At 44.9% G+C, this 239882-nt stretch overlaps 6 protein-coding genes, 2 long non-coding RNA genes and 1 pseudogene across 16 annotated transcripts; 4 read left to right on the top strand and 5 right to left on the bottom strand.

Annotated features, from left to right (window-relative positions):
* Positions 1 to 8305: 8305 nt before the first annotated feature.
* Positions 8306 to 8870, top strand: LOC123596955 (annotated as a pseudogene).
* Positions 8871 to 13627: 4757 nt separating this feature from the next.
* Positions 13628 to 109134, bottom strand: PSMD1 (proteasome 26S subunit, non-ATPase 1). Its single transcript, XM_045481686.1, has 25 exons — positions 108705 to 109134; positions 104077 to 104120; positions 103375 to 103448; positions 103027 to 103196; positions 100841 to 101046; positions 98413 to 98556; positions 95215 to 95441; positions 90461 to 90521; positions 89422 to 89550; positions 87829 to 87917; positions 87315 to 87393; positions 86643 to 86816; positions 84920 to 85031; positions 83781 to 83977; positions 82727 to 82822; positions 81616 to 81680; positions 45207 to 45321; positions 40530 to 40646; positions 33020 to 33122; positions 27651 to 27820; positions 25342 to 25434; positions 23696 to 23782; positions 22778 to 22924; positions 15970 to 16126; positions 13628 to 13848 (listed from the first exon to the last, which is right to left on the bottom strand). Exons 1-24 carry the CDS (start codon positions 108718 to 108720, stop codon positions 15980 to 15982), a joined length of 2862 nt encoding a protein of 953 aa, XP_045337642.1. The 5' UTR covers positions 108721 to 109134; the 3' UTR covers positions 13628 to 13848; positions 15970 to 15979.
* Positions 59753 to 75559, top strand: HTR2B (5-hydroxytryptamine receptor 2B). Of its 2 annotated transcripts, XM_045481700.1 has the most exons (4): positions 59754 to 60007; positions 60979 to 61590; positions 70125 to 70325; positions 74383 to 75559. In XM_045481700.1, the coding sequence occupies exons 2-4, from the start codon at positions 61173 to 61175 to the stop codon at positions 75273 to 75275; spliced, it is 1512 nt and encodes a 503-aa protein (XP_045337656.1). In that variant the 5' UTR covers positions 59754 to 60007; positions 60979 to 61172; the 3' UTR covers positions 75276 to 75559. The 2 variants fall into 2 exon arrangements, with proteins under 2 accessions (XP_045337657.1, XP_045337656.1); XM_045481701.1 differs by lacking the exon at positions 70125 to 70325 and having other exon boundaries at positions 59753 to 60007.
* Positions 109135 to 116405: 7271 nt separating the features above from the next.
* On the bottom strand, positions 116406 to 126547 carry CC1H2orf72 (chromosome C1 C2orf72 homolog). Of its 3 annotated transcripts, XM_045481685.1 has the most exons (4): positions 125841 to 126546; positions 122885 to 122998; positions 119182 to 119217; positions 118918 to 119033 (listed from the first exon to the last, which is right to left on the bottom strand). In XM_045481685.1, exons 1-3 carry the CDS (start codon positions 126445 to 126447, stop codon positions 119213 to 119215), a joined length of 726 nt encoding a protein of 241 aa, XP_045337641.1. In that variant the 5' UTR covers positions 126448 to 126546; the 3' UTR covers positions 118918 to 119033; positions 119182 to 119212. The 3 variants fall into 3 exon arrangements, with proteins under 3 accessions (XP_045337639.1, XP_045337640.1, XP_045337641.1); XM_045481683.1 differs by lacking the exon at positions 119182 to 119217 and having other exon boundaries at positions 116406 to 119033; positions 125841 to 126543; XM_045481684.1 differs by lacking the exons at positions 119182 to 119217; positions 122885 to 122998 and having other exon boundaries at positions 116406 to 119033; positions 125841 to 126547.
* Positions 126548 to 129151: 2604 nt separating this feature from the next.
* On the bottom strand, positions 129152 to 129941 carry LOC123596966. The gene is made up of 2 exons (XR_006711897.1): positions 129748 to 129941; positions 129152 to 129372 (listed from the first exon to the last, which is right to left on the bottom strand). It is a non-coding gene; the product is annotated as an uncharacterized LOC123596966 (long non-coding RNA).
* Positions 129942 to 152578: 22637 nt separating this feature from the next.
* On the bottom strand, positions 152579 to 164088 carry SPATA3 (spermatogenesis associated 3). 2 transcript variants are annotated; one of them, XM_045481681.1, is made up of 4 exons: positions 163610 to 164087; positions 160094 to 160268; positions 157820 to 157962; positions 152579 to 152682 (listed from the first exon to the last, which is right to left on the bottom strand). In XM_045481681.1, the coding sequence occupies exons 1-3, from the start codon at positions 163944 to 163946 to the stop codon at positions 157857 to 157859; spliced, it is 618 nt and encodes a 205-aa protein (XP_045337637.1). In that variant the 5' UTR covers positions 163947 to 164087; the 3' UTR covers positions 152579 to 152682; positions 157820 to 157856. The 2 variants fall into 2 exon arrangements, with proteins under 2 accessions (XP_045337637.1, XP_045337638.1); XM_045481682.1 differs by lacking the exon at positions 152579 to 152682 and having other exon boundaries at positions 157851 to 157962; positions 160009 to 160268; positions 163610 to 164088.
* Positions 164089 to 164751: 663 nt separating this feature from the next.
* On the top strand, positions 164752 to 167367 carry LOC123599609. The gene is made up of 2 exons (XR_006713226.1): positions 164752 to 164862; positions 166228 to 167367. It is a non-coding gene; the product is annotated as an uncharacterized LOC123599609 (long non-coding RNA).
* A 25809-nt stretch (positions 167368 to 193176) lies between these two features.
* Positions 193177 to 237353, top strand: GPR55 (G protein-coupled receptor 55). Of its 4 annotated transcripts, none has more exons than XR_006713224.1 (4): positions 205251 to 206111; positions 206746 to 206868; positions 210929 to 211177; positions 214454 to 215099. XR_006713224.1 is itself a non-coding variant. In XM_045481677.1 (4 exons), the coding sequence occupies exon 4, from the start codon at positions 233729 to 233731 to the stop codon at positions 234689 to 234691; it is 963 nt and encodes a 320-aa protein (XP_045337633.1). In that variant the 5' UTR covers positions 205251 to 206111; positions 206746 to 206868; positions 210929 to 211177; positions 233721 to 233728; the 3' UTR covers positions 234692 to 237353. The 4 variants fall into 4 exon arrangements, 3 of the variants coding, with proteins under 3 accessions (XP_045337634.1, XP_045337633.1, XP_045337635.1); XM_045481677.1 differs by lacking the exon at positions 214454 to 215099 and adding an exon at positions 233721 to 237353; XM_045481678.1 differs by lacking the exons at positions 205251 to 206111; positions 206746 to 206868; positions 214454 to 215099 and adding exons at positions 193177 to 193313; positions 233721 to 237353.
* On the bottom strand, positions 212865 to 214405 carry LOC123599607 (leucine-rich repeat extensin-like protein 3). 2 transcript variants are annotated; one of them, XR_006713225.1, is made up of 2 exons: positions 213707 to 214405; positions 212865 to 212977 (listed from the first exon to the last, which is right to left on the bottom strand). XR_006713225.1 is itself a non-coding variant. In XM_045481680.1 (2 exons), exons 1-2 carry the CDS (start codon positions 214377 to 214379, stop codon positions 212974 to 212976), a joined length of 636 nt encoding a protein of 211 aa, XP_045337636.1. In that variant the 5' UTR covers positions 214380 to 214405; the 3' UTR covers positions 212865 to 212973. The 2 variants fall into 2 exon arrangements, 1 of the variants encoding a protein (XP_045337636.1); XM_045481680.1 differs by having other exon boundaries at positions 213748 to 214405.
* Positions 237354 to 239882: the final 2529 nt, after the last annotated feature.

Below are 239882 nucleotides of genomic sequence, written 5' to 3'. Positions count from 1 at the left end.
GGTGAGGAGCAGACGGGAGTCCGGGGTCTTCGTGTTCCGCCTTCCCAGGAGTGCTGGCCCCAGGGCCTTTGCCTCTGAGCGCTGAGGTGGCTGTGGGCTGTGCCAGACGAGGGGGAGCTGGCACTGACCTGAAGTGCCCTGACAAAGAAGGGGATTGGAGCTGGGGGGGGGGATGGGGGGGGTAGAGCCCGTGGGGAGCCACTCTGGGAAACCACGGTGGGGCTAGATCCGTCAGCAGGGGGTTTGGGGGCCAGAAACATCTAATGGAGGGAATAGCATGAGCAATATTGGGCCCAATTACCCTTCTCCCCTTTCTCCACAGTAATAAGAGCAACCGTTTTTAACCGGCCACATGCTGCTAGGTGATTCAACTGTGGCCAAGGGGATGAAAGCAGAGACTGCATCCAACATCCGGGATGCGTCCGTCAGGGGAAAGTTGTGTCTTCTTTGTTTTCTTCCTCCTTTCTCCTTCCTGAGGCTGGAAACGCAGATGGGTTGTTTCAAGTGCAGGTACCACGTGGGACCTCAAGGTGACCTTGGGGAAGGAGTCCATACATGGTAGCCCTATTGGTTTGGTGGGGCCACCAGAACAAATGATCGCAAACTGGGCGGCTTAAAGTGACGGAAGCATATTCTTCCTCTCGGAAGCGTGTTCTCTCACAGTTCCGGAAGCCAGAAGTCTGAAATCAAGGTGCGGGCGGGGTCGGTTCCTTCTGGAAACTTTCTCCTAGCCTTTGGTGGTTGTGGGCCATCCTCCACTTGTAGATGCTTCCCTGGCTGCGTCTCATCACGTGGCCTTCCCTCTGCGTCTGTGTCTCTGTGTGTCCTCCTCTCTTCCCATAAGGACGCCGCTGGGTTGAAGGCCTCCCCCTATTCCTGTCTGACTTCCTCCTGGTTACCTACAAGGATCGTATCTGCAAATAAGGTTACATTCTGAGGTTCTGGGTGGACGTGAACCCTGTGGGGACTCTATTCTGCCCAGTACACAGCACCACAAGGTGGAGGGAGCTTGGGTCCCTGACACTGAGGCACACCAGGCCAGGCTGCTCTAAATGCCTACAGACGTGATGAACAGAGGGAAGCAAACCTCTACCTTATTTAAGCTACTATCACTTTGATTGTCCAGGGAGATCTGTGGTCACTTCTAACTCATGCGAATATAGCCCCTCAGAACCCCTCATGCCACCTACACATTTCTCTTGGGGGCATTCATGAGTGGGGCGCTTGAAAGGAAGCTGAGTTCTCTTTATAATTGGGCACAGGGTGAAAACCCGAGACAGCCTGAGGAGGAGAGGCAGCTGACATCCGCCCGGATGATGTGTCTACCAAGAAGCACTTCCTGCGCTGAGCACTCTGATTTGGGAGCACTGAGGAGGGAGACAAGCATCCAGGGGGTAGGTCCAGCGGGTGGCATCTGGGGAGGGGTTGTCTTGGGAGCTGGGAGCATCAGGAGGCTGTCACTGCCCAAGGACCCAGCTCTGTCTCTGCTGCCCACCCCAGTCCACACGGCCCCATGATGTTCCTTGACCTTCTCCATACGTGACCCTGGGAGAGACATAGATTCAAGGCCCTGTCCTGAGAGCCAGTGGGCAGCTGGTGCTGCCCTGCCTGTCTGGTCGCACAGACCAGCTTGCCTGGACGTGAGCGGGCCCACGCAGCCCATCCACTGCACTCTACCTCGAGCAGGTGCCAGAGCATTGTCCTGGGCCAGCTCTGTACCTGAGCTGGAAGGATGGAACTCTGGCCCTGTCTGTCTTGTCTGTCTTGACCCAAGGTCAAGGCATACCTAGAGGTGGTCCAGCAAAGACCCACAGATCCCTATATCTCTGGTGGCCACAGGACTAGGCTTAGGGCAGCATCTTTGGGGGAGCTTAGCAGGAGGTGGAGGGAAGGGTGGCCCGGCTGACTGCTGGAACGGAGACTCACTTTGACATGATCTGGACTTGGGCTTCCACACACAGTAGGACTGGGCAGGGAGGCACAGAATGAGCTGCGATGAATCATCACCCTGTCCTGTGCCTCTGTCTCCCCCTTGAGCCTTCCCACGAGATCCCTTCCCGGAGGAACCTACCAAAAGGCTGGTAAATAAACATTTTTGTTCCAGGAACAGCTGGGGAGGGAGGTGCAAGGGTAGCTCCTTCTCAGCCTTCTCCCTGGAGCGAGCCTGGAAGTGCCGAGGGGGGGGCTGGGGTCTGGGGGGGTGGCCCTCCCTCTGGGAAGGCGGGGGTGCTGGCTGACCCACCACTGAATCCAGGGGTACTCCGGAATGGCGGTGTAGTATGGTGGCACTGCCCTGCAGTGTCTAGGCCTTGGTCTGGACCCCAAAGCCCCTCGAGTCTATGCTGTCCAGGCCTTTGGGAGGCCAGGTCTCAGGCCAGGCCAGCTGCGACCACACAACTTCCTGAGCAGGCCTTTTGCCATGTCCACTCATGGCACCAAACCCAGAACACAGGTCTGGGGAAGGAGCCAAGATGGGGATAGATTTCCTTCCCCCCAACCCCCCCCCCCCCCCCACCATCTTGGCCCCAAGAGCCCTCAGGATTCTGGTCTGTCCTGACTCACATTTTCTAGAACCATCTGTGTCATAGAAATGTGTGTGCGCCTCTGGCAATGTTCTTTACTTGCACTTGGAGGTCTGCCTTGCTCTGGATTCTCTAATCGGGGGCTCCTGGGGCCGGAACCACAGTGGAGCCCAAGCTCCGGGTGAGGCCCTGTCCTGGGAGGCTGCCTGGCCCCCGGCCCTCCATAGCCTTCACTCCCTCCCTCCGGGAAGCTGTGAGAGCTGCAGGCGCCAGCCAGAAGAGCCCATTCATTTTCTCTGCCTGCTCAGCCTTCACATGTCCTTTTAGGGTAGAGCCTGCCGACGACGCAGCCAGCGGAGGCCAGGCTGCTGGGAGGAACGGACAGGAAGGCCTCAGAGGGGCTCCCCACTGAGGATGCCTAGCTGCCCTGGGTGGTGAGTCTCCAACTTCCCAGACGTCCTTGTTAGCCTCAAGTTTTGTAACGTCCTCCTTCCTATCCTAAAATGAAATTCCCAGGTAATTTAACCTGTTTGGCCACATGACTTGAAAATAATCATTATAATGCCCTAACTGTAACAAAAAGAAGAAATCAAAGGAAAGCGATTTGTAAAAACCAAACCTACTTCCGCATGTAAGCACTTGGGCCGGTTACACCAGTCTGATGCGTGTGGCCTTCAGGCAGCCAGCGCCCTGCGGCTGGCGCACGTGTGCCGTGGTAGCAACTTGGGTCCCCCGGTGCTGTGGCCATTTTCGACGCGAGTTTTCAACATGATGAGCGGCTCTCGGTAAAGGTCTGAAGCGAACCAAGACCAGTGTCACCGCAGCCACGCTCTTCAATAGTCCGGTGTGGCAGGCTCCCCCCAGGCGTGCCGCTTGGGTTCCCCAAACATCGTGGAAATGCCCCCAGTCACCCCAAAATGCCCCCACCAATGTGTGAAATGCCTCCCTCCTCGGGGCAGCTGCACCCCTTGTCTGAAAACCACTGCTTCGGGCCCTGGGAGTGGTGGGCATAGGAACGTGAATTGACCAAGTCCAGCTAAAGACATGGCCGTGGCAAGAGCAAGTCGCCCCTGGAAGTACTCCTTTGGTATCAGATGCCCCAATTCAACTCCAGGCGGCTTGCGTTTTGCTTAAGCGCAGCATTTTGCTGCTCACGGCGTTTCAAAGTCTGGAAGTCGAGGCACAGAGCTGCCTCTTGGCTCGGCGTCCTCTGGGTTGGCATCACATCCAGGCCACATCGGAAACGGAAGAGAGAGTGGTTCCCAGTAGCCAGAACAGGTGTCCCGGGGTGGGGGCTTATCGGCCGGGGTCGGCCTGACGAGAGTCGTTGGTTCCTCGCTGACGCAATACCCATGGCCTGTGGCTGGAGGGTGCCAACCGGTGCCTGAGCGGAGCCGGCAAGTGGCCCGTTCCTCGGGCAGAAATGAAGATACAGATGCCAGTTAGCAGAGGGAACGGAAGTGGTGGCTGGACTGCAAAGATTATAGAAGTTCTCTGGAGAAAGGGCGATACGAGAGTGAATGAGCTTCCTGGGTCCTCTCTAAAGTGGTACAGAAGTGGGGGCTGAACCCAGTCGTTTATGGATCTGACCTCCGCAGTTTGGTTTGTTCCCGCTGGCTTCCGCTCAGACGCAGTGCTCTTCCATATTCCTTGTTTGTGGCGGCTCCACCACCACAGCCTGGCTGCGTTGAAGCAGAGGCTTGGGAATACGAAGGGACCCAGCACGGATTACCTGTCCCCATTCGGGCCTAGATCAGGGCCCTTGAAGGCTCCAGGCACTAAAAAGATTATGGTGCTTCCACTTAACGCCCTTCCTTGCTCCCATTAAAAATAAACACATTTCGGGGCGCCTGGGTGGCGCAGTCGGTTAAGCGTCCGACTTCAGCCAGGTCACGATCTCGCGGTCCGTGAGTTCGAGCCCCGCGTCGGGCTCTGGGCTGATGGCTCAGAGCCTGGAGCCTGTTTCCGATTCTGTGTCTCCCTCTCTCTCTCTGCCCCTCCCCCGTTCATGCTCTGTCTCTCTCTGTCCCAAAAATAAATAAACGTTGAAAAAAAAAATTAAAAAAAAAAAATAAACACATTTCTTTTCTTAAATTTTTTAATGTTTATTTATTATTGAGAGACAGAGCGAGACAGAGCACGAGCAGGGGAGGGGCAGACAGAGGAGGAGACACAGAATCCGAAGCAGGCTCCGGGCTCCGAGCTCCGAGCTGTCGGCACAGGGTCCGACGCGGGGCTCGAACCCACCAACTGCGAGATTGTGACCTGAGCCGGAGTCGGACGCCCAACCGACTGAGCCACCCAGGCGCCCCAAAATAAAACATTTCTAAGGCACAAGATAAATGTAAGGAAGTCTAGCAACTTGTTAGTTTTTTCCCATCAAGACCGTTTCGACTACAAATATATGTTGATCAAATTATTTTCAGAAGAATGGAATTATTTCGTCCTGGGCCCTGCGACGCCGGCTCCAGCATGCGTGTGGCCTGCTGATGGCAGATGTGGTGCTGCCGTCCTCCCCCGCCCCTGAGCGTGACCCTCTTGCCTTCCCCTGGCTGCTGGCGGAGGTGTGACCGCCCTGACTGCTCACGGTTCCCCTTAGAGCACTCGAGAGAGGGGAGGCTGTGTTCAGGCCACTGTGGGGCCGGCCCGAGGACTGGGGAATCCGGGGCCAGGACCCCCCGGAAGGCGTCTACTCCCGGGCGCCGTCGGGTAATGCCGCGTCACGACAAGCCGCAGTCTCAGGCTGGGGCCACAGCGGGGCACCTCCCAGGGAAAGTGGGCATCGTGGCCTCTGGGCTCCTCAGTATGCCCATCACAGGGCGCTAGGAAAGACGGCAAAGAGGCATCTCGTAAAGTGGGGTGCTGCCAGAGTTAGACAAATCCCAAGTCCTTTTTGATGGCGAGTCGCAGTCGCAGGGGCGTGTCTAGGAGAGCCTGGAGACGGAGGCCAGTGGGCCTGGGCCGCGTATCGCTCGTACCACAAAGACAGACTCCTCCAAGGGACCGCTGCAGGGCGGCACTCCCACTCCTGCCTCTTGGCCGTCAGTTTGGTTTCTGAGGACCTTTCCTTTGGGGCGCTCAAACTGTCTCAGTCGTGAGGTCCTGCATTACCCCCGGAGACACCCCTCTCCCCGGGTGGGCCTTTGCTGAAGGCCACGCTGTTGGAGGGCTCCCCGCTCTCCCCAGATCCACACCCCATTGAGGTGGCAAGGGGACACTGGTCTTGTGGAGGCGGTTTTGTATAGGACGGTGTTTCTCGGCATGGCCTCGGGTCCATCTGCGTCACGATCATCTGAGCAGGAGCTAAACTTGCTGGACTTCCGAGTTGGACTCCAGATATGCTAGGTCACTGCCATAGTGACGAAAATATACGCAAAAGCAAAAGCAATAAAAAAAGATTTTGTAGTCACACAGATCTGGCTCTGAGCTCCCGTCTCACAACTTACGACGCGCCCTTACCCTCTCTGAGCCCCATTTCCTGGGGCAGGACTATTTACTTCACGATAGAATTGGGAGGATTAAAAATGTCAATGCGAGGGGCACCTGGGTGGCTCAGTGTCTGACTCCTGATGTTCAGGTCATGATCTCATGGTTTGTGAGATCAAGCCCCAAGTCGGGGTCTGCACCGACAGCACAGAGCTCGCTTGGGATTCTCTCTCCTTCTCTCTCTGCTCCTTTCTCAGTCCTGCATGCTCTCTCTCAAAATAAATAAACAAGCACACACGGGAGCAAAATACAGGCTTGTCGCTATCTGTCCCTCCATCCGTCTGTCCATCCGCTCCTCTGTGTAATACTTACTGAGTGTCTGCAGTGAACCAGGAACCGCTCTAGGCGCCAAGAATACGGCAAAACCATCCCAAACAAGCTCCTTGTCCTCATGAAGTTTATATGCTAATCATGTGTAAGTCAGAATCACCAGACTCCCCAAGCTAACGCAATTATTTAATCTGAAACCAATAGGCTTTATTTATCAAACATTGTGACAGGGACTTTGGGGGATACTTTGATGCTTGCCCTTCAGGAGCTTATTTATGGACTGGCTTGTTAACAGACATCCTACACAGGAAACCATGGAAGAACAATGAATCGCCTTGCTAACCGTGTGTCGTGCATGCCCGAGAGGGGCTTGGAGGAGAGACTGATTCCTGGGGCTGGCAGTGAGGTAAGTGAATAGCCCTTCCTCTCACCCTGAAGGCTTCTAATCTAAGAACAAAGAAAGGAATTTGCTTAGGGACCCGTCACCCCCCCCCCCGCCCCCCTTATTTTGGACAGGCTAGTTTCTACCCCTCATAAGCGAAAGCCTTTGATGCTTGTGAACCTCTTAATCTTTAGAACATGAATCAGGGCTTCTGAGAGATCATGGCACAGGAGTCAGAGGCTGCTCATACCAGGTCCTGGGAATATGACTTCATGGGAAACTCTTTCTGTCTCTCCAACTCTTCGCCAAGTCCCAGCTGTATGTAATGCCTGAGATCTTGGAAAGTAATTATCTCCCGGATGCAAATAAATAACCCACTGATTTGGAAAACACTGAGTGCATGCACCAAAGGAGCTGCCCAGACCCCAGCAAACAGATGGGAAACGCCCATCAATAGTGGGCTGTGTTGTAGAGGCTCCGGGGATTAGAAAAATACTACTTTTGGAAGACCCACAGATGGCCAACAGACACACGAAAAGATGCTCAACATCACTGATCACCGAGGAAATACAAATCAAAACTACAGTGAGCTATCACCTCCCACATGTCAGAATGGCTAAAATCAACGCAAGAAACAACAGGTGTTGGCAAGGATGTGAAAGGGGAACCCTCGTGCACTGGTGGGAGTGCGAACTGTTGCAGCCACTCCAGAGAAATAGTACGGAGTTTCCTCAAAAAGTTAAAAATAGAACTATCCTACAATCCAGCAAATGCACTACTATTTAACCAAAGGATACAGAAATACTGATTCAAAGGGATATATGGACGCTGATGTTTAGGGCAGCATTATCTATCTACCATAGCCAAATTATGGAAACAGCCCAAGTGTTCACTGACTGATGAACGATGTAAGATAGACACACACACACACACACACACACACACACACATTATATATATGTATATATATAATGGAATATCACAGCCATTAAAAAGAATGAAATCTTGCCATTTGCGACGATGTAGATGGGGCTAGAGAGTATTATGCTAAGCGAAATAAGTCCGTCAGAGAAAGATACCATCAAATACCATGATTTCACTCATATGTAGAATTTCAGAAACAAAACAAACAAGCAAAGGGAGAAAAGAGAGGGGCAGACCAAGAAACAGACTCTTAACTATAGAAAACAAACTGATGGTTACCAGAGGGGAGGTGGGTGGGGGAATGGGGATTAGGAGGGCACTTGTGATCATCACCGGATGTTGTAGGGAAGTGTTGAATCACTATATTGTACACCTGAAACTAATATTACACTGTATGTTAACTGGAATTTAAATAAAAACTTAAAAAAAAAGAGAGAACAATGAAATAAAATACTGCTTTTGTTGACAACCCCTTTCTAGAAAGGTGTCCTGGCTTAGGAGTGTGGCGGACACAAACTAGGAGCAGAGTCTGGACATAGGATAAGCAAAGAAGCAGCTATTTGCCATTTGTCTGTTGCCCCTTTGGATCAAACAAGGCCAGAAAATTAACAGGCCAGAGACCGACCAGCTTAATGGAAAGATGAACTGGAGACACAACTGTACAAATGGCTCTTGATGTTGAACAGGTCTCGTCACTGTTATGAGTGTCCTCATGTGTAAAATGAAGGGTGAGACCATACCGTTATTCAGCTAAAATTTAGTTAAGGCCTACTTAAGTACTAGGCTCTTTAATAAAGAAGATCTTGCTCTTTGAGGAAAACGCGCTCGCAGCCACAGCGAAGCTTTGGAGGCCCGGCTCCTGCTCCTGTCTCACCGCTGTTCGCTGTCGCCGAGGAACAAGTCGGTCAGGAAGCCGCGCGGCAGCCGTGGCTTTTAAAGCCACCGGGAAGACACCTGTGGAACCGGAGGTGGCGATTCAGCAAATTAGAATTACTCTAACCAGCCGCAACGTACAATCTTTGGAGAAGGTATGTGCTGACCTGATCAGAGGCGCCAAGGAAAAGAATCTCAAAGTGAAAGGACCAGTTCGGATGCCTACCAAGACTCTGAGAATCACTACAAGAAAAACTCCTTGCGGTGAAGGTTCTAAGACTTGGGATCGTTTTCAGATGAGGATCCATTAGCGAGTCATTGATTTGCACCGTCCTTCTGAGATTGTTAAACAGATTACTTGCATCACTATTGAGCCAGGAGTTGAGGTTGAGGTTACTACTGCAGATGCTTAAGTCAGCCTTTTTAATAAATTGATTATCAGTTTAAAAAAAAAAAGATCTCAAGGTAAATGCGTCTATATCCTAGGGGGTTGTGAGGAATGAGTATATGAACACATGTGATTCCCAGTAGTGTCGGGCACATACTAAGGATGTAATAATTAGCCATTATCATTTAATCCCTGTAACAACCTTGAGGTGAACATTATTTCTTTTGTACAAATGAGAAAACCACCAAGGGACAAGATCAGGATATGAACCAGTCTGAGGCCAGAGTCCACGATTTTCCCATTACGTAGTTTGGCTTGGAAGGGCCCCTGTGGCTTTTAATCGTAAAAAAGGAAAGGGTAGAAAAGGAATTTGAACTTTAGAAACAATCAAGCTAACCACCTTCTAAGGAATTTTTCATGGAAAGTGGAAGTGTTGTCTCATTAATAATGAAGATAAGGAGGTTGGGGAGGGGTATGGGACAAAGCCACAAAAGCTTCTTTGCCCAAGCTCATTTCTTCTCATCTCATGCCAATTATAGATTTCAGAGACATGATCTTCCCTACACACACAAAGAAAAGCCTGGGTTCTCCAAGAACAAAACTGAAAAACAGTCCTTAGCAGGAACGTTTAATCACGACAGGAATGAGAAAAGACTTTTATAGATCCCTGGAGAAGGCAGCTCCAAGACAGATGAATTAATCACCTCTTACGTGCTCATGGACTCCGTCCCAATCCTTCTGTTAGTGCTCAGCTGTGGCTCTCAGTTCTCGATACAGGTAGTCAATGACTAGGTGATCATGCTCTATGTGCTAAGGTTATAAATGTAAGCAAGACAAATGAGGGGGAGGGGTGCCTGGTGGGTCACTCAGTCTGCTGAATGTCTGACTTCAGCTTGGGTGATGATCTCATGGTTTGTGAGTTCACGCCCCGCATCGGGCTCCACTGCTGTCAGTGCAGAGCCCGCTTCAGATCCTCTGTCCCCCTCTCTCTCAAAAATTAATAAACATTAAAAAAAAAAAAACAAAAACAAAGACAAATGAGGGGGAAAATAGGTAACTTAGGCAATGAATGACGGTAGTAAGGACAATAGGGGGTGATACTGGGTGCTGGGGAAGCAGAAGGACCTAGTCCAGCTCTGGGGGTGGGGGAGGGGAGGTGGAATTGGTGTGGGTTTCTTGAAGTAAGTCTCTATAAATTGAAACCTAAAGAACTAACTAGTAGATTCACCAGACCTAGAGGGACAGGGTGGGAGTGAAGAAGAGAAGGGTATTTCAGGAACAGGGAATGGTATGTGCAAAGGCCAGGAGGTGACACAAAGCTTGGATCTTTGGAGGAAGTGTAAGTGGTTCTGGGCGTGAGGTGGGAGAAGTCAAGAGAGAAGCTGGAGAGCTGAGCAGCAGCTAAAGTCTTGTGTAGCTTTGAACACTTACTAAAGAATTTGGGCATTATTCAACAAAGAACCACTGAGAAACTTGAAGCAGATTACTATGATTTGCATTGTAGAAAGCTCAGTTTGGAGAATGGATTAGAGTGGGCTAAGTCTAGAGGCTGATAGACAGTTAAGTGCTTGAACCAGGGGTAGTGACCAGTGGCGGAAGGAGGGTGGATGAACTGAAGAGATAATTGAGGCTAAACATTGAGTCAAGGGGGAAGCGTGGGTTTCTGGTGCGAGCTGCCAGATGGAGGGGTTGTCATTAGCTCCAAAAAGTTAGAGGAGACTGGAAGTGTCTTGGATACACTGTATTAAGTGCCCGAGAGGCAGCCCGAATGGGGATCCAGTGAGTGGCTGGATGTGTGTGCCAAGAGCTCAGATGAAGAGGGTGGGAGAGATGTGGACTGGAGAATCATCTGCACAAAGACGGTGGATGAAGGTGTGGGATGGATGGGCTCGCTTGGAGAGTGGACCAAGAAGGCCAAAGACCCAATTCTGAGGAAGGCTAGAGCTCAAAAGCAGTCAGAGGGAGTGGGACCTGCCAAGGTGCCCAAGAATCCTTGCACAAAGAAATGCTCAAATTAAGTATTTTTTGAATTTGTTAAACGAACAGGTTGGTCAGAGGAGGAAAAGACTTGCTATTGATGCCATGGAGAGTACTTTTATTAATTTTTTAAAAGATAAGGTATCTTTAAGGATTTATTAGTTTGTTATACCTTTACATTGGAGGGCGAAGAGGAAAATATCAAAGCTCTTTGTCTAACAAAATGGCTCTTGGAGATTAATTTACATATCATTACCCATGATAACCAACTAGCATAAAAGGCAGTTAAAAATGGTTATATTCCACTAGAGACATTTACTGAAGTCATGTTTTTTGCCTTAAAGTCTAAGGAGAGTGCTTTTATTTTTTTTTCAACGTTTATTTATTTTTGGGACAGAGAGAGACAAAGCATGAACGGGGGAGGGGCAGAGAGAGAGGGAGACACAGAATGGGAAACAGGCTCCAGGCTCTGAGCCATCAGCCCATAGCCTGACGCGGGGCTCGAACTCACGGACCGCGAGATTGTGACCTGGCTGAAGTCGGACGCTTAACCGACTGCGCCACCCAGGCGCCCCGAGAGTGCTTTTATTTTTAAAAAATTTTTTAATGTTTATTTTTTGAGAGACAGAGCCTAAGTGGGGGAGGGGCAGAGAGAGATGGAGACACAGGTTCTGAAGCAGGATCTGAGCTCCCAGCTGTCAGCACAGAGCCTGACACAGGGCTTGAACCCACAAGCTGTGAGATCATGACCTGAGCTGAAGTCAGATGCTCAACCCACTGAACCACCCAGGCGCTCCATAAGGAGAATACTTTTAAAAGCCAGACTCAGCAGTCATTTAACTGCAGATGGGTTTGAGAAAGACAGGATTCTAGTATTCACCCCAGTCCAAGAAATCAATTTCCTTCCATTTGGTTTCCTTGCTGTGCATCTCACTTGCTTTCAAGTCGGCAAGTTCGCCACAATGACATCATCTGGGAGTTAACTGCCGCCACTTTCCCGTTTCTTCTGGTGAATGTGCCAATTCTTAGCTCCTATCCTGTCTTCACACATGACTTTATTTCACCCTGTTCTATTTCACCTTAAATTCCTTTGCTCCTTGGTTAGCTCTCAGTGCTATGCACATGCTAGGAAGTCTTCTAGGAGAACAAAAGTCATCATGAAAATAGACAATCTCATCATAATCTGATCCAAGTGGCCATTTTACTTTACAGCTTACATTTTTTTTAGAGCTACACAATCTCAAGATTTAAGACCAAGTTACAAATCCTAAATTGCACTGCTTACAAGGAACTAAAGCTTGACCGCTCCCTGAAGTTCAATCTATAAGTATGGAATAACTTTGGCCAGAGGCCAGTGAATGTACCACCTCTCCCAGACTACTCAATTTTGGACAGTGACATCATTGAGAGACTTCTGTTTTATAAACATTTCATATATTAAGGGAAATGTTAGAGATAACTGTCTGAAATGCAAGCAATGTTAAGAGCTTGAACAGGAAGGACATAGCTAATGAGAGGCTAGGAAATGAGATAATCTCTTTTATAGAATCATCTGATATTGAGGAAACAGGAATTTACAAAGGAGGGGATACAATGAAATTAACCAATGAGTGGAGCCATCCTTTGGGATCAGTAACCTTTAGACCTGGGTCTAACAACAAAGCTGTGGTGGAGTGGAACAGGGCTGATCCGTCTGAGTGTTTGTTTCCTCTAATGATAGCACCCCCCGCAGAAGCCCTTAGAAGGCTGTATCCTAAATTAAAAAGTGTAAGAATCAAGGTTGGAGCAAAGAACTATTCTTGTATAAATGCTGGAAGTCACCTTTTATTTTACGTGATTGAAGGCCAAAACACAAAGAACCCCACCCAATCCCCCCCCAAACTAGCTCTTATTGCTGTGTCCCAGTACATCAAAGACCCGCTTCATATGGCAAGAAGACGAGAAGGGGAGGTTGTCAGAATAATGACCTTATCTGCTTATTTCAAAAGCCCAACATCTAAGTAAGATCTGATAATACAGAAATCAAAATAGGACTTGCCAAAACATACCAAATTGTATATACTTCAAATTTCTGCATCATTATTATATTACAGTTATATTTCAAATTAAAAGGCACATGGGAAAAAAGGGTAGAAAAAAATGGGAAAAAAGGGTACATTATCAAATCCCGTGGCTAAATGAATTGTATCTATTGTCCTCAACAGGGTCAAAAGCAGGTAACAATAAGCAAAGCTTATTTAAAAATTATTTTTTAATGTTTATTTATTTTTGAGAGAGAGAGCGAGAGAGCGAGTGCGTGCGGGGGAGGGGCAGAGAGAAAGGGAGACACAGAATCTGAAGCAGGCTCCAGGCTCTGATTTGTCAGCACAGAGCCCGACACAGGGCTTGAACTCACAGACCATGAAATCATGACCTGAGCTGAAGTCAGAAGCTTAACCGACTGAGCCACCCAGGCACTCCAGCAAAGCTTATTTAAAAACAAATGTTTCTGAGCTGCCTAAATATTTCCCTTCGACCACTACAAGGACTTCTTCAGTAAATGATGGCACCCATACCCTCAATCCAATTTTAAAAACTGCAGAGAATTCTTGGAGTCATGAACAAAGGTTGATTTTTTTTTTTTTTTTGGCATAATTTTTCAAATAACCTATAAACTAGTTTAACTTCATCAACATGAAAGTCATGCGTACTCATCCTGACAATCGAGGATTTAGCTCTTTGGGTTTAGGCATTTCATGGTGCGGGGGAGGATACTAGGTCCATTCATTTAAAATCGAGGCTGAAAAACAAATTAAAAAGCTCTTGTCCATTTTGAGATTTTAATATATTTATTTGAAAACCAAGTTCTGTAAAGAGCACACTAAATAGTCCTATATCTTCTCTTCACCAAAGACTTGGAGACAAGGTTCTTCAGGTCAACGCAGAGGCAATGATACATGCAGTGAATAGCGGGTCTCGGCATGAACGTCCTCACAGGCATTTCCCATACGAGCCTGGACAGTCTTCTTCAGAAGAGCAATGAGATCCTAGGGAAGGGGTGAGGGGGAAAGCTAGGGTCATTCTTTTTTTTTTTTTTTTTTAATTGTATTTGAGAGAGAGAGAGAGAGAGAGAGAAAGAGAGTGCATATGTGAGCAGGGGAGAAGATCAGAGGGAGGGAGAATCGTGAGCAGGGTCCACACTAGGCATGGAGCCCAACAAGCGGCTCAATATCACAACCGTGAGATCATGACCTGAGCCAAAATCAAGAGTCAGATGCTCAACGAGCAGAGCCACCCAGGAGCCCCTAGGGTCATTCTTTAAACATTTTTTTATTTTTTATTTTTATTACTAGCTGTTGAAGTCTAAAACTAGCCCCTAACCCTGCCTGTGTCGTCCTAAAAGCTACTTTTTGCTAAGACAGACTACAGTTTTTACACTCCTACTAGACTATTTTATCCTTTTGAAAAGAATAAGAATCCAATTTCTGTGGTGCCTGGCCTGGCTCAGTTGGTGGAGCGTACGACATTCGAACTCGGGGCTGTGAGTGGGCGCAGAGTTCACTTAAAAAAAAAAAAAAAAAAAGGAAGAAAGAAAAAAAGTCCAATTTCTAACTAAAACTTTTATAAGCCATCTTGTAATTAATTGCCTTGAAAGATTTAATCAGGGGGTTTTCAGTAAGGTGTGAGGGTGTTATAAAGGCTTAATTAAGGGGGCTAATGTGAGTCCGTTCATTTCCACATAGACACCGAGTGCTCATTGTATCAACAGTGCCTTGTGCTGCTTGGGTAAAGCTTAGGAAACCAAAGGCTGAAAAATAATTTTCAAAAGTAAGTTTACATAACCAGGAAGTTAGTGTAAATCTCCCTCTCTCAAAGGTCCAAACACTCTCAGAGGCTTGAATATAGTTTCCTACTAATGGCAGGGTTTCTGACTTAATATTTATCTGAGACTTCTGTAAAAAGCTTTCATTAAATGCTGGTCAGTGGGTAACACTCATGGTGCTAGACTTACCACCTGACGTTTAAATGTATTTTTCTTTTGTCATAATGTAATAAATGATACTGTTTTTATTATTTTTATTTCCATTTTAAGTGTATTTATTTATTTGAGAGAGACAGAGACAGTGTGAGTGGGGGAAGGGCACAGAGAGAATCCCAAGCAGGTTCCACACTGTCAGCACAGAGCCTGACACGGGGCTCGAACTCAAGAAACCGTGAGATCATGACCTGAGCTGAAAGCAAGTTGGACACTTAACTGACTTGAGCCACCCAGGTGCCCCTGTTCTTCTTATCTTCGAAGAGTAGAAGAGTAAATTCTTATTTGTCTGACAATGTACATGCACTAGGGTGGACTTAGTAAACCTTGATTATATAGTTCATAGGTTATCTTCAAGTATGTGATGACTACTAACACGATGGGGGAAAAAAGGACAATTTCATGACTTTAGATAGATTATTCCAATCTTCTGCACCTAAAGACCTACTCCAACACTGTTAGAATACTGGAATAATAATCTTTTTCAACTGGACAAAGCTTTGTGTTATAGTCTAATGGACTCCAAAGTACCTTTAAGCACCGTGTCTTATCACATTAGATGTTCAACAGCTTCAGTGAATAAATAAATTATTAAGGCTTTCAGTGCCAAAAGAACTGCCAAAGGAAAGGGAGAGAGAGATCAATCAGTGAGAAGCCTAGACCTGTGTGATCCATGAACCAGGCCGGCCCATGAACTGTAACTGATCTGTAATAAGGGGCTTACATCAAAATGTAAATCAACTCTACTGTGAGCAACTTGTTAGTTCAGCAGACTTTTTTCTAGGGGGAGCAGGTAAGTAAGCAAGGTTTTTTTGATGAAAGAAGCATTGAGTAGATTTACATTCTGGAGCAAGCTCCTTACCTCCTCATGGACCTATGAAAACAGTTTGTAGCCACTTTAGTAGCATTGGTCAAACACTACAGGGCAGAGAGAGTGGAGGGAAAAAGAAAAAGGAACGGGTGGTTATGTGCACAGGAAGAAATCAAAAAGAGGGGAAATTTTAATACCATTTAAGTAAATAGGGATTAAGCATAAAAGGAATGGAAGAAGTGAGACAATGTCTCTGCCTAAAACATTTATGACGTACTGACAACAGATTTCCCTTGATACACAATTTTATTCCACACATACCTCTGGGTCCTTAATCATCGATATACTCAAATGGCTCTGGGGGTTCTGGCTCTTGTTCTTCTTCCTCAATTTTTGGGCCATGGGCTGCCACAGGTTCTACCAGCTCTTCAGTGTCTTCACTGGTGTCCTTCAGGATTATGATGCCTCCAATGGAGAGCTGGAAACACAGAGCAAGGAATGAAGAAGCACAAATTCCACTCATATTTTCAGACTGCTTCCGAGTCTAGGGCGCATATTTGCGAAATGGTACCTTTAAGACTACTCGAATGATTTGGAAGTAAAGGACTGGAATAGAACTACACTTATACTAGACAAAAGTCAGGAAACCTGGGCATCTGTGCCTGTGTGATGCTACAGTGGTGACAGACTGTTCAACAGGGAGAAGGGGCTAATAAGATCTTCCACATCTATTCCTTCAGGAATAGTCTGAAGACTAAACGAGGAAAGCAACGTCAGTGTACATTACAAAGGATAAAGAAAATTGTAATCCATAAGGAATATTTACAAACTTAGCCCAGTGGCTCTGGATGGTAGGAGGTTTAGATGATGCATCCCAAGCGAAGAACAGTAAGCACTTCCAGTATTGCCTCAGTCTGAATGTAGGGAGAACGTCTACTGTCTAAGTATAGATATGAATTCTAATGCCCTGCTACTCAACACATGGTCCTGGACCAGCAGCATCATTACTACCTAGGGCTTCGTTAGAAATGCAGAAAACATAGCCCTACCTAGATCTACAGAACCTGCATTTTAACGAGATCCATAGGTGATATGTGTGCATATTCAAGTTTAAGAAGCACGCTAGTGTACTAGATACTTTATTATTTGTGAGAAAACTATCATTTTGGACACAAAAGACAATCTACGGATGAAAAGCCAATTTTTCTCCGGCAATTTCAGAATGACAGAGAGAACGACATAAATATCACAGATTTACCGATTGTTTTTCACTTTAATTTATAAATCCTTGTGATACAAGACAACAAAGTAGTAGATAGGCAACAAAGAAGAACTATAGTGTAAAAGCAATTGCATTAGCCCTCTCCCAAACATATTACAAGTAAATTCAAATACCAAACTCTTCACCCATCTCTGGTGTGCTAATCTTATCTTATTTTCTTGCCTGTGTCAAAGGAAATGGAAAGCTGCTCTCTGTAATTAAATCAGTCGACAGTGGCAGGGCACATCTGGAAAAACATTATTTCTACCAAAGCACATTAATGGGAAGGAAAAGAAGCACAAGCACATTAGTCAAATGATTCATGTATGTACAAGTATCTCTGCAGTTCAACCTAATCTGATTTTTACTCGTCGGAACTCTGCCCTGCCATGCTATAAAACTGGTGTGCCTTCATGAATTTCTATCTCTATTCTGTTTCTCTTCTCTCAACACCCACATATCCATACACATTAATTTCTGACTCTTTCCCTTAAAAAGTATGCTTTCCTTGCAGAGGAGCCATTTTATGAATGGACCCTGCCTGTGCTATCCATATTCACCCAAGAACAATCACAGTACAAGGCCACTAATCCTCCATGGCCTGCAAGTTTACCTGAACCATTTAAAGGACCAAATGGAGATGAACTGTCTACCAAACGGAAGAAAATATCTACGTTCAACAAATAGGACTTCCAATATTTTGGAAACAGATGGCTCCAGGTTATAACTGTACTATTTTACGCTTAATTGGAATGAAATAATCCAACTCAAATCCTGCAATTATAAACAACATAAGGAAAGAGCCTTTTATAGCTATGTGGTTTAGGTTTATTTTATTCTTTTTTAAGTAATCTTCTATATCCAACATGGTGCTCGAACTTACAACCCTGAGATCAAGAGTCACATACTCTGGGGCGCCTGACTGGCTCAGTCGGAAGAGCACGTGACTCTTGATCTTGGGATCATGAGTTCGAGCCCGTCAGGTGCAGAGATTACTTTAAAAAAAAAAAAAAAAAAGAGTTGCATGCTCTATTGACTGAGCCAGTCAGTCCCTGACCTTTTTATAAAATTTTATAAAATGTTCTTTGTCTCTAGTAACAATTTTTGTCTTAAAATATATTTTTTTCTGATTTAGTACAGCTGCTTCAGCTCTTTTTTTAGTTACTTGTTTGCATGGGATATCTTTCCCCATCCTTTTGCTTTTAATTTTTGAATCTCTGAATCTAAAGTGTGTGTGTGTGTTTAAGATTTTATTTTTTTTTTGTTTTATTATCATTTTTAAATTTTAATAGTTCATTGTCAAGTTAGCTAACATATAGTGAGTATATATAGTGTAGTCTTAGCTTCGGGAGGAGATTCCTATGATTCATCCCTTACATACAACATCCAGTGCTTATCCCAACAAGTGCCCTCCTCAATGCCCAGCTCCCATTTTCCCCACCCATCTCCCCATCAACCCTCAGTTTGTTCTCTGTATTTAAGAGTCTCTTATGGTTTACCTCCCTCTGTTTTATTTTTTAAGTAATCTCTACACCAGACATGGGGCTTGCACTCTGAGATCAAGAGTTGCATGCTCTACTGACTGAGGCAGCCAGGCACCTCATAAAGTGTGTCTCTTAATAAGAGAGCATGTAGTTGGATCCTCTTCTTTTTTATCCATTTGGCTGATCTTTGCCTTTTAACTGGAGTGGTTAGTCCATTTACATCTCATGAGGGTGCCTGGTTGGCTCAGCTGGTAGAGCATAAGACTCTATGTTAGAGCTGTGAGTTCTAGGCCTATGATGGGCCTAGAACTTACTTTAAAAAAAAAAAAAAGATATTTCATCTGATTACTAAGGTAAGACTTACTCATACCATTTTTGCAATTTGTTTTTTGTATGTCTTCTATATTTTTGTTTCTCAATTCTTCCACTACTGGCTTCCTTTGGCATTATGTAGGTACTTTCTAGTGTACTAGTTTATTTTTTTTTTAATTTTTTTTTTTTCAACGTTTATTTATTTTTGGGACAGAGAGAGACAGAGCATGAACGGGGGAGGGTCAGAGAGAGAGGGAGACACAGAATCGGAAACAGGCTCCAGGCTCCGAGCCATCAGCCCAGAGCCCGACGCGGGGCTCGAACTCACGGACCGCGAGATCGTGACCTGGCCGAAGTCGGACGCTTAACCGACTGCGCCACCCAGGCGCCCCTCTAGTGTACTAGTTTAATTTCCTTGTTTCTTTCAGTCTACTTTTGAGTTGTTTTGTCTGGTGGTTGTCTTTGGGGTTACAATTAACATATTAATCTCACTGAAAAATAGCAACTTAACTTCAAAGTATACAAAAACTACACTTCAATATAGCTGTTTCCCCACTCCTTTGTTGTTACTGTGTTATGAACTGAATGTCTGTGTCTTCTCATCCTGCCAATCACATGTTGAAATTCTATCCCCCAAAGGGATAGTATTAGCAGGTGGGCCATTAGCAAGCAATTAGCCCTCATTAATAATGGAATCGGTGCCCTTATAAGGAGAGCCATGAAGAGAGCTTCTTTCCTCTCTGCTCTCTGCCTTGTGAAGACACAATGAGAAGAAGGCCATGTGTAAAGTAAGATGAGGGCCTTTACTAAGATCCCAATCATGCTGGCGTCCTAATCTTGGACTTTTAGCCTCCATAACTGTGAGAAATGTTTGTGGTTTAAGCCATTTAAACGATAGGTGGCAATCTGCTTTAGCAGCCAGAACTATGACATAGTTTAATGCAAATTATGCTTTTGTGCATACATCAATACCAATTTATGACTGCTTAATACAGTTGTCTTTTAAACCAGATAGGAGAAGAGTTACAAAAATACATTTATACTATCATTCGGATTTACCTATGTAGTTACATTTACCAGTGCTCTTTATTTTTTCGTGTGGATTCAAATTACTGTCTAGTGTCCTTTCATTTCAGCCTGAAGCATTCACTTTAGTATTTCCTGTATGGCAAGTTGGCTAGCAACAGAGTCTCTTCATTTTTATCTGGAAATGTCTTAATTTCACCTTCATTTTTGAAGGACCGTTTTGATGGATACAGAATTTTTGGTTGAGAGTCTTTTCTTTCAGCACTATGAATATATCATCCTACTGCCTCCTGGCCTCCATGGTTTCTGGTGGCAAATCAGCTGTTAATCTTATTTAGGGTTCCAGTATATGATGAGTTGCTTCTCTCAAGATTTTTCAACAATTTTATCACGATGGGGCTGGGTGTGGATCTCTTTGGGTTTATCACTCTTGGATTTACTGAACATCTGGGATATGTAGATGAGTAACATTTATAAAATCTGCCAAATTTTCATCCATTATTTCTTTAAATATTCTATGCTTTTCTTTTTTGGGACTCCCATTATCCCATTTTATGTAGCCTGGTATGCCTGGTAGTGTTCCACAGATCTCTGAGGTTCATTTTTCTTCACCCTTTTTTGGAGAGTTGTTCTTCAACTGACCTATCTTCAAGTTTGCCCAAGCCTGCTTGAATCAGCTGTTGAGCTCCTTTAATAGTTTTCATTTCAGTTACTGTATTTTTTAATTCCATAATCTCTTATTTTTTATGATTTCTATCACTTTACTGATACTACTTGTTAAGACATTCTCATACTTTCCTTTAGTTCTTTAAACCTAGTTCCTTTAGGTTTTCAGAAATATTTTAAGTAGTTGATTTAGTCTGCCTAAGGCATCTAGGTTTTTATTTCTTTGTCTTGTAATTTTTTGTTGAAACTGGACATTAAAATAATATCATGCAGGCACTCTGGAAATCAGATTCTCTCCCTTCCCCAGGGTCTGCTGTTGTCTGTTTTGTGACTTTTCTGAACTTCTTCCATAAAGTATTTTTTGCTGTACGTGACCATGTAGTCTCTACTCAACTAAGTGGTCAGCTACGATTGGGCAGGGCTTTCCTTAAACACCTGGAACCAGTAAGTCTCCAGTCTTTGCTGAGGGGCTGTGTGTGCATTAGGGAAGCACACCACCAACAGTCAGCCAGGCAGCTGGCAACTCTTCCTTAGCCTTCACTGCTGGCTTGCTCTGACAAAGCCAGTCTTTTGACTCCTAGATGGACAACGGTTGCAGCTTCCTCTCATTCTGAGCAAATGCTAATAAACATTTAATTTCCAACAGAAACATATCAGTCTTCTCATATGGCCTCATGATATGGAGCGTATACTTTGCTGTCTTCGGTTCTTCGTAATTGTCAAGAACACTGGGTGTCTTGTGTGCTTTCTGTATTCACTAGTTATGTGCTAATAGATCTATTCTTGATATACCCCACTTAAACTGGCAACAGCAGTTTCTAGACACTGTTAGAATACACTCTCTGTAAACATGCCACTTAGATGAACTGGGTAGTCGAGTAGACAGTGACTGCATTTAAGGTGTGTATTGGTGGTTCTATGAATTCATTCATTGTACACTACAGACCAAGTAGTATTAGGTTCTAGTCATAATGAAGGACTAATAGGAAGTAGGAAAAGATCTTCAAACTGTTCCTGCCTTCCTGGCCTGACTGCCTTGCTACCTACAGCCATCTGGTGACTTGTTACCACCATCAACCAATATTTATTAAATTTTCTTAAAAAAAATTTTTTTTTAACATTTATTCATTTTTGAGAGACTGTGAGTGGGGGAGGGGCAGAGAGAGAGAGAGAGAGAGAGAGAGAGAGAGAGAGGGAGGGAAGGAGGGAGGGAGACACAGAATCCGAAGCAGGATCCAGGTTCCAAGCTGTCAGCACAGAGCCCAACACGGGGCTTGAACTCACGGACCGCGAGATCATGACCTGAGCTGAAGTCAGGTGCTTAACCAACTGAGCCATCCAGGTGCCCCATCAATTAATATTTATTAAGAATTTCCCATGTGCCAGATATTGTTTTAGGCATTTTACATATAATGATCTATTTAATCTTTACAACATTAACAGATGAGGAAATTGAAACATGAAAAGATCAAAAGACTTGTCTCAGTTATACAGCTAAGAAATGGCAGAGCTGGAGTATAAACTCAGTTCTACCCAATTCTAGCTCTTCACCACTAAATACAGCCATCTATCCCTGTCCTTCTCTCCTCTAGCTGATAATCTAGTTAGGTAAGACCTTGGCTCACAAGTGTAGGTAAGAGATGCCTTCCACTCACAACTATCAGGGACCACTTTCAAGTTGATGAGAATGGGTTTACTTTTTTTTTATAGAAATCTCATCTATGGCACTGTAGACAGGCCCAGGATCTGGATGTATTAAATGTGTCTACTAACAGCTTTGTTTTCCAGTTATAAGAATGTGGGGGAAAAAAAGACATTTTCATGCTCAAATTATTGTTCAGTGTTTCTAACCTGAAACATTCTTCCTTAGAATAAATTAAATGGCAGAAAGATCCTTTTCAAATTGTAAAATTCAATGCTCTTAAGTGCTTGTGTATTAACTGTTATCACCTTATTCACTCTTTCATTCCTGAGTTAGGTATAATTCTTATTTTACAGGAGAGGAAACTGAGGTAGAGAGAGGTTTAGTATTAGACTTAAGGTTACACAGGCTGTAAATGGTACAGTCAGGATTCAAACTCAGGATGTCTGGTCCTGGAGTCTATGCTGACCTCATAGCTATCACCATGCTGTATTAGGAACTTCTATTATGTAAGCCTCTGGTAGATGAAGGATGCTTGTAGGGTTACCCAAAGGAAAAAAAAGATCTCTCCCAAATCTATATGAAATGGAAGGGAATGTCCTCTCTTTTGCTAAGAGACTGATTTGTTCTAGAGAGCTTTCTCCAATGCTTTGGAGATTTATCCTCCTCTATCAATATGTCATTGTTCTACGAATTAATATCCCACTGGCATATAGCTAAGGGCCATAGATAACTTACTGGTTTGAAAGGCTGGTATCTACAGGTCTCTGGCATGGTCAGGACCTTAAGCTGGGCAGGCATAACTCGGGCTGGGTTATCCAATAACTGGAAGTTTGGCTCAGGTTCTTTTTTCTTCTCTTTTTCTTCCTTTTTTTCTGCTTCGTCCTGGAAAATATGAGAAAATAACCCAACAAAGGTTTACTTCTCTTCCACATCACTGAATAACGTTTGATAAGTTTACTGAGCAACTCCTTTTTAAAATTTTTTTTTAAGTTTATTTATAGTGAGAGGGACAGAGACAGTGTGAGCAGGGGAGGGGCAGAGAGAGACGGAGAGAGAGAGAATCCCAAGCAGGCTCTGCACTGTTAGCACAGAGCCCGATGTGGGGCTCGAGCTCACAAAATTGTGAGATCATGACCTGAGCTGAAACTGAGAGTTGGATGCTTAACCAACTAGGCCACTCAGACATTCCTTTTACTGAGCAACTCTTAGGTACAAAAGGTAGCTAGGATTAGATGTAATGAAAATACAACTAAAGTCATACCAGACTCAGGATGGACAGGACAACTGTGCTTAGGGGTGAGAATGCTATGTAACTTGGTTTTAAAGGATAAGGAAGTTTTTCTACCAGGAGAGACCATAAAAAGAGGGTCTATTTAAACAAATGATATTCTCTTTGCTTGAAAGGGCCTTTTTTTCTCCCAACATCATCTCATTGTCTGAAAATTCTACTCTGCCCTTCAAAACCCACTTTAGTTGTCATTTCCTCCAAGAACTCAACTCTCTTCCAATTAAAACTTTAGGAGTCTCTATGCTTGGAACGGGATACTTACTTAAGGAAGCCAAGAGCAAGGTATGGAAATGTTCACTTACGAAGAACCTGGACCATGATAAAGATAGATATATCAACCCACATGATCACCAAATTATACTTACCACTTCCATTTTCTCCTCCTCTTTTTTTTCTTTTTCTTTTTCCTTTTTTTTAGCCTTGGCAGTAATAGATAAGACAGCAGTGGAAACCTAGAGGAAGTGAACATGGTAAATCGTAGTCTCTTACCTACAAGCTACAAGCCCACAGAGAAATCAGTTCTATAATACTTTGTTTCCTGGAAGTAAGTATCATAAATAACAAAATAACCAGGGAATAAATGCGAAAAATAAGCAGGACATTTATTCATATAATTTTCTACTATAGTCCTCAGGTGATTCTTTAGTTCCTAGAGGCCTGCATCCAATATAACTCTTATTATTACTACTTTTTTAATCTGTAGTCTACCTTGGATGTGGATTTGCTATCATGAGATTCTGAGATATTTGGGTGCTGCATACATTTTTACTTTATAGGGAAAGCACTAGAAAACATAAAAATTTCCTCCAAACTTGGTCATAAAGATCCTCTTACTGAATTAGATGCTCTACAATTGTAATACACAGTGGGTGAATGGTTAGCCTAGAACTACCCTTCTTGATGGGTCTTGCTAAAATCGAAGGTAAAACAGGGACTTTGAAGGCTGGCAGTATTGGTATAAGCTGATTTTGTTTCAGACCTAAAAGCCAGGGGTCTGAAACATAGCTGATGGAACAGGATGTTGTCGTCAGAGATATTCATCACCCACCACCCTCAAATTTGGTCAGTTGTATAATTATCCCCACTTACAAAGTTTACAGCAAATAATCAACTGGCTAATACAGAGCACTGTTGAGAGGAAGACAAGTATTTTCCTTAGTATAAGGTATCAAAAAGGATAATTTTACTGAGAAAACTTCAGGGGCAAGTGCAGCTCTCTAACTCGCGATAGTCTGATTTAACACACATCAGTGAGTATTCTCACACATTGCTGTTAGTAGCGTAAGTTGGTTATATCCATTTTGAAAGGAAATTTAGTTAATATCTATGAAAATAAATAATGTACATTACTTCTAATCAATCACATCTAAGATCCTAACCTATAGATATACTCGTACAAGTGCACAAACACACATGTATAAAGACTCTTATTCTAGTCTCATTTGTAACAGTGACAAATTAGAAACCACCTTAAAGTGTTCATCATGCGAGGAACTGAGAAGACAGATAATGGTATTGTACATAAAGGGAATGCTCTGCAGCAATAAATGAGATCCATATACACTGAAAAACTTAGATACTTTTAAAAATTTTAAGTAGGCTCTACACCCAAAGTGGGGCTTGAGCTCATGATCCTGAGATCAATCAAGTTGCATGCTCTACCGACTGAGCCAGCCAGGCGTCCCCTAAAGATTAACTGTTAAAGTGAAAACAATAAGCTGCAGAACAGTGTGTCAACAATTATTTGTGATATAAAAAGTACTGACATGTGCAGAGAAAACATTTGCAAGGATTCACAAATTATGATTGCTGTGACGTGGGACTTGGATGACCAGGAGAGAAAAAGGGCTTTTACTTTACATTCTTGTGTAATGTTGGATTTTACCATAAGAAGTATTACTTTGAAAATATCTAATTTAAAACATTAAAATATTTAAAACAAACCCAAGTAAAACACTAAGCAGCTTCTATATAGAAGTACAAGCGCTGCTCAAGGGAACAAAGAACCTACCTTTTCCTTTTCTTTTTCTTTTGGTACTTCCAGAGGGGCAGGATATGCAAATGTGGATGGTTTACAGTTTGATTTATACTGAACTTTCGGCATCTGAAGAAATAAAAGAGTTTTCCTCCTTACATTAAAATAACCCAAATCAAGATTTAAGTATTTTATGCTCTTAACAAGCACACAATGCAAAGGAATGCCAGAAGTTTCAATCTAGGCTAAATGTTCTCTTACAAAACTCCCTTACAGGCATCTGTCTTCTTCACTGAATTTGTTTCTAGGTGCTTTACAGAACTACCTGCAGTTCCTTAGACTTTCCTGAGGCTCTGTGCCTGTTCATGGGCACCCCCTTGATCTCATCTCTACTGGCCACACACCCTGCTTCCTAAGTCTCACTCATGGTGTGAGCATCAGATCAACGGTTACCTCCTTTGTAAAGTGTTCTTTGATTAGTTAGCCTGCACACCTAACTTTCATGTACCTTCCTTATACCACTCTAACAATCTATACAAGTCTGAACACGGTTTCTATACCATGTAATCACTCCTTATAAGAGCCCAACATGAGCCTGATGAAAAAGTCAGCTTCACATTACTTAGTGATTAGGTTTTAAAGTTCTCTAGTCAAGGGGCGCCTGGGTGGCTCAGTCGGTCGAGCGTCCGACTTCGGCTCAGGTCACGATCTTGCGGTCCGTGAGTTCGAGCCCCGCGTCGGGCTCTGTGCTGACAGCTCAGAGCCTGGAGCCTGTTTCAGATTCTGTGTCTCCCTCTCTCTGACCCTCCCCCGTTCATGCTCTGTCTCTCTCTGTCTCAAAAATAAATAAACGTTAAAAAAAAAAAAAAAAAAAGTTCTCTAGTCTGAATTTTTCCCTATTTACCCAATTTACACTGACAGAGAATGGTAACTGGCATCATATTTACAGGATAAGAAATCTTGTCTTTTTTTAAGTTTATTTATTTTGAGAGAGACAGAGAGTGCGAGCAATGGAAGGGCAGAGAGAGAGAGGGAGAATCTCAAGCAGGTTCTGCACTATTAGCACAGAGTCCAACACGGAGCTCAAACTCACAAAACTCTGAGATCATGACCTGAGCCGAAATCAAGAGTCAGACGCTCAAATGACTGAGCCACCCTAGCACCCTTGGAATCTTGTCTTTTTCATTCTACTTTCCTTGTAAAGAATGGAAAACAGAGATCAGAAGATTGTGTGCTAGAGGGAAAAGTCCCTACAGATTATACAGGATGCTTCACCACAATGTTAAAGGTTAAAGGTTAGGGACTGGGGAACCTAAAGATTCTTGTTTGGAAAGAATATTTACAAATATTTGCTCAATATTTACAAATGTGAGTAGTTTTATATTGAAACACTTAAAGGATAAATGACTGTATAGCTATACCGGGGGGGGGGGGGGGGGAGTCAATTGGATGAAATACTCAATCTTCATCAGCTATTTTCTGGTCCCAAATTTTTCCACTTTGAAAATTTAATAGAACATTTTAACAGAAGTGATGACCAGATTTAAGAGTTATTTGAAGGTCAAAAGGCTCTGAGAAGATGGAAGAACAAGAAGGTGAATCATCAGGCCACAGGATTAGGAAAGACCTAAGCACAAACCCCACTAAAAAAAACATGGACGGTGTGATGACAGGGGATGTATCACTTCCAGTCCTTGACTTATGTGACTAGTTTCTCTCTGTCAGATTCCTTGGCTTCTCATTGTTGGTCTTGTTTTCTGCCACTACCAAAGAGACATCCTCCTATTTTGCTTTTCCCTTTAGAAATAATCCTTTCTTCCATCAAATACTCTAGCATCATACAACTCTGAAACATGGCCCTGCCTCAAAGCCTCACTCCTTGTTAAGATTTAGTTCAGGTCCTCTTTCTTCCTTGCCCAGATGATCGCAATAGCATTCACTGTAATGGATTTCCACGGATACCAGAATGAGGTTTCTAGAGTGCGAACCTCATCATGTCATTTATCTGCATGAAATCCTTCAATGGCTCTTACAGAACTTCAGTATTAAATAAAATTGGTAAGAGTGAGCTATAAAACCTTTTCGTATTTTTAAATTTGCCTCCTCTCTTACCATTCCCTCTCAACTGATTCATCCAAGGTTACACAGTTAGTAAGGAGACCTGATTTTCAAAACTTCCACTGACACACTCCACTCAACAAGGTGATGACTGAGTTTGAAGGGGAAACAAATATTGGCGAGATGCCAATTCATCTTTAAAATTTCATGAAAATCCTTGTGAGTGGGTGATTAGGTAGGATACAGTGAAGAAGACACACTATAAACGTGAAGTCTTACAAACATACCTTTAAGTCCTTGTTAAGGCCAATGACACAGGTAGGGGTATAAGCCAATGACAGGAAGTGTGAAAGAGGAAACCAGAACCAGAACTGGGTAAAGACAAGGACGCCAACTACAGAAGGCATATGGGTGTGCCCAGTCCTGGACTGCAAGGAGATTGTGACATTATGACCACCTGTAGAAAAAGAGAGAAACCATGAACATGAAACCAGTAGGGCCATAATAAAGATTTCTAAGCACTGCACTACGGAAGCATTTGGTGATTATTTTAAGCATACAGTTCACAAAATATTATATGGAGTAGCTGGAGTTTGTTAGCCAGTGAATTATCTAGGGTTTCCAAAACTGAAGTGCTGTATTTTACAGCACTAGACCTTCATTCTGTATAAGTAGGCATTTTCCATAAAACGAAGCCTAAAGGATATAAAAACTGAATGCTAAATTAAATATTAAAAAAATTTTAATGTTTATTTATTTTTGAGAGAGAGAGAGACAGACAGACAGAGCATTGAGTGGGGGAGGGGCAGACAGATGAAAACACAGAATCCGAAGCAGGCTCCAGGCTCTGGGCTGTCAGCACAGAGCCTGATGTGGGGCTCAACCCCACAAACCATGAGATCATGACCTGAGCTGAAGTTGGACACTTAACTGACTGAGCCACCCAGGTGTCCCACTAAATTAAATATTAATCTACATTCTACACTGGGGCTTTTAATGCTAACAAAAAGTAAAATTTCAGTACACATATTTGCAAACAATAGCAAAGAGGCAAGAGGCAGATATTGTTTGCTTAGTTTTACTCTTTCTGCTTTAGTTATGTCTGATAGTAGATTGCTCCAACATTTTAACTAGCCTTATGACCTTGGACAAATGACTTTACCTCTTAAAGTCTCTTTTCCCATTGGCAATATGAAGGTTTGAACTTGAGCACTTGAACTAGAGTACTATCACTAACAAAAGAAAAATTTTAATCTCTAATCCTTGATTCAGATGAAATTTTTTGAGGACACACAATATGTGAAACAATGAAACCAGAGCTAATTCTATGTAATCAGAAGTTTGGGCTGTTGAGAGTATTATGGCTCAGAGCCGGTCCTGTTCGCCCATTCCTTGCCACATGCCCTAGACTATCCCTTGAAGGAGTGCAGAGAAACAGTTTGAAAACTAGTGAACAAGAGTGAAGATCCAACCATCAGTTAGACAGCTGGATCATTATTGGGCCCTTGAAAGACTAAGAATCTAAGGCTAATAGGGGTTGAAAAGTTGAATGCCTTTAGGAACCAGTCAGGCAAACAAATAAGAAAACTTGGATTGGAAGCAATGGGAAATTGAGGCAAATGGAAAGTTCATGTCATATTTAGAGAGGACATGTTACCAAGGGTGTAGGTCCAGGGTCACTAGGTAATTTTGTTTTTAAAAGCAGATTAGAATCTGGATTTTGTCCAATATTTTGCACATTTTGTTAGGCACACAAAACAAAACATGTTTAAGTCCGATATGGCCCACAGGCTGCTGTGTTGAAGACTCTATATAAAGTACTAGTGCTGGACCCCAGAACTTTGAGACCCCAATCTTTTAGTTTATATAACATAGCCTATAAATGGCACTTGTCTGTGCCTAGTCACCATCCTAATTGAATTCCAATTCTGGATCCCTACTGCTCACATTTCACTTTTTTTTTTGGAGATTTTAAGTAATCTCTATACCCAACACGGGTTCAAACTTACTACCCAAGATCAAGAGTCACATGCTCCTCCAAGTGAGCCAGCCAGGCGCCCCATACATTTCACTTCTTTAAACCTCAGTCTCTCCCAGATGCCTCCATATTAGAGTCAGGAAGTACTAATTCTACTACACTAAAAAGCACTTTAATTTTTTATAAGAATCGGGGTTCAATTGTTCAACCAAATAACCTAGATTTTATCTGGAAAAAAAATCAGGTGTACTTTGTTTTTCCAACAGGAATGAGTTATACACATTTATTGTCTGCTTGTACTTTTCTCTACTCAACCTCCCCCATTCACTGAATGCTTACAATATATATTGAGAATCTTGAACAAAATGCTGAAAGCGATCCTGAGGAGTCTCTAGTCTAGTGGGGAAGACAGATAACTAGATAATTAGACCAGAGCAGGCAAGCATTAGGATAGAAACCTGTGCACTAGTGAGAACATACAGCTAAGCATGCCTTGGCACCTACCCCAACATGAGACTGGGCAGGGTAGAGCAGAGGGGAAGGCTTCCTAAAGAATGCGATCTTTGATTTAAGTTTTGAAGCTGAATTCCCTTTTATTTCAATGAAACACATTTTCTTCAGACTTAAGAAACTAAACTAGCTTTCTGTTCTAACAGTCGGGAGATTTACTACAAAATAAGAAAGAGTTTGTCCTATTGATAGTGTTTTCACAGTTTTGCAAACTTCAACCATAAACCTTAATTTTTGCCTTTTCTCCCCGAAGAGACCATATCATTGAGTGAATTCTCAAATTTCAGTCATTCCTTTGAAGTTGCCCTCCAGATTTTCTCCATTACCACTAACTTCTGAGAGCCAGAATACATGACTACACATTTTTTTCTAATGCAGTTGCAGCCTAGTTTGTAGGGGGACAGGACACTGACAAAGTAGAAAGGGGTGACAGAATAATTATGCTTGTAATAGTGAACACGACACTACAGAACCTTTATATACTAAATGACACTAAAGTAAGTAAGGCAAAAAACATAAATAAAAAGAGAAATGCAAAAAAAGCATCAAAACTTGACTGGTCCATAACAATTCAAAGAGATATTCACAAAAGGAAGTGAAGGGAGAAAGGCCTGAAAGAGTAAGGAAGAGGGGAGAGAAAGGACTTCCAGTAAAGACAGCGAAATGAAGCCGAAACAAGAGAATTATCCTCCCCCAATTTTTTGTTTTTTTTTTTTAATTTTAGAGAGAGGGCAGAGTGGGGGAAAGGGGCAGAGGGAGGGGAGGAGGAGTGGGGGAGAGAAAGAGCAAGAGAGGGAGAGACAGAGTGAGAGCAAGAGAGGTAGTGCGCGTGTGCGCATGAAATAGACAGAGAGAGAGAGAGAGAGAGAGAGAATGAGAATCTTAAGCAGGCCTGAGCTGCTTGACCTGAGCTGAAATCAAGAGTCACACACTCAACCGACTAACCAACCCAAGCACCCTTATTTTCCCCTAATTCTTAACAAACAACTCTGATATAGCAGAAACCAGCAAGAAACCGTAGTAGCTCTGAATGAACAAGGGTTGTAGTGTAAAAGTACAAACTTCAAAAACTGCAGCTAAAAAATAAATGAATACATAGAAGATTATGGAATAGTAGAATGTTACTCCTAAACCCTACTTAAAAAACCAATTATCCAAAGTAGCCAATCTCAAATGGCTACATACTGTATGATTCCAACTATACAATACTCTGGACAAGGAAAAACTAAAGCTACAGTGACAGTAAAAAGTCCAGGGGTTGCCAGGGACTGTGTGAAAGGAGGGAGAGATGAAAAGGTGGCACAGAGGATGTTTAGGACAATGAAACTATTGTGTATGATGTAATGGCGGATATATATTTATGCATTTGTCAAAACTCATAGAAAGTGAACCTGAATGTGGGATGCTTGGGTGGCTCAGTCGGTTAAGCGTCCGACTCTTGATTTCAGCTCAGGTCACGATCCCAGGGTTGTGGGATCGAGTCCCATGTCAGGCTATGTTCTGAGCATGGAGTCTGCCTGGGATTCTCTTTCTCTCTCTCTGCCCCTCTCCCCACCTTGTGCACTCTTTCTCTCTAAAAATAATAAAAAAAATGAAATTAATGAAATTAAAAGAAAAAGAAAGTGAACCTGAATGTAAACTAGGGACTGATAAAATCCAGCCAATTAAGTGTCAAGCCGTAGTACAGATACCCAGGAAAAAGCAGCAGTAATTAAAGAAATGGTGATGAGCACTGAATCCATTCAAATATGGAACTAAGACTAAACTGTAAGAATTACAATTTCACAAGAGGATGTAAACATTATAAACCATGACAATATAAAAATATTAGAAGGCGATGAAGAATAAGGAAGAAGAAATTATGACATGTCAATGTCTGTATTATTCATATATGGGAGAGAATCGATACCACTGAGAACTGAAATGTTTTACTAAAGTATCTATGGAGTATTTTCCTTATTTATACACAGCTACAAAGAACTGTCTTTAAATTAAAAAGACACAAATAAATTGTGCCTTAACCACTAAAAATTTAAGCAAAAAACTCTTTTTGGACAATGAAAACAAAACAAAAACCCCCATGTGACAATGGATTAAGAGAGAAGACTAGCGGCCTCAAACATTTAGGAGAAAAAAAAAAAAACTAACTCCTGAGAAAAGAGAGAAAAAAGAGAGAAAAAGACAAGAGAGAAAAAGCAAATAAAAGATTTCAGCAAAATGAAAAGAATTTAGGGAGGAAAAAAAGTAGCATCAGCAAAGAAACATAAAAAGAAATCTCTGGCAAATATAATCAAGAAAACACTCTCAGCAAGTGAAAACCTGGAGAGATTAAGAAAACTTTAAAGACATAAAAGGACTGCAACTTCTTTTCCTGACCTCCTACAGAAATATACATGCATTTCTAGTTGACCAAGAAAAGACTGACTATAGTAGCTATGGCTGAGAGTGTTTTCATTAGAAGATATACAGATGGCTAATCAATTTGAGAAAATATTCACTGAGTAACAGAACTGTTATGAAAACCTTGAGATACTATTCTTCACAGCTTTCAAATTAGCAAAGATCCAGGTACTAGAGCACACGCTTCTACCTTGGAAGGGTAGCCTGTCTCTGACATCAAGCATAATGTAGAGGTGAAGAGTGTGAATTCAGGAGCTAGATGGCGGTTACACTCTGTATTTATTAGGTAAATATTCCATACATCCTATTTTAAGATGATTTGGCTGCTAGAATTTGTCTAAAACCTATTTTTTTTTCTCAAAATCTTTCCAGTGTCAACTTGTTTCAAATTGATATATACTAAGAAAATTAGAGAAAAAAAATCCACTCTGAGCACTTTATTAAGTGATAGGTACTGTTTTAAAAGCTTTACATGGATTTTTAACCCTCCCAACACCACAAGGTAGACTTTACAAGACAAGAATATAAACATGGGGGAAAACTTCTCAAGGTTATACAGCTACTACCATAAAGGGCCTGGGACTCAAACCCTAACAGTCTGCACGCTTAACAACTCTACTAAAGTATTTCTATGAATTCTAGGCTCCACATTTTCTACAGGAATAATTTCCCCCAGACTCAATTTCTACTATGTCATAGAGCACATAGTTATTACTTCAATAGATTTAGTTTAAATAGATTAACACATCTGGAAGATTTAACATTTACCTGCATCCAGTATGCCCTGGGCCAAAATAGCGCCAAACTTGGCCATGACATCATCATGTTTATCATTGATAACTTTGGAATACAGCTGTCTGAACTGATTCACCTGTATGAACAAGAAAAAGAATTATAGTCAAATTCTCTACATTTGCGGTGTCATTTCAGAACAGGGAATAGATTGCTCAAATTATAATGAAACTTGAGTTCTGAATTTTACAACATTTAAAAAGAGAGAGAGATATAAACCAGACTTGAAAGCAGAAAAGTTCCATGGCTGAAATCATGGGTGTTATGACTTTTCCTGTGTGGGAGTACCAGTTCTGTTTTCAATCCTCATTCCACAGTGGATGATTCACACTCATGGGAATGCTGAATGCGATTTCATATCGCACCACGGTTAGTTAGTAGGCTTAAACAGTTCAAGCAAACACTGAGGACTTCATTGTACTGTGAATTACAGCTATTTTGCTTACCATAACCACTACTAGCAGGCATAGTCCTTCAATTCTGTCTTCAAATAAACTACCCTTTACTGAAGTTGTGTGAGGTATATTTTGGATTTAGTGTATATGCACACATATTAATTTTTGAGAACATGTCACAATAATTAGTCTCATCAAAAAAAACACCAAAATGGAACATGTGCTAACTTAGGATGGGATACCCAGTAATTTTGTTTGTTTCTTTATTCTTTTCTATATTTTCTAAAATTAATATATATTACTTTTACAATTAAAAAAAATAAAGTTTATAAAATAAATATTATCAATGTATTTGCGATTCCTTTAAATCTGTTCGGGTGACAACAAAGGAACTATTTTACGCTTCTTCCAGGTCTTACACTTCTCTGTTTTCCCACCAGTGCTTTTCAAGTGGTAGGCACCCAGGAAGTCTGCTTGTTCAAGAAGCACATAATCAGGGAGCTCCCCAAATCTGCCAAAAGCATAAAATATTGAATTTGAGTTTCCTAATATAATGACTTTATCTGCATTATATATTCTTTCAGAATCTCTTCCCTTCTTCACTTGCCTTGGTCTTAGAGGCCACACTGTGATACAGTGCAGGGTAATCTAGAATCAGACAACCCTGGCTTATAAATATCTCTGCTCCAATAAGCTGTTTAGGTAAGCTACTTAGATTTTATGAGCTTCAGTTTCGTCATCCCTACAGGGATCAGAGTGCCTACACCTTACACAGCTGCTGTTAGGACTACCTGATGTAAATATATATGTAATGTAATGTGTAAAAGGCATTTTTGACTTCAATAGCATGGCCATCCTACCATACTAGGGCAGAATCCTACCAGTCCCCCTTGACTATGATCTCGGCAACCTAATACTGCTAACAAAACAATATTCCTTAAACATGCTTCTCATTTTTTATTCACAGGCAGCAATAAAAGGTGATGGGAAAAACAATGAAGTCACTCTGCCAATACCTAGCAACTAACCATTAGTAAGCCATTACTATCGGTCTTACTTTCTCTTAACTATAAAACCCAGTATGATTAGATCATTGTAAAATTCCCTTCTAGTTTTACAAATCCTAAGGTTTGATGCTTTTACTCTGGTTCAACAGGTCAAATTCCTTTGATTCTGAACTTATTTTAGATGAACACTTACATTACCTTATATAGGATGGAAATTTTATGTGCTAAAGGTTTATGAAATATGTCATGATCTTATAAAAAGAAACACTGGACAAAGCACTGTATGTACATTATGAGGAAGAATTTAAATATAAAACTACACCCAAAACAATAGGAAAACAGTCAGTGAAACTGAAAGATTGGTAAAAAAAAAAAAAAATCAACACAAATGTATAACAGGATTATCCAATTACTATTAAGTACACTACTTAAAGAGCTACTTTTATGTTTATCATTTAAACATTTTTTCCCCCCTCACATTTTATTACTTATGCAGCAGTAACTTAATTCTCACGTTTATGATTCTTCAGAAAGCATTATTGTTTTGGGGCACTGAGGTGGCTCAGTGGCTCAGCCACTGGGGTGGCTCAGTCAGTTGAGTGTCTGATTCTTGATTTCTGCTCAGGTCATAATCTTGTGTTTCATGAGTTGATGCCCTGTGTGAGGCTCCATACTGATGGTGTGGAGCCTGATTGGGATTCTCTCCCTCCCTCTCTCTCTGCCCCTCTGCTGCTCTGTCTCTCAAAATAAACAGATAGCTTTAAAAAATCTTAAAAAAATTATTTTAGTAGGTGAGGGCAGTTATCTTAAATTTGAAAGGCAAGTTTGAGATCATGTACTCCCTCTATTTACAGATGTGAAACTGAAGTAAGATGGGTGAAATGCCTGGTTTGCTTGTAATCACAAAAAAACTAATTGCAACCATAGTTAGGATCATGATTTTCTGCTTCAATTTCACTGTTATGCATAGTTTGGCGCCCCCATATAATGTAGAATTTGTGGGAGAAAAGCATATTTATTTCCCATTTTATATTATGATAATCTCACAGAAAAGACAATTAAACTCTAGGCAATCCTGTGATCCATGCTTTCTACTGGGCATGATTATCTAAAAACCTACCTTTTCCAAATTCATGCATTTTTAACATTCATCATATTTTTAACTCTATACCTTACACGGCTGGGGGGGTGGGAAATCACTCTCAGGAAAAAAAATGGGGAGAAGGGAATAAAGTTTTTTGGGGTCATTTCTGTTGGTACTTATCACCTGGGAATGTCTCCTTTCAATTTTCTTCTATTTTGCCAAATACAGAAATAAAGCAGCACATTGGCAATCAGTTTTAAAGTTGTTTTTCTTTTCTTTTCCATGAGATTTCATCTCCTCCTATGACTTAAACTAGAGGTCTATAACTCCTTCCATGAAATCTTTGAGGCCAGGTGAATTTTGGAATTCAGAATTCAGAAAGATAGCATTATACATATACCCTACATTATGCAATACTCTCAATGGAGCATGGGGGCAATAAGTTATAATCAAACAAATTAATATTTTAAAAGCAGCTAAATGACTGAATATTAACACTAAATGGGATAAAGGCTATAGATGAGTTCATATTAGGTCAAGTTCTGCAGCCAGTGAGTCCTTAAAAATTTTTTAATTTTTATGTTTTTGATGCCGCAAAATAGTGCATGAGTGGGGAAGGGGGAGGGGCAGAGAGAGAGAGAGAGAGAGGTAAGGACAGAATCCCCAGCACTTTTTGGGGATTTTGGAACTGCAGATAATGGGCTATGACTTATATAATTTCTTTGTGGCTAGTCCCAAATCTCTTTGGTTCTGACTTTTTTCCTATGCTCTCATCTTATTTCCAGCTGACTTGCTAACATCTCAAACTCAACATGCTTAAAACAAAAAATGATCTTTATTCTTCTTTCAAGATATTGTCAATGCTACCATGATTTCCCCATTATCAATATGCCAAATGATGTTTTTAGCTCCCTTCATAATTTTATGAGTATTATTTTGCTTATGGTAGTTGCTTGCAGCCCTTTCTTTATATTATCACTGACACTATTAGAGTCCAAGTTCCTGCCTAAGGTGACAGTATGGTAATATATATTATTACTTATAGATGTGTTATGCTGTAAACTATCACCTTATAATACAAAATTTCATTCTTATAATTTCATCCTATAGAAGTTCAAACTTTCTCCATAGAAATACTTCTAGGTTACTATGATATTTCACAAAAGCCTCATCTACTTAAATAGTGATTTTAGAACTGCAAAAGCTTATCAAGCTTGGCCAAACATGATCCTACTGCCAAAAATGTACCTGTCAGTGGTGGGAGAAGCTTTCCCCCAGCAGGTAACCTCAGGCCAGGGGATATTAGGCCAGGAAGAGCACCAAATATTTTATTCCTACACTGTGATATTTTTATCTGATTCTATATATGATAATATGTATGTGTTCAAAAATGCTAAAGGTAGATTTCATTTAATAAGGAAAATAAAAGATAGATCCTTCATAAAGAGTAGAGTTGGGTTCTTCAGAGAAAATAGTTCCAAGGACCTATAAAAGTGCATTATTCTAGTTAAATGGTTCTGAGTCTGGTGTAAAGGCTTTTTAAATTGGGTTTGTAATCACCCAGGGGTATATGCATGCTCCTGGGTCTACGTTGGTGAGAGTGAGTGAGCAAAAAACCAGCAGAAGAAAAGCAAAGATGCACTGGGATTACTTAAACCAAAACCATAACGTATCAAACTAAGCATTAAGACAGCATTCTGTAAATGGATGTGATGTATATCATGATTACATAAAACATTTCCTTTGGAACGTCTCATTGTGCATTTCATAAACTGAGAAACGTCCCTTTTGGATTCCTTTGAGGGGGTGGTTATAGTTTGATGAAATTAGCACTTGATCTCCACTTTACTTCCACTTTATTTCATGCACCAGTTTGCAACCTTGTGACTAGGACTCATAATCTTGAGAACTTCTCTTCAAGCTTAACAGCTTTTTCTTTTCAGCAAAATGTCACATACCACTCCAAAAGAATCTCAAGTTGTCTTGTTAGCAATTATCAGATAAAAGAGAAATGATATAAGTGACAGTCCACAAAAGTCTTTACTGCATGCTTAATAGCAGAAAACAATGAAATAGAACTTAAATTTTAGAATTCATGAGCTGAGTAACAGTTTCCCTCTAAGGAATAGCATTTCCTGAAAACTGGAGCTTTATACTGCCATACACAGCTTTGCTTTCATAGTTGGCAGGGTATACATTTAACTTTCCCTGTGGAGTTTATATTAATGGCAATGGCTACCAGCTCTAACTGCATTTCAACATTCTTAATCAATACTCAGGATTCTGGTACAATCTGAAGATGGAAGTGTGCCCCATGTATTCACATCAGCTAAGACTTGGTTCAACAGTATTTTATGGAATGATTTTAAAAATGCGAATTAAATTCTGTATTTTTTCACTTTTTCTAAATGTGAGAAAGTTTTATTTATTAGAATAAATAGCTGAATGCTTTTTCAAACTACACAGCCTATATCCTACCCCACCCCCATTCCAAAGGACTCTGCCATTGTTGGTGCAGAGTTTATGATTGAAAAATCAACAAAATCCTACAGCAGAGGATGGAAAGATAGTAAAACATTTGTCTTGTTCACAATACAAATAACATGAAAGCAACATGCAAGGTCAAAGTGAATAAGTATCTATATATTACTATTAGGGGAGGTGCATTCCATGGCCTAAACTTCCTTCTTTAATGCCATTACTCAATTGGATAACCTCTAGCTGATAAAGCTCAGAAGATCAAAAACAGAAATAAAAGATGTGAAAACTATTCATACTATAACTGCTATATTTAAAAATAAAAACCAAAAAGAAATGCAGACTCTTTGAAAAGATGTTTATGTTTTAAAAGATATAATATATGAATATATTATTAAAACAGAATGAGAAGTTAGATTCTATTTTTGCAATAATACAATTTTTGGAAGTCTTACAAATTATTTTGACAGAAAGAGCAGCACTGGATAAATGAAATAAAAATGACAGCAAATGCTTAGAAATGGAAATCTATTAAACAAAGTTTCATAAAATGAGAATGAATAATTCAGCATCGATGAGTTCTGGCAATTCTTCTCTTCTCCACCCGCCCCATCAATCTACTTTGCTGAAAATGAGGATGTTCTACACTTGGCAGATGAGGCAGAAGACAGTATACTAATGGTTTTTCCACTTGTTAATTTTGACTGTTTCTCAAACAGAAGCAAAATTAACACAAAACTATTAAATACCCTAATTTCAAGTTAATGAAAAGATCTGAAATTAGTGCATAAACTCTACACATCTACTTAATATAGCAAACGTGGTAAGTTATAGTACACGTGAATAAGATCTACGCATTTTCTGTTTCTGAACAAAATGAAACGTTTTGGCTGAGGTGCCAATTTACATTAGATATTATACTCTTAACATGATGTCTAGGAGATTGTCATGAGGAAATTTTAAAATAGATGTCTCTGTGAGGGGAGTCATCCACAGGGTTTATCTGAGAAAACGGGACTGCAGGATATGTGAAGGGGATTTCTGTGGGTCTTTCCCCCTCACTCCAAGCCTAAAGATGGGCTTCAGAGGGATCACTCAGAGAGCTTAATATGATCAGTGGTCACTGTGCATTGACATCTGACATGAAAAATAGGAGGCATTAGCTATCGATTGAGGTACTAGTGGAGAGGGAGTAGGACGAAGAGGCGGGAAAGGAAGACAGAGAGGAGGGAGCAGATGAAGCTTCACTAAGAGCCATACTTCCAGCTACAAGGGTAAATATGCAGGACTGCCTATGTGAACAGAAGGGGTCAAGAGGGAAAGAAGGCCGTCCTGCAGCCATGTGAAACTCTGCCCAAAAGATCACCCAGGAGGGCAGTGACACTCTAAGAGAGTCTGGATGTACTCATTTTCCTTCCTTTTTTTTTTTTTTTTTTAATTTTTTTTTTCAACGTTTATTTATTTTTGGGACAGAGAGAGACAGAGCATGAACGGGGGAGGGGCAGAGAGAGAGGGAGACACAGAATCGGAAACAGGCTCCAGGCTCTGAGCCATCAGCCCAGAGCCCGACGCGGGGCTCGAACTCCCGGACCGCGAGATTGTGACCTGGCTGAAGTCGGACGCCTAACCGACTGCGCCACCCAGGCGCCCCCTTTTTTTTTTTTTAAAGTTTATTTATTTTGGGGCACCCAGGTGGCTCAGTTGGTTGAGTGTGTGACTTCAGCTCAGGTCGTGATCTTGTGGTTTGTGAGTTTGAGCCCCGTGTCAGGCTGTGCGCTGACAGCTCAGAGCTTGGAGCCTGCTTCGAATTCTGTGTCCTTCTCTCTCTGCCCCTCCCCTGCTCATACTCTCTCAAGAATAAATAAAAATGTTAAAAATTAAAAAAAAATAAAGTTTATTTATTTTGAGAGAGACAGAGAGATAGTGAGCAGGAGAGGGAGAGACAGAATCCCAAGCAGGCTCTGTGTTGCCAGCACAGAGCCCAACACGGGGCTCGATCTCACGAACTATGAAATCATGACCTGAGCCAAAATCAAGAGTCAGGTGCTTAACCAACTAAGCCATCCAGGTGCCCCTGGATGTACTCATTTTCTAAACTGAGACTGGATATATCATATAAAGTGAATGTAAGACTTTTTATTATCTTAGAAAGATGGGATCAAAAACTCATGGACCACCTGAGTTTGCATCCTGTATCAGAGGAACAATTATCCTACTAAATACATTTTAAAAGGACAGCAGGAGGCAAAAATTAAAGTTCATTTTTATGATTTCATCAATCTGTAAGTTTTAATTTTTCAATTATGGCTATATAGCTGAATTAACAAACTGACTATAAATCTGTAAAAAATGCACTTAGGGAGTATTACTACATATTTAAAGTTTCCCCATTCTCACACCTTTTTACTTCCTGTGAGTTCAGTGTTCATCATATTTGAGTTACAAATGTCCTTAAAAGAACATAAGTTACTAAAGAAAAGCCTGCACCAGCTCTCTTCTACAGAGTTTTTTTGTTTGCTTACCTTTGGACAAGTGATTTCCGTCTGCTGGATCATGATGAGAGCTGAAGCTATAAGAGCTCCTTGCCTCACATAGTTCACAGGATCATTTGTCATCGGTTCTAGCAAATTAATTGCCTCCTGAAAGCATTAAAAAAACTTTAAATAAAGCTGGTATCGCTGGATTTTCAAATTAGTTACTGTCATTCTAAGTCAGTATTTTCATCTAACATTGTAATAAGTTCATTAAAGACTACCTGGAACTGAGTATGCTTTAAGTTTCAATACAATTGATGGTAAGTGCAAAGGAAGCTTATAGAACACAAGCGCTCCTGTGGTGAAGTAAAAGAAGTCAAAAACAAAGTAACAGAAAATGAGATTAATGTTTGATAAACACCTATTATTTTCCAAGCACAGCAATATTTTATATGTGTTATCCCATATAGTTCTATTAATCCCAAAACAAACAAACAAAAAACCCACAACATAAAACCATCTTTATAAACAAAGAAACAGAGTAAGAAAGGTTATGAAATTTGCCCGAAGTCATACAAGTAGAATGATTCCAGGCTAGTCTGACCCCAAAGCCTGGATTAAGTATCCAACTTCCTTCAAATACTAGGGTAAGGTAATGTCTTTGATGATTTTATAAGACCTAACTTAAAAAATTAAATTGACATTTAGCAGGATTTCCCTAAAATCATATTCTTCAGAATAATCAGTCCTATGAAAAAAAGGATTCCTTGGTGAAATAAGTTTGGGAGTTCCTGTGTACTATATATCACCCCCTCTTACAGATTCAAAATATACACTGCTTATCAAATACTCTACAAATGTACATATCCTAGCAAAAGCTCCAAAAAGCCTTATTAAAGAAATCACTTGATGGGGCGCCTGGGTGGCGCAGTCGGTTAAGCGTCCGACTTCAGCCAGGTCACGATCTCGCGGTCCGTGAGTTCGAGCCCCGCGTAGGGCTCTGGGCTGATGGCTCAGAGCCTGGAGCCTGTTTCCGATTCTGTGTCTCCCTCTCTCTCTGCACCTCCCCCGTTCATGCTCTGTCTCTCCTGTCCCAAAAATAAATAAACGTTGGAAAAAAAAAAAAATTAAAAAAAAAAAAAAAAAAGAAATCACTTGAACTTTGTCCACTGTATTTGACCAAGAACTCTTTTGCCCTACTAACTTCTATTAATACCCTGTGGAACCTTAGTTAAGTGCCACATTATAACATTCCTTCTAAGGTCCTTGGTAGGTATAAATCTAGAGGAACAGAGAAATGGGTTTACAAGATAACCAAACTGATTTCTTAATATAATATACCATTTCTTAAATATCCTTTGTTTCAAGGCCAAGGAAAGAAAAAGTTAAATCCTTTTTCTTGGGAAAACAATTTCAGTTTTCTTTACATGTGGATTTATTTATTTATTTTAAATCAGTGCTGTTAACAGATACTATACACACCAGGTAAGTGTATTCTTTCTCCCCATTTCACTGAAAAATGTCATGACATTGTGCAGAGGAGTAAGTTTTTCGACTATTACTCATAATGTTCGCAATACTGTTTCTAAGATAGTCATGATACAAATATAACCAAATTTCCAGCTTGTAAGTTAAAAGACACTAACTTGGTCTTTGAACTATGTGATATAACCTCAACAATAGATATTTCAGAATAAACAGGTGTTTCAGGTTTTTAAGAACCAAACATAAAGCACCAAACCTTGGTCAGATAGGTACTGATATGGAGACCACACAAACTATCTAGAAACAAAGCAGACTTGCTTAGTAGGAGTAATAAAAATTTCTCATTGAATTAACTTGTTCAGATGCTGTGTCTCAAACAACATTTGCTCCTAGATATCATATTAAGGTTAGAATAATCTGGAAAGAAAAAAAATCTAATTTAAAATATTTAACTTATGAGGCCTGCCATAAATGTCTACTGAAGACCTGAGGGAGAAAATACTTCGAAAAACATCTATCTATATTTTTCCTTTGTTTACAGATGTATCCCAGAAAAAAAAATGAAGGCCAATTTCTATAAACTGTATTTTATATACTCAATGATATTTGTATATTATTAAAAAAAATTTTTTTTTGAGAGAGAGAAAGACATCACATGTGACTGGGGGAGAGGGGCAGAGGGAGACAGAACCTTAAGCAGGTGCCATCAGGGCGGAGCCCAATGTGGGGCTTGATCCCATGACCTGGGATCCCATGATCTCATGACCTGAGATGAAATCAAGAGTCAGATGCTCAACCAACTGAGCCACCCAGGTGCCCCTACCCAATGATATTTCCAATAAAACTGCAGATATATTCTCATGTAAGAAATCTCCCCCAAAAGAAACAAAAGCATTTTAAAAACAAATCTCTGTGATGACAGACTATGTCCAACTTGTTCACTATCATATCCTTAAATGATCTCCACCCCATCATTGATTTTTTTAAATTAAAATTTTTATGTGTTTATTTATTTTTGAGAGAGAGAGCGAGCGCGCGTGCGCGCATGAGTAGGGGAGGGGCAGAGAAGAGCGAGACAAAGAATCTGAAGCAGGTTCCAGGCTCTAAGCTGTCAGCACAGAGCCTGACACAGGGCTTGAACTCATGAAAAGTGAGATCATGTCCTGAGCTGAAGTTGGACTATTAACCAACTGAGCCACCCAGGCCCCCCAGCCCCCAATCACTGGTTTGACAAATATTTACTGAAACCTACTGTGTGCCAGGTCTGACCTTAGATTCCAGCAATGAACATTGTGTTCTCAGGGACCTTACAATTCAGTGGAGAGGAGATAGACAACAAATAAATAGGTGTAAAAATATGCTGGGTGGTGGTAAATGCCATGATGAAAAATAAAGCAGGGTAAGGAGATGAATGAGAAATACTGGAAGGGAATGTTTCTCTATAAATTTTTATGTAATTCTTGTCACATGTAGTGAAAATGCCCATATTAATTCCTAGCTTCAGTAACATTTTACAGGACTAGGAAAAGTTATTAGTATCCAATACTAATACCCTTTATTTGAGAAAAAGTCAAGCAAATTAAAATTTAATTCCTGGATCAATCAATAAATACTTATGTTTTATTTTATCTAGTTTGGACAATAGAGGATAAAAAAATGATTCCTTCTGGGGCACTGGGGTGGCTCAGCTGAGTGTATGACTAGCTCAGGTCACGATCTCATGGTTTGTGAGTTTGAGCCCCACATCGGGCTTGCTGCTGTCAACACAGAGCTTGCTTTGGATCCTTTGTCTCCCTCTTTCTCTGCCCCTCTCCGCTCATGCTCTCTCTCAAAAATGAATAAACATTCAAAGTGTTCTCCTTCTCTCTGATGTAAAGACATCAGAAGCATACCCTAATTATGTTCTTGTTCTAGATGTTCTCATTCTCGTTATGTTTGTGTTCCCTCATGCACTCCATTAAAACAAAAAAGTTTGGGGCGCCTGAGTGTCTCAGTCCTTAAGCATCCGACTTCGGCTTGGGTCATGATCTCACAGTTCGTGAGTTTGAGTCCCAGGTCCAGTGAGCTCGAGCTCTGCTTCAGGGGAGCCCTGCTTCTCTCTCTCTCTGCCCCTTGCTCATTTGCACCCTCTCTCTCTCAAAAAAAAAAAGGAAAAAAAAGTGTAGCTTGGGGCAGTGGTCAAGGTGTGTCCGTCTGTGTTATGAAAGGCAAAAAATGTTATGATTAGGTCACTGCTATAAATCAAGAATACTTGTTTAAGCAATAGTGCATTTCTTTATGAATCTCATGATAAACTGTACTTTCCAATCATCTACTTATCTAACCCAACTCCTTATTTTGTCACTTTTGAGAACTTAACAAATATCAGGTTATCTGTTATGTTTGTGAGGAGAGATCAGGCAAATGGCACTTAAAGTGATTTGTTTAAAGTAAAACAAAAAAAGAAATCAAAGTGGATTGATTTTGGTGCTCTTATATGAGAATTTTGATTCTCTATCAAAATCATGAAAATTAAACATGTAAATCTACTAATCATGAAAATTAAACATGTAAATTACCATTTAAAATGATCAAATTCTTTAAAGAAAAAAGTATTTTATCTTTTTCTTTTTTGAAAGAAATCAATGCTCTCAAAGAGAAATTCAACAGCATGTCTCCATTATAGCCACCACATGGAATGTGGTTTGTTCTATTTTAATTTAAATTTTTTTTTTTTTAATTTAAATAATCTCTGGGGCACCTGGGTGGCTTAGTCAGTTAAGTGTCCAACTCTGGCTCAGGTCATGATCTCATGGTTCCTGAGTTTGAGCCCTGCGTCGGGCTCTATGCTGACAGCTCAGAGCCTGGAGCCTGCTTCAGATTCTATGCCTCCTTCTCTCTCTGCTCCTCCCCTCCTTGAGCTCTGTCTCTCTCTCAAAAAATAAACAAACAGTAAAAAAAATTTAAAAAAAAATTTAAGTACTCTCTATACCCAACACGGGGCTCAACTCATGACCCCGAGATCAAGAGTCACACACTCTTCCAACTGAGCCAGGTAGGCTCCCCTGGTTTGTTCATAACTGGCTTTGAGCAATCCAGCATAGTAAAGTGAGGAAGGAAGTTCTGGTAAGCTTTGTGAGGCAAGTTTACTCTTACAGATCACACCACACTTGTATTTTTGCAGCGGATGCATAAACTTCTCTGTGAGGGAAAACAGTCTCGTGCCAGGAAAGAACTGACCCCACCGGCTTTGGACTTTACCTTGTTTCCGGTACCAGCACAGCAGATGCCTAGGGCCATAGCAGCTCCATAACGAACGTGAGGATTGTAACTCTCTGACAACAATGAAACAACGCTGGGGCACTGTTCAGGGGTCCTGAGAAGAACAGAGAAAGTGAAGACAGTGTTACAGGTAAAATATTTTAAATCAAGATGGAAGAATTTTAACCAAATTTTTTTTAACTTATGGAAAACAATAATTATATTTCACACAGAAGTCGGAGAATTAAAAATCCACGGAATTCCAATTATTGATATTAAAAATCTATCTCCAATATTCAGAGTACACAAAGAAAGTGGAATGGATCAGTGATTCCTCAACCACAGCTCTGCCTTAGAGCATTACAGTCATTCCCTCATGCCTCCTCCATTGTGGAAACTAACCATGGGGAGCACACAATGCTCTACATCAATTCTTATATTTCCTGCTTACTGTGTTTTGTTTCAGAAGACAAAAGTTGTTACAGAGACTCCATATATTTCCAAAGTGGAACACAAGATTTGAGTCATCCAGTATTACTGATTGAATATAAAATTGGTAAATATGCCTTAATAATGAAAAAATTCTGTTTTCAATTATTTTTGTGTTGGTAAGAACAGAAACTGTTCTCTTCTCATCCTCTTCATATACTTCGGCCAAGACCAAAAAAATAGGATGACCCTGACTAATGAAGTACCTGACTCATTAAAAGACTACCCTGTTATAGTGGTTACTCTTTAGGGGGCAGCAGGATAGGGGTAGTAACTAGAAGTGACTGTAAGGGGAATGTATGGGAGGCTGATAATGATCTTGAACTGGGTGTGTGTTATACACTGTGTTTGTTCAGTTGTGAAAATTCATGAAGCTGTTGGCTGATTATGTGCATATTTTTGGATATTATATTCAATAACAACTTAAAAAAAACACTACCATATACTACACTTAATAAAAATCTTTTAAAAGACTATCTTGTTGTGAATGAAACAGTAATTACCTACAGACCAATTAAAATCTATAACTCTGTTTGAACTATCCTCTAGCCTCAAATTCTAGTAAGTGGCAAACTCAAATTTCAAATGCAATAGAGGTAAATTGATGAAAACCATCCAGAAAAGTGGAATTTTGCTACAAGAGAAAGTTGGATTATTTACTGCTTACAACAGAGTCCATCATTCTTTCTCGAAAATGTTCTCAGTTTGACTAAGTTTCCTAGTAGGAATAATCTGTAAATAATACTAATGGCAACACCATGGAGAAAAAGTTTGGGGCTGTGAAAGATTCAGTGTACTAGGAAATAGAAGATCTGGGTTCTAGTCCTAGTTTTGCTAATTTCTTAGTATGTGACATTAGGCAAGTCACTTTCTTCTTTTTGTAATTACAGATAACTTAAAAAAAAAATTTTTTTTAACGTTTATTTACTTTTGAGACAAAGAGAGACAGAGCATGAACAGGGGAGGGTCAGAGAGAGAGAGGGAGACACAGAATCTGAAACAGGCTCCAGGCTCTGAGCTGTCAGCACAGAGCCCGACGCGGGGCTCAAACTCACAAACCGTGAGATCATGACCTGAGGTGAAATCGGACGCTTAACCAACTGAGCCACCCAGGCGCCCCGATAACTTTTCTTTTTGCAGGAGTAATATAAAAAACAAAATGAGCAAATAATTAAAAATATAGTAATAACATACATACCTTCAGTTAATGCATAGTGACATAAATAACAATATGTTACATAAAAGGAAGCCATAAAGTCAGAAACCCATGTTCCAGTTCCTGTTTTGTCTCTAAATAGCTGGGATAATTTAGACAAGATTCAATGAACCAAACATTCTGGGCTTCCTTTCTATGTATGAAAAAAGAAAAATGGGACTAGAAGTTCCATAATGTCTGTCCCACTTTACAATTAGCTTTGGTTCATAGCTTTTAATGAACCAAACATCAAAGGTTTTCAACGTTCATTATTACAGGACATTTCTTCAATGAGAAATATTCCTATGAGACTTAAAGTGGTATAACACCAATACGTTGTTGGAGAGTCATTCTGCAACTTACAGTTTACTTTTATTTAACTTTTATTTTTCACTCCTATTAGGCCAAGAACTTAGAGCTCTGTCCATAACTCGATACTAAAATTCTCTGACCAACTCAAGGATTCTGTCACCAAATTAATTACAAATAAAACCAACTCAAGACTGCACATATCCCAAGGGCTAATCCTGTGTTTTCTATATATTTTATTTTCCATAAATTATTAGCAGAGTGCTTGATACTAAAGACAAAATAATTTTTATTATTTAGTAAAATGTAAAGGGAACCAAGATAAATTTATAGTTACAGACTTAAACAGTAAGTATTTTTACTAGGTTCAAAGCCTAATGGTTAATTAACCTCTGGCAGAGGGTGGGGTGGGGGTGGGGGCGGGAATCAAACCCTTCCCTGTTCCCTTGCCCTCTGAAGTTTATAATTTAGCTGCATAATCAAAAAAAGGGAAAGTTAACAAGTACCTGTGCTGCCCAATTAGGGCTAATTGAGTGTCTTAATTTTATTGTGCTTTAAAGTTCTCAGTAGGGAGACCACACAGAGGGCTAGGTAAAGCCTGCTTGAAAAAATGAAACACCAGTTGAAATAGGTACCTAATTCTTTTTTTTAAAGTATATTTATTTATTTGTGGGGAGGGGCAGAGAGAGAGAGAGAGAAAGAGAGAGAGAGAGAAAGAGAGAGTCTCAAGCAGGCTCCGCACTGTCAGTGCAGTGGCCAATGCAGGGCTCAAACTCAGGAACCATGAGATCATGACCTGAGCCAGTTGGACACTTAACCATTTGAGCCACCCAAGTGCTCCAGTACCTAATTCTAATTTGTTGTTTCAGTACAATTTCTTGGCTTATAGTCAACAGTCAACTTGTCAACTTTATTATCTATACAAACTTACCGTAGAGCAGGAACTATGCAAGGGCATATGCACAAGCCACTGCTATATCATCTGATCATACATGCATATATGAACTCCTTTCTCTCAACATACTGGCTATTAACTACTGTTTCTTTACTGAATATTTTGTGCAACCTCAACATCAAATCATATTAATAAATCAAATGTTTTCAAGAATATGGTGTCTTTTTTCTAATCCTTCACTAGAGAAGGAAAAATACAGCAATATAAGTATATAGGCAGAAACACTGTTCTATGCACATGGGGTCTATCACACTGGCAATCTGCTGAGGCCATAAACCTCAGGGTAGTCCTTCGGTATAACTGTGAATTTATAATTCTCACTAGGTTAAATGCCATAGGAATAACATAATGACAAAGGAATTAAGAATACAGGGGTGTCTGGGTGGCTCAACCTGTTCAGCGTCTGACTTTGGCTCCAGTCATGATCTCACAGTTGGTGAGTTCAAGCCCCACATGGGGCTCTCTGCTGTCAGCGTGGAGCCTGCTTCAGATCCTCTGTCCCCTTTCCCTTTTGCCCTTCCCCTGCTCTCTCTCAAAAACTAAACTTTAAAAAAGAATTAAAAAAAAAAAAAAAAAAGGATATACACTCTGTTACCCCAAATAGTCAAAGTAATGTTGAAAAGGAAAATCAAAACTGGAGGCATCACAATTCTGGACTTTACACTGCATTACAAAACTCTAATCATCAAGACAGTATGGTACTGGTACAAAAACAGACACATAGATCAATGGAATAGAATAGAGAACCCAGAAATGGACTCACATATGTATGGCCAATTAATCATCAACAAAGCAGGAAAGAATATCCAATGGAAAAAAGACAGCCTCTTCAGGAAATGGTGTTGGGAAAACTGGACACCAACATGCAGAAGAATGAACCTAAACCACTTTCTTACACCATACACAAAAATAAACTCAAAATGGATGAAAGACCTAAATATAAGACAGGAAACCATCAAAATCCTACAGAAGATGGGGCGCCTGGGTGGCACAGTCGGTTAAGCGTCCGACTTCAGCCAGGTCACGATCTCGCGGTCCGTGAGTTCGAGCCCCGCGTCGGGCTCTGGGCTGATGGCTCAGAGCCTGGAGTCTGTTTCTGATTCTGTGTCTCCCTCTCTCTCTGCCCCTCCCCGGTTCATGCTCTGTCTCTCTCTGTCCCAAAAATAAATAAACGTTGAAAAAAAAAATTAAAAAAAAAAAAATCCTACAGAAGAAAACAGGCAACAATCTCTTTGACCTCGGCCACAGCAATTTCTTACTAGACATGTTGCCTGGAGGCAAGGGAAACAAAGCAAAAATGAACTACTGGGACCTCATCAAGATAAAAAGCTTCTGCACAGCAAAGGAAACAATCAGCAAAACTAAAAGGCAGCCACAGGAATGAGAGAAGATATTTGCAAATGACATATCAGATAAAGGATTAGTATCCAAAATCTAAAAAGAAGTTATCAAACTCAACACCCAAAAAATGAGTAATCCAGTAAAGAAATGGGCAAAAGACATGAACAGACACTTCGAAAGAAGACATCCAGATGGCTAACAGATACATGAAAAGATAGTCAACATCACTCATCATCAGGGAAATACAAATCAAAACCACAATGAGATATTACCTCACACCTGTCAGAATGGCTAAAATTAACAACTCAGGCAACAATAGATGTTGGCAAGGATGCGGAGAAAGGGGAACACTTTCACACTGCTGGTGGGAATGCAAACTGGAAATACAGCCACCCTGGAAAACAGTATGGAGGTTCCTCAAAAAATTAAAAATAGAACTACCCTACGATCCAGTAATTGCACTACTAAGTATTTATCCAAAGGATAAAAAAAATGCTGATTTGAAGGGGCACATGCACACCAATGTTTATAGTAGTGCTATCAACAATAGCCGAATTATGGTAAGAGCCCAAATGTCCATCAACTTATGAATGGATAAAGAAGATGTGGTGCATATATTATATATATATATATATTATATATATAATATGTATATATATAATATGTATATATATAATATGTATATATATATATTATATATATATATAATATGTATATATATATAATATGTATATATATATATGTGTATGTGTGTGTGTATAGTATATACACAATGGAATATTACTCAGTGATCAAAAGAATGAAATCTTGCCATTTGCAACAATGTGGATGGAACTAGAGTGTATTATGCTAAGCTAAATAAGTCAGAGAAAGATAAATATCATTTGATTTCACTCATGTGGAATATAAGAAACAAAACAGATGAACATAGGGGAAGGGAAGGAAAAATAAGATAAAAACAGAGAGGGAGGCAAACAATAAGAGACTCTTAAAACAGAACAAAACTGATGGCTGCTGGAGGGGTGTTGGGTGGGGATATGGGTTAAATCAGTGATGGGCATTAAGGAGGGCCCTTGTTGAGAATAGCCCTGGATGTTATACGTAAGTGATGAATAACTAAATTCTATTCCTGAAACTATTATTACACTATGTTAACTAACTTGGATTTAAATAAAATAAATAAATAAAATGAATATACACCCTATTAAACTCCCTTGTATTCACTACCAAAAGATTAAATAAGCTAAGTAGTACCCTGAATTTCAAAGTGCCTACTGAATGTCTTCAACCAAATATACGACAAACACCTCAACCAACAGACAGAATTCCATACAGAAAGAGGAATAAGGGCCAGACCTCCCGTAAACGGCTTCCCTTCCCATGACATTTCATTTACACACCCAGGAAGCTCACATCTTTCTTTAATCATTCTATTCTCTCATTCCCCGTATCTTATCTACCACCAAGTCATGTGAAACCCTTAAATCTTGTTTCTGTTTCCACTGCCTGTTTCAGGCCTCAATAATCTCTCACTGGAAGTAACAGTGACTCCTTAAATAATCTCTCTGCCTTCTTTTCCTCTTGCCTTCATTTTGCTGTGGTAGGGAGAACAACATGGGTTTGGAATCAGAAAGACCTGAATTCCAATTCCAGCACAGCCATTTAATAACAGAGTGGCAACCACTAAATCTCTCTGAGCCTTAACTGCATTACCCATAATATGGTATCTGTTCCACCTTAGTTATGCTGGGGAGAGTTGGTGGGATGTATGACAGACAGAGTAGAATACCGTATTATAATGACTGAAATCTAAATGCATTACCAGAAATTGTCTTTGGATCAGAACCAGGAATTTGGTTACTCTAGCTGTGGTTTGGGTTCTTACTTGTAAAAAAGGGAAGGTAGTAACTCATGCCCAAATATTCATGCAAAATAATATAAAGTGAGTTGGATATTAAACCTAGAAAGCTCGTTGTATTCAGGGTCCTGACCTCCAGATATCCTCACCAAGTTTTTAAGGAGCTAATGGCACAGAACATTTACCCACTCATCCCTCGGCTGCAGCCAGGGTAAGACATTCCAGGGAAAACTGACTAACACAAAAGAGCTTATTCTAAATGTATCTTAAAACTTCATTTATTTCATGATGTTCATTTATTAAAAAAGTATTATACTTAGAATAATATATTAATAGTTTCATAAGGTTCAGAGAAAATTTTGCCAGCAAACATAAATACTGGGAGCTTAATGCAGAGCTTTATCTAGTTGATTACCATAAAGACTGAAATAGGTTGTGAGGCTATAAACTCAAAGAACATAAAAAAATTCTTGTCAAATTTCTCAGTCTATAACAGTTCCAATCCTGACACATTCTTCGGTTTAAGTGTTAAGACAAGAAATTATAAATTCTTTAATAAATTAGCTTAGACATTCAGTCCCTTCAAGAGTACAATAAAGCCAGAATATTCTATGTTTACTTTAATTTTTAGCAAGTAGCTCTAAAAGGACAAAAGATCTTTCTAAGCAATGATTGGAATGTAAATATTCGCTGAAAGCAAAATTTCTACACATTAATCTTTGTCTAAACATTATATGTAGAATGTATGTATAAATATAAAAATTTTAAAGTAACAGTTAATAAATGAATAAGTGGTAAAATAATTATCAACATCACTTTGAGGCTTGGAATGAATTAATGGACTTCAGGATAATTATCAATGACTACTGATATCATAAAAATTGAAACAAGTACACCTTATGTGTACTGCCAGCCCTGTCCCTCCAAAGGGGGGAGGGGAGGGGGAAGGGAGGGAGGGAGGGAGGGAGGGAGAGAGAGAGAGAGAGAGAGGAGAGAGAGAGGGAGGAAGGGAGAGAAACTGAGCCTCAATGTGATCAACCAAGCTCCGATATCCAATTATCAATTTACAGGAAATAGAGAAGACTAAAAACCACACTATTTTACATACAGGGATGCAGGGTGCAATTAGCAAAACCCATGCTGTGGAAACTTGACAGTAATAATGACCTTGTTTCTTCAACAAATAAACTGCAAGAAGGAAACAAAAAGAGGCGAGGAAAGGCAAGAGATGGGGAGAAATTAAATTAAAAGAAAATACACCAAATCTTTAATAGTAGCCCATAAGGCTTTCTTTCAGTTATTTTAGATAATTCTGACACTACTTAACTCTTAGCTTTTCTAAACAATTCTCTCAGATAACATCACAAAATAATTCCTGTCATTTGATATACTTTCCTCAGACTCAGATCAGCATTTATAATAAAGTATTTAAATGACTTATCCCTGATCAGCAATAAAAACTCACCTCATCTCTATGTCTCCATGAACATATTTAAAAAAATAAATGTCTAGAAGTGATCAAGTCACAGGAAAATGGTGGATTTTGTTTTATTGGAGAGGGGGAGGTAGAGAGCAAGGGATTCAACAGTTTGGAAACCACTGTATTAGCATAAAATGTATCACATATGACAGCTTTTTTTCACATATTTATGTTTTGGTATGTTAAATTTAAAAGTATATTTACTCAATTATAAATCTGTTAGCTGCATTTGTTTTTAACAATGGAGCTAAAAGTAGTGGGAATTGTAGCAACTTTTCTTGTTCTCCTTTACTTTTTGGTTTATAAAAATAAAAAAGTGAATATCATTGCGATAAAAAGCAGAGAGAGAGATTTTTTGAATTTTATTTTCATCACAATATAAAAAAGATACATCAAATATGCATTATCAGGAAAATAACCGAAAAAGAAGGAAGCAGTTCTGTTTCTCAAGCATACTTTTATCCCAGAAACTTCCATATCACAAGCTACTGCTATGTGTGGATTTCCACTTTATCAGTTTATATCTACCGACTACATGTAAAGTACCAAGAAAACAAAAACAAAATTACACAGATCCTGTCCTAAACCTTACAGATTTAGTCCTACCTTTAATATATACATATATTTTTAAATCATTTTACTAGACTTCAGATAACTAAAAATAGCTACAGTTTTAGATAAGCTTTTGCTTTATTTCCAAACAGATGGATTTCTTTCAGGTGCTACCAAAGTAGGGCAAAAATATCTCAAAAGGGAGAAGAGAGCAGCTTCATAAGATTTATAAATACAAAAGGGCATCTGGGTGGCTCAGTCAGTTAAGTGTCTGACCTCAGCTCAAGTCATGATCTCATGGTTCACGAGTTTGAGTCCCACATCAGGCTCTCTGCTGACAGTGTGGAGCCTGCTTTGGATCCTGTCCCCACCTCTCTCTGCCTCTCCTGCTCGTGTGCTCTCTCTCAAAAATAAACATTAAAAAATTTATAAATACAAAGAAATTGCTACTTCACCATAATAAGAAACATGGCTCTTAAAATATCAAATTTCAGGGGTTCCTGGTGGCTCAGTCGCTTAAGCATTTGACTGTTGGTTTCAGCTCAGGTCATGATCTCATCATATGTGAGTTCGAGCCCCTGCTTGGGATTCTCTCTCTCTCTCTCTCTCTCTCTCTCTGCCCCTCCCTCACTCGTGTTCTCACATTCTCTCAAAATAAATAAACTTTAAAAAAAGGAGGGACTTCTTTAAAAATATATCAAATTGCATCCCTGTATCTAGAGAAATCTGTAATATTAAAAAAGTTATAGTATATTATTAGTACATTCCCACCAGCCCTTAAAATGAGCAAACCAAGAAAAGTCTACAGTATGAGTGGGATGCTATTAACTTGTAGATTATTAAAGATTTCATTGGTATTTCCTTGATTTTATAAAAATGAAAATGTACCTCAATTCTCAGAAAGTTTAATTCATTTCTGATATTTAAATAAGTGTCCTGATGATAAAAGTCTGTTTCTAATAGCTGATTACAGGGATTACTGAAGACTTGCAGAGCTGAGCAACTTTACATAAAAATATTTGGATCTTTTATGATCATCAACTATAATTCCAGGTATAAGAGTTCTTTTGATTAAAAGACATTGCCACTTCATGACATCAAGTTGTATTATAGAGTTTCACTGATATTTTAAGAAATCTTATTCTTCTGTTCTTGACAAAAGTAGATACAGTCATAAGCAGCTCTGTCTGGCATTAACAATCTGGCAAAAACTGTCGGAATCAACTTTTATAGAACTCTGCAATCTAGTCAAAAACTTACAAAAACCAGGGGACAGCTTAAGGAATCACTGTTATAAGGGAGGGCTGTGACATTTTCAACTACCTGCCTACCACCCCTACTCCCGAGATTGGTGGGTTCAGTGGAGAGCGTGGCCTGTGTCCTGGTAAGGCTGCTAATGAGAGGGAGAAAGAAAGACTATTCTCACAGAACTGTGGCTATGTTTCAACCTGTCTGGTGGCTCCTTGAAGCACCAGTGCACAGTCTGCCTTTGTTTCACCAAACTTAGAGTACTCCCAGGGCTGCAGCAACTTCCCAGGTGATATTTGCTGAAAACACTTAAAGGCAAAAGTATTGGCCATAACCCTTATAAAAGGGGTTAATAGGATAGGAAATAAACAGACCAAAAAGCTTGGAAAGAAAGAGGCTGGGAAAGAAGATATGTGGAGTTAATAAGGGCTTCTAAAAGCTCCCGCGTATACTGGGGGAATTGAGAATACCACATGCATACTCAGGGCTGGATGCATACTCAGGAAAGGCCTGAGAACTGTAAACTTTCATCTCAGGCTGTGCACAAACAGGAAGCGAAGGCTAAGGCAGAGTGGTAAATGACCTGGTTAAGTGTTGAAGGAGCGCCCTAGCACACAGCCAATTTGCAAATAGTCTTTTTCCTTTTCCTTTTTCCTTTTTCTTTTCTTGGCTCCAGGCATTGAAGGAAACTCTAGCAAAAACACTAGCTCAACACTAAGCTAATGTAACACAGACTTCAGTGGCCATTCATGAGAAAGAATACAGACTTTATAAAAGTACTTTAGAAAAGTCACCAATCTATAACAAGCAGCAATAATAAACCCTTGGAAGGGGGAAGAGTCTGATTTCCTTTGTTGCCACAGTATAATATTCAAAATACCCAGTTTTCAATAAAAAATTAAGAGTCATGCAAAGAAGTAAGAAAGTACAGCCCATTCAGAGGAAGAAAAGAAATTAATAGGGGTGCCTGGGTGGCTGGCTCAGTCAGTTAAGTATCTGACTCTTTGATTTCAGCTCAGGTCATGATCTCACAGTTCCATGAGTTGGAGTGCCACTCTGTGCCGGTAATGTGGAGCCTGCCTGGGATTCTCTCTCTCCCTCTGCCCCTCCCCACTCATGCGTGCTCTCTCCCCCCACTCCCCTCTCTTTCAAAAAAAAAAAGTAAGTCATGGTAAGGGGTACTGGAAGAGCCAGTAGAGGAGCGTTTAACAGTATTAATTATGGCACTCAGAGTAGGCTTCAATGATAAAGTGATATTTAGGCAAGGACAGGAAGGCAGTGAGGAAGCAAGCCAAGTGGTTATGTGGGGGAAGAGTGTATCAGGTAGAGGAAACAGCTCATGCATATCCCTATGCTGGAACAATGCCAGGCATGTTTGCAAAGCAACAAAGGCCAATGGTTTGAGTGTCATGAAGAAGGGGAAGAATAGTTGAAACTATGGCCAAATCATAAAAGCTTTACAGGAACTTTATAGGCCAGGGGTTTATTAGAACTTTGGCTTTTACTGTGAGTGAAATTAAGGGCCAATGGAGAATTCTGAACAAAGGAATTATATGATCTGACTTGTTTTAAAAGGGTCATTTTGGCTGTTTTACTGAGAATAGAGGGCAAAGGTAGAAGAAAGAAGACTGGTTAAGAGGCTACCTGGAAATCCAGTCAAGATATGATGGTGACTTAGTAAGGTAAGATGGCAGCAGTAGATGTGGGGGGGAAATTCAGTGTATATATATATACACACACACATGTATATACGTATACATGTGTGTGTGTGTGTGTGTGTGTGTGTATACACACATACTGAAAGTAGAACCAACAAGATATTTTAAGTTTATTTTTTTATTTTGAAGTGAAAGGCGGGGGGGGGGGGGGGGGGGCGGGCAGAGGCAGAGAGAACGGCACGCAGGCTCTGTGCCACTAGCACAGAGCCATATGCGGGCTCAAACTCACACACTGGGAGATCATGACCTGAGCCGAAATGAGGAGTTGGACGCTTAAACGACCGAACCTTCCAAGTGCCCTAACAAGATTTCTTGACGGATAACATGCAGAATGTGAGAAAAAGAGAGTGGAAGGATGCAAATACCTTTGCCAGAGATAAAGAAATCAATACATAGAGCAGATTTGGAGGGAAAGAGCAGAAGTTCAGTTTTAGACAATCTGAGTCTTAGACTGCTCTTTTAAGTCAAAGATAGAATCTGTTCCATAAATTAAAAGGAGGTGCCTGGATGGCTCAGTCAGTTAAACACCTGACTCTTGATCTCGGTTCAGGTCATGATTTCAGGGTTCGTGGGATCAAGCCCCATATTGGGATCTGCACTGAAATCTTGGAGCCTGCCTGGGATTCTTTCTCTCCCTCTCTCTCTGCCCAGTCTCTCCTCGTGCACTCTCTCTTTCAAAATAAATAAATAAACTTAAAAAGTAAAAAAGTTAATTAAAAAGGCACCAGGGACAAAATTCATTATTTTAGAAAAAATGCACCAATTATTAGAGTCTGAATCTGAACTTTAAGCTACTTTATTAAGAATTTATCTGGAGTTCTTGGTAAATGAGATATTCCACACAAATGAAGTTTCCAGATATTTGAAATTTCATCCAACTAGTAAGAATCATACTTTTATATAATTGTCATTTGGGATGGCAATCTTTTAAAAAATGCATTTCACATATTCCTGCCATCTAAAACAGAGCTAAATAAAGATGACTTAACCTTTTCTTAAATATGTAGAAGTAACCACTCTGGTAGCAAGTATTATACCACATAAAATTGTGAAGGGCTGAGTTACAGGTGAGCCACAAGCCTCTATTCTGAGTAGACCTACATGCCTATACTTTGTATTTCCTGTTTCTTCAGCGGACCCCTTTTGCTATCACCAAAGTGCTTGTCCACCTTTTAATTTGTTAATCTACTTATGGAGTAGGCATCGAAATGTTTGTTAAAACGGTCTCAAGAGTGAATTTATCACTGAACTTTTTCTTGAAGTTTCTTTATTTATTTTTGAGAGAGAAAGTGAGTGCGAGCAGGGGAAAAGCAGAGAGAGAGGGAGATAGAGAATCCCAAGCAGACTCTGCACTCATGTGGAACCCCATGCAGGGCTTGATCTCACGACCGTTAGTTAGATCATGACCTGATATGAAATCAAGAGACACTTAATCAACTGAGCCACCCAGGCGCCCCTATCACTGACCATTCTTTTGTACTATTTAGATTTACCACCACGTGCAAGTGGTATTTTCATTAAAGAGGAGAGAGAGACATGTTTCTGTGAGTATATATGTAAAGGGATTTGGATTGAGGACTTATAGGCTGCTTTCCATCTAACATGCGTGAGTTTTTAGAGGGCTTATAGTTATTGCAAACTGAGGGATTTGTCTACCTTTCATCTATTTATTATTATTTTGCTTTTTTCCTGATTATCAGCTATGCTTCTAAGAACCCAAAATTGCCAAACAAGTAGTTTGAACTAGCTATGTTCCCTAGCCATTAAACTAATTTAAAAATAGAAAAAAATAATCCAACCACCAATTTTAACTATTTATACTTACGATTAAAAAAAAGGTGAGCGAATGTGGGTGAGAGAGTTAGTACTGGTAAAGTAGTATAATAGTAATAATGGTCATCATTTTAAAAATATATTCCATGAATATTTTAATAAATTTTATCTAGAGGGGCACCTGGGTGGTTCAGTAGGTTAAGCGTCTGATTTTGGCTCAGGTCATGATCTTATGGTTCATGAGTTCAAAACCCCTGTCAGGCTTTATGCTGACAGTTTGGAGCCTGAAGCCTGCTTCAGATTCTGTGTCTCCCTCTCTCTCTGCCCCTCCTTTGTTTGTGCACTCTCTCTCTCTCAAAAATAAATAAACATTGAAAGAATAATAAACAAACAAACATGGTATCTATAAACACAAATCCATGAAGGTATCTATAAACATAAACTTGTTTCAGACAAGTCTTTTCATTGAATATAATGTTCCTATTGTGTGACAGGTACTAAACTATGATTCAGAATAACGCAGTGTTTCAGAATATTTCCATATTCCTGAAGAGAATCCTGGAACATTAAAATCCACTTGAATATTATTTTATATGTTTTCATACTCAAAATTCACAGCAAATATTTTTTATAAAATACTGAATTTTGAGTTAAAAAAAATATTGAACAAAATCTCAACTGCTCAGTAGAACTGAAATGAATCAAGTATTTTCCACACAAGCTAAGGAATATAAATTTGAAACAGAAAAAGGGCACAAATGCTATGGCTGACCTGGAAGTGATTAAACACTTTAAAAATGAGGATCTATGGGGCACCTGGGTGGCTCAATTGGTAAAGTGTCCGACTTCAACTCAGGTCATTTTCTTGTGGTTCATAAGTCGAGCCCCACATTGGGCTCTGTGCTGACAACTCAGAGCCTGGAGCCTGCTTTCGATTCTATGTCTCCCTATCTCTGCCCCTCCCCCACTAGTGCTCTGTCTCTCTCTCTGTCTTCCAAAAATAAATAAATGTCAAAAAAAAATTAAAATGAGGGATCTATGATGATCTTTTAAAAGGAAATTTTGAGAATGCTAGAAGTTCTAATGCTAATAAGCTAGTCTTACAGTTTAGAAAAACTTTGCATAGCTGTTAAAATTTTTATATCAACTTTCTAAAATAAGGCAGAAATATATTTTCATTACATTCTGTATGCTTTCCCCAATATATCTGTGGAGGAAAAAAAAAACTGCCAAAGAACCGACTCCCCAATCCAGAGGACATCTGTTTAAAAAATGAGCAATGAAAGTTTCTGCTAAAACCTATGTATACAAGTAGAATGCAGACCTTTCTGCACTTTTCTATATAAGGTTGCAACCAGAGAGAATTAATTGTGTTCCACAGCAAACACATAAAAGCTGGATAAGAATCATGTTTTGAAACTAGAACTCTGGAAATTACTGCAAGGCTCACAGGGCAGAATCTTCACAGGGCAGAATGCAAGCTCCAGAATTTCTAGACTTATTTTTTCTCAAATGGGAAAAACAGCTCAGTATTAATCTGAAACAAAACTATCTTAAACTAGAATGACAGAGGCTTATTTCATTCCCCCAAATATCAAAGAAAGCTCTTACAAACACAACATGAATAGGGTCATGAACTGGTTCAACATACTTAACTGGTAGTTTTATGAATTATAATGAATGCTGCTACTCTCTAAAAATGAATGTATCAAAGAGGAAATAACCTTCTTGGCAGGCTTGCAGCTATACAACACATTTGTTTCACTGCTTTCAAGTGCCAGTGCTGGAGGCTCTGAATAAGTCCACGGGAGAACTTCAGTCACAGCAGCAAACAGGTCTACCGAGCAGATAAGATAACATGCTTGGGAGATTGACAATACGAGGTAAGTATTTAACAAATAATCTAAAAGTTTTTTTTTTTCTTTCTTCAAAAAAACTGCTATCTTTCATTTCTATTCAGTGATTTAAAAGCCTAAATGAAAATTTACTGATGTTAAAGGAGAAATATTTAATAGGGGATTTACAGATTTTATGAATAAATGGTTTAACCTTCCTCTTAGCTTACCCTCCTTTCCTAAGGAAACTGGAGAGGTTAAGGGAGAAAACGATTACTTAAAACCAAAAGAAAGAACTGTTTGAAATTTGGTGTAAAGTGATAAATTTGGAGAATATTTGTTGTTGCAGAAACAGGCTTTCTTTGAAAGATAAAGTTACTAAAAACAATTATTTGGATTCTAGTAATTATTGTTTTCCTTCTCTCAAACTAAAGGACTTATAAAATGTTTCATAAAAATGTTATTTACATCAGTATTAAGATAAACTTGATCAGATAAACCCAACTACAAATAAGGATTCCTAGCTGCTAAATAATTTATTTGGACCTTACATGGGTTTGAAGTATTTCTAGGTGAATGTGTACCAAAAAGTTCTATTCAGAACTATTTAGTGCTTTGATGTTTCTATTCTTATGTACATATTCTAGAGTAAAGGTAAAAAGACATTCAAGGATCGGAAACAGCTAGCCTTTTTTTATGACTACTGAAAAAATTAATGTATCTCCTGTTTCATAACCTGAGGCATATCAGGAATATGACTATGGAACTAAGTTGCACTGCCACAAGTGCACAAGAGACTTGTTCAGATGGGAAGGGCTACTAAGCTTAAGTGTTTAACTATTTTTTTAAAATAAAGAAATAAAATAATGCAATTCACATATTTTATACATCTAGGGAGAAACTCGGCACTCACTGGCATTCAAATTCAAACAGGAGTCTACCACTACAGCAAAAAAAAAAAAAAAAAAAAAAAAAAAAAAGAGAGCAAGAGAAACTAATCAACAGTCTTTCTTTCACAGCTATCAGTTTCTTTCACTAAGCCTTACGAAAGTGGAGCCTCTGCTGAAGACTAAACACTTGGGCCTTACCTACAGAAATGGACAGATGATGTATGCTCTCATTTTAGAGAACCTGAAAATATTTTTTAAAGGAAGGAGTCAACTTTGGCTTTTGAGTGTTTCTGTAGCCTGGGTACAATGCCTTTAAAAAGCAGATGACCAGCTTAGCTCCTGACCATGCTGACCATTGTCCGGAATTGGATCAGATCACACAAAAACAGCAAATGGCCTTCTCTTATAGAATATCAGAACAAAGCAGAATTCCTGAGCACATTTTGCGGAGCTCATTTGATCACTTAATCTTTGCTAACTGGTCTGGATTACAGACAGAATCAATACCAGAAGAAATGAAACAGATTGGTGAGCAACAGGGAAATAAACCGCGCTGGGCTGCTCTTCTGATACTCATGGTGATAATACCCACGATTGGTGGGAACATCCTGGTTATTCTGGCGGTTTCACTGGAGAAAAAGCTGCAATACGCTACCAATTATTTTCTAATGTCCTTAGCAGTGGCTGATTTGCTGGTTGGATTGTTTGTGATGCCGATTGCCCTCTTGACAATAATGTTTGGTAAGTATTTCACTTTGTTCCTGACATCAAACCACAGAACTTTGATATACTGTTAGAAAAATGGATACTCATTTAGTCTTTAAAGGTGAACTTAGACTATTTAAAGATACAGTGAGTAAACAGACTCTTATTCCCATCATTTCCTATGGCTGATAATCAATCTTAAAGAGCAAAAAATAATTTCTTAGAAATTCTACTCCTTCCTAGCCATCATTTAAAAAATCATCCAAGTTAGCAATATTCATAGATTCCGCATTCATCACCTAAAAATTATAGTGAAGAACAGACCTATACTTTAACTTCCCCATTATTAATATATTTTTCCCTTGACAAAGTAATAGCTAGGACACTTCTGTGACAGTTATGTGCTGAGTTACTTATTAATGATAAAATCTTTAGTAACTAAATTCCAATTTGAATCACCAAACCCAAATTTAAAATTGGAATTGTTTTAAAATTCTTGTTATATTTATCATTTGTGTACTTTAGACTTAAACATAATTCTTACACCAGTGTCATGTTAAGAAAATACTATGTTTAGTTGCTAAAGGAAATGGTCTGGCTCACAGTGTTCTAAAAGATGATTCATCTGTTTAATTTTTATGATTTCTGACCATCCAGGTCCTTGATACATGTAAGAAAAATCGGACTTTAAATTATTATTTAAAATAATATAAAAAATTATTAAACATAAGTTATTACAATAAGTGATCAAAACCTGAGTTATTACAATAAAATGTAGTTCAATATTAAAGTATTAGTTTGTTATAATAAAAAGATAATGATATTATAATGAACTAGTTTTGATTTATGCATATCCTCTCTAGTTAATAGAATGTGGGTAAATTCAAATAATTCTAATAAATTATGAGGGCTTCTAAGAATCAGAATTAAAAGGATATTTAACGTATTCATTGCCTGGCATAAATTGATATTCCATCCATTAACTGCATAAGAAAAATGATTATTTGCAGCAGATAGGGCTTCTTGAAATTATGTTTATATAGTGAGTATAAAAATACTTCAGGTTAGAAAAGTAAAGTTTATTTAACTAGAATACATATTAGAAGAAGAAAAACTCCAATTTAAACTATTATATTTAGGTTAAATGTTACATTTTTAAGTAATTATAGAGATATCTAAAATTAAGTGTTTGATCCCCCAAATATCAGATGGTGACAGGTTAAAACTTCTCATTCTAAATCAACATTTATCCAGGCTTGAAATTCTGTAGCAGGACACGCAGTAATAAATAAGTTTCCACTGCTTTAATTGACTCTCTAATCATTAATAATGTCTATCTTTCCCCTTCTCTTCTGTAAATCTGTAACCTTCTGAATAATTTAGTGCTACATGTAACCATGGAAAATAATTAATAAATCATACTCGAAAGGAGAACCTAAAGGATCTTAATCCTGAATAAAGTTTAAAAGAAATAAAATGAGGATTATATAGAACCATTTATGTATATTTGGTAAAGATTGTACAGAGATTTGATTCAAGCTCTTTTCTCTGCACACACAATAGTAACTTAACAGTAAAATCACTCTTTAAATAGGCATACAGCAAATGTTACAATGCTCATCTTATACTACCATAAAATTTAATTGATGTTATATTGAACAAATGAGATAGAATGAGTTACACAGAACTAAATTTTAACTTTAAAGTCCATGAGTCCAAAAATATCAAAAATCTACTACATACAAAAAAATACTGTGGTAGATATTCAAGTTATCAGCTAAATAGTTCAGGAATCTTAAAAAGCAAAGTTCCATAGTATTAAAGTGACCTGACAAAACACAAAAACAGATGAGAGATAATTCCATGTATTCCATAGGAAAATAGTAGGTATGTGCAACTGACAACTAAGTTTATATTTACATTTTTTGGGCCCCACATATTCTTGCCAATAAATGTTAGCAGAAAACCCAACATATTTTAACATAAAATATATGGAATGTCTTCCTATTTTTGTCCTAATAATATGTTTTAACTACACTTCATTCTTTCAAATGTTGTTAATTTTTAATTACAAAATAAAATCTTTCATAGTCCCAAACACTTTTACTATCAGTAATTAAGCTCTATAGGGGGATTCGATTTTTAAAAAATAAACTAACCTGGGAATTTAACTTCTGTTTAAAAAATTATTGCATTAAATTCATTATTGAAAACACTTCTTTTTTTTTTTTAACGCTGTTCTTTTTCTATGAGAAAGTATATGAGAAAATACATGCTCTGCCTTCTAAAAAGCTTCAAAAGGATACATTCACAAACTGGGAACTGCACATACTATAAATTGGGACCTGACTTCAAATACTAAGATTTTTTGATAGGCGTTCACATGTTAACAAAGACTTTCTAAATTAATGCATTTATAAGAATTTCTAATAAATCGAAAAGACAGGAACAGATTTTGTGTATTTTTCTCTCATTACAGGAATAATCTTCCAAACTTCTGAAGTCAGTACAGTGTCCCCAATTCTGTAAACATAAAAAAATTAACTACTACTGAATGGTATGAGTGATTTTAGTCATCTCAGGGAAATTTAATGAAATTATCATAAGAAACTTTACATTAACTAATGTTCTACTAAAATTAAGTTTAAAAAAAGGAGAGAAGTTAAACATTTTAAAACTGGTTCTTATGGTACAGAGTATTTTATTCAACCAATGATTTATATACTATTTGATCATAAACTGTCTGAATTTTTTTTTCAATATTGTCTGAATTTTTTTTTTATAGAATTTCTATTTTACCAAGATTATGACTGGCCCGACATGGTCTCTCAAATGAATTGTGATACCTATGTCAATGCTCTGGGAGCACTAACTTTGCTTTATAGTTCTAGTTTTTACTGTCCTGCATGTAATTCCAAAAATGCACAATCACAAGTTAGTAGCTTACGACAGAAGGCTTGGAAATGCCTACATTAGAAATACTTGAATAGGATGCAAAGGAAAACAGAACATCATGTGCTAATACCAAAAAGACAGCATGTTCACTCACAGTTTAAGAAATTCTCTGGACTTTCCCTTCTCTCCTTAAATAAATGATTAAAAATGTAAAGGAGAAAATAATAGTGTTTGGTCATTCATTGATCATTACTAGTTTATTTATAACTTAAGTTTTAACTCATGCCTCACTATTATAGCTGGAACAGTATCTGTCATACAGCTGGAAGAGGGTGTATAAAATAAAATGGCTGAAAGACAGAGGTTACAGAGGTTTAAAGCAAGACAACCCAGGCTCTGAATCCGGGTTCTCCTGTGTTGGCTTAGGAAACTCACTCACATCAGTTCAATCACCTTGTCTGGAAAACGGATATGCTAAAACTGACATTGCAGATATCTTGTTAAATGGTCAAACAGGGACACATTATAGGCACAAATAATTGGCAAGTGGAGTATGAGAAGAGTTTATATACTTAAATATGTGATTTAGTTTAGGTGTAAGTCTGACCAGAGATGAAACAGATGTACAGCAGTAAAAGAAAAAAACATCAGTTGTTCACTTACGCAGTGAAATGTTGCTCTAATTCTTAAATGAGGGAGCAAAGCAATTAAAGCACTTCTTTTTGGAAAAGTGGAAATGTAAAAACCAAGAAAAAAATTTTCCTAAGTATTAAATCACTTGAAACATTTAAAACACTATCATATTAGACATCTAATCCCAGAATATTTTATATGCTCTAATGTAATAGGAAAATGACAACAAAAACAAAACAGAAGATTCATAATAAAGACTGAAGCACTGATCTATGTCTCTCTTTTCTTGAAGATAAAGATACAAACATAAGAATTTCTGAGATTTAAAAAAATGGCTATTTTGAGAACTATGCCTTTTCGGATTATTAGGCCTTGTCCTGCTCTAACACTGTTTACCTCGGAAATCTCTATAGGCACAGCCCTCTTGGGATAGCTTTAAAAAGAGTCTTTTAGGGGCATCTGGGTGGCTCACTCAGTTAAGCGTCAGACTCTTGATTTTGGCTCAGGTCAGCATCTCATGGATTGTGAGTTCAAGCCCCATGTCTGGCTCTGTGCTGACAGTGTGGAACCTGCTTAGGATTCTCTTTCTCTTCCTCTTTGCCCCTCCCCAATTCATTCTCTCTCTCTCTCAAAATAAATAAAAAAGCATTAAACAAAAGTCTTTTAAAATACTCAAAAGGCAAATATCTTATATCCCAGACTTACATATTAATTTTAATTACTTTCTAAACTAATAATTCAGCTTTCCAAACTAAAAACTTGCCCAAAGATTAAGCAAGGTTCAGATAAAATGAGTCTATCTCATCAAGAAATGGAGTTTCTGGTTAAAAAATTTAGGTTTTTATACCAGTTAAAAAGAAAGCAAAATAAACAAACAAATAAATACACACAAATAGCCAAGCATGGCAATGAACATAAGTTATTTATGTTTGCTATTTATAGTTAGACACACACATATAGACAGAGTTAAAAAGGCATACTTTCATGACAAATTTAAACAGTTAAACATGTTCCCATACTTTTTAAAGAGTACAGATTTAAATTCAATTGGATACATGCACTCATTTTTTTCCCCCCCTTTGGAAACAAAATTTTTTTCTTTGAGAGAGAGAGCACGTGGAAACAAGGGAGAAGGGCAGAGGGAGAGTGAGAGAGAGAAAGCGAGAGACAGAGAGAGAATGAATGAATGAATCCCAAGCAGACTCCATGCTCAGCATGGAGCCCGATGCAGGGGGCTCAATCCCACAAACCTGGGATCATGACCTGAGCCAAAATCAAGAGTTTTGGCTGCTCAACCTACTGCATCACCAGGTGCCCCTGGATACATGTACTCTTGCTACAGCAGTCAGGAAGACAAACATACTGATTTTATAGCAATGATATGACTTACGTTTCTAAGTAGCAGTGTTTTAATGGCTAGGCTACTTGGCTAGTTTTTGTCAGATAATAATAGTAATAAGAACTAACATTTATTGAGTGCTTTCTCTATGCCAGACATTTTCTAAACACTTTACATGTAGTACAGCATTTAATCTTCAAAGCAAACCTATAAAATGGGCATCATCACCATATCCCTACTTTACAAGAGAGGACATAGGACTAAATAAATGGAAGAGACATAATTTGAATCTGGGAGAATGACTCCAGAATTCATACTCTTAACCTCTTCTACATTGCTTTCTCAAATGAAATGAGAAATCATACCAACCTAAACAGTCATATTTGGCAAACAGCCAACATTTATATCTTAAATAACTATCTAACAAGACAGCCATTGGGGTACCTAGGTGGCTCAGTCAGTTAAGCATCTGACTCTTGATTTCGGCTCAGGTCATGATTTTGAGGTTTGTGAGATTGAGCCCTGTGACAGGCTCTGCACTCACAGTGCACAGCCCACTTGGGATTCTCACTCTCAAAATAAATACAAATAAAAGCTTAAAAAAAAAAAGACAGCCACAGAATTTTCTCTAGGGACAGCCAAAACCCAATATTTTTTAATTTTTTTATTTATTAAAAAAAGTTTTTTAAACATTCATTCATTTTTGAGAGACACAGTGTGAGTGGGGGAGGGGGAGGGGGGGAGAGAGAGAGAGAGAGAGAGAGAGAGAGAGAGAGACAGACAGACAGACAGACAGACAGACAGACACAGAATCCAAAGCAGGCTCCAGGCTCTGAGCTGTCAGCACAGAGCCCAATGCGGGGCTCGAACTCCCGGACTGCAAGATCATGCCCTGAACTTAAGTCCGACACTTAACCGACTGAACCACCCAGGTGTCCCTAGTTACTCTAGTTAAGAAACTTTTCTGACCTTGAGCCTATCAAATTAATGCTAACTGAAAAGACAATTTGAGAATGATAACTTGAGAATGTCTATAACTGCTTTTAATTTGTATAAATTCTTGCATTACCTGAACCTACTTAAGCAATTAGACAAGCATATAAAAGATTTCTGTTAATTAAATGCAGTCATGTTACTTTTATATTCATTTCATAAAAAGTCTACTGACTAGTATTTCATGAAACTTGCAATTATAAAGGTTAATCATAGAGATCCATCTCTCTTAATCCTAAACCTATTACAGTCTCTTTTTCTATTACGCCTCAGTACTTCTACTGTTAGCAATAAGTACTGACTGAAATAATAAAATTCTAGTGATCTGCATTAATTTTAATACCCACTTTGTGTTCCAAAACTGGAGTTTATAACATAAATTCATTCTATTGGCAAGTGAGCTTAACAAGGCTTCACAGGCTTAATTAGATGAGCACTAAAGAGCTTTAGCTCACAACTAGGAATATGTAGGTCAAATAGTCTATTTTCCAAAGATCTGTCCTTTTTACATGAGAGTTCTATTGTGGCTTCCTATCACAGCTACTAGATTTATGACTAGAATTTTCCAGATCTTAATTTAAAGACAAAGAACCCATAATTAGAAAAGCTATATAGGCACATTTAAAACTATAATCAGTATCTCTTGTTGTAGCTCTAGACTTGAGTATTTTTCTACTACTCAGTGCTAAATGTAGAACTTTACTACAGAACGTAGCCTCATTTCAAGTCATTTCCACTGCAAAACTCTCTTATTATTTTCACTCACTTAGACTCTTAGTTTACTTAAGCTCAGGTCCATTGCTGTCTTTCACTGTCCAAAGTCCTTTTCTACTTAACAGAAAATCTAAATACTATAGATTCTTTAAAAATAGTATTAGATTCTTTTAAAGACAGATTTCTCTACCATACTTGATTAATTTTGAGAGGTCTTCCATAAATTTTTTCATATGAGGCATTCTGAGCACCTAACCTATATCAGCAAACAAATGTAGGTGCATCTTTTAAGACCCAAGACACAATCTTTCTCAGAGCCTTCTCAAACATTAATTCGCATACTTTTGAAAATAACATATTCAAGTCTATTTCAAAACTCTTTTCCTATACTATAGTCTTTTTTGTTGTTGTTCTGGGATACTAACCTCTCTCCACCCTCAGGATTCCTGAATTTAAACAGATCACAACTGACGAGTTTCTTCTTGGTGCTCTGAAATCCTAAAATGGTTATCTTGGTCCTCCTTCAATTATCCTAATCATTTTATACCTGTCAAAGTCAGATCATTGTGGAAAAACCAACAAAAGTAACTTATGTTGTCTGTGCGCATACAACAGTTAAACTGTAAAAAGATTTAGATATTCTCATATATATGACATTTGTTTCAAATAGAAGTAATTTGCTTTTTATAGCAAGTTCTAAAATCTGTGAGTGTGTGTTTTAGTAAAGTGGATTCTAACTGAAATATTCTAGGGCAAACCCTAAAATAAATTTAAGGTGTTTTAGAACTGTAAATATATATATACTGGGTGTGTGTAAAATATATTATGTGTCAAACCCACATATGTATGGATACTTGTCTAAGTAAATTTATTGGAAAGCTATGTAGAATATAGTTATCATATCCAAACCCTGAAAATTTTCAAAGTATTTCTTAAGTGCTCAAGACTATATGAAATACTGAGTAAATGTTTTTTTATAAGAGTTTGTTACATAAATTAAGTACTATGTCTAATACTTGAGACTTTTTAAACCATAGTCTCCAGTGCCTGGAGTGAATGAAGGAATACGGAAGGATAACAATCTACTTTTCTTCAAAATGATCTGAAGCCATTCCTTTTGCAAACTTTATTGAAGAAGTATTTCTGTCAAAAAGAAAACTCAAATCATTCCACTTAATTATTTCACCAAATGAGAGTTTGGTATAAACAAAGATCATACTGCTAGTTATTGCTAGAACTGAGCCCAAATCCCAGGTCTCACTGAGACTCCCATTCACTTAAAAAATTTTTTTTTTAATTTTTCATTACAGAGAGAGGGAGAGACAGAATTAAAAAAAATTTTTTTTTTTATGTTTATTACTTTTGAGAGAGAATGTGCATGCACACACACAAGTGGGGAGGGGTGGAGAGAGATGGAGACACAGCATCCAAAGCAGTCTCCAGGCTCTAAGTGGTCAGCACAGAGCCTGACACAGGGCTCAAATTCATGAACCATGAGATGATGACTTAAGTCGAAGTCAAACGCTTAACCAACTGAGCCACCCAGGCGCCTGAGACAGAATCTTAAGTGGTCTTCACGCTCATTTCAGAGCGCAACACGGGGCTTGATCCCACAACCCTGAGATCATGACCTAAGCTGAAATCAAAAGTGGAATGCTCAACTGAATGAGCCACCCAGGTGCCCCGACACTGGAAATTTTTAAATGATCACAAAAGGAATAGACAAAAGAGCAATGGTATGTTAAAAATATTAAACTGCAGATTTTGAAAGAGTGTTGTAATTATTATATGAAATAGAAAATGTATTTAAAAGGGGTCATTTGCAGAAATATACTTAATATTATTGACTCCATTGTCTTACACATCTTGTGGAGGATAAACCATAAAATTTCAGATGAATAACATAAAAAGTTTAAAAATCTATTATCACTTTAAAAAGAAACTACAGATTGAAGATTGCCATTTTGCAGGAGAATGTTTTTCTTTTGTTTTTCAGAGGCTGTGTGGCCCCTCCCACTTGTTCTCTGCCCTGCCTGGTTATTTCTTGATGTTCTTTTTTCTACTGCATCCATCATGCATCTCTGTGCCATTTCAGTGGATCGTTATATAGCCATCAAAAAGCCAATCCAGGCCAATCAATATAACTCACGAGCTACAGCATTCATCAAGATTACAGTGGTATGGTTAATTTCAATAGGTATGTGGGGAATGTCAGGGTGTGTGGGGTGGTGTAAATAAACAGTCTTTGGTTCCATTTGGCTAGGAAATATAGCAGACCTGGTAGGCTGTGAAACCCAACAAAAGAGGTCAAGGCAGGCTACTGATATACCAACACAAGCTCCTTATGCCATATCATCATACAGCTACTAACCCACACTATCAGCAATACGTGTGAAAACGGACAAAAGTTCATGTGCTCTGAAGGAACCATCTTCACAATGTTTACTGAGATATCTTCCTGCTTTAATTTTGACATGCAGGAAGACTAAGTCTGAAAACAGTTTTCATTTTTGTCAAACAGATCATTAAGGTCTAGGCAGCATGCAAAATCGCAAGTGACAAAAAAAAAAAAAAAAGTATCATCACATTTAAGAAGATAAACAGGAAAAGAGAAAAAAAATCCAAATGTTTTATATGTGGATATTAAAGATCATAAATTCATCTTGGAAGCCAGTATGTGTATAGACTAAAGTCAGTAAATGTCTGCGTGTTTTGGATATGTGTTTAATCAGAGATTTTAAGAGAGATGCAAGTGATATTCACAAATGATTTACAGAAGGAAATATTTCTTCTAAACTGTTTTGTGCCATTGTGCTCATCTTTAATGCTCAAAGATAGCTACTAAAATGGACTATCTTAGCATCAAGTATAGCATAAAAAACTCAAACCGTTTATAAGTTAACATCAGAAAAACAAATAGATTCACAACAGTTACTATGATCATTACATTAATAGTCCGACAAGTGGATTCATTTCTTCCTAGCAAAAAAAGAATTTAAAGAGGAATAAAATCAAGAGAGATCTGGAATTCTAAAAGGAAAACAAGAAAAAGATGGTCTCTCTCTAATCATAATAAGGACACTTGGTTAAAAAAAAAAAAAAGGCAAGAAAGCAAGACAATGAAAATGACCTTTATATTCCTGAAATGATGATACCAGGGCCAAACCTCTTCTGAATAGTTTGGAGGTAAAAGTAAGGAGTGTTACTATTCTGGCTTGGGAAGAAAGTTAGGGTCAAGGAAAAGTCTATTCAGAATGGACAGATATACAAGTGGTGAGAGGATAGTTTTAGGAACAGATGCTGATTGACAGAACAGAAGAGGCCCCCCAAAAAGAAGTTAGAGAAAGGGCATGGGAGATAATGGGTAACAGTTACCAAAATTTAAAGTGCAAAGAAGGACAACTATAGTAGCTCATGGCAAAAGACCCACATCTTTCTGGTAAGCTCACTGCAATGAGGGAGAGGAAAGGGAAGACAGTGTGACGTATGTGTGTTGGGGTAGGGTGGGGAAATGGGACAAAGGCAGGGGGAAAACAGGAGAAATGATCTTTAAGAAGAATTAAAACATTTGAAACCATGAAATATGATCAAGCCAATAAATAGCCTATTGTTAGAAGTGATACCTCAAGGCTGGATCATATGAATCCATAAACAGATCAAATCTTTGAGTACCTATGACATGCTAGGTACCAAGAATACAAAGAAAGATAAATAAAAAAGAGCCTTTATATTCAAGGAAGGTAGATAATAAATTAGACTAATACAAAGTGTTAAGTATGCAGAGGGGAAAGAATAAAAAGAAGACTCCAGATTTATAGCTTCAGAAGGGATCTTATAAGTCCACTTTTTCCTTTTACAGATGAGAAAAGAAACCTAGAAGTTTTAAATAGTTGGGTTAAAGACTGCTTTCAGCTTTTCAGCACCAAGGCCAAGATCAATGCTCTGTTCATTTCATCACACTCTGTTTTGTAGAACCAGTGACAATTAAGTAACCTTGTAAAAGAAAAAGCAGAGGATAGTAAAGGTTAGTTTAGGTTTAAATTCTGCAAAGTGCTTTGAAAAGAGTTCAGTTATCCTAGGTAAGACCTGGCATATAAGCTAAGGTATGAAAGAATAAGGGGAAAAGGGTATAAGAAGTACCAGTGAAGGGGTGTCTGGGTGGCTCAGTTGGTTGAGTGTCTGACTTCGGCTCAGGTCACAATCTCACAGTTCAGTTCGTGAGTTTGAGTCCCACACCTGATGACTCTGCTGCTGTCAGTGCAGAGTCCCCTTCTGATCCTGTCTCCCTTTCTCTCTACTCCTCCCCCACTCTCTCTCTCTCCCTCTAAAATAAATAAACATTAAAAAAAAAAAAAAAAACAAGTACCAGTGAAAATGTAACTTACTGACCACCAAGTTGGTTGAGACAGGTATTGTGAGCCTTGATAGAGGGTTAATGGAGTGTGAAAACAGAAGGAAGAATGGACTAGAGGTCAAGATAATAGGAAAGAGAAGTTCCACAGTAATGAAGAGTAGCAGGACAAGAAAGGGAAATAGCAAAGTTCATAGCTTTAGATATGGGACAGTTTTAAGAGGGCTTATGGATGGCTTCAGGAGTCCAAAATACTACTACTACTACTACTACTACTACTACTACTACTACTACTAAGAGCTGATACACCTGAAAGTAATATAACAATGTATGTTTAACTACATTGGAATTAAAATTTTAAAAATAATTTTAAGAATTAGAGTTGAGTTCAAGAGACATAAAATGATGGCGTTAGAAGGGTCATCAGGTGAATCATGGAAGGTAACGGCAACGGACCAGCAGACAGGCAATAGCAAAGCACTGAATCCATTGAGGAAGACAGACAAATGTTCTGAGGGCTGGGTAGATGACCCGGATGGGGAACAGAGTGGTGTAAGTAGATTAAATAGACTTCAAAAGGGAAGGGTTTAGGGGGGAAAGAACAGTGGAATGATTACTTAGAAATAACAGGGTACATATAGCAGGGGTTAGCCGATTTTTCCTACAAAGGGTAAGATAGTAAACATTTTGGGCTTGCAGGCTCTATATGGTTTCTGTCACTACTACTGAGCTCTGCAGTACAGTAAAAGCAGCCATAGATTTGAGGAAAATATTTACGGCAAAGGTTCTTCAGTAACGATAAAAAGGCTGTGTACACGACAAAGTACTTTCAGATTCATAAAACACAAGCGTTCTACAGGTTTCCAAAGATCAGTTAACTCAGACTTCTTTTAAGGATCTGCTGTTTCAAAGGGAAAGGATGAGGATAACACCTGTGTACTTTCTTCCTAATAAGTTACTTCACTAGGCAAGATCATATTTAATTACCTACTTCATGGCACTTACTGTATTAGAAGATTAGCATAAGATACATTTCTTTCATATCTATGAGAGGAACTCTCAACTTGAAAATAAATTTTATGATCCACATCCTCTCAAATTTTTTAAGTAGCGTTTTTTAAAAAAACAACGAAACCTTTAGTTTTCCCTAAATCAAAGGAAAAGATGAAGACATTCATGAATTTCAAAAAATGAAAATGTCTGTTCAATGAAACTGTATAGCTCAAAGATAATAGGTCTCTATCCAGAATTAAGATATTCTATGAACGTACTGTGAAGTCTCTTTAAGTCAACTACATCGAATATAAAGATAAAAGCAAATTCTCTTCTGAATTCATTTTCCTTAACCTGGGATAGATCAATAAACAGATAAAAATGGACACATTCTTTGCCATTTCGTGGACATACTGCAGATTTAGGAAGCTTTTTTTTCTTTTTAGTTTATTTATTTTGAAAGAGAGAGAGACAGTGTATGCACACATGTGAGAGTGGGGAAGGGGCAGAGAGAGGGTGAGAAAGAAAAACTCAAACAACCTCTGCATTGCCAGCACTAAGCCCAACGGAGGGCTCAATCCCACAAACTGTGAGATCATGACCTGAGCCAAAACCAAGAATCAGATGGTTAACCGATTGAGCCACCCAGGCACCCCAGGGAAGTTTTCATTATAAACTCAAAATCAGTAATCAATGTCTGTTTAAAAACAGCAGGTTTGCTTACTGAGGTTCTATTGGTTAAATCTTCCAAGGATTAAGTGCTTTGACAAATTCTGCATTGTGTGTATCAGGAATTACAATACACTAACCACTAATCACATTAAGTCACTAAGATAAAGTCTAAAAGGACATAATCTAAGAGTTGAAAGTCATAAAATTAACTAGATTTATCTCGTTTCTTCTTCCTTAGGCATTGCCATTCCAGTCCCTATTAAAGGCATAGAAACTGATGTGGATAACCCAAGCAACATCACCTGTGTGCTAACAAAGGACCGTTTTGGCAACTTCATGCTCTTTGGCTCACTGGCTTCCTTCTTTACACCACTGGCAATCATGATTGTCACCTACTTTCTCACTATCCACGCTTTACAGAAGAAAGCTTACTTGGTCAAAAACAAGCCACCTCAACGCCTAACATGGCTGACTGTGTCTACAGTTTTCCAAAGGGATGAAACACCTTGCTCATCACCTGAAAAGGTGGCAATGCTGGATGGTACTCACAAGGACAAAACTCTGCCCAACTCAAAGAATGATCTACTTATGCGAAGAATGTCGACAGTTGGAAAAAAGTCAATGCAGACCATTTCCAATGAACAGAGAGCCTCCAAGGTTCTAGGGATTGTTTTTTTTCTCTTTTTGCTTATGTGGTGTCCCTTTTTTATTACAAATATAACTTTCGTTTTATGTGATTCCTGCAACCAGACTACTCTCCAAATGCTCCTGGAGATATTTGTGTGGATAGGCTATGTTTCCTCAGGGGTGAATCCTTTGGTCTACACCCTCTTCAACAAGACATTTCGGAATGCATTTGGCCGATACATCACCTGCAATTACCAGGCCACAAAATCAGTAAAAACTGTCAGAAAATGCTCCAGCAATATCTACTTTCGAAACCCGATGGCAGAGAACTCTAAGTTTTTCATGAAATATGGAATGCGAAAAGGGATTAATCCTGCCATGTACCAAAGCCCAATGAGGCTCTGCAGTTCAACTATTCAGTCTTCATCAGTCATTCTGCTAGATACACTTCTCCTCACAGAAAATGAAGGTGACAAAACTGAAGAGCAAGTCAGTTATGTATAGAAGGAATGTCAGTTTTCATCTAATATAACGAGTATGGTGATGAAGCAGATATAAATGTGCCAAGAATTGTATAAAGAGGAACTTTATGCCATGTATCAAATCATCTCTTCATCGAGATTATGTAATTTTCTTTATTTGGACAAAACTACTCCATGAAAAAAAATCATTTTGTACAGCTGCAAACGAAAATGACCTAGCACTCTGGCTAAATGTTACGGCATTCAAATGAAATAAAATTAAATAAATAATTTTAAGCTTAAAAATAAATAATGTCACTGTAAGAATTCGTTTAGTTCCTAATTGTATGCAAAGCTGTGCTACGAGTGTCATTTTATTAAATGAGAAAACACATTAACCCCCTCAAAGCCTTAAAAATATAAGGCATAACAGAACAACAGTGATAGGAAGAGAAGACTAAAACTGAATGCATAAAATGATCACATGTGGTGGTAAGCTAAGACTGTCATTTACAGTCTGGCTTACTTAGATGTAGTCATGATTTTGCTTTGATCAGGAAACTTGTCTTGATGGAAGGGATAGGGACGATAGTGGCTGGATATCACACAAAATAACAGCATCTTAGAACTGGAGCTCTTTGTTAAATGGCTGATACCAGGAATCTACTCAGCAGTGGTGGGGCTAACTTAGAGAAGGAGGAGGAAGCAAATGAAGTCAGTCCTGGGTACCTGAAGCTCAGTTTGTTCCTTAAAGAACATGTACAAACTGGAGCTGTGGGATCTCAATCCAGGAATCTAACCTTTAATGGCCACATAAAACTGTGATCATGGTTGCCCAAGCTCACCCAAAAAGTCTGTTGAACTTCTGGCGCAACATTTTTTATTCACCCTTTCCTCATTTCATTTTGCATTGCAAGATCTGGGAATAAATCCAAACCATGTCACTTACTAGCTAACTGACTGAATTTATGAGAGGTACTTAAATTTCTCAGTTTTCTCATCTACATTTCATACGGTTCTTATGAGAATTAGTACATGTGCACAGTCTGTACATGCTAGCCAATTCTATTTACATTTGATATTTTATTGTTACACTATTCCCATAAATGGTAAAGAAATTTAGGCTGAGGGGGTCTGCAGTGAAACCAGTCCATATCTTAGCTTTTCCTTTTCGTGTTGACCCATTCTTATGTCTCAACCTATTTATTACTACTGTATCGCTGTCCCTTTCCAGGTGATTAAGTTTAAGAAAATTACTTCAAGAAATGCATTGGCTGTGGAGCTCAGCATAAGTGAACCAGATACATATTCTCCACATGGTAGGATCCTTTCCTAGAACACAGTTAGAACACAGACCTTATGGGCTCTATGTCATCTGCCAGAAAGAAAAGATTACAAATTTAATCCCTAAATCTCAAAGCTTTAGGCACTTTTCCCTACCAGTCTAAGATTCTTCAGCAGCATTAAGGGTGGCCCATTTCAGATAGGCAAAATAATCTACATTCCTAAAAAAAAAAAAAAAAAATTGTTATCTATTTTGGTTCTAGTCTCTAATATGATGGGTTTGACATACATTAAAATTTATATTCTTGCAAAGTCACATAAGATTAAGTTTTCTGGTGTCACTTTAAAAGTATCACAAACTGGGGCGCCTGGGTGGCGCAGTCGGTTAAGTGCCCGACTTCAGCCAGGTCACGATCTCGCGGTCCGTGAGTTCGAGCCCCGCGTCGGGCTCTGGGCTGATGGCTCAGAGCCTGGAGCCTGCTTCCGATTCTGTGTCTTCCTCTCTCTCTGCCCCTCCCCCGTTCATGCTCTGTCTCTCTCTGTCCCAAAAATAAATAAATGTTGAAAAAAAAATTAAAAAAAAAAATAAATAAATAAAAGTATCACAAACTGAATCTTATCTATGTATATCTATGTAAAGGCATATATAATTGTTTCAGGAAATCTAGAGATGGCACTCACACTGCCAAAGCTCTACCCCTAGACGAACTAGATTAGATGGACTACCTTCTCACATGCTCTATACTGCCTCCAAATTCATGTATGTACTTAAACAATCACACACTTACAAAATTAACTATATGACTAGTTAGCTTCAATTCCTGGGGAAAAAAATCTTTGCTTTATAGTTAGCTGAGAGATCTTTCTCTAGGTTAATCATTCTAGTACTTCCAGAAGATTGTAGAAAATGAAATACAACTCCAATATAAACTATTTCTGAAAAAGTACAACATAGCACAAACTTTTACCATTTTGATACAAAACTGACACTTCCATTTCAAAATACTTTTAAAAAATCTGTAATTTGAAAGCAAATTTCAGATGTTAACCACATTTATGGCAATAAAAAGACTATGAAAAAGAGTAGACTGTATGTCTTTAAAAATAATTTTGGAAGAAAACTTTCATTAAATTTCATATTTATTAATTACTGGAGGGGGGGAAGGCATAGAAAAGGTTTAAAAAGACAGAAATAAAATAAGGACGTTATAGCATCAAAACCTAAACACAAAGACAATGAGGCAGAAACAGAACAGAATACAGACAATATGTATCAAAGTGATAAAAAAATGTGAATGGAGATATTGTAAAGATGATTCATGCACTTGGTGGTAACTAGCTGATTGCTGGGGTTCCTTCAAATTCTAAGAATCTATAATGGTGCAACATTTTTATATTCAAGGAAACATATTTATGGTCTAAAGAAATATCTGCACCAAGACTCTCCCTCATATCTTATAAGATCCATCCGTACCTGAAAGCAAATTAATGTATACATTGGAAAATATGCAGTTATTATTATAACGTAAAGTTATAGCAAAGATGTCCAGGGGCCTCTAGGATTGTCTAATTTTAAGAAGAATCTGTATCAGATCATTATAGCAACTTAATTTTAACAAGTATATAAAGACCAATGCTTCTTTTAACTTTTCTTCACTTTGCTTTCCAATGTCAAGTTAAAATAATTCAGATTATGCTCAGTTCCAACTGAGTTTCAGTCAATGCCAAGCATTGTATCATAAAAAGAGTCGTTATAATAAAATCTGCTTACTCGATAGATAACAATGGGCCTAATAATCACCTATTTATTAAACAAAAATTTACTAGGTTCATTTCAAGTTGGCAAGAATGTTTTCAACTCAATTCTCAATATTTATATACATTATAAACAAATAACCCACAAATATCAGGAGAAAGAAACAGTGAAAATATTATAACTGTCTGGACTACTTGAGGGTAAAAGAGATAACATACATAAGAATTTTTAGTTTCCCACGAAGACAATTTCACCTTAGTGGTTGAAGTACAAATACATGTTTACCCACATATTTTCAGTATTCATGTCCAGTAAGTACATTTGAAAAGAAGATTAAAAAAGTAAGAAGAAATAAATTCTTAAAATATGGTGAAATGTCTGCAGTTATTTTAAAAGTAAATCTAAAAGGGAAGAAATGATAAAATGGAGCAATTTCTAAGAAAATAAACGATGATGCACCAGAGAACATTAACTATTCTTAAGAGAAAGGACAGACAGAAACTTTCCAAATATTAAAGGTAACGAAATTTGAGAATAAAAATGTTCCGTGAGAGTTGCTCAGGAAAATAGTACTCTGATAGAAAGGCATGATGTAGAAAGCACTGGTCTCTAACAAGACCTGTTTTGAATTTCAGTTCTACCATTTAGCTCTATGACAACGGGAAATTTTATTAACTATTTTAGAATTGAATTTTCTTCTCTTTTAAAAAAATATTTCTAAGTTTCTTTCATCTTTAAAGATTTTCCCTCCAGAGAAATGACACTAATCTAAAATTTAGAGAATTTGGTTTCAACTGCAATTTCTTAGACAAGTTGATTACATTTAATTTTCATCTATAAAGTAACTTTTAGACAAAATCATCTCTAAAGACTTTTCCAGTTTCTTCTACTTATAAAGAATCCTATCATGAAAATAAAACTCAGAATGATCCCTAAGAAATAACAAACACATAGAACCACTCATTAGCTGGATCTATCGTAAGTAACTGAGATCTTAGCAAAGCCTAAAAGCAGCTCATGGGAGACATCTGCTGCTGAAACTGGGCGTTTAGCATGAGTGTGAACTACAGGAAATGCAAAGGCAGAAATGAATTTTGTTGGAGAGCAAAGTGCTGTCAGGTTAAAAAGGGAAGAGAAACAGTTTTCATGAAGCTCAACTTCCTATGTGGCAGAATATACATACTAGACCACTAATGTAGAGAATATGAAATGGAAAATCACCAGTAAAAATTAACAGCTGACAACAAAGAAACAAAACAGAGACCATCATGAGTAGGATGGTTTACACAAACCAACAGTTATTAAAGGTACTCCTAGAAAAATATACTTTCCAAATCAAAATTACCTAGTTCTCTGATAAGAATTAGAACAAAAACAAAAACAAAACAAAAGAACCTCTCTGGATGGCAATAATTACCCATGCCCAACCCTACATTGCGTCTAAATTCTAAAGCAAAACCAGTGAAAGTTTAGGGTCATAACTTGGCCAAAGATGACAGGCAGAAAAGAGAACTTTTCAACCTCTGTTTTGCTTCCTTTTTTTTTTTTTTCCCCTCAGGATAATGAGTTTTAGACCAGCAAGATAAAAAGTAATGGAAAGAGTGATCAAAATGTAGACTGGGTGAAAAGACTAGCTGCCTTAAATGAGTTCAACTCTCTAAGCTAAATGAATCACCTCCCTGAAACAGAACTTTGTGGTTGTAATTATGGAACCACTGCTGACAAATCTGAGAAAAAAAGAAAATGGCAAAGGTACAAAAAGACTGTAAGTGGCTAAATATTCTGATGTTCAAAAAAAGATAAGAGAAATAGGAATCAAGAAATAAAGCATGTAGTCTACTGCAGATCTTTTTTAAAAATGTAGAATAGCTTAACGCACATAGGCTCTGTCATCTTAGAAAAACAATCAATGAATATCTGACACTTGTATGGATTTACTAAAAGCAGTAATAACCAACTAATCACATATTCTACTTTGGAGGTGTTAGACAGTAGATCTGTGTAAATACTATGTCTTTGGATTTCAAGAAAGCTCTCCACTGTCTTTGTGAACAAGTTGAGCAAATAAGGGTTTGAGGACAACACAATGAAGGAGGTTAGTATGAACAACCTTATTTAACAAAACTGGTGTAAGGAGAAACCTATTAGCATGTCGTATGGGTCTGTACTTTGCTGTTTTACTCAACATTTTTATCCACAATAAGAATAAAATTATTTACAGCCTTTCTGGATAACTTCCCGATAAATGGAATAAGCTCCTACCAAGATGTTATGAAGAAGATCCTGTAACCAGTTCACGGTGGACGTTCAATATTTGTAAACTTACATTATGACCTTTACAACAAAGGTTCACTCCCAGGGACTTGGGGTAGAAAATCTACCCCAGATTTAAACGGACATGAATGAGACTCATCTGACTCATCTAACATATATCCTGGGAACTTTACTGTGTAATTTCATCAAAAATAAGTTGTTATAAGCAGTGTACAAATAGAGCTAAATGAAGCTCTTTTAATTTGCCTTTGTTAGATTTTAACATAAAGTATCTTAGCTAAAAGAAACAATGGTATGAGATTGGAGATAATAAGCAGACAGGAAGAAGAACTACTGCAAGAAGTACTATTGCAACTACCACTATTACAGTTACCACCACTACCACACGCTTAAATAACACGTAGTAGTGCCAGACATTGTTCTAAGGGCTTTAGATATTAACTCAGTTATTCATCTAAAGACACATTTCTTAAATAGGCACTATTATTGTACCCGAAATCAGATTCAAAAAGGCTAAGTAACAAGCCCAAAGTCACTCAGCTTGTAAGTGGCAGAGCCAGGATTCAATCCTGGCAGACTGGTTTCAGAGTATGTCCTCTTCATCACAACTGTACTAAGCCAAGGCATCTCCAAATCTCAAGTCCAAAACAGTTTTCTTAACTCCGCAAATTTTTCAGCCTTCTTTAAACAAAGTCCATTACCTTTTATTCTCATTAAAGAGCTTCAAGAACCCTACAAATCTGTGTAAGAGACAGCATCCAATCTGAATTACCAATGTTCATGGAAAGAGGAGTACTAACTATGTTATCTGGATTTAAAAAACTAAACAAATACACTGAATGTTATGAAAAAACAAATAATAAAGTCATTTTACTATTTCTCAAATAGGTTCTTGGAATCTCAAGACACACTTGCTTCCTTTTTCAGATGAACAGTACTAATCTTATTGTTAAATGGTCTTCACTCTGAACCTAGACATATTTCTCAGACACTAGTTTCTGTTTAGTTACTATTAAAAAAAAAGAAAAAAGAAAAAAGGACTATAAAGAGAACCAGAAATTAGAATTACCTGAAAAGAATGAACCCAAGTGATTCTACTGCTGCCCTCCTGACATCATCATTAACGTCACTTACCTAGGAAAAATTTTAAAGGATTACATTATACCATGCATTCCATTACTAGAATAAACTGATATGAGGCTCACATCATTCAAATGTAAATTAGACCTCATTAATTTATTACTATTTAATTAGAATGTCCTCCTCACTTTAGAAAAACTCATCTGATATAGTTTTCATTTCAGGGCTTTTAAGCTTGGTGAAGTTTAGGATTCAGGGCTACTTCTAAAGATTATTTCAGCTGCACTATACAGCTTTTGTGGGCTACACTGAAAATCTAACCATTTCTTCAAAGTTATTTTCAAAAAAGTATGTCCTAAATTCAAGCAAAATACAAACATTTAATATTTACAACATACCACATGTTGCACTGATAAAAGATAAATTAATAATAAACACAGTGGAATGGGAGTATTTCTGGGAAGAAGATAATAATAGTTCTAAACCCTTTCTGCATGGGAACATGACCTGAGGTTTACCTTCTCCTGGCACCAAGATGGTAGAAACCTACTAAGTGAAGACATATGTACAATGTCCTCTGTGTTACCAGGCAACATTACTGTTCATAAACTCCATCTGGATTGGGAGGACTATGAGTGGGAAAAGCCTGCTGGAAAACACGGACACTGGCTTTCCTGTATAATGTATCTCTTGTAACAGACCATGTCACTTAGGGCTGCCTGGAAGCTAACTTCACAGGTTGCAAAAAAGAAGTGATTTTTACTGTTCATTAGATTTCCCTATCCTAGGGTGGCTGCACACACTCATGTGGTCTTGTTCCTTACAAATGAGGATGCCCCTTGGAGTAGGTTTTCAGAAGTTGCCCCTGAATGATTTTAAGGACTTCTATTCATATCGACTTACTGTTATCCTGTACTACATCCTTCTGAAAAGCCAAGTGAACCTGGTGCTTAGGTTACAGCTGATTGTGTCCAGCGAATGAGAATGTGTACCTGAGATCACTGGCGGTGATCATGTAGTGTGGGTGCTGCAATAACCTAGACATTTAGTGTCCATCTGCAAACTTTCCTTTCCCCCTCCAGCCAAGAAAGAGTACTTACAGCAACATGTAGCAGGCGCCGGATAGCTTTGTTGTTACCCGAGCCACAATAAGCCATGGCTACAGTGTACATTCCAGATCGTCGAAGAATTGGGTCCTAAGAAGAATAATGTACATCAATAGACAAGTTAGCATTTCAAATAGTAACTGGCATCCACCAGGAGAGTTGGTTTTAGGTAGGAAACGACGGAAACAATAAACTTGAGAACTATTTTGTGGTTGGTAATTTGCTAAAACAAATGTGGAAATAAAAGACTCTAATACAGGAGGAGTTAACTTCTAATTCCCAACATTCTGTGCAACATGCCTGTACTGCCTCACACTTACTAGGAAGTATAAACTCAAGTCCAATACCAACACTATCCTCTGACACTCAACTTCCATTATTAAATGAATAAGAAAGAAGCTCGCTTCTAATTCCACATTGTAACCTCCTTTTACCTTGTTTAATTCTTGGGCACTGATGAGCACTGAATGGAAGAGATACGGAGTCTGAGAGCTGAGCAAAATAATCAGTAGCTTTATCATTTAATACAGTAGTAGTTCTTTTTATCAAGACTATAGAGGACAGCATTATTTACCACTGAGTACCCACCATATACAATATCACTGTCAAAATAAAACAATACAAAAGGCAATGAAAAACACTTACCCAAAGAAATAAGCATGGGGATTGGCACTGGTTTTTGATGAAAAAACAATAAATTTGTATCTCATTAAATGATTATGAAATAATTCTAAAAATACTATTTCTAAAAGAAATCAACTTGTAAATTTCTAAATACCCTTTCTGGATCTGCTTATCTGAAAATTACTGGTCTGAAATCTTGGTTAAATTTAAAATCCTCAAATTAGTCCTGTTCATCCCTTCTAATCAGTGTTTTTCTTTCCTACATTCTATTAGGCTTTATATACCTTGTTTCATCAACGAGTATAGTTATGCGTTCTGTCAAGAACAGAGATAATTTCTAATGAAAAGTATTTCTGTAAATGCAGGTGGTAACTAGGGCATGAGGGAGTACAGGGGGAAAAGGATAAACAATGTATCGTCTCACCTTATCACGGCAGAGAGATTCAATGAGAGCATCAGCCTCCTCCATCCTCCCATACATCACTAATGCAATGCCAACTGCAAGACCACGCAGAATCTTCTCATGTTGAGTTTCCTGTGCATAGCCGACCATGTCCTCAATAGCCTGGGCATTTTTAGAGCCCAACATAACCAAACCTAGGGCCAGGCCAGCTGCTTCCCCTAGTGAGTAAAAAATAAAACATTAAAAAACATAGGGCGTCTGGGTGGCTCAATTGGTTGAACGTCTGACTTTGGCTCGGGTCAAGGTCTTGAGGTTTGTGGGTTCAAGACCCACATTGGGCTGTCAGCGCGGAGCTCACTTCAGATCCTCTGTCCCCTTCTCTCTCTGCCCCTCCTCGACTCATGCTCGCTCTCTCTCCCTCTCAAAAATAAATAAACATTAAAAAATAAAATTACATATGTAAACTCAATAAAACATATCCTATTGGAAGTGGCACTTATTATCATCAACTATCAAAACATCTATTAAATGAAAATGAAGGCATTTTTTCAAGCCAGCTGATAAAAAGCACATCCATATATTTATAGCTATTTTCCTTTTAAATCGTGACAGAATGTACCATCAATCCAACAGTGATTTCAAAAGAGACACAATGATGTTTTTCTGTTATCACCAAGCAGTACAGATAGCTCTGTGATACAAATAGATCACTCTAATAAATTTGTTTGCAAAAATCAATTATACACACACACAGGATGTATCATTTTTAAAAACTTATACATCACAAAATCTATTTTTATGAGTTTGACAAATGGGGCAAAATCCACTCCCTATACAAGTAATCTATTAGATTTTTAAGAGGCTACAAAACAGAAGTAGAGGGGCGCCTGAGTGGCTCAGCTGGTTAAATGTTGGGACTCTTGATTTCAGCTCAGGTCATGATCTTACAGTTCATGAGATCAAGCTCCACGTCAGATTCCATGCTGACAGCGCGGGTTCTTTCTTTCTTCTCTCTCTCTGCCTCTCCCCACCCCTGAACCCCTGCTCACACTCTCTCTCAAAATACTTAAAAAACAAGACAAAACAAAATATAAGTAGAAAACAAATTTAGTCACGTTAATTAATCCTAAAGTGAGTTGTCTTTGCAAAGAATCACTTACCTGTCACAGCATCGTCCTGATAAAGGTTCGTTTTTAGCAAGTCATACACATCCTGGCGTGCAGTCCCCATGGCAGCCAAACCCAGGCCCAGGCTGCCCCCATGTCGAACGATCTAGGGAAAAAGCGTGGGTTCCAGTGATTTGGAATACTGTACTTAAAAATCCAAGCTTTTATTCTAACTTCAAAATGTATTGTGATATTAAACATGCAGGGCAGTTGACCTAGTGAGTATGACCAAAGGATTTGACTCAGATGGCCAGTGGTAACCTCAGCAATTTCAGTTTCAAAAGAATGGTGCTTGCTGATGAAAAACAATAGTAAGTTGAGAAGTGAATGAAAGATAAAGTGGAGAGAGAGGGTATAGCTCTTTTTTAATAAGTTTACATGAGAAAGGGAGAAATATGATAACTAAGAAGGAGAAGCAAGTGTCAAGGAAAGAATTTTTTAGGATAGGTGAGACCTGAATATGCTTACTGGCTAAGGGGAAGGAGGCTGAAGAGAGGAGGAAAAGGTATCTAATGGAACACAGTCACGAAGAAGTAGGAAAAACGGGGTCAAGGGCAAAAGCTGGTCTTTATTTCAAGACGGACACATTAGTGGTCATCTGTCATTTTTGAGTGCAGTCTCCTTTTACCGGAGACAGCACCTCAACGTTGCTTGGGAAATACTCTTCTCCCACTGGTTAGTTTTGGTGGAATTGCCAACTTAATACGTGCCCACTTTCTCCTACCCAAAGTATGGGACTGTGAGACCCAAGACAGGCCAACTGAATGCTCTTTCTCTGAAATTCCAATCTTTCTTAAGTGAAATGACCCAAGGACAAAAAACATTTCAAATTCCTTCATCCTGACAGCAGGGCCCTAGAAAAATGATACAATTAGTTCCTGTTATCTAGATCTCTAGAATTGCCCTGGCTCTTAACTGTTGTGAGAATTGGTTCATCAGCTTTTCCTTTAATTATATAAACTACTTCCAATAAACATTTTGTTTAAAGTCAATCAGTGGAGGTTTATATTGCTGGTAACCAAAGAGATTTGTCTGATTAGAAAATTTTTACCTGAGAAGGAAATGAGGCAAAGCCATGAATAAATGTATATAAAATTCGTGGATGAGGGGCTTATTAGTGGAGACAGATCATCCTATTGGCCTCAATCTTTTCACTGAAATAGGAGGACAAAGTTATCTTTCTTACTTAGCTACTCTCCTAATAGCCTTCTAAAAAAGAGTCTACTCTAACATAAAAGTTAAAGTCTAAAATCCTATTTCAAAGTTCTGTAAAATAAGAACAAGCTGCTTAGTAAGTTTTTCCAAAACAATTACATGTAACAAATTATAAAACACCAAATAACTAAGAATTGATTCCTGACAGTTACTTCTTTGGGACTTAGTGTCCTATAAAATAACAAGATTAAACCAAATGATCATTAAGGTCACTTACAGTTCTAACATTCCAAAACTCTTAAGTGTGGAAATACAACATATATTTTACAAACATATGGTACTTTATTTTGCTTGTCACATACCAATTTTAAAGGACTGAGAATCACAATTTTAGTTTATAGAACAGGAAGGAAAATTCCCTTAAAAAAGAATTCTTTAAGAACAGTTCCATTTTGGGAATTTCAAAATGTATAAAATTTCTATTCACTAAAGTAATTTGGCAAATGTAATATCTTCTTGGACTCTTAAGTAACAGAAACTAGTTTTCCATTCTCGTACTTACATCATTGCTGGCATTCTTAAGCTGGTTAAGCAGATAGTCAATTATATCACCACCATGATTGGCATGAATAAGACCTAATGCATAGAGACCTCCACCTTCCTGATAGGCGGATCCTGGAGAAGTGTCCTTGGGAAGATATGTTGCCATTAACTGTAATGCCTCCTTCTCATGACCCTGTAAAATTGAGCCACAATAAAGGTGTCAGTAAGAGAAAAGTGAGAGAAAAAAGATGTAATATTTTCTAAAATTATTTTCTTTTCTCCAGAATGTTCACTTTCTAAAAGAGGAGGAAGTGGGGCTCTCTCCTATACAACTTTATAACTCAAATGAGGAGAATCTTTAAGAGATTGAATCACATCCTTGTTAGAAACAAACGCTTCAATTTTTTTCCCTTGTTTTATAACATTTCCCCAAATGCATTTCAGACTATACAAATAATTTATTTCAATTCATCCTGTGAGAAATGGCTTAGTCTTCATAAGGAAAGGATTTCCACCTTTTATTAAAATCAAACACATACATATGTATTTTCATTTCTTATTTACTTTATTCTTTCCTGTAAGAGAATCTATCTGATTTTAAAAAATTTACTTATGAAAGAAATACGATAAACTTTTACGTTTTTTAACTCCAGAAAAATTGGTTCCATTCGCACTGATCATTGTATATTACCTTATGAATTACACCCAAACTGGCTGTAGCTGTAAATTTCGCCCAGTTAGTGGCTCTGGCCAACCATTCCAAGTTATCTCTGCAAGAAAATTCAGCAATACTATTGAAATGAATGCCATAAAGTTTTTTATAATACTAAAGTCAAAGCATTAAACTTTTACCTTGAACTATTACAAATCATTTTACTTTACGGAGCTCAAATTACTGGTGATTCTATTTTATCTCCTAAGTTCTTAGTATTCTAGAGACTTTAAAAAATGCATGATATGTAATTTCACTATGAACAAAAGCAGAATTACATTAATATTATGTCATGAAAAAGCCTAGATTCAAGCCAACTAATAAAGGGAATTAATTTTACCTTAAAATAAGCAGGCATATGCATTAAAAAAATGTATAAAATAGAAAAACTGAATTTAAAATTCAGGACTGGCAGCTACATCTATGTAACAATGTCAAGTGTCTCTATTAAAGATGATTTTAAACCAAAGTGGAAACCTTCGAGTATATTTACCTAAGAAACTGGTCACTGGTAGTCCCACAGTGCATAAAAGAATTTGCTATAACGGTTGCTGTGTGACATACAGAATTCCGTACTGCATCCTATAAAAACAAATACATTTGTACCACTGGCAAAGTATTTATACATACACAAAGTCACACGTAGGTACACAATCAGAGGCCCTGTTTTGTGATGAAAATATTAACAAACTGAACTGACATTAAACTATGAATCTCGGACATTATAATTTTTAATGTTTACTTATTTTTGAGAGAGAGAGAATGAGAGAGTAGGGGAGGGGCAGAGGATCTGAAGTAGGCTCTGTGCTGACAGCAGAGAGCCCAATGCAGGGCTCAAACTCATGAATTGTGAGATCATGACCTGAGCCGAAGTCCGATGCTTAACCGAGTCACCCAGGCGCCCCCTGGATAATTCTTTATAAAGATTAAATAGGTAGTTTATAAACACAAGCAAGTCAGAGTTTTATCTGTAGTCTTGAGATCAGTAGGTTTTAGGTAGCAATTTAGGTAGTAGATTTTCTATTTATTGGTTTCTGAATAGTTTAATTTGCCATTTCTTTTCAGCATCTTGTCTAAGGTCTCCAAGGTATCAGGCTAGCCTAGAGAACAATGCTGCATCTCTTCTCACTCTGCACCTCTGGCAGTAACCAAAGGGATTTTGTTTATTTCTAATGAGACTATATTATAAAGATTAGTTTCAAAAAACTATCATAAATACAAACTGTGTAACTGTGTCCATCTGACATTTGTAATTATTAAAAATTTGAGAAGTATGATTACATATTTCAGTCAAACAACTGTGTAGCATTGAAATAGTATATAGCTGTAAAAGAGGAATAAATGACTTTATCAAAAGCTACTGGGTAGATAAGACAGGAAAGGGAAGAAAAATACGTAAGTTTTTTCGTATGAAAACATTTTCTTGAACCAGATGAATATATTATCTATTCAAAGATTAAAATTAATCCTACTGTTAGGATCAGTATCTCAAGAAACATTACACAATATCAAAAACCTGTACACTCAAGCAGTTTGCAGTTCAATGGGAAAAAAGACACATAAACAAACTGCATCAGTGCTCTGATTGGGCCATTCGTCCAAGTGCTACATGTACATATTAATAAGTTAACTAAAAAAAAATTAAAACAAGGAGCACCTGCGTGGCTCAGTCCGCTAAGTGTCTGATTCTTGATTTCGGCTCAGGCAATGATCTCACGGTTTGTGAGTTCTAACCCCAAGTCAGGCTCTGATAACCTGAAGCCTACTTGGGATTCTCTGTTGTCTCCTTCTCTCTCTGCCCCTCCCCTGCTCACACACTCTCAGAAATAAACAAATGAACGTTAAAAAACAAAACAAAACAAACCACTAAACTTCCCAATGAATGTGAAACACAAAAACAGGAACTCAATTTTAATTTCCTTTCTTCTCTCAACAAATTCAAGAATTTCTCTCTGTTATTCTTTTTAAGTTACTTTTTTGATTAGAATAAAATGCAACAAAGTATTCAATAATAAATAAGTATACATACTAATAATCAACAAAGAAATAAATACAAGAAAGCCTCCATTACAGATGAATTTCCTACCTTTGTGTTTTTTAGAATCATGAGATCTGTGTTATTATTTCGTATTAAAAACTGTAGATGTAACTCAATAGCCATTTCACCGCTTAAAATTTTAATCATTTTCAAAGTCTGGTCCTTGGGCTCTGGACTCTGCCAAAATAAACAAACAAGAAGAAAAATTCATATATTACTGATATCCACCAATTGTGCTTTAACAGCCCTAAACCAGTGAAATTCACAATCCATACACAGAGCAAAACTTGTATTTTAATAGTAGGATCTAGAAAACTCATGTATCACTTATTTGAAAGAAAGAATATTTCTTTAATAGCTACCACTGAAATATGATACCAGTTTAATGAAAGAATATAATTCACTCTGAAGAAACTTCCAATGTAAAATTATTTTAATGTTAAAAAAAAAAACCCAAACTGTAAAAGAATGACTACTGATGATATGCAAGGAAAACTATTTTATACAGAACAACTCATAGTTTAGGTGAGAAACTGCCTACTCCAAACTGGAAAAATCAAAAACACATTTAACCAACGCATATATATGATCTCATCAACTACCAAGCTATCGAGGTAAATAATAGTTGACATTTATATACCTGAGTATCAAAAATCAAAAGTCTTGGTGGAGGAAACATTTACATCCAACAGACCACTGTTCTAATACTTACCCCATTCCTCCATACACCATGAATATTAAAAATAACAAAGACAACTAAAGTACCCTGCCCCATCTACAACTAAGTTGTCATTTAGTTGTTAGAGGCCATACTTTTTTCTCATCCTGTGACAAATAATTCAGAGTTATTCTAGACAGAGGTCAATCTTTTGTAAGGATCTAAGGATTTGCTTTCTTCTAAGTTAAGCACTTTCTAGGGTCAGTCTTTAAAATTTTACTTTTTTACAGAAGATCTATTTTTATAAAATAACTTTGGTATTAAACTTAATATTAAACCACTAACAAAGACAGATATATAACACTTTAAAATAACTGACAATATAATTGTATGTTAAATGGTAACCTCAACTTCAAAAAACACACTTACCACTTCTGGTGTCTTTCCTACAAGTACACTACCTGGCTTTTCTTCTGTTTCCATTGAGTCACTAAAATGAAGAGAATCAACAGTTACTAATCTGATAAATCTTTTCTGAATAGTATGTATAGGTAACTAGTTATCAAACTAAAGAATCTGAACCATGTTCAAATAAATATTTTGCAAGGAAAAAATGTTTAATTACCTAAGTATTTCCCTTAAGAAACAGAGACAATTCTATTAAGATGGAAGCAGCCCCGTGATTTAATTTCCTCCAAATAAATTCATAAAACCACACAACTAATTAGGTTAGCACAAACAACAAATACAACAAAACCAGATGACAAAGCACCCACCAAACTCCTAAAACACAGCCAGGTGGAGATACACCATCACCAGCTACAACACCAGTTTGAAGTGAAGCAGCTGAGGACCCCAACAACTCTGAAAAACAACCAGCCAATACTCCCTTCTAGGCGAAAGCATTTTAATGGGGATAAAATGCTGGGTACAGAATCCAATTACCATGGCAGAAAGAAAGAAAAAAGAAAGACCAAATAAAAGTGAGAAAGTAAGGGGGATTGGGTGGCTCAGTTGGTTGAGCATCTGACTCTTGGTTTTGGCTCAGGTTACGACCTCACAGTTTGTGAGTTTGAGACCCGCATCAGGCTCTGCACTGGCAGGGAGGAGCCTGGTTGGGATTCCCTCCCTCCCTCCCTCTCTCTCTACTTCTCCTTCCTCATGCTGTCTCTGTCTCTCTCGAAAGAAATAAACTTAAAAAAAAAAAAAAAAAGCAAGAAAGAGAGTTAAGAGATCTCAAGTTGTAAGATACCATTTTAAAACTCAGTAACACAACAGAAGAGGAAATTCTAGAGAGCAGTAAAATTAGAAAAACTATCCTAAATAAGCCTCCTTTGCAAAAATTTAGGAAAACTAATTTCAGTAAAGACAAGCTACTGACAAGGATCAAAGTTAAAGCCCATATAATATTAAAAGAAAAAAATTATTTCAAAGGAGGTAAAAGACATTAATAAAATTATACAAGATATAAAAGAATAAAACATACCAGAATTAGATAATTCAGAAATGAAATTATAAAACTGGGGGGAAATTATAAATGAAGGAAGCAAAATAATAATTTCAGAAAATTAATTCAGAGGAAACATAAGACCAGATAAACACAAATCAAATAAAGGAGAAGGTATGAAAGAAAAAATTTAAATTAACAAGAAATAAAACAAATGCCATTCCCCTAAGATCAGGAATGAAGGATGTTCACTCTTATGTCTACCCAGTAACATTGGAAATCCTAGCCAATGCAGAAAAACAAGGGTGGAAAAGTCATGAAAATTATAAAGGAAGAAGTAAAATCGTTTCTATTAAGGTAACAGGATCCCTATGTACAAAAGTCTATAGAAGGATCTATAAAAAAAAATTACTAGACCTAATAAGTGATTTAAGCAAGGTTGTGGGATTCACATTAATATAAAAAAATCAACTGTATTTCTACATATTAGTAACAAACAAATAGAAATTGAAATTTAACATACCACTTACAATAGCATCAAAAAACATACTTAGGAATTAATTTAAGACGTACAAAATCTCTGAACTAAAATCTATAAAATGCTGCTGAGAAAATTTAAAGAAAATCTAAATAAATTAAGAACAAAACTATGCTTATGGATTGTAAGACCCAATATTGTGAGGGTCTCAATTTGTTCCAAATTGAAGAGATTCGACACAATCCCAACCAGAATCCCCTCAGGCTTACAGAAATGCAAGAGACCCAAAACAATCTTGGTGGTGAGGAGAGAAGGGAGGTCATAACTGTATGTCTTCCACTGACCTGATTTCAAGACTATAAGCTTTAGTAATAAAGACACTGTTTCCTTATACTGGTATAAGGAAAGACAAATAAATGGAAAAGAATAGAGAAATCGATCCACATATCACATGTCCAAGGTTCCAAGGCAATTCCACAGGGAAAGGACAGTCTTTCAAACAAATGCTAATGGAATTACTAGACATCCATGCTTTTAAACAAACTCTTTATTCCTGACACCGTATTACAAACCTTAAACTATACAGTTTCTAGGAGTGTGGCAGAACAGTAGAATACCTTTGTAACTGTGAGACTGACAAAGAATTGCTTAGATTGGGATCCCAAAATGGAAAACAGGATTATAAAATATAAAAACTTTTGGGGTGCTTGGCTGGCTCAGTCAGTAAAGTGTCCAGCTCTTGATTTCGGCTCAGGTCATGATCTCACGGTTCATGAGATCGAGTGCCGTCTTGATAGTATTCTTTCTCTCCCTCTCCCCACTTATTTATTTAAATAAACATTTTTTTTTTGATTAAAAAAATTTTTTAATGTTTATTTTTGAAAGAGAGAAAGAGTGCAAGCGGAGGAGGGGCAGAGAGAGAGAGGGAGATGGAGACACAGAATCCCAAGCAGGCTCCAGGCTCTGTCAGCACAGAGCCCAACACGGGGCTCAAACTCATGAACTGTGAGATCATGACCTGAGCCGAAGTAGGACACTTAACCGACTGAGCCCCAAATAAATAAACATTTCAAAAAAAATAAGTAAAAACTTGTGTTCATCAAAAAAATACCACTAATAAAATGAAAAGATAAGCCAAAGACTGAGAAAAAATGTTCAAAACAATATATCTGACAAATTACTTGTATAAAAATTAACAACAAAATATCACTTCATACCACTAAAATGAGTAATATTAAAGAGACTGATAACATCTGATGTTGGCAAACAAACAAATGGAATGCTAATACATTGCTGTTGGGAGGGTAAAATGGGCAACCATGTTGGAAAATATTTCGGCAGATTCTTACCAATTTAAACATATACCCTGTGACCCAGCTATTCTAATCCTAGGTATTTACCCAAGAGAAATGAAAATATTTGTCCACAAAAAGACTTGTATAGGAATGTTCTAGCAGCCTTGTTTTGAAACAACCCAAATGTCCATCAGTATAAGAATGAATAAACAAACTGTGGTATATTCATACAATGAAATGCTGCTCAACGATAAAAAGAAATCAGTTACTATTTCATCCAAAAAACACAGATATATACAACATGTTCAGTGAAAGAAGCAGAAACAAAAGAATACATGCTATATGAACCATTTATATGAAGTTTAAGAACTGGCAAAACTAATCTATTCTGACGGAAATCAAACCAGTGGTTGCCTCAGGGGCAGTGGGTTGACCTCGAAGGGCACAGGGCAAGTTTCTGGGATGATAATACAGATGATGGTTACATGGGTGTTTACACTGTCAGAACTCATTGAACTGGATCATTAGGATATGTGTATTTAACAGTATTTAAATTATCATTCAATTAAAAGAAAGAATTGAAGGGGTGCTTGGCTGGTTCAGTCAGTTAAGTGTCTGACTCTTGATTTTGGCTTAGGTCATGATCTCACAGTTGGTTTGTGAGATGGAGTCCCAAGCTGGGCTCTGCACTGACAGCACGGAAGCTGTTTGGAATTCTCTATCTCCCTCGCTCTGCCCCTCCCACAGTTGCACATGTGCTCTCTCTCCCCAAATAAATATTTCCTTTTAAATAAAAGAAAGAGGGGCGCCTGGGTGGCTCAGTCGGTTAAGTGGCCGACTTCAGCTCAGGTCGTGATCTCGCGGTCCGTGAGTTTGAGCCCCGCGTCGGGCTCTGTGCTGACAGCTCAGAGCCTGGAGCCTGTTTCAGATTCTGTGTCTCCCTCTCTCTGACCCTCCCCTGTTCATGCTCTGTCTCTCCCTGTCTCAAAAATAAATAAAACGTTAAAAATAAATAAATAAATAAATAAATAAATAAATAAATAAATAAATAGAAAGAAAGAAAGAAAGAAAGAAAGAAAGAAAGAAAGAAAGAAAGAAAGAAAGAATTGAAGAGCTGAAAAGGATTCAAAAGAAATGAGAAATACAGAAGATGGGCAAAGAAAATCCAACTTACATATAACGATAAGCCCCAAATAAAGAAAAATAAAGGGCAGAAAACAAATACTAAAAACTAAAATTCAAGAAAACCTTACTGAAGCAGGACTATTTCTAGTGTTTTTGAGTAATAGTAAAAAGGCCACTGAGATCGGAGGGCAGTAAGTAAGGAAGAAAGCAGCAAGAGATGAGTTGAGGGGTATGGAGAGGACGGATCATGTATAACCTTGAAGGCCATGTTCAAGACTTAGAATTTTATATGAAATGTGTTCGTCAAGTATTGGAGATTCAAAGAGTTGTGACATTTGTTTCAGAAAAATAACTCTCACTGCTGTGAACTTTAAAAGGAAAAAAGGAAGCATAAGAAAAACATTTAAACATTTTAAATAAGTGGTCTAAATGCATAAAAAAATACAGGAAAATAAAATCTAACACTGCATCAGCCTAAGATAAATGTATATTTAGTTCTAATAAAAGCACAAAAAGCTGGAAATGTTTACTTTCCAAATACTAAAATCTAGCCCACCTAACCTGAGATTTTTAATTTACTTGGTTAGATAGCACACATGCAATTAGCCTTCCCCGTCAATCACTTCCATTTCTTTCCAGAAGAGTTCCCAGTTTTGATTTTCCTTAATGTACCCAGCACAGTGCAAAACAGAGCAATAGCCTTAATAAGACTTTACAATCTATGAAAGCTAATTCTGAAAATAATTCTTAGACTACACGGTCGATGAATATTCCACCTATTCTCAAAATGAAATAAAGGTTGTCCAATTAGTTCTGATGCAGAAAAAGATTCTTATACCTGTCTTTCTCTGATCCTGGGACAGTACCCGTATTGGTGGATCCAGGCACAGAAGCAATAGGGGTGCCAACAGTTCGAAGATTCTGGATTACAGATGACAAAAACTGCTGGCTAGCACTTTCATACAAATCAAAACAAATCTGATAAGCCATCAGGAGGTTGTCTTCCTTGACCAGTTTTTCTAAGATATCACTCACGGCCTGAGGATCATCTAAGAAAATTAAGCACTGAAATGCAGATAAAAAACAATTACATAATAATCGAAAACTGTGTATACAAGATACTTAGAGACTGACGAACAGTTGATAATAATACAGGAAACCTGAAAATATAAGCACAGGCAAACTGGGGCAGATAAATTGTTCCAGCACTCCATTTCTTTTTTTCTTTTTTTAAATTAATTTTTAATTTTAATTCCAGTGTTAGCACTCTATTTCTGATCCTGGCACTAGACAAATTTTTCCTGAAAACGGCATCTGCTTTCCATAAGAAAACCCATACAGATCATACTCACAGCTCCTAATTACTGTGTCTGGCAATTAGCAGTACTTAATGACTGATAGGTAAATGAATCTTGGATTCTTCAAATCTTATCTGTATATTATTGTCAAGTGCTCCTTAATTTGAATTTTCTGCTTAACCACAAATTGTAGGAGTCATTGATTCATTTAACACATGTTGTATAGTGCTGGGCCAGAACAAGGGGCACTGAAATGACCATTTTGAAGTATTTCTCTTATCACTCTTATAATCTGTTATGTTTTAACAAAATTATCTAATAAATTTAGGATTTTTTTAAGAATTCAATTAAAATTTTCTTGTTCCCTTAAAGTAGCAAATAACTAATTTCAAAACGGACACATTAACCAAAGTTATTACAAATTAAGAATGAAAATAATGGAGGAGCACCTGGGTGGCTCAGTCAGTTAAGCATCCAACTCTAGAGCTCAGCCCAGGTCTTGATCTCAGGGTCCTGAGTTCGAGCCCCGTGTTGGGCTCAGCACTGGGCGTGGAGCCTACTTAAAAAAAGAATAGGAAATAATGGGGCTCCTGGGTGGCTCAGTCAGTTAAGCATCTGACTTTGGCTCAGGTCATGATCTCACGGTTCTTGAGTTCAGGCCCAGTGTCGGGCTCTGTGATGACAGCTGGGAGCCTGGAGCCTGGAGCCTGCTTTGGATTCTACGTCTTCCTCTCTATTTGTTCCTCCCAAGCTTGAGCTCTGTCTCTCTTCCTCTCTCTTTCAAAAATAAACATTTAAAAAAAATTTAAAAAGAATAGGAAATAATGGAAATAAGATAAATAAAATAAATAGGGAAATGGTTAAGTAAGGCAAAGTACATCCACTAAATGCCTACTGCACATTCAAGAAAGTTGGAACAAGAGTTTGTGAAGACTTAAATATGGAAAAATGTTAAAATTGAAGGATTTATATAACTGGTAACTGTTTGCCTCCCGAGAAAGGAACTTAGAAGCCAAAGGAAAGGAGTGGGAAGACTTCTCCCTGTATACCCTTTGGTTCTTTTTTTTTAATGCTTATTTATTTTTGAGCCAATGCGAGAGACAGAGTGCAAGCAGCGGAGGGGCAGACAGAGGGAGACACAGAATCTGAAGCGGGCTCCAGGCTCTGAGCTGTCAGCGCAGAGCCCGACGTGGGGCTCAAACTCACGAACCGTGAGATCATGACCTGAGCTGAAGTCGGACGTTTAACCATCTGAGCCACTCAGGCACCCCACCCTTTGGTTCTTTTTAAATTTTGAATCGCATGAATGTATTATTACCTGTTCAAAAAAAAAATGTATTTTTGAAATGTAAAATAAAGTTTTAAAAAACCCTGAAAGGACAAAAAATAAAACAACTACAAAGAAATAAAATTGCCTCTGAGGAATAAAACTGAAATACACAGGTGAGCAGAAGACTATTGTTTCTCATGTATGTTTTAAAACACAATTATTTAAAAAACAAACACAAACAAACAAAACCTATTAAAAACTACTTAGAAGCAAACAAAACTCCAATACACTTAAATGTTGCCATTGGGTGATATATATGATTTTTCTTCCAGCCTTTTCTGTGTTTCAAACTTGCTTCAAAAAGCATTTAAAAAAGGATACATTACTCTAAATTTTAAAAACATATAGATGATGAAATTATATGAGAACACATTATAGTGAGAAAGTAACAAAATCTGTGATGAAATGCTATGCTCGAAGCAGAATACAAAAATTGATACAGTATCACAATTGTTAAAAAGCAAACTCATGTGCTTCCAGTCAATAAAATACAGCCATTTAAAAGAAATGTGCTAATGAGTGAAAGAAAAACATCTATGCATTATCTTTGAGAAAAGGCCCAGGGAAAGGGAAAGATACACTTTTCATTTTCTGGGCCATCTGAATTTTTTAAAAATGTGCAAGCAAATTCATACATGAAGAGGGGAGCCTGGCTGGCTCAGTCAGGGAAGTGTGCAGTTCTTGATCTCGGGATTATGAGTTTGAGCGCACACTGGATGCAGAGATTACTTGAAAATAAAATCCTTTAAAAATTTTCAAACATAAAAAGAGATAAAATATACCCAAATGTGTTGGTTGTGTTTGGGTAATAAAACCAGAGATCATTTACCTGAAATTCTTTTTAGAATGACACAACAAAGGTACTGTTTTTATCTTTTCTTCTATCTTTTATTTTTTTTAACCTAGTTTTCAAATTTTCCATAAATGTTTGGAATACTTTCAAAATGAAAAAGAATACAGGGGTGCCTGGGTGGCTCAGTCGGTTAAACATCCAACTCGACTTCGGCTCAGGTCATGATCTCACAATTCTGCACTATCTGCACAGAGCCTGCTTGGGATTCTCTTTCCTCCTTTCTCTGTCCCTCCCCTGCCCGCGCACGCACATGCTCTGTTTCTCAAAATAAATAAATAAACATTAAAAACAAAAAAAAAAGAATACATAGGATGCGTTGTAACAAAAGTTTTTTAGTTTTTTTAACATTCAATTTCTTATCAGTAAAAAGGAATATAAGCATATACCTTATCTTCACAGAGCTGTTGTGAAAATCAACTCAGATACATGTATGAAACCATTACAGTAACATAAAGTAATGTAATGTGGTAAGGTCTAGCCCACCAATGCAGCATAAAGTAGTGTGACATAAGGTAAGGTAACATAAAGTAATACAACGTAATGTAATGTAAGTACCTGACAAACATTGATGAAATCGGGTTTCTCCAAATTCATGTAGATTTTCACTAGAACTCTTAGTACCTTATTCCGAAACTGTTTATTCTGCATTAAAGACATGCAGAGCTTGAGGCTATAGGCTAGCATTCCTGGGACATCATTCTGAAACAGATAATTTAAAGATATATCATTATCTGGCTACTGAAGTATTATGTTTATTTAGAAATCAAATTATTTTAATCTACATTCTTTAGTTATTTTAAGCAACCAAAGATTTATTTGCTACTTAAACAGCAAAACTTAAAAACAACCATTTTAAGCGGATGCCTGGATGGCTCAGTTAGAAAAGCATGCAACTCTCAGGGGCGCCTGGGTGGCTCAGTCGGTTGAGTGTCCGACTTCAGCTCAGGTCATGATCTCGCGGTCTGTGAGTTCAAGCCCCGCATCAGGCTCTGTGCTGACTGCTCAGAGCCTGGAGCCTGTTTCGGATTCTGTGTCTCCCTCTCTCTGACCCTCCCTGTTCATGTTCTGTCTCTCTCTGTCTCAAAAATAAATAAACATTTAAAAAAAAAAAAAAATTATTCAGTAAAAAAAAAAAAAAGCATGCAACTCTCGATCTCAGAGTCATGAGTTTGAGCCCCATGTTGGGTAGAGAGATTAAATAAATAAAACTAAAACAAAATAACTGTTTTTAGGGGTGCCTGGGTGTTTCAGCCAATTAAGTATCCAACTCTTAATTTCAGCTCAGGTCATGATCTCACGGTTCATGGGATCAAGCCTGCAACAGGCTCTATGCTGATAGCATGGAGCCTGCTTGGGATTCTCTCTCCCCCTGCCCCTCCCCCAAGCTCTCTCACACATGTATGCATGCACTCTCTCTCAAAATAAACTTTACAAAAGTTTAAAAAATTAAAAAGTAACCATTTTAAATAAAAATCTTTAAAAGGGGCGCTTGGGTGGCTCAGTCGGTTGAGTGTCTGACTTCAGCTCTGGTCGTGATCTCACGGATAGTCAGTTCGAGCTCCACGTCCGGCTCTCTGCTGTTGGCACAGAGCCAATTTCAGATCCTCTATCCCCTTCTCTCTCTGCCCCTCCCCGGCTCTCTCTCAAAAATAAACATTTAAAAAATAAAAAAATAAAAATATCAGAGCTATATCATAAGTAGTAAAAGCAGGTACTGTTTCATAAAACCTAAGTTATATCCATATGTATACGTGCACTGGGATGCAAAATAAGATGCATTTCTTAAGGAGCTTTGTTCTTGATTTGAACATGTCACCCCTTGACTTTAAATTTTTACTTGCTCAACTGCCTATTCCCCTAATGGTTTGTTCCATCTGGTCCGAAACTCTGTTGGTCTTATTTGCCACTGAATCTCCAAAGCCTAGAACGGTTGTCTGACATACAGTAGTCAGTCAAAAAATATTTGTTGAGTGAATGAAAACAAATTCTATTCACATGAAGACAAGGAGAGGCTACAACTGCACAAAAATGAAACAGTATAAAACAAGGTCCAATTCTATCACACAAGGTTGCTCGTTCATTTACTCGTTTAAACAAATTCTATCACACTGCTGCTAAACACTGCCTCTGGCTTTGGAGACACAGTGGTGAATAAGGCACAAAGTACCTGTCCTTATGGAAGTTATAATCTAGTGGCGAAGACAGATGTTAACTACCAAGTAACACAATGAGTTAATTACTTTAATAGTAAACCCTATGAAAAAAACCACAAGGCTCCAAGAGATTAATAAAAGAACTGGAGCTAGTCTGCAGTAGGGGTTGAGGAGGTATGGGTGCTGGGAATCGATGGATCTGTAAAATAGTGACAGTTGAGCTAAACTCTGTATCTTGTACAGGAATAAAACAGGTAAAGAAAGGAAGGAACATTTTTGGCAGAGGCAGTATTTCTGGTAAGGAGAATGGGGCAGGGTACATCTACGAACTGAAGTGAGGTTAAACTGGCTGGAGAACAGAGCCAGCTTATGGAGACAGGTGGTTAGGCAGGCAAAGTGGGCATAAAAATCAATGCCCACTTAACTCAGTCTTATACCTTCCTGACCACTTCCTTACACTAACTAACTACAAATGTTATAATTACTGCAAAACACCCTCAAACAAGAATCTAGTCTGTAGTTTTAACCATAATAAATGCATTAAAATAGCTTATCAGTACAGTCTTAACAAGGGTAGGATAATGGAAAACAACTTCCCTATGTAAGACTTCAAAGGAACGAATGTGATAGGATAAAAGCAGGGATTTGATGACCACAAAACCTAGCCAAAGTTCATATATATATACATGAAAATAAAACATTTGGTTAAAAAGCATCTTATTATTTCTAAACTAGATTTTCTTTTCACTACCTTGAGGTTTTTAGTTTTAACGACTTGCTTTGCTGATTCCCCATTAATAACAGTCTCTAAAATCACATCATCTACCTACCGACTCCAGTATAGTCTTCTCAAAGACGTCCAGTCTTCGTGTCTCCAGAGCAATGCCAATAGCTTGCTTATACTTGTGATCATCTAGACATCGCTGGAACATTTTATTTACAATTCCTTCTAATCTCTGGTCAATTGGTTTTTTTTCTCCTTCTGGCAAATCTGCATTTTCCACACATTGTTTGGTGTAGTGATCAATGCATTTTGCTATGAAGAAAATAAAATAACGAATCACCTTATAAACAGGACTGAACTATTAGAAAAGAGAAATGCCTACATTTATAATCATAAAAACTTATGGGATAACTATAGAGTAATAAGCAATTTTCAAAATTTATGGGGTAACTATAGAGTAATAAGCAAATTTCAAAAATTTTAAATTCTAGAAGTCATATATTCAAATTAATATTGTTCCCTTCAAAAGTTATACTGGAGGGCTTACACGCTAATTCCAGTAAGGTTGATGTCATTCACTATATTTCTACTTTGTTACTATATTTTAACCAAAATTATACTCTTCAACTTCACTGTGCTGCTTATTAGACAGAATTGGCTACAAGTGCTCTTTCACTTTCAAAAACAAATATTTGCTATCATTGAGGATATTAAAAAGGACCTACTGTAACAATTATCACAGAGCAATAAATTATTAGACTTCTTCATGTTAGTAAAACAGTAGAAACCATGTCTAAATCATCTCTTTAAAATAATGGTGGGGGCGCCTGGGTGGCTCAGTAGGTTAAGCGTCTGACTCTTGCTTGTGGCTCAGGTCATGATCTCACGGTTTGTGAATTGGAGCCCCATGTTGGGTTCTGCACTGGCAGGGTGAAGCCTGCTTGGGATTCTCTCTCCCTCTCTCTCTGCCCCTCCTCTACTCTCGCTTTCTCTCAAAATAAATAAAACTTAAAAACATGAATGCAGAATTCTAGTTACAACATCAGAGACATTTGAAAGTATCCCTTTGGACCACCTTGTGCAGCACTTCCCAATTTCTGAAAAAGAATACCAAATCTCTCCTTTTAAGGGTTCAGGTGAATAATGCAGATCTCTTCTAAATCAGCAATTCAAAAAAATACCTACACCGCACACTCCTGAGAAAACACATCCTTGGGCTCTCTCTAGAACTATGACTGAAAACTTGATATTCCTACACTTGCCTGGAGAGTATGCAGTCCTTTTTCCATCTATTAGATCAGTTTCCAATCGCTTTTTTAAAGTGACACATCTTTGAACAAAACCTTACATAGTTATAATTCAATTTACAAGATAGAGAGCCTAAAGCCTTGCCAGTATCCTACCCCCCACTTCAAAAATAAAGAAACAAATTAGAAAATGATGGTTTCTAGTAGAAACAGTATGGACTCTGAAGTGAGTAAGCCTCAGTTTTAAATTCTGACCCTCCTATTTAATAGCCCTGTGTCTTTATCATCTCGAAACCTGAGTTATAGCACCTTCCTCACAGGGGAGCTGTGGAATAAACCACACCATGCAGAATGAGTGGCACAGTGCCTAGCACAATGAAGGCAGTCAATAATGGTTTCTGGTATTAGAAACAACTCTATAAACTGCTGTCATTTAATTTGTCACTCATAATAATCTGACTGAACTTTTTCATGCTACAGAATGCTCACTGGAGTAGCAATAACCATAATGTAAGATAACTATCTTTGTGTTGATTAGGCAGTTTCTGAATAATTTATCAGATTAATTCTTAAAATGTTTTGTGAGGTAGGCATCTTCATTATTACTGTTACTAATGTTACTGCTCATTATGTCAAAAGATAATAAAGCACAAAACTGGAAGGCAGATCTAAAAACTCAGCTTACATAAAATTATAAGATTATAAACTTCCAATTAAAATTAAATTTGGCAGGGTGCCTAGGTGGCTCAGTCAGTTAAGCATCCAACTCCTGGTTGTGGCTCAGGTCACAATCTGACAGTCTGTAAGATCAAGCCCTGTACAGAGCCTGCTTGGGATTCTCTCTTCCCCTCTGTCTCTCTGCCACTCCCCTGCCCTTGCTCTCCTTCTCTCTCAAAAACTAAATAAATAAACTTAAAAAAAAAAAAAAGATTAAGAATTAAATTTGGCAAGAGCAAGAAGTAATTGGAAAAAAAAAAAATGTTATGTGCACTACGGCAAGAGGGAAGCCAACAAGATAAAGCCTTACCAGATGGAGAATAATTACCTATAATAGTCTCCACGTATTCAGAGTTATCATTGACATTGAAGAGGTCACCGGCTCCAAGTGCATAATTCAGAGATTCCTCAAAAGCCCCAAGGTGATAAAATACTTTAGATGCCACTAAGGCTGCAAACTGCCGACTCCGGAAACCTTCATCTTCATACAAAACTTCTCTGAAAGAAATTTGGAAGTATGGGCAATCTTAAACTGTGGTTCTTCTCAAAAATCCCAAATCTAAATATGTTTAGTAGCAGCAAATTTCTAAAGGAATCAATAAGCCATATGATCCACATCCACAGAGATTAGTTGATCTACTTGAATCCAGTTTATAGAAATAAAATAATTTCTTACATTTTATCTACAGACTCAGAAATTTCTGCCCAGAAATCATTGACAACTGCATTCAATTTGTGTAGTGCAAATTCCTGTAGAAGATAAAACCAAAATTCAATTTTGAGAGAGACTTACAATTACATTTTCTTAAAAAAAAAAAAAAAAAGTTTCCAATAAATCAGTGGCCAAATTCTCACATTTACTAAAATTTTTACTATGACAAACACAAAAATTAACTGACTTATGTTGTCTCTTAGGTCTACACATTTCCTTGGTTTTTAATCATAAAACATCAGACTAGCCACAGGTCATTCCTTACCATAAGGAACATTTTTCTTCTCTGTATATACAAAGTTGACTATAACTCTGGACATAAATGAATTCAGGTGTGTAGAGCCTCTTAACATACATTCCAAATTTCAATCAAATAAAAATAATTTAAAAATACGTGACACACGAGAATCAATTTTTTGCGCTTTCCTTTGATAAAGAAACAAGGGTGAAGGGAGTGTTCTGGTGGCATATTGAGAATTATTTACCTTAGCTTTGTTAAATGAACAACTGCTATTGCCAAAATACTGTCCTTTGGGGCTAGATTTGAATGGGTATAGACTGGGTAAGATGGCTATTTTAAATGATGGAAAATACACAAATATCACTATAGCCAAAGAGTTTCACAGCACTCCTATTAACCCCAGTTAATTTTTCTTCAACTCATACCTTAAGCTGTGGTTCTTCCTCATCCAGAAGAGAAATAATTCCAGCTATAAAACAAAAGGTTTATCGTGATAATGAAGTATATGCGAAGAAAGAAGCTACTGCTTATTCAAAAATATATCACAGTTGGAAAAAATAAGTATTTTTTGAGGAGTGACTTCACTACAATAATTATTTTTCTTTATATCTATAAATGCATATATTTTGAAGTTTAAGAATTATGTTATCAAATCCTTATGATACGATGACACCACATATATCACATTATTTGCCAAATTCAATAGTTTTCTAAGCGTAGTCCTTGCATCCACAGCATTAGCATTACCTGGGAACTTGTTAAAAATGCAATTCTTGGCCTCATTCCAGATCTACTGAATCAGAAAATGTGGGGGTGGGGTCCAGTTACAGGGCAACAAGTTTTCCTTGGGATACCGATAATACAGTTTGATAATCACTGGCCTAGTTACTGATCAAGGGGAAACCTTCCCAGACAATTTGTTTGAGAACAAATTTATTCACACAAAATAAACCAACAGTTATAAAATTATTTACCAAAAAAAAAAAAAAAAGAGAGTAATGTACTCAACAGGGTAAAATACATCAATTAGTTCAAGGCACCTCCTTTTTTTTTTAATTTTTTTTTTCAACGTTTATTTATTTTGGGGACAGAGAGAGACAGAGCTGAACGGGGGAGGGGCAGAGAGAGAGGGAGACACAGAATCTCGGAAACAGGCTCCAGGCTCTGAGCCATCAGCCCAGAGCCTGACGCGGGGCTCGAACTCACGGACCGCGAGATCGTGACCTGGCTGAAGTCGGACGCTTAACCGACTGCGCCACCCAGGCGCCCCAAGGCACCTCCTTTTTATCACAAGTAACCTAGAAGTTATGTGAAATGATGAGCAATTTGACTTGTTCTGAATTCTAAGTACCCAAGCACAGTGTTCCTCCCGTGACCCTGAAGTGTTAACACGAACACTGGAGAGTAAAGGAAACAACTAACCTCTCCAAAAGAATACACCTTGAAATACAGTCAAAGGGATTATTAGAAAAAATATATGGGAAATTACTGTCCTTAGACCACAAAGAAACTGTCTCTCAGATACAGGTTTTCCACGTAGGTCTTAAAATCATTCTGGAACACTGAGTTCAAACTGTGAGTTGATTAAAGTTGATCAAGACAACTTTACTTAGGAGATGTCGCCATTTTTAATTGGTGTCAGTCTGCCAAATAACTCCAGCAGTCTTTAGAGAGCCATACAGGAAAGGATACAAAATATAGCCAACAAAATCACACCATGGTGCTGGCTAGGTCATAATGCTATTCTAAAAGCAAAAAGCAAATAGAAAGAACTTCTTGGTACTCTAGTTTGGTAGGACAAGTCCAGAACAGAGAGGCTAAACTGACAGAGTGGAGAGAAAACAAATTAAAAAATGTAATGGGTGGGATTTTGAACTAGTGAAGTGGATAGCTGATAGACAAGAATGCTTTAAATGTGGAACAGATCACGAACAACAGAACACTTCATCAACGTACTACAAATGCTACCCATTGCCCATCATCAATGATGTGTCTGAACTGCTTTTACCAAAAGAGATAATGAATTTTTTACACTCTCCTATTTGGTTTCACTTATGACTAGCTTGTTACATGGTTATCCTGGCTTAGAAATACAGCCTCTGTTCATGGAACACAACTAAATCAGATACTCTACACTCCATACACAAATCTTTCTCATCTTAAAAACAAAATAGAACGCTCCTTTGGACAGGGGAGGGGAGATACACAAGGCATGTGAAAAGTTTAGCATGCTAGAAAAATCTCTCCTGCCCTAATAAAAAGTAAGCAGATACTATGTAACTTATCCAATCAGTTTATAGAAAACTTTGGATGTGATTTATAAATAGTGACATATGTTCCAGTGGAAACAGCTTAAAAGTTGAAAGTGGCTGTCTCCAGGGATTAAGAAGAGGAAAGAGGAGTGGGAGGCTACTGTTTTAAAGCTTTGTAGCGTAATTTCTCTTTCTGTGCCTATATTATGTTAAAAAAAAAAAAACAAACAATTTTCCATCTCTCTCCTGTAACCACCTATCTTTCTATCTCTCCACTCCCTTTCTCTGCCAAATGGTTTGAAAAATGTAACAATCCACATTCACCTCTTATTCATCACTGTGTTCTTAGTGCCTAGCAAGTGAGTAGAGAACAAATAAACAAACTGATGAATCCACACCAGAACCATGAAGCTAGCCTGTTTAGCACCTGGGACAGATCCTAAGCCATTGTGAGCCAAAGGACAGGCAATAAGGTGACAAAAGGTTTGGAGCAGAAGCTAAGTAATTCAGTAAACATAACAAATGATAGTAACAAATACACACTCACCACAAATATAGCACATCACCACAGTCTCAGAGTAGGACCTCAAAGGCCTTTATTCTTACCACCAAAAGGCTTAAATTCTTCCCATTATATTCCCACCAAGTGCTTTTTCAGCCTCCAAAACACTTTAGGGATTGATTTATTGATTTGATTAGCTGACTAATGATTTCTTCATTCAAGACATACTTGTGAACTTCTGCCATCTGCCTGACGGTGCTCGAAGAATTATGAAAACGACAAGTCTGTCGCCCAAAATGGTAACGAAGAGAAAGCTATCAGGCAAGTAAACAAAGTAATCACAGGACTGCGATGAAGGGAGGGGACAGCCAAGGGGAGGAGAGGCAGGCAGCACGTTTTAACAGAATGATCAGGAAAGACTAACATTCGAACCGAGACTAAAGACGGAGAAGTTAAGGGAAAACTTGAGGAAAAAGAGTCTAAAAAGAGGGAAGGGTCCTCAGGTAGGAGAGAAACTGACATACTCAAGGAACAGAAAGGCCGGTAAGATTCGGATGCAGTGAGTGGTGTAGGACAAGGCAGGTATCCAGCCAGGTAAGTCTCGGGTTACAAGACTGGATCTGGTTCTAAACACAGTGGAAATCACTGGAGATTTAAAGCCAAAAAGATGATATTGTGTGATTAAAGTTTGAAAAAAAAGGGGCACCTGGGTGGCGCAGTCGGTTAAGCGTCCGACTTCAGCCAGGTCATGATCTCGCGGTCCGTGAGTTCGAGCCCCGCGTCGGGCTCTGGGCTGATGGCTCAGAGCCTGGAGCCTGTTTCCGATTCTGTGTCTCCCTCTCTCTCTGCCCCTCCCCCGTTCATGCTCTGTCTCTCTCTGTCCCAAAAATAAATAAACGTTAAAAAAAAAAATTTAAAGTTTGAAAAAAAATACCCTGACTACAACAAGGAGAGCGGAATGTATGCAGGTAACAGTGGAAAAACCTAATCTTCAGGCTGTTACCGTAACCCAGGCAAAAGAAAAGGCGGTCTCTGGCAAAGAAGCAGTGGTAGTGGACTGATGTGAAATAGAACAAGGCCTACGTTTACAAATGGCAAGAGACTTCATGCTTATTGTACCTTTAGAGAGCCGGGACTGGAAAAACTCTTGCCTATTCAACTCAAATTCATCTCATTTGTATTCTTTGGGGGCAAAAGTCTGATTCCAGGTGCAGGTGTGGGCTCTTGAAGTCTTTGAAAGTAGCTATTACGTTCCTGGGGTCTCCACCAATTTCTTTAAGCAATCCTCACAAATGCATGGTTTTGAGCTCCTTACAAGTTATTCTGATCACCAGCCTAGCTCACAACAAAATGCTTGAGGGACAAGCGTAAATAAAACAGGAGGAGAAAAGGGTGTGTAAGCAGGCAAGAAAGGAAGGAAGGAAGGAAGGAAGGAAGGAAGGAAGGGAAAGAAAGAAATGAGGAAAGGAAAGGAAAGGAAAGGAAAGGAAAGGAAAGAAAAGAAAAGAAAAGAAAGAGACATCAAGGCTGTGGGCAGCTACACGCAAATCAATTTGTAGCAGGGGGCTTAAAAATCGCCGCCAGACCTGTACAGCTTACCCCATTTCAAATGTCATTACCCGAATCTACATCTACAACGTTAAGCGTATGAAGCCTGCTCCGCACACCCGCGAATTCTTTGCTCAATGCAGAATGTTTACTGAGCACCTCGCCTCCAAACCACACAATGATTCGCAGCGTAATGCTGTCTCCGGGTGTTGTCTTCACCGAACACAAAAGTTGTCTGGGCGTTTTAACTGAATCCTCTTGGAATAGGCCCAGAAACCACCCGCCTCAAATGTAATTATCAGGAGGATGGGGCCAGAGCACTTGCAGGGAGGCCGCCTTATCGGCCGACCGCACAGGGGGACCGGCCCATCCTAAGCACCTGCGAGGAAGCCCTGGGATGGATGAGACGGCCCCACAGGGCCGTCTTCGGGAGGCGCAGAACTTAGAACCTCCACCGCCCCGGAGCCGGAGAAGGGCCCAGGTAGCTCCTCGGGACCGGGCACGGGGGTGTGACTGGGGAGGGATGCCCAGGCGGTCGAGCCGGCGCGATTCCCCCGAGCCCGGGGGGGACGCGGGGCCCTCAGAGAGGCCGGGCCGGACTGCCAGCCCCCGGCCCGGGGGCTGGGCCGTGGGCAGCGAGCGGCCGCGCGGGCCGGCGCTCCGCCGGGAGGTGCCCAGTCACCGGCCCTGACTCAGCTAAAAGCCGGCGTGGCGGCTCCTCCCTTTCGGCGCCGGCTGCGGTCGCACTCACCAGCTGAGGTGATCATGGCTGCGTCCCGCACAGGCCTGCCCGCTCGCTCGCCGTCCCGGCCGCGCCGTGTATCTGTCAGCTCCGGGCCCGTCCACTCCGCCGCGCCTGCTCGCTCTCCCGGTGCGCTGCTCAGTCAGTAGCCTCCTCAGGCCGCCGGCTCGCTTCTCTTCCAGGACCCCGCCCGCTCCGGGGCTGCCCGGCTCCCCGCCTGCTGCTCGGTGCGAATTCTCCCCCGGCCTGCGGTTCTCTGCGCCCCGACCGCCGCCCTGGCCCTCGCTGAAGGGTGCAGGAGAGCTCCATGTTTTCCTTCAACCCTCCTCGAGGTTCGGCGCTCCCACTGGGGCGCGCACACCACTGCGCACCTGCGATCAGGCTTCAGAATGGCCACCCCCAGAAAGAGGACCCCACCATCACCCGCCATTGCTCAGAGAAAGGGTGTTGCGGGCAGGTGCTGGCGGAGCTCGCAGCGCCACCTGCCGCCTGGGCGGTCTCTCTGCAGCATCCACCTCAGCCAAACCTTTGGCATCAGGGCAAAGAGCGTTTTCTTAGAGAAATGAGTTTCAAAAGTTTTTATTTTTTTGTTAAAAAACACTTTTTAATGTTTATTTATTTTTGAGAGAGGGAGAGAGAGAGACAAAGTGCAAGTGGGGTGGGGGCAGAGAGAGAAGGAGACACAGAATCCGAAGCCGGCTCCAGGCTCTGAGCTGTCAGAGCCTGTCGTGGGGCTCAAACTCACCAACCGTGAGCAGGGCTCGGATGCTTCACCGACTGAGCCACCGAGGCGCCCCGAGTCTCAAAAGTTTTTAAAAAGCAGAACCTGTCTTCTAAAGAAATCCTCACAGAAATGCTTGATTGTCATAATGAATCCCTAAGTATTCACTGCTTTCGAATAAAACTAAACCATGAGAATTTTGTTTTACATTTAGAGTCATTAACACAGTACATTGTTTTATAGAAGTGTAGAAACATATACAGTGAAAATGTCCCAAAGGAAAAAAAAAAAGCTTTCCATTCTTGTTTCCACTTGCCTAATTCTTCTTTCCTCCAATAACAACAGGTTCTTGGTGTTTCATATACCTAATTTGAAATGGCAGTTGTGGTCCCTGTTTGCAGTCATACACCAGCTTCAATGGCCAATTTGCTTCAATAGCCAGTACTGAGAAAGCCTTGACAAAGGTTAGAGACAGATGGTGGCATTTTTAAGCCACTTGCCTTACATCATCAAGTTACTCATCGATTGGATAGCAGTTAGAAAAGATTATTTCTGAAAGAGAAAAATCAGGATTATTTCTGAGGCCTTGTGAAAGCAATGTAACCTACTGGCACAAAAATATTTTGCGGTGCAATTAAAATTTGCTTGATAACATGTTGGAGTGTAGGTGTGAATTTTTTAAATTAGTATTCTTAAGCTAAGCTTGTTAAAATATATCACATATAACTATGAAACACTTTTGAAGACCCTATAGCTCAGGATGAAAGGCACTGCCCTGGGAAGTGTGCACAAAAAATAAGCAGATGTCTGGGAGTATCATTTTACGGATGCATTTTGGCCAATCCCTCATATAAAGACGCTTGTATGCCCGAAACTTCTAGAGGAATCACAAATGTAACAGGTGATGTAAAGGAGTGAAGCAGTCTGAGTATAATATTAGATCAGCATGATGGTGAATGGCAACTAACAGTGTCAGGGAGGCAGGAGGGCGTGGTGATAACTGTACCAACACGAAGAATGAGTGTCCCATTGAAAGAGAGCGGGGGCTGAGCAGCCCAGCGTTGCTGTGCAAAATGTAGGGCTGCTGTTGTGAAAGCTTATGACTTTTTTAATTTTTTAAACTTTTATTTATTATTGAGAGACAGAGAGACACAGAGCGTGAGCAGGGGAGAGGTAGAGAGAAGGGAAGACATAGAATCTGAAGTAGGCTCCAGGCTCTGAGCTGTCAGCACAGAGCCCGACATGGGGCTCGAACTCATGAACTGTGAGATCATGACCTGAGACGAAGCCGGTCACCTAACCAACTGAGTCACCCAGGCGCCCCTGAAAGCTTATGACTTTTGCAAGAAAAGCCAGAAATCAGAATTTCATATGAAATATGACTTTTAAATGGTGATAACTTGGGGGCACTTGAGTGGCTCAGTCAGTTAAGTGTCTGAATCTCGGTTTCAGCCCAGGTCATGATCCCACTGTTTGTGGGATTGAGCCCCACGTTGGACCCTGTGCTGACAGCATGGGGCCTGCTTGGGATTCTCTCTCTTTCTTTCTCTCTCTCTCTCTCTCTCTCCCTCCCTCTCTGCCCCTCCCTCGTTTATGTGCATGCTCTCTCTCTCCCTTTCAAAATAAATTCTTAAAAAATTGTTTTTTAATTTAAAAAAATGGTGGTAACTTGGGTGAAATGGGTGAAGGTAGTAGTCAAAAGGTACAAACTTCCAGTTATAAGATAAATAGGTCTATTAACCTGAAACTAATGTATAATTGTTTGTCAACTATACTTCAATCTAAAAAGATGTCCTGGGGATGTTACAGTATGGTGACTATAGTTAAAGATATTGTATTGTATATATGAAAGTTTTTAGAGTTCTAAACACAGGAAAAAATTTATACTGATACCCTGCTGGATGGTAACTAAACTTATTGTGGTAATCATTTTCCAATATATACACATACCCAGTCATTATGTTGTATACCTAAAACTAACCACAATGTTACGTTATATCTCAATAAAAAAATAAATGTTGGCAACTAATTCAAAATGTTTTAAAACAAGAGGAGGGGTGCCTGGGTGGCCCAGTCAAGTTGAGTGCCCAACTCTTAATTTTGGCTCAGGTCATGATCTCACAGTGGTGAGATCCAGCCCCACGTGGGGCTCTGCACTGAGGTATGAAGCCTGCTTAAGATTCTCCCTCTCCCTCTGGCCCCACCCATCTCTCATAAAAAAAAAAAAACAAAAACAAAAAACAAAACAAACGAGGAGGCCAGTCGCCACCCCTGCTCTTCAAAGAGAAGAAATTCCCTGTGGGAGGACAATCATGTCCCTGGCTTGGATACTGTGCTTGCAGATGCCACAACCTCATCTGAGCCCTGTGAGAACCCTGTGAGGGGCTCCCTCTCTTCCTGGGGATTCTGCTTTTCCACCTGGATGGCTGTTCCAGGCCTTTGGTTTCTTCCTCTCCATTCAATTGTGCATTCTTTACGCAGGGCGATCTTTTCAAAACTCAACTCTGACCACTGCCTCTACTCCTTGAAACCCTCAGCCCTCATCCCGAGCTCTATTCTTATGCTTCGTTCTTCCGAGTTTCTTTCTGTCCATAGCCTTTGTCTCATTCCGCATTCTCCCTGTGAGAGATCAATGCCTCCCATTGCTATACACTAAAATAGATCCCTGCATGCCTGTCCTCTCTCTCGAGCACCAGACCCGCACACGCACCATACATCTCTGCTAGATAATCCTTAACTCAACAACCTCAAAGCTCCATTCTTGTCTCCTGCCTTGATCTCAGTGTGGTGAAGGGCACCCAACAGCTACCGTAGCGGGGCCCTGGGGCGTGCACTTGACTGTTCACTGCCCCTCACCTGGTCTGTACCCGATCTGGTCAGTCTAATGTCTCTCACATTAGTGCAGCTCCATTTCCCAACGGTCTTGGCTGCCCCTTTTCTTTCCTGGCTGCAGCAGCTTCCAACAGCTTTGACTTCCTGCTTACCATCTCATGATTCCCCAGTCCATTCTTCCCAGCCAGCCCAGAGCACAATCAAAAACAAGGAAGACAAGGACGCTCTCCCCCAAGACCTTCACCCAACCCTGCTTACCCTCAATCTTTATGTCCCAGAGTGGCCATGCCGCCACGCACCTCGTCTCTGGCCTTGGGATTTGCTCTTCCCTCTGTCTTCCTCTCCCTCTCCCCCTCAGCTAACAAGCAGCTCCTCCTCCGGGTAGGCCTTCTTGACCACTCCACTATGTGACCTCTTACAGACTTTACCCCACACAGTTAGTATCCTGTCTCCTTGCCCACGTTCCAACTGGACCAGGACCTTCTCAAGGGAACAAGCTACATCTTATTCATCTCAGTATCCCCTATAGTAACTAGCACAGTGTTAGGCACACAGTAGGTGCTCAATAAATGTTTGTTGAATGAATGGATGAACGCAGGGTCAGTTATTTATTGGCACGATGCTAGAACTCACACCTATGTCTCTCAAACCCTTGCCCTCTGCAAGATTTTTTTTAAAGTTTATTTATTTATTTTGAGAGAGAGAGTGAGAGAGAGAGCAGGGGAGGGGCACTGAGAGAGGGAGAGAGAGAGAGAGAGAGAGAGAGAGAGAGAGAGAGAGAATCCCAAACAGGCTCTGGGCTGCCAGTGCAGAACTGGGCACAGGGCTCAAACCCACGAACCATGAGATCGTGACCAGAGCAGAAATCAAGAGTCTGATGCTTAACCGAGCCACCCAGGCTCCCATCCCTCTCCAAGATTTGAAAATGAGATCTATTTATCTTCAAAGAAGTTTGAGGACCTACCAAAATCACAGAAATAATTCTTAGCCAGTGCTCCGTTCATAAACAACTATCTCCCTCCAAATTTAGGAGCGACACAAAAGTTCTCAGAGCCCAGACAAGGTCATCTGTGGGCTCACCCGGGTATCGGCCTGGCCGGGGTCTCTGTCAGGGTGAAGGGAAGAAACCAGTGGGCCCACCTCAAAAAGGGTTCAGTACCACGCTCTGCCTGGAGCCACTCCCTGATCGGCGCGGCGCCCTCTAGAGGCCACAGTGCTCCCCGGAAGGCAGAAAACTCCGCTACGTGCGAGACCCTGTGGCCACCCACATCCCCCGCTCCCTGCCACCCCGGCGCCCCACCTCCAGGCATTTGAATCCTGGGTCTTAGGAGGGCTCATTCCTGCCAAGAATCGAGCTTGATTGCTTTTTGAGCAGAAGCGTGATGAGTTGATTAGGGTAGGCGTCGGAGCCAGGAACAGCAGGATCAAATCTCCAATATTTTGCCGCTTAGCGGCGCTGTGGCGGTGGGGTCACTCGATCCCAGGCGTAAAGGGGGCGGGTCCACCTGCCTGGCGGGGCCACTCGTCCGGGGTGGGGGGTGCTCTAGTCAAGGGTTTGGCATAGAGCAGCGTTTAATGAACCTCAGATCTTATGTCACAGGGCCTGGCGGAGAGGCTGCTGACTGCTTCACGTACAGCACGCCTGCCACGTGCTTTTAGAGGGAAGGCATCTGTTCTCGGGAGTAGAAGCGTGAAACGCAGCGGGTGACGTGAGCCTCCGGTGGGCGGGTGCTTGGTGGGAGGGAAAGGCCTGGATGGGGCGAGAATCGCCGCGGGTGGACCGAGGCCCAGAGACCTGCAAAGCCATCTGAGATGCTGAAATCTCTCCAACCTAGGCATGGTCTCCATGAGGACAACTCCTTGCTGGGAGTCTGGGGGGTGGGGTGGGAACCCCACAGTGAACCCCCAAGACAGGTCTCCACCTTTCCAGTGTCCTCTAGACTCTTGCTTTCACATCCGGTGGCCACTAGCGACAGGTGATATTGAGCCCTGGATATGTGGCTGTTCAATCCAGGAACTGACTTTTAAATTAAATTTTATTTTATCTCATCGAAACTTAAAGACTGGCACCCAATTCAGTTATGGGAAACTTCTAAGTATGTTTGGAACAATATCAAGTACTTTGAACAAAAATTTAGTGTCTGAATTGAGCTCGAAGTGTAAAATTCTCACAGAATTTCAAAGATGCCAAATGTCTCAAAATCTTTCTATATTTAAGTTGAAATAATACTATTTTGGATATATGGGGCTAAATAAGATATATTATTTAAATTAATTTCATTGCTTTGTCAATTATTTTTCTTTCCTTTTTTTCAAGTTTATTTATTTTGAGAGAGAGTGAGAGAGAGAGAGAGTGCTCATGAGCAAGGGAGGAGCAGAGAGAGGGGGAGAAAATCCCAAGCAGGCTCCACGATCAGTGCAGAGCCCGATGTGGGGCTTGACCTCACAAACTGTGAGATCATGACCTGAGCCAAAATCACGAGTTGGATGTTTAACCAACTGAGCCACCCAGGCGCCCCTACTTTTTTCTAATGCGGCTACTAGAAAATCTAAACCGACATATATATGTCCCTGATGTTAGATTTCTCTTAGACAGGGCCGGTCTAGACCTACCCAGAACTCTCGTTCCGACTTGCCATTTGGGCCTGGTTCTGCTCTTTGGTGCTGGCACGTGCTGGACCAGACCGGACTGAGGGGCAGAGGCTAAGGGTGAGACCCACTCCCATCAGGGAGCAAGGGGCTTGGAGTGGCTGTCCTGGCAGCCAGGAGTTCTGGAGTGGGCAATATATCTGGGACAGCAGGTGGTCAGGGTTAGAATAGTCTGGGGTTGGGGAAATGATCTGAGAAGACCTCACTAACCAGTGAGGAAAAGGGAACGCAGGGTGACAAGACAGAGGCCCAGGATTGGTAACCAGAACTCAAAATGAGAGCTTAGTCACAAGGACTAAGTGCCTAACTACTCCAAATAAGTGCAGAGAACGATAGTAACAAGCCTGACTTAAGACTTAACATCTGAACTCCTACTGGAGTGTCTCTGAATTTCACCAGCCATGGAACACGCAGGTGTGGGTCTGCGTTTGAAGCAGGAGCCCCGGCTGGGGAGCTCAGGGAAGAAGCCAGAGGGGTCTCTCGCCCTTGCCAAGCCCTGGACCCACAGTGGCCCTAGTGCCCAGCCCAACTTTGGACCCAAGCAATCCCACACCCTGGTCCCTTCAGTAGGTCTGTGAGCCATGGCCTGGCCTGGCTGGTAGGCCCTGTTTCCGTTCCCGATTCGGCAGCCCCAAGTATAATGCAACCAGAGGGCTCTGGCTCAGGGGCCAAAGGCACCTGAGGAATTCATGCAGGATCCTGGTCATCCACGCTGCCTTGTATCTTATTTCCTTTGAACTCTAAAATTACACAAACAACGGTCTGTCTCAATCCTTGATCCACTAACACACAAAACCAGGTCAGAGGGGAGTCGTGCAGCCCCTGGGTACAAAACAAAAGGTTGTCTCCACTGCGCTGGTCGTGTTTGCCATCCAAACAGGACAAAGTGCAGGCCTGCTGACTACAGGGAACCCAGCCCCGCAGCGCGCTTCTGTTACACTTTGCAGTGCAGCTGCCATCAGGTGAACATGGCTGTCATCACCTTTTCTGGTGAGGCTGGGCCCTGGGTTCTCTGTCTGGGATAAGAGGGACTTGTTTAGAGCACACAGGTATGGGGGGCTCGGCCCTTGGCCCCTTTGCAGCTTTGCCTTGTTTTTGGTTTGACAACCAAGGGATTCCTTCTGTGTGGCAAGTCTTGGAGACAAATTCTTTGAGAGGAAAGGCACTATGACACAAATCATAAAGGGCTCTCTGAGACTCAGGCAAGGCCATTTGATCTCATTAAACATGCTTATATGGGCACACAAAACACACACATCCTGTTAAATACCAAGCTCAATGTTATCTTTTTTAAAAATTTCAAGTATTTACTTTCCAGCTATAGATTTTCCAATTCTAGCCAATAGGGTGCTGGAGGTGTGATCTAGGGTGGGAATGGAAGTGTTTCAGGCCAAACTATTCCAGAAGTTCCCACCTTTTGCCCGGATGCTCTGCTCCCAGGGGCCCTTGCAAGGAACACCTTATGAAAATGAAAGGGAAGATCCATTCTGGTTTTGATTAGACAGCAATGAGGTACCGTTTGGTTTTATTAGATATAAGGAATTATTGATTCAAGTCAGAAGCAGCACAATTACCGCCATATTAGAAGGATTAATACCCAACAGTCCAGACCATGACTTGACCGGAGGCCTTCGCCAATGGCTCCTGGTACCACCGACTTAATCCGGGCCTCTATTCTCGGACAGGCCCGTCCAACCTTCATGCCTTGGAAGAGTCCTTGGAAGGGATCTACCACCAAGGTCATCCCTTCCAGCACCTAACTCCTCTGTCTGCTAGAAAATACCAACTAGACTGTTCCTAAAAGGACAGCGCTTATCTTAGCCATGTGTCAAGGAAGCCAAACTAGACCCGGAAGGATCTCAGTCTTGTGTTTTCTGTTGGGAGGCAGAACACAAATCTCAGTAAAGATCTTCTCTCCTCAACTATTCACCAGAGATACTGAAAGCAATGAAAAAATAATATGCAAACCACCCTTTACCCCACAGGCTTGCAAACTCATATGTTCTCCAGGATCAGGCAGGTGGCTTACGTGAGCAAGGTGCAGTGGATGAGGGGCGGTGTCGATGGCTGGGAGGGGGCCTCCAATCAGGGGAGGGGGGTTGCAGCAAACTGGAGATGATGGCATTGCCCCATCCTCCACCCTAGGAAACTAGCTTTTTTATGTGCAATCTCTCAAGTCTCAAATATTGTTAACAAATACAAAAGTTTGAACACAGCAGAGGCGGGCTGCCTTGGAACTTCTGCCTTAGATAACTTCCTAACTTAATAAAAGCTCCCTCCCCCCACCAAATAACAAAACTCCAACCCGATTATTACAAAGAAATTAACAGAGAAATTGAAAAATATAGCAGCTTCAAAAATACCAGTCTCCCCATTTTAAAACAAAATCAAAAGTTAATTCATTGAGTTCATTCTTGCGGAGAAGGAGGTCAGCTGGGTCCACTTATCGGTGAGACAGCCTTGCATTATTAAAAGGACACCTGCTGTTAACCAAGCCCCAAATAAGATGTCACCCTGTCTGCCCTTACACTATCCTCATGAGGCAGAGAGGGGTTGAATTAGGCTGATTATGAAGAATAAATTGAAGCATAGAGCCAGGAGGGACCCTCCTTGATCTCATACAGCCCCTCAACCCCAATTCCACATTTTGGTACCAGAAATGGAAACCAAAATAACTACTGGAAGTCATGCAGCATCTTGCAGAACCCTGGGCAGAAACCTGCCCAACAGCACGTCTGCTGAGCAGACCGTGCGCGAATGAATGAATTCAGCTACTTTGCTTAGATAGCGCTTCCTACCACGGAAAATCAGGAGATGCGCTTGCCACTCCAAAGACTGTATTAACTCCAGGGGCAGGCAAGGAAGGCAATGGAGGTAATGCAGAGCTCCTTCTACAAGTGAACGGATGGCTTTCCTGGCTTTTAAGGGAACATCATCGACCCTGTCTGACTCATAAACAGAGAAAAAATGATTCAGGAACTTGGCACCTCTGGGCTGGGTTTGCTTTGACCTTGGACAAGGGCCTGAGATCGAGAGAAAGTCCCATGTCTTTATTCCTACCTTTCCTTGTTTGGTGCTGTGGGCCATTCCTAGCATTCTTATTCTCAAAGGCTTTGGCACAGATCAATGTCAACATGAGGAAGAGAGAGGGCATGCAAAGTACTTGGATGTCTTGTCTCTGGCCCAATAGGCCCCCAGGGCAGCAATGCAGTCTTTATTTTGGCTTGCTCTGGGAGCCAGGGTCTTGGGAAGCCCAACCCTCTCTGCTCCAGGGGACTCTTCCTAGAATTTCACAGGGAGAAGGGATTGGCTCATCCAGAGTTTCTCAAGGTTGCCATGATGAGCAATTTGGATGGAACAATAATTGGCTGTTTGAGATTGTCCTGTACGTTGTAAAATAACCACTAAGTGCCAAGGGCACCACATAGTTACAGTAACCCTCCCAACACACACACACACACACACACACACACACACACACACACACACACACAAAGTTTCCAATGCTGCCTGGAGCAGCAGCCTGGCCCTTGGGTGAGAGCCCCTGGGCTGGTAGTCCCCTCATGTATTTGAGAAACAGAAGCCACAAAGGTTCAGTGACATGTCTAAGACCACTCCCCCCAGATCTGATGACTTCTGGTCCAGAGTTCTTTCCAGTCGCACTTGAAATGATGGATGCTCATGCAAACACACCACAGGCTGCCACAGCACCACAGAGCCTCAAAGGAGACAGCCATCTGTCCCAATGGTACAGAGAAACTGAGGTACAGGAAGAACAAATAACCTCACTGTGATCAGAGATTGAGCAAATTATGAGGTGGGGGCAGGTTCCAGGAAAATAAGTTTTCCCAGCTGGCTCAATGCGGCAGCCCCCTGGCAGCAGGGGCCTTTGTGGTTACCACCATTCAAGGTCACCATGGAGGCAAGGGGGCTCAGTGAGAAGGCGCCAGTCCCCAGAGTGCAGGTTCGAGCCCAGGCAGTCCGGGTGTCCGGCCTTCATCTTGAGTCTCCAGCGGGCTCAGCTGGAGCGTGGACAAATCCATCACAGGCTCTCAGCCCCTTTCTGGGGTCCTCGCATTCTCCATTGGGAAACACGTCTGTCAGGGCCAGCTCCTCCTCAGGATCCTGGAGGTGATCTGGAACACAAGAGCAGGACCCACCCGATCAGAAGGTCAAGTTTGGGAGTGAATAAGCTAGGAATGAAAGGGAGAGAGTTGGCCTCAGCAAATATCTACTTAAAAACCACAGTGAAATACATATCAAAAACCTTAAAAATGTACATACCCTTTGACCCATGAATTCCACTTCTAGGATTTTATCCTATGGAGATAATTAGGGATAATTAGTGGAGCTGCTGCGGCCGTCTTGCTACGGCCGTCTTGCTACCAGCCCAAGGATGAAACAAGAGTGAGGGCAGCCCAGTGGAGAGAAGGAAAGAATCTGGGCCCCTGAATCGACCAGCTCTGAAGCGGACTCTACCACTAGACCGTCTTTTAGGTGAGATACTGAATGCCTGTGCTGCTATGCTTGCTTTCTCTGCCTGCAGCTGAAAGCAAACATACCGATTAGATGTGCAACCACGGGATGGGGTAACCATGGCTCACCCACAGGATGGGAGTCAGGCATTAAAAATGATGCATGGGGCAGGTGCCTGGGTGGCTCAGTCGGTTGAACATCTGACTTCAGCTCAGGTCACGATCTCACGGTTCGTGAGTTCGAGCCCAGTCGGGCTCGCCACTGTCAGCACAGAGCCTGCTTGGGATTCTCTCTCCCTCTCTCTCTCTCTGCCCTTGCCACTCCCCTGCGTGGACACGTGTGCACGCTCTCTCTCTCAAAATAAAGAAATAAACCTTAAAAAAGAGATACATAAAATTCCATAGAACTAAACACACACACACACACACACACACACACACACACACACAAATACAAGTGAAACTGGGGAACTCTGAGGAGGATCTGTGGATTGTTTCAATGTCAATATCCCAGTGGTAATATTATCCAATAGTTTCACACAAGATGTTACCATTGGGGGAAACTGGGCCAAGTGCACAGGATCTCTTTGTATGATTTCTTACAACTGCATGTGAATCTACAATTACACACTATCCCCTCAAAAGAGAAAAGATATCGTTGATATGCAATCATTGCCGTGGAATACTGCAGCCACCATATGTTATTGTGAAGGAAGCTGATTGCAAAACAGTATGTATAAATGTCTGTCTGTATAATCCTATATTTATTATGTATATCATTGCCTACACATAGTCCATGAATGCAATTTTCATTTTAATACATTTGCTTCTACTTGAGATTAAATAATTTGTTCTATGCTACAGAGACACCTGGGTGGCTCAGTCAGTTAAGCATCCGACTCTTGGTTTTGGCTCAGGTCATGATCTTGCGGTTCGTGGGTTTGAGCCCCACATCAGGCTCTGTACTCTCAGCACACGGCTTTCTTGGGATTCTCTCTCTCCCTTTCTCTCTGCTCCTCCCTCCCTCTCTCTCTCTCAAAATAAATAAATATACTTAAAAAAAAAAAAGAAGAGCATGTGACTCTTGATCTTAGAGTCATAAGTTTGAATACCAAGTGGGGTGTAGAGATTACTTAACCAAACACAACTTAAAAAAAATTGTTGGGACGCCCGGGTGGCTCAGTCAGTTGAGCATCCAACTCTTGATTTCACCTTAGGTCATGAACCCAGGGTCGTGGGATCGAGCCCTGCATCAGACTCTGCAATGAGCGTGGAGGCTGGTTGAGATTCTCTCTCTCTCTCTCTCTCTCTCTCTCTCTCTCTCTCGCCCTCCTCTACCCATGCACATGCTGTGCGTGCTTTCTCTCAAAAATAAAAATAATAAATTGAAAAACACTGAAAAAATTTGTTATATGCTACAGAGGGGGAAGTTACACAAGATCTATGTAAAATTGTTTAGGATTCCTTTGCTTTATTATTTTTTTCCTTTGGTTCCCCAAAATATCCAAAATGATGATTGAAAAGTTGAAGTGAACATTTTTGTAATTAAATGTTTTAAATATCTGATGCATTTTGCAGATGATGCATATATTATATAGAAGTATATTTATTAAAATTTCTATAACACAAGGGGATCTAGATAGGTAGATCAATGAATAGACTGGTATACACCAAAATGCAGATTATAGTTACTTTTAAGTGGCAGAATTAAGCAAATGACTTAAACACTTGTTTTGCTTTTTCAATTTTTTTGAGCTTTCACCTGTGATAGGCAGAATTCTAAGATGACCCTTAAGATTTCCATTCCTTGGTGTATCCATCCTGTATAATCCCCTTCTCTGAGTGTGGGTGGGACCTGTGAATCCCTTGATTAGGGTACCGTATATGACAAAGGTGACATTTGATGATTAAGTGACATAACAGGAGACTAGAAAGTCTCCTGCTAATTGAAGAAGCAATTGTTGTGTTGAGAGATGTGTAGAGGTGTGACTGTCAGAGCAGAGAACAGCCCCAGCTAACAGCCACCAACAAGGCAGGGGCCTCAGTCCTACAGCAGCAAAGAAGTGAATTCTGTCCACAACGAAGTGAGCTTGAAGGACTCAGGCTCCAGAAAGGACTGCAGCCCGGCAGACACTCAGATGCAGCTTTATGAGACCCTGAACAGAAGGCCCAGCTAAGCCCTGCCCAGGCTTAACCCATGGAAATCTAGAAGAATTCATGGGCATTGTGTTAAGCCACTAAGTTTATGGTAACTTGTTACGTGCCAGTAGAAGGCTGATACCTCACCTTCTGATTTTTGATTTGATTTATGATTTTTTTTGAACATAAAGAACATTTGCCCCTGGGGGCGCCTGGGTGGCTCAGTCAGTTAAGCATCCCACTTTGGCTCAGGTCATGATCTCACGTTCATGAGTTCGAGCCCCACATATAGGGGTTCTCCGCTGACGGTGCGGAGCCTGCTTCGGATCCTCTGTCCCCTTCTCTCTCAGCCTCTCCTTCGCTCTCAAAAATAAATAAACATTAAAAAAAATTCTTTAAAAAATAAATAAAACATTGCCTGTTTCTGTAACAGAGCTGTACTGTTCAGTACACTTTGGGGGTGCAGGCCACATACATTCGGCTGGTTACAACTTAACTCCCCGGGTACTTCTTGTCTCTGTCACAACAGCCTCAATGCCTACAGAGTGCTTCTGGTGACTTCGCAGGACTTTCTTCCCTCCCCTTCTCCTATTAGTGGCCTGATGATCCTACCCTAAAAATGGCTTCAGGCTGAGTTCCTTCCTCTCCGTTCCCAAACTGCCAGCATTGGGTCCAGGCTGCCCATTGTTCCTCCTAGGACCGGGCGGTCCCCTGCTAACTGGTTCTGCCTCTTGTCTCTCCCTGCTCCGCAGTCTGCCACCTCTCCCAAACACGTCTAATCTGGACACCCCCGCTCAGAATGACCAGCGGCTCACTATTCCCCAGACACCTGGGTCCAGGGGCCCAATTTGGTGTAAACTCTCCTCTTCAGCCTTAGCCCTACCAGTCTCCCATACCTCACCCCCGGCTCTCCTGACAAGGGGCTCCTTTTTGGAGCATGACATCATGCCGTCAAGCCTTCGTTCACAGTACTTCCTCTCTAAGTCTTACCATTTCCGCCTAGGACGATCTCCAACCCCTAGCTGCCTGGTCACTTGCCCTTGATACTCCCTGGATCCTCAGGGGAGATGGAATGCATCTGGCTCCAAGTGTCCCGCTATGCACCTGGAGGGCACCTGCAGGGCAGCCCTGCCCGCACCAACTGCCTTCATTAGTCAGAGACCCACGGGGCTAGAGCCCTGCTGGGGAGCCTGTGTGCCTTGCCCAGTGGCAGGGGCACCTCACATCACTCACCTCCACGCCCCGCACAAGGCGGGTGCTCCATGGATGTTGGTCCACTCTATCCCTCAGGTCCCTGTGAGCACATGACCATTCCCATAATCCCAAGCACCTGGCCCTCAGGGTCCAGAAGGCCAGGAAGGCAGCACACTCACCCTGAGCTGGGTCACTGGGGGAGGTGGCATCTGGGTCCTTCCCCCGGCTCCAGGGACCCCAAGAAAAGCACGCCAGCAGTGCTGGGAGGCCGGGTCTCTCCCAGGCTCCTGCCACTAGAAAGAACACAAAGTCCCAGAGGCAGCAGGTGAGTGTGCTTGACAGGACTGAGAGATTATCTGTTCAGCAAACCAAGAGCTTCAATCATCAACTGCCCTAGTTTCAACTGTTTGATTAAAAACACAAGGATTTTGATTTATAAAATCAAAATGGACTTTTTTATACTTAAAAAAGTATAAAGGTGGACTTTTTATACTTAAAAATTTGAGCCTCCCCCCCCCCCCATAAAAGATTGCTTTATATACATTATGTTATTTTATCTTCTCAAAACCCTATGATGTGGGTATCGTGCCTGGGAAACCGTGTAACACAACTGCCATGAAACTAACAATTCCATAGCACCAAAGAAAATACTCAAAGAGCAGAAATTCTCCCCCTGGGTTTAGTTCAAACTGTGTCTTAATGGGAACAGATTTAATCTTTTTTGATAATTACAATAAAACAATTACATGTTGAGTCTAGTTTCCTTTTTATATAGTAGCACCTCAGTCCCAGAGAGTCCCAACTCTCTGGAGAAAGCCAATTGGGACACAAAATGTCCTGTTCATAAATCCTTACTCGGGACCTATTTACTCTTAATTTGTACCCTCTCCTAACGAGACTGGATGCTTAGTTGGATTAGGATTTGAACTAAACATAAACTAGGTAAAAGGTCACTGCCAAAAGGCAGGCAACCTGAAAGTGTACTAACTATCAGGCAGGGAGGAAACAGACTGGAAAACTTTAAAAAGCCAGACCCAGCTGCCAGCAAAACCGTAGCAAAGGAAGCCATGGTGCCACCCACCGCAAGAACCCTGAAGAAACCAGGGGACAATGAGTTACAACCACACTCATGACTTTTGGTCATGAAAGGTTTCATTGTTGTTTAGTATGTTTTTAAAAAAGGAGAAACGAGTTTAAGCAGTAGAGAATGATTCCCTTGCAGAGTGTTAAAATTTCTTAAGTGTTGGGGCGCCTGGGTGGCTCAGTCGGTTAAGTGGCCGACTTCGGCTCGGGTCATGATTTCGCGGTCTGCGAGTTCGAGCCCCGCGTCGGGCTCTGTGCTGACAGCTCAGAGCCTGGAGCCTGTTTCAGATTCTGTGTCTCCCTCTCTCTGACCCTCCCCCGTTCGTGCTCTGTCTCTCTCTGTCTCAAAAATAAATAAACGTTAAAAAAATTTTTTTTAAAAATGTCTTAAGTGTTGATAGGAGGCAAGGATTCTGCAGGCCAGGCAGGGTGTTGGGAAATGGGAATATAATGTCACTTACGAGGGAAAGTGACAAAACCACCCAGTTAAGAGTTCTGGGATTTCACTTGCAAATTTACAAGGGGGAGTAGGGAGGGTTGGGGAAGGCTTCCTGGAAGAGGAAGTCCAGTCCCAAAAGATGAGATGGGATTGGTCAGGTGAAGAGGAGGCTAGGAAAAATGGCTTTCATTCGAGGCAACTGCATTCAAGGCAACTGTAATGTGTACAAAAACTTAGGAGGCCAGAGCACGCTTGGCTCCGGGGAATTAAAAGTTGCTTCTGGAGAATGGAAGAGGGCTAAGAGACTGAGAACTCAGAATTTTCTAGGCACCAGCTCATTAAGCAGAGAATATTTGGTTGTGTAAATTCCCTCCTCTGCCCCATGGGGCCAGGTCAGTGAAGAAGCTGGCATCCACAATCACAATAATAACCCACCTCAGGACATTCCCCACGTCTTTCAGGATACTGCTTGCAGAGTTTCAAATTTAGCTGGCTAGCTCACAGATTCGAGAGAAAAGGGTTGCAGGCATGTGGGGGGAGGTTGGGGCAGGCTCTAAGGCTGAGCTGCACGGCCTTCACCCAGGCAGGCCAGGCTAGCTGGTAGGTCTGTGACATTTGTGCCATCCGAGGTCCCAGGTCTCCTTGCTGGAAAAGGCTCCCCTGCAAGCCTGGCATCTCCCAGTGTCTGGTTAACACACCAGTGCCCAGGGAAGCAGAACACAGTCTCTGTCTTCATTAACTCTTTAGCAAGAAGGGAAGGCTGGAGGGCTTGGGGGGCAGCAGATGCTGGAAAAGTGAGGGTGGCGAGGGACCTGGGAACGCAAAGAACAATCCTGCCACCTCTCAGCTTTGCCAGGTCCAACTACACTTAATGTCTGTACTTTAATCCTGAGATACAGAAAAGCTCTTGTTGGTGGAGTAGATTCTGACACTGCCCCCAGCGTCCTCACCCAGGCTGGGAAAAGCCCCTCACTCCCCTCCTCCCACTTCAGGAGAACATAGAGAGAAACACAGCAGTGGGTGCGCACAGAGTGGGTAGCCAAGGAGGATTAGAAAATTCTGGGCCCCCAGTCCCTCACACCCTGTCCCCCTACCTCCAAGTCTTGGCGTCTATTCCTTTCCTTATTCCTATGATAAGCCCTTGGCGCTTCTGCACTGAGCCTCCCCGTCCCCGTCGCATCTCTAGCTGCACAGCGTCCTAGAAGCTCCGCGCACCGCCAAGCCCTTAGTCCCGGGTCTGTTCCCCTCCCCACCTTTAAACTTGGGCATCCTGAGGCTTTCTCACCTCCTCTCCCTCCCCCCCAGCTCCCAGCGCAATCCAGTCTTCTCTCCACCAACTTCCCCTGCCTTGAGCTTGCCCGCTCGGCTTTTCCAAGCCCTCCTGCATCTCTAAGGCTCTCTGGATCCTTCCGGAACAGACTGGACCCCGTGCCCAGGGCCCACTGCGCTAGCTGGAAGACCTAGTGCTAGGCACCTCCCCTCTCTCCCGGCCTCAGTTTACTGTGGTGCACCAGGAGGGAAGCCGGCCTAAAGAGTTCCAACTTGGGGGTCTTCCCCCCACCCCCCACCCCCGACGCCGCCCGCCCGCCCGCTCCCGGGCCTCGTAGTCTCACCTGCTCGCGCGGGCCCCGCAGCTTGCAGCGCTCTGCAGGCGGCCGCCTGGACGGCCAAGCTGGAGGCCGGGTGGCCGGGGCGGTAGGCGGCCGCCTGCACCGGGCCCCCCGCCTGGCGGCCGAACACCGCGCGCAGGAGCGCCTCCAGGAGCCGCAGCCCCGCCGCCACCGCGTCCTCGGGCCCGGCCTCGGCCACCAGCACCCCGACCAGCGCCGCGCCGGCCCGCCGCCGGCCGCGCACGTCCCGCAGCATCTCCCGCAGGCGGCGCCGCGGCTCGCGGGCGGTCAGCGAGGACGCGCGGCACAGCACGAAGACGAGCGGCGAGCGGATGGCGCGCGCCCCCGCCGTCCCGGGCGGCCTCTGCGCCCCCGGCGCCCCGGCCCCCGGCGCCCCGGGCCCCGCGCCGCCGGGCTTGCCCGCGCCTGGCTCCGGCGGGAAGACGGCCCGGGCGAAGTCCCGCAGCAGTGCGCGGCTCTGCTCGCGCTCCCACAGCTCGCCCACCAGCAGCACCTGCCCGCGGCCGCCCGCCGCCTCCACCAGCGCCTGGAAGGGCGGCTCGGCCGGGCGCGGGGGCCGCGCCGCCAGCTCCTCCAGCTCGCGCTCCATGCCCGCCGCCGCGCGTCCTCTGCGGCCGCCGGGGCCAGGGCGCGCCAGAAGCGCCCCTCTCGAGGCGCCGGCGCCCGGGCCCAGTAGGACACGCCCCCGAGGGCCAAGCTCCGCCCGACCCCCGGCCCGCGGGCCGCGTTTTCCGTGCCGCAGCCGGCTGCTGGGGGGGGGGGGGGGGGCGCGGCTGGGGCTCTCCCCCCAGGGCTCTAAGGGCGGCTCCTCCCGCAGTGTCTGTGGCAACGCGGGGACACCGAGCCGGCCGTCCGTGTATCCAGGCACCGATTCATCCATCCATTCAACAACCACAAATTGAGCACATACTAGGAACAGGGCAGCCGAAGGTGAAGGAAGACAGAAAATTATGTGAACAAATACACTTTCACAAGTTAGATCGGTTTGAGACCTGGAACAGATACTTCTTTTCTCCCCCCCTAATGTGTATTTTTATTTATTTTGAGAGAGAGAGAGAGACAGAAAGAGAGAGAGAAAGAGGGAGAGAGAGAGAACGAGCAGGGGAGGGGTAGAGACAGAGGGAGAGAGAGAGAATCCCAAGAAGGTTCCACACTGTCAGTGTGGAGCTTGATTCCAGGCTCCGTCCCCTGGCCATGAGGTCATCACCTGAGCCTGACAATTAACCTTCCTCTAACTATGCTGCTTTAGAGTTGATGGAGGGGTGGGGTGGGGGGGGGCACCAGAGACAGAAAGCAGACAATGGGGTAGGGAGGTGAGAAAAGAGTGGAAAGGGGGATTTCTTCTCTTCTGTCACTTAACTCACCTTTTGGGTCTTAGCATTTAACAAAAGCTAATTGAGGGTTCATTATTGCAACAAATACTTATGTCCACAGGGCAGTGCCCCAGGTGCTGGGGGGGAAGGAGGTGAAAACTAAGAAGGCCGACAGCTTTACTCCCTGTGGAGCAGAAAGCTTAAGAAGGCAGATAGGGGCACCGATGGTGCTGTGATCTGGGCAGGGGTAGTGGTGGTTTAGGGGGTGACAAGGGGATGTCAGTAGGCCAAGTTAGAAGCAGGGGTGCATTTACTTTCTAAGGGTCTAGGTCAGCTTTGTCCAATGGAACATTCTTTGATGATGACGATATTTTATATGATCTATACTGTCCAATGCAGTAGTCACAAGCCACATGTGGCTGTTATTAGCAACCGAGGAGCTGAATTTTACATTTTATCTCGTTTTAATGAAATGTAAATAGCCGCACGAGGTTAATGGCTGTGGCAGTAGACAGTGCTTTACTTCCGCTGACTCCCTTTCGGTCAATAGCATATTCATGCTCAGCTCTCTCTTTCACCATATAACCCCCAATGTGCTCTTCAGTTACCCTATTTCCTGCCCCCCCCCATAACTATGCTGAAATATCTCCTCCTGGAGAAATTGTATGTCCATTCAATAAAACACACCTTTTTTGAGCACCTACTGTGTGCAAGCAGTGGGAATTTGAAGATGTGCAAGCAGCCCTGCCCTAAGTCGAAATTATTCAGCAGTTGTTTTAGCCAGTGCTTGGAGTAAGGACCCCATATCTTTGTTGTGAGCCTAGTTCATAGAAAGCTCTTCTCATTGTGTACGGTCTTTGTTCAGGGCACAGATCCAGGGGCTTGGGTGGGAAAAGCCCAAGATTTGGAAGCCCTGGGCCAGAATCAGGGTTGGGTTCCAGCACCAGCTCAGTGATTCAGTCCCTCAACTTGTATGTACTGAGCATCTCTGCCGTGTATTGTGCCCGGTGCTGGGGAGACAGCTTACCCTACTGGATAGGCTGTTCTAGTGGGGACTTGTAGAGAGAGAGAGAGAGAAAGAGAGAGAGAGAGAAAACAATACACATAAATAATAGCTTCAGATGGTGATCGGTGCTATGAGAAAAGTAATGCAGAGCTGACAAAAGGGTCACGTACTTGAGATGCTGGCCTCTTCCTGTGAATACAATCCTGAAGATGCCACAGAAACAAGCGGGGGGTTGATGAGGATTAAGAAAGCAACGCACAAACCATGAAAACTTCTCCCCACCCGCCCCCCCCCCCCAATCCTACCTCCTTGGAGGCACCAGGTGGTTGGGTCATGGAGGGTGGGAAGGAAACAGCAATCCCTTGCAGGTAAGGGCTGGGGGCCCTAGAAGGGGGTAGGATGAGTGAATGTCTCACAACATGTACTTTTCTCTGCCCGCATCGGCTTGGATGGATCGTTGCCCAGCCCCAGCCCCACAGTTATCGCCATCACTGCCGTGGCGCTCTGAGGCAGAAAATAGTTGTGCTAGCCAGGAATGGTAACATCAGGCTAGAGTTGGAAGCATAGCACAACCGGACCTGGCAGCCCCTCTAAGTCCAGGCCCTTCTTCCCCCTGCCTGGGTCAGGGCATTCCACTCACATGACCTAGCTCATGAAAAGAGTAGCGGCCAAGGGAGAGTGCCTAGAAGTCCCTTGAGCAAGGTGCCTGGTAAGGGTCAGAGGGGGCTCTGAGGGACCTGGAGGTAGCCAAGTCTACACTGTAATGCCAGAGGCAATTCCCTTGTCCTCACCACCACCCTCCCTTCTTTGAGCTCCCCAGGGGGGATACAAGGTAGGATTTAGGCTTTAGCCTCTTCCAAGGTAGCTGATATCCAGGTGAGTATCAATCACTGGGAAAACTAATCAGATTTAATTAAGACATGAATTACAATTCATTTCAGCTACTAATAACACAGACTCCAAATAACAGCTACTGATAATACAGACTCCAAACACAATGAAAGTTTATTTTTCCCTTTTGTAGAAGTGTGGGGGTGGACTGCTCACGGCCGACATAGTAGCTTTGTATCACTAGTTCTTGAGGACTCAGGTTTCAATCCAGATCACTATTCCCCCATCTCATCTTCATAATCCAAGCTAGCAGCGTCCGCGCCAGCCATCACATCTGTATTCCAGGCACCTGGATAGCAGAGGGCTGAGGAAGGAACAAACATCAGATTGACTTCAGATTTCTTCACAGCACCACTGCATTTAAGATGATAGTTGAATAATACTTTTAAAGTATCAAAGAGAAAGAACTTCGAACCTAGATTTTTGATTTCTAGCTAAATTATCAGGTATTTAAAGGGTCGGAAGTTTTCTCGCAAATAGCCACCCCTTGAAAACACTGTTAGAGGAAGCACTCCAACAAGAAAAGAAATAAATACAGGGGTGCTCAACAATACTGAGTGAGAGGGATTAAATCATTTGCTTAAGTCACTCTTGTCTGAGTAAATGGTACAATGCAGGGCCAGCAAAGCACAGCCTGGGTGCATAGAAGTGCAGAGGCGACAGCCTGTGGGAGTCCTACCTAGCGAATAGACAGGTAATGGACCCCAGCGAGGTCACTTCTTTGAGGAAGAGAGGAAGACACAGCAGCTGACTAGAGCATTGCTCTTATTTTTGGACTGTCTTGCCAGGCTTGTCTAAAACCAACATGCTCTGCCGCGAGCCGTTTATTCTATTTATTCTTCGGCTTTAAACTTCCAGGTAACAATTCCAAGCCTTCCAGAGGTGGGATGGAGAATGAATCAGAGAAGGGGTGGGTGTTAAACAAAGGTCAGAGTCCAGGGCCAGTGAAGTTTATCTTTACCTGCGCTATTTACATGGCGAAGGTTCAGGGATTAAATTAACAGGGAACTACAAAGACCTTAAAAAAAAAAAGAGGCAGGAAGCCAAGATTATTTTTCCTTCCTCTGTGTCCATGCCCTCGACAATATCATGAAACAAATAGGCTTTTTCTGATTTCTCTGGTTTTCAATGAAGATGTAGAGTGAAACTGGGATTTCTGGAACAATTTGCTTCCTCATGGTCCCTCAAGCAGAACTTGGTAGGAAGAGTGACAGAAAAGTGTTGATTTGGAGAAAAAGGAGTGATTTTGGTCTGGTTTCGGGTACCTCCTTTCTCCTCTAGTCTCCCGATCTTTCAGGCTATCTTTCCTTCTTCCTTCCCTCAACCCCTCCCTCCTTCCCCTCCCCATCCTTCTCTCCCCACTCTCCCCTACCCCTCAACCCTTCTCTCGTCCCCCTCCCCATCCCGCTCCCCCTCCCCCTCCCCCTTCCCCTCCCCCTCCTTCCCTTCTCCTTCTACCCACTCCTCCTTCCCCTCCTCTCCTCTCTTCCCCTGTCCCTAAGTCTTTTTTCCTTCCCCACTGGTCTTCCTTTACATCTTTCCTTCCTTTCTCTTCACCCACGAAACAGTTGTTTTCGGAGCTCCAAGGAAAGTGGGACCTGGGGAGAGTGTATGGGCTCCTTGGGATCCCTGTAGAGGGAGAAAGATCTTCAATGTGAGGAAGACTGTGAAGGGGAAAGAAGTTGGAGGAGACCCCGGGACTCAGAGAGGACCAAGGCTGGAGCCAGAAACGTTTCAAGACTGCGTCTGATGGGGGCGCTGTGGGCCCGACAGTGGAGCAGCCCCTGTGCTGGGTCCCCGCTGCCGCATTACCAGGAGGGCACCCCTGTGCTAGGACTTCATTTCCTTGTTGTCGAGGTGCAACGTTTTCCTTTCTTCCTTTCTGGGTTCTTTGGCTGGTCTAATGACGAAATTTACATAAGGCAGGTTAACGGGAGAAAAAGAAATTTAATTACATCCTTATGGGAGGCAATTGAGGCTCACTTGTTGTCCTGAGCTGAGGAAAGGGATAGGGGCCTGGGGGCTCCAAAGGGCAGGAGGGCAACTCACAGGACAATGAGAAGGCAAAAGTCTGGTAATCAGATGTTGGCCCTACCATGCAGGTGAGTCTCTCAGATAAAAAAAAATTAAAAAAAAAAAAAATATATATATATCTATATCTGGTAATGATTCTTTTTCTGGGCCAAGTCCCCAATCTAAATTCTTTTAGGCAGTTAAAGGAGAGGTAAAAATCTTTTCCTGAACATTTTGGGTCTTGATTGCCTTCAGCTCAAATAGTCCACATGCCAAAGTGGCATTTTTGGGTGAGGTATTCTGTTCCCTTTCATCGTCTACCTGACCAGGGCTGGTTCCTGTCAGGGCACTGGGGATGTAGATCTCTGTGACAGCTCGTGCTCCTATGAGGGTCAAGCGTCTCAGTTTTACTTGAACTTTAGGTAAGTGAGGGTCTAACGAAGGTCTGTTAAGAAGGCCGGGCAGAAAGACCCTAGCTCTAATCCTTACTGCACCCTTGCCAGGCCCAGGACGGGTCAGCGGTGTCAGCAGGAGGGGGGGCAGGCCCCCTGGGCACGTCTATACAGGCTGAGGGCGTGGGGGGCAGGAAGGCGATCCCCCATCCGCAGAAATGCGTACTCAGCCGGTGCCTGAGCGTTCTACCCGCCCCCACCTATCCCCCTCCGAGGCGTGCACTAGGAGACCTGGGAGTCACAGCTGAAAGAGCATCCATGCAAGAGTGGGGACACCCGCCAGCTCTGCCTGGCAGCCGGGAGCAGGTGACAAGCTTGCCTGAGCATCGCCAGCATGTCTGCAGCTTCAGCCCGGCAGAATGTTGGCAAAATGCAGCTTCAGCATGCAATCCCAGGGAGGCTGTCTGCACCTGCTGCCCTGGCCTTGGCCTCAAGGTGACTTCACGAGGATCCGCCTATGTCTGAGCCTCCGGCACAGCGCAGAGGGGAGCAGCAGCTGACCTGTCCTGCAGCGGCGTGGGGTGACCTCGAAGCCACTCAACTTGGCCCTCCTTTAAAATCCCCCTGGCCAGGTCAAGTTAGAGTTTGAGCAGGAGTCTCCCAAGATCCAACCTCGCAGGAGAACGGCACTGGCTGGTAGTGGCCAGGAAGTGGCTGCGGTCTCCAAGAGCCGAATGGGGCCTTTATCTCCTCCAGGATATGAATGTACCAACCTCACTCCAGCTGGCACTTAGTTGTCAGGCCTCTGGAGGTTAGAGTGGAACTAGGGGGGGTTATCACAGGACACATTCCTCTTCCTCCGCCAGGGTTCAACACGCGCACCCGTTTATAGACAATCAAGTACAATGTCAGCTGTGTCCATGGGGTGGACCTGAGGGATGGCGCTCCCCATGCACTTCCTGCCCCTGTCTCATTCTGTGCCCCTTCTGCAGCTCCTTAGTGCCCTCGCTGATGAGCTATAGGAAGCATGTGTATTTTGGGGATACGTGCAGTGGGCGACTTCATGACCACTCTTCACAGGGTGCCTGGCGTAGGACAAGAAAACCATTAAATATTAATCTCATGATAACTGTATTTGCTCAACCAGCTCCCGGCCAGCACCTCTCCTGACCAGAGAGATGCGTTGAGGATTCAGTCAGGATGGACTCCGTGAGTGCACGAAAACACGGGTTTCATTGCCAAATCTGTATGTTGAATGTGGCTCCACGGCTCAGAAAGCTTCTGTGATTTCTGGCTTGGAGACTGCTCAGCTCACCAATTTCGGGTTGTGCTGGGCAAAGGTGATGGGGGTGTTGCCGATGACACGATAGTGGCATGACACTGGTGGGACAGTGAAACCCTCACCTCATAGCTTTAGAAGAAGCCTCTTCTCACTTATCACCGGCAGCAGAAGCTGTGGTTGCCAGCAGAACCTTCTGTGATGATGAAGATACTTTATGTCTTTACTGTCCAGTATGGTAGCCACTGGCCACAGTGGCTGTTGAACACTTGAAATATGGCTAGTGTGACTCGATTCAAATTTTTATTTAATTTCAATTATTTTTAGGTTAAATTTAAGTAGCCACAGGTAGTCAGGGGCTATCATATTGGGCAGATCTAGAGGTATGCTTTCATTTTCTTCCAAGGATGATTTCTGTGACTTTATCGACAATTTAGTTTACATTGACAGTGACGGCGTGAGGGTACTGGCTGTGGCAAACATTGGTGGTTCCCTACTCGCTGCCACTCCATGCTCGCCGAGCTCTGACTTTGTTACAAAGGGCCAGGGGTTGAACCACTGGTAGATTAAGCCACCTATGATACTCCCGCTCCTCTTTGCCAGTGATCGGTCTCGGGGGTGGGTTTGTGACTCAGTTCTAGCCAGTCCAACACAAGAGGAAGTCCCCTGGAGAGACTTCTGGGAAAGGTTTTCTTTCCCAACCAAGGAAGGTGAATAACCCCTTTGAGCCCATCATTTTCCATCTTGTTTGGGACACTGTTACGTGGATTTGATATTTGGACCTGGGACAGCCAGCTCGTCATTGTGAGGGAAAGGCCAAGACAATCAATATCTTTTTTTGAACTGTTGATAATATTTGGGGAAACTCAGTGAACCCATGTCCTGTGAGAGCTTCTAAGGCTCACCTTAGTCTAAGCACAGTATCATCAATGAGGTGGACCGACATGGTGTTCCATAGGGCAGTGAGATGGTCAAGGTCATTCCAGCACAAAGTCTAGAAGCAAGATGGAGGGGACTCACTGTTGTCCACTCCTGTCCCACACTTTCTTCGGCACTGGCCAAATGGGAGACTTGTGTAGGACTGAGAGAGTAATCATCCCCCTGTACACACACACACACACACACACACACACACACACACACACACTCACAGTGATACTAATGGCTGTACTACCTTCTGGGCTTGGTCTTCCTTCAGATTTGCCATTTGTTGGGTGGCAGTGGGGGGACTCCAAGGGCTTCTCCTCTGCCCTTCCTGTCATAATAGCCCTTACTTTTGGGTCAGAGAACCAATGCGAGGGTTCTGCCTGAGGTTTAAGGCATCTGTTTCAATCCTACACCCAGGCTTTGGAGAAGTAATGGGCTCAGGGTTCCAGCAGCCCTACTATGAGCGGGAACTCAATCAAGTCTCCATTTATCACTCAACCCAGTGGTGTTCTTGTCCCCTGGGATTACTGTTGGTTTGAGCTAGCATCCCAAATCCCCTGAAAGGGGGTATTCATTGTTTTCCTTGGGGCACAGATTCCCTGACACATGGTCAGATCCCCTGTAGGAAAAGCAGGAGTAAGATAGGCAGAATACATTTTTGATGTTATCACATGTTTGTTTTCTTTTCCAAGGGGACCCAGTCTTCATTCAATTCAATGGACTGTGAACTGACACATCAGAGAAGCCACACTGCCACTCTGGGACCTTCTGCTGAAAATAGAGAGGCCATTTTGATGGCAGTGTCCTCTTAGTAACAGCCTGCCTGGGATGCTGGCCCTGACATTATTGCTGTTGGCCTCTCAGGATTATGCTGTTAGACTCCCAACTCTGCTTCAGCCACTGTGAATATTATCTGATTGACCATAGGGCCTTTCCATCATTCCTTCACAATTCAATTAGGCAGGAACACCTAATTGTCTAGTTTAGGTTACATGATGATGTACTAGTTATAAAGAAGCTGAATGAGAATATTTGATTCCCCTTTGGGTTCCATAAAGAGGAATAGATAAGAACCTTGTCTGCCACCTGTCCTAGAGGCTGGGCAGCCAAAATACTGGTGATTTTTATCTTCACTTATTCCTTTTCTTTCTTTCTCTCTTTCTTCCTTCCTTCTTTTCTTTTTTCTTTATTGAGGTATAGTTGGTATATAACATATTCGTTTCAGGCATTCTACAAATGATTCAATATTTGTATATATTTCAAACTAATCGTAATAATTCTATTTAAGATCAGTTACCACACACAGTTACAATTTTTTCTATAATGAGCATTTATTACATGCCTAATTTTTAAAAAGGAGTCTGTCATTTTAAATATTTTTCAGTCAGCCAGTTCCAAAGCTATAAAGGCTATACATGCTTGAGGCAGGGAGGTGGGGGGTGGGCAGGCATTAAAAATGGTTCTTGGACTTGGAAAGGTCAGGAATACTAGCCTAAGAATTTGAGGTGTTGGTCATTTGTGTGTGAGGGTAAGACTGAAATGGCCCTGCCTGGGTCCTGCCGGCTGACACCCCCCGCCACCCCCCTACAGTATGGGTATATCTGGTGACCTCTATTCAGGCTCCTTGACTTTCAGAAGAGGCTGTTAACCCTGCCCCAATCTCAGTTGTCTGTTTAAACATTCAGGTCTGCCCTTAACCAGCAATATAGAATATCAAGGGTCCTTGTCAGATCGGAGCCACAACCTAAAACTCACTCTTGTTTGATACTTAGCAAACATTTGGTTGAATTAGACAACATTTAGGAAGACTTGTCTGAATGGCAGTCCCACAGTCATGCATAAGAGCTCTAGTCTTTTTTATTTTTTAATGTTTATAACACTTATTCATTTTTGAGAGACAGAAACGGTGTGAGTGGGGGAGGGGCAGAGAGGAAGGGAGACACAGAACCTGAAACAGGATCCAGGCTCTGAGCTGACAGCACAGAACCCTATGTGGGGCTCGAACTCACAGACTGAGATCATGCCTTCAGCTGAAGTCAGACGCTTAACCTTAACCGACTAAGCCACCCAGGCGCCCCGAGCTCTAGTCCTTGTTAGCATTTATTTTAGGTTTGAACAATACACTTAGATGATCACGTGCTCTCGGCCCTGGTAAGACGTTTTTGGTTTGAACCCACATGGAGTCATGCCATCGACTTAAAGAAGGAAGACTGTCAACACCAACCCCACAGCACTCACTGTTTTATTTCCAGTAAGGATGTTTTTAGGGCCTTGTTCACTATATTACATAGGCCCTTTGAATGAAAGCATATGGAAGAAATTCCTTTCTGGTCTTGGAATTAAGCTCCTGATTTGTTTTTTTATCTAATGAACATTGTGAGTGATATGGCTGGCCTTGTTTCTTTCCTTGCATGGGCTGCTAGGAAGCTCAGAGTCAAATTGTGGCCCGTATCTAGCAGGTGTAGAGGATTTTCACAGTAAGCATTTTGTGTATTAATTTTATCTCTGGCTTCACACTATTTCTCCTCACCTATTTTCCCTTCTTCCTAATGTTTCCCGTGACTTTTTATTTTTAAATGTTTATTTATTTTTGAGAGAGAGAGAGAGCACGCACATGAGCGAGGGAGGGGCAGAAAGAGAAGGGGACAAAGGACCTGAAGTGGGCTCTGTGCTGACAGCAGTGAGCTGGATGTGGGGCTCGAACTCACGAACCAGGAGATCATGACCTGAGCAGAAGGTGGATGCTCAACCGACTGAGCCACCCAGGCGCCCCTCCTGTGACTTTTTAAAAAAACATTTTATTGGTATATTTTGTAAGCCAGCTTAAATGTTTGTTCTTTATTTTTTAGTCAAAGAAAGATAAAACCAAAGATACATGCAAAATATTTAAAATTTTATATTTTCACTTGGACCCTTATACTGAACTCTGAGCTATTCTCTAATCTGGGGAGCTCAGGGATCTTATTGGGTCTGAAGTTCTCATTTTAGTCTTTAAGAATAATCATTTTGTCACCACTCCTGCGATCACTGTGGTAGAAAGAATTTTCATCCATCTGCATTCTTTCAAAACTCTTCTTCTGCCTTCTGATGTTACTTAGTACCTGACACCATCGTTATGAACGCATCTTTATTCTCTGGAGAGTGGAATGGGATTCAGAGACTCGCGTTCTCATTCAGTTTTCTAATCCTCTAACAAGAATTCCAAGCATTTTGCGTTTTACACTTTTTTTTTTCCTCTTTGCTGTGGGTATGGGACAAATCAACATCAAAAAATCACTAGTTTGCTTTAGAGGCAATCTTGAGAGACCAATCTGTACTCAATGAAGTTCAAGTTCCCTCAGCCACCAACACAAACAACAGAAACCTAAAAACAGTGTTTGCGTACAGAGGAATTTATGTATTCATTCTGGGATAAATCTGAGACAGCAGTTACAATCCTCTACTCACCATGTTTTTTGTGGAAACAAAAACAGAACATAAGGACAATGAAAAAGAAAAAATATCACTCGGTTTCTTATTATTAGCAACTAGGGGATTAGCCTTCCAAGTTTGTTTATTTATTTATTTATTTATTTATTTATTTATTTATTTATTTTAATGTTCATTTATCTCTGAGACAGACAGAGAGACAGGACATGGGCAGGGGGTGAGGTGGGTGGAGGGTAGAGAGAGAGGGAGACAGAGAATCCGAAGCCGGCTCCAGGCTCCGAGCTGTCAGCACAGAGCCTGACACAGGGCTTGAACCCATGAACAGTGAGATCATGACCTGCGCCGAAGTCGAACGCTTAACCACCTGAGCCACCCAGGCACCCCAGCCTTCCAAGTTTTGAACAAAGTGCTTGTTATAGTCAACAAATATTTATTGAGCACCTACTATGTGTTATGTCCTGGAATATAGCATTGTTCAAAACTAGACACAGTGCCTACTCTGTGCTTCCTATCATGCATCTCACAGCCCATAATACCTTTATGCGAGTGGTTATCCCACAGTACACAGTGTTATCATACCTACTCTTCTCTCTGGACCATATAGTTTAGATACCTTTCCATATCAACAACTATGGACTGACATCATCATTTCAAAATGCCAAATAGTGTTATGTATCTGATTACCATACTATATTTATTTTGAGAAAGAGAAAGTGAGCTTGAGCAGGGGAAGAGTAGAGAGGCAGAGAGAAAGAGTCCCAAGCTGGCTCCATGCTGCCAGCACAGAGCCTGATGCAGGGCTCAAACCCACAAACTGCGAGGTTGTGACCTGAGCCAAAGCCGGACACTTAACCAACAGAGCCACCCATATGCTCCTAGCTGTACTCTATTTTAGTCAGTGCCCTCATGTTGTAAACTTCCATGCGATTATAAAAAGCACTTCTGTCCACAACTTGACAGAAAACCTGTGCACTTATGCTTTCAAGGTGCTTTTAAGTCATCCTCAGAAGCACCAATGTGGACAAGTGACCCCACATCACCCGTAATCTTTCTGACTTTTCTAGTTCAATGACTTTGGCTGTACTTTTGGCACATGAAGCCTGACTTGCTCAGGCCTCGCTACCCAGAACTGTTTGGGAGATGATTGAAGAAAGTGTCTGGCTTCCTCCTTACAAGGACCTTCCTTTCTACAATGACAGCATCATCTCCTGTTGGTCTCAATGATTGCATTGCCTCGTCATTTCTGGTAGCAGAAGGAGCCGACTCCCTTTCTATTCATGCCTTGCTTGAGAGCTGGCACTCTCTTCCTGCATTATCCTGCTGCTCACTAAGTGTGTGCCTTCTAGATGAATGCACGAATAAATAGATTCCAGGAGCACAGAATTGGTGTGAGTGAGGGACAGACAGTCCACAGGGAGGAGGAGACATGTGGGGGTGATGGGCAGGCTTAAACTCAACACTATGGATGAGTTAAAGACACATGTTTCAGTTTCTAGAAAAAAAAAAACAACACTAGAAACAACACCAAGAAGCTTACCTAAAGAGCTAATAAATGAGATAAGTGGCGGAGTAAATGATACTCAATTCACCTAAAGAGTGGCAGAGAAGGATGAAGAGAGGAAAAACAAACTTGGGGGACAAATAGAAAACTAAACCAAGATGGCAGACTTAAACTTAACCATGTTAATAGTTATTTATTATCAACAAAGGAAATACTTTTTAAAAACGTTTATTTTAGACAGAGAGAGCATGAGTGGGGGAGGGGGAGGGCAGAGAGAGAGAGGGACACAGAAGATCCAAAGCAGGTTCTGTGCTGAGAGCAGAGAGCCCAATGTGGGGCTCGAACTCACAGACTGTGAGGTCATGACCCGAGCTGAAGTTGGACACTTAACTCACTGAGCCACCTAGATGCCCCTAAATACTTTTATGTAAAAACCAGTGATTATGAGATTGTGTAAAAAAGCATAAGGAACATTCACCAAGATAAACCATATGCTGGGCCATGAAACAAGTCTCGATAAATTTCAAAGGATTGAAAACATGCAGAGTACTTTATCTGAGGTATTAAATTAGTCATCAATCACACAGGTATTAAAATTAATTATCAGGGGCACCTGGTTGGCTCAGTCGGTTGAGCATCCGACTCTCAATTTCTGCTCAGGTCATGATCTCATGGTTTGTGGAATCGAGCCCCGTGTCGGGCACCATGCTGAGTGTGGAGCCTGCTTGGGATTCTTTCTCTCCTTCTCTCTCTGCCTCTGTCTCTCTCTCTCAGAATAAATAAGCATTAGAAAATGTAACAAAATTGTAAAAATATATATATATATATAACTAATAATCAATAATAATATGATATCCAGGAAGTCCTCAAATATATAGGAATTAACCAAACAATCCCAAATAACATCTTAATATTTTTAATTTTTTAATTTTTTAAAGTTTAATTATTGATTTTGGGGGAAACCGCGTGAGTGGGGGCAGGGGCGGAGAGAGAGAGGGACCGTCTCCCAGGCAGAGTCCTCCCTGCCAGCTGTGGAGCCTGACGCAGGGCTCGAACTCACGAACCATGAAATCATGACCTAAGCCAAAACCAACGGTTGGTCATTTCATGGACAGAGCTACCCAGGGTCCCCCTCACATAAATCTTAAAACCCCACACGTGAAATGAGGAAATATTTTTACTTGAACAAAAGCAAAAATGAAACGCCAAAATTTGTGAGCTGCAATTAAATGAGCGCGTGGAAAGATTTTTTTGTTTATAGCTATGGGCTACTGATTATCATGCGCCTCCCTTTCCCTCACCTTCTGAATGAGAGAATAAGCTATTATATTTTCCTATCTCTGTCTCACCAATATGTGTCAGGTGTGCGTTGGGGAAATAACATCGTTAGTCCTGGTTCACAGGGCTCTGCACCTAAAAAACCAAATCTGAGGAGTACTTGAGGAACCAAACCAGGGGTGCATCATCCCCACCCGGATCTAATCTTGACGCTAAGATCCCGGACCTCAGACCCGAGGGTCGTGCTGGAATGGCGAGATAACTTGGGACGTTTTATTTTGCTTCGTTTTGTGGGGTGACTCCGTGTCACAAGTGGATACAAATGATTAGGAGCTGGAGGGCTGACCTGTGTAGATTGTCCCGCATCAGTTCCATACCGACTCATTTAGCTCTATATCGACTCAGGGCTTGGCTATTGTGACGTTGGTAAGAATGATGCAAATAGAGACTGGGTAAGGGCCTGCACCGTGGGGCTTTGTCCTCTTGGAATACCCCCTTCGAATTCAGCTGCCACGCATAAAGAAGCCCCGTGTTAGGCTACAAATGAGGAAGGCAAAGGGGAGCCGACCCTGCAGGATGAGAGGCGAGCTTGGGGGTTCCAGGTCCTGCCAAGCTGCCAGCTGAACGCAGCTGCAGGAGGGACCTCAGCTATACCATGAACCACCTCGTTGAGCCCATTGACCCGTAGAAACACGAGGCATAACAAGTCATTGCGCCACTGTTTGCTTTGGTAAGTTTTGGGGTGGGTTGTTATGTGGCAATAGAAAACTGGTACACATAGGAAGCTTTGGAGCTGGGATGGTCTCTCAGAGTTGTCTCAAAACGAGACCCGAGCGCAGGCCTTTTCATCCCCACACGGACCTGAAGGGGAGCAGAATATGCCACCCTAAACTTGGGCATGGGGATTATTTTGAGCAGAAGGCGATCAAGTCCCAGCAGACTCAGGAAAAGCTTTTTTACCTCTCCCTTAAATGCCTAAAATAATTTACATCGGGGGCCTGGCCCAGAAAGGGAGATGTTATCAGAGATAACTTCTTTTTATGTGAAATACATCTGCATGGCGGGTCATTTGATTACAGAACATCCGCTCTTCTCATCTTCCTGTGAATTTCCTTTCTCCCCTTTGAAGCCCCAGGCTCCCATCCCTTCCTTTCCTTAGCTCACGGATGGCACATAAGCCTCAATTGCCTGAGTGCCTTTGAGTCTCATATTTTTATGGGGCTCCCTCCCGTACGCCTGTAATTAAATTTGTTTTCTCCTGTTAATCCTTCTTATGTCAATTTAATTATCAGAGCAGCCAAAGAACCTAGAAGCTAAGAAGGGAAAAATTTTCTGCCTCTACAAACCTGTCATTAAATTCATCTTGCCTCTCAGGAGGTGGCATGATCTTGGGTGAAACAACATTTTTTTTTTTTTTTTTTAACCAACGGCAGTTCCCAGAGATGGGCACTGCCGTGAGCACTCAGCAACCAACACTTCTGGCATCTAAGGGAATGAGTGCTTGGATCCAGTAGAACGGTACAGCATTCACTACAGTCAGATGTCTACAGGCTTCCACTATTTTCCCATTGGTGGGATAAATGAAGGGGGCTACAGACACTTTATTTGATGTCAGGTCGAACTTCCGGCATGACGTGCTTGGCTTAAAAGAAGAGTTTAATATAAAAACACATGGTAGGTGGACCTATGAGGGTATCTCTCCTGGATTTCTGGCCCTAGGGGAGTACTTTCCCACCATAGCTGGCTGCTGTGCAGTGAGAATTGAACATCACATGTCCCAACCCTAGAAGGCCAGCCTGACTCATTTCTGTGTTCATTACAGGCTGTGGAAGTAATGATAATGAAGTCTGACCTTGGAGCAGCAAATACACAGAGAGAGGGGGACAGGGCAAATCTGAAGAGGGTATGGGGGGCTCTGGTGATCAGAGGAGCGTGGCATTGAGAAGGAATCTTCAGCAAAAATGTACGTATCTTTAGGGATGTTCATGGTAGCACTGTTTCTAAAAGTGAATGATTGGAGAAACTTCTTTATCCATCAGCAGGTGAACTGCCACAAGAGGAAAAACTCATAGTGAGAACCCACCTGTGTTCATCGTCTTCCCAGCATTATATGCTTCCTGAACTAAAATCACCTAATTTTCATTCATTTTCTGCCTTTCCTCAGGCAGCCTACTCAGGGGAAGCTAAGCTCAGCCCAACCTGCGGCTGGGCCCAGGGTGGCCTAAGTCAATCAACACATGCCTTTGGTACCAATCATCGGTGGTCATGTGACCCAACGCCGTTCAATTAGAGTGAATCAAAGGACTCTCGCTTGGAATGCTGGGAAGGGCACCTGCTTGTGGGCACTCCTGCTGGATGGCTCTAGGCAATGCAACAATTTCTTTCTACCCTCTAAGGGTTTTTTTTTTTTTTTTTTTTTGGTTGAGACTGAGAATTAAACACCTAAGGCCCGTCAGCAGGAGAAAGGCACACAAATTTATATAAATTTTATGTGACCTGGGAACTCGTAAGGGAATGAAGACCCAAAGAAATGGTGAAAACGACTTACTCCTCCGTTAGCTTGAACAAGGCGAGACAACCGTGGAAAAATTACTAGGCTACGTGGGGAGGCTAAAGGAAGATGAGTATCTTGAAGAGGCCTGTTTGTGTAGAATTCCCCAGCTCTCAACTGCTTGTCCTTGATAAGAGTGTTGCTTTCCTTCTGGTACAGGGAGGGCATCTTTCTCATGGGACTTGTTAATCTCCGGCTTTCAGAAAGAAAGGGGGAGATTAGAATGCCCTTTCTAGATCTGCTGTTTTTAAAGTGCTTTGAGCTCAACCCTTAGGCCAAAGTCGCATCTTGGGGGATGGCCGAACCGGCCACCCTTTGGGGTCTCATTTGAGCAATTCTGGAGCAGTCGTCTGATGGGACATCATGCAGCTGCTAAAACTGAGCGATTGGAAAGATTTCCACGAGAAATGAAAAGAACGGGTATCAAATCTCTGGTACGTAATCCTGTATAATCAGGGGGGGAAATGTCTATTTTAATCAAGTGGTCTCTTGGTTTGGGGGGGGGGGTAGAAGAGGTCGTGGGAGGAGAGAGGAATCCTGTTTTCCTCAGTTGTCTTGGCTTGAATCCCGCCTGAGGCCTGAGGGAGGAGAGGGCACCCCTCCTCCAGGGAGAGCAGCTGCAGGAGGAGAGGCTCCCAGGGGACCTGGCAGGAGGTGAAGCCTGAGGCACTGGAGAAGGGGCCTCATGTACAGATACAAAGACAAGACTTAAAACACCCAGTCTTACTGACCCACCAGCCATCCCTGTGGGGATCTGTCCCTCTGAGAAGGGGCTGAGACCACACACAATCTCAGGGTTCTACGGGCTGAAAGGAGCAGGAGGCCTCAGGGCCCCAGGAGAGGGGAAAGTTTGCTCCTCTGGAGGCTTGTCTAGCTCCCTGGATTCGAGCTTCCGGTGGGCAACAATTCTGTCTTGTTGTTGGGTCCCCGTCACCTGGGACTAACGTGGGTGGGTATCGTCGCAAGACTGTACTGAATGAAGGAGGCAAGGCCAAGTGGGGGAGGGGCCCAGAAAGCAAAAGGAGGGGGCTTTCCACCTGCATGCCCCCAGGGAGGTGAGGCCCAGAGAAACTGGGCCCCCCCCCCCCGGCCTTTTGTCGTCAAGCCTGACTTCAGCTGGGAGTTCTGCTTTCTGGTTGTTTCAGACATTTCTCCTTTCAATGTAAATATTATTTTTAAGGAGCCTCCAGCCCAAGGCAGTCTTGGTCAGCTTAACCGCTCTCAGTGGGAATACGCAACTTTAAAGTGTTTGAAAAGAATCTGCTTCTGAGGAATTTGCATTTCCAGAAAGCTTTCAATAGAGGGCCAAGCGATGGAGCCTGTGAATAAGGGCTTTCTGTGTTGGCTGCTCCATGTGAACAGTACAGGAGGGATAAGAGAAAGGAGGCACATTGCATTCCCCCCACCCCCCACCCCAGCAGCTGCCGCTGAGGGGGCGGGGGAAGGCTCTTTGCCAAGAGCCAGTGAGGATTCTGGGATGTCTGTGTTGAGTCATCTCTTCCCTGCAGGTTTCCAGGGAGCTGGTTTGCATGAGGTAAACGCGCGACCTGATTCCCAATTCCAAGGGCCACTGTTCCTTGCTCTGCAGCCTTCTCTTGTCTCAAGGATGTGGCCTGGTGGGGAGGGGGAGGGTAGTCCTGAGCGGGGGAGGGGGAGTGTTGGGGCAGAGCCCGGCTGTTTGGGCGCTGACGTAGAATTCGGTCCCACACTCACATGGGCTCCTTTTCCAGCCCTTCTCCCTTCAGTTGGGACCCGTGGCTGCTTGGACAGTCAGAAGACCTCCCCGTGTGGTTTGCCAATGCTCCCTTTGGCCCCACCCCTTGTTCATCTCCGTTCTCTGAAGAAGCTGAGAAAGTGGTTTGTCTTCACTCTCCGGGGCGGAGAAAAAAAGTCTTGAGAAGGAAGGTCACTTTAAAGCCCCACCCACCAAGAGTCGGCCATAGGCTTCCTGCCCCCAGCTTAGGAGTCCCCCAGTTCTGGGTTCTGGGCTCACTCCGGGAAGCTCCCCCTAGAGGTCACAGTGACAAGGAAGGGGCGTTCACCAACACTCCTTCCCACTCCTACCCCTCCCTACAGGAGTCCCTCCCCTGTGGCCTGTGGTCAGTCTGTTGGGTGTGTGGGTCCTCTTGGACGGACCCAGACTGGCAGAGTGCCAGAGGAGCCCCGTGGCACCGTGAGGGTGTTGACCCAATTCTTCGCGTGGGGCCTGTGACTGTACTTGGCTTCAAAGAGTTGAGGGGTCCAGATGTGTAACTTTGAAGCCCTTTGAAGTCACTTGACGTGCATGGGACATCACTTCAGGAGAGCTTATTCTTTTTTGAAAATTATTTTTCAAAGTTTTTTATTTATTTTTGAGAGAGAGAGAGAGGAGGGGAAGCGAGCCCGATTCGGGGCTCAAACTCACAAACCGTAAATCATGACCTGAGCTGAAGTCGGATGCTCAGCCGACTGAGCCACCCAGGTGCCCTTTTTTTTTTAAAGTTTTTAATTTACCTTTTAAAGCAATCTCTACACCCAACGTGGGGCTCGAACTCATGACCCGGAGATCTAGAGTTGTGTGTTCTTCTGACTGAGCCAGCCAGGGGCCCCTCAGGTGAGCTCATTCTAAGACCAGCCTATACACGAGACCAAGAAAAGCCCCTGCTTTTATTTCTGATATTAACCAAACAGGGTAATAAAATGGACAATACACTAATCGAACAAAAGTGCCTCCATATGTGGCTTCCTTCCCCTCGAAAAATGTTACCCTATAGACTACTCTTTCTTCTTCTCTCCGCATTCCTTCTTTTTTCTCTCCCTCTCTGCTTCACTCTCTCCCTTTCTTTCAATCCATACAAAATATTGACTCTTTCTGTATGCCAGCCACTGGCATTGCCCGGAACCGGCAGTATCCTTGGGAACAATAAAGAGATCCTTGGCCGGTACATCTTCCAGGCTAGAGGCAGGACACAGGCAATAACAACACCATAAGCAATAAGTGAATTTTACAGTGTTTTTTAGAGGACTGAGGGCATGGGAATAGAAGAAGTGGGGGTTTGCAGTTCTAAGCAGCTGGTCAGGGTGGACCTCATTGAGAACGTGACATTTGAGCAGAGACTCGAAGGCAAATGCAGGGAAAGAAAAACATCTTTCCCCCTACCCATCCAAGTTCTTGGCTGGGGCTTCTGTAACAACAACAACAACAACAACAACAACAACAAAACCAAATTAATAAGAGAAAAGCATGCAGACTTATTTAAGTTTTTTTTTTTAATTTTTTTTTTCAACGTTTATTTATTCTGGGGACAGAGAGAGACAGAGCATGAACGGGGGAGGGGCAGAGAGAGAGGGAGACACAGAATCGGAAACAGGCTCCAGGCTCTGAGCCATCAGCCCAGAGCCTGACACGGGGCTCGAACTCACGGACCGCGAGATCGTGACCTGGCTGAAGTCGGACGCTTAACCGACTGCGCCACCCAGGCGCCCCATTAAGTTTTATGTGATGTAGAAGATTTTATAAGGAAATGTAGACCTGAAGAAGTGGTTATACCTGAGCCTTTCAATGCCAGGTTGATGAAGAATGAAAAGTTGTAGGAAAATGCGATAGGACAACTGTCTTAGAGATAAGGCTTATTATTTTTTTTTCTTGTAGGTATAGAGAAGCCATCTCTCACCTGAGGGTCTATGACCTACTTGAGGGGAAGGTCAAGTCCTTCCTGCACCTGCTGTTTTTCAAATTCCTTCGGCTCAGATAGCCATGCGCTATGGAGAAGAGTGTGCCAGGCACAGAAACCAGCCAGCACAAAGGCCTAGTGCAGGAGGGTGCCCGGCTCTGGGGAGACACAGCAGGGAGGTCTCCCTAGGTGGAGCACAGTAGGTGGAGCATAACAGGACATTCGGTCAGAGAGGGAGGGGCCTTGGAAAGACCTCAACTGGAGGATTTTTAAAACACTTAAAATTTAAAGAATACATTTTTATAAAAATGTTTATTTTTGAGAGTGAGAGGGAAAGCGGGCATGAGCAGGGGAGGGGCGGGGGGGGGGCGGAGACAGAGAATCTGAAGTAGGCTCTGTACTGTCAGCACAGAACCCAACATGGGGCTCGAAGCCACGAATCATGAGATCATGACCTGAGCTGAAATCAAGAGTCAGGCAGCCAGCCGGGCGCCCCAAAGTGTCTCTTCTTGACCTAATTGTAGCCAGGCTTATCGGGCCCAGACCTTGGCCTGCTTCATCTGGTTTTAGTGGGAATCCTGCTGGGTCAGTTTACAGAATCCTTGGTATCTAACTATCCTTGATATCTGATCAAAATCCTCACCCATCCCTCTCAATATCTTTCACCCTGGCTTGCCTACAGCAAGAATCCTGTCGAGTTGGTTAAGCCAGAATTGCCCCTTACCCTATGTTTCCTCTTAGTAATTTTCTATCCATTGACCCCACCCTGCTCCTTGACTATAAATCCCCCCTTGTCCCTATGTTCAGAACGGAGCTCAGTTCTACACTGAGGTCCCTCTTCCCCTATTGCAATGTTTCCAGAATAAAACGTGCCCTCACTGCTTTAACTTCTGTCTGGCTCTGGTCCTCTTGCAACACAAAAGTAGAGTGAAGAAGATGATAAACTCAGCCTGAACCAATCACACGGGTTCCACAGTGTTCAGCTCACGGCCACCTTGTTTCATCCGTATCTCCATTTCCCGTGTCCCACATCATTTCATCCCTAAGTATTTCTATGTGTATCTCTGAGGAGGACGTCTTTTAAGCTGAACATAAAGTCATTTTCACACCTACAAATTTACAATAATTCCTTACTGTAATTAAATATCCTGTCCTTAGGTCATTACAGGGTGTTTTGCGGAGGGATAATGTGCTCTAATTTACTTCCTTAAATGGTCAGATTGTATGGTATACTCTGGTACAGGAGGGTCAGATGGCACAGCCACTTTGGGAGTGTGGCAGTTTCTTTTCAGGTTAACAATGGGCCTACCTTTGGACCCAGGAATTTCATTCCTAGGTATACACCAAAGAGAAAGGGAAACTTTAGCCCACCAAAAGAATCACACAAACATATTCATAGCAACTTTATTTTAAAATCCCCAAACTGGAGGGGCGCCTGGGTGACTCAGTCGGTTGAGCGTCCGACTTCAGCTCAGGTCATGATCTCGCAGTTTGTGAGTTTGAGCCCCGCGTCGGGCTTTGTGCTGACAGCTCAGAGCCTGGAGCCTGCTTCGGATTCTGTGTCTCCCTCTCTCTCTGCCCCTCCCCCGCTCATGCGCGCGCACTCTCTCTCTCTCTCTCTCTCTCTCTCTCTGTCAAAAATAAATGAACACTAAAAAAAAATTAAAAAAAAAATCTCCAAACTGGAAACCATCTGAATCCCCATTAATGCACAAGGAGATAAACACATTGTGGCATGGTCACACATGGAAATACCCAGAAAGAGAAAGGAATAGATTATTGATGTATACAAGACTATGAATCAGGTTCAAAACATTGAGCAAAAGAAGCCCGATACAAGTGTGTGTGCTGGTTGATTCCACTTATATGAGTTTCCAGAACAGGCAAAACTATGTGTCTGTCTGTCGGTGGGTGTAGAAATCAAACCAGTGGTTGTCTTGGGTGAAGGGGACATGAATATTGACTAGAGAGGGGCTGGTAGATGGGGAGACTTGGCGGTAAAGTTTGAAGACAGAAGAGTATCAGGGAGATGTGAGGTGATTCAATCCCCGCCAGCACTGAAGCCTACTTGGAATTCGAGGTCATAAATTTAGAGTAATTCCAGGAGGCATGGTTGTATTTGACCAAGTCCCGCTGGACGTGCACCAGCGTTGGAGAACTGGTTTTTGAACCAGGATGTGGTTTTGCTAAGTGAGTAAGAGGAAGAAAGTGGGCAAATCGGTTCCTAAGCCCACTAGAACAAGAAGACTTTCCTTTCGCTTCTTCCCACAGAGAAAGCAACACCCTCCCCCCACCATATGCGCGAAACACAAATCCCCCCAAAGTGCAACGTAGACCCCAAAAGTTCCTCCAACCCACTTCTCCTGGTCAGCTCTGCCCAGCTCCAGGGGCTCGCCCGGGGGGCCTGCTGGGCTCTTTGAGCTACAGTAGCTGTGGGATTCTTCCACACGCACTACCTCCTTCAAGATCCCTTATCAGCTCATCAAAACACCTCCTACCACATCTGCAGAATAGAGCATCAGAGGGTAAATCTAAATCCCAGCGGCATTCTGCAGCCGACTTCAATCCACACAGGCGTCCCGGGTATCCTCGGATTTCCCAGAACAAGGTACAAGCAGCTCACCCTTGACCACTGGAGGCGGGCAGGCAAGAGAAAGGCAGAAAAAGTGGAAGAGGGAGGAAGAGAAAGGTAAAAAAGAGAACACAATCCCAGGGGTTCAGCATCTTCATGGAGCTGGCCCACCCAGACCTTTCATCCTGAGTCTGATGCAAGACAAGCCGATTGTCCAATTCATCCATTTTATGTACTCCTTTTTTAAATGTTTATTTATCTTTGAGAGAGAGAGAGAGAGAGAGAGAGAGAGTGCACACAAGTGGGGGAGGGGCAGAGAGAGAGAGAGAGGGAGACACAGAATCCGAAGCAGGCTCCAGGCTCCGAGCTGTCAGCGCAGAGCCTGATGTGGGGCTCGAACCCACGAACTGTGAGATGATGACCTGAGCCGAAGTCAGATGCTCAACTACTGATCCTCCCTGGTGCCCCTATTTTATGTTCTTCGTAAGTGGGATCAGTCGCCCCGGACTCAAACAGAACTCCTTAGCTCTCAACCTCCTGGAGGAGTTTGAGCCTGGATCCCTTGCTTCAGCCCTGCAGCTAAGACCAACTGGCCTTCTTCCTTGGATACTTCCCTCCTTGGCAGCTAACAATGCAACACTCCCAGTAAGGAGGTACCTTAAGACTTCTTAGCCCCAGTCCTTTTGCCAGCTCATGGCTCAGTTCCCTGACTTTGGCCAGGAACGTATCATGAATCGTTCACAAGGGCACTTTGCCAACTCAAATTCCTGCTCCGAGTCTCCATGACTGGCTGTGTGAGGTGTCGTGAGAGTATAGTATCTGCATGTTATTAATGTGTATGCTGTCGCTGCCTATACCGAGGAGAGCTGGCTGGGGAGAAAAGGTCTTCCGGAATCTTCCAGTGAAGCCAGAACTTGCAGCAGCAGCGTGAAAAGCTGTCTTACCTCTCTGGGCTACCAGCAGCCACAGGCCTGATGTACTGCCCTGCCAAACATGGCATTGAGCCTGGGACCTCAGAGGAGATGGAAGGGGCTGCTCTTGGGTGTTCCACCTCAGTTTTACGACTGGACTTGTCATTTTAGTTCCCTGCATCCTGCTTACTCATTCTACCTGCAGCCCACCAGGTTTCGTGGCCAGTGGGAGAGTGGTTGTCCTCTGGAGGGTAGGGTGGGAAGGAGGAGGACCAGAGAAGTATCTGAAAAGCTCGGGACCTTTCAGTTGGTCCTAGCACCTGGCGCCAGTTAGCTGGGTGGGCCAGATGGGCAGCTGCAGGGGGTTCGGGCAGCCTGGACTTGGCTCTTCACCTCTTGTAGCCTCTTCCCGTGTACCTCTTCCGCCCTCAGAAGGACTGCTCCAGTGGGATAAGGCCCGACTTTCTCAGGAATAGCCAGTCTGTGGTCTAGAGACCACAGTCAGAGCCAAGGTCTGAATCTAGCCTGGTGAAGATGCTAGACCCACAGGCCCAGCCTCAGCCAGGCTGTCCCCAAACTCACAGCCACGGTAGCCTTAGTTCTCGCACTGTGGTCAGAAGTATACTTGGCCACGCTTCTTTCTAGCTCTCCTCTTCCTTCTCCAAAGCACCTGTTGGGGCTGTTGCTCGAAATTGGTGGTAATTAAAATAGTTCAATCCAACGATCACTGTAAGCCACTCTGAATGCAATGGCCTAACCCAAATCTCAGCTTATCAAAAAATGGTCCCAGTGGGGGCAGGCGTATTCATTCATGAGATTCTACTATGTGCCAGGAAGGATTCGAGAGAGGAAAAACAGCTGGTGTCTGCCTCCAGGACCTAACAAATAGAGGGAAGAGGGTATGTCCTACAGGAAATACCAACAGTACAGAACATACCAACATCCCCCCATTACTTGGGGGATGCTTGGCATGTGACCGTTTATCATGCATGGTTTCTGCTCTTCGAGAGTGATGCCTATGGTCCATGACCAGTACTGTGAGACCCAATGCAAGGGCAGTGTACTACCAGAGTATCCACGGATGAGCCCCGGTGGCAGTGATTGCCAAAGAGAATGCTATTGGCATTTTGGGTGGGATAACTCTTTGTTGTGTGGGACTGTCCTGTGCTTTGCATTCTCAGCCTTCATCACTAACAGCCCATAGTATCCCCCAGTCATGGTGACAGCCAGTCACATTTCCCGCAGGTGGGAGGGTGGGACTGCCCAGGTCACCACTGCCCTGAGGAATCCAAATGCCATGGGTCCGTGGCTCAAGGCAACTGTGAATTCTTGACTCCTAGCGACTCAGGCATTCATCCTGGTGAAATGGTGGGGGTGGAGGGGAAGGGGGCAGCAGTGGAGGGCAGCACTAGAGCTCTGGTCACAGGCCCAAAACCATCTGGAGTGGAAAGCTGTGGTTTTTAGCTGCCTGGCATGGGTTCCCACTCCTTTGGGTAACAGGTTACGAAAATTATCATTTGGCCTCTTCCCTGCCGTCAGTCCTCAGACCTTCCGTGGGGTTGACCCTTTTGCTGCTGGGAAACAGACCACCTTCCCTCCCAGACTTGACCTTCGGAGGCTGGGGGGCTGTTGCTGCTGCAGCCATCAGGCCCCCTGCCTGAAGATAGGTGACCCTGCAAAAGCAGAAACAGGTTTGGGGGCACGGTCTGCACCCCCGGAACCAGCCGCATCTGCGCTGGAATTTCCCTCTTGACGGGAGCCAATACATCCCCGTCTTGTTCAGGGTCAGGTTGGGTGAGGTTGTCCGACGGGGACAACGAAAAGGGACTGATTAATATGCCGGGAAAAGGAGCTGAGTGTCTTCAGTCAGAGGAGCCAGGCTGACCAGGGGTCCCCGTCCTCAGCACCAGGTCTATGTCCCCTTCATGCTGACCCTCAGGACAGGACTGTAGCGTGACCCTGCCCCAGCCTGGAAGTCTGCATTCTTCTTGGGGGGGCTGCTTCCCAGAAGAGGTGACTCTCAGTCCAGGGGTAGGGACCCTCTCCCAGCCTGTCAGTCAGTGCCTGTTTAGGAAAGGAAATCCCGGGATGGGGAGATGATGAGTGGGCTGCGGGGTTCCTCGGGACTGGCCTGGCCCACCTGGCCCAGTCCCGCCTTCCCTGTTACAGGTAGGCTGGCTCCCTGCCCCCTCACATCCCCTGGTCATTACTGAGGGCTTCAGTGCATTCTGGACTCCCAAGTGCAGCCATCTGCCTTCTTTGCCTGGGAGCGTCATCTCTGGAGCGGAGGAAAGTCCTGGGAGAAAGAACCATCTCCCTTCCAGCAGCCCTTAACTGAGGACCAATGGGACAGGTGTCTAAACATCCAGCTTTCCTGCCTCCGGTGGGATTACTCTGAGGTATATGGTCTGTTTCCCATCGTTGCCCCAGCACAACTGGGTAGGCCTCAGTTGTCCTCAGGGGCCACCGCACCTGAATGGACTGTCATCTCTTCCCTGTTTCACACCCCTCTCCTGTACTCCCACTTTGAACTGAGACCTCTGCCTCAGCTGCTCAAGCCCCACCAGCCTCTGGCGGGTGTGGCTAAGTCCTCAGAGAGAGCACAAGACTGCAAGTGGTGACTGGCCCTGACCCCGCGCGTCCCCCATCACAGGTGAAGCTAAATGAAGCCATTTCCCAGAGACAGAGTGTCCCCGGGCACAGGGCCCCTGTTCCCCAAGGCGCTGGCCTGGAAGAGGGCCAGCACATTCCTCCTGTTCCCACTAACCGGGATTACCACTGGACGGAAGCACAGTTGACTGTGTTAGGTATTGAATTAAGTTCCAGAATTCTTGTTTTAGGTTGGGAAAATCAGAAACAGTTTGCTCTGAATGTGCAGAGAAAGTTGCCCTCCCCCCACCCCCCACCATCGGGTCTGTGGCCCCAACAGGAAACTGCAGGATCCCACCCTCATTGCCTGGGGCTCTCAAAGTCATCCCAAACCCATCTCCCATCTTGGCACTTGCCAAGTCGAACTTTGTGTCTCTGGGTAAAACACACTCATGAAACAGAATTTTTTTTTTTTTGTTCTATTTTGGTGACAAGAGAGATCCTTGATGGAAACTGGATCTGTAAGAAAAATGAGGATAGAGCCATTAGCTTAGACAATATTCCATGACCTTGGAATTTTGGTGGCTTCCCAGTTTTACCACCCCATGGGTGAAGGTTCAGCAGCTAAGATCCTCTTGTGGAAAAATAAATGATTTAGGATTCAAATTTCTGTCATTGTCTTGTCAACTAGTTTCATCTAAACACAGCCACTTAGAGCCTGGCGTTCCCTCTAGGCTATAACGCACTTATGCAAAGTTCTTGGCAGGTACTTGGCTCAGTCAACATTGGCGCCTTCTTTTCCTGTCCCTTCTCCCAGGGCTCCCAGCAGCTACGATAGAGCCTCACGGCCCCCAAGCTGGATTGTGGCAATGAATTTTACCATGCTCAGTGCCCAAAAGGAGAGAGGAAACAGCCTTTTGCTTGTAGTGTCTCATCATTCTTGGAGGGATGCTAAGAGAGGGGCTTCCCAGGCTTTAAGAAGGAAGATTCTGGAAACGCCTTTTTCCAGAGAGGAGGTTTTGTCACTGTCATTAGATGGTTCTATAGTCTATGGACTAAGAAGGACACCAAACTCTCTATTTCCCTTCCACAGTGTCTAATTGCTGAGCCTATGGAACCCAGGATGACTCAGTGTACCCCTCACGCACGCACACACACACATACACACACACACACACACACACACACACACACACCGACTTTCATATAACCTCAGGGTCGCTTTCAGTGGCTAAAGCACTTGTCCAAGCCAACAGATCCGCATTGGGCGTTCATTCTGCACTTGGCTCCCATATCGCCTTCTAAAAACGTTCCTACCTATCGTAGTGGGTGCTTTCCCCTTAGGAAAGGGAAGCACATGTCTGTCTGTCCACACTCCGTGGACAAACAGAAAGGTAGCGGCAGGGTCCTTATGATCAGAGGTCCCAGCCCTGTTCAGCCCCTTCCACTGAGATTCTTGTCTCCTTGCTGCCTTTCCCTACCTGTGGACACCACTTGTTGACCTGAACCTATCTGTTCTTCTTATCTCTGAGAACTTACAGGGACCCTGCATACTTGCCTAGACCCAGAGCAGACCCACAGTAGGTGTCTTCTCCGTAGGCACCTTCCTTCACTAGCAGACTTCTAAACGACCTCTTCCTGGCCTCAGTTCCTGGCTCTCTGCTCTGTTTATGCCTTCTCCCCGAGTCATCTTAGCCACTGCCTGTGGCTGTATATCTCAGCTATTTCTAATCACTCCTATGCTTAGAGCTAAGACTGGGCTTTTCCCCTGACTTCCATATATCCATCTGCCTATGTGACATGTCCATTTGGTTGTCCAACACCTTAACAGTAACAACGAACAGAACTCTCGATTACTGCCCCCTCCTGTGCCTTGTGCCTCTGGCAATGGCACCTCCAGGACTCCTCCCTGAGGCTTCCTTTCCCTCATCGCTTCATTCAATCTATCAGCAAGACTTGCTGGTTCTATATCCGTAAGAGCCATCACCCTGTTGCAAGTGCCATTTTTGCCTGCCTAGAGCAGTGCAAACAATTCCCATCTTGTCCTCCTCCCCCCTTTCCATTCTCTATTCGACAGGACCTGCAATTATTTTGAAATCGAAATCAGCAGCTTGAGAGACTTCCCTCTGAGGGGAGGATGAATGAACGAGTATATGTAAAGCACCCGGAACAGTGCCTGCACACAGGAAGTGCTATATAAGAATTTGCTCTTGCCCTGCTTCTGGGGCTTCCAACCCATCTGGAACACAAGAGAAATCTTCGAGGCCCTGCCTGACCTTGGTCCCTCCAGTGGCATCTTGGCTTCAGTCATACTGGCCTCTTGTCTGGCCCCCAAAACGTGTGAGGCTCCTTCCTGCCTCAGGACTATTGAATTTGCTATTCTGTCTGTAAGAACACAGACATATTTGCATAGTCTGGCTCTTTCTGCCATGTGTGCCTCAGTTCAGAGAAGCCTTTACAGACCAGCCTGTTCCCAGGAGCACCCCCCCCCCCGATCATTCTGACCTTCTCTGTTCTTTATCAGACCAACTTTATGTCTCTATTTCCTTCATAACATTTGCCACACAATCAAGAGATCTCGTTTATTCGTTAACTTGTCAATTGTCTGTCTGTGCCCTCTAGAATGCAGGCTCCACCAGGGGAGGGCTTTTGTCCATCTTGGTTTACTCCTATCGCACAGGGTACATACCCAAGGAATATTTAATGAATGAATGCATTATTTAATTAATGAACACTCTTTCCCCCCATCTGCACTCTGCCTTCTAGCTTGGATGTCAGGTAAGCGTTTGTGTCTCCCTGTGAATTATTATCCCCTGTTCCCCTCTCTTGGGGGCCTTGGCCAGCCTAGATGCACTGACTTTACCAGACCTCAAAGTCCCAAGCCTAGCCGTCGGCTGTTGGTGGACCTTGGTGTCATCAAGTCTCACCGTACCCGGTGTGGTGCTGGGCACATGGTCAGTACTGACATGTCACAGCCGTGCTGCCCCACTTGCCTGTTGACAGAGTTCGCAGGGGTTCTTGTGGGGGACAGTGGGAAGTCAGAGTGAGAGACACTTGCTCGACTAGTGTCCAGGAACTGTCACTGCAACCTCTAGGCTTCTAGAAAGGCCTCTCCTGCCCTCTGCTGGTGGTGCCATAATCAGACCCTCAGACTCACCGTGTCTACTCAATGATGGGATATGACCCTGTAGCACAGGCTCGGACAGAAGCAGGTCTGGAAGAGGCTAGGCCTGCTGAGGTCGGTTAAAACGCATTTCAAGTACCCCAATGCCATCCCAGTGCTGGAACAGTAATTTGACAAAAGCAGTGGGTTACGTGGAGAAAGGCCACCTCATCAGGGCTGTGGGGTCTGGGAAGGACCCTGTCTCAGGCCACTCAGGGTGGGTGGCACAGCCTCCCTCTCCCTCAAGGGAAACCAGAGTGGTCGTGGGACAGCTCCTTACAGAGAGAGGACCAGCACATCCCTGGTCCCCGGTCGCTGGCCGGACCAGCCTGTCAGGTTGGAGACCTGTCCCTGGGCTGGTTTCATCTGGCCCCGAGAAAGCTGCACCCTAGCCCTGCATCCAGGCACCGGGCCCACCCTGAGAGGACATAAGGAGTTACCCCTCGGAGCAGAAGAAAGCTGGGTGATGTTCGTGCACTGCGTGCGTTTCTAAGTGACATCCGCGACATAGGGCCCACCAGCCACTTGAACCCCCACCCCCAACACACTCGGGGCTTCAGTCTCTGGGGTCTTGTTGACTCTGCCACTGATTCACTCTCAGGCCCTGGGAGAGTGACCTCCTCCAGACCCGGGACGGGTTTCCATTCCTCTCCCCTCCTCTCCATTTCCCCCTCCCGGCCACCTTCTCTTCCCCTCCTTGCCGTCAACCATCTCCTTCCTCCCCTCCCTGCACCCTCCGCGCAGGGCTCAGCACTGTGTGAACTGCAGTATATATGATGCTTCACATTAAGTAACTGGGGTCCCTGCCATTCCTGGGGTCTCTCAACTCCGGTTAAAGTGGAAGACAGCGTCTCAGTGTGGCGCTGCCTGTCTTAACATCCAACACCTGTCCTTGGAGCACACAGGGCACTGCCTTGAAAGCGGAGGCTTTCTCAGGTATCCTTATCGGCTAGAATTCCATGACATTTTGGATGTATATTTACTGTGTAGTCTTTTTATGGAAAGGGATAGGATTTTCCATTTATGGCCAGAACTAAATTTCCCTTGAAGATAAATGCGTGGAAGTTAAAAAGAAAGCTAATTAAAAAAAAGAGGAAGTGATATTACAGGTGTCAACCCAGTGAGAGGGATACTATCATTATCTCCATTTAACAAAAAGAAAAATGAGGTGTCAGGAGTTAAGGAACTTGTCCCAGGCTCCAGAGATCCTGGGTGTGGAACGGGATCTGACGTTAAACTTGCGTGCCTCGAGGGACAGAACCCAAGCTGACACCGTGGGCCCTGTTGTAAGGAGCCTCTAGAACAAAATGGCTCAAGGGCATTCTTCAGACTGCCGGTCCCCATCTACCCATCCCCTGTGACCCGCCTGGCATGTCTGAACATCCCCTCAATGCATCCTCAAAACCATCGCCCTTGGAGGTCGTCACTAGTCCCCCTACGTTAGCCATGGCGTGGCTCTCACAGAAGTTAAGTGATGCGTCCCCTAAGACCCAGCCACCAGGTAGCAGAGTCAGGCCTGGGACCTACTCCAAAGCCTGCATGTTTCCAACCACCCCCATGGTGGCAGGGGTAACAAGACCCGCCACCCGGCCACCTTATCTTACATTCCAATAATCTTGAGAAGAAGGCCCCACGGTCTTCCCTGTTTCTAGATGGGGAAATAGAGCCTCTTGGTGGCTCTGGAATTTCATGAAACTTAAGGTGCGTCCACCATAGTCCCTCGATCAGGCAGCAGAGCCCCTGAGCAGGTGGTGAGTTTACTGTCTGGGTCAGGCTTTTGAGATACTTTGAGCATCTGTTCCCACCTCGTGCCCTGCTGTGGCCACTCCCTGTCCATTCTGGGGCCGGTGGAGGTCTGGGGGTGGGTGGAAAAACTGCCATTACCACCCGACCAGCATTAGCAGGTGTTCACTGCAATGGGGACTTGGCACTGGGCACAACTGTGGGTGCTCCCGGTGCCCACCCAGATCCCCACCAGCTCTGTGGTGTAACTCACGCGCCAAAGCTCCCCTGGGGTCGAGCTGAAGCTGGACTCCCTGCTGAGACCTCCTCCTCGCTCTACTCCATCCTCTGTCCTCTTACCTCCCTCACTCCCTTTTTCCTCCACAAATCCCGTGCACCCAAATCCCTGTCTCAGGCTCTGCCCCTAGGAGCCTGGCTAGGAACCTCTGCTCCACGTCTCCCATTTCCTCCCGTCTGGTATCCCAGGCCAGTGGGGGTTGGGGGAACCTTGGTCTGACAATCCCCGTAATGGGTCTGGCATTGTCCAAGAGCGTCGGGGCTGCTTGACAAAGCCAGGTGACCTTGATTCCAGGAAGAGTCCCTCGGTTCTTAAGCTTTCCCCGAGAGGCTGGGGGCTTGGTCCACCCATAAATTCCCCCTTTATTCAGAGAAGGAGAGACACTCCCTCGGCCCGGTCCTGCAGGGACGGTGGCTCGGTGGCTTGAGGACCAGCTCTGCAAGGGGGAGCGGGCACAGAGGGAGTCCACGTACCTGCCGGGCCGCGGGCCTGGGGTTTGTTCACAAGGATTCAGTGATGTAACAGGCAGCCCCCAGGGCTCCCAGAGCCACAGCGGCAGGCCCGAGAGCTTGGAGCACGTGAATTACGATGAGTGGAGTGTTTTCTTGCAGGTTCTCTGTAGAGCGAAACAGAAAGCCCACGGGTTGGGGGAAGCTGGGACTCCAGTGCCCGTCTACAGGCAGGGAAAGCAGAAATCGTAGGGTGGCCTCAGGATTTCAGGAACACCTTCTCCCCGTGACCGAGCCTCCTCTCAGGGGGACACAATTCCACCCACCCCTTCCAATAAATCCCTGTCACGAGAGTCCCTGCATCTGAGGATGGGCTAGCCTGGGGTGCCAGCTCCCGGGGACACCCAGGGAACAGGGTACGAAAGCGGCGAAGGCCACGGTGTGCCGGGCCCCGTGCCAAGCATCTCACACCCAGCGTCTTCCTCAAGCCTGACAACCACCATGTGAAGCGGGTTGTGTCACGTGACTCCATTTTGGAGGTGAGGAGTCCGCGGAAACAACATATGATGCCCACCACACGGGCGAGGAAAACAGATGATCACGCTCCCGAGGAAGGCTTTGACAAAATGCAGTATCCGTGGTGACATCAATCCTACTGAAGTAGAGAACCTTATTCAACGTGACTGTGTGTTTCAGGCCAAGGTCTCACATTCCACTGCACCGAGAGGTCTCAAGATGATGGACGCCGGTGCTAAAATTTGAGCGGAATCAAGACTGACACGTCTTTCCCCGGCCACACTGGATCTCTGCCCCTTCCCCTCACTTGCCTAATTCTAAGTCTTTCACCTTTCCCTCTGCCACCTAGGATGCTCTGTCTTTTCATCTTCAGCCACAGAGGATCCCAAGACCCTTTTTGACTCAGCTCAGATACCAATGACACTGCAAAGTCTCCCTGGACCCTGATTTAGGAGCGAGCGCTCTTTTCCTGAAGCTCTTAGAACATCTCTAGGACAGACATCACTTTCTGGCTTGCATCTGAGATCCTAAGGCCCATGTCTCAGCTTACCACGTAGACGGTATGGTTTTTAAGGGTAAAGTTCCCTGTTCTGGTTTTCCTCACAGGGCTTAGTGTTCTATCCAGAACAGGTTTTCCCGCTTGTTGGTTTTTAAGTGATACGAATCCGTGGCTCGGCTTAGCACCAGATGGATAGGAATACTAAGTGTGTGGGAGGAAAGTCAGTAAAGGGGAGTGGTGGGCAGATCATTCCTCGACGGGGACTCACCAGGTTGTATTTTTGGCTTTACGCATGTTCTCCCAACACACCTGGGTATCCGTTTGCTTCTCGTATGTCTGAGAAATGGTGCTTTTCAAGGATGGACAGGAGAAGGGATTTGGTGGTGGAGACACCAGCCAAGAGGAGGAGCAGGATGAGGGTGGGGGGGGGGCTCTGCTTCTGGGTTAGGGGTGTGAGATCCCCAAGTGGGAAGCCGCTTCGTGGACATCGGGTGAGACCCTGAATACAGGTGCAACTACTCTGGGGCCCAGAACTGGGGGCAGATGATGAGGGCTCCCCTCCAACCAGCCCTTGCACAGAGCCCTGCGCCACTGGGCAGGGGGACGGACACGTTCAGTCCAGTTTTCTGCACAGGGGTCTTCCCATGAGGGGTGGCTTTCTCCTGATGGCTCCGTGGAAGAGGAAAGGAAGGCCAGATACTGTGGAAGACTCTACGGGAGGCTGCCCAGCCTGGGGGCATGTCTCCTGTGGAGCTGCCGGAAGTAGCTGGAAACCGCTGAAGGAGTGGGGATCTTGCTATTACCAAGGGCCCGTGTGAGTTGCAATCAGCATCTGTCACTAAAGTCTGGGGGGTAGTGCAGATGCGGGTCAAGAACCAGAAGCTCTCAGCTGTGGTATGGGCCAGAGAAGGCGGCCAATCACCAAACACAGCATTTCATCACAAAGCTCTGGGTGACAGGGGATTTACTAAGGGCTGTGAGGGCATAGACTCTGAGGAAGCAGTGGGCCTATGGAGAAAAGAAAAACGTGCCTCCCAAAGAAGCCATTTTCAGTAAGGAAGAAAATTGGCACCCCTCCGTGCAGGTGGGGTACCCTGGCGGTGTGGGTCTGGTCAGAAAGGGCAGGGTGCCAAACCCCAGGAACTGGCCACCCCGGGAGAGGTTTCCTTTCTGCCTGGGCTTCCCAAGAAGAAATTACCCACGGCTGCTACTATGGTCCGGGGCAGAGCCTGACCCCAGGAACTGTGTGCCCTGAGGGTCCAGCCCCCCACGCGCTCCAGAACCTGTAGAAAGTGAGGAGGCTTGGAAATCCTCTTCCCGGCATGGTCGGCCAGGGTAGAGGAAGGAGGACATCAAAGATGCGGCTGTGACACAGGCCCAGACGACGCCAGCAAGCAGAGCTTCCGGGGCAAGCGGAACAGGAACAGAAGGCCCGAGGCCCCGCACGAGTCAGAGACCCTGGATGGACAGAGAAGGAGACAGATGAGGGACCCCCGGCCTCCAGGAGGCCGGCGGGAGCCAGGGAGACACAGGAGAGAGAGCAGGGGAAGCTGGTTGTTTTAGGGACCGCAGCGCCCTGGGGATTGCAAAATCATGCCGTTAACAGCTCACACCCGAGCAATGCTTCCTCCCTCCCCTCGTCATTATCCTCTCCTCTGTCAGGACAACCCTGCCGAGTGGAATATCGCCATTCTCAGTTTGCAAATAGGGAAACAGAGGCTCAGAGAATATATGGGCTGTGCCCTTATAACAAGTAGATTCAAGAAGTGGGCTTCGGCTCAGGGGTGCTAACTCATTCGGCGCTCCTTCGACAGACTTCACGGGAACGGACGGCAGCAGGGGACCGTCCGCTCGGCGAGAGGGGGCATCTGACATTGGTCCAAGGTCCATTTGCCTGGGGTTCACTGACTTATCCAGAAGCCAGCTGCTGCTCTGATTTACGGTCCTTGAGACGCCTCCCCAAACTTGTCTCCCATGGGTCCCCTGCCAAGGATCCCAGCGGAACTCGGAGATGCTGTGCTGTTACCCAAGGGGACTTCCGGGCGGATAACTCCCTCCTCGTGCAGTGACTTCAGTCCTGGCTTCTTGACCGAGCTACAGGTTCTTCCGACCAAAGCTCGGCCAGCGGTCCACCGGGCAGACTCAGCACCCTTCCTGCTTAGACCCGCCCACGACAGATACTTTTTCTGGAATGGGGCAGGAAGGGACTCTAAAGGCAACACTGGTCTTTTTTCTCTGTTAAAACAATTTTTTTAATAGGCTTTTCACTCCTGTACATGACATTTACCCCTTAAAGTTTTCAGTGGTTTCGGTCAATCAACAGAGGTGTACAACCATCATTACTAATTCCAGAACATGTTCATCTGTCCCCCAAGGAAGCCCCATAACCATTGAGCAGACACTGCCTTTCCCCACTGCCCCCGGTTCTGGGCAACAAATTTGCCTATTCTGTACCTTTCATAAATGGAATCACACATGTGGGCTTTTGGGGGAGTAGCTTCTCTCACTTAGCCTAACGTCTTTGAGGTTTATCCGTGTGGAAGCACGTGTCAATATGTCAGATAGTATTTCATTGTATGGATACCCCTCACGTTGTTTATCCATTCATCAGGTGGTTGATATTGAGTTTCTTCCCCCCACTTCTCGACTATTATTACTGAAGCTGCTGTGAACATTCACGTACAAGTTTTTGTATGGATGTTGTGTTTTTAATTCTCCTGGGTATGTACCTGGGAGTGGAATTGCTGGGTCACATGGTAACTTCACTTTTTTTTTTTTAAGTTTACTGATTTATTTTGAGAGACAGAGAGCATGAGCTGGGGAGACAGGCAGAGAGGGAGAGGGAGAGAAAGAGAGAATCCCAAGCAGGCTCCATGCTGTCAGTGCAGAGCCCAACGCAGGGCTCGATCTCATGACCATGAGATGGTGACCTGAGCTGAAATCAAGAGTTGGTTGCTCAACTGACTGAGCCCCCCGGGTGCCCCTGTCCATCTTTCGATTATAGCCATTTTAGTGGAAGACTTGTACTTTCCTGAACTACAATGTTTTCTGCATACGAAGAGATTTGGATTTTAGAAAATGGCACCCTTTATTTAAATAAAGGCCTTTGTCCCTTATCGCCAACATTGTTTCCCACTCCGGTTCAAAGGGAGAAAATTCCTCTGACAAGAAGTGTAGGGGGTCCACTGTAACCGCTGACAGGTCATCACTGTTTCCTGCTCGGCCATCTCAAGAAGCAGAATCCTTTCCCCAGGGGTGAGCCACATGCATTCATCAAAAGATTTGGGGATGGAAAATTTTGCTTTCTACAGATACCAGTTCTGAAGGCCGTAATCCAGAAATGTTTATGTCCGTGGTTGATGATCACAATACACATGATATATCACACTTATAACTATTTCTACATGTTAAAAATGAATTGATTCTTAGCCATGGAAATAGGATCGTTGTCACAGTGGTATGTTGGATCTGGCTCTCTCACTAAACCCCACATTTTCTTTTTTTTTTTTTTGTATCCACACCGTCACAGAGGAATAAGCTGCAGCCCAGAGAGCGTGGCCTGCTCAGGACCATAGAGCCACCGGCACTGGCTCACGGTGAATTCAACAGAATCCCAGAGAAGGGTGTTCTTCCTCCTGGGGAAACCACCGGACTCTTGGGACCAGACGGTCAATCAATGTCACAGTGACGAGCAAGGGTATTGGAATCAGAGTAGATGGAGGCTGCCCTCTCCCCGCTACTACTGCTTGCTTGAGAGTGTGTGGTTTGATTTCTTTGAGCCTCAGTTTCCCCATCTATAAAAGGGAGACGATGATAACAGTAGCTCCTTTATAGGACCGTCAAACGGGAAGGTTAACATAGGCAGTTGAGCCGAATGCTGGGTACATCGTTGATACCCAGTGGCGAGAGTTAGTTAGTTATTACCACTATTAGCAAAAGTATGAACCAGCCCGTCTCCTGAACGCCGCTCAAATTCCCTCTACACAATCCAAGGTTCATTCGGACCCCGGCTACCCAAGAAGACGGGGGACCACTTTTCCTAGACGGCCATTCCATTTTCAGACAGAACTAATCGTCGGAAATGTCTTCTTCGTGTTGAGCAGAAATCTGCCTGTCTCCGGTGTCTTCCACAGGGAAGGCCGCCAGATTTAGCAAATAAAAATGCAGGATGCCCATGCCATATTAGGACACACACTAAAAAATCATTTGTCTGTCCGAAATCCAAGTTTTACTGGGTGTCCTGTATTGTATTCAGCAACCCTACTCCTGGGCGCTTAGTCAGACGTCGGAGGGCAACACGGAGCAAGTGTGCTCCCGACATTCACTTGACAGATTTCCTCCGATGCCTTCAACCAAACCTCATACGTCAAATGGTTCGTGCTTCCCTGCCCTCTCACCCCCCATTAGCCTGCACTATCTCTTTGGGACTGGATTGTGAAGCATCTTTTACAGCACACAAGGATAGTCCGACGAGGGCGGAGTATGACCACCTCCCTCGTCCTAAACCGTATATGTCTGTTAACACATCCTTGGTTTTTATTTTTGAGCAGCCGCACGGCACTCCTGACTCCTGTTGAGCTAGTATGGTCGCAGAGCCAAGGCAAATGTCGACATGTACGCGTGGCTGCCTTCTTCATTGAGACTCAGGATGGTGGGGAATGGCGAGATCCAGGAATCCTAGTCTCTTGGGTAAACACGAAACCCCCAAACCCGCACACCCCACAAGCACAGGTCCAGGATACGTGTCAACCGACGCCGAGACCCGAAATGAGCCAGCCTCTGGGGGACCCTGTGCCCACCTGATTTCCTGGATTGAGAGGGTGCTTTCGCGGTAGGGTCCGGAGGCAACCGGCCCAGGGCCGGTGCAGGGGCCCGGGCTGAGGGTCTGCTTTCTGGAGCTGGGAGAGCCTGGGGTGCAGGCTGCTGGGGGATGGATCCAGAGCTGGGCTGCGGGGTGGATCCAGGGCTGGGCCGAGCGGTGGACTCCGAGCTGGCGTGCTGGGGTGTGGACTCCGAGCTGGCGTGCTGGGGTGTGGACTCCGAGCTGGCGTGCTGGGGTGTGGACTCCGAGCTGGCGTGCTGGGGTGTGGAGCCGCGGCGTCTGGACTCTGGCTTCTTCTTTTTGCCCTTCCTCATGGTGGGTTCTGTTCACCTACATGTGGACTTACATGGAGCTGCCTAATCTTCCGGCTCCCTCCTGGAAGGGGGCCGTTTGCCCCTGCCCTGGGGGAAGGCTCTGCGGACCTCAGCCCCGCAGAGAACAGTCACCTACAGCCCTCCTGTGAGGTCACAAAAGCCAGGGGGGCTCCTGTGGCAGGGCTCTGCGGACAGCGTCCTCTGCCCACACTAGCCTGCTGCCCTCCCTCCTCCCCAGTTACTGGGATGGGCAGAAGGCACGTGCTGGGCCCTCCAGCACCTAGTTCCGCCTGGCCACAGGGCCTGTGACAACCTGGACCCCCACGGCTCTGCTACCTGAGCGCCTCCTTCAGGCACCTCCCCGCTGGTGTGTTCCTGGGTCCCTGTGCGCTTTCTGTTTCGCTCAGAGGCACCCTGGCTGTGAAGCCCATGTGACGCTCAGCTCTGTCACCGGTTTCCACGTACCAAAACCAAACGATTTCACCACGTGCTCTGGGAGTTTTAGGCAACTTTACCGAAGACTGGGGAGTCCGTGGATCAGCTGTTCCCCGCCCACTCAGGTTCTCTTAAAGTAGCTTCTCCTTGCTTCCCAAACCTGCCCTCCCTCCTGTGGGAAGGGGCAGGGGATCCCCAGCTGTAATAAGAACCCTTAGTTATGGTGAAAGACGTTCCCCTGAAAACATACCAGCTTCGTTCGAACTCATTACGCTGGCAACAACTGACTACCTCTTAAACCCCAAAGTCGTCGGGTCGATCAGGGGACTCTGAATCTTTCCTGAAGGTAAAAATATGATTTTCCTTTTAGGATGGACGCGGATAAAGCATTTTTAAAAGACAACCTGAAACGTCACACTGACTGCAACACAGAATGTGTTCAGATCAGAAGACCCTGTCCCCACTACTGATGCATCACCAGGTGGGTGAATATTCAGCTGTTAACTGCATGTTCCTAGGGGGTGATGCCCTTGCTCCAGGACAAGGTTAAGGGCAGACATAGCCAGAAGGCACCTCCACGCAAGGCCAGAGCCAATATGAAATACGAAATGACAGAAAGTAGTTTAGGGATCCTAGAGCCTGAAAAGAACTTAAAGAAGAGAAACTGAGGTTTAGGGAAGTTAAATCACCTTCCAAGGTGACACAGCTGGTTGGAAGCATCGACAAGGCCAAATTCCCATTCAGAGCTCTTTCATGATTTCAGAAGGCAATAGGGAATCGGATCATTATATAGGCCTTAAAGTTAATGAACTACAAAAGGTCTTGAGAAGATTGAAGAAGAAAAAAAAAAAAAAAAAAAAAAGGCACCAGGGATTAGAAGTGGAAGATGGCTCAGGTCGATAAAGTTGCATTGAACTTGGTTGACCCTTAGCATGAGGAGGTTCAGGGAGCAGGTGAGTAATTCCCTGAAGTCAAGAGCGATGGATCCCTCTGGGGGATTCAACTTAGAATCAGAGACTGGAAACCCGGGTCAGGGACCCCGTCCAGATAAAGCAGACAGGTCAAGAACTCCTAAAGCATTCATCTCTGCAGTATTCAATTTTCAGACACCAGTGGGCTTTTGCCTGGGGTTTCCACCTGACTTAACCCGGGGTTTCTCAACCTCAGCTCTACTGATATTTTGGCTCAGATAATTCTCCTGTGTGTTGGAGAAGTTTAGCAGCATCCTTGGCCTCTGCCAAGAGATGCCTGTAGCATGTCCCCCTGCCCTCCCCGCCCCAAGTTGTGGCCACCAACAATGTCTACAGACAATGCTAAATGTCTCCGGTGTGTGCGTGTGTGTGTGAAAATTGCCCCTGGTTGAGAACCACTGGTTTAAATGAATTAGATAAGGCAAACTCATGTGGGTAGTATTTCCTGGTAGATGAAAGAAACGTGCCATGTCATACCGAGGGGCCAAGTGGCACAGAAAAGAAGTCCCTGTTCCCGGGGAGAGTGATGGAGGAAACACAGAGGAGTGAGAGGTTTACGGCAGTGGAGAAAATACGGGTGCGTTCTTTAAGCAAGAAGCAGGGAGACAGTGCCTGTAGAGTGAGGCTGGCTCACAGGGACGAGGAAGATGGGCATTGCAGGACTTTGCTAGAAGGTCTTCCGTGGCCCCCTCTGCCTTCTGGCTGGAGCCTGGCAGGGAGTCTGACTCCTCTAGAACACAGTCACAGACCAGTGTCCCAGGCTCATTGACCTTGTCCAGCCCTTGGCAGCCACGAGCGTGGAGACCTGCTTCCCTGCATTTATGAAAGCCCTTCCCCTCCATCAGACCTCTCTCCCTTTCTGTCCCATCTTCCAGATCCATCCCAAGTGGACTCCTCTCCTCCTACAGCCTTTCTCGAGATCCCTACCTGGAAGCGACCCTTCCCTTTCCAAGCCCCAGATCATTCATATACTGCGTGGAGTTAGGATGATGTTTCTCCTGTCTTTTCACGTGGTCCCTGCTCACTGGCAGTGAATGCCCTGGAGGGCCAAAGACCAGGGAAGAAACTCAACACAAGCTGCTTGAAGGCGACGGTAGGAGGAAGAAGAAAGCAGGAAATCATTGCAAGCAGGGTGGGCATGGACGATGGGGGACAAGGCACTCACAGACTGCATCACCATGGGGTTCTTTTCAAGGACGGACTGGGGCTTTCTGGCCTTGGCTGAGGGCCACCCAACAGTCTGAGCTCTCCTCCCGGACATGGCAGCCATGGGGCAACCTCATGGACTGTTCAGGAAAGTGAGAAAGATGGAGTCTATGGGGGATGCGAGGTCAGGCAGTCAGGATACAGTTCCGAGGGTGTTAAAGTCCACACCCAGTGATCCTGGCCCTCTGGCTGTGTCCAGGGCACGAGAGCAAGCGTGTCAATATTTGTCCCGAAGCTAGTGTCGTAGAGTTGGATGAGACCTCAGACACCAACTGACCCTTGGCCCCCACATGTCAGGAGGGCAACTCGTCCTCAGAGGAGACAGCTTGCTCTGGTCACCAAGTGGGAGGGTGGCAGAGCCTTGAACAACTGGACATTGGACCACCGTGCCCAGAGCACTTCTTTCTTCCCTGCTGCTGCCTCTGGAGGGGACTTCAGAGACAGAAGGCACTTGGCGCTCGTTTCTGAGCCCCCTGTCCAGGGCCCTAGACCCACAGATTGACCCTCTGGGCCCACAGGCCTGGATTCCTTGATAGGAAAGCTCTCAAGGGCCGAATAAGAATCGCGCAGGCGGCCAGCTACTCTGACATAGCACCTCTTCCGGAACACAATTGCGAGGCTAAGACCCAAAAAGCCCTTAGTACAGTGCCTGGTTCGCAGTAGGCAGTTTTTACTGTAAATTGTGATTTCTTTGGAGCAGAAGCCCACAGAACCAGGCAAAAAAATAAGTGGATGTGAAGAGGAAGGTGTGGGCCCAGGTCCTACAAACTCCCAAACCTGTACCTTGCAAAAAAGTGTGATTTGGAGTACGGGGCAAGGGGGCAAGAGGTCGGGTGGGTGGGTGCAAGTGTAACTCTACAAATTAAATAAATTCGAACATTTTTGACCGGAGATCGCTCTGTGAGCACACCTGGGGTGAGAAATCTAATGAATCTGCACCCAGAGTGGTGCAGGTAGGGCCACGAGGAGAGGGACCGTGACATCGGGGCTTTGTCCACCACCCTGGACCAGCACAGCACTCCCTCCGTCCTTGCAGTTTCCCACACCCCCGCTTTCGGGCCCCTCACCATCCGTCTGGGTCTCCCGATGCGCTAGGGGGACGCAGCCCGGCGCTCGGCTGCCGACGCGCGGGACGTCCAGGCTGCCCTCGGGGCGGCTCGGGCTGAACACCGCCGTGTGCACCTCCACGGTGGGGCGGTGCGGCGCGAAGGCGCTGCAAAGCAGGGTCTCCGCGGGGCGGCGCGCCTCCCCCTCGTCTTCGGGCCGCGGCTGCACGACGATTCCGACGAGCGCGGCGAGCGGCTGGCGATCCCGCGCGTGCACCTGCTGCAGGAGCAGCCGCAGCCGCCGCAGGTTGGAGCGCGGCGGCCGACGCGCAGCACAGCGCCGGGAGCAGCCGCGCGCCCGGCTCCGGCGCCTCCGGCGGCTGGCAAGGCTCCCGGCCTCCCGGCGCCGGCTCCTCCACCGCCTCGGAACCACAGGTCCCGGCCAGAGCCCGAGCCGTCACGCGCTCGCACGGGTCTGCAGTCTTGCACCTGTGGCGTGGCGTCTCCTGGGTGGGGCGCTTGCACTTGGCGGCGGGGCAGTCGGCGGGCTTCCACAAGCTGTCGCCGGAGCGCTTGGGCCGCCGCGCGGCGCGGTTGCTGGAGCTGCTGTGCCCGCTCGTGGCTCGGGTGGACGAGGGCCGGGAGCGCTGATTGGCAGGGGCCTGCTCCGAAATGTCTTGTAGGGTCAGGCCGCACTGGTCGCTCTTCCAAAGCTCGCCCAACGGCAGTATCAGGCGGTGGCCCTCGATGCCCTGGGCCGCAGCCCGCTGCGGTGACTCATCCGTCCCGTCGTGCGGGGCCCTGGAGGGCCCGTCCCCAGGCTCCGTGTCCAGTCCGGCTCTCTTGCCCCTCCGCGCCCGGGCCTCTGTTGGTCACGGGACAAGCTGCCCTTCCCTGGAGCAGGCCACAATACCCCGGCGTCCTGCCTCTCCCTGTCCTGACCAAGGGCCTGCAATCTCTACTTTCTGGAAATCTTTCAACACAGGGAAATTGCTGTTGCTGGCTGCTCTAACGCCAGCTGTGTTTAGTTTCTCTGTCACTTCGTACGACTTCGGTGTCAAAAGGGCAAAAGCCTTTTACCTCACGGATGCACCATCATGCCCCAGCCTCCAAGTAAAACAGCTTTTTGTGTACCTGGTGGACGTTTAAAAAGCAGTGGACCTGGGTGCTCACTGCATCTGGGATATTTGAAAAACAGTGAGGAACAAAGAGGCTGGTTCTAGATGGCTGAGCCTGGGAGGCGCGCCCTACGGTGGCTGGGCCCAGCTGCTCTCTGGACGATCCGGGAGCCAGGGTCCCGGTCCAAGACTGAACTACTGGGGCTACAGGAGATGGTTTGGGGTCCGCTTCCATCCAGTCTTCTATGTGTATGTATCAGAAAAATCTAGCCTTTCCCCCTGTATTTCTTCTGCAATACTCACACCAAACCGCGTTCTGACACTTCTGGTCACCAAATACATGTTTTTGTTTTTGCTTTTTTGTTTTCCCTACACTGAGCAATTCTGTGACACCAGCTGGGAGTCCTACAATTTAACTCAGTTCTTTTTTTTATTTTTTCAATGTTTACTTCTTTTGAAAGAGAGACAGGGAGCGTGAGCGCATGAGTTGGGGAGGGGCAGAGAGAGAGGGAGACAGGAGATCCAAAGCAGACTTTATGCTGACAGCAGTGAACCCCGTGTGGGGCTGGAACTTACCAACCGTGAGATCGTGACCTGAGCTGAGCCACCCAGGCGCCCCAATTTAAGTGAATTCTGACGCTATCTTCCTGGACATGGTATCAGGTCCCACAGACTGATTCCACGAGACTGCCCCCACCTCCAGCTGCCAGTCGTTACCTGTGCTTCTGACCAGTTGGCTGTAAATCTGAGTTTCCCACTGTCCCCTCCTCTGGTGTGATTGATTTGTTAGAATGGCTCAGAGAACTCGGGAAAACAGTTTACTCAATGTTTACCAGTTTATTATAAAAGGATTTGATAAAAGACACAGATGAGTATCCAGAGGGAAGGGATGTGAAGGGCAAGGGGCGTGGGAAGGGGCACGAGCCTCCCTGCCACTTCGGGGCACACTGCTCTCCCTGAACTCCCATGTGTTTCTCAACCTGAAAGTTCTCTAAACCCCAACCCTATTGGGATTTCATGTAGGCACGATCAATGATGAACTCTATCCCTAGCCCTTTTCCCTCTCTGGAGGTGAAAAATCTGGAAATCCCAAGCTTTTAATCATGACTTGGTCTTTCTGGTGGCCGGCCTCCTTCCAGGAGCCTACCCAGAGTCACTCCATTAGAACAAAAGCCACTCCTATTACCTAGGAAATTCCAAGGGATTTAGGAGCTCAGTGTCAGGGACAGGGTCAATGACCAAATGTTAGAACAAAAAAATGCCCTTATGACTTAAGACATCGCAAGGGTTTCAGGAACTAGAGGCAGAGACCAATATGTATCTCACAGGGTATCAGAGGCTTGTCAAAGTGCCAGAAAAATCTTTAGCAAAACCAAAACAAAAAGCATAAAACCTCCTTCCCTGCCCTGGGGAGGTGGGACAAAGGCAGTCAAGATGGCCACAGTGACTAGAGTTCAATGGTGGGGAAGATTTTTCCCTTTGCTGATTTTTTTTTTTTTTTTTTTTTTAATAAATGAGCTTTGGGTGGCTTAGTGAGCGTCCGACTCTTTAAAAAAATTTTTTTTTAAAGTGTTTTATTTATTTTTGAGAGAGAGAGAGAGAGAGAGAGAGAGAGAGAGAGAGAGAATGATTGGGGGAAGGGCAGAGAGAGAGAGGGAGACACAGAATCTGAAACAGGTTCCAGGCTCCGAGTGGTCAGCACAGAGCCCGACATGGGGCTCGAACCCATAGACCACGAAGATCATGACCTGAGCTGAAGGCGCCCCTGAGTGTCCAACTCTTGATTTCGGCTCAGGTCAGAATCCCAGGGTCGTGGGATCAAGCTCCACTTCAGGCTCTGTGCTGAGCGTGGAGCCTACTTGAGATTCTCTCTTTCTCTCTCTCTGCCCCTCTCCCCTGCTGGCGTGCACGATCTCTCTCTCTCTAAAATGAATTCAACGAGGGGCACCTGGGTGGCTCAGTCGCTTGAGCGTCCGACTTCGGCTCAGGTCATGATCTCGCAGCTTGTGAGTTCGAGCCCCGCGTCGGGCTCTGTGCTGACGGCTGGGAGCCTAGAGCCTACTTCGGATCCTGTGTCCCTCTCTCGCTCTGCTCCTCCCCTGCTCATGCTCTGTCTCTCTCTCTCTCAAGAATGAATAAAACATTAAAAAATATTAAATGAAAAAAATGTTTAAATGAGCTTTTTTAGGTTGTTTAGAATTATTTTTAAAAATATGTAAGTTAGGGGCGCCTGGGTGGCGCAGTCGGTTAAGCGTCCGACTTCAGCCAGGTCACGATCTCGCTGTCCGTGAGTTCGAGCCCCGCGTCGGGCTCTGGGCTGATGGCTCAGAGCCTGGAGCCTGTTTCCGATTCTGTGTCTCCCTCTCTCTCTGCCCCTCCCCCATTCTTGCTCTGTCTCTCTCTGTCCCAAAAATAAATAAACGTTGAAAAAAAAATTAAAAAAAAAAATTCATTTATAAAAAAAAAAAAATATGTAAGTTAAAGACTCTGAAAAGCAACCTGTCCACCAGAAAACCCCAGCCGGAATCCTGCCGAAAGCTGAAGGACCCCTCAGGCCTGGGAACTGGGGAAGACCAGGTAATGGCCGAAGACCCCCGCAGCTTTGCGGAAGCAGGATGGACATTGTTGGGGTCCTGGTTTTTCAGCCTTGGACCAGACACTCAGCTCACCTTCCATCTGGACAGTGTTGGTAAGAACATCTCCAGCCCCCTCCCTTCCCCTCAGCAAATGGAAAAGGTCAGAATTAGGGACTCATGGGTGACCCTTCCCTAGGGTGCTGGGCCGCTGTATTATAAATCGATGCGAGTTTCTTCCAGGATGCATCATACCTGTCGCCGTGCCACCCAGGTGTCTGCTATTGCACAGGTTAACCTGAGTGTGTGAATCTTAAAAAAAATTTTTTTTAATGTTTCTTTTTGAGATTGAGAAGACAGTGAGAGCGGGTTACGGTCAGAGAGAGAGAGAGAGAGAGAGAAAAACAGACAGACAGACAGAATCTGAAGCAGGCTGCCAGCTCTGGGCTGCCAGCACGGCTGAGCACAGGAGTCTTAGGATTTGGATCACGCTGCGAGGGAGGAGGCCCTTACCTGGGCCAGGACTTGACTCGCCCTTTCTAAACCCGTTTTTATCAAGTCCCGAACTGGGGAGTACCAGTTAGGAAGGGCTAGAGTTGAACTGAACTGTCAGGAGGGTAGGGTGCTTCGCTCTCCTGCTCTGTCCCCCATGCCTGGGGGCAAAGGCAGCCCCAGGCTGCAGGGGTGGGGGGTGGGGCCCCATGTTGTGTTCCCCGACATCAGTTCAAAGAGTCAGACAGAGGTGTCAGAGGACCTTTGCATTCACCTGTCTGACACGGAGTGCTGCCCTTCAGTGCAAGGTTAAGACTCCAGGGCCACTGCCAAAGGGTCCCACCTAGGCCACATCCCTGGAAAGAGTGAAGACACAGCATGGAGAGAGGAGCAGGGAGGTGGCAGGACTCTGTGTGACCTTAGAGAGTAGGAGGATGAGGCCGGAGCCCAGCCATCCCTAATAGCCCTTCTTGGGGCCTTTTTTCTTCCCCCCGGGGAGGGAGAGATCTGGCAGGAAGTGGCACTAAAAGCAGGTGCTGTATGTGCTAGTGTTAAAAAGTGGATTCTAAGACTCCTGAGCATACACTCCGAAGGGAGGCAGAATATACGACCCAAAACGCATTACTGGGGCATGTGGATTATTTTGAGCTGAAGGCAGTCAAGACTCAAAGACTCAGGAAAAGCTTTTTACCTCTCTTAACTGCCTAAAAGAATTTACATGGGGGTCCGGCCCAGAAAGAGAGATATTACCAGAGATAATTTATCTGATAGACTTACCCGCATGGTGAGCTCAACATCTGATTACTAAACGTCTGCTCTTCTCATCGTCCTGTGAAGTGTCTTCCTCCCCTTTGGAGACCCAGGGCCCCTGTCCCTTTTCTTAGCTCACGATGGCACATAAGCCTCAATTGCCCGACTGCCTTTGAGTCTCATGTTTTTATGGGGCTCCCGTGTGTACAGAATTAAATGTTTTTCTCCTGTTAGTCTGTTGCATGTCAGTTTAATTCCTAGACCACCTAAAGAACCCAGAAGGGAAGGAGGGAAAAAGTTTCCTCCTCAACAACTTTGAACTCCTTCATGACTCATCTAGAAGTTGATATAACAAATAGATCCAAGGATATATTGGCTTAGAAATGACATTTATTTCTACTGAGCTCAGTGATCTAGAGGTGGTGGAGAGGCTCTCTGTCCCTTCAAGAGGCAGCTTCCTTTCCTGCCTCTAGGACAGCTGGCCCGGGACCCTTCATCTCCCGGACAGTGAGAGATACAAAGACAGGAGGGAGAGGAAGGAAGCATCCTTTCTAGGGCATGATTAGAAAGTTGGGTGAATCATTTCTACTCATAGGCCGTTGGCCAGAATTAGCTGCGTGACCATGTTGGTGGCAGGAAAGGCTGGGAGATGTGGCCTCTGCTTGAGTGGCCAGGCACCCAGTTAACCCTTCTATTACAAAAAGGAAGAAAGGGTGAGAAGATATTGAGGGACATTTAACAGACTCTCCTTTGCGTCTGGTAATAATTGCCCCCATTGACCGAGGTCCTCCCATGTGCTGGGTATAAACATATGTCATCTTTACTGTGAATCGGCAATGGATAGGGCACTGTCTCCAAGTTATAGATGCAGAAACCAAGGTTCAGAGGGATTAAGTAACTTGGAGAAATTCAACTAGCTAGTGAGTTAGGTCTGGAATCTAAACCCAGACCGGACGGGCTGCAAATTGTAGGTACCTTCCAGGACCTAGTGAGTCCCATGGCATCCTGAGGCTGAGGTGGGGCTGTCTGTCCTACTGGCTTCTGGAGGCTAATCTTGACTGATATAGGGTGGGGAGATAGGGAGGGAAGGGGAAGGCTGGTGGAGGAAGGGGGAGAGGAGATTACCCGGAAAAAACCCCTTCCTCTACTTATTTTAGGCTCTCAGGTTATAAAGCCTTCTGGGTACACAGTTTTAAGGGCACAGTGAGAAAAGGTTGGAAATTTCTGTTCTAACCAAATGATTAACCCTTCCTTCCTTCCTTTGAAGGTGGCAGTTTTCTTTCTTTTTTTTTTTCTTTAAGACGTTTTCCTTTTTAAAGAATTTTTATTTGAGAGAGAGAGGGAGATAGAGCATGTGAGCAGGGGAGGGGCAAAGAGAGAGGGAGAGAGAGAGAGAATCTCAAGCAGGCTCCTCACGGCCAGCACAGAGCACAATGTGGGGCTTGAACCCACAAACCGTGAGATCGTAACCTGAGCTGAAGTCAAGAGGTGGATGCTTAACCGACTGAGCGACTCAGGCTCCCCTAAGGTGGGGGGTTTTCTGACTAAAATATTTATAAAATAAAATATTTTCATAATAAGATCAGAAGAAAGGATTGACTATTTCAAATCTCATAAAAGCTCTCATTTCTAACTTTGAAAAGTCAGGAAGTTCCCGCTCAGATAAAAGGTTGAATCCAGAGGTTTGTAAACTGAAGTGTGAGAGGTGTGTAGACGGTCCCACGCCTTGCACTCATTGGGGTCCCTTGCCTTTATGGCCGGTTGCTAAATTGAGATGCCCTATGACATTTCATTTGAGGAAGGATTCCACTGATAATGCTTAGAAACTCCTGAAATAGATCAAATAGAGTGATGTGGGTGATTCTTATATATTTTGAAAAATCATTTAATTATTTTAAATAGGTAAAAAGACATTGTGGCTTCTGTTTGGCTCTCCCGGATTGCTTTTTCTAGGGGAGCCAGCTGCCACCTTGTGAGGACACTCAAACAGCCTGTGGAGGGATCCACGGGTGAGGCACTGAGGCATCCTGCTAACAGCCACACAGGGAGCCATCTTGGAAGCTTTCGGCCCTAGGCAACCTTTCAGATGAGTGGACCCTTGGCTGATACCTTGACTGCAGCCTTGTGAAAGACCCACACTAGACTACCCAGCTAACCTCCTCACTGATAGCTGACCCTCAGAAGGGGGCGAGATAATATTGTTTTATGCCGCTAAGTTTTGTGGTAGCTTGTTACACAGCGATAAATGACTCGTGTAATCACCACCCTTAATCCCTGCTCCAGCCACCTTTATGAACTTTAGGAACTTTATGACGAAGTGAACTCTTGGAGGTTATGTAATTACTCTAGGTCTGTGGTAGGCAGCGTAATGGTTCCCCAAAGTTGCCCGTGTCCTAATCCCTACAACCGGTGACTTTGTTAGGTTACCTGGTAAAGGTGAATTAAAGTTTCAGGTGGAATTGTGGTTGCTAGTCCCTCACTTTAAAATAGGGAGGTTATTTTGGATTACCCAGGTAGGCCTGATATAATTAAAAGGTCCTAAAAGGGAAGGAGAAGGGATGAGTCAGAGGAAGATGTGACTGTAGAAGAATGCCAGAGCGTTGGCTTTAAGGATGGAGGAGAGGGGCCACGTGCCAAGGAATGTGGGCAGCATGCGGAAGCTGGAAAAGGCAAGAGAACAGTCTTAGTCATCTTCGGCTGCTATAACAAAAATATCATAGTCCAGGGGTGCTTATAAACAACAGAAATGTATTTCTCCTACTTTTGGAGGCTGGAAAGTCCAAGATCGAGCCGCCAGCGCATTCCGTGTCTGGTGAGAACCCATTTCCTGGTTCATAGACAGTCGTCAACTTGCTGTGTGGAAGGGGTGGGCCAGACGGCTCCACCCTCAAGACCTAATCAAGTCACCTCCAAAGACCCCCCCCCCACCCCCAATACCATCACATCAGTGGTTGGGATTTCAACATGTGAATTTGGGGGGAACACAAGCGTTCGGTGTATGGCAGAAATGGATTTTCCTTTGAGCTTCCAGGAAGAAACACAGCACTGCCAACTTCTGCATTTTAGTCCAGTGAGACCCGTGTTGGGACTTCCAACCCACAGAACTATAAGACAGCAAATGTGTGTTCTAAGCTGCTAAGGTGTGGTCATTTGCAGCCGTAAGAAACTACTACAAAATCACACAGCCACGGGGCACCTGGGTGGCTCAGTCAGTTAAGCATCTGACTTGGGCTCAGGTCATGATCTCACAGTTTGTGGGTTCAAGCCCCTCATCGGGCTCTGTGCTGACAGCTCAGAGCCTGGAGCTTGCTTCTGATTCTGTGTCTCCGGCTCTCTCTGCCCCTCCCCTGCTCATGCGCTCACTCTGCCTCTCTCAAAAATAAATAAACATTAAAAAAACAAAGCCACATAGCCAGAAAGTGGCAGAGCCAGGATTCAAGTCCGGTCTGTCTAACCTGAAGCCCACCCACATACTAGACAGACTTACCTTTTCTGCCGCAGAAGGAGCTCACAAACCTGATGACTGAATTACTTGAGCCGGAAGTGTGGCAGCTGTCTTACTGTGGGAAGAGGCCACGCAGGCTAATCTGGCTGTTCAGGAACCTGTAGCTACAACACAGGTCAGATCTGTTAAATTAATTCAACAAGGAAGCCATTAGACTCATGTGTCTCTAATGCTGTGGAGGCCTGTGGAGGCAAACCAAAATCTAAGCCTGTAAATGCCTCGGGATTAAGAAATCAAAATGCTAAGAACAACCAATCACAGACAGCCAACGAGGCTTTAAGCTACACTCAAAGAATTTCCTTTCTTTGCTTCTACACTTTCTCTATTTGTCTTTCCCATGGCTCTGACCAGCGAAGTGCTCCCAACGAGTTCCAGTTCGGTGCTTCCCAATCTGAGTTGAGTTTTGCTCAAATAAACTCAAAAATCTTAAAAGGCCTCAGTTTATCTTATAACAGATCCTAATAGCATTGTACTATCTCCCTCAAAGTGGACGGTCACACTTTTTCCTCCTGTGGAAAAGCATCTGAAATTTGCTCATTTGGTATATACGTATATATACGCGCGCGCGTGCGCGTGTGCGTGCGTGTGTGTGTGTGTGTGTGTGTGTGTGTGTGTGTGTGTTTTAAGTAGGCCTCACGCCCATTGTGGAGCCCAGTGCAGGGCTTGAACTCACAACCCTGAGATCATGATCTGAGCTGAGGTCAAGAGTTGGATACTCAACTGACTGAGCCACGCAGGTACCCCGGTCAGCATACATTTCCTGAATGCCCATGATGTGCAAGCATTAAGTATATTCTATGAGAATATAATGGTGGCCATGATAGGCATGAAAGTTTCTTGCCCACGTGGAGGTTGCCATCTGGTGAGGAAGTGGACAGCTAATCTTCCCAGTAACCCTACCATGATCACCAGCCCCACTTTGCAATCAAGGAGGCTGTTGCCGAGAGGCTACAGGCCATGTCCAAGGCCTTGCTGCTGTTGAGTGAGGAGTGGCAGGGAGGGTTTTGACCCCGCAGTCTAATTCCTGAGCCCGGGCCTTAGTGGTTCTCTGAGGAAAGGCCCACTTGTTGCTTTCTTGGGTTGCAGAATTCCGGCTGGTACCTGCAGCAAGGGTGGAGGAAAGCGAGCCTGGTCGTGGAGTACCGGAAACCAGAGAAGGCCCAGGGCAGTCGGGCCCTCGAAAACAAGAAGAAGGTCAGGAAAGTATAATTACGTCCAGATGTCAGAGTCTTATATTATGCCAGCACGGAAAACTAGGCTGTAAGAGAAACTTTGATGCTATTAAAAAAACGTTCATGGGATATTGTTAAGTGGAAAAATGAGGTTGCAAAACAGTCTACCTTATGAGCCTCTTTCTGCTTTTTTGGGTAAAAAAATGTACATATACGGATTTTAAAAAGCTGTATAAATATACTTCAATGTGTTGACTAGAGTGTAACTAGGGTATGAATATAGAGGTGCCAGGTTTAGCAAATAAAAAAAAGGACATCCAGCTAAATTTGCATTTCAGATAAATTGAAAAGTTTTAGAACAAGCAAGGCCCACCCAATTATTCATTGTTTATCCGAAATCCAAATTTAACGGGATGTCTTTTTTTTTTTTTAATCTGGCAACCCTATGGGTGGGATTTTGTTTGTTTACTAGTGTGCTTCATATTAAATATACATTACTTTTGAAATAAAAAGGGGAATCAATCGGAGTCCTGCCTTGGTAAGGATTAGTTAGAGGCGCGCGGGGATTCCTGCATTCCCAAGGGCCAAGTCACCTGCGGTAGCAACTGCCCTCCCACACCGGGTCCCCGGCTTGACCGGCGACTCCCAGCGCGGGCGGAGCGACTCTGCCCACCAGGTGGCGCTGCCGGGCCGCGGTCCCGGCGGCCTGGGCTCGCAGAGTCCCGTGTGGGGGAAAGCTCAATGTGCTTCCTCTGATCCAGGTGCCTTTCGGATCCAGGTGGCCCTGAGGCGTCCCCAGGGCCAGGGCCAGGGCCAGGAGGGGTTTCAGGAAGAGCTGGGTGCAAAGTTGGTGCTCTGCCGCCAAAGCACACCCCTCGCCTCTTTCGCCCCGGAACTGACTGTGTGGACAGATCCGCGGGCTGAACAGAGATAGCCGCCACCTGCCTCCTCCTGTGTGCCCTGCTCCCTTTCCTCCAACTTGACCCCACGCATCTCTCACTGACTCAGCTCCTATGCCTCTGGGGACGCAGTCCTTGCCCTGGGACGCTCAACTGGGGGCGGACTCCAGGAGAGAGGCGGGGAGGCGAATCCACGGCTCAGAGAAGGCAGGGTCTAGTTCTCAGGCAGAGAGAAAGGAAGGCTATTTGGCACGTGTGTGGAGATGCTCAGAGATCGTAAATTGCTTACTAGCGGAGCTTAAGTCCACACTTAAGCATAGCATATGTGGAACAAAAAAGTTTAGTAAATGTTTTTCATTCAATCAACAAATACTCTGATGCGCTCTTTGTGCCCATTGCTGGGCTGGGCTCTGGGGATGAGATCTCCGCCTGCCCAGAGCTTATATTTTCGTAGGAGAGAGACAAACAACAAACAGGCAGAACAATACTATTGATTCACATGGTGTTAAACTCTAGAAGAAAAGTAAGCAAGGTAATTGATCCCAATTAATCCTAATCTTGTTTCCTGCTGGTCCGGGCTGGCAGTGATGCAGTGGGGAGGGAGGAGCAGGAAGAGGGGGCGGGGAGAGCCACCTGCACAGCCAACAACCCTTGATTCCATCTAGAGGTCTTGAGGAGAATAGAATTCTGGGAGCTGCCAAAGTATTGGGAACTGCCTGGCTGGAAAAAGAAAGGTCCAGGAAAGAGGAGTTTAAGTGCCTGGACCTCTTTGGGTAGAACAGGGCAAGGGAGAGCTTCAGGGTCAGCCCTGCCTGAAAGGGAGAGGCAGAGAGAATGAGAGGGAGAACCAGAATCCTCAGCGATCCCCAGAAGGCCTTGGTGGGACAGGTGTTGGGGAGTGTGATGGTTAATTAATTTTATGTGTCAACTTGGCTGGGCCATAGCACCCGTATGTTTGGTCAAATATTCTAGATGTTTCTGTGAATGTATTTTATTTTTTATTTTTTTTTTAACATTTATTCATTTTTGAGAGACAGAGACAGAGTGCGAGTAGGGAAGGGGCAGAGAGAGGGAGACACAGAATCCGAAGCAGGCTCCAGGCTCTGAGCTGTCAGCACAGAGCCCAACGCAGGGCTCCAACTCACGAACTGTGAGATCATGACCTGAGCCGAAGTCGGACGCTCAATCAACTGAGCCACCCAGGTGCCCCTCTGTGAATGTATTTTAAAGATTGGCTTAACATTTAAATCAGTGGACTCGAGTAAAGCAGACTGTTCTCCATGATGTGGGTGGGCCTCATCCAATCAGTTGAAGGCCTTACGACTGACCTCCCTCAAGAGAGGGGGAATTCGCCAGGAGAATGCCTTCGGACTCCAACTGCAGCATCAGGTCTTCCCTGGGTCTCCAGCCCAGCCAGCAGATTTTGGATTTGCCAGCCTCCAGAATCATGTGAGCTAATCCCTTAAAACAAATCTTTCTCTTTCTATGCGTCCTGTTGGTTCTGTTTCTCTGGAGAACGCTGACTGATACAGGGAGCCCCAGGGCCCTGAGATTGGCAGACCGAGAATCTCTGAGACAGTCAACATTTGTTAAGCCTCCACTGTGTGCTGAGCTCTGTCTCAGGCACCGGGCACAGTGGCTCTCTTTCATGGCTGCCGCCTATAACTCCAGAGCTGGCTGGGTGGGCCTTTGTCTGTCCTTGTCGTGGCTTTGGATGGGTATTTGGCCCCGAGGAAAGGCACTGAACCTGGGGATTGAGGTGAGAAAGCCATCTATTAACAGCTCACCCCAGAATTCCTCTTGATGGGAACAATCTCGGTTTGGGAAAATGTCTGAGAGCCACTTGGATTAGTGAGACCCACAGGATGCTCACATCCTCCTCCCTCCCCTCTACGTTGCCTCAGTGACTTTATCCGGCACCTGCTCTGTCCAGCCTTGTACGGGCTGCTCTTTGGCCCGTTCCAGGGGGAGATGAAGTGGTTTCCTTCTGCTCTCAGGGAGCTTGGGTCAGCGTGGCTCAGCCATGAGAAGAATAACACACAGTGAATTGCCACCAACATGCCCATAATTTAGGAAAGCCAACTGTGAAATCTGGAAAGGAAAAAATAAAAGAGAAAAATCCCTCTACCCTCTTCCCACCTCCGTTTTCAAACTAGATCTGCCCCAGGGGAAGGAATAGCTTACCCACCGAGCAAGGGAACAAATTTTTGCTTTAGAACTTCAGGGTCTGGTTCTTGGTGGTTTAAAGGTGGTCTCCGAGAGTGATTTTGGCTAAAGGAATTTTAGCATCTTGTACTGACCTTTGAACCTCTTGCTAACCCTCCCCTCCCCCTCGAGGAAATGTGGGACTTCACAGTACGGGTCCAAGGCTAGCACGCCAAAGCCATTAGCAGGGTTAATTGCCAAATGGGTTTTCCCAGAAGCCTGGGTCCGGCATAAAGTGGGCAGCTAGCAAATGCTTGTCCAGGGGTTCAACAAGATCGAAGCCCAGAGTCATAGAGTCCACTGGAAGATGAGATAGCAAGGTCCTGGGGTGGCCAGCAAAGGGGGGGGGGCTTGGAAATAGGCCCAGAAGAGGAGGTATCATTTGCATAGCTGGGAAGGGCTTTGGGGCCTATCAGCATTTCCCAGAATGCCTTCTGTTTTCTTCTTGAGAAGTGGTGAGAGCCCAAGGGAGCGATGGGTTTCTCAGTGCAGTTCTAGTATGAGTGGCCCTGCCCACAAGCTGCTAGTACCACGCTAGAAAGAGAGAGATCTTAACCGCTGCCTCCTAACCCCCATGTTCTGTGAGAGCCTCATCCTGTAGTGGGTTGAATGGTGGCCCCCAAAATATACGTCCACGTAGTAATTCATGGGACCTGTGAATGTGACCTTATTTGGAAAAAGGGTCTTTGTAGACATAGTTGAGGATCTTGAAATGAAGAGATCTATGGGATCATTATCTGGATGGGCCCTGTATCCCATGACAAGTGTCCTTACAAGAGACGCACAGGGAAGAGACACGCAGACAAGAGAACGCCATGTGAGCATGGAAACAGAGATTGGAGTGATGTCGTCACAAGCCAGGAAACGCCCAGAGCCACCAGAAACTGGGAGACGCAGGAACAGAATCTTCCCTAGAGCCTCCGGAGGGAGTGTGGCCCCGCTGACACCTTGATTTTGGACTTGCAGCCATCGGAGCGGCAAGACAATAAGTTTCTGTTGTTTCCAGCCAACGAGTTTATGCTAATTTGTTGCAGGAGCCCCAGGAAATGAATGCACATCCCAAGCCACATTTTCTACTCATCCCTGGGGGTTTGCACCCCTATGACTCTTCCTTCTTCCACACGTGCCCTATTTTGCCCCATTTTGCTCTAGGTCCACCCAGAAGTGAGACAGTCCCCTGGGCTTGTTGCGTGTGAGACGTGCTCGCCCCGGGTTTCTTGTTCTTGGGAAACCATGGGGCAGGAGTGTGGCAGAGAGGGGCTCCATTCTCCAGTGCTGATACTGAGTTTTCCCTCCACGGAATTTGGGCAAATAAAATGATGCCCAACTTTTGCATAGTTAATCAGACACGTGCGGGATAGCAAATCCTGAGAAACAGAAGTGTGTGTGTGTGTGTGTGTGTGTGTGTGTGTGTGTGTGTGTGTGACAGAGAGGGTGTTTGCGTGTATGTCCCCAAGCAGTTCCCCTCCTCCACATCCCGGCCACCCTTGCTGTCAGGGGCGGAAGGGAAGGCATCCTTCCAGCCAGCCAGCCAGAGCCGCCTTGCCCTGCTCCGGCCACACATAGCCCCTGTAATGACTCACAGGTCCCCAGCGCAGCCCATGCTTCTCCGTGTGCCTTTCTGCCATGCAGTGGCCTGCGTGGATGTCGGTCACTCCCCTTCACTGCAGGCCTTTTCCAGGATGTCCTTTTGAGGCCACCATCATCATCATCTAGGCAGTTATACAGGTCAGAACCCTGGGAGTGTCCCTCCACACCCTCCTCCTTATCGTCACCCAAATCCATCCCAGCCCCAGAGCCCCAGATTGTGTTTCCTGCTTGTCACTGAAATGTCGCCTCAGCAGTTTTTCCCCTTACCAGCTCTGTTGGCACCTTGTTCCTCCCCTTCGTGGCTCTTTTCACGGTTGCGATTTGCTTTGAGAACAGAAACCATGGCTACCTGTTCTTCAGGGCATCCCTCCTGCCCCAAACAGTGCCTGATGCTCAAGAAATACTTGTCAAATGGTTGAATAAATGAGCGAGTGAGTGGACAAATGCTATATTTGAGCCAGGGTGGTGCTGGAAAGAAATAGAAAGGCTTCCCCAGCAGAGTCTGAGGTCCACTTAGGAATAGCCCCAGGTGTCCTAGAAGATAAGGGGGGGAGACTTGGCAGGTAGACCCCCTCCCCCCATCTGAGCACAGGGCTGCAACCAGCCAGAAGCCTCACAGGTCCTGGAACGTGGAGTCCTCATCCCGGGACTCTGGAAGACTCCTCTCTCCCCCCCGTATGTGTTTGTCAGATGCGTTTGCCATTCACTAAACTCTCCCAAAGGGCGTTGCGTTCAGAGCATCTGCAAATGGTGGGAGTTTTACCAGGTGCTGAGCGCGGGAAGGGGGTTCAAGGAAAGTGAAATGTACACCCTTCCCGCTGCCTTCAGGAAGACTTAAAAGGAGGGTTAGTCTAGGGGCGCCTGGGTGGCTCAGTCGGTTAAGCGTCGGACTTCGGCTCAGGTCATGATCTCGCGGTTCGTGAGTTCAAGCCCCGCCTCAGGCTCTGTGCTGATGGCTCAGAGCCTGGAGCCTGTTTCCGATTCTGTGTCTCCCTCTCTCTCTGATCCTCCCCCGTTCGTGCTCTGTCTCTCTCTGTCTCAAAAATAAATAAACGTTAAAAAAAATTAAAAAAAAAAAAAAAAAGGAAGGTTAGTCTAGTGCAATTCAGGGAGCTGTTCTGAGCTTCCCGCGTGGGTGGCAGCCGGCCTTGGCCTGGCGGCAGGCCTGTTAGCACGCTCTGCTCACCGTGCAGTTGCCCCCACCCCAACATTTTAGTCTGACATTGTGAAACCCACAGAAAAGTTGAAAAAAGGGGTACATCAAATACCCCTCCACCTTCCCCTAGATTCTCCAACTGTTAACGTTTTGTCATGTTTGCTTTCTCTTTCTCTCCCCCTTTCTGTGTTACTTTTATTTTGCTGAACAATTAGTTGCTGACAGCTCGATGCTTCACTTCTAAATATCTCAGCATCTCCTACCAAGGATGTTCTGCCACAAAACCACAACGCTATTTTCACAACCATAATAGCATCCAGGACACCATCTGTATTCAAATCTCTCCAATTGTCCCCCACCTGTCTCTTAAAGCTGGAGGTTTTTCCTGCTCTCCGGAATCCAGTCGAGGTTCGCCCATGAGACTTGGTTATGTCTCTTTAGTCTCTTGGGATCTAACAGTCTGTCACCTTTTGGTTGTTGCTATTGCTGTTTGTTTGGTTTTTTTGGTGACATAGGCTTTTTTGAAGAGTCCCGGCCACTTGGGTTTGTAGGACATCCCACCTGCTGGATTAGTCTGGTTATTTTCTCATGGCTAGATTCAGGCTTAATGTGTTTGGCAAGAGTACTCCCTAGGTGATGTCGTTATTGCCACTTGTATCACGTGACGTCAGGTGGTGCCTTCGTGGTGACGCTGAGTGACGTTCTCCATCCTCTCCTTTGCGATTAATGAGTAATTCATGGGATCCTCACACGGTCCTGACATCAAGGGAGTATCCCGTTCACCCAATAGTTCCTGGCAATCACGGATGAGGCTTGCCCAAAGCAAGTACCACAACGGAGGTTGCAGAGTGGGGGTTTTTCCTTCCACATTTAGTAGCTGGAATTTACTCCATCTCCCTCTCCCCCCCCCCCTTAAAAATCACAGTGGATTCACGGATTTTTAAAAATGTGTTCTATGGGGCGGCTGGCTGGCTCAGTCGGTAGAGCACACACGTGGCTTTTAATCTCAGGGTCGTGAGTTCGAGCCCGACGTTGGGCATGGAGCCTACTAAAAAAATGCGTTATAACCTGCTACTATCGTTATCCATTTTGGCATTAATATAATCCCACACTGAGCAGTGGGGAGTCGCATAGGTCATCGCTTTGACACGATCGCATTTATCTTTGGCACCACAGGATATTCTGGGCTCACGCTGTACATGTTTAGCCCTAGACCTAGAGCTAACTGTTTCTTCAAGGAGTCCTGGCTCCAATCGTGGTGAATGACAGCTAGCTAGGTCACAAGAGCGCAGGGCTATATTGAATATATAATGTGTTCATTGCTACAGCAGTGTCTGTCAGGGAACAGAACCTGGAAATTCATTTTTAAAACAATCATGAGTTCAAACTGATATTTCCACCTCAAATTTGACATTGTAGGGTTTTTCTTTAACTTCTTTTACTTATTACTAGTGTTTTTTTCTCTTACAGTCAAATATGTATTTTCTTGATACTATATTATGCATAAAAGAGTTTCAGAATTACAAGACCAATGTCATTACTAACAGAACGCCTACTAAGTAAAGCATAAGTTTTTTTTGTTTTTTTTTTTTGTTTTTTTTGTTTTTTTTTGCAGTTGATTTTGTTCTTAGAACAGATCCCATTAGGGATGTACCGAGTACTCGACTTCAGTCCTTGCTCTGTGCGGTTATCAGTCTGACATAGTATCACTTTGTTCTGTTCCCGTTCACACTCTGCGGTAGGGTTTGCCTTATCCCATCCTTGCAGACTTTAATTTTAGTTTTTGCCTACATAAGATATTTATATGGTTCAAAGTTAAAACGATAGAGAAAGGTGTATAAGAGAAGTCTCACCACCCTCTCTGTACCTTCTACATTGGTCCCTCCCACCAGCACAGTTAACCCTTTTCATTAGTTTCTCTTATACTTCCTGTGTTTCTTTTCATGAAAATAACACACACGTATTCTCATTTTCTCTGGTTTCTTATACAAAGACAGTAGGGTCTATTTCCTCTTTTTCACATTACCCTGAACTTTGTTACCCACTTAAATAGACCTCTGGGGCTCACTTTCATTTCCTCCTGTTTTAGAATGTTCTGACTTCACATGGAACCTGTTCAGTGCTGACTTTTGTCAATTGATGCTGGGTGTTAGGGAGGCCCCTGTGATGTCTGACGCCAGGGCATTGGGAATATCTAGGTCCTCTTGGGGCTCGGATGACCTCCAGATTCTGAGAGTGGCGGGAAAGCAACAGGCACAAATTGGGGTGAAGGTCATGCAGCAGGCTGACCTCTCCTGTCCCCGCCTCCAGTCCTCGGGCGTCTCTCGGGATGTGGGTGGCTTTGGAGAAGAGGACGGGTGACCCCGGAGGATTAAGAAATATTGCAAAGAGAGAAACAGTTCCTGCGACAAACTCTTGCCTCCGTCAAAGTACACCCTTAAAAAAAAAATTGAGATAAATTTCACATTACATAGAACTCAACACTATTCTGAAGGGTCTATTTAGTGGCTTTCGGTACATTCACAAAGTTGTGTGACCACATTTTCATCACCCCCAAAGGAAACCTCACACCCGTTAAGCAGGTTGCTTCCCATTTTCTCTCCCCGCCCCCCCGCCCTGCCCCAGCCCCTGACAATCGTAAGCTGCTTTCCGCCTTTATGCATTTGCCTATTCTTGACATTTCGTATAAGGGGAATCATACGGATGTGCCCTTTATGTCTGGCTTCTTTCACTTGGCTTAATGTTTTCAGGGTTCATCCGTGTTGCAAATGTATCAGTGTTCCATTCCCTCCCATGACTACACGTTCCATAGCACGGCTGTGCTCCAGCCTGTTTACCCGTCTATCAGCTGATGAATGGCTGGGCTGTTTCCACCTTTCGGCCGCTACGGCTCGTGTTGCTATGAACATTCTTACACACATCTGACACCCACTTGAGCACCTTTTTTCTATTTGTGTGGGTGTGTACCGAGGAGTGGAATCGCCGGGCCATACGGTGCCTCTAGATGTTTAACCCTCTGCGGAGCCACCGAACTGTTTTCCACGGCAGCCACACCAGTTGACATTCTCACCAGCGATGTATAAGCGTTCCCATTTCTCTGCACCGTTGCCAACACTTTTCATTTTCTGTGCTTTGGATTACAGCCATCCTAGTGGGTGTGAAGTGGTCTAACTGCACACTTTGCTCGCGAGCTGGAGATGCACATTATATGTTCTCATAATGCTGCCCTTTGGTTTCGCGGGGCTACCTGAGGCTTCCATTTCCTGTGGGATTAGTCCTTGTTGTCTTTTAAGTTGGTGATCCTGGGGATCCACGGCCATACGAGAGGAATCTAGGTACATACTAAGCGTGACGGTAGCTGAACCTTTGCAAGAAACCTCAAATAAACCAAATTTTTACTGCACAAAGTCATACTCACAATGTACTCTGGGAGTACAGAAACACAGGGGTGATATTATTAACTTCGGGGGAGGGCTGTGAAATGCTTAATGAGACAGGCGGCCTCTCGGACTGTTTCTCAACCTACAATGACCTGTGTGATCAAGGTAACCCGGCCCAGGCTTGTGGGGTCCAGGCATCCTGACAAAACCACGTGAATGTGGAGAGTAACACCTCTCAGGACCAGCGTCCCCTCCCCACCAGGGGAATTTTTCAGCTAGGCACCTTACTGTTTAGGGCCTTAGCGGCATGGAGGCCAGGCCCTGGGGGCTGGGGGACCCCAATGAGTCAGAGCTCTGAGACCAGGGAGGGTGAGAATTACCACTTCCTGTACATGAAAAACACTAAGAGGAATGTCAGTTCCCACCATGGCCAAGAACCAGATCAGATTCTGTCTCCAAGCCTCAGCCTCAAGCACCCCCAAACTCCTGAAAATCCAAAGGGTTTAAAGAGAGGAGGCCCCAGGTGATTTTCCTTATGGTGATTAATGATTTTAATTATGGTTATTTTTCAGCGTTGGCAGCCAAGCAGATGTTAATAATATTCATTCAGTAATCGAGGTCTTATGTAATCCTCATGCCAAATAAAGGACCAGTGAAGTGTGAAAGTGGAGGAACTCTACCTAGTGGGTCGGGACAGGCTGGACTTTTGGGGGGGACCTACCTCGAAGGACGGATGCGATTGAGATGGAAAAGGGAAAAGGAAGGATAGGATAGAGGCAGGAAGGAAAGGTGTGTCCCACATGCACATACTGACAGCAGAGCCTGAAAACCAAAGTCAGAGTCGCAAAGTACAAGGGATTTCTGGGATAAAACCATAAATCTGAAATACATCTAAAAATTATTATGGCAATTTTATTTTAAAAGTTTCATGGCCATGGGGCACTTGGGTAGCTCAGTCGGGAAAGCATCTGACTCTTGATTTCAGCTCAGGTCATCATACCAGAATATTGGGATCGAGCCCCGCGTCGGGGTCTGCCCTGAGTGCAAAGCCTGCTTGGGATTCTGTCTTCCTCTGCCCCTCTCGCCCCACTCACAAGTTCTCTGTCTCTAAAATAGAAATAAAAAATAAAAGTTTCATGGCCAAATTTTAAAAGCGTGAGGTTAGGGGCGCCTGGGTGGCGTAGTCGGTTAAGCGTCCGACTTCAGCCAGGTCACGATCTCGCGGTCCGTGAGTTCGAGCCCCGCGTCGGGCTCTGGGCTGATGGCTCAGAGCCTGGAGCCTGTTTCCGATTCTGTGTCTCCCTCTCTCTCTCTCTGCCCCTCCCCCATTCATGCTCTGTCTCTCTCTGTCCCAAAAATAAATAAACGTTGAAAAAAAATTAAAAAAAAAAAGCGTGAGGTTATAAAACAGGAATAATTATTTCTTGGCATTGTTAGTTGTGAGATCCCTAGTTACTCTAATGAAGAAAGACACTCACTTTCAACTGAGATAAGTGGGTATTTTTCAGCTGAGGTCAGAGCAGGATATTTGGGGGGCACTTGGGCTACCCAAGACAGTCAGGTTTCCCTTTGGGGGCCAGGTCTAGTTGTTAAAAGCATCGACTTCCACAATCCACAGTGTCTCAGTTTGGACAATAATTCACATGGTTGCCCGATTTATCACGAAGTATTATTATTATTACTTATTTGAAAAATTGTGGTAGAATATACATAACATAAAAATTTACCCTTGGAACCATTTTTAAGGGTATAGTTCGATGGCATTAAATACATTTTCGTTGTTGTGAACCATCACGACCATCCATGCCCAGAACCACTTTCACCTTGCAAGCTCTGTGCTCATTACACATTGATTCCCATTCCTTCCTCCAAGCCCAGGCCCTGGCAACCACCATTCTACATCCTGTGTCTATGACTCTGACTACTCTAGGGACTGCATATAACTGTAATCGTGCCGTATTTGTCTTTTTGTGACTGCCTTATTTCACTTAGCATGATGTTTTTAAGCATTCATCTATAGATGGACAATCAGGTTGCTTTTACCTTTTGGCTACTGTGAATAATGCCGCTATAAACTTGGGTGTGCAAATATCTCTTGTGTCTCTGCTTTCAATTCTTTCCTTTTGTTTTATTAAAGATTTATTTTATTTTATTTCTTTTTTTAGAGCATGAGTGGGGGTTAGGGACAGGAAGGGAATCCCAAGCAGACCCCATGCTCAGTGTGGAGCCCGATGCGGGGCTCAAACCCACGACCCTGGAGTTGTGACCTGAGCTGAGATCAAGAGTCTGATGCTCAGCTGGGACTGAGCCACCCCGGCCCCCCTCAAGTCTTTCCACTTCCAGAAACGGGATTGCTGGGTCATATGGAAATTCTACTTTTGATTCTTTGAGGAACTGCCCTCCTGTTTCCGACAGGGGTGGTTCCACTTTCCTTCCCACCGGTAGCACACGAGGGTTCCCGTTTCTCCACCTCCTCTTCAATGCTTGTTTTTTTTCTGCTAATTAATTTATAGTAGCCATTCTAATTTTTCTCACTGTGGTTTTTTTCTCTTTTTAAAAAGTTTTAAAATTGTAATTCTAGTATAGTTAACATGCAGTGGTATATTAGCTTCAGGTGTACAATATAGTGATTCAACAATTCTATACATTATTCTGTGCTCATCATGATAAATGTGCTCTTTTTTTTAATTTTTTTTTCAACGTTTATTTATTTTTGGGACAGAGAGAGACAGAGCATGAACGGGGGAGGGGCAGAGAGAGAGGGAGACACAGAATCGGAAACAGGCTCCAGGCTCTGAGCCATCAGCCCAGAGCCTGACGCGGGGCTCGAACTCACGGACCGCGAGAAGTCGGACGCTTAACTGACTGCGCCACCCAGGCGCCCCAATAAATGTGCTCTTAATTCCCCTCACCTACTTCACTCCTCCCCGCCCCCCCACCTCCCCTCTGCTAACCATCTGATTGTTCTCTATAGTTAAGAGTCTGTTTCTTGGTTTGTCTCTCTGTCTCTCTTTTTTTTCCCTTTGCGCATTTGTTTTGTTTCTTTTTAAAAAATGTTTATGTATTTAGTAAATATATAGAGAGAGCATGCAGCAGAGGGGCAGAGAGAGAGAGAGAGGGAGAGAAAGAATCCCAAGCAGGTTCCGTGCTGACAGCATGGGGCTGGATCCCACAAACCACGAGCCCGTAACCTGAGCCAATATCAAGAGGCAGATGCTTAACCGACTGAGCCACCCAGGAGCCTCTTGTTTTGTTTCTTACATTCCACTATGAGTGAAGTCCTATGGTATTTGTCTTACTCTCACCGACTTATTCCGTTTAGCATTATACTCTCTAGCTCCATCCATAGTGTTGCAAATGGCAACATTTCATTCCTTATTGTGGCTGAGTAACATTCCGTTGTATGTATATTATATATTCCACATCTTTTTTATCCATTCATCCATTGATGGGCACTTGGACTCCTTCCATAATTTAGCTATTGTAAACAATGCTGCAGTAAACATAGGGGTGCATATAGCCTTTCGAATTAGTGTTTTTGTATTCTTTGGGTAAATACCCAGTGGCGCAATTGCTGGATTGTAGGGTAGTTCTATTTGTAATTTTTTGAGGAACCTCCATACTGTTTTCCACAGTAGCTGTACCAGTTTGCATTCCCACCAGCAGGGCACGAAGGTAGCTTTTTTCCCACATCGTCACCAACACTTGTTTCTTGTGTTTTTGATTTTAGCCATTCTGACAGGTGTGAGGTGATATCTCATTGTGTTTTTGATTTGCATTTCCCTGATGGTAAGGGATGTGGAGCATCTTTTCATGGTCTGTTAGCCCTCTGTATGCCTTCTGTGAACTCAGCGCGGGTTTGTTTTTTTTTTTTAAGATTTTATTTTTAAGTAATTTCTACAGCCAACCTGTGGCTTGAACTCCCAACCCCAAGATCAAGAGTCACAGGCTCTACTTGCTGAACCAGCCAGGTGCCCCTGGACTCACTGTGGTTTTGATTGCATTTCCTTGATGATTAGTCACGTGGAGCATCTTTCCATGTGCTCGGTGGCCCTATCTTTCTTGGGGAAATGTCTGTTCAAGTTGTTCGCTCATTTTTGAATCAGGTTGTTTAATTTTTCTTTTTTTTTTTTTTTTTTTTTGAGTTTTAGGAGGTTTGTATATACTCTGAATATTAATCCCTTATCAAACACGTCATGGATATTGTTTTGTATGATTTTGGAACTTTTCCACCTTGCAAAATTTTGAGCTATAAAGAATCCCCAAACGAGGCTTTTTGCTTGAATGATTCATAGTCTAAATGTATAATTGAATTGTATAACTAAAAATTTGACAGCCCATCTTAATGGTTATTTAGTTTAATGTTACAAATGCAAATACACCAAACAATTTTATAAAGATTAAAATTGTGATACAATCTAATCTGTTATTCTGCTTAATATTGTCATTTGGATCTGCGTTATGTGTCACACTATAAAAGATAAGTTGTTTTTTTCAGAAGTTATCTAGCTAACACATTCTCTCAACTATCAGTCTGCTTTCTGATGTATCCATTGGAAAGCTCTTGATAACTGTTTTGGTTTATAAAATAAATGCCTCCCAGTCATCACTAATTCTTGCAGAGTTTCGTCTGTTAGTTAGATCATTTTTTTCCTTAAATGTTCGGTAGAATTCACCAGTGAAATCACCTGGGCTTTCTTTTTTTGAAAGGCTTTTGATTCAATTTCTTTGAATAGACTTATTCATATTATCTGTTTCTCCTTACTTGAGTTTTGGTAGATTGTGCTTTTTAAGAATTGGGTCATCTCGTCTAAATGATCAAATTTGTGGGCATAGAGTTGTTCATCATATTCCTATATTATCCTTTTGATGTTCATGGGTTCAGCACTGACTGACCCTGTTTCTTTTCTGATGTTAGTAACTCAGAGGCTTATCAATTTTAAGATAAGTCTGGCTAGAGGTTTATCAATTTTATTGATTTTTTTTTCAAAGAACCAGTTTTTGGTTTTGGTGATTTTCTCTATTAATTTCCTATTTTCAATTTTATTGAATTCTGCTCCAATTTTTGCCATTTTTTTTTTCTTCTGCTGGTTTTGGGTTTCTATTACTCTTCTTTTTCTAGTTTCTCCAGGTAGAAGCTTATATTATTAATTTTAGATATTTCTTCTTTTCTAATATGTGTATTCAATGCTATAAATTTTCCTCTAAGCACTGCATTTACTGCATCCCACAAATTTTGATAAGTTTTAGTTCCATTTTCATTTACAGTATTTTCAAAATAAGTTCTGGAGACTTTTTTTGGTCCATATGTCATTTAAAAATGCGTTGTTTAGGAGCACCTGGGTGGCTCAGTCGCTTAAGCTGCTGACTTTGGCCCAGGTCATGATCTCACGATTGATGAGTTCAAGCCCCACGTGGGGCTCTGTGCTGACAGCTGGGAGCCTGGAGCCCGCTTCGTATTCTGTGTCTCCATCTCTCTCTGTCCCTCTCCTGCTCATGCTCGGTCTCTCTCTCTCTCTCTCTCTCTCTCTCTCTCTGTCAAAAACGAACTAAAAAAAGATTAAAAAAAAGAAAAATGTGTTGTTTAATCTCCAAATATTTTGGGATTTTGCAGCTATCTTTTTGTTATCGATTTCTAGTTTATTTTTTTTTTTTTTTCAACGTTTATTTATTTTTGGGACAGAGAGAGACACAGCATGAACGGGGGAGGGGCAGAGAGAGAGGGAGACACAGAATCGGAAACAGGCTCCAGGCTCTGAGCCATCAGCCCAGAGCCCGACGCGGGGCTCGAACTCACGGACCGCGAGATCGTGACCTGGCTGAAGTCGGACGCTCAACCGACTGCGCCACCCAGGCGCCCCTCGATTTCTAGTTTAATTTCACTGTGGCCTGATAACATAACTTACATAATTTCTATTCTTTTCAACTCATTTAGATCTGCTTTATGGCTCAGAATGTGGTCTATCTTGGTGAATGTTCCATGTGAGCTTGGCGAGAATGTATATTATGCTGTTGTTGGGTGAAGTATTCTGTAAATGCTAATTAGATTCAATTGATTGATGGTGCTGTTCAGTTCAACGATAGCTTTATTATTTTTCTTTCCGTGTGTCTGTGTGTATCCTGTGTGTTCTCTTCTTATGAGGACATCAATCATTGGATTTAGGGTCCACCCTAACCCTGTATGACCTCATATTAGTACAGCTAATTACATCTACAAAAAATGTTATTTCCAGATAAGGTCCCATTCTGAAGTTCCAGGTGAGCATGAATTTGGAGGGGACATTATTCAACCCACTGCATTTACCACATCAACAAGCTCCAGTATAATAAAAGTAGATTATGATTGGGGCGCCTGGGTGGCTCAGTCGGTTAAGCAAGCATCAGAACCAGACTCAGAATGACAATGGTTTTGGAATTACCAGGTAGGGAATCTGAAATAACTGTGATTAATGTGTTAAGGGCTCTAAAGGGAGGGGGAGACAGCCCGAAAGACAGCGGATTGAAAGCCTGGAGGCGTTGGAATCGTCTCCTTGCCCCTCTCCCAGGGCAGATAAGGCTCTGGTAAAGCAGTTCGCCTGGATTCAGGCCTTTGTTAAGGAGAACAAGACGCTCTGCTCTTTCAAAACCGTTACATTCTCCCTGAGTGTGTTTGAAAATGGTTACTTTTCCCTCCCCGTGCTTGACGCCTGGAGAAGTTTCCCTGCTTTCACAGTGAGAGCCTGGTGGGGCTCCTGGAAGTAAATAAACCCCGGGAAAGTATTCCAGGGGCTTGTAACCTTCAGGCTAGTCTGCACCCAGCCTCTAGCAATTCATCAGACTGCTTGAGGGTTCCTACGGATTGCCGGCTCCCATGGTGACTTCTGTTCCCGGTGAGTCTCGCTTCTCTGTATTCCCCCCTCTCTCCGGATTTCGGGCTGGTGCTTCACCCTATGACCTCATTTCTCCAATGCATCTAAGAAAAGCTGTTGATTTGCAGCCTGTTCACGGTTTTTTCTCTTGAGGTTGGAAGCAGTTGACCTCCAAGCGCTCCACATGTAAGAGTTGTCTTGCGGTGGCTTTTTGTTATTCCTAATTATACAGTTTTGCCCTGCAGTTCCATCTTCCTACTGATTCTTCTTTGTTTCCTTTTTAAAGGCATTTGCCCCCTTCTGCCGAAGACTATGGGGAAACAGACATGGAGTAACAAGCGTAAGAAGCATGAGAAAGTTATAAAGGCCCAGAATCTTATAAACTGTCTCATAGGAAGGACTTTGTGGTCTGTGATTCTGACTTCCCCTCTGGAAATTTGTCGAAGCCTCAGTAACTTCTTGTGTATCTGGCCTTAAGGAAGGTGGCCACCTCTCTTGCTCTGCTGACAGGGCATTTCTTATCTTGGCTTTCTCAAAAAGTGTTTCTTGTGTCTTTCCTTGTCTCGCTGTTACCTTGTAAAGTTTGAGGCCCCAGGCTCAGTCTCTGTCCTTGAGAGCCTTCTGCAGTCTTGCACAAAGCCAGGCTGTGATTCGGACTCTGGGAAAAAGGACCGTCGGTTGAACTGCATTCTTTCCCCCAGTTGGTTTGGTGTAGAACGAATCACCTATGTCACTAAAAGGCCACTTACCAGCACATAAGCCCAGGCATGTGTCCACGTGTTGATCCTCTGGGCCTGGCTCTAACAGGGACAGATGGCTCTGAAGAAGAGCTTTTCTGAATCTGTCAACTAGAAATTTGCCCACGCTGTCGATGCGTGTTCATTGTAGAAAGCTTGGGAAATACAGACAAGTATAAAGGGGAACATAAAAATGATCCATGATCCCACAGTCACTATTTTTAGTCCTTTGGCCTTTTTACTATGCATGGCTAATACTCAGGGGGAAAGGATGAGGAGTTCTCTAGGAATCAGCAAAAAAATCAAGGACAGCTACTACCTGAATTGTTGTATCTATATACAAAAAAGGATAACACAGTGGTTTAGGAAAGTGGCTGGGCAGGAACACAGCCTTTTTGGTCAGTTGTGTCCCGGTTCCAGATCTCAGGTCTGTCACTTACTGGATGACCTTGGGCAAGCTGCCTCTCGGTGTTTCAGTGTCCTCATCCGCAAAACGAGACTAACACCAGCTAGCCCCCGGGGGGTTGGAGTTAATTAAATGATCTCGTGTACCTAAAGTGCTTTGTACAGTGCTGGGAGCAAAGTACTCAATAAGTGGATCTATTGGAGGGAAAGAAGCTTGAGGAGAAGGAACTAGAAACCGTGTACCGACATTGTGCCTGATCATACTTCCAGCCGACAATTTCCTGCCGTTTTAAATGGGATTTATGACAATTAGAGACCCAGGTTCCCAGGTTCCAGCGCGTCTTCGCAGAGGAATGCCAGCTAATAAATAAAGGAGGAATAATAGAATTGGGTAATCACCATTCTGCAAAGACTCCCATAATGACAGATTCAGTCAACATCATCAACCTTTGCCAAAGCCATTGAGCAAAGCACCGTTGGGTACGGGATGTTCACATGGCATGAAAGTATCTTTTGGCAGATTACGTTTTGGTAACAGTGGAGAGTTCTGTCAGACCTCGCCTTAACTAGACGTGCAAAATGAGCTTCATAAATAACGGGACAGACTAACATTATGTGCCTCCTGATGTGATCTATTAGGAAAGGGCACAACCTCACCTCGGTAGCATCTTGCCCCAAATAGTTAATCTGAATTATATCATGAGGAAGCCACTGGGTAAACTGAGATTGAGGGATAGTCCACGAGACTCTTAAAGAATGTCAATGTCGTGAAAGACCAAAAGAGGTTGAAGGACAGCTCTACGTGAAAACCCGTTAAACAGTGTGGGAACCTTGACTGGATGCCACATGGTATTTTTTTTCCAAAAAGGATATAAATGACATTTAGGAGATGATTGGGGAAATTTGAATAAGGACTGACTATTGAATAATATTATTGTGTTCCTGCTATTATCGGGTGTGGTGATGGTATTTTGGTTAAATAACAGAATGCCCTTCTTTTTGTAGAAGAAGTCAAGTATTTAAGGGTGAAAGCGATCTTGTGTCTGCAATTTACTTCCAAAGTGTTCAGCAAAAAAAGGTGTGGGTATACACATATATGTGTATATATATAAAATTGGTGACAGGTAACCAAGTATTTGTGTCTTTCAAGTTTTTTGCAAGTTTGATATTTACAAAAACTAAAAGTTCATAATAAAACCTAGCTTCCAGATGAATGCTAGGACAAGACTTCCCACTGGCCTAGGCATCGGGCGTCCCTCCTAAGGAAAATTAGAGAGCATTTGGTGTAAACCCTGAGGCATAATTTTTTCTGGTTGCATTTTCCTGTGTGTCTCCTTCTTCTTTTTAAAATGCTTATTTTATTTTTGAGAGATAGAGCACGAGCGGGGGAGGGACTGAGAGAGAGGGAGACACAGAGTCTGAAGCAGGCTCCACGCTCCGAGCTGTCGGCACAGAACCCGACGCGGGGCTTGAACTCATGAACCGTGAGATCATGACCTGAGCCAAAGTCGGATGTTCAACTGACCGAGCCTGGTGTTCTTTTCCTGTGTGTCTTCTTTATGAACATCTGGTCCATAAAAGGTGAAGTGTAATCATTCTCTACACTTGAATTGTGATTGGTCTTGCTTTACAGTTCCAAGAAGATTTCCATTGAGCTAATGTTTCATAGGCCCCCAGGTAGTGATACTACTAATGTGTCGCTATATTTGGGCACTGGGACTGTCTCAAACAGGCTCAGGAGAGGGTGCAGTGAGAAGAAGCCTGTGTTTATATTGTGGAAATTTCACAATTATGTGGGAAGAACAAGGCGTCTGTGTGACAGCTGCTTTCCTTCCCAAGAACATTGGATCCCCTGTCATACATGCCCCTAACAATGACTCAGACCTGTTGTCACATCAAGGAAACGCAGCAAGTAGGAAGTTAAGATCTTTTTACTGGGTGATGCCTGAAGAAATAACACATAACAGCTAGACGACTAGCCACGTAGGCTGGTTTGTATTGTCTTACACGATGTCAGTAGCGGATTCCGAATTATTCTTTTCTTTGCCCCTCAAAGCAGATGGAGATTATCATTTCACAGGAAGCATGACTGAGATGGAATGTCAGCTCTTGGTGACAGAGGAAATTACTGTCACGTAGTACATGGAGAAGGATAGTGGAGGGAGTTCAAAAGATGAATCTGTCCCTAACTGCAACTGCATCAGGGACTGGCGTATTAGGTTCTTTTTGCTTGCCAATTCCAATTATTTGCTGACGACTGGTCCTGGAAGACTATGTTAAGAAGGACTCCTGGCTCATGGGGCGCCTGGGTGGCGCAGTCGGTTAAGCGTCCGACTTCAGCCAGGTCACGATCTCACGGTCCGTGAGTTCGAGCCCCGCGTCGGGCTCTGGGCTGATGGCTCAGAGCCTGGAGCCTGTTTCCGATTCTGTGTCTCCCTCTCTCTCTGCCCCTCCCCCATTCATGCTCTGTCTCTCTCTGTCCCCCAAAAAATAAATAAACGTTGAAAAAAAAATTAAAAAAAAAAAAAAAAGAAGGACTCCTGGCTCAGGCAGGCAGAGTGTGGTAGCTGACTAGTGATGTTTGTGTTACGATTAAAAAATATATATTTATTTATTTATTTTGAGACACAGAGAGGGGGGCATGGGAGAGGGAGCTTGAGCAGGGGAGGGGCAGAGAGAGAGAGAGAGAGAGAGAGAGAGAGAGAGAATCCCAAGCAGGCTCCACACTCAACGCGGAGCCCGGCTCGGGGCTCAATTCCACAACCATGAGATCGAGACCCGAGCTGATCAAGAGTCGGACACTTAACTGACTGAGCCACGCAGGTGCTCGTGTATGATTTTTGAAAGACGACCTTGGTTTGCGTGTCACGCTCGCCATCTTTGAGTTCCCAACACAGACTACATTGAATGCTTGAGAAACACTGAAGCCTTCAAAAAAGCATTTATTAAAGTAATGGATCATAACAATATCTAATATTTGTGAAGCATTTGCAGTGGGCCGGGCAGTAACCTAAATGTGCATGGATTAACTTAATCGATCCTCACCACGATTGATGAGGTAAACGCCATTCTGATGCTTGCGTTGCAACCAAGGAACTGAAGCTGGCTTCCTCAGGTCTTTGCTCACCTTGTCAGTAAGCTTTTTCTGGTTATTGTATTTCACATTTCAACCCCCATCACCCTTCTCTGCTTTAGTTGTCTCCTTGGCACCTGCCACCCTCCTGACCTTGTATATGTGTTAGTTAGTTATTCTCTGTCTTCTCTCCTTGGAATGTAAGCTCCTGGAGGGCTGGGATTTTTGTTGGTTGGATGATTTGGTTGGGTTTGCCTACTGCTATATTTCTAGCAAAATTTCTTCCTTTAAAAATATTTGTTTTAAGTTTATTTATTTATTTAGAGAGAAACAGAGACAGTGTGAGTAGGGGAGGGGCAGAGAGAAAGGGGAAGAGAGAGAGAGAGAGAGAGAGAGACAGAATCTCAAGCACGCTCTGCACTGTCAGCACAGAACCCGATGCGGGGCTCTAACTCACGTCCTGCGAAATCATGACCTGAGCCAAAGCCAAAAGTTGGACGCTTAACTGACTGAGCCACCCAGGTGCCCCTCTGGCACCTTTTCTAAGTCACTGCCTGGCACTTAATAGGTGCTCAATAAATCATTGTGGAATTAAAGAATGAGGCTTAGAGTAGTTAAATACCTTACCCCGAAGGTCATACAGCCACTTAGTGTGACAGGTGAGGGGGCAGGGGAGAATCTCATGGTTGGCTTTCTGTTGGGCAGTTGAAAAGAATACCAAATATGGCAAAGAGCCCCAGAGACCACAGAGAATATGAGGTTTACAGATTTTGAGAGGAAATTGGAGAGGAAGGGGCTGGTCTTCCAGCCAAAGAGGCTTCCGGACTGACAGAGCAGGAGCATCTTGGGTACGAGGCGCTAGGTTGTCCACACTGGGGGGCTTCCACTGAAGAGAGGCGAGGCTGGAAATTGCAGCCTGCTGGGATGGAGACAAAGGAGGCTTCCTGGGTGGGGACACCTGGGGCCATGTGGGTGCCCAGGCTGTTCACACTCACACCCCTCTCTCCGAGGATTTTGTTTTTTGTCTCAAGAACAAATAAATTGGGAGATGTTGATAGTGCATAGAAGCTACTAGGAGGCTTCTGCCAATGACGTGGAAAGAAGGGAAATAAGACTGTTGTCCGAAAGCTAGGGGTTAAAATCAACAGATAATGGCGTCTAAGAGCCCTAAGCTAAGTTTCCTTCAGGAGACAGAATGGCTCCTGGGCCAGAACAAGGGCTTGGCTGTCATTGTGAGAACACTGAAAAAGGACAATTGTCACGGATGGGCCACTGGCAGCCCCATCTACACTCTGTCGGGGGTGGGCTGGGGGAGACCAGGCCCATGGGTATGCGTAGCCTATCTGATGCCAGGGGAGGCTCTTGTGGACGCGACTGTCAGGCTGTGTAGCCATGGTTGGAAATAGTCAAATCACAGAACTTGCTCAGACGCCTTCTGGTTATGATTTCACTTCCTGGGGATCTCGGCTCAAGTGGAACAAGGCCTTCTCGTCAGAAGATCCTGCAGCCTCGGGAGCTGTGGTTCTCAGAATGAGCTTGGCTAATGTGAGCTCCATGAGGCCCACCCATCAGATCTCTGAGCCTCCAGGCCTGCAGGACCTCCCTTGGGAATCCCCCCAGGGCAGGTGGCTCCAGGAGACCTGGGAGACCTGGTCATGTGTAGATTCAAACTTACTCACCTCATGGTCTTTGATGAGGTCTACACGGGGCATATGTGGCCTGGACGTTTCTTACCTCTACAGCGTCCCGGGTGGTCCATCTTGCCTTCAATGCTCTCATTACAGTCCCAGGGACCCAAGATACACAGACTTTTACCAGGTTCTCTTCCTTGATAGCATCTGTGAAGCTGTATCAGTTTTCTTTGGCTGCTGTAACAAATGACCACATATTCAGTGGCTTAAAACACCATAAATTTATTTTCTGACATAGGTCACACTGGGTGAAAATCAAGAGGTTGGCAGAACTGCATTCCTTCTGGAGCTTTCTCCAGGGGAGAACCTATTTTCGTGGCTCTTGAGACGTCCAGAGAATGCTCTGTTCGTGGTCCTTGGCTCTTGGCCCCTCCATCCATCTTCAAAGCCAGCAACAAAGGGTTGGGTCCTTCTCACACTGTACCCCTCTGACTTTCTCTTCTCCCTCTCTTCCACTTTTAACGACTCTTGTGGTTATATTTGGTCCACCTGGATAATACAGGCTACTCTCCCTATTTTTAGGGCCCGCTGATTAGCAACCTTAATTTCATCAGTGTCCTTGATTCCCCCTGCCGTGAAACATAACACATTCACAGGTTCTGGGAATGGGTATGCGGGTATCTTTGTGGGGAGGGTGTTATCCTGCCCACCTCAGAAACCCTGAGGAATGCCCCATGGTCCACAAAATCTTCCTGGTTGCTGCTGGTCACTTCAGCTGGCGTCTGTCCTTCCTCACCTCTGGCCACCTCAGAACTAGCTTCTCTGGGGTGTCCATCCTCCTTGAGAACCCAAGGGTGGGCGCAGGCATCACCCCGATTCCCCAAGGCTCAGTTAAAACAGGATGAAAAGATCACCATAACAACTGGCACCAAGTGTCCTCTTAGCCAGGGAAGCATCTGGACAACTGTGAGGGCAGAAGGTGGGACCTGACGGTGGAGGTGTCAGCGTGACCCTGGGTCACAACTCAGGGGCTCGAGACGGAGGGAGGGAGGGATAGAGATAGAGATAGAGATAGAGAGAGAGAGAGAGAGAGAGAGAGAGAGAAGGGTCAGGAAAGCAGTGGGGTGAGAGAAGCCTGCCAGAAAGAGGCTGGGGCCCATGTGGAAGCCAGCCTGAGGCTGTCCCCTAGGGACAGAGTGGCCGTGGCCATTTTAGCTGGGAAAATGCTGGACTGAGAAGCCAAAGTTTGTGTTTCTGGGACATGAATCCTCCCCATCGCTCTGTAGCCCCCAAACTTCAGAAATGCCCAGAACACTGATGACTGCCTGTGGGCGGGGAGTCTTGGTGGAACTTTGGGGAGAGGCTAACAAGCATGGTGGCCAGAGGGGTTCATGGAGGTGTCAGCCACCCCTGCCCTGGGAACTTGCAGAAAATCTGGGAAGGCTTTGGCCATCTGTAGTCCATGAAACAGAACATCCCACGGAGGGCTTTCCTTCCCCAGACCCTTGAGGTCCAGAAGAGCCAATCTCACCTAGAGCTCAAGGGATGGCTAGAATCCAGCTGACTTTGAGATCTCACAGCTAAAGCCAGGCTGTACCCTTCAGCCATACATTTCTGAAGGTATGGGGATAACAGGAGGGCATTCCAATGTGAAGAACTCTCAAGGTGGTCACCAGGTTTTCAGGCTCCCTGTGCCCAAGCTACCCTACATCAGGCTTCCCCCTCTCTGTAGCCTAACAGTCCCCTAGAGGACTCACCTTCGACCATGTGGCCTCTACCTGAAGTCCAGTAACCCCCTCTGTCCCCAGTGTAATCTTCTCAGGGCCCAACAAAAGGGAGAAACGTTCTTTCTAACTCTCCCTTCTTAGATTCCAGGCCACTCCAAACTACATCTAGTACAAAATGGAACTGACAGATGTTTGTGTTCCTTGGGGTCAAAGAGTAGGTAGGCTATTTTTAAGGCTCTTGATACATGTTGCCAAATTGCCCTCAGAAATCACCTGAGAATGTCCTCCCTACAGTTCTGCTGGCACTAAGGACTGCCATTGAACAAATCTCTGCCAATTTGATATGAAAAAAAAAAAAATCTCATTTTCATTTTCAGTCCTTTGATTACATGCGAAGAAATATACACACTATCTCTTTTGAATGGGATGAGTAATAATGAAAAGCCTATTTCAAATGTCATTAAGTCTCTATTTAGATATGAGACAAAATTTCAATTCATATGAAGAAGGAAAGGTGCTGTTATCTGTACCACTTTTGTTTTGAGAGTTTGGGCTGGGGGAGGGAAAGGAGAAAAACAAGAGGAAAGCAAGGAAGAGGAATGAGAAGAGCAGAAGAAATAAAAGTGGGAAAGAAGAGGTAAAAAGGCAAAACCTCAGAATTGACAAAAAAAAAAGGGTTTTCTCTTTTTAAATGGAGTACAGAAAAGGAAGAGCAGGAAAAAAAAAACTGTACAAACTGCTCTTTCCATGGGCTTCTTCAAATAAATTGTAAGCAGTGCAATGAGCTAAAAGAAAGAAAGAAAAAAGAAGCCTTGGAGATGTCAAGTCCAGCACGAGCTCTGTGACTGTGCTCTTATCCTTCACACTGGAGCATGGCTGGCTGGCTTACGTCCCAGGTACAGCCGACTCAGGTTCAAGGTTGGCTGCTTCTGCACACCTCACAATTTCCATCTCCCTGCGTGGTTGCTCCCCACTGCCGGTGTCAATGCTTTCACTTTGCCATTTTCCATTCAAAATCAAATATGGTAAAGTTGAAAGCAGATTAGGTCAACCACGGTTAAGCATCATCAACCTATGATCATTCTCATTTACTTTGTGGGGCTCATTCACATATGTGACGGAGGGGTTTAGTTTGGAAGCATGTCTCAACCCTGGTAGAGTCCTAAAAGGACCACACTGAGCTCCCACCCGGCGCGGTGCTGACTGGCCCAGGACGTCCCCGAGGGTCTAACGGGCCAGTCCTGTTTGCTTGTGTCTCTGCCAGAGCAGAAACTCTGCCCGGGCTACAGCCGGGCCCGGGTGTGGTTTGCTGCAGGACCTCACCCTGCCTCCGCGGGACCCTGTGCCCAGCTGCCACCACAGTCAACTCCTACCAACCTTCTTTCATGGATTTCTTCTCTTTGCCCCCTCCCACTGACCTCGTGACATCTCAGCCCAGTACTTTAGGATGCCTCTCTTCTGTGAAGGACACTTTTTTAGTTTATTAAAGTTTATTTATTGAGAGAGAGGGAGGGGGGAGAGAATGCGTGGAGGAGGGCCAGAGAGAGAGGGAGACAGAGAATCTCAAGCAGGTTCCATGCTGCCAGCAGCCGAGCCCGCTGTGGGGCTCGAACCCACAAACCATGAGATCATGACCTGAGCTGAAGTCAGACGCTTAACCGACTGAGCCACCCAGGCGCCCCAAAGACCCTTTTTAATGCAACCATCATGCGCCAGCATCATAGGAAACAAAGTTGAACGTCACTTTGACACCATCTACCACTCAATCCGTACTCAGATTTCCACCCCCCCCCCCCCTCCTACCCCCAGCCTCCTGGAAACCTGCTGTGTCCTCAGGCAACTGCCTCCCTGACCTCCCTGACACTCGCTCCCGCTCTGCGTCTCTCAAATCCCAGCCACGCAACCCCACCTCCCCCTAACGCGGGGCTTTCCCGACCCCCCGCCCTCCACCGTGTTTCTGCACAGATCCCCTGAGCCTCCGGCTCTTCAGTGTTCTCTGTGCTCTGTTGGTGACCAGGCTCGGCTAGCACGGAGAAGAGCCCGGGGCCCGGGGCAGCAGGCACCGTCCGTCCTTCCCTTGGAGGCGGGGGGAGGAAGGAAGCGGTGCGGGCTCCCGCAGCATGGTGAGAACGTAGGCCCCGTTTGGCAGAGGAGGATATGGGGGCATCTTATCTGTTCAGGTATCTGCCGTCCTCACCAGGCAGCGCCTGCGGTTGGGACGGAGCCTTAATTCAGCACCGCACTGCGTCGGCAGGGCCTAGTGGGGCACCTGTCGCCCGCAGGGCCTCTAGAAGGATTCCTGGCGTGAGCATGGGCCGGGGGGGCCCTCTGTGGCGATGCTGGGCCAGTGGCCTGTGCCCGAGGGGTCGTGAAGAGTGAGCCCGATGTAAATTTGTGACAGAGCATTCGGGTATATTCTTCCCGCTCCCGAGAAAGTCTGCACCTCCTGGCTGACATCATTCAGTGCTGAGTCATTCTCGGGGCTCCCACTCACGCCGGCATCCTCGCTCTCTCCCTGAGGAGGAGCCCTCGTGCTGTGGCACAGTCATCTCGGCTGTGGGCTGTGGATGTTTCCCTCTGAACTAACCGCAGTGGTTACTGGAACCATGTCCCCTCCAGTCCCCTCCGCGAGTTTTCTTCCCTTCATCTCTAAACTCGGGGGGTTTCCCCGGGGATTCGAGTCACGCTCATGAGGCCGGCACACCTCCCAGTCCCCAGACTCAGGTGCGATGGGACCACAGGCGCCTTCCGTTTTTCCAGGATCTAACTTCTGTTCTGAGGACCCCGGGCTTGGTTAAGTCAGGATTTCCCCTCTTCCCCCAGGATTGCATGAGTGCGGGGGTGAGGCTGTGTAGGGAGTGCGGGGCCGGTCAGACTCCAGTCCTTGAGCCTTCTTGGATCCATGCTGAGTGACATCCACAGAGGTGGCCTGGGCCATCAGCTCCCACAGGCTGTGTTAACCCGTCCCCATTCCTCCCAGCTTGGATGCTCAGCGGCTTCCTGCCCCTTCACAAGCTCAGGGTTCAGCTACGGCCCCTGATGAAGAACCCCAGAGCTGACTGGATGAGGCACCTCATGGTTTCCCACCCACCTTTGGGTGCACAGAGGTCAGACAGGTGCTCCCATGCCGGGCTGGGCCGCTGGGGTCCCTGGGAGGCTTGACACGCTGCCCCGGTCTCTACCTGGGCAGGGGGAGCATCCCCACTGTCCTCGCTTTCGGATCCCCACACTCCACTTGGGGCTCGGTCAAACCAACCCCCCGGGGCTCTGCTCCCTTTGTGGGCACAGAAGAGGCAGGCACGGGGCTCCCTTTCAACGACCTGCCAGCATCTCGGGGTGTTTGCAAGGGAGCCATTACCGTGAGGCAAGTGAGGCCAGGAGGGGCGTGGAGGTCAGCAAAGAGCAGGCAGAAGACCGACAGTGGCCTCCGGGCCTTGACAACTGTTGGACAGAAGCTCTATGCCCTGTGGGGCCAGAGTGGCCATGACCCAGGGGTGGCCCAATGGGGTTCAGGATTCCTTGGGCATTTGCTAGGGGACAATGAAGGATCTAGAGGAGAGACTTGAGGGTCAGCTGCTCTTGGGAGGTGAGTCCACTAGCTGCCCCCCCAGCCCCCAAACAAGGTTTCCTAGTCCCGGTTGTTAAGCTCACAGAAGTTCTAGGAAAAACCATAAAGTCACGTGTGGAAGGGATGTTGATTCACCCCTTTCCACATGAGGTTTGCCCCGTCCGGTGTCCAATCTTAGGTAACTTTCATCACTGCCCTGGGCAGCCTTATCCAGGTCGTTCCTGGAACCCCAGTAACCCAGAGATGTTGCTATGTGAGTGACAAATGATGAAGGTGTCATAGCGGAGAGGTTTCTTGCCTGACTCTTCTCACTTGTCCTTACTACTGGGCCTGGGGGAGGAAAGCAGGCAGAACAGGGCTGGCCTGGAGCACCCCATGCCGGGCTCACCACGTCCCAGCCTAGAGCCCGAGGAGGACTCAGCTCTCCAGGCTCTTGCTTCTTGATTCCATCATTACCTCTGTTGTCTTGACCCCCAGCTCCCTGGGCCGGGGATGCCCAGAGACAAACATGGGACCCCTGTCCATTCCAGAAAATTCCTGAGTTCAGACATCTCAGTTCCTGAGTCCACCCAAGCTCAGAGACTGGCTGAGCCTCTTGATTCTCCCGTGGAGGGACTCCTGGGGGAGGGAGAATGTGCACAGGAAGGTGGGGCCATGCCAGAGCACCAGCTAGGCAGGTCTCAGCAATGTCCCTGGAGGGAACCAGCCAGGATACTGTGCCCCCCAGGCCCCTGGATGGGGCCTAACCTGGGCTGGCTTAGGTTGTAGAGAGGCTTTGCCCTGGGACAAACACACTTATTTCCAGCCCAAGCGCTGCCTCTGAAGGCCTCCGTCAGGGCCTCGGTTTCCTCATCTCTGCAATGGGCACAGCTGTGCTGCAGGCAATTCTCTCTCAAGAATTCTCCGCCTCTGAGGTCTCAAGGACAAATCCTAAAGCAACACAGGCCAATGGACCTTAGATTCCAGAACCCCGGGGTCAGGTTCTCACCTGTTCCCTGGCAGCAATGAAGAAAAAGCAGCCCTACTATCGCCCTACCCCCCGGCACTCCCCCTTCCCCTGCCCCTCCCCTTGCCTCCTCCCCCCTCCCTGCTGCCCTCCAGCCCTGCCTCCTGCAGGCCCCCACTCTGAGCCCTTGGCCCGGCCCTCCTCCTGCTGGCCCACCTTGCCTGGCCAAGCTCCTGCCTCTCACCAGCTGGCCCCCTCCTCACCTGGACGCCCACAAGGCCCACTGTCCCCACATGCTCCCTGGAGTCCCCTGCTGCCCCTGCTGCCCCTGCCCTGCCAGCCCCCCTTCCCCACCCTACCTCCCCTTTTGCTGCCTGGCCTCCCTCTCTGCTCTTCCCTCTTCCTTTGCCCTGGACCCCCCTTCTGGCCCTTGTCTGGCCTCCAGCCACCTGGGCAGACTGCTCAGCCGCCCCTACTCCCCTCCCACCCAGTCACCTCCTCCCGCCATCTCCCCACCCTCGGGCCACCCTGCAAACCGTCCCAGGGACCTGGCCCTCCTGCCAGCGGGCACCTGGACCTCTCGGGGCTCCGTGAGTGGGGCACCGGCTGGGCGCAGGGAGCAGCACAGGCCTGGCAGGTGTGGGGCAGCCTCGAGGGCCCTCCGGCGCTCCAGGAAGCCCCCATCTCCAGAGTGAGCTCTCAGCCACGTGGGGGTCTGGCCTGGGTCACCGGGTAGGTGCCCCTCCTCGGGATCGGTCCGCAGGCCAAGGAAGAGGTGACAAACAGCTTCGTGTCCACACTCGAGCCCCTCCAGGCTCTCAGAGTTACCACTGGGAGGGGGTGGCTGGGCTCAGTGGACTCAGGGGATCTTTCCCTGCAGGGCCGTTCCCCGCCCTGGGGCCAAGCGGGCTGGCCTCCCTCATTCAGAAGGGGCGACGGTGCCCGGTGCCTGGTACACACCCCGTTCTCCAAGCCAGCCTCCCCAGGAGACAGCGACCAGGGCTCCCTATGGCAGAGGGAGGCTGTGGCCGCGGGGGGAGGGGTGTATGGTGCTGAGTGCTGGGTTGGGACCCTTCACTGAGCAAAGCGCCCTGCTCACTGAGGGTCCTGGCCCCTCAGAGGGCAGCTGCTTAGCTTTGTGGTTGTAACCGGCCATCAGTGTCCTGCTGTGTCAGGACTGTGCTCTTGCAGCCTCCCTGGGCCGGCTGTAGGCTCCTGGGTGTTGTGGGAGAGAATCCCAGCTGGAGGTGAAGGCTGTCTTCAGGGGCTTCTCTGAGCCTCCCGGGCCTCCTGGCCTCCACGCTGTGTTCAACTCCCTTCCCTGCAGGCCCCAGTACAGCCAGAGCTCTTCCTGTTTTCCACCCAGGACAGAAGCAAGAACAGGCTAGACCCGCCAGAAATGGGGGCATCCGTGTTTGTCCTCTCCTGGCTGCCCGGCTGGGCCACACAGCCTGAACTGTGCAACAGGGATACTGGAATCCGGAGGAGAGTAAGTGAAGATTCCAGGTACTCTTTTGACTCGATCCTCCCAGTTCCTGTGCAACAGGAACTGTGCAATGTCCTCTCCTGTAAGAAAACCAGTGACCCAGCTCCTTGGAGCCACGGGGAAGGACTCCCGTCACCTAGAGCACCCCAGCCTCCTGCCGGCGGCAATGTAAGCGCTGGGTTCTCAGAGGCTCAGCCGGGCCCCAGGGCTAAAAAGGGCTCATTGTTCGCTGGTTCATCGCTGTCCATCTTGCAAGCTTGTTCTCTTAGGACGAGCTTCCAAGGTGCACGCTGCTTCCTAGCCCAGGTGGGGAGGTGGGAATCACGTAGCCGACTTTCCTTCCCAAGGGCTATTTGGAGGTAACATTTAATGAGCTCTTAAGAAAGGCCAGGCTCTCCTGCTTTAACTGGGAGTTGTTTACGGAGACCTGGAAGAGAGGCAGCTGGAATCAAAGTTCTTATGAACAAATAAATGGTTGGACGTTGAGGCCTTATTTCCTCTCACCCAAAATGATGTCCTTCATGGCTCAAGAGGAACGTAAAGAAACAAGGCCATGAAACTTCATGGAGAGCTTATGGCTGCCCCGGTGCCTTGATGGTGCTTGGGTACAAAGGCCCAAAGCCTCCTCCTGCTAGGGATTCTGTAGAGTTTCATCGTTTCTGGAACTGGGAGGATCAAGTCCAAAGAGTACCTGGAATCTTCACTTACTCTCCTCCTGATTCCAGTATCCCCAGCACCAACCAGTTAAAGTACCCCAGCCTTTCTTCCCTTCAGATGAGACGCCCTCAGGAACGAGCAAATGTTTTTCAATGCGATATGAAATATTTGTTAAAACCATTTCCTCGAGAAACGGGGCCAAAGGCCAAGGTATGCAGGGCTGGCTCAACCATTTTTCAGTCATCTGGTTATAGAAGGAGAACCCTGATCGTACTTCTTATGTATTTTAGGAGTAGTAAACAGCATGACATGGTCTTTTGTAAAGAAAACCGATCCCGTCTGAAGCCCAGCCTGACAGCTTCCCTTCGAGAGGAAGCTCGGACGGTCCTTGCCTGGCTGGCTTTTTATGTGAGGTTTTACCTGAGCCCCCTCCATTCCTAATATGAGAACAACTAACCAAATTTTAAAGGATTCAGACATCTTGCTCTCCTGGATAAATTCTGTTTTATTTGGTGATTTCATCAGCAGCTACACTGCGTAGTTTATAGATTTTGAGAGATTAGCATTCATATTCTCCTGGATGAGGACTCTTGCCACGTGATTTTTTTTTTTTTTTAACAAGCCAGGGCAAGACTTTTCAATGGGTTACAGTTTTACCCAGAATCCACACACAAACAATTACAAATTGTTACATACTATGTTTTTATTTAGTGTTTCCAATATATGTCATATTTTTCAATATATATCAACCTAGAATCTGGGCCATCTTATCCAAGGAAACCAACTGAAAACTTGTTAAGTTTGTGTTTAATTTGTTAACATGTGTTTTACAATTTATTTTTTTTTATATTTAAAGGTTTTAAAAATGTTTATTTACTTTAGAGAGAGACAGAGTGCGAGCTGGGGAGGGGCAGAGACAGAGGGGGAGACACAGAATCCGAAGCAGGCTCCAGGCTCCGAGCTGTTAGCACAGAGCCTGACATGGGGCTCGAACCCACGAATTGTGAGATCATGACCTGAGCTGAAGTCGAACACTTAACTGAGCCACCCAGACGCCCCTGTTTTACAATTTCTTAATAAGCTTAGGAGACCTGAGATCTGGCTCAAGTTTAGACCAAAGAGTTATATAGGAAGAATCATCATAAATATTACTTACCACTTAGTCTCCAGGCAAACCACCTAATCAGCCTATGGTAACTTGGGTGCTAAAGAAGATTCCGGTAATTCATTTTTGTGTCATGACAAGCTTTGACCAATTTATCTTTAGGGATCATGCTGGACTCAAAGTTTTTGTAGACAATTGATTTCTATAAGCTGAAACCTACTTCTTGATGCTTTCCTTGCTGCTCTGAGTGAGTAGGACCACAAAAGGCATCGCCGTCAGTAAGATGTTCTTGATTTCCCCTCCCGAGATTTAGTACTGGCCCCTCCTCACTTCCAGGCTCCTTCATGTATTGACTAGCCTTTCGCCTTGACCTTCCTTTGCCTTTTGTGACTTGCCTTCTACCTCTGACCAGCTCCTTTCTGTCTTCCCGGGTTCCAATCTGTCCGCCTTTTACTAGTTCTCTTCCCCAGAGTTAGCTCCTAGATTATTTTCTTACACTCTGAATTCTTTTCTACAACCCTGCAAGCTTTCCCCACTGTCCTCACCCTGATGACTCCTTCTTCTATATCTCCATGGAGAGTGGGTGGCATCTTTGGATACCCCAAATCCTTGGGTCCAAAATGGAACCACTTTCTCCCCAGTCTAATCCTGGAACCCAATGCTGCCTCTCCTTTTGAATTCCCCCGTGACCCATCCAGTCCCAGCATCAGAAACCTCAGAGTCATTGTGGACTCCACAAACAACCTCCTTGCTCTCACCTAGTTCATTTTGGTCCCCTGGTCTCCTAACCACTACTGGAATCCACATTTCCTTCCACCTGTCCTTCACCCTCAGTTCAGGGACCATCTCCTCCAAGAAGACTTAGAGTATAAAGCAAGTTTTATTCATCTGTGTATCTCCAGTGCCACGCATAATTGCTTTAATGCTTTATCAGTGAACCGGAAACATCATACTTAAAGTTGGATCTTTCTGAAATGGCAAATTGGCAGGAGTGTGTCCCCCAGCGTCAAACTCAAGAAACAGGACTCATTCTGCTTCTACAAAGAAGATATCTTTAAACACTTGGGATGGTGACTTTATTCTCTGTGGATGGCTAGATTTAATGTTTATTTGCCCATTTTACGGAAGCGTAGGGAAAGACTATTTCCTCTTCTCGCTTGCATTTTCTCTCCTGTGTGTTTCCCATTAAATTGTCAACTGCTTGTTTATTTGCATAGTTGTCATCATAGTAAAAAATTCCATCCAAGTGTATTTCCTTCAAGTTATGGTATAGCTTACGTATTATTCCATTTAGCTACAAATCGAATACATTTCATTTCATGCAAGGTACACCATAATTAACCAAATGTTCACTATTGTAAGCACTGTGATTTTCATTTCTCATATGTAATTCTCCATCGGATTCATTCTTCAGTTGTTTGTTTTTATTGGGTTTGGGACGCTTTGAAAACCAAATGACTCTTGGAATGAAGGCTGAAGGAATATTTTCAAATTTTTCAACTGTGTCCTGAGGTAGCCGGCAGGTCTGGGGACGTCTCCTTGCTTGGCCCTGCCATGAGTAATTGGATTATGCCACACGGTGGAAAAGTGACTATGTCAGTGTCACTGGCTCAGGCCAAATTTGCAAGTCCCCTGGCTCTGTCCTCTCTGGGGGTCTGCTGAGCGATCTGTCACCTTTTCTCCTGCTAAGGGCCCTGAGCATGGGGTGCTTGGGATGCCGGGACTGCCAATGGGGGACGGACAGGTGGCCACGAGTCAGCTGTGCAATAATGGAGCTGCATAGGATCTAAGGGGGGTTCAGGGTGTGCTTCCCTGGGAGTGCTAGCTCTGTGTGTGTGTGCATATGCGTACTTTTTCTGACTTCAGATCTCCTTACACATTTGTGTGATGTGTGTGAGTGTGACTTCGTGCGATGTGATAAATACATGTACAGTAAAGCATTGGATGGCGAATGACTTGTTCTGCGAGCGTTCCACAAGACGAGCCAACATTTATAATACATCTTCACTTGATGAACAAGCCACGTCTTGTGATACAAGTAGTATGGGGTGCCAAATGTCACATGATCACAACCGAGCCAACGGTTCTCTCTCTCTCTCTGAGGGATTGTGGGTGATCGTCTCCCATACTAGGATGCTCTGTCTCAGGCTGTGGTGTTTGGCAGAAATCAGTGATTTTTCAGAACGTTGGAAGGTGCCCACAACTGGGACTAGTGCATTTTTTGTCACTTCAAAGCACCTATGGACAGTCCTTTGCTTTTCCAGACAAGGGTGAGCTTAGGAATACTTTGCTTTATTCTAGGTCAGGCTGCCTGCAGAGAGAGACCCTTTCCTCCGCTACCTGATTGCCAGTTACATTAAATACATGACAAGAGTTTATTAATACTGTACCGTAGTCAACATCCGTTGATACGATGGCCCCCATGCAGAAAAAGATTCCATCGAGCCGATAACGGTGCTTGTATTAGTGATAGCGAAAGTCGTCCTACACAACAACTCTCCTCTCCTCTCCCTCACAACCAGCCACAGAGGCTTTCACAGCTAAGTGCAGGTTAATGTGTTTATTTTTCTTTGTATCTTCTTTATTATTTTGTATTATATTACAGCCTTGTGATCACTTTTCTATGAATATTTTTGGGGTGTGGAACGAATCATACGAATCATCTGCGTTTCCATGATTTCTTCTGGGGAAATTCGCTTTGATGTACAGGTGCTTTGGATCACAAGCGTGTTTCCGGCACGAAGGATGCTCGCGAACCAGGGTCTTACTGTATTTGAATACGAGTGTGTCTGTGGGAGAGTGAGCGCACGCGCGCGTGTGTGTGTGTGTGCGTGCGCGTCCTTGGAGGTGTGTGTGTGAGGTGGGGGTGGTCCCTGTGCCTCTGTACATGTATGTTCGGGTGAGTCTGTGCGCGTTTCTAGGTTTGGGTGTATCTCTGGGTGTATACGTGTGTGTGTGGGGGGGTACGTGCCCCTGTGCGTGTGTGTCTAGGGGTGGGCGTGCATGATTCTGGCTGTAAGCCCGTGAAGATCTGAGGGAAGACCACCACACGTAGCACAGTGATTCTGGACTCGGGGACTGAACTAATTGGGCAAAGCCCCCTTGATGGCAAGGTGGGATGCTGCCCGTTTGAGGCTCCCTAAGAGCCATGAAGAAGGAAAGACTTCCTGACGGAGAAAATAGTGAGCAGACACGTGGAGTCCCATCACCCTTTGCTGCCCGGGCCCCTCATCCGCACAGGAGGCCCGGCTGGGGCTGGGGGAGGCCGCTGGCCGCGGGACCACACACCCTCCTTTCCACAGGGCTGCCTCGTGTGACCTGAAGCCCCTTCTCTGATAGGTTCCAGACCTTCCCACATGCTGACAGCCAAATGCCGCCCAGGTGACTCACAGCCCCTTTGTCTCGCTGTGGTGCGGGGAGACTTTTCTTGGAAATGTGTTTCACTGCGGTGTTGAGGCCGGGGTGCCTGCCAGCCTTCTGTGAGGGCAAGGGGAAAAGTACCCGCTCCACCCCCAAGTGTGTGCTCTCAGACCCCGGAGACGCTGCAGTGAAGGCTGCTGTGTATGCTCACTTGTCTGTGTGGAGAAGAGGAGGGGCCCGTGTGCATTCTGGAAGCCAAAGAGGGTCAGAGCATGCTGGGCACAGTCAGCTAGAAGCAGAGACCCCGGGGCCAAAACCCCAACAGGACAATGTCCTTCCCTGGGGGTGAGGTAGGGCAAGAAACTCACAGAATGAAAAGAGGGCCGGTCCCCAAAGCTTCCTCGCTGACCCGTGGTGGCCAGCTCATCCGTGTTTGTCAGGGGCTGTCCTGGAGATCCAGTATCCCAGGGGTCCCCACAGCCTTGGGCACCCGGGATAGTTAGTCACGCCAACCCCATCCCAGGTAGCACTGGGGTCTCCAGAGAGGAAGCTGCCTCTTGCCCAGGAAGTATCCTCACTGAGTGCATTGTGTGGGGCCCAAGGGTTGGGGCACGTCTGGGGATTTTGCTCAGCACGCTCAGATTGGTCAAGTCTGGGTTTTCCTGCTGCTTCTGGCCCGTGTCCAGCTTCCCTGGCACCAGGAACTTGGGGTTGGGGCTTTCAGTGGGAGATTCAGGCTGGTAACAGCTGTCAGTCACCTCAGTTTGGTTTCCACACCTACCTCCCCAAGGTCCTGGGGCAGAAAAAGCCAATGGAGCTGGGGTGGGGAGGGGGCTGCTGCTGAGAGAGGGGTTCGGAACCCAAGCATTGATTTTGACATTGTTGCACGTCTTTTGGTGAGAGAAGTGTGAGAGGTCCTGCCCCTTTTGCAGACTGAGGTTTTGTGATTCTAGAGCCAGGGCTGGGGTAGAAGCCACCAAGTTCTGTCATCTGAGGAGGAAGGCCATCAATCAGCCTTTTGGGTTAAAAGGTTCAGAGGAGAAACAGCCAGGGCAGTGAAGGGTCCCCCAGACAGGCAGCACAATGCCGAGGCCCGTGCCCCGTGAAGGCAAATGAGCTGTTAGCGGTGAAAGGGAGTTTATCAGGTGGGCGAGGAAAGCGTCTGACCCCAGGTGGCAATCTGGTCAGGCAAGGGGGTGGGGGCAGGATGGGGTGACCAGAGTCCCCTCTGGTATGGCAGGAGGCTTTAAGGTGGCTGTAGACATGACCTCAGAAACGAAAGCCAGGGACTTCTGAGGCCAAGCTTGGCTAGGGAAGGCCTGGCAATCCTTGGCCGAAGTACTCAGACATCCCTTCCTGACTCCTCCCTGTAAGCACCCATGCCCTAATGTCATGCAGCAAGGCCTCCCTCCTCCCCCCGCTGCCACAGCCTCCCTCTGCCATAGGGAGCCCTGGTCGCTGTCTCCTGGGGAGGCTGGCTTGGAGAACGGGGTGTGTACCAGGCACCGGGCACCGTCGCCCCTTCTGAATGAGGGAGGCCAGCCCGCTTGGCCCCAGGGCGGGGAACGGCCCTGCAGGGAAAGATCCCCTGAGTCCACTGAGCCCAGCCACCCCCTCCCAGTGGTAACTCTGAGAGCCTGGGGGGGCTCGAGTGTGGACACGAAGCTGTTTGTCACCTCTTCCTTGGCCTGCGGACCGATCCCGAGGAGGGGCACCTACCCGGTGACCCAGGCCAGACCCCCACGTGGCTGAGAGCTCACTCTGGAGATGGGGGCTTCCTGGAGCGCCAGAGGGCCCTCGAGGCTGCCCCACACCTGCCAGGCCTGTGCTGCTCCCTGCGCCCAGCCGGTGCCCCACTCACGGAGCCCCGAGAGGTCCAGGTGCCCGCTGGCAGGAGGGCCAGGTCCCTGGGACGGTTTGCAGGGTGGCCCGAGGGTGGGGAGATGGTGGGAGGAGGTGACTGGGTGGGAGGGGAGTAGGGGCGGCTGAGCAGTCTGCCCAGGTGGCTGGAGGCCAGACAAGGGCCAGAAGGGGGGTCCAGGGCAAAGGAAGAATGAAGAGCAGAGAGGGAGGCCAGGCAGCAAAAGGGGAGGTAGGGTGGGGAAGGGGGGCTGGCAGGGCAGGGGCAGCAGGGGCAGCAGGGGACTCCAGGGAGCATGTGGGGACAGTGGGCCTTGTGGGCGTCCAGGTGAGGAGGGGGCCAGCTGGTGAGAGGCAGGAGCTTGGCCAGGCAAGGTGGGCCAGCAGGAGGAGGGCCGGGCCAAGGGCTCAGAGTGGGGGCCTGCAGGAGGCAGGGCTGGAGGGCAGCAGGGAGGGGGGAGGAGGCAAGGGGAAGGGCAGGGGAAGGGGGAGTGCCGGGGGTAGGGTAATAGTAGGGCTGCTTTTTCTTCATTGCTGCCAGGGAGCAGGTGAGAACCTGACCCCGGGGTTCTGGAATCTAAGGTCCATCGGCCTGTGTTGCTTTAGGATTTGTCCTTGTGACCTCAGAGGCGGAGAATTCTTGAGAGAGAATTGCCTGCAGCACAGCTGCGCCCATTGCAGAGATGAGGAAACCGAGGCCCTGACGGAGGCCTTCAGAGGCAGCGCTTGGGCTGGAAATAGGTGTGTTTTTGTCAAGGACCAGAAAGAGGTGGGGTCTGAGAATGGAGTGAAGAATCCCGGATCAGGCGGGAGGGCCGGACTCAGTAAGAGAGCCAGGCTGCAGACACATCCGGGCAGCTGGAAGATGCTAGACCTTCGGCCGCCCGGGGAGACTGTCCTCGTCTTACCATCTTCTTAAGTTGGACTCTGAGGGTGTGGTTTAGGCGAGGCCTCGGGACCTCATCATACTCGTGTTCATTCACACTCATTCATCACGTCCTCTTCTCGTAGAAGACGTGTGGGTCCAACTATTGCAACGAATCCTGAAAACTTTCCCCTTCCATAATAGCTTTCTCTTCATGTAACACTACATGGCTTCTATGATGGAGTTTAACGTGCTTTCACAGAATTCTCCATGGTTTTAAAATTGTTTGATGCATAAATTAAGACTTCTGGTCACCTTAGAATGAGGATCCACCCAGCTCATGGAGAATTTTCTACCTTCAAAATCAACAAGGAGAGGATGAATTTTTGTTCTGAATTTTGTGAATTTTGTGAATGAATTTTGTGACATCTGCTGACCTTTTCTGTGCCCTGCGGCCACCTCTCAGAAACCACAGTGACAGCTTGAGGGAGTAGAGTCCCCTGAGGAGACAGGTGGGATGGGCTGCAGGTGGGGGTGAGTTCCTCCAAGCTGCAGAAGCACCTTGAGGTTGTTGGTTGGGTGCAGACAGCACTGGTTTGAGGACAAAGAGCCTGAGGTTCATGCCTGACTCGCCAGATTTTCTCTGTGAAGCTGGAGGCAAAGGTGTCGTGGATGTGGGGAGCTGGGGGAGCTTGGCACAAGGGCTGACCTTTGGCCAAGAAGGGTTGCTGGAGCCCTACGCCCGCCATTTCCAGCCCCACCTGTAAATGAGGCTAGTGATAGTCTACACCTCATGGGTGGTTTGGAGAATGTACTGAGTTTATTTATAAAGTGCGTCGCTCACTGACCCTTAGGACTCCCGATATAAATGGTGGAGGGTTGTGTCTCTGTCATTAATGAAGTCTCCTTGCAGGGCTGGGGTGATAGCGGTGGTGGGACGGGCAGGTATTTGATGACAACGAGTAAGCAGAAAGGAGGACTCCATGAGGGGGGCCAGAGGCGCTCGGGACAAAGGGCTTTCGCCTGAGAGTGAGAGTGTTTCCTTCACCCCAGGGAGGTGGGGGGGTGCTGGGACCCCTGTAACTCTGACCTGCCGGGCACTAGGTAATGGAGAAGTTTTTAATCCTCCAACCTAGGCTAAAAAAAAAAAAAAAAAAAAAAAAAAAAAAAAAAAATTAATTCAGAGATTTCCAGGAAGGAAATGAATACCATACTTACTCTAACTGTGGAGGAGTGAAGATACACACATTATCGACGTGCCCGAGACAGTTTACGGGAACAAAAGAAAGTACTATTAACACCCAAATCGACAATTTCCATGCAGCAAAACAAATATAAAAATGTGTGCCCATGGGGAGGGGTCGGGAGGGGTGGTGTGGGGAGAAAACATGTCACAAAAAATAAGACAGACATTTAATTCTCTCTCTCTCAAAAATAAATAATAAAACATTTTAAAAAATGTTTAAAAAAAGGAAACACGAAGAGAAAACGACCTCAAAAGGATCCACCCTTTCCAGCCCCCAACATGTCCCTGGGAAACATACAAGTGCAACCCAATAGCTGCGGCTTCTGGCAGGTGACAGGTACAGAGAAGCTGGGGGGAGGCTATAGGCCAGAAGCCCCCAGGGCCCAGGCAGGAGTGGCAGGGAGCCCCGATTGCCAGGTGGGAGCAGAGGAAAGGCCTGGAAAGTCCTGCACCCCCACAGGGCATTGGGGAGCCTGAACTAGAAGCTCTTGTGTTAACCTGGGGGCATCCACTTCGAGTCCTGAGATGTTCCGAGGCTCCCTAGAAGTGCTGGCCTCTCGTGTATAAACCACAGAACCTCTCCTCCCCTGAGTGCGACCAGAGGGGAGGCTTTGGGTGTCCGTCTTTTCCAGAACCCCATGGTCTTTACAACCTTCCCAGTGAAGGGCCCTCTCTGCCTGACGTGGAATTTCGGCCTCTGGCTTGAAGACAGCCTTTGCTCAGGGGGACTTGCCCCCCCCCCCCCAATTCGGGCCATAAATGGCTACAGGCAGGACGATGCAGGGAGCAGGGAGCTCTGAAAGAATTACGAGAGCCGTGGCAGAAATGGAAGGAAAGCCCACACCCAGTTGTCCAGAACTTCAGGCCTGCAACCTCAATGCTACATTTCCAGTGAGAACCGGAGGGGGCGTGTGGGAGGGGAAGGGGTGAGTTCTAAAGGGTTGCTGCCCCCTTGTGTGTTTTACTCCACCCTGCCTCGACATCGTGAGCTGTGACCTTGAAGCTGCCAGCCACCGGGTGCCCACTTCCAAGGAGGCCGAACATTTTCGGTCTGTATGGGTGGCTATGACGGCCCAGCTGTCTTTCAAGCAACTAGGGGGGTGGGGCAGCGTGGGGTGGTCCTTGGGGACTCGGTTCAGACCCCAGGAAAGGGCCTCATTTCTGCTCCAGTGGAGTCAGGCTAAATGCGTAGGATGAGCTTGGGGACAGAACTGTGGCAGAGCCTGAAATTTTGGATCAGAGGGTGGAGGGCACAGAGGGGCTGGACCCATCCCCCTCTTCCTGCCTTTTGGTCCTCAGTTTCTCCTGCCCTCCCTTCTTTGCTGAGGCATCCTCATTTCTGGGACCCCCCTGCCCACCGCCTTCAGTTTTTTATGTTGTTCTTTTTCCCGGAGACCCTTGAGGCTGACATAATGGCAGTGGGGGCTGGGGGTGGGTCTCAGCAGCCTCAAGCCCTGCACCCCTCTTGTCACGCAAGCTCCTGAAAACAGTTTTTGAGAGAGGTGCTACTGTCTGTCTTGATCACCAGTGCCCGGTGCAGAGTCGTGATCAATGGATCCTTGTTGGCTAGATGAATGTATGAGTGCAATTTCCAGAAGTTAGGCCAGGAGCCAAGCTGACGTAGTAGCTACGTGAGGTTGTGGCTACTTGAACCTGGGGCTGCCTGAGGCTCTCACTGGAACCAGGCTGCCTCAGATGACGGTGACCCCCTTCCCCTCCCGACTCCTTTCCCGTTACTGCTGTTGCCCTCACCCCACCCTGGCCCTGCCACCCGAGTGGGTCTGTCCTGTGTCCAGTCCCCGAACTGCCCATCGCACCGTAGCTGGATTTGGGTGGCTGTTGGAAGAAAGGCACTATACTATAAAGCCAGAGCTTTCTCTCTGATGGGATGGTTTCCTGTCCACCGAATTTGTTCCCTGGGTCCTCTGAGCACCCCTGCCTTTATCCTGTCTGGCCAGCCCCCCCCCAAGTCTCGGCTCCAGCTAGCCCCCCATGTCCCCAGGCTTCAGCTGCACAGAGACTCCTGGCCTCACCCAAGATGTCAATTTCCTTCCTCCTTTTGTCTGCACTTAGGCTATTCTCTGTGCTTCTAGCATCTTCTGTCCCTACTTTGTCCCCCGTCCCCGGTCCCTGGGCAACTCCCCCAGGTGGGATTGGGGGGCATCCTGATGGCTCTGGCCCAGCTCTTACACCCTGTGATGCCCCCAGTGGGCAAGTCTTCGTCTCTGGAGGAGATGCTCCATGAGTACAGGGAGAACTTCAGTCGCTGAAGGAGGAAATTTAAGCAGCATCAGGAGAGGGTGTGGTGAGTCCCCAGGTGCTGAGGAGCCGCCCTTTGCCAAACCCAGAGTGGCTCTTTTCTCACCCTGCACGCAAGTGACTCTGGAGCTCAGATGCTACCCCAGGACACTGGTAAGGTTGGAGGTCTGAGCCCCCTACTCTGGGCTTGCCAGCTGGTGGGCAGGCAGGACCTCCCACCTCTGCCCCCACACCAGGCTCCCAAAGCTTCTGATTTGTTCGGGAAGGTAAGAGGGTGGGCAGGGTGGCTGCTTCTGGGAGGTTTAAGGAATCTTCTGAGAAAAAAGCCTTCATATTTGTGATTCCCCCGGCCTGGGGCAGGGGCAGGGGGAGGAGAGGACCTAGACGGAGGTACGGGAGTCATGGGTGGGGCCTGGGGCAAGTCCCTGCCTGGCCTACCCCTGAGGAGAGTCTCTCTGGCCCAAACAGGCTCCTGCCTCGGGTGGGGTCCCCCATCACGCTCCTGATGAAGGTCATTAGCAAAGCTCTTCAAAAAAGGGTGGGAGATGGGGCGCCTGGGTGGCTCAGTCAGTTAAGCGTCCATCTTTGGCTCATGATGACTTCAGCTCGGGTTGTGATCTCAGGGTTCGTGAGTTCAAGCCCCTTGAGCCCCACGAGCCCCGCGTCGGGCTCTGTGCTGACAGCTCAGAGCCTGGAGCCTCCTTCAGATTCTGTTTCCCTCTCTCTCTGCCCCTACCCCTCTCGTTCTCTCTCTCTCTCTCTCAAAAATAAACACACATTGGGGTGCCTGGGTGGCTCAGTCAGTTGAGCATCAGACTTTGGCTCAGGTCATGATCTCACCGCTTGTGAGTTCGAGCCCCGTGTCATGCTCTGTGCTGACAGCTCGGAGCCTGAAGCCTGCTTCGGATTCTGGGTCTCTCTCTCTGCCCCTCCCTTGCTCTGTCTCTCTCTCTCCCTGTCTCTCTCAAGAATAAATAAAACATTAAAAAAATTAAAAAAAATAAACACACCTTAAAAAATTAAAAAGAAAAGTAAGGGTGGGAGATGATTTGTATGCAGCACAGCTTACGTCATACACAGTTTTTTGTGTTAAAAGAGGGAGAAAACGAACATATATGTACATATGTTGGTATAGAAGCTCTGGAAGAAGCTGTCATCAGGGGTACCCTGAAGGGTGGGTGGGCACTGGATTTGGGGGCCCAGTGGTTGGGCAGAGACATCTTACCGTATGTGTTTACGTATGTATTTGGATCATGTGCACGTACTCAAAATTCTAAATCAAAAGCCACAGCAATAAAACAGAAATAGTAATTACAAAAGAGAGGATAGCCAGGGGGCGAGGCTCCCTTTGAGGAGGGGCTGAGTGGAGAGTCCCCCGCCGCCGTGGGCCCCCGCGTGCTGACCCCTTCCCAGGGCTCCTGACGCCGCAGGCCCTGGACACCGGCATGGCTCCTCCCTGTCCTTCCCGGGACGCTTCCAGCCTCCAAAGCTGCGCCCACGACGCCCAGGCCTGGCCGACTCATGGGGGCTCACATCGGGCCAGGGACCTACGGGGGCCTTGCTGTCTTCACTCCCAGGCCAGCTTGCGGCCCGGGTCAGGGAGTGAACTTTGTTCTGCCCATAGCACAGGCACGGGCAGGATCAGAGTCATACAGTGACAACCTAAAAGGATGTCATGGTTGGCTCTGTGAACCTCTTCTCCCAGGGATGGGGACCCCATGCTCTGGAGGGCCAGGCGACCTCCCCATGGTCACACACAGCTGTTGTTTCTACAGAGATGGCCCTATGCTGGGATGAATTACCCAGAATGGGGAGTTTCTATTCCTGTAGACACCCGAAAGTCACAGCGTGCCCGGCCTGTAAAAATAGCCCGTGCTTTGGTCTCTAACGGGATCTCCCGGTCCCTCCCCGGCACCGAAGCTGAATCCGTCAGGGTGTTTCGGCCCAGACTCTCTGGAGTGGCTGCCATCTCTGAGGGGGTCCCTGCTGAGAGCCACCCAGGGTCCATGAGTGAGTCTCAGCTCTCCCAGCCCTGCATGTGGGAGGCGCGGGGAAAATCTCTGCCTGAAGGGCCCTCGGGGACTGCGTGGCCCAAGGCCGAACCATGTTGCGGTGGAGGCCCTGGCGTGGGAAGCCAGGGCCCGGCACGGCTGCCCACACCCGCCCTGCTGCCCGGCCCTCGAAGATGCATATACGGGGGCTGACGCGTCCCCCGGGCTGGGGCCTTCCTGGCCCGCCAGTCCCCTCAACGTGAGGGCGTGCACCATCGCACTCCTTGTGTGGATGGCAGTTCTGAATCCTGAACCCCAGAAGGGCTGGAAGTCGGGACAGCCTTCTTCAGACTCTGGCTGTCCCTGTGTGACCCCCAGCCTTTCTTCAGTTGTGTCTCACCTCTGTGCGTGCCGTGGTTCTTGCCCCCCCTTCTCCCTGTTTTTTTCAGAAGCTGAGTGAACATCAGAGGGCCTAAGAGTGAGCCCGTCCCCCTAGAAACATGTTTCTCATGCCCCATTCTCGTTCGCTTGGTGGGGAGGGACTCCCACACAGCCCCTCTCCAGAGCCAAGGGAAAGAGCCCCCCCTCACCCCCCCCCCACCCCGGCCAGACAAGGCTGGGGCTAGAGCCATTTGAAAAGCATCTTGGTCCCACCCCCTCATTTCACTGATAAGGAAGCCGAACCCCAGAGAGGGAAGTGGTTCTCTCCAGGGCAGGCTGGTGACCGAGCTGGGACGACAAGTGACATCTCGCGGCTCACTCAGCTGCACCGGACCCCCAACAGGTAACAGCCCCCCGGGCCACTTAGAAAAATTGAGACACAGAGGCCACGGACTGACCTCGTTTTCCTGGATGGCGGGTGACTTCCTGAGGCCTGCTGGTGCTTTGTGGTCTGGGCTCCGTCCACACCTGCCCAGACTCGGCGTCCCAGTTGGAAGGGGTGGCCGCAGCCCCCATCAGCCTCCACGACAACAGCAGCAGCAGGCGGAGGGCTGGTTTGTTTCTGACTATCGGTGACATTTCCTACGAACCCTCAACTTCCTCCTGATTTGACTCAGGGTTGTAGCATCTTGCTGGGGTGGGGAAACCTCACCGTAGGCAGCCCGGGAGCCTTCCCCAGGGGGGCTTGGCTTGCGTGTCACTACCTCCTGCTGGCCCTACTGCCTGCCTCCCGGAACCTGGCCCTGGAAAGCACCAAGAGCCCAAGACCACACGCTCTCAGGAATCACCCTCTAGCCCCTGGGCAAGGTGCTCCAGGCAGGCCAGGGCCGTGAGTAACTTCCCCGGCCTCAGTGGACCCCTCTGGAGAATGGAAACAATAATGGTTTTTTCTTCCTGGGGCTCTTAAGCGTAGTAAGTGATAGAAGAGCTTGGCCATGCAGTCAGCAACTGGGAAGCTGTGCCTGCTGTTATATATCATAACTGGATTGGTCCCTATATGTACCCCTATGGTGCCCACGGATGATTGGCCCCACTTGGCCACAGCAGGGAAATCACGTCAGGTGATACAGGTGGATCAGGACGGTGGACACTTGAAGGAAGGGATGAGGTTTTTAAGAGGGGAGGCGAGAGTCTGAGGGGAAATAGGAGGCGGTAAATGGAATCAGGCACCCCAAAAAGTGAGGAAGGGGGAGCTGGGGGCTCCTGGCTATATCGAAGGCTCTTGCTGGTGATAACTGGTGATGCTGTTGGGGGAGGGGAGATAAAGGAGAGACTCAACGTGAGGGCCAGGGAGGCCTCCCACCATCTGTTTGACCTCGGGTAGACTCTAGCTTCTGTGAGCCTCACTGTCCTCACCTGTCAAATGGGCATCATTATAACAACGGCCCAGGAATGGACTGAGTTCCCATCGGAGAGCAGTCAGCACAGGAACAGCCACATCTCAAGTCCCTGAACTGACCCCTCTCTGACTCCCTGAACCCCACTCCAACCCGCCAGGCTCGGGGTGCAGCTTCGGCAAAACTTTGGAGTCAGGGAGATTCTTTTTTTTTTTTTTTTTCCAACGTTTATTTATTTTTGGGACAGAGAGAGACAGAGCATGAACAGGGGAGGGGCAGAGAGAGAGGGAGACACAGAATCGGAAACAGGCTCCAGGCTCTGAGCCATCAGCCCAGAGCCCGACGCGGGGCTCGAACTCACGGACCGCGAGATCGTGACCCGGCTGAAGTCGGACGCTTAACCGACTGCGCCACCCAGGCGCCCCGGAGTCAGGGAGATTCTATGTGCTCTGTCCCACCTGTGTCCTGTTCCTTTTCACATCGTGTCCCCCAGAAGCCCAGCTCAGGTGTAGACAGATAAATTTATTTATGCGATGGTGTTGTGGCAGATAATGGCATCCAAATCAATATTTATATTCTGCCTGTGGGATTCAACACTGTACTCCCAGAGGAGACAGGAATTTCAGGCGAGGAACCTGGATGACACTGGTCCAGGGGCGTGTTCCTCCTCAAACGACATTTCTCAGGCTGTCCCAACTCTTCTCAGCCATGGCTGGCCCTCCCGTCTTGTAGGTGGCTCACACCACAGTGCTCCGTGAGGATGAGGAGTTTGGCAGCAAAAGGGGGGAGGGTGGACCGTCTCAGCCCGCAAACCTCCCAAAGTTCCATTCTCACTGTTGCTGGTGTTTCTGGAAAGTTCTTCTGTTGATGGGAGGAGGGCTGGCTTGGTCTGAGCCACACAGCTCGGTCTGGATGCCACAGCTGTGCATACTAGGCCTGGGGTCTGCCCCAAGTGCGACACCGGCCTAGGCGGCCTCAGGAATCACAGCCCAGAGCCAGCCTGCATTAGTGAGAGAGCCGGCAAGGTGAGGCCACGGGCTCCTGGCTCGCAGAGCTAGGCGGTGCCGTTCGGATGAGAGAACCCAGACGGAGGCCACACAGCCAGAGCAGCTAGGAGCCTTTGGACTCCTAGGCCAGTCCCTCTTCACACACAATTTTCTCTCCTCTTTACTAAACATTAGGAAACATTAATATATTGACAGAAGATTCCAGTTCAGGGTTAAAAACAACAACCACAACAACAAAAAAAAAAACCCCAAAAACCTTTCTTAAGCGTGAATTCCCTCGACAACATTCTGGATAAATGGATCTCCTGCCTGTCCTTACATACGCCTGGTGACGGAGAGCTCAGTACAGAGCAAGGCCACTCTGTCTGCTGTCAGATGCTCCAGTAACGAGACAGGTCTCTTTCTACGGCACCTGGAGCCCATTCTGCAGAGTCATACAGGGGAGCGTGCCTTGAGCGTTGAGGGTGCTAAAATGGCTATTCTTTTATAGACCATGGGCAACTCCAGTCCTTTCCACGATCCCCCTGGGTTGTGGCTTCCTTGCCCGTCCACGTGCAGCCCCAGCCGAGAGTGCCCAGGTTACCAAAACAGCGCAAAGGCCTCTGTCTCCCCGTGTTCGTCTTCTAGATTCTCTAAATGCAAGCCTGGTTGCCATCATTCCTCGCTGGCTTTCGTGTTTGCAAGAATACTTAGGAGTCCCCGGTTCCCCTTACGCTGTGGCCGCCTCTGTGTTTTGTGTATAAACATTGGTTCTTTCCCAATATTTCAGTGACATAGTTCTGATTTTATCTCTGACTCACACGTTATTTAAGAGACTACTTAAGAGAATGCATAGAAGTACCTATTATATATTATTAATATCATGGTCCTCAGCAAATAGTGCTGTCTTCTTTGTGGTCTGAGAACAGAAAGGGTGGCACCGCCGGGGCATACTCGGCGGGGCCCATTGCTGGGATCAATGTGGCAAAAGATCCTTGTCTTCTTGCAAGAAAAGTCTGTTCCCCTGATTTATGATGCAGTCCTCACCGATCTGCCTTTTTAATTGGGCTATTCAGAGCTTGAAAGTTCTCTGTCCACTTGATCGATGATACTCCGAGAGGGGAGCATTAAGGTCTCTACCTACAATTATATTTCCATTTCTACTGTTTTGTGCATTTCTGGTGCGTTCCCGTTACGTGTTTCTTTGCTGTGCACATTGGAACATAAATTGTTTTATGTTTTAATTATTTATTGTAACTTTTACCTTTGGAAAGTCTATGTGTTACTCTATTTTTACTAAAAAAAAAAAATGACTTTGCCATACTCCCTTTTTTTCTAGAGTTCTGTGTGCCTGATAAACCAGAGATTACCCCATCGTTTTACTCTGTGTCTCTTTGTTTTCTCTGTGTTTCTTACTGGCAAAAGAGGATTGGGTTTGGGCTTTTTTTTTTTTTTTTTTTTTTTAAATGAGTGCTCCTTTTTATATGAGTATTATCATTTCTAAGGAGTATTATAATTTTATTATAAATGTCACATTTCTGTAAACCTCCACGGGGTTACTGTCTACGTAGAGACATGGCAGGTTTTCATGTTTAGTTTCTATTGTGAATTTTCTCTTCCTTGTGTTTCTTTACAATAGACAAGATAATTTAACCTGAATATCGAATTTAGAAACTATTTAAGTTTGAACTCCCACATTTGTTTCTATTAACAGCTGTCCAGACTTTGGGAGGATTTATTTAAATATCTTCCCTTCCCTTGCCCCCTCTCCATTGCTGATCAGCATTTTGAATGTTTTTTTGTATCGCTCTTTACTCCTAATGGCTGACCTGTGGACAGATGAAACTTTTTTTTTTTAATGTTTATTTATTTTTGAAGGAGAGAGAGAGAGACAGAGCATGAACAGGGGAGGGGCAGGGAGAGAGGGAGAGAGGGAGACACAGAATCCGAAAGGGGCTCTAGGCTCTGAGCTGTCAGCAGGGGCTCAAACCCACGGATTGTGAGATCATGACCCGAGCCGAAGTCAGACTCCCAACTGACTGAGCCACCCAGGCACCCCGAGACTTTTCCTTTTTAAATCACACATCAGGTTTCTGTGGCCATTTCTCCTCTCTTAGGTGGCATCTGCTCTCTCACCTGTGACTTCCAATCCTCTCTGTCACTTGGTGCTTTGTTCCCAAGTTTCTCAGACGTTGCACGTTGAGATGTTCATCTTTGACCTGGCAAGATCTATGCTTCATCAGCTGAGCACTGGTTAGTTCAAAGCATTTCTTTAAATTTTGTATGAGCCTCACTCCCACCCCTGCCGTGCCTCAAACACACACCCAGACTTTTCTTCTTTTAAGGGAAAGTCAAAGCCTCTTCTTCCTTTTCTCCTAGCATTTACTACACCTTACAAAAATTAAAATTGTTTTTGTGTCACCGCTAATTACTTAGAAAAATATATACAGAGAGAAAAAGAGAAGGAGATAAAAGATTGACTATGCACCCACTACCTGTTAGAACGCAACCAGTGTTTGGCATATGGAAAGTTTTTTCTAGGTTTTTTTTCCCTGTGTGTGGGCTTTTAAAATCATAGTTGAAGTCATTCTGAATGTATAGTTCTGTAGTTTGTGGGTTTTTTACTTAGCATAGTCAGCATAAACATAACATAATCAGACAGAAAAAATTTCCATTGAGTAGATTTACCATCCTGAAATTAAGCTCCTGTTTCTATTTAAACGTTTGTGCGTTTTTTGCCATCAGAAAAAAATGCTAAAGTAAACACGTTTCCGTACACAACTTTTCCTTCTTTTTCATAATTGACTTGAGGTAAATTTCTAATCACCGGATGAGAGATTAATAATATTTCTTTGACTTGTACTGTGAATGATCAAGTCAAGAAGCTGTGTATACTTACCAGCATGTCAATGACTGTTTCACAGAACCCTTACCAGCTTCTTTATTGAAATGATGAGCAAAAATTTATGTCTTTGTAAATCCTCCTCTGGGAACTGTTTGTGTCCTCTGCCTGTTTGTCTGTTGAGGGTCTTGATAATGTATATGTTTTTCGTACTCTTCATAAAGAAAGAACATCATTTGCCTGACATTATTTGTGTATTTTCCTTCCCTAGTATATTTCTTGATGTTAACCTTTTTTAACAGAAAGAAAATCTCCTAGGTTTCTATATATTGTGGTCAGAATATAGCCAACATAATTTCTGCTTTTTTTTTTTTTAATAGAAGATTTTGTTCTTGGTAGGCAGATAATTCATTTTGGCAGTTGTGTTTTTTTTTTTTTTTTTTTGGATACTTGAGAAAAGAGTAGATTACATTTCTGTTTCAAACCAAATTCAAGAGCTATTCATCAAATTGTATTCATTCTATTGTTTATATAACTCTACATCCCAACTTATATCTTGCTTACTTGATCTGTTCAAGTTTATAGTACATTAGAGTCTGATGCTACACTGAGTCTTTGCCAATGGCCCTTCAGATTCTAGCGATTAGACTTCATGTACTTTTATAGACTATTATTCAGTGCATAAGATAACTCTATTGGCCTTCATAATTTTTCTTTTGTTAATGTTAAATGACCTTGGTTCTGATGCGTGGCTTTAGTAAACTCTATAATGCTTGATGTGAATATTACCACTGACTTTCTTTTTATTCAGATTTGTCTGCTATACCATCATAGGACTTTTACTTTGAACATGTCTCTGTCATTAAGTGTGTCCTTTATAAGCAACAAAGAGTTGTATTTCATAGCTGACCTAAAAACGTTAGTTAATAAGGAAAGCATGACTTTTTTATGTTTATTGTAATTTCTCTGCTCAGTTTCTTTTTCCAATTTATTTACTCCTTTGCTATATGGTCTGATTTGTTTGTTTGTTTCTATCTTCTTTGGTGATTTGAAGATATGCATCCTGTTTTTAATAGTCCGTGGTTAGTTACTTCAAGGTTTAAAAAAAAAACCTCTTACATTCTCTGTAATTACCAAAGTGAAAAAAACCCCGCAACAATAACTTTAATTTCCTTTTATGGAGTATCTGCTTAGCCCATGTCCTGTTACTTACCACCATCCCTGCCCCCACCACCCCAAGGGCATTCTTCCTTCTTCATTAATTGATCTAAGGGATTACCGCTTGTCTTTTAAAAAAAAAATTATTATTTTTTTTACCTTAATTAAAAAATTTTTTTAATGTTTATTTATTATGGAGAGAGAGAGAGAGAGAGCGAGAGCACAAGTTGGGGACAGGCAAAGAGAGAGGGAGACACAGAATCCGAAGCAGGTTCCAGGCTCCGAGCTGTCAGCACAGAGCCTGACGCGGGGCTCGAACTCACGGACCGCGAGATCGTGACCCGAGCCGAAGTCGGTCACTTAACCGACTGCACCACCTAGGTGCCCCTGTTACTATTTTTTTTTAAGTTAATTTATTTATTTTGAGGGAGGGACAGAAAGAAAGAGAGAATCCCAAGCAGTCTCTGTGCCCAGGGTGGGGCTCAAACTCGAACTCACAAACAGCGAGATCATGACCTGAGCTGAAAGGAAGAGTCGGATGCTTAACTGACGGAGCCACCCAGACGCCCCTACCTCTTGTCTTTTTTAAGTGACCTCTTTTACAGCGATTTTCTTTTAAGTTTACATTTGTAACCATAATCATCATAACTGAAGTCTCTTCGTGGTTCCCTGCTTTTTTTTTTTTTTTTTTTAATTTTTTTTTTCAACGTTTATTTATTTTTGGGACAGAGAGAGACAGAGCATGAACGGGGGAGGGGCAGAGAGAGAGGGAGACACAGAATCGGAAACAGGCTCCAGGCTCTGAGCCATCAGCCCAGAGCCGGACGCGGGGCTCGAACTCACGGACCGCGAGATCGTGACCTGGCTGAAGTCGGACGCTTAACCAACTGCGCCACCCAGGCGCCCCTGGTTCCCTGCTTTTAATGCTCTGCCCTAAGCTTTCCACCTTGATATTTTCATTCTTCATTGTCATTACCTCACGGAGGTCTAAATTTTTGCGTCTCGGAGTCCATTTCTTTCTGGAAGCCACACATTTCTGAGGGTAGTTTTCTGTGCTCTTCACACCGTCACAGCAACCCAGATGGGTAGGAAAGACTCGTGTCCACATTTTCTCCCTCAAACCTCTTCTGTCGTGAATTACTTTTTCAGAGAAGTTTCCAAGGAATTTGCTTTGTGTATTCACGGATGTTTGTAGGCCTCGATATTAACGTCATCTAAAGATGTGAGCGGAACATCTGGGAGGGGCTCTCTTTCCATAAATTTTGCACAAAACATGGCTTCTCTGATCCAAGTTCTCCTCTGCTTTGTTGTCCGGTTCAGGCCCATCTCTCAGGCACCCCGCTGCCTGTCGGTGACTAACAAAGGTCATCTTGGACCCTTCAGGTCTCTTCACACATCTGATTTGCTTGACCCGTGACCTCTTCCCATTCAATTCTATTTCCTTCCTGGTCCGAGGCTGGAACGAGGGCCCGTTCAAATGCTTCATGTGAGGCGATCAGACCCACCATCCCTGCTGAAGAAAGGGAACACATATAGATGGTCCTGATGGGAATGGGAATTGGGAACGTCCCCACTACTGCACGTCACACGCTAACCAGCTTGTGACGTAAATAGAAGCATTACGACAGCCTCGGGGGTGGCTGTCAGGTGGCTGCTCCGGCCTCCCCCTTCAGGAGACCCCGCTGCCCCATGGGAGCCCTGGTGACTTGCAGCCCAGCTCTGCCCCTTCGGCTCCACAGTGATGGTGGTCCTGGGGCCACACTGTCCTTGTGTTGCTTCCAGCCAATCACCGAGCCCGGCAGAGGCACTAGTCCTGGGTGACTCCCGCTTGACCTGGGACCCCTCCACCAGGCCACCCAAGCTTAGGGGCTCCCCGGTGGTCCGGCCAGCAGGTTTTCAGAGCCTCACCGTGCGCTGACTCTCCTCCCACAGAAGGCTTCCTTCCCTCTCTCCTTCCACAGGTGTCCGACCTGCCTCTCCTCTTTATCCCACACCGACATTTGTCCCAAGAAATCTCTCAAATGTCTAATCCTGTCTCAGCGTCTGCTTCTCAGCGTCCCAACCCCCCCACCCCCCACCTCAATGCAACAGGTGGACAGGTGGGTTGGTGCGGATCCCCGGGTTGGCGGGAACAGGAACTATCGAGGGCCCCTGGCAACAGGTCAAGTGTGGGGAGCTTGCTGGCTCCTAGCACAAGTGGACTGGCCGTTGTTGGCAGCTGATCTTCCAGAAAAATGACTGCTTTATCTCTTGCTGCAGGCTGGAGCCTTTTTATCTTCTTCCAGAGACGTTCCTGATCTTTTTTTTAAAGAAGATTTTTTTAGAAAGATGGTTTCCTTGAACTTTCCGAGGGAATTCAGAGGATTAATTTTTCAGATGCTCTGCTGACTCTGCCGTTAGCCGGAAGGTTTTTTTTTTTTCAACCTAATTTCTTTTTGACAGTCCATAGAGTGCTTTCTCTGACTTCAAAGATTTCCATTTGAAAAGTTGCCATTTGAAGTCTGTCAGTAATTCAAATGTGCCCTTTAGGATGGTCCTCCCGGAGAACACAGATAGCTGAATTGTGTCTCTTTCCCACACATACACCCGGGGCCATCGAGTCAGACAAGCCCCAGCCTCCGTCAGACCATTTTTCTCCCTTTGTTTTTCTTTGGTTTGTTTGACTCAGCCACATGCTGGGGCTGGGTTGGGTTTTACCTTTGAGCATCACTGACTTTTTTTTCTTGGCCGCTTTAGTTGTAGTCATTGAACCACTGGTGATGCAGTAGATTCTTCCACGGAGGACGCCTGAGCATGACCCAGCCAAAAAACGGACGCCTGAATTCCTCTTTTTTTAAAAAAAAAAATTTTTTTAACATTTATTTATTTTTGAGACAGAGACAGAGCATGAATGGGGGAGGATCAGAGAGAGGGAGACACAGAATCCGAAACAGGCTCCAGGCTCTGAGCTGTCAGCCCAGAGCCCGACGCGGGGCTCGAACTCACGGACCGCGAGATCGTGACCTGAGCCGAAGTCGGCCGCTTAACCGACTGAGCCACCCAGGCGCCCCAGAACTCCTCTTTTTTGCAGCCTCGTTGAATTTCTTTAAACACAAACCTATATTTGCTCTTATTCTTGTGGTTCTTGGCTTACTGCTGCTTCTGCTATTGAAGGTGACTTCTCTGAGCCAATCGAGTCTTCCTGTTTGGTGTTGCAACACTTTCCGGTGAGACCGGGATTTGTTTTTTTTTTTTCTGGCCTGCCTTTGTCATCATTTTTGAAATTTCTCTTGCTGGTTCTAAGTTATTCTAGCTATTTTCTGAGATAGGCCTGGGGATATTTTGGCATTTTTAGCCGGGAGGAAGCAGCCTGCCAGCTCGTGTTTCTGACAGATGTCCTCCAGCGGGAGCAGGTGCGCAGGGGGCTCCACACTGCACAACTCCAGGAGGCGCTCTTCGCAGAGACCTCGGGAGCAGGAAGCTTTAAATGTGAGGAAATACATTTTCCCACATCTTTTGTGATATAAACCCCTAAGCATAGTTAACACATAAGGAAACCACCGAATCAAGCAACATATGTTAAATGTTTAACACATAGTTCTCCATGGATGATACAAAAATATATTCTTTTTTGCTAGCAGTTAGAGAGGGTTTGGGAATGGCATTCTTTTACATATTTTTTAATGTTTATTTATTTTGAGAGAGACAGAGAGAGATTGGGGTAGGGGCAGAGAGAGAGAGAAAGAGAGAGAGAGAATCCCAAGCAGGATCCCTGCTGTCAGTGTGGAGTCTGACATGGGGCTCGAACTCATGAACCATGAGATCATGACCTGGGCCTCAATCAAGAGTCAGATGCTTAACTGACTGAGCCACCCAGGTGCCCTGGGAATGGCATTCTATATAGGGTCTCAAAAATACCCAAATCCTTCCTTCCCAAAGGCTTACAAGGGAATTATACTAAGAGACCATAGCAGAATGGGAATTCTCTTACCCATATCTGTGGAGCAAAGAAATAAGTCACACAGATGTTTGTTGTGGAAGTTTTTGTTCCCTAAAACCCCTAGAAAACCTAAATGTTCGTGAGTAGGCTATTAGCTAAATGAGTTGTGGTATCTCCTCACAACAAGAAACAGCAGTGCATATTAAGAAGAAAAAGTCAATTCATCGATGTTAACGTGGAACAATTTCCAAGAAACATTGCAAAGTGACAAAGCAAAGGTCAGAGCTGTGGGTGTAATATTTTCCAAATTTAAAGAAGCATCATATGTATGTATGTATATGTGTGTGTGTGTGTGTGTGTGTGTGTGTGTATGCCTATCTTTGGAAAATTTCTGGAAAAAGTATGCACAGAACTGTTAACTGTGGTTGCCTCTGGAAAAGACAACTGAGGCCCTGGGGTACAATAGAGGCTTCTGTTTCTTTCTTTTTCTTTTCTTTTCTTTTTTCTTTTCTTTTCTTTCTTTTCTTTTCTTTCTTTTTTTGTATTGTCTGAATATCTTATGGAATGCATGGAATACTTTTTCAATTAAAAAAAAATAACTACTAGAGTCGCCTGGGTGGCTCAGTTAAGTGTCTGACTCTTGGGCTCAGGTCATGATCTCACGGTTCATGGGTTCAAGCCCCGCATTGGTCTCTGTGCTGACAGTGGGGATCCTGCTTGGGATTCTCTGTCTCTCCCTCCCTCTGCTCCTCCCCGACTGGCTCGTGTGCATGTGCGCGCACGTTCTCTCTCTCAAAATAAATACATATACTTAAAAAAACCTAGTAGAACAACACAAGCTCAGCTGATATCTGCATTGGTCGCTAGTACAGGGTTCTTGGTCACAGACTATGTTGGCACCTTCTCCCTGCCACATCGACATTTTGGACCTCAGCCCCTGCTGCCAGGAAGTCACTGAGGGCAGGAGAGTCCTAATGAGTAGTCTGTGGCCCAGAGCGACTGACCTCCCACATGCATCGACCTTGTGTGCTCCAGGACCTGGCACGCCCAGCGCCTCAGACCAGCCACACCCGCCCATCTGCTCAGGAGGTGGGGGCGGGAGAAAAGAGGGTGGGTGGAATCGGGCTCATATTTGAATTCTCTGTCCACTGGGCTGCACATGCCCTGGCTTTGATCTGCTCCAGGACCACCGTTACGGACCTTTGTGTCCCAACCTCCCTTTCCCAAATTCAAACGCAGAAATCTAACCACCAAGGTGGTGGCATTAGGAGGTGGGGCTTTGGGGGAGGTGATTAAATCCTGAGGGCGGAGCCCTCGTGGGTGGGATCAGTGGTCTTAGAGACCCCGAAGAGCCCTCTTGTTCTCTTTCCACCACGTGAGGACAGAGAGAGGAGTTGGCAGTCTGCACCCTGGAAGAGGGCCCTCACCCAACTGTGCTGGCACCCTGATCTCGGATTTCCAGCCCCCAGAGCTGTGAGATACAGATTTCTGCTGTTTATAAGCTACACAGCCCACTGAACCAAGGCAGTCACCTACCACGATACAGAAGTCCACAAGGGCATGCACCCGCCCTCCTCCCCCCAATTTGGCCAGCTCTTAAGTGAGACCTGGCCAGGGCCTGCCTTGGACCCTCATCTTTGGCCTGATCGGAAGCCCTGACTTGGGATCTTCTGTCTGTTGGCAACCAGCTTCCCCGTGCAGCCACACTGCAGCCTGGTCCTCTTGTCCTTGAGACCAGCTCTAATTGTCCACCTGTGTAAAAGCCTTTCTTTGCCCCGTGGAGAACTCAAGCCGTCACATTCCCTCTGGGAATGTCCTTTCTTCCATGTCTCTCCATTTTCTGTCTGGTTTTCTCCTTGATGTAACAAGGGGCTGCAGCACCTCTAGACTTTATGTCTTTCCAACGTCAAGTCCCACTGAGAGAGAGCCCCAACTCCCTTCCTAGAAACCCAAGTAAAAGTTACTGTTGCTTTTTGTCCTCTCTGGGTGGGTCAAATGTCTATCCCTGAACCAATGAACTACTAGTCACCGTGTCTGTGACCAGCCCTGGCTGTGACCGGCCGTGTCTGTGACCAGTCGGGCAGGGGTGGGGTCAACTCTGTCCAGCCTTCTGGGATGCGGGTGGCGGGAAGCAGACAGACAGCATGCAAAGAGGGTCTGGGTCCCTGAAACAGCATTTGAGTTCCCGGTCAAGCTGTAGCTCGTCAGCCCTGCCCTAGTTCTCATGTTCTCAGCTGTGTGAAATTCTCGCTTTGCTTAAGCCAGTTTGGGTCAGGTTTATGTCATTGTTACTATTTTCTTCTTCTTTTTAAATGTTTCTTGATTTTTGAAAGAGAGAGAGTGAGCAGGGGAGGTGCAGACAGCGGGGCCGGGGGAGGGGTGGGGTGCAGAGGATCCAAAGCCAGCTCCGCACTGATAGCAGAGAGCCTGATATGGGGCTTGAACTCACAAACCGTGAGATCACGATCCGAGCTGAAGTTGGACACTCATCCAACTGAGCCACCCAGGCATCCCGGTGATTGTTACCACTTTCAACAGAAAGAGTTCCGATTGAAGAAAAGGACAGATGTTCACACACAATTCCGTTTTTGTAAAAGGAAAAAGGGACACACACGTGTGCACGTGTGTGTGCGAGTGCGAGAGAGTCTGGAATGATACACAGCAAAAGGTAATAGTGGTTATACCTGGGCAGCTGGATGAGAGGCAATGTTTTCTTGCATTTTCTAATTGTTATTTAATGGGCACGGATGGCGGTGGGACAAAGTCACTTGGATCCATCACTTGTAGAGAGCGAGAGGAGCTGTGTCTAATCCGCTGTTGGTGTTGTAGGAAAGAACATGAGTCAGCAACCAAACAGAAGCCGGAGCTGCTCCTTCAGCGATGTGGATGAGCTGATGAAGACAGTGCAGCTGACGGTCCACATCCCCACCTTCCTCCTGGGCCTCCTCCTCAACGTGCTGGCCATCCGAGGCTTCAGCACCTTCCTGAAGAAGAGGTGGCCACATTATGCTGCCACTTCCATCTACATGATCAACCTGGCAGTCTTTGACCTGCTGCTGGTGCTGTCCCTTCCGTTCAAGATGGCGATGTCCAACGTATGGGCTCCCCATCCTTCCGTCTGTACCTTCGTGGAGTGCTTCTACTTCGTTAGCATGTACGGGAGTGTCTTCACTATCTGCTTCATTAGTCTGGATAGATTCTTGGTCATCCGGTACCCGTTCCTGGTCGGCCACCTCCGGTCCCCCAGGAAGATCTTTGGGATCTGTTGCACCATCTGGGTCCTCGTGTGGGCGGGGAGTATTCCCATCTACAGCTTCCACGGGAAGGTGGAAAAGTACACGTGCTTCCACAACATGTCCAATGACACCTGGAGTCCCCAGGTCTTCTTCCCCCTTGAGGTGTTCGGCTTCCTTCTTCCCCTGGGTGTCATGGGTTTCTGTTCCTCCAGGAGCATTCACATCCTGGTCCGCCGTCGGGGCCTCACCGAGGACTGGGTCCAGCAGAAGGCCTGCATCTGGACAATTGCAGCCAGCCTGGCTGTCTTCGTGGTCTCCTTTCTTCCGGTCCATTTGGGCTTCCTCTTGCAGTTCCTGGTACGGAATGGCTTTATTGTGGAGTGTAGAGCTAAGCAGAACATCAGCTTGTTCTTGCAATTGTCCATGTGTTTCTCCAACATCAACTGCTGCCTAGATGTCTTCTGCTACTATTTTGTCATCAAAGAATTCCGCATGGACATCATGGCCCACCGGCCTTCCAGGGTCCAGCTCGTCCGCCAGGATACCATGACCAGCAGGATCTAAGGAAGGAAAGACCTACGCAGAAGAAGGAACCCCCGGCCCCAAATCCCAGTGGCAGCTACCGCGTTCCGACGTTTCTGATGTGGTGGACGGATGTGGCACATTTGCTGGTGTGCTTTCCCTTGTGATGCTCATTGAACACTGTCTTTGCTCATTATGCTCCACAGAGCTTTCCCCAGCATGCAGACAATAGGACATGAATCACCCAGTATTTGGGAATCTCTGAAGGACCCGAGAAACACGTGAATTCTTTATTTCTAAGCTCAAAAACATGAGGCAGAAGAATTGAGAAAGAGAAGGAGACCATCGGAGCAAGGCTGTTTCCCAGCTCTTCCCCATCCTTCTGTTAGACTAGAAGGTTCTGGAAAGGAAGAGAGATGAGTTAGGAGAGAGACCCAAGAGGGTTGGTCATGGTGGAAAATGCTCTGGGAACAGACGGAGCAGGAGGGATGTCGCCAGCTCCTTTCTAGTTTGGGGATCCCAGGGTAGAGCAGATTTGTACTTCCCCATCCTTTCTGGGGCTTTGTTGGCCAATAACCTCACAGAGATGATAGCAAGTGGGGGTGAGAGGGGCAGAGAAAGAACCTACAGAGAGCCCCAAGTTTCCCATGGGAAAGAAGGGCCTGGGAAGCCAGCCAAAGCTTCCCGTGTCCTCCCCAAGGCTGCAGAAGGATGAGGGGAGCCGGTGTGAACCAGGCCATGGTGAAGCTATGGACGCTTTGTGGAAGAATTGGGGACAGAGTGGAAAGGCACTGGTGACACCTGAGAGCCACAAGGGAATAGGATACACTTGGGGAAGGAAGGTGACAGGCCAAGGACCCCCTGTTGCCATCATGATGTAGCCTAGAAGAGGCTGATCTAAGGATTCAGGCTTGATTTGGTTCAGCCAGAGGAGAATAAGGAACATGTGTTTGTCTTGCCCACCTGAATCCTGCCAGGACGGCTGGCTCGGAGCCACTGTCCACAGAACTGTCCCTCTCCAGTGGCCGGGAGGGGGCAAATGAGCCAGCCAGGAATGGGAGGAATCATCTCGATGGCATGGAGCCCCTGGCAGTCCCTACTCAAAGACCAAACAACTGCCTCCCGGTTTGGACCGGGCTTCTCTCTCCAGTGGCCCTGAGGAGGAGGAGCGGTGGCGGCTGTGAGCCTTGTGAGGACATAGCCGCCGCTCCAGAGAGCAAAATGACTAGAAGGATGGGTTGTGGGGTGGTTTTGCGAGACGGAGTGAGTGGGACGAGATGTAAGGGATGAGGCCTAATGTGAGAAAGGGGGAGGTCTTTAGGAAGAAAAGAACCACTTTCTACTTGGAGGGAAAGGGGCTTCCACTGCCAAGGGGTGGATGGAAGGTAGGTGGCTTGTGGCCGAAGAAGAGGGCGATTTCGATAACCCTGCCAGGAGGCGGGGGCGGAGGCTGGGTGATTACCGAGGTGAGGCCCGAAGCCACAGGGCTCTGCGAAGGGGTGGGGTAGCGGCGGGGGGTGGTGGAGAGGAAGCGTGGAGGGCAGAGCTGCTTCCTGCTTGAGAATCGCCAGCTTGGCTGAGAGCATCCAAGGGCAGGAGCCCCTCTGCCTCCTGCTTCCGCCCCAGCCAACTCAGTAGTCAGGTGGAGGGAAGGGTGAGAACGCGGCGTCAATGAAAGGGTGGAAATAGCTGTGGAGGAATGATCATGACCAGGACCAGAGGCTCCCGCCTCCCCCCCCCCCCCCCCCCGACACTGGGCATCCAGGAACCGGTAGCCTGGGGCAGGGGCTCTGCAGTCCAAGCTGCCCCGAGGTGCCTACACCCTGCACCGTTTCGCGGCCATCCTGGACAGAGGCTCTAAGAAAGCCAGGCTGTTACATCCAGCAGGGGTTGGGGGGGGGGGGCGGGGAGCGGTCAGAGCCCATGGGTACGTGCAGTCACCGCCTCTCCCTCAGTTTCTCTCTTTGCACTGGGAGCTGGGAGCCCAACATGTGGCACTTATATCTATCACTTACATAGGGCCAGACAGGTTTCCTGAGAGAAAATTGATGGCAGGGCCCTGACAACCCATCACCCCGTGTGATGTTCATAAACATAAAATGTTGTCCTGGGGGCAGCATGACCCTGCCCGAGCCGGGTGATGGAGAAGGCGAGAGGGGAAGCTAGACCTATGAGCTCAGGTTGATATGGCAACCGTGGACTTGTGGGTGAGCCTTGGAGACCCCCCCGCCCGCCCGCCACTGATCCCAACACACTGGAGGAGCCCACGAGCCTCTTCTGTCTCTCCATGGGGACCCATCCTGGTCTATGAGTCACAGAGGACTCAGCAGGGTCTGTAGGGGTGGGCTCAGGTCCAGCGCTTCCGACCAGGCCGCTCTGCAGGAGGGTCCACACTGGAGGCCAAGCAGTCAGGCCCAGTAGGCACAGGAGGGACAGAGGTCAGGGTCAGGGTCAGGGTTCAGGTGCTGAGGCATTCGAGGGTCCGTTCGAGTTGGCGAACGCTGAGCTTAGTCGTGGAAATCACTGAAATTCCTGCCATCAAAGGAGGCTGGGGGACGTTATTTGGCCATAAATGTGACCTATTTTTCCTCCCAGTCTGGAAAAACCTGAGACATACTTGTCATACGTGCATGTATGAAGCTAGCACAATTAAGTGGAAAATGACTTGTTTAATCGGATTTGCCAAATAAATCGATTCCTGGGATGCTGTGTGACCTGGTCTTGGGGGGCACTTCCTGGCTCCAGTGTAGAGCCGGTCCCTGGTGGCCCCTTGCCTGGTGACCCAACAATCCTGGCAGGAGGGACCAAGAAGGGCCCAGGTGGAGGCAGCCACATGGACGCTGAGTGTGAGCAGACACAGGAGCGGAGCCGGGGACTGCCCGAGTGGCCAGGAGCCGGACCCTGCAGAGTCTGGCTCAGGGCGGGTCCCCCCATCTGCTCGGGGACGTGGCTCTCCGCGATAGCAGCTGCACCCTCTCCCTCCATCTTGTCCGACCGCCCCCATGATACGGGAGCTGCTTCCCAAGGCCCTGGCTCCTTTTACAGACCTCGTGAGGCCCAGCAGAGGAGACCTGCTGACCACCAAGGGGCCGAAGACCCAGGGCCAGGACTCCAGAGGTCCTTTGCTGTGACCCATCCCTTCCCGAACTGCCTGCGGAGTGAGTCTGACTCTCCCGGGTTAAATCTGAGTTTGCCTTTATGGCTCCGCACATGTGGACCCTGCTCACCTATCCGGAGCTCCTGGAGAATGTGAACTCCTGGGTGCTGGCCCCGGGGCCACCTCTTTCTCCTAAATTCCCCACAGTCTCAACTACAGCCCAGTTCTGGCCTGGGTACCGAGGGCTAGCTGGGGACATCCTTGCTCCTTGACAATGGCTATATGTGTCCCCCACCGCCCGCTGCAAATCCATATGTTGAAGCCCTAACCCCCAGTATGATGGTATTTGGATGGGGCCTTTGGGAGATACTCAGTTTTATTTATTTATTTAAATGTTTGTTTTTGAGAGAGAGAGAGAGCATGCGTGCGTGCGAGTGAGTGGCGGAGGGGCGGAGAGAAAGAGGGGGACAGAGGATCTGAAGCAGGGTCTGTGCTGACAGCAGTGAGCCCGATGTGGGGCTTGAACTCATGAACTGTGAGATCATGACCTGAGCCCAAGTCGGACGCTCAACTGACTGAGCCACCTGGGTGCCCTGGGAGATACTTAGTTTTAGATGGCTTCCTGAGGTTGGCGCCCTCATAATGGGATTAGTGCCCTGACGTGAAGAGCCACCAGAGTGCCTTCTCCCTCTCCACCTGCAACCCCGAGGAAAGGCCATGTGAGGACACAGGGAGAAAGAAGGCAGCCATTTGCAACCCAAGCAGAGAGCCCTCAGCGGACATCAACCCCGCTGGCACCTCGACCCTGGACTTCCCGGCTCCAGAACAGTGAGAAATAAATTCCTGTTGTCAGAGGCGATGGTGTGTTGTTAAGACAGCCCAGGAAGACCGATACAACAGCCATTTCCTGCTGACCCCGCGGCTACCTCATATCTGGGCCTCGTCCCCTCGGGGGACGAGGGCTGACCTTCCTTGGGGATATCGGCCCCTGTGGAGCATTTGGCAGGCACAGTGCTGGTCCATGGGCTGCACAGTCCTCTTGACTCTCTCTCCGGGGACCCTGTGAAGCTGAAAGTCATGATATTTATGCTACCTAGCTGCTACGGGATCCTGATGACATTTGCACTAGAAAGATCCCCGCCTTATGGCAAGTGGCCACAAGTAGACGCTAATTGCAAAGATGCTTGAAAGGGCTGAGGCCTGGCAGGTGACTGTGGAGACCGGTAGAGGTAAAAGGGATTTTGTTAAGAGGTCACGAGGAGAGCCCGGTACCGCGGAGCTGTCTCGGGGTGGAGACACCGGCATCCGCTCTCAGGAACCGTGTGGAAATGGTGGTGGAGATTCCCACACCGAAGAGTGGGAGATTCCCGGTGCCGTGGACAGCGACCTCCCAGGGTCAAGGAAAGGAGGCAGCTGGGGTCACCGCGAGAACCCCGCTGCCGAGGGGGCAGGGGGCTCAGGATCCGTAAGAACAGCGCTTTGTGGAAGCAGCACCCCCTGCAGCTACCGTCACGGCCCCCTCCTGCTTTTGTCCACCCACAGCCGGCTTCGCTAGGGAGCCCAGGACACAGAGCCGTGAACGGGCGTTGAAGGGAGGGTGGGTGGCTGGGCAGGGTGGACGCCCCGAGCTTGAAGCCGAAGGCCGAGCAGATGCCCCTCTGCCCAATCCGGGCCTCAGCCTCCTCTGCCCGCCCCCCGCCCCCCCCCAGCCAAGAGCCCGCAGAACGTGTCCTCCTCACAAAGCCACTACAGGAAGGACAGCATGGCGCCTTGATCGTGAGCTACAACCTACTTGTGGCCCTCTGCACCTTGAAGTCTGGGAGGGAAGATTCGAAGCGCTGTCACATCAAAGCCCGAGGTCACTTCTGCTCGGTGGAGGGGCCCCGAGTTCACCTTCGTTCTGGGGGCCATCGTGGAGCAGGTGTAACCAAGATACTCCCTGTGAGGGGAGGCTGTTGGGACGGGGTTCCGGGGGGCGTCCACGGTCACACAAGCGTCTGCAGAGCGTGTCCCCCTGAGAGAGCCCTCGTCTCTAAGGACAGCTCGGGGGTACCTCCGTGCAGGTGAGGGCGCGCAGCTGTGTGTGTGTGTGCTTCTCGGTTAAGCGAGGACTCACAGAGGACTGCCGGGGGCGGG

The sequence above is a fragment of the Leopardus geoffroyi genome, chromosome C1, assembly GCF_018350155.1.
Source record: "Leopardus geoffroyi isolate Oge1 chromosome C1, O.geoffroyi_Oge1_pat1.0, whole genome shotgun sequence".
Classification (NCBI taxonomy): domain Eukaryota; kingdom Metazoa; phylum Chordata; class Mammalia; order Carnivora; family Felidae; genus Leopardus; species Leopardus geoffroyi.
This window is presented reverse-complemented; position numbering and strand designations above follow the sequence as displayed.

Excerpts from the sequence above, each read along its gene's own strand:
- PSMD1 (XM_045481686.1), bottom strand. Across the intron at positions 86,817-87,314 it reads GTTTGGGTGTAATTCATAAG|GGTCATGAGAAGGAGGCATT; the intron begins GTAATATACAAT and ends TCAATTTTACAG. Across the intron at positions 40,647-45,206 it reads GTGCTGGTACCGGAAACAAG|GAGGCAATTAATTTGCTAGA; the intron begins GTAAAGTCCAAA and ends TAATGCTTTCAG.
- CC1H2orf72 (XM_045481683.1), bottom strand. The coding sequence starts at position 126,447 with ATGGAGCGCGAGCTGGAGGAGCTGGCGGCGCGGCCCCCGCGCCCGGCC. Across the intron at positions 122,999-125,840 it reads TGCGGGGCCCGCGCGAGCAG|TGGCAGGAGCCTGGGAGAGA; the intron begins GTGAGACTACGA and ends TGTTCTTTCTAG. Across the intron at positions 119,034-122,884 it reads CCCCAGTGACCCAGCTCAGG|ATCACCTCCAGGATCCTGAG; the intron begins GTGAGTGTGCTG and ends CTTGTGTTCCAG.
- GPR55 (XM_045481678.1), top strand. The coding sequence starts at position 233,729 with ATGAGTCAGCAACCAAACAGAAGCCGGAGCTGCTCCTTCAGCGATGTG.
- SPATA3 (XM_045481681.1), bottom strand. The coding sequence starts at position 163,946 with ATGAGGAAGGGCAAAAAGAAGAAGCCAGAGTCCAGACGCCGCGGCTCC. Across the intron at positions 160,269-163,609 it reads CTCTCAATCCAGGAAATCAG|GGTCTCTGACTCGTGCGGGG; the intron begins GTGGGCACAGGG and ends CTGTCCATCCAG. Across the intron at positions 157,963-160,093 it reads AGCCTCCTCACTTTCTACAG|AGAACCTGCAAGAAAACACT; the intron begins GTTCTGGAGCGC and ends TTCGCTCTACAG.
- HTR2B (XM_045481700.1), top strand. The coding sequence starts at position 61,173 with ATGACCAGCTTAGCTCCTGACCATGCTGACCATTGTCCGGAATTGGAT. Across the intron at positions 61,591-70,124 it reads CCTCTTGACAATAATGTTTG|AGGCTGTGTGGCCCCTCCCA; the intron begins GTAAGTATTTCA and ends TTTGTTTTTCAG. Across the intron at positions 70,326-74,382 it reads GGTATGGTTAATTTCAATAG|GCATTGCCATTCCAGTCCCT; the intron begins GTATGTGGGGAA and ends CTTCTTCCTTAG.
- LOC123599607 (XM_045481680.1), bottom strand. The coding sequence starts at position 214,379 with ATGAAGAAAAAGCAGCCCTACTATTACCCTACCCCCGGCACTCCCCCT.